This window comes from Pinus tabuliformis, chromosome 3_2, assembly GCF_031772625.1.
Source record: "Pinus tabuliformis cultivar Carrire ecotype Pingquan chromosome 3_2, CPIR1, whole genome shotgun sequence".
Taxonomy (NCBI): Eukaryota; Viridiplantae; Streptophyta; class Pinopsida; order Pinales; family Pinaceae; genus Pinus; species Pinus tabuliformis.
In genome coordinates, this window is record NC_142302.1 from 1,150,856,859 (window position 1) to 1,151,145,216 (window position 288,358).

The 288,358-nt window shown below is 39.2% G+C and overlaps 1 protein-coding gene across 1 annotated transcript; it reads right to left on the minus strand.

Moving 5' to 3' along the window:
* Positions 1–111,356: 111,356 nt before the first annotated feature.
* On the minus strand, positions 111,357–232,547 carry LOC149184802 (Leucine-rich repeat (LRR) family protein). The gene is made up of 11 exons (XM_089417709.1): positions 232,289–232,547; positions 231,754–231,907; positions 210,109–210,180; positions 197,560–197,631; positions 137,601–137,672; positions 137,321–137,464; positions 137,055–137,135; positions 134,790–134,861; positions 134,543–134,614; positions 112,297–112,368; positions 111,357–112,010 (listed from the first exon to the last, which is right to left on the minus strand). Exons 1-11 carry the CDS (start codon positions 232,383–232,385, stop codon positions 111,920–111,922), a joined length of 999 nt encoding a protein of 332 aa, XP_089273835.1. The 5' UTR covers positions 232,386–232,547; the 3' UTR covers positions 111,357–111,919.
* Positions 232,548–288,358: the final 55,811 nt, after the last annotated feature.

Below are 288,358 nucleotides of genomic sequence, written 5' to 3' on the forward strand. Positions count from 1 at the left end.
TGCAGGTGTTCTATGAAGGAGAGGAGGTCTCTCAACTCAAAGTCAAGGATCCTTATCATGCTGCCAGGAGACCTCACCAGCACCTCCTCCAAGAATACTCATCTTCTCCAAGGTATGGGCACGATTTCATCACAGCTTAGACTTTCTACAGGAAGTACAGACTTTCTACAGGAAGTTCTATATTTCTACAGGAAACTTCCTGTAGAAGTTTTGGACGGCCCAGAACTAATTGTATGGGGAGATCTAACGACCAAGGTCTGGTATGGACGCATGCAAGCTACCAGTTTCTCCCTCACACACTGCTGTCACCTCTTTCTACCACCCCTATCGACATGCAATGAAGATACCTGCACCACCAAAGCAGATCATTGAGTTATCAAGAGAAAGCAATTTTTAAAATGAAAAAGACGCTGAGATGCCATGCCATACCCATCCCAGCTATCCATGAGCCCTGTGAGCGTGATCGTGGGGCCACCATCTTCATCGTGCATCATGCACCCGAGGAGGAAAAACTGCTACAGGACATCCTGCAGGAGTCCCGTAGCAGTTAAGCCAACTAGAGTGTACACCATTCCAATAGAGCAACATGCAAGGATAACGCAGGCACATGCAGCCGAATCATAAAATTCATCGTCAGCGGCCTGTGAAGAAGAACCTCCGGACCTGTGCAATCACGCAGCAGCAACCAAATCTACCCATCGTCGTCCAAAAGCCTGAAGAATCGTGTCGCGGCCGCACAGGTAAGTGCCTCGCCCTTTCTTCCGTCGAATTGCATGAATTTTACTTTGAAATGTTTGCGAAGTGTGAAGTGAATGGGTTGAGCGGTCGTATGGCCATTCGAATGGCCACGTCGACCAGTCAGTGGTCTAGTCGGATGAGTGAACGGTGGTCGTGGCAAAAAGGAACGGGCAGTGCACACGTGAGAGCCATCCAGTCGGGAAAAAATGAGTTTTAACAGAAGTGACGGTGGCGGATCTGTGGGGAATGATGCAGCAGTAAGGGAACTCGCAGACGAATGATGGAGTGACGTCGTCCAACGGTCCGGCAGGGACAGCTCACCCCCGCGCCACGGATTCCGCCAGATTCAAATCTAATCGGCTAGATTGCCACCCCACGCATTTATCATTCACCGTTTGAAAGTCGAGTGAGCATCCGGATCCCTCTGCAGCTCGACACTCCAAGTCTTTGGCCGTTCGAACGCCTGTTAAGCAGCACAGAGAGTGCAGACCCACTGCAGTATCCTCCAGAATTTGTGCGTTGCTTCTACAGGAAAGTTGTTTCTACAGGAAATTGGGTTCCTCACGTCAAAAGGTGGCGGATTAAAAGGGTAAGCCTGAACCTTCCATGCAATTGGTTTCGAGGGTGGCAGAGTCGACGTTCTACAGTCTGGTCGTAAAAAAATTGCAAGTATTGTCTGCTGTTGCATGAATTGTCATCCTACAGGATGTGAGTTATAGTTAAGCCGTGTTAAGGTCGTCGGGAGATAAGTTTGTGAATTGTATGCATGGCAGAGGCGTAATTCTACGCTCTGTCCCAGTAAGCCAATTTTCTTCCACACCCGCCACCTCCAGTTAACGCAACAGTTTTTCACCATGCCGGGTGGGTTCATTAGAAGGGAACCAACTGACTCAACAAAGCTAAGAGAAAATCCTGAGGTGGTGGAGCTGTTCACGCAAGCGCAATGGATATCATTCTGTGACAAATTGCAGGGCTATGACGATGAGGTGGCAGAGGAGTTTTTGCAAGCTCTGAGGCCGAAATCCAAAACATTGGCCACCGTCAACTTCAGGGGTTTGAGTCTCAGACTCACTCCACAATTTATCAGCCGAGTTACTGAGCTCCCAATGGGATTACCATGGGATAAAGAAGAAAGAAAATTGGGCCAACAGGCTAAGAAAGAATTCTTTCCACCAGAGGAGGAATTCTCAGAAGATAAAAATGGGGTTCGTAGAACCAGCTTACTGCCACCGTGGAGTGAAGTTAGCCTGCAGATTATGAAGTACATCACCTGCGAAGGTCGATTTAGCATTGTATATGGGTACCATTTTCGGTTACTCACGGAATTAAGGCATCAGATGGACCTACCTGGAGAAAACAAACTGAGTATCCCCTACTTTCTACTACAGTCTCTGATTGAGTGTGCCACCAAATTGAAAGAAGGCACACTAGACCAGGTAGCCCACCATGGACTCATCAAACTCCTTGTGGAGGATGCGCTCCACACATACAAGGTTCCTCTCTCATGGGAAGCCTTCAGAAATTTGACCAAGGATGGTGATATAAGGATGCTGACCGAAGAGCTCGGTTCATCTAGCAGTGAGGAGAAGGAGTCCGTGCCCGCAGGGAAGAAAGACAAAGGCCAGAAGACCACGACCACGGAGCAGAAGAAAGAGCAAAAGAAGAAACAAGAGAAAAAGGGTGCCACAGAGAAGGATGACACACCCATGTTGATAGCCAGAGAGAGAAGATTACAAAGCAGAGTGGACAAGGCTGAGAAGGTCCACATCAGCAAAAGTGCCTCAACCAAGTCAAAAAGTAAAACTCATGCAGCAAAACAAACTAAAGCGGTGACACCTGTTTCTACAGGAAAACCGAAACCGGCTTCTACAGGAAGCCCGAAATCAACTGAAAAATGGTCTTCTACAGGAAGCCCGAAAGTAACTGAAAAAGGGTCTTCTACAGGAAGCCCTGAGAAAAGGAAACCCAAGGAGAAGAAGGCTGACATTCTTGCAAGGGAGGCAGCAGCTGTGCTGGCCGCCCTCAGTACACCTCCTAAGCCAAAGGAGAAGAGAAAGAGGGAGACTCCTCTATATTTTAAAGCTAGAAGAAGTGTGAGAATAAAGACGGGCAAGCCACAGCCTCCGTCTAGCAGCCCAATCATTATCGAAGATGCCCCTACTTCGCCCAAGGAGAGGTCCCCCTCGAGGATATCAGTCACCTATGAGAGGGGGAGCTGTTTGGTCAATTTAGTGATGTCTAAATTGCAACTTTTAAATGTCAACCCGGGGCTCGTAAGCTGATGAAGTGAGGTGTACTATATGTACTTAGATAACCTTTTCTAAGTCTTTTGTCGTTTTTATCTTTTTTAGTTTGTTTTTTATTATATCTTTCCTAATGTGATGTGATGGAGATGTAATAAAACGAGTGAATGTGGGTGATTGTGATGATTTCTAAGTGATTTCTTGAAACTTAAAGAGTATTCTAAAAGAAAACTTGAACAATAAATGAAATAAAATCAAAGCTTAAAATCAAATAAAGGACTAATGGCATCGGCCCAGTATCTCTACTGCTGATGAAAATGAAAATGAAATCTATATTAACTCAATTAAAAGCAAGAACAACTACTTTATACTACTTTACACTATTTTAACTCTTCATTTAAATCTAATCAATGTGAAATTTAAGTGAGACAAATCACACTATTTTAACCTTTTCTTAATCATGTGAGAACAATTATGAACAGGTCAGTAATGTGAGTCTTAAAGCAAAATAAACCAAGCTGCACTAAGTGATATTTTGGCTCCAATAAAGTTAGTTGATTATAGAAAAAGAAACATCAATAAATGAACAACTTGATAACTACTGAGCAGAAAGTAAAGTGCAAGTTAAAGAAATGATACTAATGAAAATCAAACTGCAGAAAAATAAAGGTCAGCAGCCTAGACAAGATGATCACACATGCCACTAGTTATGAAAAGAAAAGAAAGAAAACTGCCCTGGGCTCGCCTAAGAAACCTGCATAACACACTGATCAGTCATGAACAAAAGTGCAGAAATGTAAATCAGCAGAATTCAAAGTTTATGTACAGCTAATATACATGTTGAAAAGAAATAAAAACGCAGCAATTAAAAGACATCTGTACAGCTATTATACATGAAACAAGAAAGAGAAATGAAGGAAATTAAAGATTACTATACAGGGCTTCAGCAAACAGGGGCCCTCTGCCTACTTCAGCCGGTTCAAGGAGCAGTTATACGCTTAAGTGTAAAACAGTCTTCTCATGTATTGACAGCAAATGTAAAAGTACAGTGGGGAGTTCAAACAAAATGATTACAATAACGACTAACTATCCAGCGTTCAAAGACGCTTTATTTATAACAGAGGAAAGCAAACTAACTTAACGAAAACTAAGCTATTCAAGCAGCTGTGTAAAAACACGTAATCTTGCTGCGTCCTCGGATTTAGGCAACGATCGTTGTGGGCATTCAATCTGCTGTTGGATTCATGTTTCCCACTGTCTTCGTGGCTGACGAAGATGCCACCTGTTCTTCACGTGCTCCAAAACAGAACACGCAAAGCCGTGCCACCGCCAATGACTTCTGTTGACCGTATTTGCCTCCTCGTTGACCACGGGTTTTTATGACTGGTTTGGGTGAGCTGGAAGGACACACACCATGTCCTTGGTTCCACAAACTTGCCCATGTGGCTCTTCTTCCCGGAGGACACCTGGAACATATCATTTAATAAAACAGCTGCGGAATCCGGGGTTGGCTGCGGAAACCGGGATCAGCTGCGGAAACCCTGTGTGAGCTGCGGAAACGCAGCACTTTGAACCAAAATTCTAAACCAACAACAGTCATTAGCATAATTAGCAAACCATGTAAAAAGTCCTAAAATACAATGATTTGAGCAATTTGATGGAGGGAATGAGTGGCAAAAGAAGGAAATGAATAAGAAAAGGAGGCTGAGAGGATGTGTAAAGAAGTGCAGGTTTGAGGCTCAACATACCCCCACTATGAAGGTGTTGCATGTCCTCATGCAACCAAAAATTTGTCATTGTTTTTCAATCCATGTGCTCAAATGCTTCTGCCAAAACATCTAGCCTTCTTCTCTTTCTCCTTGCTGCCAAAATTGTCCTTGGTTTTCTGACTAAACACCTGAATTTCAAATTGATCAATGCCCTGCTCAGCTTCTTACATTTTCTCTTCAATTTTCTGTTCTTCTTCTGCCAGAGTCCTAAGTGAAGCATGGTATTGTCATGGACAATTTTGTCCACCTTGCTTTGTTCTTTCAATGCTTCATTTTCTTGTTTAATATGTCGGTTCAGGACTTCTAGCTCAAACACCTCTTGTTTTAAAGATTGGACCTGTTCATCAAGAGGCAATATAGTGCTTGGACCTGCAACTGATTGCTCCAAGGTCTCCAAATAATTGTATACCTCCTGCTAGTCAGGGTCAATTTCAGGTGTTCTTCTTGGGCTATGTTCAAAATCAAATTTTGTTTGAGGTTCTGGCTGAAAGGGACTCTCTTCACGTGGAGGAGTGAACTCAACACGTGGAGGACTCGAATCAAGGTCAAGCTGAGTTGGAGCCTTTTCAGGTGTACCTTCTCCCAAATCAATGAAATGTGATTGTTTTTCTTTAGTCACACTCATTTTTCTTTAAGTCTACTGCTTCTTCTCACTTGTGCACTAGTGCTCTTTTGCTGGGCACTCTGTTTTTCTTTCTGTTTCTTCTTTGAGAGGGCAGTAGCTTGAAGTTGTGCTAGTCTATCAGCCAAGGTTTGAGAGTCTTCTTCTACTGAAGGTTCAAGTGATGGATATGATTCTTGAACAATTGTTTTCCCTTTATCATTTTTCTGTTTCTTGGTTTTATCTCCCTCTTCCTCTTCTTCTTGAGCAATTTCTTGAGTTTCTACTGTAGGAGGATCTTGGGCTGCAACATCTCTTTCTCTTCTCCTACTTCTTTTTGGGATTCTAGGGGAACTGCTTGAGGCTTCAGTCACCTCTTGGAAATGGTTTCTGATTAGAAACTTTTCCCATGTATCCTTGTTATTCTTCAATTGCTCTTCTATGAGAATTCTAATGAACCCGTGATGACACAAGTGGGGTTAAATATGGCCTACATGCTTTTGGACAGTAGAACTCATTTTCTTTAGGCTTGCTAACAGAAAGTAGGGTAAATTGAGGGCATGGCCTTCCATGAAATTCATCATAATCCTTGCATGGTACATATACATAGTGCCAAAGCGGCCCTCACATGTGATAAACTTTTGAACAAGTAATAACAATGCAGTCCATTCTTCCTTAATTACATGCACAGGAATCCCTTTAGTGAATATTGAAGTGTCCATACCTGGGTTCTTAAGCATGTCTTTCCATCCCTGATCTTCCAGCCCTCTGTTCTTAAACCATCTTCCTCCCTCCTGAGGTAGACTGGTTGCTGTTGCTATGGTGTTCTCTGTTATTGTGAATTTCAGGTCCCCTACTTCCACGGTGTGTCCATTGAAGGATCGAGCAAATGCTTTCGTTACCTCCTTATTATACCCTCTGAATTTTTGAATAAACTTCAACCACTTTGCTTTCTTTAATGCTTCCTTTGTCTGTGGATACCCTTCTAAATACTTCGGACCCTCAGGTTCAGCTCTAAGCAGCTTCCCCATCTTCGGCTCTCAACTCCGGCTAAAGCTTTGACTGTGTGTGGATGCTCAAGGAGGATGCTCACGGGAAAAAACAGGTGGATTACGGCTGTAAGTGGAGTAGCCGTAACGTAATGCAAGGCGTATTGCAGAACTGTAATCGGGGTTTGAAACAGAGCTGTAAAGTTTGCAGCGGAAATGAGAGTGGAAATGGTGTGAGTACGAGGGAGTAGAAGACAAACACGAGAAATGAGTTCAATGCATGAGGATATGGAGTGATAAATGGACGGAATAACGGCCGAATCCTTTAGAGTCGGGTGGCTTACACACACGTTTCAGCGTTGGCTGCGGAAGTTATGGTGGAGGAGAGCCGTAGTATAGTAGGTCACTTCTTCTACGTACGGCCAATAAATGAAAGAGCAGCCCCATTTTGAGTTTGAATTAATAGTGATTATGGAACCGTTAGAAAGGGATGAGGTGGATGGAGCATTATCGTGGAGGAGGAGTGGGATGATCTTGCCGAATCATTGCATTTAGTGGCTCTTTCCACGATTTAATAACTATGCATAAAATGATATTAAATTGTTGTTTGGAAAAGATTTTGATCATACATTCATAAGTTTGCCATTTGTTGATTAAGGTTGTTGATCCATTATTGCTTTCTGATCTTGCAGATGCCTCATATCCTTGCTGCCCTTGGTGATGATGATACCTCTGACTGTGATTTTTGAAAACAGAGTAATCCTGGTTGTAGAGACAGAGTGTGCTGGCTGCGGAATCATTTCGAGCTGCGGAAACTGGTGCGAGCTGCGGAAACTGAAACAACACCCCTTTAACTGCACAAATATAGTTAGAAAAATAACTAACTGAATGAAATAGTCCTAAGACGGACTTTTATTGATGGAATGGAATGAAATGGAAATGGAATGGAGTGAAGTGGAATGGAGATGAAGATGAGATGGAGGTGAGGATGGAAATGACAAGTGAGGTGGAGTGAAGATGGAAAGGAAGAGAGATTTTTTTTTTTTTGGAAAATATAGAGTGTCAGGTGTCCCTGATTTTCACTCCATATTTTCTGTATAAGACCGCCAATCTGAGATTGGTTTTCAGGCTTATACACATATTTATTTATTTATTTATTTTTTTTTTTTTATTTTTTTTTAACTGAAAGAAACAAAGATTAGGCTGATGGAGGAGAAGAATTCTTCTCCACCAGCCTCATTGCAGAATTTTCTTGAAACATTTTGACAAAGTCCTCTTTTGAGAGTGGCTTATGATAAATTTTCAATCGGTGGCCATTCACAATGAGAGGAATTTGAAACTCATCAATAGTCTTGATTCGAACTGCTCCATTGCTAAAGATTTCATCAATCTCATATGGTCCAAGCCAATGAGTCTGAAATTTTCCTTTGAAGTCTTTAAACTTGGAATCAAACAGTAACGCCAAATCTCCCTTTTGAAACTTTCTCTCTTTGATATATCTGTCATGCCATTTAGTTCTTTGGTGCTGAACTAGATCAGTCCTTAAAATTGCATCTTGTCTTATTTCATCTAGCTCATTCAACTGCTCCATTCTGTGCTTTTGGGCTTCTGATAGACTCATTCCCAACTGCACTGCCATCTTGAAGGTCTTGACTTGGAACTCAATGGGGAGCAAGACTTCTTTCCCATAAACAAGTTCATAGGGAGAATGTCCTGTTGTGTTCCTCCATGTAGTTCTATAGGCCCATAAGGCTTCAGGAAGCCTTTCTGCCCAATCTCTTCTGTGGAGATGAACAATTTTGGTTATGATGCTCTCAAGAACTTTGTTTGTAGATTCCACTTGACCATTTGCTTGCGGATGGTATGGAGTAGATTTTCTGTGCTTGATTTTGTATTCTTCCATCAGCTTCTCCATCAAGTTAGATGTAAATTGACTTCCCTGATCTGTCACAATTTCTCTTGGGACACCAAAACGAGTAAAAATATCCTCAAAAAAAAATTGAACAACTGAATTTCAGTGGCAGAAGGCAATGCCTTTGCTTCTACCCATTTAGTAACATAATCAGTGCAAACCAATATATACTTCTTTTGCTTAGATGGTGGATTAATAGGTCCAACGAAATCTAAAGCCCATTTTTCAAAGGGTTCGATGAGTACCTGTGGTTGTAATGGCATTTCATTTGAAAGAGTTGGTCTCCCAACTCTTTGGCAGCTGTCACACCTTCTAACATATTGTTTTTCATCTTTGAAGAGAGAAGGCCAATAATATCCTAAAGAAAGGATTTTATAGGCAGTCCTCTTGTCAGCAAAGTGTCCACCGCATGGTTCATCATGACATGCCTTAAGGATGTCAGGCATTTCATCTTCCCGAACACATCTTCTGATCACACAATCTAGCCCTGTTTTGAACAATTCATTAGAAATCCATGAATACTTTGAACTCTCCTGAATGATTTTCCTTTTCTCATTAGGAAATAAGTGTGGAGGTAGCGTCCCTGTAACCAGATAGTTAGCAATATCTGCATACCAAGGAGTTTTAGTAGTTACTGCAAATAGATATTCATCTGGAAACTTATCCTCTACGGGAGAATCTTCGTTAGTATTTTGGATTCTAGACAAGAAATCAGCTACTGTATTTTGTTTTCCTGGTCTATCTAACACAGTAATATTGAATTCTTGTAAAAGTAAAAGCCATCTTGTAACTCTGCCATTAGTAACAGGTTTGTTCATGAGATATCTAATTGCAGAATGATCAGTATGGACAAAAGTTTCATAGCCTGTTATATAGTGTCTAAACTTGTTGATTGCATGAACAACGGCTAAGAACTCTTTTTCAGTCACAGTATAATTTAACTCAGTAGGAGTCAAATTTTTACTGGTGTAATAAATGGCATAAGGAACTAAATCCTTTTGACCCAATACAGCTCCTAAAGCTGTATCTGAAGCATCTGTAGAAATATGGAAAGGAAGTTTCCAATTTGGCCCTCTCAAAATGGGTGCTTCAGAAATTCTTGTTTTTAAAGTTTCAAATGCAGATTGACAGTCAGGATCCCAATTGAATTCACAGTCTTTTGTAAGTAATTTGAAGAGCGGAGATGCTATCTTGGTGAAGTTTTCAATAAATCTCCTATAATATCCAGTAAACCCAAGAAAACTTCTAACATCTTTTTGACAATTTGGAATAGGTAACTTGGAGATGACTTCAACTTTTGATCTATCAACTTTAATTCCATCTCCTGAAATATGATGTCCTAAAACAATCCCCTCAGTAAACATCATAAAACATTTTTCATGACTTAATGAAAGATTTGTTTCTTTACATCTTATAAGGACTTTTTCCAAATTTTCTAATGCCTCTTCAAATGAATTACCATAAACTGTAAAATCATCCATATAGACCTCTACACAATCATGAATTAGATCAGAAAAGATTCCTAGTACTGCCCTTTGAAATGTTGCGGGTGCATTACATAATCCAAAAGGAAGTACTCGGTAAGCAAAAGTTCCCCAAGGACAGGTAAATGTGGTCTTGTCCTGGTCTTCAGGTGCTACCTGAATTTGATTGTAACCACTAAAACCATCCAAAAATGAGAAATACTTTTTGCCTTCTAAAGTATCTAATACTTGATCAATAAAGGGTAAAGGAAAGTGATCCTTCAAAGTTGCTTTGTTCAATTCTCTGTAATCAATGCAAACCCTCCATTTACCATTCTTTTTAGGTACTATAACCAAAGGGGAAACCCACCGGCTATCTGAAATGGGGTAAATGAAGTTTACATTAAGTAACTTTTGGAGCTCTTCTTTCACTATCTCCCTAAGGTTTGGATTCATCCTTCTTTGAGGTTGTCTGATTGGTCTACTGTTTTCCTCAATGTAGATGTGATGAATGCAAGTCTTAGGATCAATACATTTCATATCAGTATACTCCCATGCAAATGCAGTAGAATGTTTTTGCAAGGTTTTGGTTAGCTCTTCCTGTTGTGATTTTTCCAAGTTTTTGTTGATATTCAATGTTTTTCCTGGAAAAATCTCAATGGCAGAACTACCAAACTCTTCCATAGAGAAAAGAGACATTTGTCTAGATGATAGACACTCAATGTCAGAATCCAAATGAAATTGTGTGTGGTCATATTCTGAAGATGGTTCAAAATTTTCTAATGTGTTCAGAATTTGACTATCTTCACTAATCTCAGAAATGGTAAAGACAGGTTGTATAGTATCTTCATCATCAACCCACTCATTATCTCCTATTTCTGTAATTGCTTTTGCTGGAGGATACAGATTGAACTTCTTTGTCGAATTACCATCAGAAATATACATATCCCTAGACCTACAACTTATGAAAGCATCAGCTGTGGCTAGCCAAGGTCTTCCTAAAATAAGAGGATGTCCTCCTAGATTACTCTTGGGAGTTAAAATCATGAAATCCACTGGATATTCCCAAGAGTCTAGGGAGACTGGAATGTCTTCTAATACACCATCTGGTTTAATAATTGATCGATCTGCCAGTTGCAATAAAGTAGGTGTAAAAAGAAGATTAGGACGTTTTAGCTGTTCCATAGTCTGTCTACTCATGATGTTGATAGCAGCCCCTAAATCAATCGAAGTATTTGGTATTTCTACCCCATTGATATGTGTTTTGACAATTGGACTACCAGGATCTACATATTTCTGCATAGTAATTTTTCCCATCATGATATCTGCAATTTTCCCTACCAGGTGGATCCTTCTGGTATCTCTTGGTTTCCTTCCTGGTCTTTTAAAGCTCAACTCCTTTATTGTTTTTGCTAGAATAGGAATCTCTTTAATGGCTTGTAACAAGGGAATCTTGATACAGACATTCTTCAATTCATCTAGAAAATTATAGTCAGGCAACCAAATTTGTTTTTCCACTCCTTTGTCAATTTGTAATCTTTCAGGAAAAGGAGGTGTGGATAAAGATGCAGGTTGCTCAGCTATGGGAGTTGTGGGGGTTAATTCTTTTTCTTTTTCTTTTTGAGTGTTTGGGTTTTGAAGAGATGCTTCAGAACCCTTATTGGCTTCAAGAGACTCTTCCTCAAAAATGCTTTGCTTTTGAGCATTTATAGAAGGCTTATCTAAGACTCTACCTGATCTGAGTTGTACTTCATTGAGAGGAACAATCATATAGGTAGGAAATTGTTGACCTTCCATCATGTAAGCATTTTGAGGGTTTTTATTATTGGGGTTTGGCAATGGATGAGAAGGAAGTTGATTTGACTTCTGTTGGAATGGAAGCAAGAGTTGAGAGTTTGGATTCTGTTGGGAAGGTTGTTGTTGTTGTGGAAATGGCAATGATAGTTGTGGATTTTGATTTGGAAGTTGTGGAGCTTGTTGGTTTTGAAAAGATGGAGGATATTGGTAAAATTGAGCAAATCTCCCATAAGGATTTTGCATACCTTGTACCCATGATTGAAAAGGATTTTGAGGTTGGGACCAAAGTTGTTGCCAAGGATTCCAATTTGGTGGGGGTTGAAAATTCATAGAGTTGTTAAACCCTTGATTTTGTTGCCCCTGCCAAGGTCTCCTTGTGACAAAACAGAGAGATTCGAGTGTATTTGGATCTTCTTGAAAGACAGCTTTGAGCCCAGGGATTGAAGGACAATCCTTGGTCTCATGATTCTCTGAACAAATTACACATGTTTCTACAACTTTTGCATCCAAGGGACATTCCCTTAGAGCATGTTTCTTCCTACACTTTGGGCAAAAGATGGCCAAAGCCTCAGCTTCTGCTTTCTGCTTATTGTGAATCTTAAGGGTGTCTAGTTGCTCACTAAGACTCCCTAAGATATCAGTTTTGAATTCATCAAGCATGTTGCCAATCTCAGCCCTACTTACCGATCCAGTTGCAGATTTGTTTGCTCTGATGAGAGAAGGATCTCTAGGCCCTTTTTGAGTTTTAGATTTCCCCCTTGAGAGATGGACACATAGTTCTGCTATATCATTGAGTGAAAGTTGAGATATATCTCCCTTCCCCATCATGTTCAAAATATCTATCCATTCATCTCTAATGGCTTTCAATAGAAGGGCTTTTAAGGTCTCCTCATCTAAGTTGTTCATTTTTGCTCTTTTCAAGTTGTATTGAAATCTTTCAAGCAGATCCTCCAAATTTTCATCTTCTTTTTGCATCATTTTGAATACCTCATCCTTGTGATTGGTGGGCATACAATAGTCCAGGTACCTATCCAAAAATGCCTGTTTCATATCATTCCAAGACCTAATGGATTGAGTGAGTAATCCCATGAACCATTTCAAGGCTGCTCCTTTCAATGTTGAAGGAAACAGTTTGAGTTTTTGAGAGTCATCCAGATAATCATAAGTTCGACACACTACCTCAAACTCAAATAGAAATGTTTCAGGGTCCTCATTCCTCATCCCATGGAAGTTTGGGAGGACAGATGGTGAGATGTTTTTCATGGTGGCTCGGGAGTCCTCATCGACTATAGGAAATCCGAATGAGTTATCTCCATCCCTATTTCCCCCAATGTTACCTCGACCTCCTCCATTGTTTCCTCCTCCTCCTCCTCCTCTACCCCTACCTCTACCAAATCCAGGTGCTCCTTCCTCTGTCATGGTAGTCTCCCGGGAGACTTCAGAGTTTTCCGGTTCCTCTACTAAGGGTGAACGAGAAGGAATTTCTCCCTCTTCTTCAGATGATTCTACTTCTTCAATTACAATTTGTCCTCCTATGGAAGGAAGAAAAGGGTCCCTTTCTGATTCAGATTCGATGGATGGTGTGGGAGAGTCAACTATTGCCTCTTGAATTCCAGGAATCCTAGGGCTAGGAGTGTAAGTTGGAGATGATGGAGGTGTCTCTTGTCTATTCCTTGAAGTAGATGGACTTGTAAAAATCGAACTCTTGGCTCTAGCTAAAAACCTTCCCCTAGAATCTCTTGCTCTATGCATGTCATTTTTTATTTTCCTTCAAGTCGGGGTAATAATTCTCTTTCTGATCTTCCAGGTCACTCTAGGTGCAAGAAGAGAGCATACTCAAGAAACTATTAAACCAATAACTTTCTCTTTTCTGATCCTCCAGATCACTCTAGGTGCAAGAGGAGAGCATACTTTGAGAGGTTATTAATTTTCCTTCCTTGAAATTTTCTTGTTTTTCTTTTTTTAAGAATTGGCTACCTAATTTCACTTCCCCGGCAACGGCGCCAAAATGTTTGGTCAATTTAGTGATGTCTAAATTGCAACTTTTAAATGTCAACCCGGGGCTCATAAGCTGATGAAGTGAGGTGTACTATATGTACTTAGATAACCTTTTCTAAGTCTTTTGTCGTTTTTATCTTTTTTAGTTTGTTTTTTATTATATCTTTCCTAATGTGATGTGATGGAGATGTAATAAAACGAGTGAATGTGGGTGATTGTGATGATTTCTAAGTGATTTCTTGAAACTTAAAGAGTATTCTAAAAGAAAACTTGAACAATAAATGAAATAAAATCAAAGCTTAAAATCAAATAAAGGACTAATGGCATCGGCCCAGTATCTCTACTGCTGATGAAAATGAAAATGAAATCTATATTAACTCAATTAAAAGCAAGAACAACTACTTTATACTACTTTACACTATTTTAACTCTTCATTTAAATCTAATCAATGTGAAATTTAAGTGAGACAAATCACACTATTTTAACCTTTTCTTAATCATGTGAGAACAATTATGAACAGGTCAGTAATGTGAGTCTTAAAGCAAAATAAACCAAGCTGCACTAAGTGATATTTTGGCTCCAATAAAGTTAGTTGATTATAGAAAAAGAACCATCAATAAATGAACAACTTGATAACTACTGAGCAGAAAGTAAAGTGCAAGTTAAAGAAATGATACTAATGAAAATCAAACTGCAGAAAAATAAAGGTCAGCAGCCTAGACAAGATGATCACACATGCCACTAGTTATGAAAAGAAAAGAAAGAAAACTGCCCCGGGCTCGCCTAAGAAACCTGCATAACACACTGATCAGTCATGAACAAAAGTGCAGAAATGTAAATCAGCAGAATTCAAAGTTTATGTACAGCTAATATACATGTTGAAAAGAAATAAAAACGCAGCAATTAAAAGACATCTGTACAGCTATTATACATGAAACAAGAAAGAGAAATGCAGGAAATTAAAGATTACTATACAGGGCTTCAGCAAACAGGGGCCCTCTGCCTACTTCAGCCAGTTCAAGGAGCAGTTATACGCTTAAGTGTAAAACAGTCTTCTCATGTATTGACAGCAAACGTAAAAGTACAGTGGGGAGTTCAAACAAAATGATTACAATAACGACTAACTATCCAGCGTTCAAAGACGCTTTATTTATAACAGAGGAAAGCAAACTAACTTAACGAAAACTAAGCTATTCAAGCAGCTGTGTAAAAACACGTAATCTTGCTGTGTCCTCGGATTTAGGCAACGGTCGTTGTGGGCATTCAATCTGCTGTTGGATTCATGTTTCCCACTGTCTTCGTGGCTGAGGAAGATGCCACCTGTTCTTCACGTGCTCCAAAACAGAACACGCAGAGCCGTGCCACCGCCAATGACTTCTGTTGACCGTATTTGCCTCCTCGTTGACCACGGGTTTTTATGACCGGTTTGGGTGAGCTGGAAGGACACACACCATGTCCTTGGTTCCACGAACTTGCCCATGTGGCTCTTCTTCCCGGAGGACACCTGGAACATATCATTTAATAAAACAGCTGCGGAATCCGAGGTTGGCTGCCGAAACCGGGATCAGCTGCGGAAACCCTGTGTGAGCTGCGGAAACGCAGCACTTTGAACCAAAATTCTAAACCAACAACAGTCATTAGCATAATTAGCAAACCATGTAAAAAGTCCTAAAATACAATGATTTGAGCAATTTGATGGAGGGAATGAGTGGCAAAAGAAGGAAATGAATAAGAAAAGGAGGCTGAGAGGATGTGTAAAGAAGTGCAGGTTTGAGGCTCAACAGGAGCCCGAAGAAAACTACCTGGAAGGATAGGTTGGACCAATTGGCCTCGAAAGCCCGGTTACAGGATGCTGAAGATGCTCTACAGGAAACTTTAGCCCGGCTTAAGGAAACAGAGAGAATGGAAGGAGAAGCACCCTCATCACCACCGAGGGAGGGCGAAGTAGAGCCACCAAAAGAAGTGGAGAAAGAGCATATACCAGAGCCTAGCCCTCAGCCAAGTCTGAGTTCATATTACAACTTTTTAGAGGCTGGCAAAATTATACCTCAGAAATTCACTGTGCCACTGTTTTTTGCATTGGAGGAAGAAAGAGTCCATACACACACGTGGATGAAAATAGCCAAGTCAAAGGGTGTGGCGGACATAGGTCCCTTGCAGGAGCAGCTCAAGGAGGCCAGAAGTGAATTGGCCATGGCTAAACACGTGGAGAATTGCCAACGAGTGTTCCTACAGGAAGAAAACGAAAAGCTGAGATTGCAGCTACAAGAGCTGAGGACAGGAACAGGCACATCCTCCAAGGACACCACAGCAGAACAACAAGGCAAAAAGGAACTACAAACCGATCTTGGGGAGCCAACCACACATCTACAGGAAGCAGAACAGCAAGCACAAATTGAGGTGCAAGCTCTCAGACAACAGCTGCAGCAAAAAGAGGCACAATTGGCCTGCATGGCCAATTGGGCCATGGATTCTATACAATGCAGACAGCCAGCCAAATCCTATGGCCTGTACCTGAAAGACCAATGGCTGCAATTTCAAATCAATACCTTGGCGCAAAGAGGTATCTCTCAGCTCCAAGACCCGCAGCAATTCACTGAAGTATGCAGTACTAGTTCATCAGAGGATAAGGCCAAATTAGCGGAGTTCTACCTCCATAATTTTGTCCTGCCTAATGTAGTTTCATGGGATCCCAATACGGCCTTGGGAGATATGCAATTAATGGCGTTTGCCTCATGGTTGAACCATGAGGACAAAAGAGCAGCAGAAGCCAAAGCGGTCATGAACCGAGAGCTGAATGAGCCATTGCTCATCAGACCAGAACCAGGGGATCCAGTTGCACTAATCTCGGCACACCAACACTTTTCCACTGACCCTCAAGCTTCATTGAGATATATGGATCAACAGGCCCAAGCCATAGCTCATTTTGAGGACATGGAGAGACTGTTAGGAAACAACGTTGTCCAAGCATGCACCCGCAGATGGAATACATTGGCCCACAGTCTAAAAATCCGAGAGTATCATACCCCAACTCGGATGAGGGAAGCTCTAGTACGGGTGGCCCTCTATAAGAAATCTATGCAAAACCTCCAGGCCAGCTGGATTGGCCTTAAGCTAAGCCCACCACTGCTGCTAGGATTGATGGAGGGCAGCACAGAGAAAGATGATGATGAACAGTGGGAAGAGGTGAACAGAAGGGTTGGGTTCCATATCAGCAAGGAGGACACTACTACAGAGGCTTGGGATGTAAGGGTGGCAGTAAAGGCAATGAAGGATGAGGAGTTGGACTAGTTGCTCAAGGATGAGAAAATATTTTAGCTGGGGAGTGATGATGAGCCCCAAATTTGGTAACATTTTGGGCTCATTTGGCCTACTTACCCTTGCTCAACCCTTCATTTTTTATCACTTATGCATCATTTCTTAGTATATTCATGTTATTTGTAGGAAGGAGGGCAGTCACTATTCCTAGGTGGCTAATACATGATTGTTTCAGGTTTTTTTGACATTAAATGGAGCAAAACCACGCAGATGGAGGCAAGGAGACAGCCAAGGTGGCATTGCGGTTTTGTAGGAAGGTTGTCCATAGCCTTGAATGACCTTCCTCGTGATCTCCACCCCAACTCCGAGCTCCAACAGCTATCACCACCGAGCTAGAAGACAGCCAATGGATTCTAAGGGAACAGCAGTTTACTTTTAGTTGGACAGCCAAGCTCCATTAATTTAGGAGGCCATCTTGGCCCTCATAATGTATAAATATTGAGGTTGTAGCCTTCGATGGGAACTTTTGAACCTTTGTTGCAAATTCTGAAGTACGAGCTACAGCTCTGTTTTGCTCTTTGTAAGCCATTTTTGGCATGTTGTTAGACTTTTGACTATGATCTTTTAATAAAAGGCAGGCAGATTTGAGTGCAATTCTGAGTTCTTAGAGGAGCTGTAGCTCTCAGGTTTGAGCCCAACCTGAGAGCAATAGGCCTCCTTTCTTTGTATTGTTACTTGTCTTTCTTTCAGCATTATATTTCTTGTCCTTTACATGCACTTGGAAACACAGTTTGCTGGTTCGGATTTCTTGGTGTGGATTACATAGGTTAGTGTTATGAACAAAGTTGCTTTCAGTAGTTTAGATTAGAGCAAGGAGATTAGAGTGATCAGAGCTGCAAAAAAAGGTTGATTGCACACTTACTTCCACCTCTGTTTAGAGATTGGGAGTGCAGACCGTGCCAACCACCAAAAAACACAGTTTTACATGTTCATGCAAGTTTAACGTAATATTTCCATTTGTAGAAGTGTCCATGCATTTAGATCCTAAGCAATAACTCTTTGTTCCAGCACCATGCACGATTTCTCTTTAAACTACATTGATGTTCTTTGGTTTTTAATAAAACAGTTAGAGTAGGTTGATGACATTTCGGTTATACGCAAGACAGAGGTGATTTGTTTCATTTACACTGCGCAGCACCACTCTATCATTTCCTTATCCTTCTCAGCCGTGCCTAAGCCATCTACTTACCTCCCAGCTAGATCATTTGCCCACCAACTCTTCTATTATCCACGTTGTTTTATCTTTTCGGCCTTCCATTGCCTCTACCCTCCTATCGACCAACCAGCTTTACACACCCCCTCTCCATCTCATCTCTCTGTCCATAAGCCATCACAAGCTCCCCTCTCATCCTCCCTATCTACCCATACAGCTCATTCACTCCTCCATCACCCAAAACTCCGATTGCAGAACATCCTGTAGAAGTTAGCAGACTTCCTGTAGAAATCCCGAGCTTCTTGTAGGATCCCCTGCAGACATCCTGTAGAAGCTTGCAAACACGGTTGCCAGGCATCTGAAGGTTGTGAACTTCTGTGGAATGATGTTAGGGATCCCCTGGACCCTCTCAGAGTCCTCCTGACCTTTTCCAAGCCTTCCTCCCCTTGAACTACCCCTGCACAGTCAAGACCCAGTAAGAAGCACAGTCATAATAACTCCAACCACTTGAGCAAAAATACAAAAACATGTTCTCTTCAGATGAAAGTAGTTTAGACCCATGCATCTCATCTCACTAGAAGTAATGGCATCATTTTTAGAAGTTGCATTCCCACCATTGCATCGTAAGGATTAAGCTGGTCAAATTAGGGTTTACTAGGGTTTCCATGTTTTGTTGGCTTTCAGTTCATTCTTGCAAAATAGGTTAATTTCCTTTGAGATAGCTTTCGTTCATCACTTAAAAAGCTTCTTCTGAGAACATATAGAAGTTGGCTTGAGCCCTAGCGGACTTGTGCCAGTTGACCAAGTGACAGCTGCGACAAGAGCTAGTACTTGTGCATACAGCACCGTCGCTTCCAAGTTTGTTACGAACTACCGGGTTGATAAAATTAGAGAAGGAAGCTCCAGGAGTTGTAGCATTATTGCTACAATACTGGAGCCCACCACATACATCAAAACAATAGCAAGCACTCATTGAAATAAAGTAGAAAATACTCACACAAGCAGAAACACAAAAAGCGACAGAAATGCAGCGCAAGACATGCAAAGCGGGCTTATCCTGAAACAGTTAAGCTGAATGTGCCGATGACTCCTTAAAGCAACGTGGGATGTTAGAGCTACAAGGTTGATGTGAGGAATGAGCTCTGCAGTGTCTGGTTCATAAGTTTTGATAGAATCCAGGTTTTGACGCGCATGCCACAAATCTAGGAAAAGTGACACTTGGCGGGAGGTTTCTAAAATGAGCATTGCATGTAACCTCTAACTGCTAAAAATAGATCCCTACATCTAGGGATGCCTTTGCATGCTACCTTGGGAAAATCAATCCATGGATGCAAATTAGTTTTGCTCGGTCCCGAAGGGAACCGGTTAACCTGAAGGAACATGCATCGGTCTGCGAGCCTGGGATGAAAATTTGCGCAATTCCTGGGCTAAGTTGGTCTGGTTGTCCCAGAGGGATTGCATAATTTCTGGGGTCAACAGGTGAATGCCTCCCAGAATTGCGCAATTTCTGGGTTGAGCAATAGTGTTGGGTTAGATTTCACTGTTTTCTGGAGGAATACTGCCTGACTACTCTGCGCAATTCGGCAGCCCAGCAGGCTGCCAGGCTAATTTACAAAATTTCTTGAGGGAAGGCTGGTTCCCCTCTAGAATTGCGCAATTTTCTGAGGGAATCTTGACAGACAGATTTGCGCACTTTTTGAGCTCAACAGGCTGGCTAGTTGATTTGCGCATTTTCTGGAGGGAAGACTAGTTCCCCTCCAAAATTGCCCAATTTTCTGGGGGAGTTGCTTGGCCAACACATGGTCTAAGTCTGGAAAGACAGACTGTGAGGGGAGTGAAGCAAAATGACATGCACAGGCTGATAAGATACTAAGAAACATTTGAAGCCTATATGCTTGACAATGCAAGTCATGCTACTGAGGATGGTTGGTAGGGAGGCTCCAAAATGAAGCTAAGGCAAAATTTTGGAGGGTGTTTGTAGCCGCTACAACACTTTCAAAAATTCATAACTCTTCAATGACAACTTGGAATTGGATGATATTCAATGTATCATATTCGTCTCAGTGAGCATTATCATCCTCATCCATCACATGTCGAAATCTCTCCATAGTTGTCTCCCAACATCAATGGGTGCAAAACCCCAAGCTTGGGTTTCAATCCCACAAGTCCATTTGTGGAGCTCCTTCCTCCAAACCATCAATCCTCAAGGCTTAGGGTACCTCCCAAGCTACAAAAATCAACACTCACTCTTAGCGAGGGAGGTACTTCCAAGACAAGGAAGAACCATCATCATCTCCAGCAACACTAGCCCATCTAGCATCCATCACTGCAACATACCCTATAGCATGAACCCACAACCTCGGTAGTGCCTCTGCCTCATCACACCTGAACCTGAAGATCCAAAACCTCCATAGGGTTGCTCCCTATGAGGCTAGACTCCCTCTAAGCCTACACAATATCCACTAGCTCAGTATTGCAAGCACTCATCCTCCTGGATCAAATACCACTCGTGAAAATCCCTCCAATCTCAGATATGCAACATCATGATCCAATGAAGACTATAGCCTACCAATATGTAGTCCATCACATGAATCCATCTCAATCAACCTGATCTCGTCCAAGCCAAAGAAACCCTCAAGTTGTCCCAAAAAATCGTGACAAATCAACGGAAGCCCATGATTAGCAATATGCCCTACAAAAAACTATTGTTCACCAGGCTCACCACCAATCCACCAGAAGTCCCAACCAATCTCGTTTCTAAGCCAGTCAAGACCACATCTCCATGTCTTCAGCTGAACCCTCTGCTCCATGATCTAGACAGCCACAACTCCCTCTGAGTTGCTCCATTCTGCACACTATGATCTAGTGTCCCTCAAAAGTAGCTTAGATACACTCTGATACCATGTTATTTTTCCACGATCTTGGGTCTAGGATAGAATATTATAATCTCTGACGCTACCAAACCAAGAATAACAATGATACTACTTTGCACAGTAAAATATAAACAACAATAAATCTACTAGTGCACAAAATATGGAAAACTTTTTACAATTTTCAACCCAACTTCATTATATTAATTAACAATATAATACAACAGACTAGGGCTCTTGTACCATTGATAATGGCCCTCAAATATCCACTAGTACAAGAATACAAAACTGGGGTTTAGTGTCAATCCATCAACAACCAATCTACCCTCAACAAGATACTATAACCATCTAGTTGTCGCATGCTCTCTCAGCTCCTCTCGGTTGTACCATGTACCTGCCCGGTCCTTTGGCTCTCAATCTGTAGCACTACCTCTATCAACGATCCAATTCCATCTAGTCACTGAGCCTTGGTTATCAATCTTCTCACTAGTTATGCCTTATTCCTTCAAGGGCATAACACATCGAGACTCGTGTCAAGTTGTTCACGGCTCCACTTGTGAACAACTCTCAATATTCCCATTACTGCTCCTCATCTACTCCGGGATTTCAACCCACTATGATCTTCCTGCGCTGCTCCAACAAAGACCAACATAGGGCACGAAGGGCTGCCACCTATCACTGCAAGATGTCCATCTCCCACAATGAACACAGGCTAGGAGGACTACCCATCATCTTTTGTAGAAGTCCTTCTCCACGGACTAGTATAGGGCTGCTCCTCTGGTTCATCAACCCTTGAGCTCAACAACTGCCACTCTAGCAACCATATAGGTCCATCAAGATGGTGCACAATGGGCTCCAACTTGGACACTATCACGTTGTCCTCCATCATACCATAGATTTCCAATCCACGTTCACACTTGGTCCACTCTCACGCTTCCCTCCAACATACCATGAGTGATCAATACTCATTGTAGCATCTACTCCTAGTTAGGGCATCCAAATATCTACGAGACCCTTACATATGGCTACTAACAGACTCCGTTAACTAGTCCTCTCCTAGGACACCCATTACTCCATTGCGAGATTTGCTCCTAGTTGGGGTTTCTTAACACCCAAGACAACCCCAAAACATGGCTCCCACAAGTTGCATGTGAATCTAGTCCAATCACCAATCTTCACTATGGAAATTTCCCACGGGTTAGGGCTTCTAACCTCCACGTCAGCCCTCCCTCCTTGGCTTCCACGGGTTGCATATAATATCCACACACTAGGAAAACCTCCCTAACATCAAATCAACCAAAACTTCACCAATACATACCTTGTTCTTAGGTCTGTTTGACTGCAGTCGATTTTGGTTATGGTTAGGGCTAGTAGCTTACTGTTATAGCTCCTTTTTTCTCCACCAAAATCTCCCTTACTATTGCGGCTTTGTTTCCTACGCTTCCTCTTCTATTACACTGCTCCTTGAGACTTCTTTTCAACCCTTAATCCCCTCATGGATCCATGTTCTAGGGACAGTAGGGCCTGTGGCCTACTCCAGTCTTTTGCGGCCTCATGAACAGAGGTAACACCAACATAAAACTACCCTTCAAATAAGCCAGAACACCCTCTATTCAAGCTGTTGTCTTCAACTCTCAATTCATACCTGCAATCAACACTTAATCTCACACAAATAGCCCATAAATTACCTCCATACTTGTGGTTGCCTTGTTGTAGCACCTCGGCCCTATTGTGGATGCAATTTATCTCCAAAAACAATCCTTTATTCCTACATTTTGTCCTCTTCTTGAGCTCGGCCTTATTTCAGATATGTATGATGATATTTGATGCCTTTGGATGGATTATAGTGACTCACACTAACCTTTTATTTATACTAAACACAAGGGCGACATCTGTGGGATGACAATTGTCATTAGGCCTCATAATAGCTAGGTCAATCTAAACTGTGTGTCACCATGCCCACACATAACTTTCAAAAATTCATAACTCTTCAATGACAACTCAGAATCAGATGATTTTCGATTCGTCAGATTCATCTCGATGAGCACTATCACCCTCGTCCATCACAAGTTGAAATCTCTCCATAGTTTTGCCTCCAACATAAATGGTTGCAAAACCCCAAGCTTGGGTTTCAAGCCCACAAGGCCATTTGTGGAGCTCCTTCCTCTAAACCCTCGATCCTCAAGGCTTGGAGTACCTCCCAAGCTAAAAAAATCAACAAATCACTCCTTATAAAGTTAAGAATGGAAATTAATAGAAGTTATTGGGTTATGCAACAATGTGGGAGGGATACATTGCTTCTCTTAAGTGTTAGAAAATTATATATTACAATGCAATGGAACACAAAAAATATTGCAGGAATATAAACACATAAAACAAGAGAGACACAAATATATGTGGTTCAACCAGTTTGGGTTACATCCACGGAGAAACAACCAGTCCTTATTTTATTATATTATCCAGTAAACTGAAGAGATACAACCTACAGCAGATCCACTATAACTCCCTCTTCGCTTTCAATCTCCTCTCTCTTCCTCACTCAGAATATAGATATACATAGACGCAATGCAATTCCCTCATATATAGTGAGGGTTGCCTTCTAGGGCAAAAAACCCTAAATTAAACATAGCTTCTACTGTCAGATCTCCGCCTATTGAACGACCCAGATTGACTAAAAATTACTATACCTTTACAAGGAACTTTTACATCTATTCTTAGCTTTTGGGGTGTTGCCCCCGAAACCCCCCGCTAGGGGGGGGCTCTCAAAAGGTCGTAGCCACCCCCCCTGGACCCCCCCTGCAGCAAATATTTTATAGGCGGCGTTGCCACCCCATTTCAAACTGGGGTCCAATGCAGCGATACCTTTGAATATAGAAGATAATTAGGCTCCACACCCAACAATCTCCCACTTGGAGACTAATTATAGCAATTCCATCACTGCTTCATTTGCTAGACAATGACTCCACTTTGAACCTGGATGTTTCTCATCTTCTTCATCATACTTGAAGACCAATTGAAACTAAGCAGATTCTCAGTTTCTCCCTAGTTACAACTTTTGTTAACATATCTGCAGGATTCTGGCTAGTGTGTATCTTTTCCAGCTTCAACTGTCCATCTTCCAATGCTGACCATATGAAATGGTACTTGAGCTATATATGCTTAGTCTTGGAATGAAATGCAGAGTTATTTGCAAGATTTATGGCACTCTGGTTGTCACTGTATAACCTGCCCAACTCCTGCTTCTTACCCAATTCATCCAGAAACCTTTGTAACCAAATCATTTCTTTACTAGCCTCTGTAGCAGCAACATACTCTGCTTTTGTTGTTGAGAGTGCAACAACACTTTGCATTTTTGAGACCCAACTTACAGCTGTTCCACCTACAGTAAATACATATTCTGTAGTGCTCCTCCTATTATCTCTGTCACCTGCCATATCTGCATCAACATATCCCTGTAGAGAAATCTTTGAGCCACCAAAGCATAATGCTTGATTTTTGGTACCTCTCAAATACCTAAGAATCCACTTCACCGCCATCCAATGTTATTTTCCTGGATTGTTCATGCACCTACTTACAACTCCCACTGCATGTGCAATATCAGGCCTTGTGCAGACCATTGCATACATTAAGCTTCCAATTGTTAATGCATATGGAACTTTAAACATATAATCCATGTCTTCTTGGGTCTTTGGGCACATCTCCTTTCTTAATTTGAAATGCTAACTGGTTTTGCATTCTTCATATTAAACCTTTTCAACACCTTTTCTATGTACTCACTTTGAGACAATGTTAATTTGCGATTCTTCCTGTCTCTAGTTATTCTCATACCAAGGATTTGTTTTGCAGCACCCAAATCCTTCATTGCAAATGAGTTTGTCAATTTCCTTTTGAGGACATTTATTTCCTGCATGTTAGAACCTGCAACAAGCATGTCATCTACATACAATAACAATATAATATAGTTGCCATCATTTTTCCTTTTGAGATAAACACAATGATTAGAGTGACACCTAGTATAACCTTGTTCAGACATAAAAGGAATAATAACGTATAATAAATGGATACGACGGAATATCCTCTGGTGCCAAGCTAGCAAAGTAGCTGGGTAAGATGCTAACGTCGCGGCCCGCCTGGTTATTTTTACCTTTACTTAGTGGATTGCTTGCCTATGGTCGAGCCTGCTTACGCATCCTTATCAGTCGAGCACCTAAAGGTCCTTGCTAGTGGATCCAGCCAGTCAGAGAGAAAAGCGTGGGGAGTGGATCCAGCCCGATGAAGCTTGCTCTAAGTCTGCAAGTATTGCTGGTGATCAATGATGGTCTCATTACCAAATAGACAGTGCTCCCCTCAAAGGTAAACGCCACCTTTTCACTAGAAAATTGACCATCTCCATACGCTCATCGTTCGCAACCACTTCGTCAAATTTTAGATACCACTACCTTGGAGTCTGTTTTAAGCCATACAAGCTCTTATTCAACCTGCACACTAGTTTCTCCTTCCCTTTTACCTCATATCCTTGTGGTTGCTGCATATATATATATATCTTCCTCCAAATCCCCATGGAGAAAGGTTGTCTTTACATCTAATTGCTCAAGATGCAAATCTCTACTAGACTTAGAATAGTTCTGATTGAAGTCATTTTCACAACAGGATAAAATATCTCATCAAAGTCTATACCCTTTTTCTATGCAAACCCTTTCACCATAAGTCTAGATTTATACATTTTTCTACCTCCATCTTCTTCCTTCAACTTGTAAACCCATTTATTCTGCAATGTTGTTTTACCTGCAGGCAACCTGACTAAGTCCCAAGTTTGGTTATGTGCTAAGGAGTCCATCTCTTCTTTCATGGGTTGCTCCCACTTCTCCCTGGTTTCTACCTTTACAGCTTCTTCATAACATTCTGGTTCACCAAAATTAGTCAACAATACATAATATAATGAAGGAGAGTATCGTTCAGGGGGTCTACTTATCCTAGTAGATCTTCTAACACCACTTTTAGGTGTTTGAGGTGCTTATTGTTGTTGTGGTTGTTGTTCTAGTTGTTGATCATTATGATTTTCAAGCACCGTTACTTTTCCTATGATATCGTCAAGCACTGTGTATTCTCTATTTTCTTTTTCCTGTTTCTTTTCTTGCAGCTGATCCTTATACAAAACCTTTTCATTGAATATTACATCTCTGCTCCTAATGATTTTATGTTTTTCATAATCATAAAAGCGATAACCAAAATCATTAACACCATATCCAATAAAGGTACATTTCTTTGATTTTGCCTCAAGCTTTGTTCTATTTTCTTTATTAATGTGGACAAAGGCTTCACAACCAAAAGTCTTTAAAAAAGAGTAGTTTACCTTTTTACCTATCCATGCCTCCTCTGGAATACCACCATCCAAGGAACTTGAAGGCCCTTTATTTATTAGATAAACAGCAGTATCTACAGCATCTGCCCAAAATTGTAAAGGCAATCCTGCATGCAATCTCATGCACCTTGCACGCTCCATGATTGTCATGTTCATCCTTTCTGATGCACCATTTTCTTGTGGTGTTCCTGGAACTGTCTTCTCTCTGTGAATTCCATTCTTAGAACAGTACCTATCAAACTCTTTGCTGCAATATTCACCTCCATTGTATGATCTAAGACACTTCAACCTTTTTCCTGTCTCATTTTCAACCAAAGCTTTCCATTTCTTGAAAGTATCAAATAAATCAGATTTATTTCGAATATAATAAATCCAAGTTTTTCTGGTTGCATCATCAATAAAAGTAACATAATAACGAGAGCCACCAAGAGATGATACCTAAGCAGGTCCCCATACATCTGTATGTACAAGCTCTAATTTTTCGCTCTTCTTTTCTTTCCCAACTCTAAGGAATCTGAGTCTCTTCTGTTTTCCATAAACACAATTCTCACAGAATTTTAAATCAACATGCTTCAAACCTGGCAACAAATTTCTTGAGTGAAGAATCTGCATCCCCTTCTCACTCATGTGCCCGAGCCTATGATGCCACAATGTCGTATCTTCTCCTATAGAGGTTAAAGCATTAACAGAATTAGAAATACCATTGCATAAATACAATGTACCAACCTTTCCTCCTTTCGCTATTACTAGGGATCTTTTAGTGACCTTCCAGGTTTTATCTGTGAAAGTAGTTACGCAACCTTCACCTCCCAACTACCCTGTTGAAATCAAATTTTTCTTCAGATTTGGAACATGCCTTACCTCCTTCAATAGCCACTGATTTCCATTTTGCTGTTTTATGAACACTATACCCATTGCAACGATTTTACAGGGTTTATCATCACCCAATCGAACCTATCCAAAATCTCCTTCAACATAATCATGAAAATGTTTCTTATCAGGTGTGGCATGGAATGAGGCCCTTGAATCTACCACCCAGACATCAATAATATTTTCTAAAGAAATAATCAAAGCATCTTGCAACACATCACCTATTACATTCGCTTCATGATTAGTTTCTTGTTGCGCGTCTCCTTCTTTTCCCTTCCGAGACTTGTAGTCTTTCTTCAAGTGTCCTTTCTTCCCCCATTTCTAGCACACTATCCCCGATCTGGACTTGGATCTGCCTTTTCTTGACTTACTGTGATATCCATGGCTCTTTCCTCTTTCCATTTTTCTTCCCCTAGTCTTTGCAGTCCAAACATTACCTGATGTCTCACCGAAGCTTTTTCGTCGCATTTCCTCGCTAAGGATTGCACCGACAACATCATCAAACTTCAAAGTACTAGATCCAGAGACAGAGTTACTGATGGCCATAATTAAACCACTCCAACTTTTTATAAATGAGCACAAAAATAACAGAGCCCTAACTTCATCATCAAAAGTTACCCCTACATAACTTAACTGACTTGTAACTGTATTAAAATCATTTAAATGATCAGCAACAGATTCACCTTCTAACATCTTCATATTAAATAAACGCTTCATAAGAAATACCTTATTTGAGGCCAAGGGTTTTTCATATAGTTTGGCCAATGCCGACATTAAACCCTCTGTTGTCGTTTCCTTTGAAATATTAAACGCTACTGACGCCGCTAGGCACAACCGTATTGTTCCAAGTGCCTTTCTGTCGAGAATAACCCATTATGTGTCTATCATACTCGTCGGCTTCTTTGTCTTTCCGCTCAATGGTAGGTATAGATCTCTCTAATATAGATAATATTCCATCTGCATCTTCCACAACTAGTAGTTTTGGCCGTTGAATTTTTCAACCCTAAACCTACCATCTTCTGCCATTGCTCCCACTCGAACCAGGAACCCTTCTCTCCTATGATTTCATCAGCCAAATAGACCTTCGGCTCTAATACCAGTTGCTAGAAAATTATATATTACAGAGCAATGAAACACATAAAATATTGCATGAATATAAACACAAAAAATGCATAAAACAAGAGAGACACAGATATACGTGGTTCACCCAGTTTGGGCTACATCCACGGAGAAACAGTCAGTCCTTCTTTTATTATATTATCCAGCGAACTGAAGAGATACAACCTATAGCAGATCCGCTATAACTTCCTGTTCGCTCTCAATCTCCTCTCTCTTCCTCACTCAGAATATAGATATATATAGACGCAATACAATTCCCTCATATATAGTGAGGGTTGCCTTCTAGGGCAAAAAACCCTAAATTAAACATAACTTCTACTGTCAGATCTCCGCCTAATGAACGGCCCAGATTGACTAGAAATTACTATACTTTTACAAGGCAATTTTACATCTATTCTTAGCTTCAGGGGCTCCCAAAAGGTCGCAGCCCCCCCCCCGGACCCCCCCTGCAGCAAATATTTTACGGGCAGCGTTGTCGCCCCATTTCAAACTGGGGTCCAATGCGGTGATACCTTTGAATACAGAAGATAATCAGGCTCCACACCCAACATTAAGGTCATCCATGTAAGGATCAAAGACACTAAAGGTGTGTTGATATGGTCAAAGAACCCAACATGTGATTTGTTTAAAATAGCAACAAGAAATGCCAAAAATAGAAATGCTATAAATAATTGCTATAGATAGCATTTCAAGATATATTCCAATTTTAATTTGTTCTTGAATTAAAATTGAGAATTAAAATTCGAACTTAGTCTCACCAACTGTTTGAAAAGTAAATAATTAATTCATCTTGAGTTAATTAGTTGGAGAAATTCAAACATGAAGTCTTTGTGAAGTCATGCAACAGTTATCCCTTTGATTAAGGAAGTTATCCCTTAATTAAGGAGATAAGAATGAGTTGTATTTAATTTGTAATTAGTTAGCTCAGTTAATTGAGTTAAGTCCATTTAAATTAGTTCCAAACAGTTTGAGGAACTAATTGTGAGTTCAGTCAGTTAATGCATGCATGAATGCAACTAGTGTTCTCCAGATAACTGAATATTATCTCATAAATAACTCATGCATGTCAGTTCAGACAAAGACCCAGTTGAGATTAAAGGCAGGGACAGTGTATTAACAGTTGCAAGAAAATTCCCATGAGGAAATCTCTTGCATGCAGAAGGAATTCATTTCTTGAGGATTGCGCAGTTTCTATAGAGGTTAGAGCAGTGTGTGAGGTGAGAATCACACAGGTTACAGCTAGAGGACCCAGGGAAAACTGCGCAAGGAAATAGGAGGCTTGGAGGACAAAGGAGAAGGCATATGTGTTGTCTATTCTGTCTATGAGCAGTAGTGAGGGATTGTACTGAGAGTTGGATAGCTTGAGAGCTAAAGCTTTGTGTAATCCTGAGATATTTCCATTTGTATGATAATACAGATAGCGGGGTTTTTAGTTGAGGCTTTCCCCAAAGTATTCCTCTTTGTTTCATGTGTGATTGAATATTCTTCTCTGTTAAATGTGTTTTGTTTGATCTTGCTCAAAATCGATTAAGCTTCCGCAAGTTTGATTGTAGAAGTAGATTAAGTATTTTGCTTTAGTACATTGCACAATCAGTTTAATCTACAGTGAAAATTTCTACGTGATTTAGATGCTCTAAAAACATAGTTACCGATCAAATGAGAACTTTACCGATTACCCATGTTTTTGAGGTAGCAAAAAAATTATTCGATTTGAAAAGTGTTGATTTATGATACACCTTTTTTTTAAGCATATTTTTGACACTTTCAATTTTCTTATGTATCAAGTATGAACATTTTTTTTAAATGTTAGTGATTTTCATTTTGATTTTGAAAAGTGTTGATGCAATATCAACCCATTTTTTGGAGGACTTATTTTTTACATTTTAAATTTTTTAATGTATTAGGTGTGGATAAAAAAATTTAACAACATATTTTTTAAGGCATATTTTCGACATTTTAAATTTTATGATGTCCCAAATATGCACAGTTGTTTTTTAAATGTTGATTATTTAATCATTTTTCAAGTTGAATTATTTCTCTTGTTAGCTTCTTTTGTCCTAAGATGTTTGTTTTTTAGGGGTTTTCCAAACATGTGTTTTTTGTTTTTTTTGCAATGCTTTTTTATAATGAAATTTTTAATTATTTTTTACAAAATTTAAAAAAATAATAACATTAATATTTTCAGGTTAGGGTTTTTTTTAATTTATATATCATTAATTAATACTTTAATACACAAAATAATTGTCACTAAAAAAAAAAAAAAAACACGACAAAAAATACACATTTTGCATATAGATATAATTAAAAAAATATGTATTTCAGGACCTTTTCGCTAAAAATAACATGTTAAATAAAATATTTTTATGAAAAAAATGAATAAAAAAAGTTGGAAAATTACCAAATTTTATGAACTTTATATCCAAAGATGATAACAAAAAAAAAAAGATAAAATTTTAAATAAAAATAACAAAAAAAATTGTTAAAAAATAAAATAAAATATACAATTTAAAAAAAAACAATAAAATTTGTCCACGGGGTCTTGGATAGATGGTGATCGAGCGCTCTGTTAAGACACTCCTTGATGTGAAGTCATTGGTTCAATTCCCCACCCCTACATGATGAATATGTAGTCTTTCCAAGCTTTCAAAAAAAACACTTTAAAAATAAAAGTTAAAAAATAAAAATATAAAATATAATTAAATCTATATAATAATAAATAAATAAAAACATTGAAAAAACTTTAAAAAACAAAAAAAATAAAATAATAAAAAATAAAAAAACATTAAAAAAAACTCACATTAAAAATAATTGAAAAAAAAAATTTATATATATATATATAAACATTAAAAAAATAACAAACTTAAAAAATAAAAATAAAATAAACTATATATATATATATATATATATATATATATATATATATATATATAAGCACTGGCCCTCAGACCCCGTCTGGTCGAGAGCTCTTTACTGGAATCAGCCCTCGGATCCCACCTGGTCGTGGGCTCATTACCGGAATTGGCTCTCAGACCCTGCCTGGCCGAGGGATGATTACTGGAATTAGTAAGTAGGGTTGGAGGGCCGAAGGAGCGCACCTCGAGGCCCTTCCAGCCACTGCCTAGCCGAGGGTCGATTCCCAGGCCAATTAGCTTTTTTTATCTTTTTTATTTTTATTTTTTTAAGTGTCTTTTTCTATTTTTTAATTTTAAATTTTTTCAAACGTTTTTTTCTTTTTTTTTTAACGATTTTTTTTTTTGTTATAAGTTATTTGTTTAATTTTATTTTAATTTTTAATGTTTTTTTAATGTTTTTTAATATATTTTTCAAGTCAAGTCCCACTAGCACAACCAGTTGAGGATGGTTCTCATTAGTAAGGCGACCCAAGATCAAACCTCAAGGGGGTTGTTTGTGCCTTGTGCTAAGGGGAGGAGACATGCTAAAAGAATTCAGTCAGCTTAGGGTTGGCGTGGCCCAGGCTGGGTGCAATCCCAGGTGACTTTCATAGATTAGATGTCACAGCTCCTCAAGCCACAAGTCAAGCCTAGAGGATCATAGACAACTTGACAAACTATATATATCATTTTTTTAACTTTATGATTTAAATATTTTTTAATTTATATTTTTTTTAAATTGCTTTTATTTTGTATTTATTTGTTTTTTTTAAATTATCCAATTTGCTTTTATTTATTTTTTTTTATTTTTGTGTTAAATTTTTTCCTTAAATTATGTTTTTTAGGAAAAAAATATTGTTTTTTCTTTTTTTTTGTTAATTTTATTTTTTTTTAAATAATTTTTATGCTTTATTTTTTTTTGTCTTTTCTGGGTTGTTTTTTTTTTGGCTTTTTTGCTATAGTTCTTGCTTTGAGGAAATAATTCTTATTTTTAGGTAACCTTGTTCAAAGCTAGGTGAAGATGCAAGAGAGTGGGAGGGATACATTGCTACTCTTAAGGTCAACCATTTAAGGATCATAGACATTGAAGGTGGGTTGCTATGGTCAAAGAACCTAACAAGTGGTCTATATACTCTAAACCTAGATTATAAAATGTTGTGTGAAGGAGAGGACTTTAGAGACTGGCTTTGGTTTATGTCTATTTGGAAATTGAAATGCCCTTTCAAGTCTTAGATATTTATGGGGTTAGTGCTCAAGGATAATGTACTTCAGAAAATTTACAAAACATATGTTGATTTGGCCCTCACATGTGCCCTCTTTGTAAGGAAAAAGAGGAGAATATATATTATTTGTTTGTATTATATCCTAGCTATATAGGTCAATAAGGAGGTGGAGAATCTATTTGGCTAAAAAGAGGTAAGGGGTGGTCTATCAATGGATGAATGTTTAAAGAAGTGTGAGAATGGTAATCTAAAGCTCATTAGATTGTTACTCCCTATAATTGCATGGGGCATTTTGTTGGTTAGGAACACTAGTCTATTTGAAGGCAAACATACTCTAACCATATAATGTGCTACCCAAGGTAGGAATCTTCTCTATTGTTTTAAGTAGAAAAACCTAAAGCCACCTAGACATGTTGTTGAGGAAAGATTGTATACATTTGTTGCATGGAATTATTTCAATGGGGCTACTTAAGAAGACCGTCTCAAGTTTTTAGGGTGGGTGGTGTCTTATTCTTAAAGAATGCTCCTTGCTTAAAGTTTAAGGCTAGTCTAGGAAGAGGAGTTAATAACTTTGTTATATTTCTTGCATTGAAACTCCTCCCATTAACGATAGAGAAAGGTGTTCAAAACTTTTACAAATTTTCAAAGATTCCATTATAGTTATCAATTGGATGAGTGGGCTTGGTGCCTTAGAATATTTTCTATTAAGGTTCGTGTTTGAAAGATCAAATCAATTACAGACCTATGTAACCATATTTCTTCTCATCATGTTTATAGGGAATGAAATAACTTGGAATTTGGCATATTTGTACTGGAAGGATGGTTAATCCTCAAACTATGAACATATTTTTCTTATTTGTGACATCAAGCATCAGCATATTGAGATCATTTGCAGATGATAGTTTTTTTTATAAATACATCTTGTTTGATATGTACATGGGTTATATTTGTAAATGGGTGTGAAATTGTTTTGAGTTACTGGTATGTTATTTGTTATCCATATTGCCTTTTTAGCGAGATATATTTCAAACTTATAGTAAGAATTAAAGATATGGAAGTTAAGTTGGAGACTATTTTGTATCTATCTAGATAGTTAGGTGAGATAATTTTGTCACATGATTTGGTTGACAATTTTGAAGTTTTATTAGAAAATTTATAGATGTGCTTTTTAGTAAATGAAAAATTACAATTTTAATCTATTAATAAAATTACAATTTTTTCCGAAAAAAAAAATGTTTAATAAAATTAGTTATTAAAATTTTATTGTTATTACATATATTTCACAAAAGAATTCTTAAAATTGTTTAATGATATTAACTTAGATATAAGAGAAGATTTATCATAATCTTAGATAAAATGGAGGTGAGTATTCATATATAAATTGAATTTTGAAATTCAAATAAAACAAATTATACATATGCTCATATTTACAATTGAGTATTCAAACCCAACTTTCTTTTAATATCCCATGTTCACACCATACATGGTAAAAGCTAAGCTATTACCTATGAACCTAAGTATGAACTTAAAACTAAACCTAAGAAAACACACATACTCCTAATTTTGACACCGCAACGGATGATGTTTTTGGAACTCAATTTTTTAATAAAAAAATTATTTTCATTTTAGGAAATAAAGTTATATTATTGATTTTACAGATTTTAGTTTTTAAATAATATCTGCATCCAAAGGTAGAGTTATAGATGGTGTAGGTAATGGGGTCGATTGTGCATGATATATTTGAAATGTTCTCTTTGGCTTTGGTTCATATTTTGATCATTTTTGTATATAAATATTGAATGTTTTGTTTGATAACTTATTGTGTATATATTTAAATTTTTCATGATGTTTTATTTAAAATTTTATAAAAGTTAACGTAAAAAACAATTAATAATTTAAATTTTGTATTTAAATTATTTCATGATAAATATAATTAAATATTTTATAATTAATTTTTCATTATTGCTATTGGGAAAATTGAGTATTTAAATTGAGTATTTAAATATTCAAATGTATTCAAGTCAATTAAAAAAAAGTTAAATATTATGTAATTTTTCTTCATATAAGTTTTCAGTGACAAATACTCACTTTAAAGTGATAAGTATTATTTTTAATATCATAAAAACACAATGGTTCCGTCTTAATACTTATCATAACAAAGCATTGAATAGAAAATTATGGGTGAAGGATAAAGAAATTTAATTCAATTATAACATTTAATGAAATTCTACACCACAATGTCTCATGGCCAAATATAGTAAATTTCATCAAATTGAAAAAAAAAAAAAAACCAATTATAATAAATTTTAGCGAATTGAAAGTAATGGAAAAATATATTTGCTTTATGCTTGAGTGTCTTGTCACAAATTGACTTTGCTAATATTCATTGAAAAAAGATTTGTACACTATAATTTACATGGCAATGAATATAGATTTCATATAAACAATTATAATCTTTTAAAATTTTAATTATACCACAATGAATATAAATTTCATATAAACAATCATAATCTCTTAAAATCCCTTATTAATATTTAAAGATCATTGTTAATAACCCAATTTAAAATTTAAATATAGTATCTCTTATGTGTTTAATAAATTTTTGATTATCATCACTTTTTATGAACTATTATATAGGATCGTTGGAGTGTGATTTAAGTGGAGTGTGATTTAAGGGGAAGAAAGAGATAGAGATTCCTCACTCTAATATGAATAGTTTGACATTATTAATGATTTGATAGTGATACCATAAGGGTCATTCTTAACTTTTGATTTTGTGTTTTGATTGGTTTTGAAAGTCAATCTAAATTATTTGATTTATTCTTTGTAGAACCCTTTGTAGAAATTCCCACTGTAGATCAACAGATTATGCAATATACTAAAGCAAAATACAAGATCTACTTCTACAACAAACTTGCAGAAGCTTAATCGATTTTGAGCAAGATCAAATAGAACAAATATAACTAAGAATGAGAAAGCAATCAGACATGAACACAAAAGAATACTCTGGGGAAAGCCTCAGCTAAAAACCCCGATTTTTTTATTATCATACAAGTGGAAATATGTTTAAATTACACAAAGCATTAGCTCACAAGCTATCCTGCTCTCAGTACAATCCAACAATGATGCTCATAGACTGAATAGACACAACATGTGCCTTCCTTCAGTCCTCCAAGCCTCCTATTTCCTTGCGCAGTTTCTCCTGGGGTCCAATGCTACCACTTGTGTGAATCTTTGTATTATCGTACAAGTGGAAATATGTTCATATTACACAAAGCATTAGCTCACAAGCTATCCTGCTCTCAGTACAATCCAACAATGATGCTCATAGACTGAATAGACACAACATGTGCCTTCCTTTAGTCCTCCAAGCCTCCTATTTCCTTGCGCAGTTTCTCCTGGGGTCCAATGTTGCGACTGGTGTGAATTTACCTCTCACACAACACATTAAACTCAAAAGTAACTGCGCAGTCCTGAAGGAGATTATTCCTTCTGCATGGATGAGTTTCCTATATAGGAAAATTCCTCCAACTGATAGTACATTGTCCCTTCCTCTGATCTCAACTGGGTCTCTGACTGAATTGACATGCATGAGTTATTTATGAGAGAATATTCAATTATCTGAAGTACACTAGTTACATACATGCATGCATTAACTAACTGAACTCACAATCAATTCCACAAACTATTCAAACTAATCTAACTGGACTTAACTCAATTAACTAAGCTAACTAATTACAACTCAAAGTACAACTCATCCTCATCTCCTTTGATCAAGGGATAACTTCCTCAATCAATGGAGAAATTGTTTCATGTCTTCACATAGACTTCATGTTTGATTTGCTACAACTAATTAACTCAAGATGAATTAATTAATTATTTTGCAAACAGCTGCTAAGATCAAATTCGAATTTTACTTCTCAATTTTAGTTCAAGGGCTAACTAAAATTGGAATCTATCCTGAAATACTATTTATAGCAATGTTATTTTTAGCATTTCCATTTTTCATTCCTTGTTGCTATGTCCAACACTGGTACCTGAAATTCTATTTATATCAATGCTATTTACAGAATTTCTATTTTTAGCATTTCTTGTTGCCATTTTCAACACTCCCTCTCAACAATAAAGGCATTCAACTCGAACCCAATCGTGAACCTTTGGAATGTTTTGCATGCAACACTTCTCCCAAGTGTTGTTGCTCCAGCAACTCTAGAAACAAAAAAAATATCCCAACTGACCTCCCTGTTGGACTAGAAACACCCTCTGATGCCAAATCTCCCTCTGCCGCTGATAAGTGGTCCCTCTGAGACCTCTGAGCTACTGCAACACTCCATGCATCTCGCATCGTTGCACAACTCTATGTGCCATCCTGCATTGGTGCAACACTCTTGTGCCTCTCGCATTGTTGCAGCCTGCTAGCTCTGCATTGTCTTGGAATTCCTGCACTATAGCTCTCTCTGCCGCTCCATATGCATCTGCTTCTACCCACTCAGCCAGTCCTGCTACTTCTCGTCGGGGCTCCCGTAGCAAGGTCTAATCAAAGAGGTTGGGTACCTCAATGATCTTGCCCCTATTCCAGCCTTCTTGAGACTGTCACTCCACATCGCCCCACCTCCGACCTCGAGATATGCATGCATGTGATCCCTTTGCCCACTTGGCTCGAAATTTCCCCCTACTGGAGGTCTATGCATAAGTGGATGCCTCCACTTTATCTCCTCTCAACTTCTCCAGTTGTGGCTGCTCCACAACCTCCTGAAGTTGCTTCACCAATTGTGGCTCTTTCACAATTGTCTGAGACTTCTTCTGGAACTGCATGTTGAGAGGTAATGTACTCTACCTCTCTACCACCAAGTCTCCAACAGTTGCCTTGCTCCTCAAGGCTTTGCATGCATCTTGAACCTTGAGATCATACAGGTTCTTGACTCGTGAACCGATCTACTTCACCTGTCTCGTGGTGACGTGTCTAAGGAAAACCTTTCCCTTACTGAAGACTACATCATAGCCTTTGTCTTCCAGCATTGCGATCGATACCAAGTTTCTCCTCAGTCCTAGAACATACTTCACATCTGTGAAGGTAATGCAAGCTCCATGCTCCCTCTGAAAAACAATTGTGCCTACTCTTGAGACACTATACTTTTCATCATTACCCATCTCTATGAGTATATGGAGATCTTTATCCTCCAAGGTACTGAACAAACTCTTATCGTCGGTCATGTGGAATGAAGCTCCATTGTCAAGAAACCAACCACATCCCACCATGGATGAAACCATGCATGCGATGAGAGTGAAATCCAACTCGAACTGTGAGGCGAGTGCCTCACCATCTGATCCCTCCTTGGATCCCATCTTGGATTTCTTCAATGGACAATTTGTTACAAAATGGCCCACCTCATGACAATGAAAGCATCGCACTTTCGATTTGTCAAACTTCTTCCCACCATGGGAAGAAATCAATTTGGGATGAGAATCCTTCTCCTTCCCTTTCTTTGCCTTACTCGCTAAGGCGTAGTTTTCTTCATCCTCCTTGGAGGAAGAGCCATCTCTGGTGCTTCCTCTTATCTCCTCCTACATCAAATCCAACCAAATTCGTTCCCAATCTGGTAGTTTCTCTCTTCCATTAACCGAGTCTTGGTAGCTATGCCAACTCTTAGGAAGACCGAGGAGTGCAAGACTCACCATGTCATCATCGGCTGTCATGATCCCTACACTTCCAAGCTCATCCCTGCAAGTGGTGAGCTTGTTCAGATATGTAGAGATCGTGTCGCCCTTTTCACACTTTATTTTCCGAAGCTTGTCTTTCAGTGCCAGCTTCCTCTAATCATTGTTGTTTTGATATAGATCTTTCAATGTTTTCCACATCAAAAACAGTGTCTCCTTCCCATGGAGGCTCAAGACAATGTGGTCTCGAACTCCCTCCAGGAGGATTCTCCTTGCTCTAGCCACACGTTTCTTCCATTCCGTCAATTCTGTAGCATTAGTTGTTGTCGGCTTGGGGACTTCTTGATCAATGAATTCCTTTAGACCATTTTCCTCTAATATTGCTTCCATGCGATCCTTCCAGGCTATATAATTCGAGTTGCCATCAAGGGCATACTCGAGTCTTAAACCGTTGAACGCCATTGGTGAAATTTGAGATGTGATAAGAATTCGAATTCTATAATCAAGAACTTCAACCTTCGAACTTCTCCTTTCTTTGTATAATGTTCTTCGCTTTGATCACCTTTGCTCTGATACCATGTAGAAATTCCCACTGTAGATCAACAGATTATGCAATATACTAAAGCAAAATACAAGATCTACTTCTACAACAAACTTGTGGAAGCTTAAATGATTTTGAGTAAGATCAAATAAAACACATATAACTAAGAATGAGAAAGCAATCACACATGAACACAAAAGAATACTCTGGGGAAAGCCTCAGCTAAAAACCCCAATCTTTGTATTATCATACAAGTGGAAATATGCTCAGATTACACAAAGCATTAGCTCACAAGCTATCCTGCTCTCAGTACAATCCAACAATGTTTCTCATAGACTGAATAGACACAACATGTGCCTTCCTTTAGTCCTCCAAACCTCCTATTTCCTTGCACAGTTTCTCCTGGGGTCCAATGCTGCCACCTATGTGAATTTACCTCTCACACAACACATTAAACTCAAAAATAACTGCACAGTCTTGAAGGAGATAATTCCTTCTGCATGGATGAGTTTCCTATAAAGGAAAATTCCTCCAACTGATAGTACATTGTCCCTTCCTCTGATCTCAACTGGGTCTCTGACTGAACTGACATGCATGAGTTATTTATGAGAGAATATTTAGTTATCTAAAATACACTAGTTACATGCATGCATGCATTAACTAACTAAACTCACAATTAATTCCACAAACTATTCGAACTAATCTAATTAGACTTAACTCAATTAACTGAGCTAACTAATTACAACTCAAAGTACAACTCATCCTCATCTCCTTTAATCAAGGGATAACTTCCTCAATCAATGGAGAAATTGTTGCATGTCTTCACATAGACTTCATGTTTGATTTCCTACAACTCATTAACTCAAGATGAATTAATTAATTATTTTACAAACAACTGCTAAGATCAAATTTGAATTTTACTTCTCAATTTTAGTTTAGGGACTAACTAAAATTGGAATCTATCCCGAAATACTATTTATAGCAATGTTATTTTTAGCATTTCCATTTTTCATTCCTTGTTCCTATGTCCAACACTAGTACCTGAAATGCTATTTATAGCGATTCTATTTATAGCATTTCTTGTTGCCATTTTCAACACTCTTCAACATTACAATATTTCGATAAAAATTAATATGGCTTATTATTAGAACTTACATTGCCATGATGATGTCATTTTCTTGCTTTCCTACCTCTTTTATTTTTAGAAAGATGTATATGTTTCCTATCTATCTTAATTATGAGTTTATTTTCAATCCATAAAGTCTTTGGATCAATATTAACAAGGAGCATGTTTGACCTTGTGGCGTGGTCCTTGGTAACAATCATAGATAACGTAAGGGTTGCTAACGGCTATAAATAGTATATTAGTGAAAACATAGACAAGTAAACAATGAGTATTGGTGATTCAAAGTTCACAAAATTTACATGAAGAACATGTATCGCTTACAATAATGTAATGTGGAATCCTTATGCATACATCTTACTTATGAGCCTAGGTATTGCAACAAGAATGTTGCAACTCCTAGAGCTACCAACTTTACTTATCAACCCAGGGTTCGTACAAACTTGGAGGTGACACTGCTATATGCACAAGTAGAAGTGAAGGTCCTGCCTGTTGTCACTGTTTATCTGGCAAGAGACCCGAGGGGTTCCAGGCTAGACTTCTATAGGGTCAGAAGAAGCTTAATTCTTTGATGGAAGAAGAGCAAACCTATTCTAAGAGAGAGCTACTCTACTGCAGAAATGAAGAAAACAACATGTAATGCTAAATCACACCATAACCTAATTAACCAATTAAACAGCGATGCTAAGCAGAATTGCTAAAACAATCACTAACCTAATGTTTCTATCTAAGTTGCAGAGGTAAAGAGCATTAAACTATACTAAGGTGTAAGCAAAGGAAACTTAAGCTAAATTGGTTTTCAAGCATAAGAGCAATCAGAGGTCGAAATCAATGAAAGGAGGACGTAAGGACGCAATAGCGCATAGGGGTCGTTGGATTGATCAACGAATAGAATATGGACGGCGGAGATCTTATCGCGAAGGCTTAAGTGCCTAGATGGATTAACAGGATGAATGCATAGGATGAACCATTGAGGTCTTATTGCGAAGGTTAAGTGGATAAATGGGCAAACTGGACGAATGAACAGGATGAACGGCAGAGATCTTATCGTGAAGGCTTAAGTGACTAGATGGATGAACAAGGTGAACGCACAGGATGAACGACTGAGGTCTTATTGCGGAGGTTAAGTCAAGAGATGGACGGACAGGGTAACAAAGTGATGAACAGTTGAGATATTATTGTGCGGGTTAAGTCAAGAGATGGACAGATGAGATTAACTGGAGGATGGACGGCGGAGATCGTATCGCGGGAAAAAGAAACGTGCGGAAATGATGGAGCGGGTTTCTAAGGTGGTAAGTAGTTTCTCACGCGCCCTCAAGGCCGTAAGCAGAATTCTGAAATTTCACACGATTAGCCTTACTGCGCGACACGTAGCATGAGAAAACCACTTTTCTCGCGTGCTCTCGGGTGGATAACGGTCGTGCAATAATCCGCGCGAGATTGCGTGATAGCCGTTGGATCAGGCGGGGCTAATCAACGGTGGAGATCGGCCAAGCTAGTTGGCGATCAGGTGATGCGATAGCTGTCGGATCAGGCGAGGTAGATCGACGGTGGGGGTTTAAAGTGCATAAAGTGTTGAGGTGACGCGATAACCATCGGATCAAGAGACAAATCAACAGTGGAGATTAAAGCACATTAAGTAAGTGGAAGACTTCATGCGAGGTAGCAGTTGGAGAAAATAATGAATCGGATAGTGATTGTGAAGGTTTGTTGTGGATTGGACAGCGAGGAAGCAATGCATGAAGAACATGCTGAAGGAGGTTTCAAAGGAAAATGACAGAAAAACCAGTGAGGATGAACAAATAACTGCATCGAATAGAAAACTCCATAGCTCCTGCGAGAACTAAAAACCTGTGTTTTTGAGGTTGCTGAAGGGTCTCTTCTTTAAGTCATGGTCCCAGAGGGAGGAGATGAGGTCGAGACACCTGCGCACAACCTTATGGTGATCGTTTTCTCCTAGCTAACTTGTAAACTGAAAGAAGGCACAAATGGAAGTAAACTACAGTAAATGCAGTGACTGAAGCAAATGAACAGAAAAACCATGAATAATCTACGCTATACAATTGTAATGAAAATGAAGCTACTTAAGAAAATAAAATAGAAAACCATGAATCTACTTAAGCAAATGAACAGAACTAGGAAGCTACTTAAGCAAATGAACAAAAACATAAATCTATGCTAGCATACATGTACAGTAAAGAGGATCTTTGGCTACTCGGGTCGGGCCCTAACCCAAGAGCTTCAGCCCTATGAGTTAACTCAGAGCTGGCTTAAAACAAAACTCATTCTCATTATGCAAACCATTGTTGGGTAGTGCAAGCCCCGCGGAACGAGTATGGGGTGCGAAGCCCGGAATTTTGGGTAATATTAGGGTAAAAGACTCTACGGAAAGCATGGACCGCGAACTATAGTAGGTTGAGGCAAAGGGTAGTCCACCCAAAAATAATGTAAAGAAATAGTAATAGAGTCAGTCCGCAGAGGGATCACGGGCCAAGGGAAAGCATAAATAGAGCGAGGCTCTATGAGGGAAAGTAGTTCTTTTGGAAGATGGAATGTAATGGGTACTGAAAGGAAATAGTTTGAAAACGTCTGTATGTCTGAGTCGAGGGAGTAGGGTAGAAGGTAGAGGCTCTGCAGCTGTGTGCACAGAGGCCTAGAAAGTCTACAGTTGTGTGCGCAGACCCCTACAGTTGAGTGCGCAAGGTGGATCTGGATGTATTGTTGAAGATTGATAATAAAGATAAGTTTATTCTAAATTCTGTGTTGGTTGCGACTTTACTCTTTTATGATAAATGAACTGTTATGATTTTTGCATTTGCTACAGTTGAATTCATGTGAACTGGATTAATCTTGATGCGCGAAGTAACCAAAAGTAATAAATGTTTGCTTAAAGACCGTTTTAACTAGATCAAACCAGTAATAAGTGATTCAATCTATAATAAACGCAATAAGGGTATTCTGATCTACGTGGATCTAGCATAGTGCAAGGCTACAGAACAGTGCGCAAGCCCTAAACCACATCCAAGACATCCCCAAGGTGCGGAAACCTGGTTCCAGCACCCTCCCCTACTACCTCGGGTGAGACCTCAATCCACGCTTCGCGAGCTGTTGCTGAAAGCGCCGGTAGCTGCGGGATTTGTTTGTCTAAATAATTCTTTCGAACCTGGGTCAAGCCCATATAAGCCAACAAATGGTTCCGTTGCCGGACCAAGATCTACCTAAGGTCTGTCTAGTGTGAAAAGCGGGGACGCTAGAGGAAAGAGCGACAACGGATCAGGATGGTAGTAATGGCAAGCACCATCCAATTACCAATATTCAAGGGAGTAGGAAGTGAAGATCCAGAAAAGTTTTGGTTTGTATTGAATTCAGTATGGAATGCACAGTAGATCATGAATGATGATATCAAGAAATTCGTCTTAGTCAGCACACTGCAAGACCGAGCGCTAACATGGTATATGAAGTATTCGGGCATCAACCCAACGGCGGGGATAGCGGACATCTACACGGAGTTAAAAAAGGAGTTCAGCCGACCAAAATCGGAGTCGCAGTCGGTCATAGGATTCAAAGAAATCACAATGATGCCTGGTGAGACCCCATGGGATCTGGATCAGAGGTTAAAAATCACTATTCACGAAGCCAACATGACCTTGATGGATGCACAACACCGCGCTTGGTTTATCGCATCGTTAACACCATATCTGAAATCAGCTTTGTCACAACAGAAGATCTCAACCCAAGCAGAAGCGCTAGAGGCAGCAATGCGGCTGCACGAAACCCCAATACAGGACCCAGGGTTGGGAGTTCAACAAATCCAAGCGCAGGTCCAAAACTTGTGTTTGGAAATACAAAAGTTAAAACAAGACCAGGCGCCGGAAGTTCAGGAAGAAGTTTGGTGCATCAAGTGTAGGGGCCAGGGACATGATAAAGACCATTGTCCAGTCGCGGTAAACCTTGTGGTCATGGGGGGACCAGCACCATTGCGACCAGAGGCACAGGCAGGGCCGAGCGTGATCGCCCCGCTCTGGTGTGCAATCTATCAAGTAGGAGGAAAACACAACACGGATAATTGCCATCTGTTGCCGAAATACAATCAAACCCCCAACAACTCTTTTGTAACTTTTGTAGATCAGTGGGTCACGAGGACAGAGATTGCCGAATGTTGGTGGAGCAGGCATCTGCCTACCGAATACAAACTGCGGGACGAGGTCAAAATCTAGTCGCAACGTTTGCGCGTGGTGGATTCCAAGGATGGGGTCGAGGACGGGGTGGAATGGGACTAGGAAGGGGTCGAGGACAGCTAATTTGTTACAATTGTGGAGGACCAAGACACTACGCGCGGGATTACACAAATCCAACTCGAGTATCATGTCCCTATTGCGAACAATTCAACCACGAACTGCTAGATTGCCCTATGCTACTAGCACAGATTCATGACAAAAGGACAACACCTCCTTCGACGACACAGAATGTCCAGATGATCAGGGCCGAACCATGCGATGAAGAACCTAAAGTAAATATGGTACTGAGGAGCGGTGCAATCTCGGAAGGAGATTAGTCTGAGTCATATAAAGGTCCCTAGATGTTAACAACTTTCATATAAACTTGCACGAAGTTACTTCGCGATAATAGGGCAGTGTAAGGATTGCAGGAGGTAATTAACAAATACGCAGAATGGGGAGAACCTTGCATAGTTCGATGAATGGGGAGCCATATGTCGCGAACCAGACATGAAATGTGGTTAACAGCGTGGATTGGTGACTATGAGATGGATCGGTTCATTCTGGACCTCAGTTCGGATGCAAATGTCCTGCCCAAGCAGACGTGGGAGCATATCGGCAAGCCCCAACTCCAATGGTCTCCGATCCAATTACGAATGGAAAATCAGTAGAAGATCTTGCCCCTGGGTAGGCTGCAAGGAATCACCATAGACCTGGATGGTGCAAGCACTAGAACGGATTTTGAAGTTATTGAGATAGTGGATGAGAAAAGCCCGTACCTCATGTTGTTGGGAATATACTGGGCCATCGACATGAATGGGATTATTAATTTCAAGCACAAGGAGATGATATTTGAGAAAAAGTCGCGCCGCGTAGTTGTTCCGCTAGATCCAACCAAGGGACCTCGCTACACGGAACCTATGCATGACGACGAGCAGGATGAAGCCTTGGATTGTATCTACCAAATTGTTGCACAAAGGCCAATAAAGGGTAAGGTAATGGAGGAATGGAGAATTTCACAGGGTTACGCGAAACCATACACTGATGATTCGAAGGAAGAAGATGAGCAATGGCGGAACAGAATGAATGGGGCAACTACTTCAAGCTGCAATATGCTGACAAAATCCATATACTGCATTAAAGCTCAGGACCACGAGCTGCCAGTATATGATGGGCTCACAGTAGTAAATGTATTCCTAGAGAAGTTTGAGAGCACAGTACCAAAGTACCAGTGATTTGATGCGCTCAAATGGGCCTTGCGCGCGACACCGGTGAGATGGTGGGGTACCCATGAAGGCACTTTCGCAGATTGGCAAAGTTGTAAGTGCATGATGCAGATATGATTCGGGAAGCAACTAAAGTAGAAATATGATGGACGAGAAAATCCACACATACATCTAAGCAAATGGACCAAAGCCTATGGTGAAGAGCCGCAACCAGAATGGGTGCACCTATTTTATCATACCTTAGATATCATCCCAAGGAATTGGTATACTAAGACAGAGCTCCAACATGGCACAGGTGAGTGGGATATCTTACGTGAAAGGTTTCTGTCAACATTTCTTTTTGAGGATCAATGGATGGATACAGTGGGCGATGTGTTAAATCTAGTAAAGACCGCAATTTTCACGTTCCCACTTGAGCCGGAAGAAGTCGTGCAACCAAACTGGTCGCGACAGCTGAGCTGGGCCTTGGAATGTTACAATGTAAAAGTAGAAGGGGATGAGGATGATCCACGCGACCTCAATATACCAGAAGCTGAAGGAAGTCGAGAACTGTGCGGCCCAAAAATAGAAGATCTAGACGTCGCAGCGCCATTAAAAAAAAGCAAGTGAATATCGGAACAGAGGAAGAACCGAAGTATGCTATGCTTGGGAATTACTGGAATGACGCTACTGTGGAAAAAGTCCTCGAGCTACTCAGGGAGTATCGAGACCTCTTCCCTACTAAGATTACGAAGCTGAAAGGGATTCAGGGCGAACTAGGAATGATGAAGATAACCTTGAAGCCTGATACGAAGCCAGTAAAGCAGCAACCTTACCGATTGAATCCAAAATACAAAGCAAAACTATGAGAAGAGCTGGACAAGATGCTGGCAGCCGAGATCATTGAACCAGTCGAGGAGTCTAATTGGGTAAGTCTGATAGTGGTACAGGAGAAGAAACAGAAGGGTGAGATCTGCATCTGTGTGGATCTACGGAAACTCAATGATGCTTGTGTTAACGATCCATTTCCCACACCTTTTACCGATGAAGTCTTAGAAAATGTGGGCAGGCAAGAAGCATATTCCTTTATGGATGGGTTCTCTAGATACCATCAGATCAAGATCGCACTAGAAGATCGAAGCAAGAAAACATTTGCTACAGAATGGGGTTGCTTTCAGTATACAGTGATGCCATTCAGGCTGAAGAACGCGCCGGCAATATTTTCCCGCATTGAGGTAGTTGCATTCAAGGAATTCATACATAAATTCTTGGAAGTCTATCTTGACGATTGGACCATCTTTGGCCTAGTTAAGAAACATACTGAGAGCTTACGATTAATGTTGGATACCTGCCGTCGACACCAGATTGCGCTCAATCTAAAGAAGTGTATGTTCTTTGTTCCTTTCAGGAACTTGCTGGATCATGTAGTTTGTAGGCAAGGCCTGATGGTGGATCCGGCAAAGATCGTTGTCATATTAGGTCTACAAGCACCATGCAGTGTCAAACAGCTCCGCGCTATGATGGGACACACGAGATACTATCGGAAGTTCATAAAAGGTTATGCCCAAATCATGACTCCAATGGAACAATTGTTAATAAAGGATGCCACATATTGCTAGAACGAGGAATGTAACAAAAGCCTGGAATTGTTGAAGGAAAAAATGGCATCTGCCCCTATCTTGATCTTTCCAAAATGGGACGTGGAGTTCCACATGCATGTCGACGCGTCGTGTATCGCGTTAGGAGCAGTACTTACTCAGGAAGGCGCGGAGGGAGTTGACCACCCGATTGCATTTGCAAGTCGAAGGTTGTCAAAAGCTGAGAAAAATTACTCTACTACTGAGTGAGAGGGATTGGCAATGGTGTACGCACTCCAGAAGTATCGTCACTATTTGCTTGGAGGACATTTTAAGATGTATATTGATCACTCTGCGCTAAAATACCTAGTGAATAAGCCTGTGTTGGGGTGGCACATCTGTTGATGGTTGATGTTGTTTCAGGAATATGATCTTGAGGTTGTTGTAAATCCAAGATGTCTGAATGTGGGTCCAGACCACTTATCCCGGATTAAGATGGGCGAGGAACCCACAAACCTAGAAGAAGGACTCCCGGACACCCAGTTGTATGCAGTGCGCATTGCAGATGGCCACTTTGAAGATATAATCTATTTTTTGACTACCGGCACTGCACCACAGGGGTATTCTGTGCAACAAAAGAAGGAATTGGTGACACGAGCAACATATTTCACTGTGATTGCCAGCCATCTCTACAAGATGGGCCATGATGAGATATTACCTCGATATGTACCAAAGTTTGAGCGAGAACAGATCCTTTCTGAAGCACATGGAGGGGTTGTTGGCGGACATTCTGTAGGCTGCGCCACAGCCCAAAAGGTTCTTCACACTAGATTATGGTGGCCCACCCTACATCAAGATTCAAAAGCATACTGTCGAGCTTGCGATGTATGCCAACGAACAGGCAAGTCGTCGCGAAGGGATGAAATTCCACTTCAGCCACAGGTGACACTACAGCCATTTGAGAAATGGGCGATCGACTTCGTCGGGCCTTTTGAACCGCAAGGGAATACGGGTGCACACTATATCATCACTACGACCGAATATTTGACCTGATGGGCAGAAGCACAGTCAGTTAAGGATCGCACAGCCGCAAAAATGGAAAAATTCTTGTTTGAGAATGTGTTAACGAGGTTTGGGTGTCCTAAGATTCTCATGAGTGATCAAGGAACACATTTTTTGAACGAAACCATCAGTGCACTCACTGAGGAATTCCAAATATATCACCAACAGAGAACGCCATACCATCCACAAGAAAATGGGACCATTGAGGCATTCAACAAATTTTTGGAAACCACACTGACTAAGATCTGAAATGCGTGATGGAATGATTGGGACTTGCACATCCCTGTTGTGCTATGGGCATACCAAACCACGTGCAAAAAGTTGACAGGCCAGACACTGTTTCGACTAGTCTATGGTAAGGAAGTCGTGATGCCTATGGAATATATCATGCCCAGCCTATGGATAGCGACAGCTACAGGAATGGCAGATCGCGAGGCTTTGGAGTAAAGGCTCACACAACTCAACAAACTGGACGAAGAACAATTTCTGGTGGGATTTCAACAGCAGGTATAGAAACAGCGCGAGCAATCATGGCATGATTGCCATATCAAGGTGCGCACGTTCAAGAAGGATGACCTCGTATTGTTATATGACAGTAAGTTCGAGAAATTCCTAAGTAAACTCTGTATGCATTGGTTGGGGCCTTATTTCATTAAAGAAGTAACTGATGGAGGGGCAGTTCAGCTAGCTAAGCTCAATGGAGACCCCTTCCTAGGAAGAGTGAATGGCTGTCGCCTGAAGCTCTATACGGGCAGGCCGACCGCCTGACTAACTGTCCCACGAAGAGTCTCACCGCTCCGACCAGTTGAAAGAGAGTGAGGGATGATAAAGCAGTCTAAGGAAAAGATGTGTCGGTATCAGGGTACGTGTACAATTGGCCAACAATCAGGTGCGTGGTTCCGCAGACAAAGCCACGCAAGTGCGCCGCTCCAAGGAATGATGACCGTTAATACCATTGTTCATGACAAGATGGCTGCATTATGGAAAAAGGGAGCAGGCGACGAGCAATTAAGAGCCACAGTACAAACCAGATATGAAATGATCGACCACAAATTTCACACGGGAAGGTTACACAAGCTGGAACGAGTGGCAATCCGAGCATTTGAAGTTCACATGGCTTATAAATCACCATGGGGAATCTGCTGGGCAACCTACGCTTTGGAAATACAGATGGAGTTGTTCAGCATCTCTACACCTGGAAAGCACCCGAAGGCAGTAATCTGGCCAAAAGGGGGGCAAGACTCTCTAAGGAATCTGGTATTTCCAGCTACGGGTATCCCGCAGGCTGCAGTATTACTAGCAGGGGATGTACCGAAAAACAGGAAATGCGAAGTAGAATTGGTCTGGATTCTGTCACCTCGCCTAGGGGTAGGATGGCGCATTACAACAGAACAACAAAAGGATGGATAGATGGCGACCATGGGTGGATATGCAGTCACTAAGTTGCCTCTGATGGTTCTCGATGAGTTGGATCCGGCAGACAGCAGCCAGGGTCTCACAAAATTGCAACACAGGTTGCAGTGGATGGTGCGAAGAGAAGATACGTCAGTCGGAAAGGACTATGGTGGTACTAGGAGGTCCTATATGCGGCTCCCCTGCTCGCGCTAAAATCCTCAAACGGGGTTTTTTGTGTTAACTGAGCAAAGCAGAATGAGCATCATTGGTTGCGAAGAAAGGGTAGAAACACTGAAGCCGGAAAAGCGTTACGGTATTCCAATATGAGCAGATCTAGCATAGCACAAGGCTGCAGAACAGCGCGAGCCCCAAACCACATCCAAGACATCCCCAGGGTGCGAAAACCTGATTCCAGCACCCTCCCCTGCTACCTCGAGTGAGACCTCAATCCGCACTTCGCGCGCTATTTCCGAAAGGGCCGATAGCTGTAGGATTTCTTTGGCTAAATAATTCTTCCAAACCTAGGTCAAGCCCATATAAGCCAACAACCATGGATTACAGAATGAACTGTCACAAGTCTTGTAGCTCAGAAATAAAGCAGGGTTTTTACAATAGAAGTCCCAATCCTGCTGAGGTCCTAATCCTCTCTATTTATACATCTGAAGTCTCTAACGACTTCCTTCCCATTAGGGAGGCTTGGCCTCCAACTCAAGAAAAACTGGTTTCTGTCCTTTTCACTTGCTCGGATGTCTTCTAGTCCTCATAGTGATGGTTGTTTGCACTCCAAGCTGATGGAGAAATATTCGAATGGAGGGGTAGAAAATGAGGAGGATTTGCCTCCTATAATTACTCTCCCTTGTCCTATTCGAGTGTTTACCAAGGTCTTTGCCACAATTCCTTTCTTTTACCCTTTATTCCTACATTTTCCCTGCTTTTATCCTTTATTCTTGCATTACATGCACATTAGACTACAAAGAAAAATATCCAACTCAAACTCATCTCATAAACAAAATATAATCAAAAGTATGCAATAAGTTGTGAGAATAGTTGGTTTGACTAAGCTAGGAGGTGAATTAAGGGCAATTAAGGTCCATATAATTACCCAATGATGAGGCTCATCATCACCCCCCACTGAAAGTATTGTTCATCCTCTGAGCAACTTAGTCAATGTCCATGTCCTTCATGGCTCTAGTGGCCTCTCTGACATTCCATGCTTCTGTTGTGGTCTCTTATTCTTATTTATAGAAGCTTGCTTTCCTTTATACTTCTTCCCACTGCCTCTTTTCCTCTTCTTCTTTCTCCCTTCTAGCATCTCTAGAAGTAGTGGTGGACTAAGTTTTAGGCCTATCCAATTGACCTTCAACCTTTGCATTGATTGCTTATACATAGGTGTCCTGTTGAGTGCCTCTCTCAACCTTTGAGGGAAGTGATATTCTCTGGTCTTCAAGCTGTGTGGCAGTGTGTTCCATCTCCTTTAGCATGCATTTTTATTATCATCTCTTAGCAGCCTAAACATATCCTCACAATGTGAAATTGCTTGCTCTTGGGCAGCAAGATATCTAAGCGCCAGCTGAGGATCATTTTCAATTAGATTGTGGGTATTGATTAGGGCCATGGGATTTGATTGTTTAGCTCTGATGAAAAGAGGTTCATGTTGCTCTTTGGCCAATATTCTTTTCATCTCTGCAACCCCTGACTTCTCATGGTTCATCGATGATGCCAAAGCCATTAATTGTAGATCTCCTAGCTCTGCATTAGGATCCCAAATATTCATGTATGTGAGGGCCATGTTGTGCAAATAAAACTTAGCCATTTTGGCCCTATCCTTTAGTGCACTTTGATCAGAAAGATCAATAAACTGCCTACAGTCTTGAAATGGCATGGTGCCCCTTTGTGCTAGTGTTTTAATCTGAAATTGTAGCCATTGCTCTCTGAGGTAAAGAGCATAGGATTTTAGCTAGCATCCTACACTGGATGGCTTCCAAGGAGAGGTTGGCCATATATGCTAGTTAGTTTCCCTTTTCCTATAGTTGTTCTTTCTCATCTCCATCAGTTTCGTCCTTCGTTTCCTCCTCTGTTTCAGCATCATCCTCCTTGTGTTCTCTTTCATCATGTTCCTCTGTATTAGTTGTAGAAATTTTGAGTAATAAACACTTATTCACATAGATTATCCCGATTATACACTATTGCAGAATACATGCATAATGCATAACCTCCTCTACTTTGATCATCAATTTAGCAGCATTAAAAACAAGGAAACATGAATCGCATGCACACATTAACAGAGTATGTAACCCGGGGAAAGCATACAGCTGAAAACCCCACACTATATGTATATTATAATGATTGAGAACATGTAACAATACATAGTACAATACTCCTCACAAGTACTCAGTACTATCTCCACCTGTTACACACAAAACTAGCTCAGATACGAACAAGTCACAGGTTCAAATCTCCTCCACTGCTTTGCCTGCCTCCACTGCACAATCCTGCAAGAGAATCACGTGAGCACAAGCTACAATTGCCTTATTATTGGCCCACACTGCGCAATCCTCATTGGCATTACTCAATCCATTGCATGTGCAAATCTCATGCACAACTGATAGTCACAACTCACCCTTTCACTTACCTCTAGCACCTGTCTCTGTTGAACTATCCATGCACTGAGTTAACTGATGTATTCTTTAGTTTCTTTATGAGTTAATAATTAGTGAATAATTAATATTTAATTCACACAACTCATTACTAGAGTATTCTTTAGTTAGACTAAATACAACTAGTTCAACCAAGTCAAACTGAACACAACTCCATCAACTCCACAATCAACTCCACCAAACTCAACCACATGAGTTCTAACTAAAGGCCTGCATGCAATAGCTCAACTGACCCACAAGAAAGCGTATTTCCTTCTGACAGCTGCATGTGCCACATCTGTAGCTCAAACTGAAGTGCTCCAAGAGGATAAGATAATGTTTATAGTCCAAATATTATTATGAGACAATAATATTCGACTGTTCTATTTTTAGCCTGGCAGTGTAAAAATAGACTCTGATCACTCCGCTGTGAACCAAAAATAGAAGTCCATCTATTTTTCCCAACATGACCAATCATCCATAAACAGCATCCTGCAACTCATAGACCATGATCCATATGTCTAAAAATAAACATAGTCTAAAAATAGACTTTGCGCCAAAAATAGCCTGCGGGCCCACTTAGTGAAGGCGACTCCTTTCCACTAAGATCCATCATCTTGTTGCATTTTCAACACTCACTCTCAACAAGATATGGATTATCTGCAACCCCTATCCTGCAACTCTGAAATGTTCTGCATGCAACACATTTGCCCGGTCCACTTGCTCCAACAACACTTGGAACAAAAAACACTCCCAACTGACCACTCCGTTGGGCTAGGAACATACTCTGATGCTAAAGCTCTACCTGTTGCTGACAAGTGCTCCCTCTCTGACATCTGCGCTACTGCAACATCTCCATGCATCTCACACCATTGCACACCTCTCTGTGCCACCTAGCACTGTGCAAAACACCTGTGCCTCTCGCATTGCTGCAGCCTGCTAGCTATGCGTTGTCCTGGGATTCCCTACACTGTCGCTCTCTCTGCTGCTCCATCCGCATATGTCTCTACCCAATCAGTCAGTTCCTGCTACTCCACATTGGGGCTCCCGTAGCAAGGTCTCATCCAAGAGGTTGGGTACCTCAAGGATCCTACCCCTCCTCCTTGCGACGATCAATCCACATCACCCCACCTCCTACCTGGAGGTATGGCTGCATGCGATCCCTCAGCCCACCTGGATCGAAGTTTCCCCCTACTGGAGGTCTCTGCATGAGTAGATGTCTCTACTCGATCTCCTCTCGGCTTCCCTTGTTGTGGCTACTCCACAAGCTCCTGAATCTGCTGCACCAATCATAGCTCCTCCATAATCCTCTGATACTTCTTATGGCTCTGCATGTTGAGAGGTAATATACGCTCCCTCTCAACCACCAAGTCTCCATCAGTTGCCTCGCTACTCAAGGCTTTGCATGCATCTTGAACCTCAAGAGCATACAGGCTCTTGACCCATGAACCAATCTGCTTCACCTGTCTAGTGATGATGTGTCTAAGGAAAACCTTTCCCTTACTGAAGACTACATCACAGCCTCTGTCTTCCAGCATCGCGATCGACACCAGGTTTCTCTTCAATCCTGGTACATACCTAACATCGGTCAAGGTAAGGCGAGCTCCATGCTCCCTCTCAAAAATAACCATGCCTACACCTGAGACACTATACTTCTCATCATTACCCATCGCTATGAGTATCTGGAGATCTTTCTCCTCCAAAGTACTAAACAAACTTTTGTCACTGATCATGTGGAAAGAAGCTCCACTGTCAAGAAACCAACCACTTCCCATCATGGATGAAACCATGCATGCGAAGAGTGTGAAATCCAACTCAAACTGTGAAGCAAGTGCCTCACCTTCATATCCTTCCCCATATCCCTTCTTGGACTTCTTCTTTGGGCAATTAGTAGCATAATGGCCCAACTCATGACAACGAAAGCATCTCACCTTCGACTTTTCAACCTTCTTCCCATCATTGGAAGAACTGGATTCGGAAAGAGAACCCTTCTCCTTCCCCTTCTTCACCTTACTCACTAAGGCACAGTTCTCCTCATCACGCATGGATGAAGAATTGTCTCTGGTGCTCCGTCTGATCTCCTCTTGCACAAGATCTGACCAAAGTCTCTCCCATCCTGGCAATTTCTCCCGACCATTGACAGAGTCCTGATAGGAATGCCAACTCTTTGAAAGACCAAGGAGAGCCAAGCTCACTAAGTCCTCATCATCGACAGTCACCCCCACACTTCCCAGCTCATCCCGGCATTGGGTGAACTTCGTGAGATGCCGAGGCATACTGTCTCCATTCTCACACTTAGATGTTTCTGAGTTTATCCTTGGGCGCCATTCCACCAGCTCAAAACTCAACCGCTTCTGATCTAAAATTCGTGGGAACAAAGTATTTCTCGTACAGAGATTGACTGTATGGGCATTCACCGGATATCTCACCTTCCAAAAGAAGGATGAATCCAGAAGCTACCTGGCCCGATTACAGACTCTGCCTGGAGAAATAAAATGTAAACACTTTCTGAATAATAGATCTGGTGATCAATCATCGCTTTGATATCTTGTAGAAATTTTTCTACAAATCAACCAGCTCTGATACCATGTAGAAATTTTGAATAATAAACACTTATTCATAGAGATTATCCCGATTATACACTATTGCAGAATACATGCATAATACATAACCTCCTCTACTTTGATCATCAATTTAGCAGCATTAAAAACAATGAAACATCAATCGCATGCACACATTAACAGAGTATGTAACCCGGGGAAAGCATACAGCTGAAAACCCCACACTATATGTATATTATAATGATTGAGAGCATGTAACAATACATAGTACAATACTCCTCACAAGTACTCAGTACTATCTCCACCTGTTACACACAAAACTAGCTCAGATCCGAACAAGTCACAGGTTCAAATCTCCTCCGCTGCTTTGCCTGCCTCCACTGCACAATCCTGCAAGAGAATCACATGAGCACAAGCTACAATTGCCTTGTTATTGGCCCACACTGCACAATCCTCATTGGCATTACTCAATCCATTGCATGTGCAAATCTCATGCACAACTGATAGTCACAACTCACCCTTTCACTTACCTCTAGCACCTGTCTCTGTTGAACTATCCATGCACTAAGTTAACTGATGTATTCTTTAGTTTCTTTATGAGTTAATAATTAGTGAATAATTAATATTTAATTCACACAACTCATTACTAGAGTATTCTTTAGTTAGACTGAATACAACTAGTTCAACCAAGTCAAACTGAACACAACTCCATCAACTCCACAATCAACTCCACCAAACTCAACCACATGAGTTCTAACTAAAGTCCTGCATGCAATAGCTCAACTGACCCACAAGAAAGCGTATTTCCTTCTGACAGCTGCATGTGCCACATCTGTAGCTCAAACCAAAGTGCTCCAAGAGGATAAGATAATGTTTATAGTCCAAATATTATTATGAGACAATAATATTCGACTATTCTATTTTTAGCCTGGCAATCTAAAAATAGACTCTTATCACTCCGTTGTGAATCAAAAATAGAAGTCCATCTATTTTTCCCAACATGACCAATCATCCATAAACAGCATCCTGCAACTCATAACCCATGATCCATATGTCTAAAAATAGACTTTGCGCCAAAAATAGCCTGCGGGCCCACTTAGTGAAGGCAACTCCTTTCCACTAAGATCCATCATCTTGTTGCATTTTCAACATTAGTTTCTTCTTCATCCATCTCATCCCCATCTAGCTCTATATCTTCTTTTTCCTGTTTTGCCTCCTCCCTGACAAAAGGACTAACATCATAGGTGAGGGTTTTGATTTCATCCTCTGCTAATGAGTTTCTAAAGACTGACCATGTTATAGGGATCCTAAGGTTTTGAAGGGCATCCTCAATGAGGATTCTGATCAAACCATGGTGAGCCAACTATTGGGAATTCCCTTCCTTTACTTTGTTGTTGGATTCTATGAGTGATTGCATCAATAAATAGGGTATGTTGAGTCTTTGGTGAACTGATGTTTCTACCCCAAGTCTTAATTCTTCAAGCATTCTCAAATGGTTGCCATAACAATATTGTATCTATGGACTCTTGCATTCTCTTTTAACTTATTAAAGAATTTCCTTTTTGCCACCTTTTCACTTATAAATCAACTACCTCTTAACCTTTACAACTTTTGATCAAATGATACATATGATTGAGTGAGTGGGATACTTACCTGTGGTCTTGATGCCATGTTGTAGTTGTCAAAGATCAGAGGTGTTGATGATGGTCATTCTTCTTCTTCCTCTGTTGTCTGCTGATGGTTTATTAGCTTTTGCAGGTGTCTGTGACTAAAGATCTGATGTTGTTGTTGTTTTGGAGCTCCTGAATTACCACTTGGCAATGTTTGGTGTTTCCCTTAGAATTTCTTGATCATGTTGTTGGCTGGTGTTGTGAGGATGTTGTAATGAATGGAAGATGATGGTAATGGTTGAGGTGATTGATTAGATCATGTCTAGTATGAATTTTGGGGACCTAACCAATCTACCGTTCAGGGGATCCTATAGAAAACACAATCTTCACCTAAATTGAAGCAATGAAGTGAAAAACAATGGAATTGATGGAGGGATGCATGGTAAAGAGTGGAGGAGATGAATATATGTGAGGCAAGGTTCCCTTTGGATCTTCTCTTTGCTCCTTGATTGTCTTTCTCACCCACCTGCAAATAACAATTATGTTTTTTTTCTTTTATTATTATATTTTTTCTAAACACCTAGGCTGCCTCAGAGAGGTTTTCACCCTAGATATCTGCCCTGGGCACCTCAAGGAAGGTTTTCACCCAGGGATCTTCTTACTCTTTTTCATTTTTTCTCATCCTTGGGCCGCCTCACGAGGTTTTCAACCCAAAGATGGGACTCAGGCGCCTTATGGAGGTTTTCACATGAATCCTTATTTTTTTTCTCTTTTCCAGTGCCCTGATGAGGGAGGAGCTGGAACTTGCTCCACCATCATCACTGTCATATTGATATTGTCAATGAACTCTTGTTTTGATAAAGGCATCTTGTACATTTTCAATCAGTGTCCATTAACAAGCAATGGAATGGCTTCTTCATCTATAGTTCTGATTTGCACTGAACCATTATCATGGCATCTTTCCACCACATAAGGTCTGAGCCATCTTGTCCTTAGCTTTCCCTTCAAGTCTTTATACCTAGATTCATATAACAATGCCCAGTCTCCCTCTTGAAATTGCTTCTCCTTAATATGTTTGTCATGCCAGATCTTCCTCTAAAGCTCAACTATCTCTCTATGTAGGAGGGCCTGCATTCTGAATTCATCCAAGCCATTCAAATGTAACAATATTTCTTTTTGTGCATGACTGAGATCTAAATCTAGTTTCGTTGCCATCCTCAATGTGTTATATTCAAACTCAATGGAAATCAAAGCCTTTTTCCCATAGACCATCTCATAGGGTGTAAATCCAGTGGTGGTCTTCCATGTTGTATTATAGGCCCAGGTGGCCTCAACTAGTCTCTCTGCCCAATCCTTCCTACTGCTGCTCACTACCTTGGTTAAGATGTTCTCTAGTGCCCTGTTGGTCACCTCCACTTGCCCATTAGCTTGTGGATGATAAGGAGTGGAGGTCCTATGCTTGATTTTGTGATGGCTGAGCAGTTCTTCAATCATGCTGGAGGTAAACTGGCTGCCTTGGTCTGTGACTAGCTCTCTAGGGTACCCAAATTTGTAGAATATATTCTCCCTTAGGAACTCAGCCACCTTCTCTTCTGTTGCTGCCTTAATTTCCTTGGTTTCATCCCACTTATTCAAATAATCAGTGCACACAATGATGTGTTATTTTTGCTTTGAGAGAGGGTTGATAGGCCCAATGAAGTCCATGCCCCGCTTGTCAAATCGCTTGAAAGTCACTTGAGGTTGTAGGGGCATTTCATCTCTTGGAGTAGGCTTTACCATCCTCTGGCACCGATCACACTGACTAATGTACTTTTTCACATCCTGATGAAGAGTAGGCCAATAATAGCCTACTTGCAACACTCTGAATGATGTCCTCTTTGCTGCAAAGTGGCATCCACAAGGCCCATCATGATAGGTCAGAAGGATGTCAAAGACTTCCTCTTCCCCTACACACCTTCTCAAGATTTCATCTGGGCCAAGTTTGAACAAATTTTCCCCAATCCAGGTGAAGGGGGTACTCTTCCTGACTATCTCGCTCTTTTCTATGGAGGGCAAGTTTGGTGGGAATTGTGTTGATACCAAATAGTTTGCTATATCAGCAAACTATGGGGAGAAAACTGAAATAGCAAACAAATGCTCATCTGGTAACTGGTCATCCACCATTCCTTCTTCACCTGCAAGCAAATTCATCATAGATAGAAAGTCAGTAACAACATTTTCCTTACCAGGCTTATCAACAATAGTTAGATCAAATTGTTGTAATAAAAGCAACCATCTTATAATTCTAGCATTCACATCTGGTTTGTTCATTAAATATTTGATTGCAGCATGATCAGTATGCACAAATGTTTGATAGCCCGTAATGTAATGCCTAAATTTGTTTAATGAATGCACAACAGCCAAGAGTTCCTTTTCGATCATAGTATAGTTTATCTCAGCCTTTAACAGGTTCTTACTAATAAAAGAGATGGCATAGGGCAATTTCTCCTTTTCCTGACCTGAGGCTGCTCCTATGGCTTTGTGTGAGGCATCCACATGAATATGAAAATGGAGGGCCTAGTTTGGGCCCCTAAGGATTGGTGCAGTGGTTAGCTTACCCTTTAGAATGTCTAAGGCCTCCTGATAGCTCTTTGACCATATAAACTCAGAATATTTGGCCAACAACCCAAACAAAGGAGAGGCCAACTTGTTGAATTCCTTTCTGAACCTTCGGTAGTATCCATCTAACCCTAAGAAAATCCTGACATATCTCTTCTTTTGTGGAGGTGGGACCCTTTGGATGATTGCTATTTTGTTTGGGTCCACCTGCAGTCCTTGCTGAGATATTGAATGACCTAGTACAATCCCTTTAGTCATTAAGAATTCACATTTTTCTGGACTGAGGGATAGGTTCATTTCAATGCATTTGTGTAATACTTTGCCTAGGTTAGTCAAGCCTTCTTGGAAATCATAGCCATAAGGTGTAAAATCATCCTCATAGATTTCCACGGCATCATGTATTAATTCAACAAAAATACTCAGGACTACTTTCTGGAAAGTGGCAGGAGCATTGCATAGGCCAAAAGGAAGGACCCTATAGGCAAAAGTACCCCAAGGACAGGTGAATGGGGTCTTATCCTGGTCTTCTGAGTAGATTTGGATTTGGTTGTACCCACTGAATCCATCTAGGAATGAAAAAAACTTCTTTCCTGTCAGGCCATCTAGCACTTGGTCAATGAAGGGTAGGGGAAAATGATCCTTCTTTGTGGCTTTGTTCAACTCCCTATAATCAACACAAATCCTCCACTTACCATTTTTCTTGGGAACTAACACTAAAGGAGAGACCCACTCACTATCTGAGATAGGGTAAATGAATCCTGCATCTAGCAATTTTTGAAGTTCTTCTTTGACTATGTTTTTAAGAGTTGGATTCATCCTCCTTTGTGGTTGTCTAACTAGCTTGCAACCTTCTTTGATGTATATGTGGTGATTACACACTTAGGGGTTACTCCCTTCATTTCCTTGTAACTCCAAGTGAAGGCTTCTAGGTTTTCTCTCAACATGTTGCATAGCTTTACCTCTTCTAAAGAAGAAAGAGATGGATTAATTTTCAAAGTTTTCTCTGGGCCAAATTCTATGGTTTTTACATGGAGTGGGTTGGAATTGGCCACGCATAAGTCACTTGAATGATTGTTCTGGGTTTCCCTTACTTCTTCTTCTAATGGTAATGAACTAGGAGTTGGACTTTGGAGCAGGTGTTCAATTAAGTCATCCTCATCTTGTTGTCCTCCTCCTATGGTTGCTTCCAAAGCATAAAGTTGGGCATAATAAACCTCATCTTCTTCCTCCTCCTCCAACCATAAAGGTAAATCATGCTCTAGGGTAGGTTGAGCAGGAGGGTATAGGACTAACTGTTTGGACATATGCCCATTCTTGATGGTCATATTCCCAACTCTGCAGCTAATGTAAGCATCAGTTGTGGCCAACCATGGCCTCCCAAGGATGAGAGGGTAACTAGTAAGCTTAGCCTTAGGCTGGAGAACTAGGAAATTTGTAGGGTACTCCCAAGAGTCAATGGAGACCATCATATCCTCCACAATTCCCTCAGGGGTGACTCTAGAACGGTCTGCAAGTTGCAAAACTGTTGTGGTCTTCCTCAATGACCCTTGGAGGTTGAGCTTGAGCATGTTGTCCTTAGTCATCACATTAATGGCAGCCCCAAGATCAATCAGAGTGTGTAGGACAATGGTGCCATTGATGTGCACATCTACTACAAGGCTTCCAGGGTCTAAATATTTTGGACATATTACCTGCCCCAGCATTAACTCAGACAACTACCCAATGACATTAATGGTAAGAGCATCCTTTTTTCTTCTTCCTGGATGCTTGAAGCACTTCTCCTTAATCAATTTATTGTAACTGGGAACATCTTTGATTGCCTGGAGAAGGGGCATCTTTACTAGTTTCTTCTGGGGTAGGCTGAAGTGGTTGGGCTAATCTCTCAAGAAAGGGTGGATTTAATTTAAGCTTTTTTTCCTCTCTTTCTTCCTCAACCTCCCTATGTGGAGAGGGAGGTTGGTTTTCTAGGAGAATTCTCCCAGACCTTAGGTTGATCTCCTAGATTTCTACAACATAAGCTGGGTATGATGTCTCTCCATTGTATACTTTTTGAGCCTGCCTATTGTTTGGGTTCAGATTTCGTTGGGCAGGCATCCAGGGTTTCTTTGGTGGAGCAGAGTGCAGGAGTTGTGGTTGGGTAGGTGGTGGAGGCAATAGGGCTGGAACATTGTTGAACTGGGGCTTCCACCCCTGGGGTGGGGTATTCCACTAGTGTTGTGGCTAAAGATAAGGTTGAAATGACTGGCTGACTGGTTGGGAATGATACTGAGATGTATAGGACCAAGGAGGGGGTATAGACCAGGAGGGATGATCAGGGGGTCCCCAAGAAGGTATAGTTGTGGTTTGGTTGGGGTTGTAATATGCATGGGATAACCCTTGCAGACCCTGTTGGTATGGTCTAGGCCCAGGAGGTCTCCTTTAGTTGATGTAGCAAAGCTGCTCAATGACCCCTTCAGCTCCTTGATATACAGCTTTGAGTCTAGGTAAAGAAGGGCACTTGTTTTTGGAATGGTTTTCTTCACAGACTGAGAAAATCTTAATACAGTTCAATGGACATTCGTTCCTAGGATGCCTCCTAGTGCATCTAGGATAAAAGATGGCCAAGGCTCTCTCTGCTTCCTCTTGCTTCCTTTTGATGTTCATGGTGTCCAATTGCAAGGCAAGGGTTTGCAGCATATCACTTTCCAAAATCTTCCAGCATATGTCCAATTTCACCCTTGATGGATAAGTTGGAGGATGATGTACTAGCCATGAGTTGACTACCCCTACCCTTTTTCTTGACTGCCCTGGAATGGTTTATAAAGACATTCTTAATATTCTCATAGGGTAATTGGTAGACATATCCTCCTGCTATCATATGTAAGGTATCCAGAAGATCCTCCCTTACTCCTCTAAGCAAGACCAGCTTTAGTGACTCAGGGACAAGTGTGCACCTGGCCCTTTTGTAACTGAGCTGGAATCTTTCTTCATAGTCTTCTAAGGATTCATCCTGGCCTATGGTCATCCTGAAAATCTCTTCTTTAGTATCCTTTGACCTATAGTAGTCCCTATGTCTATTGTCGCATCTGAGCCCAAGTCGTGATGTTATCTCCAGGTAAACCCATGAACCAGCGTAATGTTGCATCTTTGAGGGTAGATGGAAACAATTTTAACTTTTTCTCATCATTTGTATAGTCATAGGTTCGGCATATAACATCAAATTCAAATAGGAAAGTTTCAAGGTCCTTTGTGGTCAGGCCATGGAAATGAGGTAGAGAAGAGGGGCATATATTCTTCATCTTAGTGTCCCCATTGGTTTCCCTGATGGGGAAGGCATTCTCAATTCTCTCTCTATTTCCTCTATCATTTAGGTTTTCAGCCATTAGTTCAGTAGGAATGGGTTCTTCCTCTTCTTCTTCCCCTGAAGGTTCTTCAAATATGTAAGGTTTCTCACCTAAAGGTTCTTCCAAATCACAGTCACCGAAGAAGAGAGAAGGTTGATTGTTGGATGCAGTGGGGGTATTTGACAAGAATTTCCCTGAATTGTCCCTATTCCTACGAGGCACGAAATGAAATGTTTTTGGGTTGGTTTTTTTAATATTTTCTTTAAAGATAGAAAGCACTTGCAGAATGAAATTGCTAATTGAATGAAAACTACTAATAAAAAGACTACTTGCTGAATTGAAATCCTACTTGCAAAATGGAAAGGAAAGCAGATAATGACAAATGAAAGAAAGGAAGCTACTAGATTACTTTTGTAGAAATAAACTAATGGAAGAAAATTGAGGATAAGAAGTAGAAGAAAAGAAAGTTGGAGACTAGAAATAGAAGAAAGCAGTAATCACATTCTACTTAGACACCTCCCCAGCAACAGCACCAAAAAGTGATGAGCCTAGGTATTGCAACAAGAATGTTGCAACTCCCAGGGCTACCAGCTTTACTTATCAACCCGGAGTTCGTACAAACTTGGAGGTGATAGTGCTATATGCACAAAGAAGTGAAGGTCCTACCTATTGTCACCGTTTATCTAGCAAGAGACCCCAGGGGTTCCAGGCCAGAATTCTATAGGGTCAGAAGAAGATTAATTCTTTGATGGAAGAAGAGCAGACCTATTCTAAGAGAGAGCTACTATACTGGAGAAATAAAGAAAACAGCATTTAATGCTAAACCAAACCATAACCTAATTAACCAATTAAACAACTATGCTAAGTAGAATTGCTAAAACAATCACTAACCTAATGTTTCTATCTAAGTTGCAAAGGTAAAGAGCATTAAACTATACTAAGGTGTAAGCAAAGAAACTTAAGCTAAATCGGTTTTCAAGCGGAAGAGCAATCAGAGGTCGAAATCAATGAAAGGAGGACGTAAGGACGCAGTAGTGCATAGGGACCATTGGATCGATCAACGAACAGAAGATGAACGACGGAGATCTTATCGCGAAGGCTTAAGTGACTAGATGGATGAACAGGGTGAACGCACAGGATGAACGGCTGAGGTCTTATCGCGGAGGTTAAGTGGATAGATGGACGAACTGGACGAATGAACAAGATGAATGGCGGAGATCTTATCACGAAGGCTTAAGTGACTAGATGGATGAACAGGGTGAACGCACAGGATGAACGGCTGAGGTCTTATTGCGGAGGTTAAGTCAAGAGATGGACAGACAGGGTAACGAAGCGATGAATGGTTGAGATCTTATTGCGCAGATTAAGTCAAGAGATGGACGGACAAGATTAACTGGAGGATGGATGGCAGAGATCGTATCACAGGAAAAAGAAATGTGCGGAAATGATGGAGCAGGTTTCTAAGGCGGTAAGTAGTTTCTCGCGCGCCCTCAAGGTCGTAAGCGGAATTCTGAAATTTCACACGATTAGCCTTACTACGTGACACATAGCACGAGAAAACCACTTTTCTCGCGTGCTCTCGAGTGGATAACGGTCGTGCAATAATCCACGTGAGATTGCACGATAGCCATTGGATCAGGTGGGGCTGATCAACGGTGGAGATCGGCCAAGCTAGTTGGTGATCGGTGACGCGATAGTTATCGGATCAGGCGAGGTAGATCGACGGTGGGGGTTTAAAGCGCATAAAGTGTTGAGGTGACGCGATAGCCATCGGATCAAGAGACAGATCGATGGTGGAGATTAAAGCGCATAAAGTAAGTGGAAGACTTCACGCGAGGCAACAGTTGGAGAAAATAATGAATCAGACGATGATTGTGAAGGTTTGTTGTGGATCAGACGGCAAGGAAGCGATGCATGAAGAACGTGTTGAAGGAGGTTTCAAAGGAAAACAACAGAAAAACCAGTGAGGGTGAACAAATAACTGCATCGAACAACAAACTCCATAGCTCATGCGAGAACCAGAAACCTGTGTTTTTGGGGTTGCTGAAGGGTCTCTTCCTCAAGTCATGGTCCCAGAGGGAGGAGATGAGGCCGAGACACCTGCGCACAACCTTATGGTGATATTTTTCTCCTAGCTAACCTATAAACTGAAAGAAGGCACAAATGGAAGTAAACTACAATAAATGCAGCTACTGAAGCAAATGAACAGAAAAACCATGAATAATCTACGCTATACTATTGTAATGAAAATGAAGCTACTTAAGCAAATAAAACAGAAAACCATGAATCTACTTAAGCAAATGAATAAAACCAGGAAGCTACTTAAGCAAATGAACAAAACCAGAAATCTATGCTAGCATACATGTACAGTAAAGAGGAGCTTTGGTTGCTCGGGTCGGGCCCTAACCCAAGAGCTTCAGCCCTCTGAGTTAACTCAGAGTTGACTTAAAATAGAACTCATTCTCATTATGAAAACCATGGATTACAGAACGAATTGTCACAAGTCTTGCAGCTCAGAAATAAAGCAGGGTTTTTACAATAGAAGTCTCAATCCTACTGAGGTCTTAAGCCTCTCTATTTATACATCTGAAGTCTCTAACTAGTTCCTTCCCATTAGGGAGGCTTGGCCTCCAACTCAAGAAAAATTGGTTTCTATCCTTTTCACTTGCTCAATTGTCTTCTAGTCCTCATAGTGATGGTTGTTTGCATTTCGAGCTGATGGAGGAATATTCGAATGGAGGGGTAGTAAATGAGGAGGATTTACCTCCTATAATTACTATCCCTTGTCCCATTCAAGTGTTTACCAAGGTCTTTGCCACAGTTCCTTGCCTTTACCCTTTATTCCTGCATTTTCCTTTCTTTTATCCTTTATTCCTGCATTACATGCACATTAGACCACAAAGCAAAATATCCAACTCGAACTCATCTCATAAACAAAATATAATCAAAAGTATGCAATAAGTTGTGATAATAGTTGGTTTGACTAAGCTAGGAGGTGAATGAAGGCCAATTAAGGCCCATATAATTACCCAATGATGTGGCTCATCACTTACAATAACAGTTGAAACAAGTTGTGTGGGTTGTCCTCTATTCTTTAGTAGTTGAATGCCAACTTTCTCATTTAGATTGTCAATGATACTTGTTACAAATTATGTGATACTTCAAAAGCCTTAATGTGGTGTTAAATCTATATTATATTATATAATTCAATGTATTGTTCAATGGAAATTGGAAAGAAACCAAAATATCTATAAAAAGAAACCCCCAAAAAAATTGTAAATGCATATTTCCACAATTTTCTATAATCTAATCATTTCTTTTTAATCATTTGAGTTTAAAGTTTTTCAATCCAATGTTTCAAGTGTACACTTCACCCATCATCAAGATAAATAATGATAAGTGGTATAGAATCAGGCTGCTAAGAATGAAAATAAGTAAAAACTATTAAGTAATGGTGAAACAACTTTGTGTTGAGAAATCAAGATGGTAGTAGATTAGGGTAGATTTCTCTTAACTTGATAATTACTTGTGAATGTTTGTTGGCTTCTTATTAAATTTATATTCTCTTCATATAGAAATTGCCAAAAATGTACAAAACATGAAGATCACAAGAGATAAAGAACACAAAAAATTAGGCTCCAAGTCAAGGCAAAACCCAAGAAAATTATCTTCTTATAAAATCAAATCAAAATGGGATATCCATGACCCAAGACCAAGGTTGCCACAAAGACCCAAGTTAACCCTCCTCCAATCCATCTCCAACAAATCATAGTCAACACAAGTCAATGTTGGTCAAATCTCAAAAATCTAGTCATCTCCTGAAACTTTGGGCCTACAATACCACAAAATTGCCTCAAAAACTCGCATGTGTGAACAAAACTAGGGGATAAATCAGCACTTATTCTCTCTCCTTTGACTTCAACTAGTTATCTTCTTCATCTTGGCACAGAAATCAATGTGATAGATGGATGATCAAATGAGATTGAATTTCCTTGTATATGTACATGTCCAGGTGGTTGAAAAGTTGCCTCTTTAGGCCGACTTATCTAGGAGGGCCAACTTGGTCTGTGGAGGACATTTTGACTCTTTTGACTCAAGATAAAACAATTTTCTTTTTCTTACGAGAAGCCTAAATGAGACTTGAATCAATTACATTTCTTTGACTCATAATAAAATTTATTTTTGACTCCATAAACCCTATAAGCATGAAGAACATGCTTTGACTAGAAATAAATAATAATAATGAATATAATAAATACATCAATAGTACATTTGAATTACATTATGAAAACTGACACTAGTTACATTTTCAACACTCCCTCTTAACTAGGGAGGTATTCATAATGACACAACAAGATACTCTCAAATTGAAATATTCTCATAAGAAGAGATTTGGATTAATAAGCATCAACATAACCACCATTGTCAAAAATAATAAGGCCTTGACTAACAAGCTCTATCTCTCCACTAGATCAGGGCACAATGTTGGGAGGCATAAATTTGGACACCACTGCCTATCTAGGCAAATACCGCATCTGCATGTTCACCAGGTATGTCCTCACAGAACTATTCTTATCTTAGATACCTTATCCTCAAAGAATATTGGTCCTCTATTCTTATCTTAGATCCAAATCCTCAAAGAATATTGGTCCCAGGTGCTTATCCAATCCACCATTCTCCCTACTAGTGCCTTCACTAGGCTTATATTTGTTAGTCCTGGCCATAGTGCATGACACATGGAGAATACGGTATCCATCCTCACTCCTTCTCAAGCAAGGAGGAATAACCACAAGCCTAAGCTTGTCTCAAAAATACTCATCAATGCATCGGCTACCAGTTCTTTTGTGCAGATCTGTTGTAGCTTCTCAGCCCATATCTACATCATAATCTTGAATCATAAAGCACCTTGACCTTTTCTGGTTCTCTGACAATCTCCATATCGAATCCAACGTGTCATCAAATAGTTTATCAAACACCTTCTATAGCCAAACTTCTTCACAGTTGATTACATAAATCTTCACATCTTCTTCCTTCGTAATAGAATTTTGATTTCATGTTTTTCTAAGAATTTGTATCAGCTTCCAATCATTAGTAGAAACTCTATTAGCATTAGTATTGTCAATCAATGTGTTCCTAGATCGAACCAATCGGTTGCAGGTACAACGATATCATAAGTCTTAAACTTCCTGCTACAATTTATTATCATAGTTCTGTTATCTTTTCTTTTTGGTCATAAGCTTCTCTATGTTTTTTGCCAAACTTCATGTAGAATTGTATCTATCCAAGATCTAACATCTTTTGCTTTCCAGTTACGGTAGGTGAACTTCTTTTTGTTAAGTCTCACTTTCATGTTGCATGCTTCAATCAGTGTTCTAAAATCTTTGTGTTTTTCTACGCTCTTCAATCTTAGATAACTTTTGACTTGACCTGCAACCTTTATTAGAATATTATGTAAGAAAAAAAGGCAAAGTACAAAGACAATAGTTTTAGTAGTAATCAAGGAGATGTAGAGTACTTATCTTTTAAGGAAGGTTAGCTCCCTCTTAATCTAGAGCTTGTTCACCAACCTTGTTCTTATGTTAGCATGATGTCATTATCATCAAGGGTTAGATCTACTTCTTTTAGTGGACATGATTAGATCGGGTTTTGTTCCTAGGGTTATTATGAATCCAAACTATGCTAGGGATTACAAACCCTAGTTGCCAAAGTATTCAATACATGTCAACTTATAAATTGTGGGTTTTATATATATAATGATGATAATGATGATGATGATAGTGGTTAACGTCCACTGAGACCAAATTGGTCTATCGGACCTATAATTTTTTTAGTTTTTAATTGTCTGGCTTCTCGTCTTTCTTGGCGAGATTGGTGTTGTAGCTTTCTTTTTTTTCTCTACGGTCTTCCAGCTTCTTTTATCTTGCATCTCCTTCATCTATTCTGGTTCTTGGGACATTGGTGTCTTAGCTTCACGATCTATTGTGTTCGTCCTTCTGAAGATAGTCGGAGAAGAAGTTTTGTCTAGGAGATCTGCTTTGATGTTAGATGAAGATTTATTTTGTGCAGTATTCAAATCCTCATATATGTTGATGCTTGAGGGGTTGTCGAGTTCACTTTTTTGTTGTTGGGCGTGGCTTTCTCCCTGCTTGTCTTGAGAGTTGTTTCTTTCTTACCTGATTTCTTGTGATTCAGAGTTTTCTCTAGAGTATTCTTCTTTGATGACAGTGTAGTGTTCTTTTTGTGCTCCTTCCCACCATGTAGATCTGTGGTGGTTTTTTCTAGCAGAATTTTTCTAGGAGGCTTTTAGGCAATTTTTGGCTAGATGAACTGTCTCAAAGCAGGATCGACATCAGAAGAGGACACTTTCATAATCGAGTTTCTAGTTCCACAAATAATCTTTACTTGTTAGGTTTATTTCAGCTGGGAATCCAGCACTGAAGTCTATTTCCACATAGATGCATGCATAGGTGGTTCTAGCATATTCCTCTGTTTCTGGGGACCTGTAGTAAAATTTCCCAATTGCATTTCCAATGGCTATTAGCAAGGAGAGATTCCAGAGATGCAACAGTAGGCTTGGAAATCTCACCCAAACTAGTGCTGAGGTTATGACTGCTATTGAGGGATCGAATGATGGGTTCCATGGCTTCATGAATAGGCTTGAGTTTTCCCAAAACCAAGGGTCGGAATCTAGAATACATTGTCTGCTTTCAGGATGTTCAAAATCTACTATAAAGAAACCCCTAGCACAGGGGTATATATTAATTTCATCATAAATGGCAGGCTTCCATACCTCCGAGATCCAATTGTGGAGAGTTGTCAGCCGCGGCCAAAAACCATTGAACCAGCATATTAGGGCACTTTCAGACCCTTGAAATATCATTAGCAAGTTTTCTATATATAATTCATTTCATTCCTAGTCTTTATATGCAAGGAAAGACTTCAAATGCTAATGATATATCTACACAAACCCTTTCTATTATGCATTACTAATCTTTTAAGAGATGATTATCTTAGCATCACTACTATTGACATAAATCATTCATGCAAAATGAACATAGTTTATACGTACCTCTTTTAACTTTACTTGTTCTCCATTATATTCTTTGTGTATGGTACTATATTGTAACTTCTTGTGGTTGCTTACACTAAAAGCAAGCTTCTCATTTAATTCACTTTTGCAACTAGGTCTTCATATGATCTCCACATTGATCTCAATCCTTCGTCCTTCATGCTTTCAAGATTCAATGTCAGATAGGTCAACTTCAATGTGTCATTCATCCTCCTTTCAAGTATAAATATCGATGGTATAATAGTTGTTGCTCATACTTGTGTCACAAATATATGCTTCATATAGCTTCATATTCTTAATCTCATTCCTTTCTATAAGGATATATAACACTGCTTCACAGATACTCAACTTCTAGTGATGATTTTGGTATCATCATGAATGCTTGTTCATGTAGCTTGCATTGCAATATTTTTGTTTTCCCTGTGGCTTGCATCATAGTCTTCCTTGAACGATTTCTATACTTCTAGATTTTTTTTATGTTGTTCTTGTCATACTTGTTACTTGCCTCATAAATGTATATAACGAACTCTCTCAAATATATATATATATATATATATATATATAACAAACTTCTTATTTTGCTTGAGAGAGGATTTCTCCTATTCTTTATGTGCTTCATTCAGATAGATGATTTGGATGAATAAGTTTTGTCTTACGTCTGATCTTCACAATAGAGGTTTTGAAATTTATTTTCTAGGTCTTGTTATATATCATTTTAGGGCTTGGCCAGGAAACCATAAAATGATTTTGATACGTTCGACCTTGAGATAAATCTCTAATGACAATAAAGATACAAACCTTAGATAGTATCCTTAATTTTGAATGTCCATATAGTTATAAAATTTGGAGAAAGAGTATATGTTGTAGAGATATGTCGCATAGGATGTATCAAGTCACCATCGAGTTTCGGATTTCTTCACAAATGCTACCTCAGGTCATAGTGTAGTGTAGTTCAAATCCTTAAATGCCATAATGTCTCAAAAATTTGGATTCATATGCCACAAAATTCGTATGTCATAGAGATCTGAACTTTTATTGGACTAAAGAATAGACCTTGGACTGACATATATAAATTTCGGACCTCCTTGATCAAATGTTGCAGACTTCAGATCTTTCTGAAGTAGTCTTAACACATACAAGTAGTTTGAATGATTTGTAATATTTTCATGCCTTGAAAATGGGAGAGAATATCTCCAGGGATGAACCATTGTTCTCTTACAATAATTTCAAGAGTCTTCACGAGAGTGATAACAGTTATGAAAATAGTATGATCTTCAAGCCTTTCTTCCTTTTGATAGAGAAAGATAATTGTTGTAAGAATGTCTTTAAAGATGCCAACAAGATGTGATCTTCAAACTGTATTCCTTTCACCTTAGCTTTGATACCATGTTGAGAAATCAAGATGCTAGTAGATTAGGGTAGATTTCTCTTAACTTGATAATTATTTGTGAATGTTTGTTGGCTTCTTATTAAATTTATATTCTTTTCAGCAAGCAATTACCAAAAATGTACATAACATGGAGATCACAAGAGACAAAGAACATAATAAATTAGGCTCCAAGTCAAGGCAAAAAACCCCACAAGGGGGAAAACCTAAGGAAATCTTATTCTTATAGAATTGTATCATAGTGAGATATCCAAGACCCAAGACCAAGACTACCACAAAGACCCAAGTCAACCCTCCTCCAATCCATCTCCAATAAATCACAGTAAACAGAAGTCAACACTGGTCAAATCTCAAAAATCTAACAGTAGAGAAATTTTGAGGTCTAAATGGGCCGCCTTAGGAATATTATAAAATAATAGTGGAAATAATAAAATGAGATTAGATTACATCATCAAATTTTAGAGGGGAAAAAAGAAAAAAATGTTTTTTCAACTCATCTCCCTATGGTTTTACTCAAATTTCGAGCAGGAGCACTCGCTAGACATGGAATTTAATTCTTCATCCAAGGAGTACCCATGTTGCATACTTTTGATGGACCCTATTACACAAAAAAACAAGAAATACATGAAAAAATGTGATTTCAATCACATTTTTCATGTATCTCTCATTTTTCTTGTAGCAAGGTCCATCGAAAGTATGCAACATGGGTACTTGGATGAAAAATTAAATTCTGCAAACGACGAGTGCCCCTACTAAAAATCTGAATAAAATCATAAGGAGATAATTTGAAAATATGAGTTGTAAAAGTAGTTTTTTATTTTTTAATGTTTTCACTTTTTAACTCCAAAAATGATGAATCATCCCCCATGGCTAACATCGTCATATTGAACCCTTTGGTTCTTATAACGTTGATTTTGGTTGTTATATTGTTGTTTTGAGGCCCATTTTTTACCTCAAAATTTCTCTAATGTCATCTCCTGAAATTTCAGGCCTACATTGTCATAGAAATTGTCTCAAAAAACTCGCATGTGTGAATAGAACTAGGTCATAAATCAGCTTTGTCTTCTCTCTGATTTGACTATCCTCTCTCTCCTTTGACTTCAGCCCATTATTTTCTTCATCTTGGCACAAAAATTGATGTGATAGATAAATGATCAAATGAGATTGAATTGCCTTGTATATATACATGCCCAAGAGGTCAAAAATCTGCCTCTTTAGGCCGACTTGGTCTATGGAGGACATTTTGACTCTTTTGACTCAAGATAAAATAATTTTATTTTTCTTACAAGAAATCCAAATGAGAGTTTGACTCAATAAACCCTATAAGCATGAAGAACTTGCTTTGACTAGAAATAAATAATAATAATGAATATAATAAATACATCAACAGTACATTTGAATTACATTATGAAGACGAGCACTAGTTACATTAACAACACTTTGAACCTTATAAATGTATTTAAAATGACATAAAATAAAATTAATTGAGGATGGAATTGAAAAATTATTTTAGTTGAACTCTAGAATAATTCTAATGAATGTTATATCAAAGATGGAGATGGTGTAGAATTATGTTCTTCACTAGCTAATTAACTCCATGGTTATTGTGAAATATTGTTGTTAGTTTCCTCTATGTTACATTATCCTCAAGTAGTCTTCTCATCCAAACTCCCTAGCATGTTGCATCCAACTTTCTTTTCTACTCCACTTTTGTCAAAGATGAAGCAACTTTTTGTTACTTCCCATTGCTCCAACTTACCCTAACTTAACCAACATGAAAAACAAAACCAAATGTGGAATTTCAATCAAATGGAACTCTATAAATCCAACAAATGCTAAGAAATTGTTGTGATGGGAATATTCAATGACCAACTTAGTGTCCCCTTAACATATCTTAGTTTTCCTATAGCTACTTTGCAATGACTAATTTTGGGATATAGCATTTCCTAGAAATTGTGCCAACTGCATAAAGTAGGCCGAGTAATGGTCAAATGAATTAAGCTCCTACAAATTTCCTATATATGGTTGTGCTTATCACTTTCACTACTACATTTTTTTAGTTTTAAACCAACACCAATAAAGGTACCTCATGTGGGTTGCAATCTTATTCAAAACCTTGTAAATTAAGTCGTTCTTATTCAAAATCTTATTCTTTTAATGCTTTGTGTATCTTATAAACTAAGTCCATCTTTTCAAATTGCACAATTCTAGGTAGTTGCTCCATGTAGAACTTGCTCATCCAATTATTCAAGGAAAGACCCATAACATAATGCCATATTATTTGCACTAGTAAAGTTCGAATTGTAGTCATATTTGTCACTTACGACTACCTTCTTTCTATGCACAACCTTTGCCTGTTGTAATATTTCCTTCCGAAATGTCTTGAAAACCCCACAAATTCGTGAGTTTATACAATCTGGCTCATTGTGGAATTTCCACAAACTGTTTGAATGCAAGGTGCTAGAGGTGTAATTTTTTAGTTTATATTGCTCAAAAACAAGCATAAATGTCGTTTAACATCATGAAAACACACTTTGACAATCATAACTGATTAAGAGGGCAATTTGATATATATATATATATATATATATATATATATATATATATATATATATATATATATATAAAGTTGGTACAAGAGAAGGTGATAATTGAATATGAGCATACTGGTAATTAATTTGCCATGAATATACACAGTGAGCACAAGAATAGTAGAATTCTGAGGCAAAATTTGAATTTCATTGATAGTAATTTTCAATGTTTACAAATGCATATGTAGGCAAAACCTAGGGCTTCCATCAGCTAATAGGAAGAATGAAATTCTTTAATCTTTGCCATTAGAATTCCTGGAAAGCCATGCTCCTGTTGAAATTTGGTACCGGAGGACAGGTGGTTCCCTTAGGCTTTGATCTTTGGCCTAGGGAAAAGTGTCCAAAAGAATTTAATTTTTCTCCTAAAGTGACTTTATAATTTTATAAAGTTAAATCTAATTTAAAAGTGACTTTAAGTGATAAAGTTACTAAGTCTAATTTTAAAGTGACTTTTATAAAGTCAATGAAAAATTAGAAAGGAAAAGTGACTTTGGAAATAAATGACTAAATGGGTCTTTATTAAAGTGGGGTGAATTAAAAAATAAAAAGTGAGATTTAAATGGGCATTTAATCTCAGCCATTGACCTAAATCTATTTCAGCCATTGGATTTAGAGATCACCCAAAAGTCACTTGGGTCACCCAAAAGTCATTTGGAGTTATATTAAGGGAGGAAAAGGAGGAAAAGATCACATTCGATTCAATTCTTTCATGAGCCGATTGGGAGAAGGAGAGCAAGAGAGCAAGAGAGATTTCTGAGCAGGGAGGAGAAGGATACAGCAGCTTGGCACACATTCCAAGGCAGCAGTTGAGCAGATTTGTACAGTTGATTCAGCACACAGTGAAAGGCAGATTTTGACACGATTTTCGAGGAGAGGTTTGCACAAAAATCGAGGAGCAGGGTGCTGGTTTTTCTGCACGCAAAATGAGGGCCATACAGCAGCATTTAATGTTGAAAGTGGGCACAAAAATCGAGGAGACCATACAGCATTTATTGTTGTCCTGTTTGCTGTAATTTCTAGTTTGCTGTGAAGCATGGAAAAAGAGATAAGTTGTAAATTTGCTTGCTGATTTTTTGCTGAAAATTTCTCACTGTAAAAGGCAATTTTCAGAAATAAAGAAGAGCTCTCAAACTGGTTTTCCCCAAGAGTTGTAGGGGGTTTTTCCAGGGTCACATTGACCAAAAATCTCAGTGTTTAAATGTGTTTTAATAGCTGTTTATTACTGCTGATTTTTATTTCTGCAACTTCCAGCATTCTGTAAAATTTCCAGAATTTGTGTTTTCAGCAAATTTATTTTTTTCAGCTTGTTAAATGTATGGTTATGGGAAAGGGCATTTAACTATATGGGAGAAATAAAGAGAAACTGAAAACCGGGGTGGGAAAACAGAAATTTCTACATGGTATCAGAGCTTGAGTGCTGAAGGGCAGTTTGGGACAGCAAAAGGAAAAATTACAGTTGCTGATTTTTCACTCAGAAAATTCTAGCAAGCTGATTTTTTCATAAACAGCAGTTTTATCTTTACTACAGCAGTGCTATTTTTCAGTTTTAGGACAGCAGGATGTCATTGGGATTGAGGGTGGAGGATAGGCTGGATGGGCATATAAATTATAGCGTTTGGAAGGAGAGAATGCAGAGTATCTTTGAGGAGGCAGAAGTCTGGGATATCATGGTGCAGAACCCTGTTGTTGTGCCTACTGATGCTACTCAGTTGACAGCTTATAATAAAAAGAACAACAAGGGTAAGAGGTTGATTCTAGACGGAATCAAAGACCATTGCATTCCTCATGTGAGAGGAAAGAGCAATGCCCATGAGATGTGGACAGCATTGTCCAATCTCTACCAGAGTACCAATGAGAACCGGAAGATGGTCCTGAAGGAGAAGCTGAAGAACATTAAGATGGGTAATGATAGTGCAGCTGGATATCTCACAAAGATTACTAATGTGAGAGATGAGTTGGCAGCGATTGGAGAGGCCATTCCACCCACTGAGTTGGTGCGGATTGCAGTGAATGGCCTCCCCCGTTCATGGTTGAACTTTGCTGATGGGGTTTGTGCACGTGAGACCCTTCCCACATGGGAGAGGTTTTGGGATGATTGCATTCAGACAGAGATCAGGAAAGGTCAGCTTGGGGCAGCCAAGCCAGTTGAGCAGGATGAGGATGTAGCACTGGTGGCAGGAGGCAAGAAAGGCAAAGGAAAGAAGCAGGCTTCCACAAGCAGTGGTGGGGGCAAAGGCAAAGGTAAAGGTAAACAGGGGAACACACAGAAGGACTATTCCAAGGTGAAGTGTTGGAATTGTCAAAAAATGGGACACTATGCAGTTGTGTGTCCGGAGAAGAAGAAGAAGAAGGGGAAGAACCAGGACGTGGCAGCTTCAGTAGAGATTGAGGACTTTGCTGGTCGTTTTGACCGAGAGTTTGTGTTCACTACGTGTGAGTCCTCTAGTGCAGGATCACCTGCCACACAGGTTTAGAGGGAGCATGCTTTTCCCTCGATTAGCGGAGCATCTTCAGGTATCTGGTATGTGGACAGTGGGGCTTCACGTCATATGACAGGAGTCCGTGAGTACTTCTCAGAGCTTTCAGAGAGTGGCACTGATATTGAGGTAGTACTCGGTGATGACAGAGTTGTTAGAGCAGTCGGGGTGGGGACAGTGACATTTCAGAGGGAGTCCAAACCTCCCTTGAAGGTGTCAGAGGTTCTTTATGTGCCAGGGATGAGGAAGAACCTCATATCCGTCTCGGCTTTGGAGGACAGAGGATATGAGGTACTGTTCAGGGGAGGACAGGTGTTGATGTATCCCAGGGGCACTCCAGTTGATTCAGCTAGAGTGATAGGTGTACGCCATGCAAAAGTGTACAAGTTTGCATTCCATCCCTTTTTGGCATTGAGCAGTAGTATCGACAGCAGAGCTAGCAGTTCTGAGCTGTGTAAGATTTGGCATCGCAGGATGGGACATACGTATCATGGAGCCTTGAGGACATTGCGGGAGATCACTACAGGTGTGCCAGATTTTAGTACTGATCACTTTGATACTTGCAGAGGTTGTGCGATGGGCAAATTTGCCAAATCCCCTTTTCCCAGTAGTGACAGCAGAGCGACGGGGATACTTGATTTGATTCATTCCGATGTGAGCGGTCGGATGTCTCATGTTTCCTTGAGTGGATATGAGTACTATGTTTTATTCATTGATGATCACTCCAGGAGGACCTGGATTTATTTTTTGAAGACCAAGAGTGAGGTCTTCAAGCGGTTTCAGGAGTTCAGAGCTCTTGTGGAGACTCAGACAGGTCGAAAGATCAAGTCCTTGAGGTCGGACAATGGAGGAAAGTACACCCTTGGAGAGTTTGTTGACTATTGTGCGGAGGCAGGCATTAGGAGGGAGTTCACTGTTCCTTACAACCCCCAGCAGAACGGGGTTGCAGAGAGGAAGGACAAATCCATCATAGGGGCTGCCAAGGCCATGTTACATGATCAGGGGTTGCCATTGTTCTTGTGGGCAGAGGTCTGCAACACAGCTGTTTACTTGCAGAACAGGAGTCTGCATCGTGCCTTGTGGCACATGACTCCGGAGGAGGCTTTCTCTGGGAAGAAGCCTGATATTGGTCATCTTCATATCTTTGGATGCATTACATACTCCTATATACCCAAGGAGAAGAGGACCAAACTAGAGCCCACCGCAGAGAAGGGTATCTTTTTGGGCTACAGTGAGACCTCAAAGGCCTTTCGGATTTACATTCCTGCACAGAGGAGAGTTGTTGTCAGACGGGATGTGAAGTTCGAGGAGGACAGGGCCTTTAGGAGGTCACGGGAGTTAGAGTATCTGGATCAGCCAGACCCTCAGCAGCAGTTGAGTCAGTCGCAGGGATCCAGTGGGCAGGGATCAGGAGGATTCAGACGTACATCTATGAGGATGTCAGGTCCGTCAGTGAGCATTGGCTCGCCGAGCCAGAGGGGTGGTGCTCCGGGCAGCATGCAGAGCAGTTCACAGAGCAGTTCACTAGGGAGTCCATTGATGGACAGTTCACACGGTACCTCAGCTTCTACAGGTTCAGGTGCAGGCAGGAGGACAGCAGACAGACAATCAGGAGTTCAGGCTACTGATGGTGATGAGGAGGAGGAGTTTCATTCTCCTATGGGAGAAGCATGCTCAGGGAAGAGAAAGCCCAAGTGGCTTCAGGACACCTTGAGAGATGCCACATCTGTTGCTGAGCCGAAGGGGTCTGTCAGAGAGAGTAGACCACCTGAGAGGTTTTGTAGCTATATGGCAATGGTTACCAGCATCCTTGACTCTGAGCCTTCTAGCTATGAGGAGGCAGCTAGTCAGCAGGTCTGGAGAGAGGCCATGCAGGAGGAGTATTCTTCTATCATGAAGAATGATGTTTGGGAGGTGGTGCCGAGGCCTGAGGGCAAATCCGTGGTTACTTCCAGATGGCTTTACAAGGTAAAGCATGTTGCAGATGGCAGCATTGAGAAATTCAAAGCGAGGTTTGTGGCTAGAGGGTTCTCCCAGGTAGAGGGAGTTGATTATGAGGAGACCTTCGCTCCCGTGGCTCGATATACTTCGATCCGCTCCATTATATCGATAGCAGCAGAGATGGGTTGGAAGATCCACCAGATGGATGTGAAGACCGCATTTCTCAATGACTTCATACAGGAGGAGGTGTACATTGAGCAGCCACAGGGCTTTGAGGTGCATGGGAAGGAGTCCCATGTGTGCAGACTGAAGAAGGCCCTTTATGGCCTGAAGCAAGCTCCCGGAGCTTGGTACTCCAGGATAGATACATATTTGCAGGGGATGGGTTTCACAAAGAGTGAGGCAGATCCGAACCTTTACTTTATTGTGATTGGTGAGGAGCCTCTCATTCTAGTGCTGTATGTGGATGACTTGATCATTACAGGTGCAGAGAGACTCATAGAGCACTGTAAGAGAGATCTTGTGACGGAGTTTGAGATGAAGGACATCCGCTTGATGCATTACTTTTTGGGTTTGGAGGTGTGGCAGGAGGAGGGGCATTTCTTCCTGGGGCAGGGGAAGTATATTGTGGACATCCTTAGCAGATTCCACATGGAGGATTGTAGACCTATGTCGACACCGATGATCACCAACTGGAAGAAGCTTCATGCTTCGGATTCTGAGTTGGTGGATCCCACATTGTACAGGCAGCTGATTGGTTCCTTGATGTATTTGGTCAACACTAGACCAGATATCTGTTTTGCAGTCAACACGATGAGTCAGTTTATGTGTGAGCATAGGAAGGTTCACTGGGTGGCTGCAAAACACATTTTGTGATACTTGCAGGGGACAGTGGATTATGGTCTAGACTACAGGTAGGGATATGGAGTGAGATTGGCAGGATACACTGATTCTGATTGGGCAGGTTGTGCTTCTGATAAGAAGAGCACTTCAGGGTGTTGTTTTGGGTTGGGTTCAGCAGTAGTGTCATGGTTCAACCGGAAGCAGCAGTCAGTAGCACTGAGTTCAGCGGAAGCAGAGTATATGGCAGCCAGTCTAGCTAGTTGTGAGGCTATCTGGCTTCGCAAGATGTTGTTTGGCTTATTTGGTCAGCCGTTGAGACCTTCAGTGATTTATTGTGATAATCAGAGTTGCATTAAACTCACGGAGAATCCAGTATTTCATGACAGGTCAAAGCATATCGGGATCAGATATCATTTCATCAGAGACTATGTTCAGAAGGGAGTTGTGAAGCTTGAGTATATTTCCGCTGATGAGCAGGTTGCAGATATCCTTACCAAAGCCTTACCACGGGGCAAGCATGTCTACTTCAGAGACAAGATGGGTGTCGTGAGGAACACCTTCCTCGGTAAGAGGGAGTGTTGAAATTTGGTACCGGAGGACAGGTGGTTCCCTTAGGCTTTGATCTTTGGCCTAGGGAAAAGTGTCCAAAAGAATTTAATTTTTCTCCTAAAGTGACTTTATAATCTTATAAAGTTAAATCTAATTTAAAAGTGACTTTAAGTGATAAAGTTACTAAGTCTAATTTTAAAGTGACTTTTATAAAGTCAATGAAAAATTAGAAAGGAAAAGTGACTTTGGAAATAAACGACTAAGTGGGTCTTTATTAAAGTGGGGTGAATTAAAAAATAAAAAGTGAGATTTAAATGGGCATTTAATCTCAGCCATTGATCTAAACCTATTTCAGCCATTGGATTTAGAGATCACCCAAAAGTCACTTGGGTCACCCAAAAGTTATTTGGAGTTATATTAAGGGAGGAAAAGGAGGAAAAGATCACATTCGATTCAATTCTTTCATGAGCAGATTGGGAGAAGGAGAGCAAGAGAGCAAGAGAGATTTCTGAGCAGGGAGGAGAAGGAGACAGCAGCTTGGCACACATTCCAAGGCAGCAGTTGAGCAGATTTGTACAGTTGATTCAGCACACAGTGAAAGGCAGATTTTGGCACGATTTTCGAGGAGAGGTTTGCACAAAAATCGAGGAGCAAGTTGCTGGTTTTTCTGCAAGCAAAACGAGGGCCATACAGCAGCATTTAATGCTGAAAGTGGGCACGAAAATCGAGGAGACCGTATAGCATTTATTGATGTCCTTTTTGCTGTAATTTCCAGTTTGCTGTGAAGCATGGGAAAAGAGATAAGTTGTAAATTTGCTTGCTGATTTTTTTGTTGAAAATTTCTCACTGTAAAAGGCAATTTTCATAAATAAAGAAGAGCTCTCAAACTGGTTTTCCCCAAGAGTTGTAGGGGGTTTTTCCAGGGTCACATTGACCAAAAATCTCAGTGTTTAAATGTGTTTTAATGGCTGTTTATTACTGCTGATTTTTATTTCTGCAATTTCCAACATTCTGTAAAATTTCCAGAATTTGTGTTTTTAGCAAATTTATTTTTTTCAGCTTGTTAAATGTATGGTTATGGGAAAGGGCATTTAACTATATGGGAGAAATAAGGAGAAACTGAAAACCGGGGTGGGAAAATAGAAATTTCTACAGCTTCAACGATTCTGGGATAGCTAGATCCCTTTGGATGATAAACTCTATTAAACTTGGCAACTAGGGCCAAACTTCACATTGGACAGCTCATATGAGGCAACCCGTGTTTTTATTGGATTCCTCTCTCTGAGACCTATAGGATTGATCTAAAGATCATCCCATTCTAACATATACAAATGGAATTATGAATTTATTTTGATTATGGACAAATTGTCAAGGTCGTCCAGCAAACTCATGTAGGCTCAAAAGCCCAACAGTCATGTCTATTCATCCTCAACATTTTCATATAAATACATGGGCCTCCTCCTCATTTAGACACTTCACTCACTCACAATCTTCTCTCTCCTTCATTGATTGGATACGAAATTCTGAGGCTTCTCTCCACAAGTGTGAAGAAAAGGAAGGGTTTTATGTTCCAGTCATTGACCCGAGGTATTGAAATTGAAGAGGTTTTTTTTACTTGCGTTGACCTGTTTTCAGTGTTGTTTTGGGTGGAGGATTTCTGTTTGAGTATGCCATAGTTCTAGGCATAAAATCCGAGGCATTTTGACCTCTGTTTGACCAGCATTGATTGTGCTAGAGATGGTTGTTGCATTGACTTTTTTTACCAGGTTTGACTTGATTTTTTCAGACTGTTTTTGCATTGATTAGACTTGTTGTTGGAGGCCGAAGTTGACTGGGTTTGATTGAGCTGAATTGAGGAAGAATTCTGCCCTGTTGACCAGCGTTGACTTTCTAGTTAGGCCTTTATGTTTCTGTTATTTGACTGATCAGGTTCTCACTATAACTGGGCAAGTGAATATTATACATTGTACTCTCTCTCTCTGCTGAACTTTTGAAGAATTATAAGAAGAATTGATCAAGGGTTTCCCCACATTGGGGTTTGTCCTTGGTTGGTGCCATATCTTGTGTCCTCTTGTCTTGGCTTGTCTTCTACTTTTATTGTTTATGTTCTATCTGCATTTTACTATCATGTTGATGTGATTGCTAAACTAGATATTCATATTGGGATTATAAAGAAATTGAAGTAAAATTGCTCTAAGCATAGAACATACCATTGTTATCCTAAAATTAACATGGTATCAGAGCTGAGGTGAAGACAAAGCCCAAGAAAGAGTGAGAAGAGCAATCACTAAGAGGAGCAATCACTGATCAAAGACAAGATTCAATGGTTTCCGCATCCTTCTTCAAGTCTGATGATAAGCTTCATGATAAGTATAATTGTCATGCATGGAAGATGTCCCTTGATTTGACATTAGAAGAGCAAGATGTGATGGATTATGTGTAGGGAAATATTTCAGAACCTCCTTCTAATGCATCGGTTGCTACTAAGACCAAGTACAAGAAGGGTGAATTCAAAGCCAAGAAGATCATCAGGGATTCTATTCATAAGCATTTAGTTGCTTACATTTCTGATTTGAACACATCAAAGGAGATATATGACAGGTTGGTTGGCATGTTCAAATCTAGCAATGCAAATCAAATTATTTTCCTCAAGAACAAGATGAAGGATATAAAGAAAGGAAGAAATGAAGATATTCAATCCTACTTCATGAGGATTACTGAGATAAAAAATGATCTTCTTTCTATTGGAGAAGTTATTGCTAATAGGGAGCTTACCCTCATTTCCCTTGGAGGACTCCCTCGTGAATGGCACGTGTTCAACACTACTATTCTTAAAAACGAAAGGATTCCAAGTTTTGAAGAATTGCTAACTAGATTCTCTCAAGAAGAAACAAGGATGATGGAACTAGATGTACCTTCAAATAGGAATGATCCTATTGCATTATCCGCTCATGCTAAAAAGAAGAACAATGCAAGTTCAAAGAAGCAATGTCAAGGAAGGGGGGTTTCAGAAATGGAAGGGAAGATGCTTCATTTGCAACAAGTTTGGTCACTATGCTAGGGAGTGTCCTAATAGAAGGGATACACCTCATGATGATAACCACAACAACAACAACAATTTCAGGGGCAAAATCAAAGGAATGGCAGATTCAACAACCAAGGAAAAAGGAATGCTCTAGCTCCTCATCAAGGAAATGGTCGCCCTCCCAAGAGATCAAGAAACACCAAGTTTGATAAATCTAATGTTGTTGATAACAAGCAAAAGAATTTTATCTTATATCTGCCCTCTCCACTACATCTCCTCCGGGCACTTTGGGAAATTGGTTGATTGATAGTGGTGCCTCGAGGCACTTCACCGGGTATAATGAAGCTCTTTCAAATATGATTATAAAGGATACAAATTTGGAAATTATCCTTGGAGACAATGCCACCTATCCCATGAAGGGAGTTGGGAATGTTACTCTTCAACTGAATCAGGGTAATACCATTCATCTACAAGAAGTACTATATGTACCCAATCTAAAGAAGAACCTGGTATCTATCTTAGCAATGGAGGACAAAGGATTCAAGATGGCATTCATCGATGGAAAGGTATGTGTGTGGAATAAAAATTTCAAAGATACATTTACACTTGGCTTCAGGGTTGATAGCCTAAATCAAGTCGGAGGAAGCCCATTGGGAGCTATGTCTTGCGACACATCACTTCAATCCAAATTATGGCACCGGAGGTTTGTTCATCTACATTATAAGGCTCTACCCGATGTGAGGAAGATGGTGACAAGTATGCCCGAATTTAAAGTAGAACATGAAGGTGTTTGTCAGGGGTGTGCCGAAGGAAAGCATACAAGGGGACCATTCCCCTCAAGTAGACCACTGACATATTGCAATTGATCCATTATGATCTATCTGGTGTAATGCACGTGAACTCATTGGGATGATAGTTATATTATGTTATCTTTATGGATGACTTCTCTCGCAAGACTTGAATATATTTCTTGAAGAAGAAGGACGAAGTATTCTCATGGTTCCGTTCTTTCAAAGCTTTGGCCAAAAATCAAATCGAGAAGAAGATCAAAATATTGAGGATCGCTAATGGAACCGAATATGAATCAAATGAGTTCAAATATTATTGTAGAGAAGTTGGCATTAAGAGGGAGACTACTATCACATATACTCTTGAGCAAATTGGTATTGCTGAAAGGAAGAACTGTTCTATCGTAGAAGCCACTCGTGCCATGCTTCATGATCAAAGCCTTCCGAATTTCTTATGGGCCGAAGATGCAAACATTGTCATGTATGTTCAAAATATATGTCCTCATCAAGTGTTGGACTCCAAAACTCCCAAAGGAGTTTTCACCAGTAAGAAACCTGATGTTTCTCACTCTAGAATTTTTGGTAGCCCCGTATATTTTCATGTGCCGAAAGAAAAGAGAAGAAATTGGATGCTTCTGGGAAGAAACGAACATTTGTGGGCTACAGTGAAACTTCTAAGGCATATAGAATTTATGTGCTTGGTCAAAGAGAAGTGGAGATAAGTCATGATGTCACTTTCGATGAGTATGTTGCCCTTGCGAAGATTAGTAACCTTCCTCTTCCAAGGAAGGACAAAGAAGCAGATTCCGGAAAGCAGGGAGAACCGCAGGATGAGCAAATGCTCGATGTTAAAGGACTAATGGATCTCATTGATCCACCCCCTCATGAACCATGTTCCTCAAAAAGGAGACCCTCATGGCTTAGGGAGACTCTCGAAGATGTCGAGAGACATGTTGCACCTAGGGGGACATTTCGTGAAAGCAAGAAGCTGAATAGGTACCAAGGGTACTTAACTGCAATGAGCACCATTGTTCAATCTGAGCCTTGCACATTCGAAGAAGCTACCAAACACCAAGTTTGGAAGGATGCAATGAATGAAGAGTATGAGTCGATTATGAAGAATGATGTCTGGGATGCGGTTCCTAGACCCAAGGACAAATCCATTGTCACCTCTAAATGGCTCTACAAAATCAAGCATGGAGCTAATAGAAGTGTTGAAAATTTCAAGGCCAGATTCGTTGCTCGAGGCTTCTCTCAAAAGGAAGGTGTAGATTATGATGAGATATTTTCACCAGTTGCCCGATATACCACCATCCATTCAATTATAGCCTTTATTGCCTCGCAAGGATGGAAACTCCACCAGATGGATGTAAAGACTACCTTCTTGCATGGTTCACTTAAGGAGGAAGTCTATGTAGAACAACCTGAGGGATTTGAAGTTCAAGATCGTCAAACACATGTATGCAAGTTGAAGAAAGCCCTCTATGGGTTGAAGTGAGCACCTTGGGCTTGGTATGAGAGGATCGATATCTATCTAATGAAGCTGGGATTTACGAGAAGTGAAGTTGATCCAAACCTTTACTTTAAGGTTGAGAATGATAGACCTCTCATATTGGTACTCTATGTGGACGATCTCTTTATGATAGGTGCATACCCTCTTATTCATCAATGTAAGAGGGAGTTGGCTTCTGAATTTGAGATGAAGGACCTAGGATTGATGCATTACTTCCTAGGGCTGGAAGTCTAGCAAAATCCAGGGGAGATTTTCCTTTCTCAAGGAAAATATATTGTGAAGATGCTTGAAAGATTTGGGATGGTGGACTGCAAGTCCGTGATTACTCTGATGGAACTTAACTTCAAGAAGTTATGAGGAAGTGTTGTTGGGCCCGATTTGGTAAATCCTTCTGAGTATCGTCAACTCATGGGGGCCTTGATTTTCTTGGTGAACTCTCGTCCAAACATATGTTTTGCAGTGAATACATTGAGCGAGTTTATGGTTGAGCCTCATCACATACATTGGATTGTCGCCAAGAATCCCTTGAGATATCTTCAGGGCACAATCACTTATGGACTGAGATACACTGCTAAGAATGTGAGGCTCCATGGTTACTCTAATGCAAACTGGGTTGGCGTGGTGGATCGTAAAAGCACATCTAGATGTTGCTTCTCTCTAGGTTTTGCTTTGATATCATGGATGAGCAGGAAGCAGAAGTTGGTTGCCTTAAGCACCCTGAGCCTGAATATATTGCTACTAGTTTGGCCTCCTGTGAAGTTTTTTGGTTGAGGAAGCTCTTTAGTGAGTTGCTTGGACGTGTTGGATACCACTGTGATCTTCTGTGACAACCAGAGTGGGATTTGTCTTTCGGAGAATCTCGTGGTTCATGACCGCTCCAAGCATATTGATATCAAGTATCACTTTATCTAGGATATGCTACAACGGGGAGCAATAAGGCTCCAACACATTGGGACTGATGATCAGGTCGTCGATATTCTTACAAAGCCCCTATGGGAGGTCAAATTCTTGGACTTTCATGAACGACTTGGAGTCGTGGAGAGACCCTCTTATGAGGGTCCCATATGAGATGGATGTTGAGCTATAGGAGCTCCTGGGGGCTTGGGGTACTTCTTGGAGCAATGAGCAACCATAGGGTGAGTGGTTCATCTTCCCCTAATGGTGTGCGATGTATAGGGTGAGTGGTTCACCTTCCTCTATGATACCCCATGGTGACATATGCATAGGTTGAGTGGTTCACCTTCTCCTATGTCATATGAGCAAGATGAGTGGTTCACCTTCTCCTGTCGGCACATCCTACCCATGCAGTCCAGGACTCATGGGAAGTACCTCTCATCTGGCCAATGAGTAGGGAAATGAGGATATGGACCATAGTACTACCAATGGATGCATCGTGTACTACCATACTCCTATGGCATATGAGCAGGATGAGTGGTTCACCTTCTCTTGTCGGCACATCCTACCCATGCAGTCCAGGACTCATAGGAAGTACCTCTCATCTGGCCAATGAGTAGGGAAATGAGGATAGGGACCATAGTACTACCGATGGATGCATCGTGTACTACCATACTCTTTATGCTAAGTTGTTGACATTGATCTGGGATCAATGGAAACTGACTTTGAGTCAGCGAAGAGTGGTATGACACACTCTCTATTATTGGAGACTGACTTCGGGCCAGTGGATAATGGTATGATACATTCTCAATCATTTCTTCTTTCTTCATAGTTCAACATAGTAGAGCAGAACAAAGACAAGGATGGTACAAATTGTCAAATAGCTTGGCAGGTGAAGTTCTCCCTAGTTGAAAGGGAGTGTTAAATTTGGCAACTAGGGCCAAAATTCACATTGGACGGCTCATATGAGGCAACTCACATTTTTATTGGATTTCTCTCTCCAAAAGGTGTATGATTGATCCAAGGATCATCCCATTCTGACATGTACAAATGGAATTATGAATTTATTTTGATTATGGACAAATTGTCAAGGTCGGCCAAAAAACTCATGTAGGCTCAGAAGCCCAACAATCATGTTTATTCATCCTCAATGTTTGCATATAAATACATGGTGCCTCCTCCTCATTTGGACACTTCACTCACTCACAATCTTCTCTCTCCTTCATTGATTGGGTACAAAATTTAGAGGCTGCTCTCCACACGTGCGAAGAAAAGGAAGGATTTTTTGTTCCAGTTGTTGACCAAAGTTGACCGAAATTGCATAGGTTTTTTTATTTGCATTGACCAAGCATTGACCTGTTTTGAGTGCAGTTTTGGGTGGAGGTTTTCTATTTGAGTAGGTCATGGTTCTGGCCACCAAATCTGAGGCAGTTTGACCAGTGTTGACTATGCTAGGGCTGGCTACTGCGTTAACTTTTGTTGACCATGTTTGACTGGACTTTTTCGGACTATTTTTGGGTTGATTGAACTTGTTGTTGGAGGTTGAAGTTGACTGGGTTTGACTTAGCTGAATTTAGGAAGAATTCTACATTGTTGACCAGCATTGACTTTTTGGTTAGGGATTTATGTTTCTGCTAATTCACTGATCAGATTTTCACCGTAATTGGGCAAGTGAATAGTATACATTGTACTCTCTCTCTGCTGAACTTTTGAAGAATTATAAGAAGAATTGATCAAGGGTTTCCCCACATTGGGGTTTGTCCCTAGTTGGTGCCATATCTTGTGTCCTCTTGTCTTGGCTTGTCTTCTATTGTTATTGTTTATGTTATATTTTCATTTTACTATCATGTTGATGTGAATGCTAAATTGGATATTGATATTGGGCTTATAAAGAAATTGAAGTAAAATTGCTTTAAGCATAGAACATACCACTATTATCCTAAAATTAACAGATTCGGCCTCAAAAAGGTCTCCTATATTATAGGATGTCTAATATAATTTTGATGAGAAGTTTGCCCAAAGAAGATCACAGAAAAATTGAACCTCTGGTGGGACATATTCGGCCCTCTTTCTCTCGCAGATATGGTCACCGTTTAGGGTTGGAGATTTGGCCTTTGCTTGACAAATAAACTTCTGAAATTTGCAATGGAAATTTGTCCCCTTGGAAGGATTTATTATCGGATCTGGAACTTAAACTCTAAAAGGAAACTTTGTAAATTTCATTCCTCAAACAAGGAGAATTCAACCCTCTTTCTCCCACTGACAAACTCATCCACCAATAGCTAAAGAATTCAATGTATCTTCTATATATTAAAATTCTAAATGTGCTCAATTTAACTTGCCCTCTCAACTGGATGATTGGAGTCAGAATTTCCACTTCGGCCTCTAGGAATGTCCCCAACAATTTCAGGCCCTTTGTCTTGGAGCAAGGTTCTGGAAATACCACCAATGTTTGTTGGGTTGAGCAAATGGCACAAAGGGCTTGATCAACGTCTGAAAATTATACACAATTGATTCACTTGGTGCATGTAGAAATTCGGCTTCTTGGTGATAATTAGATCGACCCTCTTGAAGGATGAATTTACTTGAAATAATTTGGCCTCTCGAATACTCATGAACTTCGACCCACCTACAAACAAATTTGGTACTCCTAGAACATAAGTGTATTGTAACCAATTCTTTGTTGGATCTCCAAATAATTCCCAAAGAGTAATCTAACTAGGGTGGAAAAATCCATCCACCTAAATTGGAGAGACTAGCTAGGGTGGCAATAAGATCCACCGAAACTAGGGTGAGGATTTCACTTGAAACCCTCGATCTGAGACTCACTTGAATTTCTCTTCAATAACAATGAGAAATGATCAGAAAGATGATTAGCAAATGATCCCAAACCTCCTTTAATGAGTTCTCTTCAAGCTTCTAGACTTATTTTTAATATTATTTTAATGGTGGGGGCCACTTTCCACTAAGTGATTTTTTGCTGCCTGTTATAGCATTTTTTGGTTTTGATAAGATAGAATATTTGAAAAATTGTTAAGTTAGGATATATACATAACAATATTAAATAAAATGTTTTTGAAAATATCTTGATGATGATGTCCATAGCAAAGAAAATGTTAGGTTAGATGTCCTAAAAATCAAGACAAAAAGAAAATGTTAGGTTAGAAATAAAATAAAACAAATAAACTCTAAAAGTGAGCAAGTCCAAATGCCACTGCTATTTTTCTGCAAAATAATGGTTGTGTGCAGCTTGTCATAAATGCCACAACCCATGACAGTCAAATAGTTTAATCTTGACTACTTCATGCTTTAAATTTGGTGTTATAATTAGAGAATAAAGATCTAGCCAAACTGTTTAATCTTGGCAGATCAGTGGTTAGGTAGAGAATAATAAGGTGCTCATCAGTTGAATCAAAGCCCTTGATTGTTATAAGGTTAGAATTAGATAGTCTGTTTTTTTTTTAAGAAAATAAAAAGAAAGGAAAAGGGTTTGTTAGCTTAAATGCACCCATTAAGTGAAGAAAAAATGATAGGGTAAGCAAAGGATAAGTAGAAGAAAGGTTGTAAAAGTATGATAATTCATTGGACAAAATGTACATTGATCATGTTTTACCATATGTTTCTATGTCCATGAGGCAATGACACAAAGCAAATTAAGGTCTACAAGATCAATTAATTAACTTCCCTCATCCCCATGCATCTCTCTATTTACTAATTTCCTCTTCCCCACCTTCATACAGTTCATATTCATTCATTTTCCATAAAAAACCTATTTTCTTAAGATTAAAATCCTTTTTGCCTAGGAAAAGTGAAAACCCCATGCTAAATCCCCTTTTACCCAAAAAAGCCCACAAAAAGATGTTTAGCCTAAGTATTGATGTATATATGTGAAAAGAAAATAACTCATGAAAAGGCATTATACTTAGTGTATTTCCCCTTTCCGCTCATATTTCATATTAACACTAACTTAACGTATTAAACCCCTAAAAGTCATTTCCCGTATATATTAACTCCCTTTATTAAAATATCCCGAAACCATTAGTTTTATTATAAAACTATGTATTCAATAAAACATCGCATATCGGCAAATCACAAGCCTTTCAACATGAATGCACTCTCCTCTGCATTGCGATATGCGATGTACAATGGACCCGGACCCAACGCAAATTATTTCATAATTCATTGCCATTTCGCATCCGCCCCTCATCGCAAGTCCCGGTTGAAACAATAACCCTCCGCCGTTGCGATCTCCGATATGCGATAAAAACCCGAACCCGATCGCATTATTATCTATGATTTATTTTCCGCAATCGCATCTGGTCCCTATCGCATTCCTTTGCGATGGGCCTTCCTTCGCTAAACTGTGATTGCGCTATGCAATGAACCCGGACCCAACGTCATTTATCCGCCCAAATTCAAATTATATCAAGTCCGCCATACCGTGTTTCACAAAGAATTTCTTTGTTAAAATGTTTTTATGATTTAAACAAAGAATTAACCTAAACCTCTATTTAACCATAAAACCCCGCTAATCTCAATCTTTAACCCATAATAAAGCCCATACCACCATAATTAATCGTTGGGCCCCTCCACACTACTCTTTCGCTCCACCACCATCCGATCACGTGCATTCAAATCCAATGACCCTCAGCAATTTCGGGTTGGCTCTCTGTCCGAGCATTACCCACCCAAAAAGTGGTATTCCACTGACCTCCCCTTGCTACGTGTCAGGTTCAGATTGTATCAGGTGACCCCTCCCAAAACCGCCCGCGCCTCATAAGCGGTGCGATGAAAACCAAAACCACCTCCCGCATAATGACAAAATGACCACTATTCACTTTGCGCCATATTTCAAAAAGAAAGTTGTTTTTCCATTTAAACGCAAAAATCACCATTTTGGCTTTGTTTCGCCCGTTTACACAGTGAAACCCCCATAAGCCTTTGCAACCAATAAAGCCATTGTTTTACCTTCCGATACGCTCTGGACTCCTTCCAATATCCTTTCGAGCTCAATAAAGCCATTGATGTCCTTCCCTGTCACCTATGTTTTCTTAACAATTTCTATGTTTTGCAGGTAAAAACTCATGTTCCAGGCTTACAAAGAAAAACCCTGCACACAATTTGAAGACAAATAGGAAAATCTTACTGTTGAAAAACACAGTAAAAACCTGAAATACACAATAAAGATAAAAAGGAACATAGTAAAGGTTACTCAGCAGGGTCAAAGGATATTCACAGAGTTTAAAGAGTATCAGAAGAAGATCAAATGAAGGAATCAACCAGCGTAAAAGATACAAACAATCAAGCAGCTTAAGGGCAAAATATCAGACAACAAAGCCAGCACAACCTGAATAAAAAGGACAGCAAGATCTGCTGCCCCTATCATCTTGTATGAAGATCTTTCCTTTCCTAGATAAAACTTAATCAGTTTTACGATATTTTCTTAGTTTTATTATATTATAAATAACTCTCTTATCGAGTTATTATTGGTTCAATGTTCAAGGTTCACTGTTCATTGCTTGTTAAGTTGTGACTATTCATTCTACTTTGAACCTAGTTGCACCTTTGAAGGAAGCTTTTCTAGACACTTGATGTACTCAGTTTTTCTAGAACCTTAATACAAAGCAGAGGATTCTGAATTTGGTTTTACACAGTTTGTGTTATCATGTAAGTTTTTACAATGATCAATCATTATGTTTTTCTTCATATGCTTATGACTTATGGAGATATCTAGGTAGGGACAATTGTGTCTCAATTTATTCCTATAAGCTCCTAAAGTGATCATCTATTAAGAGAATGGATTAATGAACTATATGTTTAGCTAATCCCCTCTAATCAATAAATCATCAGCATCTTTTGTAAGCTTAAGTATATTGCCTTGAATCTTTGGAACGTAGTTTAGAAGGTTTTCATACTTATGATTGTTCTGTTTTACAGTCTGGAAACTGTGATAATCATATTATTTTGTCTTTTTCTCACCACTATTTGATCTATATCACTGTGTAAAGCTTTATAGCGGCCCTTTGCTTAGATATTAATATTATCCAAAGGATTAAGTATTTCAATTCTACATTTGTCTTCATTCATTGGTCTTCCAAAACTAAAACCAAAAACCCCAAAACAATTATTTTATATGCTCTGGCATTGGTAGCTGACCTACTACTATCTCAAAGGTACAACATCAGATTGGCGTCGTTGCCGGGGATTCGAATTTCTTTTAAGTTTCCCTTGGGACAATGATATTCATTCATTCTTTTCCTTTAAAGTGATTAAAAGGTTTAGAAAGGTTAAAATCATTCACCTAGGCGACTCCACACTCCCACGTTGGCACCTTTTAAACGTACCAAATCTCGTTCAGAAGCTGACATAATTAATCCTTTGTCAGATCCTGAAAGGATTCTGAGAAAATCCAGTTCTAAAATGGGACACCAACCATCTTCTTCTTCCTCTTCAGTCCTACAGTCTGAAGAATTAGAATCATTTGACCCCTATAGTAATATCCCATCTGATCTTGATTACTCCCATTTATCACCTAGGGTTGTTGAACTTCTAGATAAAGTAGTTGATTTTAAGTCAGCCTACCTTATTCATTCATTAGAATATCATCCAATACTCAGACTACCACCAGAATCACCTAAAACTGAATCTGATTTGGGTGTTAATCTACCAAAATATAAACCCACATATTTCATATCCCCTACCAACTATCCATTTTCTTTCATTTTTTACCAACCTAGAGCTTCTTCTTCTGAACAACTTGAGGAGCCCTTCTTTATATATTTCAATCCTCTCTTTTAAACAAAAAAAGGTATTCCTTTACAGGTCCCAAAATTAGTTCTTAAGACTCCTTTGAAGTCTTTCAGGAGATCTCCTCCTCCTTCACCTCCAATTAGTTCATCAACCCCTAAATCACCATCTTCTTCCTCTAATTCTTCTTCATCTTCTACATCCACACAAACACCACATACTCCACCTGAACAACCTCATATACCTCAAGCACCTCATACACCACCTACTATCATGGCTTTCTGACCTATTGTACAGGCTAGATATGTTGCCTTAGTCTTACCTAATAACCTTGATGCATTCCCCGTTGGATACTTAAAATACCTTCCCAAGTACAATGGCGAAACTGGTCCCTCAGCTGAGGACCATCTTCAAACTTTCCTAGACTTTTCAGACAACATGAATATTGAACAAGAAAACCTTTTTATGAGATTATTTGTACAGTCACTTGAAAGAAATGTGAGGATTTGGTTTAGGCAATTACCAGCAGCTTCCATTAGAAATTGGGAAGAGCTTACAACCATATTTAAAAATCACTGGGGTGTGAAAAAGGATCCTCTTTACTTCCCCACAGAATTTGAAGAGCTTAAAGGGAACTTCGGTGAACCAGTATCAGAGTTTATCAAAAGATTCAATAAACTCTATCACAAAATACCTGTTGATTGTAAGCCCCCTGTAGCAGCAGCTAAGTTTAGATTTTCTGAAGCTTTTAATGATGACTTTGTTGTTATGCTACGAGAGATAACTTCAAGAACTCTTGGAGATATGCAAACAAATGTTATAGAAGTAGAAGTTGTTAGGCCCCTATACTACTAGTGTAACTCCTTATTGTTATTAGTACAATCCCCTTATTATATTTGTGTACCCATGTAGTCCCCATATTGTTACTATTGTGCCCCATAGAAACCCACTATTGTTATTATTGTGCCCTTACATTATTATTGTTATGTCGGCTCTAATTATATTATGACTCCTTAGACTCATATATATAGAAAGGAGGTCTTGTCATTTGTATCATCAAAGAATTGTTCATTTGTGTAATGTAAAGGAGGTTGCCCCCTCGAAGAGGCTTATTTCTAAGGCGTTCATCTATCTTTTCTATCTTTTTGTGAGTTAGTTTCATAACATTTGGTATCAGAACTTTGGATTCTAGGGTTTCGCTACTCCAAACAGGTCATCGTGGCATTTTCGCTATAACTTTTTTTTGCGACGTTTCAGAAGATAAAAAAAAAAAAAAAAAAAAACCCATTTGAGAAGACATCGCGTTGAATCTCGGGTCCGAATTTCAGAGCTTTTCGTGTTATATTTGCGGAGATATGATCTGAGGAAGTTGGTCTTTTTGCAGACTCCTGAATTACATTCCAAACAGGTGACCTGGGGAATATCGTCATAACTTTCTCTCTGAGCATCGGATTGAAATTTCGTAAGAAGGTACAGAAAGAGGACGAACTACAGTTTCTTTTATACATTTTTCAGAGCCAAAGGTCGAAACAGTGACTCGTGACACGTCGTACAAGTTCGCTCCACTAAACTAGTCTATAATCAGGTCACTGTGGGAAATTTCGCATAACTCTTCCTTGGAGAATCCAATTTGGATCACACTGGTGGAATTGGAAAGAGGACACAGAGAGCTACTACAGGTCGCAACTTCAGAACTGGATGACTCAAAAGTACAGAGATACATCAGAGGCAATATCGAGCTCCTACCAAGTGAAAAAATGTGTGTAGATTTTTTTAAATTTTTGCTTAAGCTTGGTTTGAAAATTTATTTTGAAGGAATTCAAAGAGCATAGTAGAGCATTATTATCGGTAACTGATGCGCTGAGGAAAGAAAATACAAACATCTAGTAAGCCACCTGAAAGCTCTAGCATGACTCATGAAAAAGAGGAAGAAATGCTACATGATATATCAATATTACAAGACCAGGTGCAACAAATGTCACTCTCACAAAAGCTAATAGAAGCTAAGATAAAGGGCGTGGAAAGATGGATGATTTGAAGATAGATTTGAAGACAGATTTGAAGAGAGACATGGTAGATTTGAAGACAGATTTGCAAATTTTCTACAAGAAATACTTACTACTGGTGAAAAGGTAGTAAAGGAAACTCATGATGCGAACAAAAGAAATGTTAATCATGATTTCATAGACTCTAATGTGGGATCGAAGACCCACCATATTCCAAAAATCGATATGATGAAGTTTGATGGCAAGGATCCCGCAACATGGATATTACAGATGGAGCAATTTTTCGAACTCAATAATGTGCAAAACACACAAAAGCTACGTATTGCAGCTTTATATTCGGAACCAAATCAGTTTGTATGGTATCAATGGCTTTGCTCTCGTAAACAAATTATCACTTGGGCAAGTTTTACAGAAAAATTGACAGCACATTATGAGGATACAAAAAGCAACACTTTGTTTAGCCAATTGATAAATCTCAAACAAAAGTGTTCAATGGAAGAACACATTGAGGCTTTCAAAAATTGAATATAAAGGTAAATGATATTCCAGAGAAGAAAAGGATTGATGTCTTCATAGGTACTTTAAAGGATAACATTCAACATGAGCTTCATCTTTGGGAACCTGATTCATTTGAGAAGGCATTCAAGTGGGTAAGAAAAATTGAAAGCGAAATTATGGAAAGAAGGAATCCAACCACTCACGACTATAATTATAGAAGTTTTTCTTCTCCTAGCCTTCCACAACCTATAAGGGTGACACCACAACAGTTAGAAGAAAAAAAAGAAAAAGGGCTTTGTTACAATTGTGATAGCAAATGCATTAAAGGTCATAAGTGTGTTGAGAAGACATTATTTTACATAGATTATGACGAGGAGGAAGAAAATGATCAAGAAACATCAAAAGAAGAGTATATACACCAGGAACCAACCCCAGAGAAAGAAGAAATAAATATGACCATATCTTGTAAAGCATTGGCAAGAATTACCACTGCTCAAACTCTCAAGATAGAAGGACATATCAAGAAGAAAAAAGCTCAAGAAGTGAAAGATCACATCAAGAAAGAAGAAATGAATCCAACCGTATCTTGTAATACATTGGTCGAAATTACCACTCCTAAAATTATCAAGATAGAAGGACATATCAAGAAGAAAAATGTTCAAGAAGTGAAAAATCACATCGAGCATCAAGAAATGAATCCGACCATATCTTGTAAAACATTGGAAGAAATTACCACTCCTCAAACCCTAAAGCTAGAAGGACATCAAGAAAAAAAAAGTTCAAGCAATGAAAGATCACATCGAGCATCAACAACAAGTTCTCCAACTTTTAAAGAATAATGCCACTTTGGTGTAGAATCGAATGAAACAACTGGTAGATCAACATCGCAGTGAAAAATGTTTTGATGTAGGTGATTGGTATTTTTACGGCTACATCTCAAGCAAGCTATTATGAGAATGAAATGTTGGCAATACTACATGCACAAGAAATGGATACCTTACCCAATGGGAAGACACTTCAAGGTAAAAATGGATCATGATAGTCTTAAATACGTTTTAGAACAAATATTATCTATAGAAAAACAGAAAAAATGGGTCACAAATATATTGGGTTATGAGTTTGACATCATCTATAGAAAAGGGAAGCAAAATTTTGTTACAGATGCACTCTCAAGAAAGGATAAGGATGTGGAAGCATTGTTTTGTGTTATTTCTATTATCCAACCAGATTGGATAAACGAAGCAAGGGATGAATGGAAGAAGGACGAAGAAGTGTGGCCACTCATTCAAAAGTTGCAGAAGATCCCAATTCAAACAATATTGCTAGAACTTGAAGAGGAAGGAAAAATCATATTGGAACCTAGAGCAGTCACAAAAACAAGAACCCGACAGCTACGAAATCAATCAATTTCAGAGTATCTCATCAAGTGGAAGAATTTACCCGCTGAAGATTCCACATGGGAGGACAAGAATATTCTATAGAAGCATCAAGAACTACTCAAGCATTGAAGACAACACTTTTTGAAGGAGAGGGGCATGTTAGGCCCCTATACTACTAGTATAACTCCTTAATGTTATTAGTACAACCCCCTTATTATATTTATGTACCCATGTAGTCCCCATATTGTTACTATTGTGCCCCATAGAAGCCCACTATTGTTATTATTGTGCCCTTACATTATTATTGTTATGTCGGCTCTGATTATATTATGACTCCTTAGACTCCTATATATAGAAAAGAGGTCTTGTCATTTGTATTATCAAATAATTGTTCATTTGTGTAATGTAAAGGAGGTTGCCCCCTCGAAGAGGCTTATTTCTAAGGCGTTCATCTATCTTTTCTATATTTTTGTGAGTTGGTTTCATAACAGAAGCAAGTAGGGTGACCTCAACTCCTTTAAAACTTAAGGAAGAAAAGCCCCAAAGAAAACTCAAATCTGTTCAAAAAGCCTCTAGTTCCTCTAAGACTAAATCAGAAGACTCAAAAATAGATGAAATAGCATCTCTTCTTAGAAACCTATCAAATAGGATTTCAAAGATTGAGACCCAACCTAGGACAACAAACAATTACTAGACCCCAAAACCAAAATCAAGGTCAATACAAAAGAAATCCACCACTACAAATTCTCCAGAGACCTAGCAATGATCAACGGGTTCCTACTCCTCTATTGATAGATGACCAACAACTTGATGATAATATTGTGACAATTACTAAAGATATTAATAGTATGGATTATTCTTCCAATCAAACAGCCATCATTCCTCTCTCACAACAAAATTAGGTTCAAGAAGATCAAGAAACTTCACATGTCTCTAAATATCACGCTTTCTCTAAATTTTTTGATTGCAGAGTTAAACAAGAGGTATGATCTTAGGCTAGGCCTAGTCTTGGGAGGTCTCCAAAGGAAACTCCAATAATTGAACCATGTACCAAAACTGTTGAAGCTCAAACAACTCTTATTCAGCCCTTAGATCAGTCAATTAATACTACCCAAACTGGGAAAAACATTTTAACTACATTTAATGTTGAAAAAGAATTAGAGAGGGTTAAGATCCCAATTCCACTATTAGAACTTTCTAAAAACCCTTATTATAAAAGCCAAGTCACAAAATGGATACAAAATACCTTGGTTGATGCTCAAGGTGATGTTATAAGTCTGCAAGATGAAAAACGAGCAGTAGTTTTTGGCCCTAGTTCAGACATGATAAATGAGATAGTGCCTCCTTTCTAAGTAACTCTTAAAACAAATGATTCCATGTTGTATAATTGTATGCTTGATTCAAGAGCATCACAAAACCTTATGCCAAAATCTATCATGGACCATTTGAAACTCGACATAACTAAATCCTACCATAACCTGTACACCTTTGATTCTAAAAGGGTGCCCTGTTTAGGATTGATCAAAGACCTAGTGGTTACCCTTGCCCAAATTCCAGTGAAAAGTGTAGTACTTGATATTTTTGTCATAGATATCCCTCCCAAGTTTGGAATGCTCCTTTCTAGGTCTTGTTGTGCCAAATTAGGGGGACTGTACAGATGGATATGTCATATTCTACTATTCATGTTTATGGAAGAGAGCAATTAAGATTATATAGAGAGGTAGGATTTGTACATATTGTTTGTAAGACTGACTAGCCAAGGAACCATCCAATTTATGCAATAGATCAAGACTTTGGTTGTTTTCAACTCACTTCAAACCAACATAAAGCTCAAGTCAAAATTGAAGAGGTGGTTGAAAGTCCTAAACCAAACCAAACTGATATTTGGAAACTGTTCTTTGATGGCTCTTGCACAAAAGATGGGGCATGAGCTAGAGTAGTTTTAATTTCACCTGAAAAAATAAAATATAACCAATCATGTAAGTTAGACTGCGAAGTTACAAATAATGTGGTTGAATATGAAGCTTTCCTTTTAGGATTGCAATTAGCCAAAAGCTTAAAAGTTCAAAACTTAAGTGTTTATACTGATTTAGAACTTATTGTTAAGCATGTAAGAAATGTTTGCCAGACCAAGCACCCTAGACTTAGGTCCTACCGAAATGAAGTATGGGATTCAGTTGAAAACTTCTTTGATGCTTTTAATTTGACTCATATTCCCAGAGATCAGAATATTCATGCAGATGCCTTCGTTGTCTCTGCTAGCTCTTTTAAAATTCTTGATCATAATGTTGTACTCTATCAGATACAAGTCAAATATAAGCCATCTATCCCAAATAATCTGAAACATTGGCAAATATTCGAAGATGATGAACATTTGAAATTATTTCTGCAGGTAATAGATAATTTTTCATTTCTACAAATTGATGAAGATAAAACTAAAATAAACGAATATACAGATGGAAATGATACTTCAAATTTTAAAACCCAAATTGTTAATCATGACATTATTCAATTATCTAATAATTTTATTCCAAAAGGACTCATTCCTTTAGAAATATTGTTTGATCAAATGATGTCTTCCGAAACCCTCAGTGCATTTCTTCAAAAGATGACATAGAAGATATTAACATTGGAACTGATAAAAATATCAAAAACATCAAAATATGTGCATCTCTAGACCCTGAGATCAAAGCTCAATATCTTAAGTTACTGCAAAATTATAAGGATGTTTTTGCTTGGCCTTATGTTGATTTAGAGACATATGACACTTCATTAATACAGCATAAGATTCATTTGAAGCCAGAAGCAAAACCTTATCAACAGAAACTTAGAAGGATAAATCCAGCCCTTCTACCAACTGTAAAAAGGGAGATTAAGAAAATGCTAGATGGTCAGATCATCCTCCCTCTTAGATATTCTAATTGGGTTGCAAATCTAGTTCATGTTAGAAAGAAAAATGGAGAAATAAGACTCTGTGTGGATTTTAGAAATTTGAACAAGGCATCATTAAAAGATAATTATCCTTTGCCCAAAATGGATCAGTTACTTCAAATGGTTTCAGGAGCACAAATACTTTCTATGCTTGATGGTTTTTTAGGTTACAATCAGGTGAATGTTGATACAACAGACAGAGAGAAGACAGCCTTTACTACACCCTGGGGTACATTTATGTACGCTAGGATGCCATTTGGCTTAACCAATGTTGGAGCAACATTTCAAAGAGCTATGGACATAGCCTTTATGGGTCAGGTAAATAAATTTGTGGTTATTTATCTTGATGACATAACTGTTTTTTCTAAATCTAATTAGAAACATCTAAAGCACTTGATGAAGGTTTTTGATAGGTGTAGAAAATTTGGAATATCATTGAACCTTAAAAAGTCCTTGTTTGTTGTCAAAGAAGGAAAATTGTTGGGCCATATAATTTCAAAGGAGGGAGTAGTAATTGACCCCAAACGAGTATCTTCCATTGAAACATTGACCTGACCTAGAAACAAGAAGGAGATTCAAGCTTTTCTAGGCAAAATTAATTTTCTAAGGAGATTTATTCCAAATTATGTAGAGATTGTAAAAGATATAACTGACATGCTCCGAAAGGACCACTAAGTCAAATGGACTGCCTCTTCTAGGCATGCATTTAAACAAATAAAAAATGCTATCTCTGAAGCTCTCACCTTAGCCAGCCCTGATTATACTAAGCCATTTAGTATTTTCTCTTTTGCCTCTGAAACAACCTTTGTTGCTACTCTATTACAGAAAAATTAAGATTCCCATGACCAACCTATAGCCTTTTTCAGCAAGGTTATGAGAGATGTTGAGCTAAAGTATGACATCATTGAGAAGTAATTCTATGCTCTTATTCAAGCCCTAAAATCATTCAGAATGTATGTCTTACATTCACCTATTACTACTTATGTCCCTAATAGTGCTGTGAAAATTGTCCTAACCCAACCAGACACTGATGGGAAAAGAGGTAGATGGATCACTCAAATTTTGGAGTTTGATCTAACTATCAAGACTACCAAGCTAGTAAAAGGTCAAGGATTAGCCAAGCTTCTAGCTGAATCCAACTGTAAAGTTCTTGGAATCAATTCTGTTTTAGAAATACAAGGGAAGAATACACAAGAACCTTCTGTCCTTGCAGAAGGGGAGAATCCACAAGAACCTTCCCTTCATCCTAAAGGGGATAATCCACAAGAACCTCTACCTTCAGAGCAAATCAGTCCTATACACATTGATGAAAAATTCTTGTTGTCAAACTGGTATCAAGATATTGTAAATTTCTTGATCCATTTTGAGTGTCTAGCATCGTTCTCCAAAACCCAGTGTAAAACCCTTAAGTTAAAATCAGTCAAGTGTTGAATTATAAATGCAAATTTATACTGGAAAGATCCACTGAATATTTTGTTATTATGTTTAACAGAACCAGAAACTGAAAGAATCATTGATCAGTTTCATACAGGATTTTGTGGGGGACATTATGCTTAGAGAGAAACAGCATACAAGATTCTGAGGGGAGGATTTTATTGGCCCACATTGTTCTTACAAGTAGGGGCAATAGTCAGAGGTTGTGTTCCTTGTCAAAAGTTTGCTGGTAAACAAAAATTAGCAGCTCTTCCACTCATTCCATCAATAGTTTCAGCACCTTTTTCTCAATGGGGATTTGATTTTGTTGGAGAGATTCACCCCACTTCAAGTAATCAGCATAGATGGATCCTCACTGCAATAGACTACTTTACTAAATGGGTGGTAGCAATTCCAGTCAAAAATGCTACGTGTCAGCCTCAGATTGTATCAGGTGACCCCTCCCAAAACGTTTGCACCTCATAAGCGATGAGATGAAAACCTAAACCATCTCCCACATAACGACAAAATGACCACTGTTCACTTTGCGCCATATTTCAAAAAGAAAGTTGTTTTTTCGTTTAAATGCAAAAATCACCATTTTGGCTTTTTTCACCCGTTTACACAGTGAAACCCCCATAAGCCTCTGCGACCAATAAAGTCATTGTTTTACCTTCCGATACGTTCTGGACTCCTTCCAATATCCTTTCAAGCTCAATAAAGCCATTGATGTCCTTCTCTGTCACCTATGTTTTCTTAACAATCTCTGTTTTTTGCAAGTAAAAACTCATGTTCCAAGCTTACACAGAAAAAGCCTGCACACAGTTTGAAGACAAGTAGGAAGATCTTACTGTTGAAAAACACAGTAAAAACCTGAAATGCACAGTAAAGGTAAAAAGGAACACCGTAAAGGTTACTCAGCAAGGTCAAAGGATATTCACAAAGTTTAAAGAGTATCAGATGAAAGATCAAATGAAGGAATCAACCAGCGTAAAAGATACAAATAATCAAGCAGCTTAAAGGGAAAAATATCAGAGAACAAAGCTAGCACAACCTAAATAAAAGGAACAGCGAGAAGCAGTTCAATAGCTGCCCCTATCTTCTTGTATGAAGATCTTTCTTTTCCTAGAATAAATCTTAATGAGTTTTATGATATTTTCTTAGTTTCATTATTGTATAAATAACTCTCTTCTCGAGTTGTTATGGGTTCAAGGTCCATTGTTCATTACTTGTTAAGTTGTGACTGTTCATTCTACATTGAACCTGGTTGCACCTTTGAAGGAAGCTTTTCTAGACACTTCATGTACTCAGTTTTTCTGGAACCTTAATACAAAGCAGAGGATTCTGAATTTGGTTTTACACAGTTTGTGTTATCTTGTAAGTTTTTCCAGTTATCAATCATTATGTTTTTCTTCATATGCATATGACTTATAGAGATATCTAGGTAGGAATAATTGTGTCTCAATTTATTCATGTAAGCTCCTGAAGTGATCATCTATTAAGAGAATGGATTAATGAATTGTCTCTTTAGCTAATCCGCTCTAATCAATAAATCATCATCAGCATCTTTTGTAAGCTTAAGTATATTGCCTTCAATCTTTGGAACGTAGTTTAGAAGGTTTTCATACTTATGATTGTTCTATTTTACAATCTGAAAACTGTGATAATCATATTATTTTGTCTTCTTCTCACCACTATTTGATCTATATCACTGCGTAAAGCTTTATAGCAGTGCTTTGCTAAGATATTAATATTATCCAAAGGATTAAATATTTCAATTCTACATTTGTCTTCATTCATTGGTCTTCCAAAACTAAAACCAAAAACCCCAAAACAATTATTTTAGATGCTTTGGCATTAGTAGCTGACCTACTACTATCTTAGAGGTACAACACCGCCCATTTTAATAAATATACTATTTGCCACTATTTTATAATAAAATAATATTTGCCCCATTTTTATTATCATCATCAAAATTGGGCAAACTCCTTAGTAACTTCCACACTCACAAAGTCAAGGACGATACACCTGCAAGCCTTGTTTTGTATATAAATATCAAACTTATAGTTGGTCTTATAAATCCATCCACATCAAATTTTTCTTGTGCATAAGCAACTCCACAAGATCACAAGATTAGTTCTTCAGGGATGAATTCATATGTGTTTCCATTGCTTTATGGCATTCTTCATTTCCTTATTTCCTCATAGGAATATGGTTCCTTGGTGATTCCTACTTGTGTCATTCGCACGTAGTTCACTCATTTAGGTGTATGTTTTTCCCAAATGTGCCTTCTCAGCTAACTTCCAACTTTGGTCTTCACTTCATAAACACTCTCAAGGTTTGTGCATAATTCTTCAATTGTCTTGACCAACCAATTATGTATCTTAAGAGTTGGTTTACACCACTTTCCTTCATACTCATTCAATGCTCAATGCCCAACAAAATAAGCAAGCCACCTTCACCTCCAATCTCTAGCATCAGCTCATCACCAAACTTGATATTTCTAAGTGTTTTTATAGCCATGGTGAATCGGTAACTCGTTGGACTAATCTAGGCAATGCCCAAGATCAAACCTAGCAGTTATCATTATAACACCAACAGTATATCCAACAGCCCGCAAACCAAATATGTCGAAAACTTATGACTTAGCAAGAGCCAAGATGCCACATGTAAGGAAAAACCTACTCCTTGAGCTTTATCATAATGAGCCAAAGGTGTTCCTGGTAGAATTTGAAACTAAGTGGAAAGAATAACATCCCAATGAACCAACCATTCTATCGTCCCACAAGGGGACATGATATCACTTTATAGATTCATAATTTAAAAACCAAACTGCCACACCAATCATGTCTCTATTTACCCCTAAATCAATATACAACAGGCATAACAAATTTAAAAATATTTTGGTAGTAATAAGTGAACTCAAAATTTCTTCTCACTTCTCAAATATATTTTGATTAATATTCTTAAAATATTCATTCCCTTGTAATTGTCCACACTTGTAACAATGGTGTGCATGACATCCCTTATTGTTAAAATGATAGCAAATCACATTGTTACGTTACCTTAATGTACTTTCATCAAAAGTTCTATATTGACTTTGGTGTATTCAAGGCAAGCACTTATCCAACTTGCATTGAATAAAATCTGCTCCTGCGTTGCTCATCGAGTTAGGAGAATTCCGCCAAGAGAATCTAAAGTCATCGCAGCGACGTTGTCTATAACACTCCAGCTAGTGACAATTGGTTGAAAGCCTTCAGTAAAGTTATTAATTGTCTAGGCAGAAACCTTTTTCATGTTCAGTACCACCAATGAATACATCTTGAATATGTCTAATGTAGTTTGTGACATCCTCACTATAACTCATTTGTAGAGTATGCAGCTCGTTACCTAATACAAAACATAAGCGATGTTGGACACCTCAACGAGATTCTGCAACATGGTCCAAATCTTATTCGCACCAGTAGCACTCCAAATATGAGAAATGATGTGCTCTGAGACTGGAGGTCTGCAGCTTCATCTCTTAACTGATACTCACCAATTCCGTTGCATCAGTAAGTGCAGCGTCCTTGCCTTTTATAAGCATCGACATATTTTTCTTTCTTTGATACATTTTAAATATGAAATTTCAATGTGGGATATATTTCTTACCTCCTAGCTTGATCTTTGGAAGAGAAATCCTTGATGGCAACATGATCACCCCCTCATCTCAAGACTCCTCCATGCTGTGTTTGCTACCAAATACCATATTCAAACTTAACTGCCTCTAATATCAACCACTACTCCATAGTCAAACGCTCCTATGATTCGTTATGCACCGAGGCAGCGCTGTATTAAATGCAATACATGTTTGGCTTATATTGCATTTATTGTTAATTTACTCAATGCTTATTGTTGGTTCCTATTCACACCTAATCTTCAACGGTTGGGTGAATTGGAACGCGAACAGTCATCAAGAAGATGAACTGATCCGTTCCATTTCTGTATATAAATGATAGTTATCTAATGAATTGAGCAGTCAGTTTTCTTCTGTCTATTTTGGAGTTACCCTGGCCTGACATGGTATCAGAGCGCAGGTCCCAGGTTCTTAAAATAGCCGTAACTCCTTCATTTCTGCTGCTGTCCTCTGTCGTTCTGCCACTGCCTCTGCCTGAACGTTTCCCTGGCGCCTCTGCCTGAACGTTTGCCATAATGCCTCTGTCCTGCGTGTCATTGGGTCTCTGTACATCGGTTAAGAATCATTGATTTGGCGGAGCGAAACGCGAGTGTGGGTCCCGATGAGGCACTGCAACTGCTATGGGCTTCGTTGGTTTCCACCACGCCTTTGAACGACGTTTTCCGTTGGGTAAGAACATGGTTCAAAGGTTGGAAGGTCATACAGACACTGTTATCTCTGTTTCTTGTAGTCCCATTGAAAATAAGATTGCTTCTGGTGCTTTGGATAGAACTGTAAAGCTTTGGGTTTAAGATAAGTAACTGAAACTTGTGGAGCACCACGTTGTGCATATGTATCGTAAATTTCTTCTGCTAATGGAAGATAAAATGTTGAACACTCAGAAGGCTGTTGTGTTTATCTGCGCATTCCAAAGAGAGATTTATAGTTAGGTCACATTGACTGCTATCTTTCCTCCAGTAACTCTATTGAGTTGATCACTTTTTGTGCTTTAGAAAATGAGGAATATGGGTTCAATTTACGAATCTGTATCCTGTGTTTAATATTCCAATAATGTTCTTCACACAATTTTGTTTGGAGAGAAGAATTTAGTTATTTTGATCTGGACAGACGTGAAAGTTATAACCAGAGTGCTGCTCTCTCTACTTGAAGGTCAACGTCTCTACGAAAGGACGTGTTGTTTGGTGCTGTCAGTCGCTGCAGAACAATTGTAATTTTTTGTGGCCTTGAAACCACTGAATGGAAACCATTCTGTCGAGCCCGACATAGACAGGCGAGCAATTCCAAGTCCAGGTTCAAGGGCGACCTACGCTTGGCATTCACTCCCATGGTTTCAAACCTGTGGCTGTATTGTCTGACATATATATTGTTTCTTTTCGTATGAGACGCAGTTTGTATTTTGTGGAGTGATGGAATCTGCGAGTTGAGGCTGGCAGAATTTGAGAAGTTGTTTTTGTGTGATGAAGAAATAGTTATTGGGTAGAGTGCATGTAAATGAATTGATGTCGCTTTTGTTCAAGAACAGTTGAATGGCGCAGAAATGCAGTGTGTTGACAACAAAAGTCAAGTCAACTTAACACTGTACATGTGGCTGTATGAACCTTTGACTACCCATCTTCCTGTGTGAAATTTATGAAAAATGCGTACATTAAGTTGTTGGATCAGTAGCAAGGCTTGGATGTGCAATAGTCTTCCTCAAAATTTGATCATGTGGTAATTAGGTGTTGCGAGGATCTCTTTCAGATTTTGATCCTGTGGTGATTCGGTTCTGTGGAGAAGTCCTTTCGGACTTGTAAAAAAAAAAAAACAAGTGCGTTTACAGTAATAGATTATGCTGCCTTGAATGGTATATGATGGTCCATGTTGTTGTGCGTTGAATTTATATACGTTGCAACTGAGATTGTATGTGCGTTGATTGCATGCTGGTGTATTTACAATACATTGAAATTTTTTATGAATTTATGAGGATCTTTGGAGGGCTTTGAAGAAACAGTAAAGTATTTGCTCTTTTTTGAGTACAATTTCACTGTACATCAGTAGAAGTCTTTTTATCAGCAGAAGTATTTTTTTTACAGAATGCATTCACTCATTTCTATGGTAGGAATAGTTCTCACTGGCAAGGAGAACTATTCTGAATGGTCTCGGATGGTAAAACACACCCTCATCTACAATGAGTTGTGGAAAGGAGTGTGTGTCGGAGAAGAAGACAAAGACCCTGTGCAGCCTACATCAGATAAAGAACTTGTCATTTGGGAAAACAAGAACAGCAAAGCTTATGCATTGATCGCAGCATCTGTAAATGAAGAAGTAAGTCGTCATATTTCATCCTATTCCACTGCCTTTGAAGCTTTACAAAATCTGAAAGAACTCTATGATTCACATTCTGCACTTGAAGTTGTTCAGCTCATGATTAAACTCTTCACTCTTAAACTGCAAAATAATGATCCCCTTGCTCTTGCATCTGAAATAAAGTCTATAATGCATGATATTAAATCCACTAAGGTTGAGCTGGATATCTCTCTTATTGCCTTTCTCAAAGCACTCTATCCTACCTACTCCAATTATCTTGAGTCTTTACAAGCAAATGGAAATCTTAAAGACATAACCTTTGAGTCTCTTGTGAAAAAGTTTGCTGAAAGAGAGAAAGCCTTTGGAAAGAAAATAGTCCTTGAATCTTCTGAAGAGACTGTTTGCCTTGCTCATAAAGAAAAGCATCCTGCTCAAGATTCTACAAGAGGAAGAAGTGGACGAAGAGGAAGAGGAAGATACTTCAGAGGCAGGGGGAGCAGACATTCTCAAGGAGAAAAGGCAGATCTGCATTGCATTCACTGCAAACGAAATGGATCACATGATGCTTCTACATGCAAGCTACCATGGGACAAAATTGAGCAGAGAAGAAACCAGCAGAAAGGTAAAACTGATGACACAGACAAAGGTAAAGCACCTGAATCTGCTCACTATATTGAGGCACAATATAACATTAGAGTAAATGAAGATTTGTTTAATGCTTCACTTGCTTCTTCGAAAAATGATTGGCTGCTTGATTCAGGAGCAACCTGTCATATGACTCATAGGAAAGATTTTTTTGAAGATTTCACTGACAATGTTGATTGAGCAGTATACTTTGCAGATCAGTCAAAAATCAAGCCATCAGGGCTTGGCACAATCAGGCTTAAACTGCCTGGTCTTCCAGACTTTCTTCTGGATCATGTTCTATATCTCCCACAGCTCAAGAGAAACTTGTTGTCCCTGGTCCACATCCGCCAGCAAGGTCACTCCATTCATATGTTTGATGGAAAGCTTGAGGTAAGAAAGGCATCTGACCACTCACTTGTCATGAGGGGTATAGAAGAAGAAAGACTTCTTAAACTGCAAGGAACCTCTGCTCATGCACAACATTTCTCATATATTTCTCATCATGAAGAAGGTACACTTCTGTCAAGTTTATTATGGCATGCTAGATTTGGACATTTAAACTATGATAGTCTCCGCTTGTTGAAGAAAAATGGTGTTGTTGGTTTGCCTACAATTCCTAGAAAACATAAGCAATGTGATGCTTGCATTCTAGGAAAGCATAGCAAACAGTGTTTTCATGATTCACATTCAAGAGCACATAGGAAGCTTGAACTCATTCATTCAGATTTATGTGGTCCAATGCCTGTTCCTTCTGCAAATGGAAATAAATATATCATGACATTTATTGATGATTACACCAGAATGTGTTGGGTTTATTTATTGAAGAACAAATCTGATGCTTTTCAAACATTCAAGAATTTTCATAAATGGATTGAAAATGATGCACAATCTCATATTGGGTCTATTCGCACTGATAATGGAAAAGAATATACATCAAATGAATTTGAACACTATCTTCGCCAACATGGGATTAAACATCAAACAACTGTGCCTTATAATCCTCAACAGAATGGTGTAGCTGAAAGAATGAACAGAACAATTTTGAATATGGTACGATCCATGCTTTTCTTCAAAAATGTAAAGATAATGTTTTGGGCTGATGCTGTTCTATGTGCTGCATATATAAAGAATAGATGTCCATCTAGTGCTATAAGAAACAAGACTCCTTATGAATTGTGGTATGGACATGTTCCTTCGGTAAAACATCTCAGGATCTTTGGTTCCACCTGTTATGCTTTAATACCAAAGGTACATAGAAACAAACTTGGTGCTAGAAGTCGTAAGTGTATCTTCCTGGGGTATTCAAACACATCTAAAGCATACCGTCTCTATGATGAAGTAAATAAAAAGTTTGTTGTATCTAGAGATGTCATTTTTCTTGAATCATCCAAATCTGACAGTGTTGTTGAGCGGCAACTTGATCGCTTGGATAGATTCACAAAACCGAAATCATTTCAAGAGTTTGATAATCAGATTCCACATCTTGAAGGGGGGATTCCTATACTAGAACAACATGTGGAATCTTCTTCTGAAGAACAATCTCCCCTGCATGAAACTCCAACAACGGATGATGCTTTAAGTGATGTAATTGATAGAATTGGGAGACTCAATCTTGATTCAATCCCAACTCAATCAACAGAGCAGCCTGGACCATCTCAGAAAAGTCCCCCAAAGTGGCTGACAAAGACACTTGAAAGTGTTCATCCTGATGAAATTGGAAAAACAGGGACCAGAAATTCAAACCAACAAAATGGAGGTGATGTAGATGACTCTAATTCACCTATTGATATGGATGTTACTTATGATTGTGAATTGAACTTGTCTACAGATTTTAAACCAACTTCCTTCAAAGAAGCTGCTTCTCATGATGAATGGAAAGAAGCGATGAAAAAGGAGTATGATGCCCTCATAAAGAATGGCACTTGGAAGCTGGTTGACCCTCCATTTGGAACCAAACCAATTGGCTGGAAGTGGGTCTACAAGAACAAGTACAACGTTGATGGCTCATTTGACAAGCACAAAGCTAGGCTTGTGGCAAAAGGTTTTGCACAGAAGGAAGGAGTCGATTATGAGGAAACTTTTGCCCCCACAGCGAAATGGGCCACCATCCGGACACTCTTTGCACTAGCTGCTCAGAACGGTTGGAAAGTCCATCAAATGGATGTAAAAATTGCATTCTTGAATGGAGATCTAAAAGAGAATGTTTTTATGTCCCAGCCTGAAGGATTTGCTATGAAAGGACATGAACACAAAGTATGCAAACTTGTGAAGTCCTTGTATGGCCTCAAACAAGCAACACGAGCCTGGTATGAAAAACTAACTGAGCATCTTCTGAAACTCAACTTCAATCATTTTGATCTTGATGATGCAACTTTATTTGTCAAAAAAGTTGGCAAAACAGTTGTATATCTTGTGGTATATGTAGATGATCTTTTAATGACAGGGAACAATGAAAGCTATATTGCATCCATAAAAAAAGAGTTAGGAAAAAGTTTTGAAATCACTGATTTGGGCTATGTTCATTACTATCTTGGCATTGAAGTAACCCAACATCCAAAATCCATATTTCTTTCTCAAAAGAAATACATTGGAGATTTGTTAAACAGATTTGGCATGACATAGTGCAATCCTCTTTCTACTCCAATGGAACAAAACTTGAAGCTCACATCTATTGAAGGAAAGGAATTTGAGGATGCAACAAAGTATAGACAGCTTGTAGGAAGTCTCATCTACCTCACTACTACCAGACCAGACATTTCATTTGTTGTTGGAATCCTCTCCAGGTTTATGCAAAAGCCTTGTGAGGGACATTGGTCTGCTGCAAAAAGAGTTGTAAGGTACTTGAAGGGAACTCAAGACCTTGGAATCAAGTATACACAGGTGGACGACTTCAGCTTGATTGGATACTCTGATTCAGACTTCGATGGAAACAAAGAAACTGGGGTATCTACTTCAGGATATGCTATGAGTCTTGGATCAGGAGCTGTCTCCTGGAGATCACGCAAACAATCAGTTCCAGCAGATTCCACAACAGAAGCAGAATACGTGGCATCAGCTGAAGCAACGAAAGAAATTGTGTGGCTCAGGAAAATTCTTGAAGATTTGCAGGTAAAACAAGTACAATCAACTCCACTCATGATTAATAACACCTCTGCAATAAAGTTGGCCAAGAACCCAAAGTTCCATGATCGTACTAAGCACATCAATACTAAATATCATCTGATCCGACATCATGTTGAGACCAAAACAATCCATCTCCGTCATTGTTCCACAAATGAGCAAATTGCAGACATCTTCACCAAAGCGCTTGGAAGAGAAAAGCTTGAAAGATTCAGAACGATGCTTGGACTCACCAACATCCCTTCAGATTAAGGGGGGGAATGTTCACACCTAATCTTCAACGGTTGGGTGAACTGGAACGCGAATAGTCATCAAGAAGATGAACTGATCCGTTCCATTTCTGTATATAAATGATAGTTATCTAATGAATTGAGCAGTCAGTTTTCTTCTGTCTATTTTGGAGTTACCCAGGCCTGACAGTTCCAGTGAAACCATACACAAATCCAATACATATCCATCCGGATCTAAATCCGCTCCACCACGGAGCACTTCCCAACTGCCGAAACCTGCCAACACGCGGATTCCCCAATTCAACACTCGTTAAAAAAAATAAAAAGCTATAGCAAAGATCAGCGCTCTGTTTTTCGCTGCTCATTCGTCTCTTCTTCGGCACACGTATGTGTCAATTTCCACATTTTGGGGGATTTATTCACACACCTACGCTAAGTGTCGTTTGGTATCGCACTGCTTGGATCATAGGCACAAATATTCTTTGTGCCCACGTCCTAGAGCTTTTTCACTTCTCTTTCTAGGATTATTGCATAGATCAATCTCGTGTCCCTTTATGCCTGTTCCTGCAACAGGAATTGGCAACTCTTAACGTAGCACATTTTAATCGGTAGGATCTGGCGGCTCTGCGTTTTTCCTCTCTCCTCGATACAGAATATTTTTGCCTATTCAAAAGTTAAAATTCCGGAAAGTGTCTAAATATTAATTCGAACATTACAAATAACCATTCATCCTTTTCAGTTGTAACTTATTTGTGGACTTGCCCTTTATGCCCAGCGTCAGCTTTTGTGCCTTTCAAAAATATTGGCAAAACGGTATACTATGTTTTGGTCATCGTTTGAAAGTCGTGAATTCTATTGATTTTGATTTTATGAATTATAGGAGTTTATATATATATATGAATGACATAGACTGGTTTATGGTTTATGGTTTATCATTTTATGAGAGGCCCCAGTAAGACATGGCTTGATTCAGAGTCAAAACTTCCCTTGTGGTTCTTGACCATCATCCTTACAAAGATATTCCTAAGTTACCAGGATCCGCCAGATTTTGTAAAAGCCGGAATCTAGATATGGGTATAAGAGAGCTCAGGTATAAAAATATAAATATATTTTTATAATTCATAAAATAAACGAAGGGTCAGGTTGAAGAATAAAAATAATTCACAACTTTCACATAAATTCCCTTTTCTGATAAAAAGAAATATAAAATCAAGCTTTAGACAGATATCACACTTCTTTAATTTAATGCATGCAATTATGATTGTTTTGCACTCTTAAAAATTGTTTCTATGGCACACATCTACAATCACATCCGTAAAGCATGTGAGATAATATCATATAGAAATATTCTACATAGACAAGTATGTGAGATTAAGGTTACAATTGCCAGGCATGGTGGGATTCAATCCCACTCTGCCATAGAGAAATGATCGTATTAAAGTCACGATTGTTCGTTGCATCTTTCAAATTATAATTTTCAAACTAATCCCTCCACAAATGCAAATACAGTCCATGTTCCAAAATAAATGCAATATCAGCAAAAGTAGAATAAAACTTCTCATGAGAACTTAATTTATGCTTTTCCCAGAGAGTTATTTTAAATATTTCCCATAAGAGACTTAGTCCCTGAATAAAATAAGATTACTAATACAAAAGCCCATGTAAAGAGCTGTTAGAGTTTAAACTACACTACACCAAAGCATCGATTCAATTTCCACAGAGGAAAGAAGAATGACACTGCCCAGCTTCCCAGCACAAGGTGGTTTCATGGATTTTTTCCTTCCTTGTCCTATGTTTATCAATAATTGCTTTAGAAATACATGCTAGTTCCCTCGAGAAGAAAAGGAATTTTTAAATGTCATATTTTGTGCAGTCTAGTTAAACGCACAATACAATATTGTGTTGAAAAGCCTGCTCTTGTGTTTTTCATCGCATTGGAGATAATGTGTCGAATACTCAATATAAAGAGTTTCTACAAGAAATTACCAATACAAAGCCTCCCATAGTAAAAGTTGCTGGGAACAGATGAAATTTTTTTATCCTCTGGAGTAGAGAGAGCGCAGAGTGAAGCCCATAATTGTCCATAATTAGAAGCATGAGAAAACTACTAGAACAGGAACTCTGTATCAGATACCTCCAGTATTTTATGGACACCAATTGGATTGACACCTGGGCGAAACTGATTTCCTTCAATATACCTGAGAGAAGCACACAAAATCCTTTAGCCAAGCTTTCCTCATTTAACATACCTCGAACACTGAATCTTGAGAACTTTGAAAGCAGTTACTTCTGACAAGGTAAAACATTGATGATGCATGAATACAGGGGGTTCAACACTGATGTAATACATCAATCAAGATGCCAATGGAAAATTTCCTGATGGTTTAGCATGTTGAATACCTAATATTCTTATTGATTAATATTATATGCATGGAAAATTGAAACCAATTGCACTTGTATCAAACCAATGAGAAGGAGACTTACATTTCTTTTAGGTAAGGATGTTGGTAAAAGGCATCTGGAATCCTTCCAGATAGAGAGTTCTGGTCGAGATACCTGTCAGTGAACATCTTGTTGGTCAAATGGGAATGTGAATGGGAAAGGGAAATAAGAATGCACAACAAATTGATGCACTTTCAAGTGATGCCGAGCAGAGGAATGAAAACCATACACGCCTCTGCATTTCTTCTAAAATATTCATGAAAGAGTCCATAGGGCCTAAAACTATGGGGCGGTACGTTTTTTTTATTATGAAATAGGATTGAATATGATAAAAGACCATGAAATTACTCTCATAAAATATAACTCCTTTGCACAAATGATACTTTTTAATGTAAAATGATTGACAAACAATTGTAAGGCCAAAACATTGTAAAGATGAAATCTGCACAAAGAAGGCACTCAAACATGGCTTGTATTTACATCGACCCAGTGAAATTACCAATGGTGAATACAGTTTAATCAAAAAAGGTAGTCACTTGTAATTAAATGAAACAGTGTCTCTCCAACAGGAAGATCAAGAAACCTGTTTCTCACCTCCAGAACAATGATATTTGTTTAATTCAATTCTTATGATATGTGACTTAATGCAGCGAAATTTTTTAATTTCCCTTTTTTATTGTCAAATAATTCACAATTTCCATGTTTTCCTAAAAAAGATTCACCCAAATTCTATAAGATAAAATTCTTTTACTTGAAAAAACACCAAATTCTCTGGAAACTATATAAAATGTTACTTTTCAATGTAAAATGCTTGACAAACAATTTTCAGGCCAAATTCATTGTAAAGATGAAATATGCACAAAGAAGACACTCATACCATGCAAGTTATTTCTTGGGTTCCGAGGCTAAACATGGTCTGTATTATCATCAACCCATTAACATTAACAATGGTGAACACAGTTTAGTCAAAAAGGTAGTGACTTGTAATGTGGAAACAATGACGAAACAGTTCTCTCAAACAACAAGATCAAGAAACGTGTTTCTCATCTCCTGAACAATGATATTTATTTAATTTCATTCTTGCAATATATGACATAATGCAGGGAAATTTTTCGGGACTAAAATTTCCCATTTGGATAATTTTCCTTGTTTCCAAAAATGATTTACCAATTTTCATTTTTTTTCCAAAAATGATTTCACCCAAATAGTATAGGATAAATTATTTTACTTGAAGAATCACCAAAATTTTCTAGAAATTATATAAATGCTACTTTTGAATGTAAAATGCTTGACAAACATTTGTCACCGCCAAATTGATTGTAAAGATGAAATATGCACAGAGAAGACACTCAAACCATGCAAATTATTTCTTGGCTTCCAAGGCTACACATGGCATATATTATCATCATGACATCAACGCAGTAATATTACCAATGGTGAAATCAAAAAGGTAGTGACTTGTAATTAAATGTAGAAATAATGATGAAACAGTGTCTCTCCAACAACATCAAGAAACTCGTTTCTCACCTCCAGAACAATGATATTTGTTTAATTCCATTCTTGCAATATATGATTTAATGCAGGAAAACTTTAGGGGATAAATTTTCTCATTTGACAACTTTTCCTTTTTTCAAAAATGATTCACTAATCTTCATTTTTTTCCAAAAAAGATTCACCCAAATTCTATAGAATAAAATTATTTTACTTAAAAAATCACCAAAAATTTCTAGAAAATATATAAATTCTTATATTTGGAAATTATTCTGTTTCTACAACTAATAAAGTCATATGTTCAAGGCTGTGTGATACCAGTCCTGTACTTTAGTTTTTTGAGTTGCCTAAGAGTATTTTGTTATGTTCAAGTCTGTTACAAATAAAAAATATATAAATAATTGTAATAATGATTAGTTAGTTAATAATTAGTTTAACAAAGAGGCATGTCTCTACAGACATCCCTGTTCGTGAAAGGGTACTTGCCTGGATATATATACAGGGCCCTCACTCTCATTGTATCGTCATTCGTATTCATACATTTAATATATATTCTTGTTATGTCATGGATATCTTTATACTCCAAGTCTTCTGGAGTAATTAATCTGAAAAAGGAACTTTGTTCACTTCATTTGGTATCAGAGCAGTTCGGTCCTCTAGGGTGCTTAACCGCTGCACAGAGCTTGTTCTCTGACCCAGTCCTTGGCCATCAATCTTGCGCCAACGTTGTTGTCGTTACAATTCATGTGTTTCGCTACAATTTGGAATTTCCCTGTCTCGCCATCAGGATTTTGGCCATATAGATAAACTGGAAAAAATAAATAAATACATTAAAAAAAAGATAAATAAAAGAATAAAATATATATATATATATATATTTAAAAAAAATCAACATAAAAAAAAAAAAAACAAACAAATAAAAATAATTATTAAAAAAAAGTCAAGATAAAAAGAAAATATATTAAAAAAAAAACATTTTCGAAAATAAAAATTATAAAAAATAAAAAACAACTCACCTCTCTCCATCCGCTGACCAATGACTGCGTAACTCAAACTCATTGTTTTCCATAACCACAGCCGCAAAAAAAAATACCACTGCTGCAAGCCGCCATCCATAGGACAACTCCACACAGTTGACGGGTCACCACAGACATGGCATAGCCAGCCACCGTGGACAAAGTAGAGATCGACCGACCGTTCTCCACTGCGGATTGCTACTGCAAACACAACGTACTTCTGACCCGAACCACCACGTCATTGGCCTACCCAGACACACTTCCTCTACATTTTCTTTCCTGTCCAATCATCGTTCAGTCGTTGGCTCCTCCGTAGCCTTCCAACGCCTGTGCCACCATCGTCTCACTGCCATTGCTATTTCCATCACCACAAACCATACTCGACAGGAGGAAACTGCCGACACCCTGCGTCGTTGTCCAACCTGCACTTCACCCTCAACCACCTTGTTTAAGCCATATCAAATTTACACCACGCTGCCGCCAGTTGCCACTGCTTACTACCAGCAACTGTTGGCCTTCCTGTTCCGTTGTCGTGTCAATCAAGTTCCCCTTCATCTGCCATACACTATAGCCCTTGTTCCTATTCATGTTCCATCGCCAAATTTCAATATTAACAAAAAAAACAGTCTTTCCCACGGCTTGTCTTGTTGTTTACATTTCCCCGTAGTCTAACACCAAGTCACTGATCGCTTATGTTACATCTCCGATGTCTTTCTTATTCATTGTAAAGTCGCACCCGTTCAAAAGAGGGGCACAACCGTTGAAGGTCACAATGTTTATCTAATTGGGTGTTGGGCCGACAGACTTCACTAATTGAATCAAGATAAAATCTGCGGTGATAGGCTATTCATAAGCTGCTTCAGTCGATTTGGTCATTTATTGCAACTTGGTGCTCTATAAATAAGTAACATAAGACATTTATTACTAAGGTTAAAGGGATATAATAAAATAAAGGAGTTTTGAAGCGGAATCTTTAAAAAATAAAAATAAATAAAAAAATCGAAGTTTGAAGTTATTAAAAAAATCGTTAAAATAACCAAGGAAGATTATAAGTTAAAGAGGGTGAATTTGAAGAAAGTTCATCTCAGCAAAATGGCATCTAGTTCGAAAATAAAGGAAGATTTTTTTGAACCTCACATTGCGCTGCTCCAGTCCTATTCAAAATTAATGGGACTCTTGCAAGAAAAGATGTTATTATTTCTATCTCTCCCACTGAAGGGAAAAATTATATAAACTCTAACCTTGCTAACCAATTGGTGATTTCAGAGTCTAACATAATTGAGAGTTTAGACGGCTTGGGTAGAAAACAATATGACATAACCGAATTACAATTAAACATTGGTGATTATACTTTTATATCACAATTCTCTGTTCAATCTCTATGGAGTGATCTAGGTGACATTGTTTTGGGCTCACCCTAGATGGAAACCCTAGGTTCCTTTATTCTAAATACAAAAAAATGAAGTTTTTGACATTTTCACACAAAAAGAAATAAATAACGCTACAAGATGTTACTTTGAAGCCAGATTCAGTGACACCAAAAGGCATACAAGAAATCTCAAAAGTAGTTCTTCAAGAAAGTAGAAAAGTGATACAAAATATGCAAAAGGAAGTTGGCAAAATCACCGTTGACAAGAATGAAAAAGTTTCTCAACTTAGAGACCATAGTGAAAAATTACTAACGCAAATTAAGAAGCTTAAGAAGTATAAGAAGTTGTTGAAAAACAAGTGGCAACAACTTGTTGAAAAGAAAGCGTCAAAATCAACAAATGTAGAAATTCAGGTTGAAGAAAAAAGAACATCGATCAAGTGTATATGACAACTCAAGAAGAAGACAAGTCAGTTGAAGAAAAGACACTTAGATGTTGCAGTTTAGATGATAAACATCTCAAATGAAGGTTTTGTAACCAGCTCAACAACATCGTCACCTGAAGTAAATCAAAAAAAAATCCGCACACTTAATAAGGGAAAGTCAAACCAAAAAAGTTCCCTATCGACATCTGAGTCATGAGAGTAGACAATTCAACAATGCTACGTATCGGGGCCATTCAGAATAGAAACAAAAAATTGATGTTCCAAAGAATATTGATGTAACCTCAATCCAGTCTTATGATGACAATTCATTACAAAATCCCAATGATCAGAATATTCCACAGATGATTAATCTAGGATGGTCTGATCCCTTCTCAGTGCAACAGTTTTGTTTGTCACTTGTATCAACGAACATGACAATGTCGAGACAAGAAGATATTCGAAACCGAAAAAGAGATCAAGCCTTTTGCATCAACAAGCTTTGAGGACAAAGCTTTCTTGAGGAGGAAGGCAATGCTACGAATATAAAATATATAAATAATATAAATATAAATAATTGTAATAATGATTAGTTAGTTAATAATTAGTTAAGCAAAGAGGCATGTCTGTACAAGCATGCCTGTTCGTGAAAGGTTACTTACCTGGCTATATATACAGAGTCCTAACTCTCATTGTATCATCATTCTTATTCATACATTTAATATGTATTCTTGTATCCTCATGGATATCATTATATTCCAAGTCTTCTAGAGTAATTAATATGAAGAAGGAACTTTGTGTGACAAGGTTACGAGCTCACCCCCCCCCCCCAATTCGCACTCCGGGTGGGAGCGACTCAGGAGCACGCTCCCGAAATTGCTCATGGAAAAAGAAATGCTCCCTAGTTCTTCGGGAAAGTTTAGTCTTTTTTGCAAAAAAAATTGCAGTAATATTCCAAATGCAATTTTTTTTCAAAGAAACAATTAAGTTTTGAGTGGGGCGGCCTAATGATCAACCCTATGGCCCCAGTATTGATATGCAATTCATGGTAATGTTAAATTCTTAAAGTAAAAGAATGATCATGAATATAAAGATTAAGGAGAATGTCACTTTTACTTAAATTTTTAACATTACCATGAAATGACTCTGGATGTTTGAGAGTGGTTCCAACCTCATTGGATTTCATATGGACAAAGTAGAATTTTAGATTTCATTCAAAATCCAGCAAACTTATCAATTTTTCAAAATTTCAGGATTGGGGGGATTGCAATGTTTCCATTGGATTTTGTCATGTATTAGGGTATGGAACTCGTATTTAATCAAGAGCACCAATTCCTTTATGTACTTTTATGTTAGTGACATTGGTTGTCGAACTCCTCTATCATGATCCGCCTAAAAATGTACGCATCATTCAAACAAAATCTTGACTTGACATGCTATGTTTTTTCTATCTTATGTTAATGCTTAGAGGGTGATATTAATGACAAATATCCCTATATAGATCCAGAGGTAATGACAAAGATACCTCTGGATATTAATGCTTAGAGGATGATATTAATGACAAAGATCCTGCTTTTCCAACAAGACTAAAAAATTAGACATTTCTCGTGGCGGCAAGAGGCCCAAGCATTTGCAATAGATAATAGATTTACTTGTCTTTTCTAGTTTTTAGTAGTTTTTATAACTATTGACTCTTTCATATTTATTATGATATTTTTTGTAAACAATATATGACAATTTAAGTTTTAAGTTTGAAGTTGGCAATTATAACTAATTAATAATGAATTATGAATATGATACTTTGTGAAAGTTGAAAGTTGTTACATTTCATTTCATGTTAGATAGTATTTGTTGTAATGGTTACACTTAGCTTACAAGTACAACTTTGGTGATCAATTATGATAAATGTTATATATTGAATTTTGAAAGCTTGAAACTTTAAGATTGATGAATCATGAGACTCAATATGTTGTATGTTACTATGTTATTAACTTGTGGATGTGGTTGATGAAGATTATAACTTCTAGATGATTGTTGTTATATGGTTCAATCTATGTTTTTTATGTTTTTTATATCTAATTCATCATTCTACATGCTTTCGTTGAAATATATGCATCAAAATATAAAAAATATAATATATATTATATAAAAAACACTCCCAAAATCGCTCCTGAACCAGGAGCTTCTGAAAATGTCGTTCTTGCTCCCCGTTTTTGCTCCCGCTCCCAAGTAACCTTGCTATGTGGTACCAATCCTGTACTTTAGTTTTCTTTTGATTTGCCTAAGAATATTTTGTAAATGGCATGTAGATGGAGCGTGATCGAACAGTCAGACCTGTATATGCTTTGTTCAAACTTAGTGCCTTGCTCTCCCTTCCTTTTAATTAAATCAGCTCAAATTAAAATTTCTTAAATCTTAGGTTAGCCAAATATTTTAATTGATTTATTTGTTGGTCTCCCTAGTCCAATAAGGAGCCAATTAATAAGTGGACAAACTCGACCTATCCTGCAGTGTAATTTTTTCTATTAATTTACTATTTTGCCTTGACCCACTCAATTTTTTGAACATCGGAAGTTCTAGATCGTGGGTGTATATCCCTATTATACATTACATATATAAATAGAAGATATTGATCCTGGTATCAATTCCGAATAGATTTAGATTTGAGCCAAAAAATTTACTAAAAAGGAGTCAGGTTCTACCCACTGATTATCTTACTATGTTGAGTAATAGAATGTGGACCTCCATTGTAGGTCAAACTGTAGAGGGTGGATCAAAGGAAAAGCACACTCAAAGAAGAGTTACATCCTGCCTTCTCAACCACCACCTCAACTCTTTCCTTGGGCAGACCAGGCTAGGCCAGAATGGGAGCATTATGCCCTGAGATACACAATTTCCACTAAGAAATACCTCCTACCTTTAGCCGTTATCTCTCCTGGATCCACTTCTTTAAACCCCAGCGCAACACTTGGTCAAATAGCTTATGTGCCCCTACCAAAAGATAGAAAATCGACCTAGGTAATAACCTCCAATCCAACCTAGCAAATCGTTGTCCAAACTCTAGTCTAACAATAAGAAAATTCCCTGCAAAAGCCCGGAGCCTCTAACCCATGTGTGCTCCCACAATGTGCTCCACGAAAATACCTCTATGCTCAAGAAATGTGCATTGCTGAGTAAACTCCTACAATGATGTCCAATGGAAGCTCAGAATTGAGCTCCCCAAATTGCCTCACTAGGGAGACACTTGAAGTTCTCTGAAATGAGGGTGGAATTCCAGCTCAGAAATTCCTTGTGTTGAATAGCACAGATTGTCTTGGCTAAGCAACTCAAGAGAACTAGTGTTAAATTGTCAAATAATCAAAAGATACCAAATGGAGGCCTCCAAGCTCTATTTATAATTGCTAGCCCTCTCCCTTGGTGGTCCCCACCTTCCACTAATAAAATATTACTTTGTCGCCATTCTTCATTAAAATAATAATTTCCACTTTTCTCCCACAAAATAATATTTTCTCCTTTTTATTTAATATCACCAAAAATTGGCAAAACTCCTTAGTGAATTTTGCACTCACAAAAATTGGGAACATTACAATCCTCCCCACCAAAAATTGCTTGTCCTCAAGCAATATCCTGTTGCTCCAAACGTTGGCCTAGCCAATGCCAGGGTCCCAAATGTGCCACTGAACCACTCCTCGTTGTTGAACATCTTGCCATACTAGTGACACTCCCCATGTCAACAGCGAATCACTAGAACCCAATGGAAGATCTGAATGATCTCCCCCTGTAGAAACCAGCTCACCCCTGAGGGTAGTTGAACCGCCAAATCTTGTTGTACCCAGATCCCATGCTAGTCTCAGAAGGGTGCCACCATGTTGACGTTGCGCCACTCTAACTATGACAAACTGCCCATCATGCTCAGACTGTATCCTCCCCTCCTGAAACCTGATGGTGGAATATCTGTGAAGGCCAAGCTTATCCTGCCCAGGCATCTCCATGATGTCAATGTCTACCCATCCACTGTCAATCTCAGTCCTGAGCAGCAACAGGATAAATATACCTCACCATACAATGGAGGTTTCAGCGATCTCCCATGCGTCACACCCAAGGTGAACTAGATCACCCTCTCCCATGATCCTGCTCATCATAGAATGGAGTGTCCTATCAATCAACTGGATCCCTGGATCCCATAGCCATACTAGAGATACACAACTCCCAAACCTCCCTGCCTGCGGTTGTGACCTACTGCTACCTGTTGGGACCCCTCTGTGCCTCGTCTCTAACCCCTATATGTATCTGATAGATGGAACCCAAGTATTAAGAATTTGTCCCACGCATGCCAATCTGCCTTGCTCCTGCCAGACCACACAGTGAAATATGTTATCCTGCCTCCTGAAAGCGCACCCAGATACTGCCTGGAGTCTAAACATTTGCCTGTAGACGAGGTCTACCATCCACTGCACCTCATGCTCATATAATGCCTCGGATTGTCTCGCCGAAAGTGCATCATGCAGCTCCCTCGCAATCACCTCCCTAAGTGTGAGCCCAAGGGTGGAACATATGCTACCTCGGCAATAAACCATGCCATCCCTAAGCCTGTATCTGTCATCTCGTGCACCCACCAAATGTCTCAACTGGAGAGTCTCCCTCCTGCCCATGACACACTATGTCTCATCCAACTGCCTAGGGTGAGCCTCCCATGTCCTGTTGCCTGTATTGAGAGCATCAAGGGGCAGCAACCAAACGCTTTGCGACTGTAAGCAATACTGGAGAGTGATGGGTGGGTAGGTCCCCAAGGGTATGATCAAGAGTCTGCAGGGATACTGAAGAGTAATCCTATGGACGTCCCTCTCTCTGCCTCGAATCTGTTGATAACCCAATTGAAGACCTGTCACTGCTAAATAGCGTCCCCAGATGCTCAACAACATCCTCATTGATCTTGGGTGAGTTGCACCCAATGGTACCCCTAATGTCCCTGTCCATAAGTCTCCTTGGAGGCAACGCTCCAAGAGCCCGTTATGCCACACCATATGCCACTGTACACCACGATTTGTCCCTGTACACCACTGGATACCCCCTACTACTGTTATACCATCTTGTATCGTCTCGTGTCCTGCATGTGTCACTGTACCTGTCACTCCCCGCATGTACTCAATGCAATGTGAGACGCTCCTCCTACTCCATAGCGCAATCCAACACACTACGGCGCTCCTCCATGCACCTTTGTGCTCCTCTGCAGAACACTAAACTCTGTGGCACGACTTTGTGCACCACTTAACCCCTACGCCAATTTTCGCACCACCCTGCATCCTTGACCATCCCACATGTGTCAATGCATCCACTACTCTGCTAGTGAATCCACCATGAAGTGGGTTACACCTCCTCATCTACCTTGGTAGACCTCAGCAGCCTAGCTTCTCACATGCTAACGAGAATGGTACAACTATGCATATCCTCAGTAGCTCCGTCCAATATGCCAATAAGGGAGCATTGTCTCCATATAATGCCTTGTCTAATAGCCTATTGATGCCACCTCCTTCGAACAGCCCCTGCCAAAGTATGTTGAACATACTACAGTCCCATGCATGCCCAACATCCTCAGACAACCCGCGGATTCTGCCTGACCCCTGTCAATCCAACCCAACACTAGTGTTGATGGAGATCTGAAAATGTGTGGGAGCTCGGTCACCGGACCTATCACACTGGTAATACGATCACTAACCAAGCCCGTGTTGTGACGGGGACTCCCACCTCGATCCCAACAACCATCTGGTCCTCGTAGTCCTCTATTAATCCATGACCTCTGCTGAAAATTTGAAATGTGGTCATGTATGTAGCCAACCGCCTAACCTGCTCCCTCAGGTACCAGCTCAGTACCTCTCACCATCCAATCCCAAAGGAGGCATCGAATGTACAATCTCCTATGTACCATATTCAACTCAAGCCGCTAACCCCTGCTGACCTAGTCATCCCCTATGATCTGTCTAGACAACTCCGCCTCTCTCCATCCAATGCATAAGGGTGAGATAATAATGTTGTGGACCCCGTCAGCATGCCTCTGAAGCGAACTATGCTAGAATCCCAACATGTGCTCTCCGCACTACCTCTCATCAATGTCTAATCCCAAGGATGGTTGCGCATCCTCCTCCATCACAACCTCAAATTGAACCTCCAACTGCTCCACCGACAACCCATCATATACAACACCCTCACCGGTCAGTTGTAGGTGACTGTCGTCTGGAAGCTCTGTCATAGATTTGGATGCCTCTATACCTATCGGCTCCTCATCAACGGTGGAGATGTCTCTCGGCACCTCATCGACCTGTGGTGTGTTGTTATCACCTCATCAACTGTCGGCGTCTCACCAACGGTTGTATGCTCAACTGTCTTGTTGCCAACCATGGCCCCTTCAACTACTTTTTCATCTTCTGCCTTGATCCTCCTCATCATCCTTGCATAATTCCACTAAATTCCCACTTATTTGTGCATGTCTCTGACGCAGGTAAATTACATCTAACCATAGGGTCTGCAATAATAAATTACACACCATAATACCAAAAAATATATAGAAATTTACCCACTAACAAAATGCACATAAACTCTCAGAAATGATTAATTGATAAACAAAATAATTACAGCACAAATCATGGTCCAATGATTGGCCTCTCATTTCTCACACTCACTCAGACAATTCTACATCTTACATTCCTCATAGGCTCACCTCAATTTATACAAATGGATCTGAACCAAAATAGGTTCTAGAGCCTCAACAAACTCCCAAAATATCTCTCATAATCCATAAAATCTCTCATCCAATCTCTTATCCCTAGATAAGAGCTAACTAATCCATAATCCTCTCAAACCTTCCACAATACTCTTGAATCTTCTCCTATTTACAATAATCATCATTCTCTTAAAACTATTAAAAAAATACATTAATTAATTAAATCCTACTTTACAAACTAACCCCTCTAGTAAACAATTGACCCAGGTTAGATGCTCCTGCATCAGACTCCCCAGGTAAAAGAAAATCATGGCCTCCCGACCATTAATCTTCAATAGATGATAAAACTCCTCCTGGATCCCAAACTTTAGTTTGTCGTTGATCATGTATTCTGTTATGTTGTTGATGTTCTGTGGCTGTCTTTTTCTGGTTTCCAGGCTTCCAAACTTTATGTTGTAGTTGTCCTCCCTCTTTGCTGATGTATAATTGTTCAGTAATTAGTAATCTATGGTCATCTTTGCTTTTTCTTTCTTCAATGAATATTTCCTGAGATTCTTTCAACATCATCTTCTTCATATTTTCAATTTCAATATCTAACTTATTTTCTAGTTGGTGTACATTATTGTTTGTTTGCTGAACTTTGTTGTCGATCTCTATGCTTTTGTTGCGCCATATTTCTTGATTTGAAGGTCTGTTGTCACACTCTGACTTTGGATTGTCCAACCATTCTTCTATGAACTTTAGTTTTGCTGCAATATCTCTCATGTTGACATTTGGCCCATCATTTTCCAATTCATCAACAACTTGCTTCATGTCTGTATCAATTTGTTGTTCAGCAACATATCCTACATGCACACACCAATGGTTAGATTTAAAAACATGAGGTTTGACAGATGAATCTATCTTCAGGTCTTCATGTTGGTCTTCTGAACAATCTGTAGCATCGTTTGTGGGAATCGAACCCACATTCATTTCATCATCGTTGTCACCAAGCAATGATCCTTGCTCTGGTTTGCAAATGTATATATTTGTCTGGAGTTTCTCTGCTTCTAAAATTTTTAGTTTACGCTTTTGTCTTCTCTCCATCAATTGTTGGATTGGCCATTTAATTGTTCTCTTTATTACCCATTCGTGTCTTTGTCTTTGTAAAAACTCCATTAGCACATCAAGTCATGCCTTAATTCAGCAATCTCTTTCTCGTCATCACGAATGCCAATTGCTATGGCATCATTGTGGCCTTTCTCTGGAATCTGCATCTTCTATTGTGAACTTCACCTTCTTCACTGTAACCTGCAACTGAATCACTTTGCCAAGTTAACTCCTCTAAACTTGGTCAACGGTTCACTTCACTTGAACCTTACTCTTGAGCACTTCTTGCTCCTTTTTGCTGCAAACAACCACTGCAGTAACTCTTCAAATTGTCCTCACAATGACCAGACTTTTTGGGTGTCGGGCTCTACCGATCATGCACCCATTACAATCAATGACACTTTTGAATTGACTCTAAATTTCCTTGACTCCAAACATCAACTCTTCATTTAATTAAAGAGAGATTTCAACCCATATATAAATTAAAATACCTTGAAAATTTGTTGATGGTATATATAAACTATTCATGATATTTGCATATACCATTTCATACATTACCATCATTATAATCCGTGAATAAATAAAGCTATGCATTCTCAAACCCACACATGGTTTTATGAAACCATATATCACCCACTCAAAACCTTGTGCAACAACTCACCATTTATCATTCAACATTTATTCTAACCACTTGTTCTTTATCTTCATAAAACCCACCATACCTTTACCAATTACTTTCACCTTTACCTTTACTGTTTACTTTCACCTTTAATACAACACCTTTACCTTTACTATTTACTTTTACCTCAAATTTTACATACTTCAACTTAAACTCTCAAATTCACTTGTGAATTCATCTTTACATGGAGAAAACTTTTTACCATTTCTACTTGAGTTGACAACAAGAACTTGTCATGACTTTCTTGAATTGATCCAATAACTTTTAAGTATTCAACTTGGACTTTTTCTTTTTTACTTTATCATTGTTTTACTCTTGATATCACTTTATAAAAAAACTCCATTAATGTTCAAAGCCTTGTGGTAAAATAAGAGTGACACCTATTTTCTTCCCTTTCAAATACCAAAAAGATAAAGATGTAAACCTTGAAATCCACGTGAACTTTAAGTAGTGAGAACTTCTCCCAAAGTGTGACTTCCACGTGAAGTGATTTTTTTTCAAATAAATGCTTGTCCATGTGAATATTGTAAAAGAAATACACCTCTGTAATTATTAAGCACTGCACATTTATCAAAGTTCATTCAACCCAGATTCCACGGGGTGCTTCTCCCTTCAATACTTCAACTTTTATCTGAGAGTATTATGTTTCTTTGATAGCACACGAAATGTCTTCAATAATTGTGGACGGCTCCTCTTTGCAGCTATCAAATGGAATCGTCATCAAATTACACAAATTTTTAACTCATTATGAATCTATGTTAAACTCTCACCCCCTGGAAACATGATCTCCTCTTCCTACAACGCCGCCGAAAACGATTCTTCTGCTCGTTGTTGACGATGCCACGTGTTCTCTTTTCTTTGGAATATCCTTCAATGGCTGCCAAACAAAATAACATATCTATATAGAGTGTGGCAACAAATTATGCATAGATCTACATGTCCACGCACTACCGATCTCAAAGAAATTCACTCCCAATGTCACAAGTGTGATATTTGCCTTCTTCGATAGTATTTAAAACTGCATTGTGAATTTGATAACACTCGAAAGCAGAGTAATGACTTCCCGCAGTGGGTTGCAACGACTGCAAGGTCGTTCCTGGGCTTCTTCTTTATTCATAATTGCAGTTGTAATCACTTTCAGTGCACTTTCCATCAATCTGCAATAACTTTGCAAGAATATGAAATCGCCCATGTATGTAGCCACAAATCACAAATAGTTAGAAAGCATGGCAACCATAGCGAAAAACTCAACATTCAAACAAGCTACCAGCCCTGATACCAAAAATCTGATGCAGGTAAATTACATCTAACCATAGGGTCTGCAATAATAAATTACACACACCATAATACCAAAAATATATTGAAATTTACCCAATAACAAAATGCACATAAACTCTCAGAAAATGATTAATTAATAAACAAAATAATTATAGGAGAAATCATGACCCAATGATTGGCCTCTCATTCCTCACACTCACTCACACAATTCTACATCTTACATGCCTCATAGGCTCACCTCAATTTATACAAATGGATCTCAACCAAAATAGGTTCTAGAGCCTCAACAAACTCCCAAAATATCTCTCATAAACCATAAAATATCTCATCCAATCTCTTATCCATAGATAAGAGCTAACCAATCCATAATCCTCTCAAACCTTCCACAATACTCTCGAATCTTCTCCTATTTACAATAATCATCATTCTCTCTTAAAACTATTAAAAAAATACATTAATTAATTAAATCCTACTTTACAAACTAACTCCTCTAGTAAACGATTGACCCAAGTTAGATGCTTCTGCATCAGTCTCTTAGTTCGCAGAACTCCCAAAAAGAGAGGGACGCCTGAATGTCATGCCCCAATGATTGGTATGCCCTCCAATTTGCTACCAATAACTCCACATCAGTTGCAATCATGTCTTGCCATCTTGATGCATTATCCATAATTTTGGGCATAGTGGATTTGTTGTATAATTGAGAATGGTCTTGATTCCCAATTGTGGTATGAATCAGCTACTCCCCCACATCAATCATCATTTGTTGCATCCTAATCACCTCATTCAAGGTTACTGCCATGTTGTTTGATTTTAACCTTTCTTTAGATCCCATGATTTCTTAGTTTTTTTTTTTTTTGGTGTTGTCATCACCTAGCTTGAGGCCCACAACTGGCCAAGATCATAGCTCTGATACCACTGTAATATTTCTAATTGGAATTTAACAGCTAAAAACAAGAAATGGACTAGGAACAATAAATTAACTGGAACTCATATACAATTAAAACACCAAAATGTCCAACAACACAATCTGAGCCATTCTATTAATTTTATGATAAAAGAGTACAGAAAATGAGCTGAAATTTTGGAACCTGGGCTTGCTATGCAAGCTAAGCAGAACTCGGAAAAATGGCCCAAACCCAAGTGGTAGAAATGGTCCTGGAGTGATCTGTGCACTATCTAGAAATAATTTGCTACTATCTGTTGGCTGGAATGTTGATCTTAGGGTTGAATACTCCTCGGAATGCTCTGAAAATTTAGCTCTAAACTCCTCTCCCAAAACCCAGAAAAACCCAGAAATGGTTTGGCCCAACTCCAAGCCAAAAGTAAGCCCATTAAGTGATGCAAATTCCTCAGCTAACTAACAATTCGCCCTACTATAAGAATGTGGATTTCAGGCTTGAATATCGCCTGGAAAATTCTATAAAATTAGTCGGAGACTCCTCTCAATAAACCCACAAAAACCCAGAAAGGGTTTGGGTTGAATCCACCAACCCCGGTGACCCCCAACAAGTGTAAATTGCCCAATCTGGCTAAAAAACACCCCACAGTTTTGATACTACTGAATTATGCCCAAATCTACCATGGGAGATTTTTCCCAGCTCCAGCTAAATTCTCCATTGAGAAATACCTTTTATCTTTAGCCCTTATCTCTCCCGGCTCCATTTCTTTAACCCATGCGCAACACTTGGTCAAATAGCTTTTGTGCCCCTACCAAAAGATAAAAAATTGACCTAGGTAATAACCTCCAATCCAGCTTGACGAATCGTTGTCCAAACTTCAGTCTAACAATAAGAAAATTCCCTGCAAAAGCCGGGAGCCTCTAACCCACGAGTGCTCCCACAATGTGCTCCACAAAATATCTCTATGCTCAAGAAATGTGCACTGCTGAGTAAACTCCTACAATGATGTCCAATGGAAGCTATGAATTGAGCGCCCCAAATTGCCTCACTAGGGAGACACTCGAAGTCCTCCGAAATGAGGGTGGAATTCTCGCTTGGATTCCTTGTGCTAAACAGCTCGAGTGTCTTGGCTAAGCAGCTCAAGAGAACTAGTGTTAAATTGTCAAATAATCAAAAGATACCAAATGGAGGCCTCCAAGCTCTATTTATAATTGCTAGCCCTCTCCCATGGTGGTCCCCACCTTCCACTAATAAAATATTACTTTGTCGCCATTCTTCATCAAAATAATGATTTCCACTTTTCTCCCACAAAATAATATTTTCTCCTTTTTATTTAATATCACCAAAAATTGACAAAACTCCTTAGTGAATTTTGCACTCACAAAAATTGGGAACATTACAGTGGTAGACGATGCCCTTTCCAAAGTACCACCCACTTTGTCCCTCCTGGAAGTTTCAACTGACTGGAAATCTCTCCTGTTGGTTGAGTACTCCAAGAACAAGTTTTCTTGTGAGGTCCTTGATGGACTAATCCAATACAATAAATATTGCGTTACTGATGGCATCATTTATTACACAGATAGGATCTACCTAGTACCAGAGTCTCAACTCAGGGAAAAGATCATGCATGTAGTACACAACTCACCACTGGCAAGGTACCTTGGATATTTGAGAACTTACAGGAAGATCAGGGAAAGATTATCATGGAAGGCCCTTAAGACAGATGTGTTGAGATTCATGAGGGTGTGCAACATCTGCCAACAGAATAAAGCAAAGCATACTCATCCGGCAGGGTTACTCGAGCCACTTCCCATTCTAGAGCAAAAATGGGAAAGCATTTCGATGGATTCCATTACAGGGTTACCTCAGGTGTAGAGGAAGCACTGCAGTTATGTGGTGATTGACAAGCTCACAAATTTGCACACTTCTTTGCCATCCCTCCCCGCTATTCAGCTGCACAGGTAATGGAGTTATTCTTCAGGGAGATATTTCAATTGCACGGGCTGCCAAAGGCCATTGTCAATGACAGGGACATCAAATTCATGGGAGGATTTTGGCAAGAGTTGTTCAGGTTGGTTGGGACAGAGTTAATTCTGAGTACTAGTTACTACCCGCAAACAAATGGGCACAACGAAATTGTCAACAAATGGTTGGAGGGCTATCTTAGAAACTATGTGTCAGGCCAATAGAAAGCCTAGATAAAGTGGTTACACTTAGGAGAGCATTGTTATATCACCACTTATCATATGACGATTGGGATGACACCCTTCAAAGCCTTGTATGGGTATGATGCACCAGCGTTTATGGATCGGGTGTTTGGAGATAGCATGGACCTAAAGATAAGGATTGGATTCAAGAGAGCCACGACATATTGCAACTCCTCAAAGATAGTTTGCAAATGGATCAGAATCAACAGAAGGTTCATGTAGACAAGAATCCGGTGGAGAAAACCCTATAAAAGTTAAAAGTGGAGAAAAGAGGACATGCGTCCTAGGCTAGCAAAAAGTCACTTTCAAATTATAAAGTAAGAAAACCCACTAAATTGACTTTATTAAAATAAAAGATAAAAGGCTGACAAAAGGGTCAAGTGAGTTATAAAAAAGGGAAATGAAGAGTCTCTCCTCATTCTTGCATTTGATCACTTGAAAAATAGATTTTTGGACAGCTCTTGAGAAGAGAGTCTAGGGTTTTGAAAACCATCATTCTAGTTGTTGGTTTCGGTATTGAAACTATCCAATCTAACTGGTATTGGAGCGGAATCACTCAGATTCTGACATTGTGCTTCATTGTTGATGAGGAGAAGGCATTTGTAGAAATGGGGAAATCTGAAGGTGTTATCAGTTGATTTTACAATCAATCCTTTTAGTATTCCTTCTTTTCTTTGCTGACCAAGTTATCACTGTCTTTTGCTCGGTATTGGGCTGAGTTTATATTTTCTGTTGGGTGGTTGAGTCTGAACCATTTAGAAGGCCAAGGGCTATTTATTTACCTGAGAGCAGCTTGCAAAGAGGGCCGAGTTCTGTCTTCTCTGAGGGTTGAGTTCTGCCTTTCCTTGCGGACCGAGTCTGTCATTTTCTTGAGGGTCGAGATGTCTTCTGGAGCTGAGTTTGGAACAGTTGTTGGTGACAAAAATTCTGGGTTATTATTGTTGGAAAATCTATATAGGTGGCAGTTAAATGATTTTCCTCTTAATGACATTAACTTGTGATGTTTTTCATTATTAGTATTAGATTTCATAATTATCTTTTCTGATCATCAAGATTAATGCCAAACAACAAAAGAAGAGAACACAAGATATAGGCACGCTGCCAGGGCAAAACCCCCCTCGAGGGGAAAACCCAGTCATAAATTCTTCCTTCAATAGATTCAAAAAATGAGACGACCATGACCCTTACCATCTAGACTCAAGACTACCTCCATCCATCATAGCATCGAGACACGAACGAACTGTGGAAGCATCACTGTAATAGCATCATCGAAGTCACTGTACTAGCACCGAGATGAGGTTACTGTGGTGATGTGAGAGCATCAAACAGAGGTCACTGTAATAACCTCTAATCCAGTGAGAGCATAACTGTTGGGAAGCCTGACATCATTCATAGAGATTGATGCCCTATCCGAACTCCCTGAAACAACACTGAAACATCTGCCCTCATCCGAACTTGAATCACAGAAAAGTCTGCCCTCATCCGAACCCTGAGATCACCGAAAAATGCGAGCTCTGAAATTCTGATCTGAAACTTCTGTGTCATCTCCAAACTTCTTCTGAAATAATGCAAGTTCTGTGATATCTGAACTTCACTCTGCAATTCTGTCCGAGATTCTAGATGGAGTAATGCGAAGTCCTAGTACTGGTATATATAGTTGTTTCCATATGAAAATAAGCCGACATGAGAATATGAACAGTTGTGTCTTTGAATTAAGCCGACATGAGAATATGAACAGTTGTGTCTTTGAATTAAGCCGACATGAGAATATGAACAGTTGTGTCTTTGAATTAAGCCGCCATGTGATCTTTTGAGGGAGGCTGACTTCATGAAGGTTCTTTCAACAGCAAAGAGACTTCGATGGATGGAGGAGTCTTCACAAATTGACTTTGACAATAACCTAAAGCATACAATGGAGGCTTGACCTATACATTTGACCCAAGCATGAAACCCATGATTTAATAAGTCAAATCAAAGTAATAATACAATTATTTTCACATTCTTTTGACAAATATAGTACATTTGACTCAAGTACAATAATGAAGACCGAACCTAGTTACATTTTCCAACAATTATTGCATCATATACCAGGGTCAAGTTGCTTGTTTAAAGGTGTTATTCCTGGGTTACATTCGCTGTTTGGAGGGCTGATTTCCAGCATCCAAGAGCTGAGTTGGACTGCTGTGCGTGGAGTACCAGACTTGGGCTGAACCTGTACTGTTATCAAATCTGAAGGAAGCCATTTATTGCTGGGACTTTTCCAAGATATTTCAAGAGGAAAAAAGGAGTTATATTGCTGTTGCAAATATCTACCAGTGGTATGAAGCGAACAAAGTTCCTTCTTAAGATTAATTACTCCAAAAGACTTGGAATATCAAATTATCCATTAAGGATATAAATATTATATTAAATATGTGAATAAGAATAAGAATGATGATGAATTACAAATGAGAACGAGAGGGTTGCTTATATACCAAGCAAGTGTCTCTTCATGAAGAGTCATGTCCTATTAGACATGCCTCTTCAACCTATTTACTAGCTTAACTAACTATTATTTATGATTATTATCTTTTACATTATATTTATATTATTTATATATTTTATTTGTTACATGGTATGTATATTTCTGAGTTAAAGGCCAATGAAATAATGTTGATTTGAAGTATTTTCTGAGATATTTCAACAGGTAAAAAGGAGTTATATTGCTGTTGCAAACGTCTATCAGTGGTATGTATATTTCTGAGTTAAAGGCCAATAAAATAATGTTGATTTGAAGTATTTTCCGAGATATTTCAAGAGGAAAAAAGGAGTTATATTGCTGTTGCAAACGTCTATCAGTGGTATGTATATTTCTGAGTTAAAGGCCAATAAAATAATGTTGATTTGAAGTATTTTCCGAGATATTTCAAGAGGAAAAAAGGAGTTATATTGCTGTTGCAAACATCTATCAGTGGTATGTATATTTCTGAGTTAAAGGCCAATAAAATAATGTTGATTTGAAGTATTTTCATGGTGTCTTTTTGGTACTATGTGAACTAGTTTAAATAAAATACAAAGGAAATACACCTACATCCATATGCATGCAAACTGTTTGATGAAATACCTCAGTGACAAACTAAAACAAACTCAGAAATTTTAGTGGGGATTTCGAGATATTCCTAGGAGGTTATCTTACAGTCATTTTCCACATACACATAAAAGGGCTTTCCACTGTTCCATCTTCGGCCTCTCCAAATCAATCTTGACCAATGGAGTTGCATTTTGAAAATACATTTCTCAAAAATCACTCTACAAACGTCCTCATAGGCAAGTTTTTTTATGCTATCAAACTTTTGACCTTAATTAATATCACATCAAGTATGCCATTGTTGGAGTTGATGGTTCCAACAAATATGCCCATAATCTTTCAACCTGTGGCCAATATGATTCACTGACACAAACCTTTATCTTTAAACTCAATTAATTTACACTTGTTTTTCCAAAACCACTTTGTATTACTGGGACTGTAAGCTTTATTGTAAAGTACTCAATAACAGAAAATACAAACAAAGACATGGAGATTTAACATGGAGAAGCCAACGTGGGAAAACTCCAGTATGAAAATCGCTTATAGTTGGCTCTATATTTATTTTCAGAGAATTCAGATTTACAAAGGGCTCATATTGAACTTCAACATTGTGCACTGGACTGCTATCAATGTTGAATACTCCCTCTGTTCTGATTCTGGCTCTGGCACTGACTCTTGTCTCAGCAATTTTGAAACTCTCTACTACAACATTTTAGTGTACCACAGCATCAACCTCTTTCCTCCCATCACCAAATGCCCTGGCCTCAATTATCTATTTTAGAACCCTAATTTGGTCATCCCTATACCAAATTGCCAGTTTAGCTAGATACAACTGCACATTTACCTCTATCTTGTAGCTCATAACTTGTATTAGGCTCCTGAGAAAGTTTACATATTCAAATTTATCATTTTCCACGTCCTCATCTCAGTTTACATGAGGATTTTACACCCTGAGTGTTGGTTGATCTTCTTCATCTAACCTGCACGGTTGCACCCATGACAGCTTAGGAGAAGCTTTCTGGCTAATGCACACAACCCCTGAACCCAAAAAAATATATCAATACTTAATCAAACCTGTATGGGGGCAGGTGTCATACAAATGTAGCATGTGTAAACATCCTATACACCCTTGCCAAGAAAGAGATCCACCCTAAAAGCCTAATTTACCAATATTAATACAAGGTAGGATGAAGAAAGGGCCTCCTCTCTCTACTAGGTCTATGTTTTCAGTTTTCTTCCTCAGTTAAAGTTATGGTTATAGGGCATCTGCTTTGTTCTCAGATTAATATGGTGTTCCTTTAATAAGTACTTATTAGTCTCTTTTGAGCAATCTTATTCACTACCTTTGTTGTATCGTTCCCATCTTTCCTGATGATAGACCACAATTGGCTGGCCTGAAACATCAAATTACACAATCTTCATGCGGGTTCATCCAGAAAATTCATCAACCCAGGTATTCAATCTTGACATTTAGTTTGACATATTTCGGGTTCCAGTTTGTGGTTATAAAAATATTTGTATGTCTGTTTTTGAATATATGTTATAACAAAATTCACTTGATTCTCTTTGCCAAACTCAATGGCAATTTTTATCACTTTTTTTGCACAAGCTAGTTTTTCAATAATTCCATTGTCGCAAAATTCCAACAGGGACACAATCCAGGTAACTTAGATGACCAGTAGTGAAATCGATAAACTCTTGGAAAACTTTTCAAGCATTTTCACTTGTAAGTTGTTACCAATGGAGTACGGTCCCATCATAGCAACATTTCAAGAAAATGTGTGTTATTTTCTGCCAGTGTACTCAATAAACATCAATGAAACAGAATATGGGGCATGCCAGTTTCTCCCAAGATAAGTATGTGGCAAACGAGATCAATCCCTGTTCTTGGATTTTGATGTCCTCTAATATGGGACTACTATTAGTATTAACTCAAAGCTCTATACCCGTCTTGCTGGGGAAAGATATATTAAACATGCGAAACACGTTTTTATAAATGCACACAAGTTAGAGATAACATTTACAAACGCAGCTCAGAAAATATAGAACTTACAGGTAGGTCAATCTTGGAAGAGAAGCAAGCTCCGGTGGCACAACGCCAGAAATTTTGTTGTCAGACAAGTACCTTTTTGAACAAACAATTGACCATTTAGACTTTCTACAAAGATATATAATAGGCATTAATCTAAAAATCATTTCCATAAAGAGAGGAATAATAACCAACAAATATATAAGAGAATGGACATTAGTTTTACAATGCATGTAACTCAAAGAAATAGTATTTGGAGGAGTATACTAACAGAATTTCCAAATTGGTCAAGTTGGCAAGCTGTGCAGGAATTCCTCCTGTCAAGTAATTGTTATTAAGATACCTGGAAACCAAAACCTCAATTTGTGACTTTCTATATAATAAAAATTTCCACTTTACCTCAGAAAATTATTCACTACTAGAGTATTTTGATGCTAGATTATGCATAAGTCCATAACAGAGATATTCTAAATTAAGTGTCTTGTATTTATTACAAGGGCTTCAAACAAAATCATGAGCCTAGCTCCTAGTCTGCCTTCAGTTCAGTCTGGAAGGATGAAATTCGTCATCAATCATTGGCAAATGGAGCTTTGTTGATCAGAGATACTCAATCTTTGGATCTCGCTGAGTATTCTGCTTTTGTTTCTGCCTTAGTAGCTCTTTAGAAGCGATTATGATGTTCATTGTATATACCCTTCCACTCTTTAGAAGGCTATGATATTCATTGTATACCCTTCCACTTTTTGGTCTTCTATTTGTAAATAATTTTCTGTAAATATAAGATGTATGTTTCAAAAAAACAAGAGCTGCAAAAGTGATATTGTATAGAAGCAAACATGTGTGTGTTTACAATCAATGTTTCTGTATGTAAATGATAATGTCCAAGAAAAGGAAAAATATAAGCTTCCTATATCCTATTTAAGTCACATTTAAATCAATCACGGCCCATTATTTGATTAATAGAGAAGGGCCCTGATGGAAACAAGGCAGTACACAATAGGACCTTTTTTCTGAAGCATGAGAAAACCATTCGCACCCTACCTCACTCAGTGACTGCTGCATTTAAAGCAATCGCCTGAGAGGCGATTAGGATACATCACTATATAATCATAACAAATAAAATAAAAATACAAAAATACAAATATTACTAACAAGCATGTTTTTTCTTTTACTTGTAGAACTTTATAGCTGAAGTCGCACTTTCCAAGGGCCCAAAGTGAGTCCTGGTCATAAGAATCCTTCCCATAGCTATGTCCAAGACCAATACCTTCATAGTCAGAATCCCACAAGAAAGGGATTCCACTTCTTGAGAGGAAACTGAAAACATATGTATTCCTCAGCAACTAGAAGGTTTTCCACTCAAGGACCATGTGTACTTTTAAACTTTGCCTCCATAAGTATAGAAAAAAACCATAAGCGTTGTGAATTTGAGATATGATATTCCAGCATTGGGGGTGTTTTTGAAGCAGTTTTCTAAACATGAAAAGAATGCTTATTCAGAATAAAAAATATTTTTCCACAGATCCATTCGCCGATCCATGAAAAAAGATAAAATATTGACATTCACAGGTATAATTGAAGTACAATTAAAACTGTGATCCTTTTTTTGTTATGATTGAACAGGAAGTAGCCCAACATCAGCTCGAGTGGCTGCCTCAGTGATATTGCGTGGGCTTCACTTGATGTCCCCACCAGGTTAGGCACCAAAACTATGCTGAGCTGATTTACTCTAGGTACCATCCTCAGAATGAGGGCAAATGCCTGATAGATTTCCCCAGGAGGTGTATTTCAGCAGAACAAAAGAAAAATTGATTTAATGGAAAGTGGAAATAGAAAAATATTTGGAGAAAACTGACATTCTTTCAGAGAATGTTAATGGAACATGTCATAAAATAAAAGCAGAAAATTTACGAAATATCAGACAGATTGTGAATGTATTCCCAGACTACAAATAAAATGAAACTCAATATTTGCATCAATTAAAGTGATGGAACAGAAACTTGGTTTTTAAAGGAAACTCTAGCTAGTCATTGCTGACTGCAGTTTGAACATTCATAAATTTCACACGCCATCAGAAAAATATAGAGGACCAAGATATGTAAAATACAGAAAGTGCTATCACTTGGCTCACACTATATAAGATAAAACTAACTGCATGCCAGTTACCAAACAAGGGTGTTTATTCTTATTGCCAGTGACCTAACAACAAATGATCCATGCAACTTTGTTATAGCAGCTCGCTAAAAAAGTTGAAATTTTTATGCCACTTATTGTTTTCGTAATTGTAAATTTCCCTAGAATCCAACGTATAATGTATTGACAACGGAACTCACAATAAGTTGCATTTCAGTAAGCAATTAATATGGTATGTGCTGCACACAGATCTTGAACCTTAAGAACTTAAATGCCAACACGTTTATGAAACATCTACAAGTAAAACTTCTATTCTTTCAGTATGTTAATTTTCATAGAAACAACAATAACGAGCATATTGATCACATTAATTAAATCTCTAATGCTGAACATGTATACTTACAAATTACGAAGAGATGGAAAGCAACCCTCCATACGGATGAGCTCTCTTATAGTCCCTACCAGGTGATTATTGCCAACATCTCTGAAAACCATATACATATATCCCTTGTAAATCAGTTTAAGATTTGCTCAAAACTATGGAACACATATAATGACAAACACACAAGAACCAACTTATCTATCACAGAATTCAGATCCAATATAAGCACTCATGAAATAGATGAATAAACGCCTTTAATACATCAAAAAGGGGAATATTGGAAGTACAAGTGACGAAGGTTGGGAAGAATTCCCAGTTCTGGAGGAATTCGTCCTGTGAGTCGATTTTCATGAAGGTAGAGATAGCGAAGCTCTGGCAAATTTGCAAGTTCTTTTGGAATTGATCCTCGTAAGTTGTTGAAACTCAGATACCTAACAAATCCACTTAATAATTGTTAACCAACAGTATTATGACTTTATAAACATAAACTGAGAAAAATGAAAGAAAAAAAATACATTTTGAATTATACCAACAAACCATGTCTTTGAGTTCAATGCCAATACTTACAAATTCGTGAGTTTCTTCAGCTCTCCAATTTCAGGTGGAATTGAATCTTGCAACTTATTCCACCGTAAATTTCTGACAGAAACAAATACACAAGTTAAAATAGCCTTAGATTATGATAAACACAATCAGACTAACACGTCCCCACCCCTAGTTTCCTCTCCTCTCTTGAAAGGAAAAATGAAAACAATATTGATATAGAAACAAAACAAAACAACAATACAAACGATATGTCTGCCAATGACATTAAGAGGAGCAAATTTGTAAGCAAGGAATCATAGAGGTTAAATGGTTTTGCTTTTAATAGGGTTACACCAGGAACACATCCCGTATCCCAGGAATATGGGGACACCAGAGAAGAATGAATGAGTATCTCCCACAAGGAACATCCCTGAAAAAAATGAACATCCTCACGGTCCCTCCTAAATAGTAAATCTTGGATGCAGGATGTCCCTTGAAAAAAGAATCATGTTAAGAGCATTCCCCCTCTAAATCCAGGGAGAATGAGTAAACCCTGAGCCTACAGGAGCAGGAGGCCGTCATCCCCTATGCCCTGCTAATTATAAAACATATAAAGGTTACTTCCCTACTAACCTAAGGCATAAATTGCAAATAATACAGATCAATCTGAAAAGAATGTGAGGGAGGAAACAACAAGCAATACATAATACGTCACATCACTACAGGTAGACTTTATCTCTGTATAGAAATTCAGTTTGAGTGCTCCAGACAACACAATGTTATTGGACATATGCAATATGCGCCAATGTTTTAAAACTCCGACTCCAACTAGACCGAGGGTCAACTCCGACTCTGACTCCGACACGGTATCGACTCGGTCGGCTTGATTTCAATGACTCAGTCGTTGTAAAAAATACATTAAATTTTTATTTTTTTAAAAAACATAATTTTAAAGATTTTCATTCATGTTTCCAAACACACAGCATTAGAATATAGATAGAAGACAACATATGATCAAAGTAGGCTCATGGATATATCCATTATATCAAAATGGCACCCAATGCGCTGTCAATACATACATGATGATGATATAGAGATCAAAACAAAAACACATAACCAAGGAGGCTAGAAATGGCGTTATCCTCCAAAATAGATTGTAAGTCATCAAGGAACTAATACAAGGGTCCAAGAGTGTTCCTCACTCCAAGAAAGTCCCAAAGTGCATGTGTACATCTTCAAAAGGTGCATCCTCCACCATGATGTCATCTAGGAGAGACCCTATGTCACCCTTTTCAAGCATGTGAGTGACATGGCACCCCTAAGGGTAAGCATTGGCATCAAAGAGGGATGTGCTAGCCCTCCTAAGTCATCTCAATGATAACCATCCTCATTTGTGCTTTGGAAGAAGGCACCATCCACCAAAATAGGGTCAAGGCCAGCCAGGGGGCATCTTCAGTCCATTTGGGCATATCATCAAATAGTCCAACGTCCAAGCTTTTAAGTTTAGTGTTTTAGCATTTGGAGGCTCATCAAGGGGTGTAGCATCACGTGGAATCAACTCAAGGCTCGATGCTCATCTTTGGAGGGCCAAGGTTGGGGCCACAAAGTTAGGTTTGCTTTAAGAAAGGGGCAAAGAACCTATTGGAAGGTTTTGAAGAAGAATGAAGCTATCCCTTAAGGAATCTCTACTACATATGTGATACCAACTAAACAAACCTCTCAAGATCAAGCGAGATAAACTTATTTCGGGACAAAAAACGATTAAAGTATCATCTTGAAAACCCTGGAGTCCCCCAAAAGCAAAAATAAAAATAAAAAAAATGGTTGTTTTTTTAATTCACGGGCCGCTGTCATCCAACTAGGCCGAGTAGGCTCAGACTCGGCCGAGCCGGCCGGGTTATTACCGAGCCAGCCGAGTTGTCCGAGCCAGCCAAGTTATTACCAAGCCAGCCTAGTTGTTAGACAACTCAGCCGGCCGAACCAGTTCACTGGCCAAGTCGACCCGGTGAGACCTTGACTCGGACCAACTCGGCCGAATCGGTTCTGAGCCAGCTGAATCTTAAAACACTGATATGCGCTAAGGTAATAATGTATTTATCGGTGCGAACTTTTATCTGCTATTAAACTTAGACATGAAATACGCGTCTTCTATTTCAATTATTATTTTGCCTGGTTAACTGAGGATAAAACACTCATATATTGATTTCTCTTGCTCTCATATTTAGAGGGAACGAAATCGCGAGGCGGACCGGCTTTCTAAGGAAGGCCTTCAGTTGGCTGCAGGGCTATGGACAATTGAAGAAATTTAAATGATGCACACTTTCAGTTCTATCACCGTCCTTTTATGGACCCTCCAGAGGCTCAGATTTAGTTTTTTCTCTGACTACTTATATGACTATTTAACTTACCTTCTGAATTTTATGTATGTACTTGATATATAGTCTTGACACTGTGATATAAGTTGTATGGCTGTCCACTCTGTTTTTTGTTTGGCCAAATATGGTGGCAGTGATCTTTTCCAGATGGACTCTCTGTTGCCCCTGCAGGGTATTTTTTTACTGGCTGAAACATTTTTTGTTGGGATGTATTGACTCATTCTTACCACAGTATGGATCTGGGTAGATCCATCATGAAAATACACTTAGATGTGTATATAAAAAATGTAATTTTGTTATCTTCATAAATAAAGTTGTGGTTCTTTTCCTTGCAAAAAAAATAATTAGTTTTCCCGGTAAATTTTCTTGGTAATGTTTACAATACGCTACATAGCTTCTCACCAACATACTGTTTGCAAATTTTTTTGGAGATTTGCATACAAGTAATACACAAAACTTTACATTACTACAGGCAGCCTTTATTTCTATATAGACATCTAATTTGAGTGCTCCAGAGTCCAGACAACACAATGTTAATGGAGTTGGACAGATGCAACATGTGCTAATGTAGTAATGTACTTATCAGTGTGACATTTTATTTGATATTAAAGTTAGACATATAATACATCTTCGATTTCAACCATCAGTTTTCCCCGTAAATTTTCTTGCTAATGTTCACAGTATGCTTGACCAACATGCTGTTTACAAATAAATTTCAAATGCATGTACAATAAAGTGTATGGTGAGAAATTCGGGAATTATTCTATTGTCTACTTTAGTCCTTATCTATTAGCTACTTTTAGCCATTCTCGTGTGAAGAAAATCACTGTAGGCTAGTTTATAAGAAAAAATATTCTAGGCTAGTTTATAATAAGCTTAAGCTCTCCATTCTGTCACGTACTTATATTATAAATATGTAGTCTTGAGTTGCATAAAATGAGCTGCATTTTTACAGAAAGAATTTCCTGAAAATAATTATCTTCTATTCTTCTGCTATAAGCTTGTATCAGTTTGGTATTCGAGACTTGTCCAGACCCTACCATCTCACCAATTCTCTTTAAGCATCCAGGAGCCACACAGATTTTCTCCTAAAACTTCAAGCCAAAGAGAAGAATCTCGTGATGTTGCCCTAGCATAGGCTGGGATGTTGATCCAATAAATGCAAAGAACGAGTACACCCAACTCCTAAGGGAAAGAATCAATCGGATATGGAGCAGGAAGTTGTATGTGGTCACACTGAACCAGCCCCTGTTCTGCTACTCACTGGAAGATGTACTCTCGTTTGGTGCCACAAAGCACTAAAATCAACTAAAAATAGGAGATAATCAATCCAACAGGGAGGGGTCCAGAAGAAACCCGCAAGTTCTATTGTCTAAGAGTAAGTGCCTCTCAAATGTAAAGAGCCATACACCTTGGTCAGGATATCAAAAAAAGGTGGATAGGGATCCCACAGAATCACAAAAAAGGTAGTGGCATCTCCCCATGATCTTGCAGTAGATGAGACTCTGAAAATGAAATGCTTGTCAAATTCCACCTCCTACAAAAAGCATCATTGCCAAACACTCTCCTCTCATGAGATACAATGCTTACACCCAATCCAAAGCTGAGGACAGCCTACCCTAAACTGTGTGAGAGGGAACCTATGGCCATGAGACTACTGATGTTGAGCATACTTGGGACATATAATAAGACCACCACTCAACTACACACAGTGCTCTATGTAAAAGATCATCTTTGGACCAAGCACCCATGAAGGGGAGATCCCAGTGGACTCTATATATTGATATATTGTCAACAAGTGTGGTCTTCAATCACCTTGTTGATCTCCAGATGAAGGGGAAAAGATCGCTAGGAGTATCAAAAAAATCACCGACAGGGAGCAAATGTTCAATGGATATGCAAATAGATTGAAGCAATGAGGAAGCTCAGAGAACCAAAACTTCATTGGCTTGAGAGGGTGGACACAATATCCATCACAGAGCAAAGGGCAAGGTAAGAGTACCTATCATGTGCTGACATTGAATTAGCCACAATGTGAACCCTATGAAGAAAGGAAACCCATTTGAAAATACTGTCAAGGTGCATGGGATGAGCACAAAATTCAAGCTGCACGATGACCTAAGTGATTATCTGCTTGCACTGGATCATCTGAAGCAACATAAGAGACTATGCCTTCTCAATGCAAGTCTAATCAACTAGAAGGCAGCTAGGGCCCCAAATCTTAGCTTCATAGAGTACAGTGGGCTTGATGATTCACCAAGATGTCCTAGAAGTGTGTGTGGAGATACTGGTGCTCAAGCATGGAGAGAAACTCATACCCCTTTCCAAGTCAAGTTTGGACAGCATGCCTCAAATTAAATATGATGCCTGTGAAATGGGCTCCAAAATAAGTGTACGATATCGTGATCTCAAACTCACCTCCAATGAAAAAGAAATTAAAAAGTAGTTTTTGATGCAATAAATACAATGATTTAGTCTTACTAAGGTTTACCATCAACCATTTCTCATCATAGAAATCAGTGAGGGCATCAATCTGCCTATGTGAACCCTTAGGGAGGATGCTAAGATGACAACATCATTCACATACAAGAGAATAGTGATAGAAACTAACGTAGAGGGAACCCATTATTTGTGTGTGCTCGTTAAGGCAGACCTCTGATGCATCAATATAAGCACCAAACAAGGTCAACGACATGGAGCAATCCTACTTCCACCCAATGTTTTTAAAACCGGAACCGGTGACCAGACTGGTCCACCTAATGAACCGGTTTACCGAGTGGAACCGGTCTAACTGGGACTGGTTTGGTCTAAATGAACCAGTTTTAGAAAAATACATTAAATAATTATTTTTTAGTGAAACAAAACTATTTTTAAGATTTAAAACCATGATTCCAAGCCAATAGAGACAGAATATGCAAAGTTTTCTCATTTATATACCATGTAAAGGTGAATATATCAAAATGGCACCGAGTGCAATACATATCATCGACAAAATAGCAAAATACATAAGCAATGAGGCTCTAAATGGCCTATAAAGTCCAAAAACAATGTTGCAAGCTATGAGGCCATTGGCCTACTACAAGTCTACAGTGTACACGTGATCAATCATCAAGTTCATCACCACTACTAGCCACAAGATCATCATCAGGAGCTACATAGACATCATCTAGTTCAGAGTCTGAGGATGCCTCAGCCTGATCTGCAACCTCAATAGCAATGCCACCAATAACAATAGAAGTGGACCTAATGGAAGCACGAGTTTGTCGACCTGCACGACTAGTGCCTTCCATTGGTTCTTTGCCTTTCATTGATGCCGCTACTGATCCTAGTTCTAATGCCGCCACAAAATTTGCTTCATCCCCCGCTAAAGCCATGTCGATATCAAAATCAGCCTCAAACACAGGATCTTCAGTCTCCTCCACCCATTCTGATGTTGGATCAATATTGTCTAACACAATGGGATCTAGATCAGGTGTTTTGTTCATCATTTGGTTCCTCCTCAGGAGAAGGTTGTATTGCACGAAAACAAGATCATTTAACCGTTTTTGTTCCAAACGGTTTCTCTTCTTTGTATGTATGCACTCAAAAACAGACCAATTGCGCTCACAACCTAAAGCACTGCAAGTTTGGCTGGGACTCTAATCGCAAACCTTTGTAATTGAGGACACTGGCCACCAAATGACTCCCACCAATGTGCTGCAAAGAAAAAGACATTAATTAGTAACTTAGTTTATAATTTGAATTGTAAAAAACGTACACAACTTTAACTTGAAAAGAAAAACAAATTGGAAATTGGAATTGCTTACCTAATTGATCCACATCTCTTGCCATCTTTGCCAAGTTTTTGCCAAAGTTACCACCTGCCATAGTGAAAACAATAAGTTGTCTATGTATTTCTAACTGGTCTGCATGGGTAGGGACCATGCACTCCAAGCAATCAATCAATCCAGCTCTGATCTCCCCATCATGCAGATCTCCTAGCCGATCTTTATAATGATACTTTGGGTTCAAAAAATACCCAACTGCATGTATAGGACAATGGAGTTGATTGTTCCATCTGTTATCAATGATCTCCCATATACAGCCATATTTAGCTAACCTAACCTTGTAAGTTGCCCGTATCTGCTCCTTTGCCTGATCCATAGCCTCATAAATGTAGCCCATGGCCAATTTTCCCCATCCACCATCCTTAGCACCTTAACAAGGGGCTCGATAATTTTCACAAGCTCTACAGACCTTTTCCAAAAATAATTGTCAAACACTTTCTTTTTGGTGTCTTTTCCATCTTGTCTACGAGCCCACCGAGATTCAGACCATTCTTCAAAAGAAAACATTTTCTGCAAGTTTTTATGTTGACCATTGAGACATTGCAACGTGAGGAAGTGAGTTGCAAATCTCGTAATTGCAGGCCTAACAAGCTCTTTGCCCCCAGTGTTTTTCCTCATTAGGCTCAATACCCATGAGTGGTTGTAAATGTATTTTGTAATGCACTTGGCATGCTCTACAGTGTTTTTTACCCACTCCACTTTGCCTATGTCCTCAAGCATGAGGTCTATGCAATGTGCAGCACATGGAATCCAAAATATGGTCTTATATTTGGACTCAAGCATCTTTCCAGCAAGAACATAGTTTGAGGCATTATCGATGATGACTTGCACAACATTCTGCTCCCCAACTTCCTGAATAATGTCATCAAAAGCTCAAATAGAAGGGTTGCATCCTTCAACTTATCAAATGCATCAACTGATCTCAAAAACATGGTTCCTTGGGGGCAATAAACAAGGAAACTAATGATAGTGCAATTCTTTCCATCGGTCCATCCATCTAACATGATGGAACAACCTATTTTGAGCCATGAATCTTTAAACTCAACCAAATACTCATCAATGGAAGATATCTCTTTTTGCAAAAGAGCTTCCCTCAAGTCATGCATACTAGGGCCTTTGAAGCCCTTTCCTGCAGCTATAACAGAGTCCCACATAGCTTGGTAATAAGGTGAGTGAGCAGCATTAAATGGGATATCTGAATCATACCACCATCTAGCAATGTATTGATGATAAGTTTCTTTGCATTGTTTTTTACAATGTTGATAAGTGGGTTGACGACTTGGCTGGGAGGAAGTGGGATTAGAAGAGGCAATGTTGGCAGAAGATGAGAAAAAACTTTGGATGTTTGTTCTCTTTGTTCCTTTTGATGGTTGGCCACAAGAAGGATGAACACAGTGAAAGGGGTCATTGGTGGAAGGGATAGAAGTTGAGTCTTGAATCTCATAATCATCATACCCACTCTCTTTCATGGCTTCTAATAATTCCCTCTTCCTTGCAATGTCATCATGGATGGCCTTCTCCCTAGCCTTATCCTCATAAAACTTTTCAAGCTTGGAAATGCATTCTGCCCTAATAGGACCTAACACTGCATTTGGTGCACCACATGGCGTTACTTGGCCTCTTATCCCAGCCAAGTGTTGTTTCAATCTACGAATACCCCCATCTCCAATAGATTTATGGCATAATTTGCATATCATTTTTCCATCAAGTACATCACAATGAGCCCATGCATTTTCCTTTCCTTTTGGAGCCATGTTTTCTTGAAATAATTACAATTTGCAAAGAAATCTGTCATTTAAAAAAAGAATTGCAACTAAGCAACATGGAAAACCAAAGCTAAATTTAGGAAAACAAATGCACATGTAGGCTACAAAATTTGATAGCATAGAACTAGAGATTTGATAGCATAGATGATAGAAGTGAGAAGATTATAAATTTATAACACATAAAAAAATTTTAATCATGGACAATAGTAAAATGAGGAATTTTCAAGTGAAAATCCTTACCTGGAAATGCAAACTAGCTTCCTTAGCCTCCTCTTGAAGATGCCAACTCCACTGACAGCTACAAACTATCTCCAAAATAGCTCCAACTCCAAGATGACTACTCCAGCAAAAACTCAACACTCTCCAAGCTCCCAAGCAAACTCACAAACACTCATAAACACTCCAAATGAGATGTGTGAGACAAATGAGAGGGAGAGGGGCCTCTTAAAAGCTTGGAGAGGGTGTTTTTGGAGGGAAAGCACCTTTCATTTCCCTCCAAAACCCCTAAACTGCCTTGGACAAGCCGCTCTGTGGGTCCTCGGCGGGCATGGCAAGTAACCAGCCGATTTAGGACGGAACCGGCCGGTTTGCTACAAACCGGTCGATTCCGTCCTAAACCGACTTGTTAGGACCGGTTAGGGCCAAATTCTCGCCAAACAGCTTCTTAACCGGGTTTTTCAGTAGGTTCCAACCGGTGGCCCTGCTCACTGGCCGATTAGACCGGTAACCGGTTAGCTAGGCCGGTCTTAAAAACTATGCTTCCACCCAATCATCCTCCTAACAAGATCAAAAAATCTTGAAGAAGTCTAAAGCCTAACAATAAGAGTCTCGTAAAGCCTCACAATATTCCTACTGACAGATAAGCACCACCAATGTCATAAGACCTCCAAAAAGGGGATTCCATCGACATCAAACCCATTCAGGAAATCCATAAAACAAGAGAACATTTTGGAATTGAATTGTCTAGCTTGTACAATGATAACACAAAATGTAAAAAGTGATTAGTGGTCCAATAATTCCTCCTTAAACCTACTTTATTGGGTTGTATTTACAATGTTCCAACAAGTTTCCGAGGCAAGCAGATGTGGGAACAGGAAGATGCACAGGGGGGATGTGTGGGAGCACCCCCAAATTTTGGGGAAATTCAGGGGGGATGGAGGATGTTGGCATATAACATGATTCAAATTCAAATTCAATAATAAAATACATTGATTCATACATCATAAATGATTCAATGAAATAGTGTTAAAATTGGCAACTAGGGCCAAATTCCACTTTGGGACAACTCATTTGATGATTGCATTATATTCCTCTTTTCGAGAGAACCAAAATTGATATAAAGATCATCTCATTTGGACAAGCAAAAGTGTGATTTTGAATTTATTTCCACACATGTGCAAATTGTTCAGGTCGGCCACATCAACATGTAGGCTCAGGAAGCCCAATGGACATGTCTCTTCAGCTCATTTGGCACCACCATCACACACACATTCCTCTCTCCTTCTCTCATTGGTTCGTACAGCGATTGGGCAGCTTCTCTCTCTCACATGTGTGGCAAGAAGGACGAGTTTTCTATGCTAAATTGCAGGACTAAAATTTTAGGCAGCACACCAAGTTTGACCAGCGTTGACCAAGGCATTGTTTACAAGCTTTGATTGCAATTTTTGGAGGATCTTTTCTATCTCCTTAGGCCACATTTATGGGCACAAAAATCGATGGAATCTGGGTAGTTTGACCAGTGTTGACTTCAAGGTTGACATTAGTTTAACTGCAGAAAATTACAGCAGTTTTTCTACTTTGACCTCCTAATTAGGTCGAGTTAGACTGTGGAAGACCGAGCTATTTTGAGGATGATTTATCGCTAGTTTGACCAGGGTTGACTTTCTGTTTAGGGCTGAAGCTTGACTGTAGTTGACTGCAGAAATTGACAGGGTTGTTTTGACGTTGAATTGGGCAAGTCAATTTGACTTTTGTACTCTCTCTCTCTTGAACTTTTAATATAATAATAAGAAGAATTGATCAAAGGGTTTTCCCCACATTGGGGATTTTCCCCGGCATCCACCATATCTGGTGTCCTCTTGTCTTGGCTTGTTTTCTGCATTTTGTTTTATGTTTTATCTACCTTTACTATCAATGTGATTAATGCTTAAGGTGATTGCTATTGGAAATCTAGATTGCAGTTGCTATCGGGTTGCTTAAGGAACATTGAAGTAATTGTGCTAAGCATAGAACATACCATTGTTAACTAAAATTAAAATGGGATTAGACCCTTGGTGAAGACAAAGACCCAAGCAAGAGAGAGAAAATCAATCACTATGAAAAGAGTTGTTGGACAAGAATATTGGTCTAGCTTCAATGATGTCTACATCATATTTCAAATCCGAGGATAAGCTCAAGGACAAATTCGACTATCATGCATGGAAGATGACTTTGGATTTGACTTTGGAAGAGAATGATGCTATGGACTATGTAAAGGGAAGAGTGGTGGAGCCTCCTTCAAATGCACCTGCTACTACAAAGATGAAATACAAGAAAGGTGAGGTCAAAGCTAAAAGAATTATCATTGATTCCATTCAAAAGCATTTGGTTGCCTATATTTCTGATTTGGAAACATCTAAGGAGATGTATGATAAGCTAGTTGGGATGTTCAAAGTAAACGATGCAAATCAAATCCTCTTTCTCAAGAATAAGTTGAAAGGCATCAAGATGGATAGAAGAGAGTCTATTCAATCCTACTTCATGAGGATTACTGAAACCAAGAATGATCTTCTAACTATTGGAGAAGTTGTTGTTGACAGAGAGCTCACCCTCATTGCTCTTGGAGGTCTCACAAGAGCATCGAATGTGCTTAACACCACTATTCTTAATAATGACAGGGTTCCTAGTTTCAATGACTTATTGGCTCGATGCACACAAGAAGAGACAAGGATGATAGAGAGAGACAAGCCTTCAAATGGAAATGAACCTACTGCTTTCTCTACTCATGCAAAGAGGAAGAACAATGTTGGTACAAAGAGACAAGGTCAAGGATTCAAGTAGGGGTTCAACAAGGAAGAAAAGGAAGGTGCTACAATTGCAACAGGTTTGGCCACTATGCTAGAGAGTGTCCTCACAAGAAGGATGCTCCACAGGACGAGGACAACAACAATCACAATAATTTCAAAGGCAATGGCAATCAAAGGAAGAACAAGTTCAACAACAAAGGAAAGAGGAATGCTCCCACTGCTCAATATGGTAATGGTCAACCTTCCAAAAAGCCGAGGTATGAGAAAACTAATGTTGTAGAAAAACGAAAAGAATTTTATCTTATTTCCACCCTCACTACTGCCTCTCCTCCGAACACTTTGAATCATTGGTTGATTGATAGTAGTGCCTCAAGGCACTTCACTGGGTACAAGGAGACCCTCTCAAATTTGATTGAAAATAAGACTAATTTGGAGATCATACTTGGAGACAATGCCACCTACCCCATGAAAGGGATAGGGACTGTCACTCTTCACTTAAATCAAGGTCAAACCCTTCATCTACAAGAAGTATTGTATGCACCCAATTTGAAGAAGAACCTGGTGTCTATTTCTGCGATGCAAGATAAAGGCTTCAAGGTAGCACCCATTGATGGAAGGTACGTATTTAGCAAAGAAACCCTAAAGATGCATTTCCATTTGGATTTAGAGTTGAAGGTCTCTATCAAGTTGGAGGAAGTCCTTTGGGAGCTATGACTTGTGATACTTCTCTTCAATCCGAATTATGGCACCGAAGATTTGCTCACCTTCGCTACAAAGCCTTACCTGGGCTAAGGAAGATGGTCACAGTTATGCTCGAATTCAACATAAATCATGAAGGTGTTTGTCATGGTTGTGCAGCTGGAAAACATACAAGGGGACCATTCCCTTATTGAAAGTCAAACTACCAACATTCTTCAATTGGTCCATTCTGATTTATCTATAACATCAGTGGGAGGATACATATACTATGCATTTTTTGTGGATGAATTCTCTCGCAAAACATGGATCTATTTCTTGAAGAAGAAGGACGAAGTGATCAAATGATTTCGTTCTTTCAAAGCCTTGGTTGAAAATCAAACAGGGAAGAAGATCAAAATATTAAGGACCGATAATGGAACTGACTACGAATCAAACTAATTCAATGACTTTGCAGAGAGGCTGGCATTAAGAGGGAGACAACCGTTGTATACACAACTGAGAAAAATGGTGTTGCTGAAAGGAAGAATCGAACAATATTAGAAGCCACCCATGCCATGTTTCATGACCAAGGTCTACCAAAGTTCTTATGGGGAGAAGTTGCCACATCAAGCATTGGATTTCAAGACACCCGAAGAAGTTTTCACTGGTAAGAAACCTAATGTTTCTCATTTTAGAATATTTGGATGTCCTGTATATTTTCATGTGCCTAAAGACAAAAGAAACAAGTTAGAAGCATCTGGGAAGAAAAGAACATTTGTGGGCTACAGTGAAACTTCAAAGGCTTATAGAATCTATGTGCCTAGTCAAAGAGAAGTGGAAATAAGCCATGATGTCACTTTTGATGAAGATTTTGCCCTTGGGAAAGCCAGAGATCTCCCTATCCCAAGGAAGGAGAATGATGATGTTGCAGGAAAACAGGATGAATCTCCAACAGATGAACTAATGCCCAATGTTGAAAGGCCTGATGGATCCCATTGATCCACCTCCTGGTGATCCCTCTACCTCAAGGAAAAGACCTTTGTGGCTCAAAGATACTCTTGAAGATGATGAAAGACATATTGCTCTAGGGGGAATATTTGGTGAAAGTAAGAAGTCGAACAAATACCAAGGGTACTTAGCTACTATGAGTACTATTGTTCAATCCGAGCCATGTACGTTCGAAGAAGTCGCGAAACACCAATTATGGAAGGATGTGATGAATGAGGAATACGAATCAATCTTGAGGAATGATGTCTGGGATGCGGTTCCTAGACCCAAGGACAAGTTTGTGGTCACCTCGAAATGGCTTTACAAAATCAAACATGGAGCTGATGGGAGTGCTAAAAAATACAAGGCCAGGTTCATTGCTCGAGGCTTCTCTCAAAAGGAAGGAGTGGACTATGACAAGATATATGCACTGGTTTCCCGATACACCACTATTCGATCTATTATTGCTCTTGCTGCCTCTCAAGGATGGAGCCTACACCAAATGGATGTTAAGACTGCTTTCTTGCATGGCTCGCTTAAGGAGGAAGTCTACATAGAACAACCTGAGGGGTTCAAAGTACAAGATCAAAGGACACACGTGTGCCAATTGAAGAGAGCCATTTATGGGTCGAAGCAAGCCCCCAGGGCTTGGTATGATAGGATTGATAGTTATCTTATGAAGTTGGGATTTACAAGGAGCGAAGCTGACCCTAACCTATATTTCAAGGTTGAAAAGGACAGGCCTCTCGTTCTGGTCCTTTATGTGGATGATCTTTTTCTGACAAGTGCAGACCCTCTCATTTATAAAGGAAAGAGGTAGTTGGCTTTCGAGTTCGAGAAGGACCTAGGTTTGATGCACTACTTTTTAAGCCTGGAGATTTGGCAAAAGCCAGGTTAGATTTTCCTTTCCCAAGGAAAAATATATTGTGAATTTGCTCGAGAGATGTGGGATGGCGGATTGCAAGTCTGTGTCTACTCCGATGGAACTCAACTTCAAGAAGCTATGTGGAAGTGTTGTTGGGCCCGAATTGGTAAATCCTTTTGAATATAGACAACTTGTGGGGACCCTGATGTTCTTGGTAAACTCTCGTCCGGACATATGCTTGGCTGTGAATATGTTGAGTCAATTTATGGTCGAAGCTCATCACATACATTGGATTGTTGCTAAGAATCTCTTGAGATATCTCCATGGCGCAATCAACTATGGATTGAGGCTACATGGATTCACTAATGTTGACTGGGCTGGAAGTGTGGTGGGTTTTAAAAGCACGTTTGGATGTTGCTTCTCATTGGGGTCTGCTTCAATTTCCTGGATGAGCGGGAAGCAAAAACCAGTTGCTTTAAGCACCATCGAGGCTGAATACATTGCAACTAGTATGGTCTACTTTGAAGTTGTTTGCTTGAGGAAGCTCTTCAATGAGCTATTTGAGCACATGTTGGATACCACTGTGATCTTCTGCGACAACCAGAGTGAGATTCGCCTTTCAGAGAATCCCGTGTTCCACGGCCACTCCAAGCACATTGATATCAGGTACCACTTTATCCGGGATATCGTACAACGGGGAGGAATAAGGCTCCAACACATCAGAACTGATGAGAAGGTCGCAAATATCCTCACAAAGCCCTTGGGGAAGATCAAATTCTTAACCTTCTGAGAGAGACTTGGAGTCGTGGAAAGACCCTCCCATGAGGATCCCAGTTGAGTTGGACATTGAGCTCTGGAGCTCCTAGGGGCTTGGGGTACTTCTTGGAGCTATGAGCGACCTTAGGGTGAGTGGTTCACCTTCCCCTATTGGTGTGTTGTGTATAGGGTGAGTGGTTCACCTTCCCCTACGATTGCGGACACATGTATGTAGAGTGAGTGGTTCACCTTCCCCTACAACTGACATATGCATAGGATGAGTGGTTCACCTAACCCTACGACTGACATATGCATAGGATGAGTGGTTCACCTTCTCCTATGGCGTATGAGCAAGATGAGTGGTTCGCCTTCTCCTGTTGATGCCCCAGCACACATCCTATCCATGTAGTCCAGGACTCATGGGAAGTACCTCTCATCTGGCCAATGAGTTGGGAAAAGTGGATAGGGACCATAACACTACCAATAGACACATCATGTACTATCATACTCCGTATGTCTAGGATGCATGGTGTTCAACAACTTGATCTGGGATCAATTGAGGTTCTACCTTTGGACTGACTTTTGTCAGTGGAGAGTGGTAAGGTCTTGTGATTCACTCTCGATCTATTCTTTTTCATTATTACATCATGGTTCAGCAGAGCTGAGATGAGATGACAGAGATGATACCTAACAACAAGATGGCATGATGATCGATGATGATAAATGGATTGGCAGGTGGATTTCTCCATAGTTGAGAGGGAGTGCTAAAATTGGAAACTAGGGCCAAATTCCACCTTGGGGAAGCTCATTTGATGAAGATGATGATTGCATTAAATTCCTCTTTTTGAGAGGACCAAAATTGATATAAATATCATCTCATTTAGACAAGTGGAAGTGTGATTTTGAATTTATGCCCACACATGTGCAAATTGTTCAGGTCGGCTACATCAACATGTACGCTGAAGAAGCCCAATGGACATGTCTCTTCACCCACAGTGAATTGTATAAATACAAGTGACCTCACACCTCATTTGGCACCACCATCACTCACACATTCTTCTATCTTCTCTCATTGGTTCGTATAGCTATTGGGTAGCTTCTCTCTCTCACACGTGTAGCAAGAAGGACGAGTTTTTTGCATTGAATTGAAGGACCGAAATTTTAGGCAGCGGACCCAGTTTGACCACCGTTGACCAAGGGTTTGTTGACAAGCTTTCACTATAATTTTTGGAGGATCTTTTTTGTCTCCTAGGCCAAATTTCTAGGCACAAAAATCGAGGGAATCTAGGCAGTTTGACCAGCACTGACTTCAAGGTTTACTGCAATTTGACCGCGGAAAATTACAGCAGTTTTTCTCTCCTTTGACTGAGCTTGACCGAGCTATTTTGGGCTGACTTTGACCTCCTAATCAGGGCGAGTTTGACTATGCAAGACTGAGTTGTTTTGAGGATGATTTATTGTTGATTTGACCAACGTTGACTTTCTAGTTAGGATTGAAGTTTGACTGCAGTTGACTACAGAAATTGACATGCTTGTTTTGATTTTGAATTGGGCAAGTCAAGTTGACTTTTGTGCTTTCTCCCCCTACTGAACTTTTGGTATAATAATAAGAAGAATTGACCAAAGGATTTTCCCCACATTGGGGTTTTTCCCTGGCATCCGCCAAATCTAGTGTCCTCGTCTTGGGTTGTCTTCTACATTTTGTTTTATCTTCTATCTACTTTCACTGTCAATCTTATTAATGGTTAATGTGACTGCTACTGGAAATCTAAATTGAAATTGTTATTGGGCTGCTTAAGGAACATTGAAGTAATTGTGCTAAGCATAGAACATACCATTGTTAACTAAAATTAACAAAAGGAAATAGTAAATATTGTATACATTGATTTAAATTCATTATTCATCATTCTAGAATATACATTGATTTAAATGCATCAATCATCATTCTAGAATCTGCATTGATTTAAATGCATCGGTCATCATTCTAGAATCTACATTGATTTAAATTCATCATTCATTAATCTAGATTCCAATTAGTACTAAGCAAAATAGTAGATACTAAAGTTTGAAGACTTGAATAGTAGATTGAAATTACTCAAACTCAAAAATAATAAAGAGTGGCAGGTCTAAGACTTAGTCTAATGTCATCAGTATCTAAGGTCAAAAGTTAAAACTGAAAATGAACAATGGATAATGAACCAATAATATTATAATCAAATTGGTCATCGAACCAATCGATCCCAAAACCAGTGAAAAAAACTAGACGAAAAAATCATTCGACCAAAAAGTACATAAATATTCAAAGACTTAGTCTAATGTCATCAGTATCTAAGGTCAAGACTCAAAAGTTAAAACTGAAAATGAACAATGGATAATGAACCAATAATATTAGAATCAAATTGGTCATCGAACCAATCGATCCCAAAACCAGTGAAAAAAACTAGACGAAAAAATCATTCGACCAAAAAGTACATAAATATTCAAATTTTGAAAAAGATACATAAATATTCATGTGCAGCCATATGAATCCAAACCATTATACACGTGCAAATTTTTCTTATAGGTATAGCAAGGGTACACATAACCAAAATAGCACCTAGTCTGATCCATTTTTGAACCAAAAATACATCAACAAAGAGTTTCTATATGGCCTCTATAGTCCAAAAAACAACCATTTTACAACAAATACATGCATATCATCAGACTCATTGCCTATATTGGGATCCTCATCATCAATATCACCCTCTAAGCATTAAAATAAGATAAAAAAACCTTAACATGTCAAATCAAGATTTTGCTTGAGCGATGGGTACATTTTTATTAGGGATATGGCAAATGAGTTCAACAATCAATACTGCCAACATCGAGGTACATAAAGGCTTAGTGCACTTGATTAAATGATAGTTCCATACCCTCATAAATGATCAAATCCAATGGAAGTGTTGCAATCCCCCCAATCCTGAAATCCTAAAAATTGTTAAGTTTGTTGGATTTTGAGTGAGATCTAACATTCTACTTTCTCCATATGAAATCCAATGAGGCTAGAAGTTTGGAACCACTCTCAAACATCCTCAAACAATTAATGGCAATGTTAAAAATCTAAGTAAAATTATCCACTTTTACTTTAAGAATTTGGCATTACCATTAATTACATAGCATTAGTAGGGCCCTAGGGTTGAGTATTGGGCTTCCCAACTCAAATTATTGTTTTAAGCAAAATTTAGCGAGGATGCCTAGACACCCCCCTTTAGAGAGGTATTGCCCAAAAGCCTCCTTTCTTAGGGTTGAAGCCCACAAGCACCCTTTTTAAGGAAATGCATCCCCCACATTGGGGAAACGTTTCCCAAAGTTTCCCCAAAAGGGGGGACATGATGAAACATTTCCCCAGGCAACCACTTATCCCAAAAGTGTGGGAAACACGAGGAGTATGCCCCCCAACACTAGTGGCACATCCTTGTGGAACAATGTGTATTTATACACAACTCAATAAGTAATTTGCCCTCCCTAAGAAGGGTTATCGGCACACATACAAGTTGATTAGGTCAACCTTAACTATAATCTAGTACTATAATAAAATATTATATTAATATCTAACCAAAGGCATTCTAAGTCACACAGTTTGGGTTCAAGTTCAAATTCAACAACAATTAAGTTCGATTCAAGTTCGAATTTTTGACAAGGTTCGGATGAGGTTCGGCTTTAGGTTCGACTATATACATCTCTCTCTCTCTCTCTCTCGATATATATATATATATATATATATATATATATATATATATAATTTAAACGAAATATATCATAAAAGAATAAGAAACACAAAAAAATTAATAAATGAGCAAAAATTGCATTTCACTCTAAACAGATTCTAAACCGGCTTTGAACTACATTTCATTTAATCGCTCTTGACAAAAAGTCATATTATCTGGAGCTCCAGCTTCAGCCTTGTAATAATGAGATCCTCTCTATAAAGTAATTGGAGGATAAAAAAATTAGTGTTGTTCAACTAAAGTAAATGTACCAACAAATCCTTATGATCAACCCTCCTTCTACTCTCCAACAGCATAACAACAAAAAAAGGAACCAACATCAAGAGAATGCCAAGCCATATAGCCATGATGTTCTTTGGTGGAGTTAAAGTTTCTTGCCTACAATAAAATGGAGGAATGGGAATGGGAAAGAGAGGAGAACATTTTCATTAAGCAATAAACATATAAAAAACACAAATGCTAGATTAGAGTCTAGCTCCTACTTCAAAGGCCTTCAATCCCAAGCTCCATTCTCCCTTTCCAGCTCCTCAAGCTCCCAAGCAATCCTCTCAATCTTCCTCCTCAACTCAAGCTCCAATTCCAAAAGCCCTATCTTGCTCTCTCAATGTGCAAATGGTGAGTAATGGGAGGGGAGGAGGGCCTTTTATCTCATTTTTTCCTTACCATCCCTTGCATGTCTGTCGCGTGCCTTTTTCGCCCATAAGAGCGATTTTTATGGGCAAGAGTGTTCGCTCCCTCACTGCTCTCGCCTTTAAAAAATTGATACGGGAGTGAACGAGAGTGGTCAAGGAGCGAACACTCCCAACCGCTCCCTCATTCGCTCCCTAAAAAACAAGGAGCGCAAATTTTTTTAAGGAGTGCACTCTCGAAATTCGATCCCACGGGAAGCGAATTTCGGGAGCGTGCTTCGGGAGCAGTTCGGGGGAGTGTCGCTCCCCCGCAACCTTGGTCGAGACTAGAACACCTGTCCGATGCTACAAAATCTAACACTCCCTCTTAGCGAGGAAGGTGTTCTCTCTGTCTCATAACATCCACCCATACATGTTGATGATGTCTGACAACTATGACAACCTGCAATTGCCCACCAACTACTGCACAAACTCTAATTCATCTACCATTTTGTAGTTGAACCTTCCTGCATCTGCGTTGTTGTTGACACTACACTATACCACCTGTATTGTTGTCTAGTCTACTTTGTGCTACAACTAATCTCATGTTGTTGTTGCTACTGCAACTAAGAACCAAACTCCTCCTGCTACTGAAAAGAGTTCTCCGCTATACCCATATGTTCTCTAAAATAGACGAACTTAGCTCTTCCTAGAGCTTTCGTGAGTATATCTACAACCTACTCTTCTGTGGGAACATGTTGTAGCTGGACTGCTCCACGCTGCACACAATCTCTGATGAAGTGATATCTGATATCTATGTGTTTCGACCTGTCATGAAACACTAGATTTTCATAAAGCCTGATGCAACTCTGATTATCACAATACATATTGGTTGCCTCCATTTTTTGACCGAAAAGGCTCAACAGCAACTTACGAAGCCATATAGCTTCGGATGTGGTTGTGTTAGTTGCCATATGCTTTGCTTCTGCAGAGCTTAGTGCTACTAACTTTTGCTTCCTGCTGCACCAAGAAACCACCCTTGATCCAACGTTGAAGCAGCACACCAATGTGCTCTTTCTGTCCACTGAACTGCCTACCCAATCTACATCTGTGAATCCACATAATCTGACACCATCACCTCGAGTATACCTCAATCCATACTCAATTGTGCCACGAAAATACCTTAGAATGTGCTTAGTTGTTATTCAATGCACTCTCTTGGTCCCACCATAAACTAACTGACAGTGTTGACTGCAAAGCAGATATCTGGTCTGTTGTTGACAAGATACATGAGGGAACCAATAAGTTGTCTATACAAAGTTGGGTCAACATCCTCATTCTCTGATGCATCGATCTTCCTCCAGTAGGTGATCATAGGTGTAGACATGGGTCTACAATCCTGCATCCTGAATCTCTCCAGAATCTCTATAGAAAATCTCTCTTGACCAAGGAAGATCTCCCCGTCCTTCTGCCATACTTCCAAGCCTAGAAAGTAATGCATCAGCCCCAAATCCTTCATGTCAAACTCTGCTGCTAGGTTCCCCTTACAGTCCTCTATAAGCCCTGATGACTCTGTCAAGAAGAGGTCATCTACATACAACACTAGGATGAGTGGCCCATCCTCTATTGTCAAATAGTAAAGGTTGGGATCTATGTCACTTTTGACAAATCCCATCTGCTGCAAGTACCTGTCAATCAGACCATAGCATGCAGTGAGAGCCTGCTTGACCCCATATAGAGCTTTCTTCAGCGTGCACACATGTATGCCCCTCTCATGAGTCTCAAAGCCCTCTGGCCATTATATATATACCTCCCCATCTATCACCTTGTTCAAGAAGGTTGTCTTGACGTCCATCTAATTAATCTACCATCCCATCTACGTTGTTAGAGATATAACCGACCGGATAAAAGTATATCAGGCAATTGGGGCAAAGGTCTCCTCACAATCTATCTCTTACTTCTGTGCATACCCCTTTGCCACAAACCTAGCCTTGTACTTCTCCACGCTGCCATCTGCAGCGTACTTGATCATATAGATCCATCGAGAGCCCACAATTGACCTGTCCTTAGGCCTTGGCACCACCTCCCAAACATCGTTCATCATGATAGAACTATACTCCTCTACCATGGCATCTACCCACACCTAATGTTGTGTGACCTCTTGATAGCTGAAAGGTTCTACAACCTATGCCACTAATGCTTGGTACCTATCTAGTTGTCTGCGTTCTCTCTTGTTCGTCCTAGGACTTCCAATTAACTCCTCTACATCTCTCAATGTTTGATGAACTTCCCTGTTGGTTCGACCACTAGTGATGGGAGGATCGACTAGCTCCTCATCCTACCTCTATTGCTCTGTCTGTTGCAAACTCACTGGATCTCCTACACCTAAGGACGTGCTAGTATTGGTAACTATAGTGGATCCCTGTGACTATGCTTGTGGCAATTCTAGCGGTTGCCATTGTGGTTGCCCCTGTTGTTGGACGAATGGAGCTTTTATTGGCTCACTCTGATCACTTGCTAACATCTCGCAAGATTTCTTGAAGGCCCTATCCTCCATAAACTTCACATCTCGTCTCACAATAATCTTCTTGCTACTAGGAATGTAGATCCTATACGCCTTAGAGGTTTCGATATACCCAACAAAATATCCCCTCTTCAATCTGATCCAACTTGGTACGCTTCTCATCTAGTACATGGCAATAAGCTATGCTACCAAAGATCCTGAAGTGGTTGACTCCTGGCTTCTTCCCTGAGAAGAATTCTTCTGGTGTTATCTTCCCCAATGCCTTGTGAGGAACCCTATTCTGAATATGCATAGTCGTGTTACATGCCTTTACCATAAGACCCTAGGCAAATCTTGGTCATATAACATCACCTTTGTAGCCCCAACTATAGACCTGTTATTCCACTCTGCTACCCCATTTTGTTCAAGATTGTATGGAGTTGTCCACTCCCTCTTGATGCCTTCCTTCGCACAGAAACCCATGAAGTCACTATCTGTGTACTCACCTCCGTTATTTGAGCAAAGCACCCTGATATTTTTCCCTGTCGCATTCTCCATTGGAGCCTTAAACTCCTAGAAGCGATCGAAGACCTCATCCTTGGTCTTCAAAAAATAGATCCAGATTTTCCTAGAATGATCATCAATGAAGGTGACGAAGTACTCGTACCCTTCAAGAGATCTAGTGGACATAGGGCCACATATGTCTAAGCAGTGTTGTGAAAATCGCGATTTTTTCAGCTTGCCGATCAAATCGCGATTTTTATATGAAAAAAATCGCCTACTTATTTTTTGCCGATTTTTACTGAAAAAATCGCATTTTTTTCAAAAAATCGCAATTTTTACTGAAAAATTCGTGCGGGGTCGGGGCAGCACGATTTTATAAACTTTTTTTTGGTTTTTCAATTTCTCATTTGGACTGTGGCGCGCGCGGAGGGAAGAGGAGCTCTTGGAGAAGAGGGTTTTTACTATTTAGCCAAATCTAAGTGCTTAGAGGAGAAAATCACGAGGAGACCACCGATTTCTCCATAGAAACGGTATGAGGATTCTACTGATGATTGGTTAGTGCAGGATGTAGTGGAGGGGGAGGAGGAGCAGGAGCAGGAGGAGGAGCAGGTGGAGGAGGAGGAGGAGGAGGAGGAGGAGCAGGAGGAGGAATAGGAGGAGGAGGTGACACCGCCTGCCCGGGCTACCACTGCCACCAGTAGAGGACGTGGTCTACCTCCTATAGCTCCTACTTCTAGTTCTTCAGCTTCTGGAGCACATCAGACTCCACTGCCATTTCCACCAGCACGGGCACCAGCATCTACATCTAGAGGGAAAGGGAAAGCTGTGGCATTTTCTCGCAAGAGGGGCAGAGGAAATCAACAGGATTATACTTTCATTTTTTTGTATATGACATTATGACATGATGAGATACATTATCATATTTTTTGTTGATATTTTGAGGCTGAGTTGGGACTCAGGAGTCAGGACTTACTATTCAGGACATGATTCAATGTTATGTGTGATTTTAGCGCTAGAAATGACATTAAATATCTTATATATTAGTTTTTTTATCATATTTATGTGTCAATGTATTTATTTTATGTTGTAGATGGTTTAGATATTAAAAAAATTGAAAAAAAAAAAAAAAAAATGAATATTTTTATACCAAACGATTTTTTCTCGATTTTTTCCGATTTTTTCCGATTTTTCCGATTTTTCCCGATTCGTTCCCCGCGCCAATTTAATCCCGATCGCGCTTTTCACAACACTGTGTCTAAGTGTATAAGTTGTAACACACCATCTGATTTGTTGTCACTTCTTGGGAACATTGCCTTAGCATACTTCCCAAGCACGCACCCATTGCACACATCATCATGTTTTGTGCCTAATTTTGGAACCCCTGTTACTATCTCCTGGAGCATTTTAAGTGCTCCATGAGGTAAATGTCCCATCCTCCTATGCCATAGCTCAATAAGGTCTTTTCCACTGTTATTGCCATTGCTCACTAGTGCCATTGGAGAGTTGAACTCTCACTTGTACAATCTATTGCTTTGTATCGCAATCTATTTCACCTTCTTCTAGTTTTGGTATTTGACGAACACCTTCCCTATAAAGTGGGCATCATATCCCTTATCTTGTAACTCGAATACTGAAATCAATTTCATACCTAATCACGGCATATGCAATACATTTGTAACATTGGTGCTTGCTCCCTTCCCTACAAAGTGGGCATCATATCCCTTATCTTGTAACTCGAATACTGAAATCAAGTTCATACCTAATCACGACACATGCAATACATTTGTAACATTGGTGCTCGCTCCTGACTCCCTCTAAATGTCAATGGTACCTCTAACTCTTGTCATGTAAGCTGACGCTCCACTGCCTATACACCAGATTCCTTGTGAAATTGAGCTAGTTAAGCAAGCAAATTCATTCTCCAATCTGGAAGACAATTTTGTAACCCCCCGAATATCAAATTTGTCTATGGCCATACTGGAGAACTCTGGAAAATTTACTGAAGACATCTTGAGTATAGTTACATGTGCTTTTCTCTTCCATCAGCGTTGATTTTCTACTACAAAACCTGCTGCAAAATCACTACACCCAAATCTGCTCAACGAAATATTTGATATGCTCACCGGAACTGCTTCTCGGCAACACTATTATGTTGGAACTGCTATTGAGCTTGTTCGAACTTCTCTTGCCCCTGCAACTAGAAATCGAGCCTTCTGCCCAGCAATTCAAACTGCCTGGTTAAACCTCTGTGCAAACCTGGAAATTGTGTTGCAGAACTCTAAACATGCACAAATTTCTTCTTGGCTTCTGGTTTTTGATCTGCCTTCAACATTGCTCTGATACCATGTGAAATTTTCAACTCTCTTGCAGCAACTGGAAATTATTATTCTAATTGATTAATATTAAGTGCAGTTTATTTGCTATGGAAAACAACGAATAAAATCACAACTACAATTTTCACCATTAAAACACTGCGGAAAATAAAAGACTGGAACTGAGAAATATAGAGCACACACAAAATAAATTTGACAAAGTTATTTTTGGCTTAATGTCCCTAGAAAAACCCAATGTAGGAAAATCGTTGCAGCAGATGAGGGTTTTGTTATTATTATTATGCAGGAGTGAAATTTATGAGTACAATCTAGTTGCCAAACTGGCACTCCTCAACGAATAATTTGGCCAAAATTATTAGAGAGAATTTTCTCTCTCCCACAAGCAATCCCAACACAACCTACTTCAGAAAAATGGCCCTCCAAGAACCCTTGCGCAGACACTCACATGCACAACCAGCCTGAATCTACCTCTGATCAAGTCATTCTGCCTATTGTTGCCTCTGGAAATGATCCTCTGGTCCTCTGGAAAATTATTCCAACCTCCGACAACTGAATTGGCCTCCTGCTCAGCAAAATCAAATTGCCTCACTAAAGCTACCTATGCAGTCCCGCAGCCTCTAATGGAATAACTCAACCTCTTTGTTTCTGCCTCTCTGAAACTGGAAACTCCTCCAGAATCACTATCTCTGCTCCCTCTTTGTCTCTACGTCCCTTCTGGCCCGAACTGTTCTTCCCTGCTCGACCTCTGCAGCTGCATAGCTCGATCTGCCAAGGAACTCGACCTCACAAGTGTTTTCTCCATCTACCCGTCGAGTTTCTCTTATAATCTCTCGTTGGTGAACCAACGGCCATGATTAGATCCCCATCAACGACTAAGATTGTCTCCAACTCGATCCATGTGAATTTCTAGAGAATTCTCACTTTTCTCAATTAATCACTGTTAATTAATCAAATTTCCTAAGTTAGACTTAGCAAATATTTAATTATCGATCAATTAACTTAATTGATCCATCTCTAGGTGTTTTCTCCTTACTTTTTATGGGTTTTGGAGACCGTGTGTTTCTTAGCCTCTTTGACAAAAGTTGAGACTAGAACACCTGTTCAATGTTACAAAAACTAACATAATACATCAATAATTCAATGAAATAGAAATAGTAAAATATTGTATAAACTAATTTAAATTCATCATTCATCACTCTAAAATCTACATGGATCTAAATTCATCTTTCTCGAATTTACATTGATTTAAATTCATCATTCATTATTCTAGAATCTGATAAGCACAAGGAAAAATAGTAGATACTAAACTCTGAAGACTAGAAGAGTGAATTGAAATTACTCAAACTCAATAAATAGTAAAAAGTGATGAGTCAAAGACTTAGTTGAGGTCATCAGAGTCAAGACTCAAAAGTTAAAATTGAAAATGGGCAATGAACAATGAACCAATGTTATCAAAGTCTGACCAATCAACACCAAACTTGGGAACCAGGGAAAAAATGGACCAAAAAAACAGTCAACCAAACAATACTTAAATATTCAAATTTTGAAAAAATTATATAACTCTTCATGTGCATCCATATGAATCCAAACCATTATACATAAATATGCAAAGTTTGACATATACATAGCAACAGTGCATATAACCAAAATAGCGCCACATTCACTCCATATTTGAACCAAAAATACATCAACAAATAGGCTCTAGATGGCCTATATAGTCTATAGAAAAAATCACGCTACAACAAATAACTACATAGCATCAAAATCATTGCTTATATTGGGATCCTCATTATCAATATCATCCTCTACGCATTAAAATAAGTTGGGAAAAGCTTAATATGTCAAATTGAGATTTTATTTGAGTGATGGGTACATCTTACTACAGTTATTACAAAGGAGTTCAACAATTAATGCCATCAACATCATGGCATATAGAGCACTTCATCCTCTTTATCAAATGCTAGTTCCATATCCTCATACATGATATAATCCAATGGAAACATTGCAATCCCCCTAATCCTAAAATCCTATAAACCATCAAGTCTCCTAGATTTTGAGTGGGATCTAAAATTCTACCTTCTCCATACGAAATCCAATGAGGCTAGAACCATTGTCAAACATCCTAAAACAATTAATGGTAATGTTAAAAAATTAAATAAAATGATGAAAATGAAATATAAAGGAGAATATCACTTTTACTTTAAGAATTCAATATTATCATTAATTACATAGCATTAGTAGGGTCCTGGGGTTTATCAAGCTTCCCCACTCAAAAATTATTGTTTTTAAGAAAATTCAACGAGGACGCCCAAGCCCTTTTTAGGGGGGCACCCAAGCCCACAAGAAACCCTTCTGGAGAAACACCCCATTAAATCTCCCCAAGTTTCCCTAGAAAGGGTATGTGGGGAATGTTTACCTGGGCAGCCCCCCATCCCAAGAGTGTAGAAATTTTGATAGAAATTGCATCTGCTCAAGGTTTCAACCTGAAAACAAGAGACACAATTCTACTCTATTGATCTATGGAATGAAAATCACAATTTAGAACAACATGCATAGACATGCAATAAGAAAAACCACAAATACACAGTGATTTCTAGGGGAACCCAACTGAGAAAAACCCCTCAAGCCTCTTTGCATTAATCAGTTGAATAAAGAAACTATTACAATTGCTAGCTCCAGCTTTGAGCTCAACCTGCAAAAGAATAATTGTTCTCTTTGCTCAATGAGAAACTTTGGCCAACACTTAGCCAATTATTTGCCCACCAAGCCTCCTATTTCCTTGTGCAAATCCTAAGGAAATTGGCCCCTAAAAGATAGGAATTTCCTCCAAATTGATTGCGCAATTCCCAAGGATTGATCACTGACTACATGCAACACTTGTACACTCAAAACTAGTTTAAAATTGATGTTACACTGCCTTGTCATCTCCACTTCAGCTGAGGAATTCAAATTCCTTGCATGCACTAGCTATTTTGGGTTGATTGATCAATTAACTGACAGATCTCTGAGTTAGACTATTGTCCCATTGCACCACTGACCTTCAACTGACTCTATCAATAGTTAGAGGTCATTTAACTAAATACAACTGAAAATAACTGAACTGAATTACTAAAATTTAGCAATCACACATGCATAACTGAACTCCAAGCCCTCTAACTCGAATTTACTGAGCTAACTGAGTGACAAGATCTATGTCACACTAGTTAAATGCCTCCAAGTTGTCCCACTGATGTGGAAATTCGATCTACTCAATTTCACCAAGGTTAAAGTCAGATTGAGCCTTTCTTGCTACATTTTTTTAACACTCCCTCTTAGCAAGAAAGGGATTTTCCACCACCCCTATCCTGCACTTGTGGAATTCGAATTTACCTCTTGACAATGCCTTTGTCAAGATGTCAGCATCTTGCTCCTCAGTTGGAATGTACTGTAGCAACATAATTCTCCTCTGTACATAGTCCCGCAAATGATGAGACCAAATATCAATCTGTTTCGACCTATCATGAAATACCAAATTCTCAAAGAGCTTAATGCAACTCTAATTATCATAATATATCATTGTCGGATCCATATCCTAACTGAATAGTCCCACAAGTATTTTCCTCATCCAGATTGCTTCACATGTTGCTTGGCTTGCAGCCATGTATTTAGCCTCTGCTGAGCTGAGCGCCACAGACCTCTGCTTCCTGTTGTACCAGGAAATAGCTGTGGACCCAACACTGAAGATAGCACCTGATGTACTTTTCTTGTCGGATGGACTCCCTGCCCAATCTGCATCGGTGAAGCCTTGCAACTTCACTCCCTTTGTCCATCTATACCATAATCCATACTAGGTAGTGCCTCTGAGGTACCGTAACACATGCTTTGGTGCATTAGCACATGTCGGGTCGTGTGTTCACAAGATACATTAGTGAACCCACAAGCTGCCTATAAATGGTAGCATCAACTTCCTCACCTAAAGAAGCATACTCCTTCCTCCATTTTGTAGCTAGAGGTGTGTCCATGGGCTTACAATTCTCCATGTGAAATCTCTGATGTATCTCGGTACCATACTTGCCTTAAGACACAAACAATTCACTATCACCCTGCCATACTTCCAACCCGAGGAAATAATGCATGAGGCCTGTTACCACTCAAACGAGAAGGAGATCTATAAGGGGTTCCTAAGAGGGTAACTGCTAGGTCAAGGGCTACAGTGGAGGCTTAGCCCACTATCACCACAACTAAGTCTCCTTGCTCTTTATGAATTTTCACTGATGGGAGGAGTCCCTATAGTGTAGGGATCACTTTGATAAGGTAGATGCCAATGGAGAAGTGAGGAGTGACCCTAAAAACCCTTTCCCAAGGATGGAGTGATGAATGGAATTTGCTTGCTCTTTAAGCAAGGGACTTGGTCCACAGGGGGTAAGGGGTGAGGATTGGAGAGTTGAAGGGAGAAAGAATAGGCTTATAAAGGAGTTTCTCAATCCCTATAATCCTTGGAAACTTGGACTCCCAAATGGTCTTTGACAAATAGTCTTTATTGAGAAGTGGGACCACACGGGCCAAGTGGACCCGGCCCAGGTTCGGGGATGGAATGTAACAACAAATTATGTTCTTATCTTGAACAAGGAGAGGGAAAAGAACCAAACAAGAATATTCAATTTAAAAGGTTGAATTGATCCTATTAGTGTCTAGCTTGGGGATTCCTAGGCAAGATTCGGTCCTGGAGCTAGGGCTTGGGATTCCCGGAGATTCCACTGTCAGAATGGCCTCAAATTTGGAGGAGAGGGAGGGGACCCACCAGCGTAGTAGCCTAGAGGAGATCAAATATTTTCCTTGGGCCAATTGCCAAGAAATTGATGCTCTAGGTGACCTAATGGGGCTAGACTTGGGGAAGAAGGGGAAAAGGTTAAAAAGGGGGTTGGAATGATCACCCTTTTGTGGGACCAGTGCCTAGTTCACTTGAGGATATGGAGTCAAGGATAATGATGAGTGAGAACTTGGTTTCTTGATCAAGGAGGCCCAGAAAGTCAACTTCGTCCAATGTTGAGAGAAAGAAAAGAAAAGTGACCTTCAAGCATTTATACTTCAAAGCAAATGATGCAATCTTATCGAGACAAATAAATCTCTAGGACATTTCATTCATATAACATTGGCCCATACATTAAATTAGCTAAAACATGCTTAATTCCACATTTCAATTATGCAACAACTAGCCCTAATTTTAGCAGTATGCAGCAACAAGAATAACCACATCAAAATTTACTTACATCGTTTTAGAATATATCCAACCAGCATTTCGTTTGCAAATAAGAAGCTCCAAGATAGAAATAGCCCAAATCCATACATCAAAATTCATCCATTCTCCAAAATAATCCACCAAGGAAAAAATGTGAAGTTCTCTAAAGATAGAGAGATCCCAAGTCAAGTGATGATAGAAATGAATGTATCTTACTGTTACATCAATATATAGCCTCCTAATGAGTTTGAATTAGTGTATGGGCCCCTAACGATAAAATAATGTGCAAATAATAACTCCTAATGGTCACAAACCCATCATACTGGCTCATAATGTAAAAGCAAGCCTCACAAGGGGCCAAATAATGATGTATGCATGTCATAAGGCCCTCTAAAAGCTCAATAACATCCTGAAGTGCCATATTGAGGAATAAATTCCTCGGAATATGATGGACAAGGGGGTGGCTCCTTGTTCTCCAAGTAGTAGACCTGTGGTGCTCTCAGTGGGTCTGAAGGCACATTAATGACCCCATGGGTCTCCATATGGATCGGAGATCCCTATAGATCCTCTGCAATGGTCCACATGGTGGAATGAATGCTACCATGACATCGTACAAGTGTTGGGGTATCTGCCAAGAGTGTGGGGCTCATATGGGGGCTTGTTGGGCATAGTGTACCAATCATGTCACCATCATCCCAAAAGTGGATCGCTAGTAGTCTCTGAACATCCATGGAGTGTTGTCTGCTGCTATGGAGGCCCATGCCTCTCTATGCATACCCTACATGTGCCAATGTGGACCTTTGGGGGTCAGGATCCCATATAGGGAAGCCAAACCCAAATGGAAACTACCTGCAATCCTGCATAAGATCCAATGCATCCCCTAGGCTTCCAATACAATTAGGGAGGCCCATGCCTTTCTATGCACACCCTACATGTGCCAATGTGGACCTTTTGGGGTCAGGATCCCATATAGGGAAGCCAAACCCAAATGGAAACTACCTGCAATCCTGCATAAGATCCAATGCATCCCCTAAGCTTCCAATACAATTAGTCATTAGAATAATAGGGTAAAGGAGCTTACAAACCATGGATAACAAAGTGGGCACTTCATAATGGCATGCCTTCTGTGGTGGGCTTTGGCATGTGCTAGTACCTCCAAAGGGGTTTAGCCAAGTGCCTTATTAGGTGGTTTCGGCCCTTAGAGGGGATAGTATGTCCAAGGTACACCCTTCTAATGGGGGTGGCAAGTGACAAATAGATGAGATGGAATAGGGAATGAGAGGGGCAACCCTGGGTCACATAATGGGTCATAGGGGTAGCAATTTAAGGGGAAGCCCACACCTGGGCATATAATGTATAGGAGGGAGTAGTCGTGGTGCATGAAGTGCCCCAACCTTGATTTTTCCACCCTTCTTTATATGCCTTTTTCCTTTTATGAATTTTCTTTAATTCACTACTCGGGGCTCAAAGGACAAGAGCATGATGTGTATAATATAGCAGTGATTACCCCTTTTGAGGTAGGGCGGTCCATTACCCTCCAGGGGTTGGAACAATCATGGCTTCCTAAATGATAGAGGACGCTCATCTAAGACCTATTGAACCAGGGTGATGGCCATGGATGGGGTAGAGCTCATGTGTCGGCTTTTGCCCACATGCTAATTATTTTTGTCCCGGCCATATTTTGCATTTTGTGGTACAATTTCCTATTAAATGTGACCAATTATCCTTTTTCTTCTTTTTTTAGTTGCCTCAACCTCCGAGGCATCATTCTAGACCTGACCCAAGGTGGGGGCAAAGGGGATAAGGAGGCTAGCCCTATGTGGACCTAGGTGGGAGAAATGATGAATGGGGGTATAGTGAGTGGAAAGGGAGTAGTATGTGCGGGTAAAGGAGCGGGACCACGCACCGAAAGTCGGAGTTTCCCAACTAGTAACACCCTAAAACCAAATGGCCAATAAAGGAGATCCCACGAGACTAAGATCCACGGGTAACAACCAAAAGGGGTCAAGGGGACAAGAGCACAAACTAAGCCCATTCTTTCTGCCAAATCCCCCCACCAATCCATACCCTCAATTATCAATGATAAGTAAACCCAATACTCAATTACCAAATGACAAGACATACCTTTAGATTCGAGAGGCCCACCTTCAAACATACGATCAGTACAGGTGGGTGAGGGACCACATGGCTAGCTCCGGTGGCAGAGAAATGGCACAACAAGCTAGTCGAAAGCATCAAGGAGTTGTTGGCTACCAGCTGAGGCTCATCATGGAGAAAAAAAATTCTTGTGGGGATATCACCCACTAGGTGGTGGGTAACAAGGCCCATGTCTTTCATCTCGAATTCCCTTGCAAGATCCTCTTTGTAAGAGCGGATCAGTTACTCATCACCTGTCAATATTAAATCATCAACATACAAAACAAGAATAAGCAACTTACCATCTACCACAATGTGATAGAGGTTCACATCTACTTAAGCCCAATCCAATTAGATAATTGTCGATCTGAATGTACCATGGTCGGGGTGCTTGTTTGAGACCATAGAATGCTCTCTTGAGTTTGCACACATGTGACTCTCGATCATATGTCTCAAATCCTTCTAGCTGCTCTATGTGAATTTCCTCCTCAACAACATCGTTGAGAAATGAAGTCTTCACATCCATCCAGTGGATTTTCCACCCCATTTGCGCAGCCCATGCTAGAATGGATTTGATTGAGGAATATCTTGCAACTGGTGCAAAATTTTCCTCATAGTCCACTCCCTCTATCTGAGAGAATCCTTCGACCACAAATATAGCCTCATACTTCTCGATGCTCCCGTCAGCTGCATACTTCACTTTGCAGATCCATCTGGAACCAATCACTGAATTCCCTTCTGGTCTCGGCACCACCTCCCATACATTGTTCTTCATGGAGGATTCATATTCTTCCACCATGTGATAGGGTCCAACCCTAACCCCTTTATTTATGTAATAAACCCAATAGGGTCGAGTCATAGTCATAGTTAGTTAAAGAGTCAATAAAGCCCGTATTAATAATTGTAAGTGGTTAGCCCGCATTTAGAAAAGGGACCATAGTTAATTGCAAACGGGCCATAATTAATAAATAAAGTGGCTAACCCATGTTATGCAAAGGACCACTAGTCGTCAAGTTGTTGAAGGTCATTTAACTAAAAATAGTCGTAGTTAGAAGGGAAAGATCATCGAGTCTTATTTTGTAATCAAGCTCTGCTCTGCTGGAGGTTGCCCCCTCGAAGAGGCAAGTGAACATTGCATTTATCTCTGAATAATAAAATACTTGTTGTTTTTCTCATTTTATTATGTGTTCTAGGTTGTATTTCTTCGCATATTTGGTATTCTGGAATTTCTCGTAGGTCAAGGGCATATCAAGTGGTATCAGAGCACTTCCAGGGCCAGTGGTACCTCCATTTTTGCATTAAAAAAATTAGGCTAGAGACGTGTTTTGGCGTCTTTAAACCACGAGATTTGTCGTTGAGCGCATAAAGCTGCAAATTTGGGAAGGCATGCATGCAGGAAATACAAGAGGTGGTCACGCTTGTTGGACTGCCTTGTAACCACTGTGGCTACCCCTTTCAGTAGTAGCTTATTAGACAGAACTGTGCACGGACTGCACTTCCACGTACCCTCTGGGTATATCGGAAGCCCCCTAGGCTCACCTAAAACCTTGCCTTGGATAAGTCACCGGTTGTCTTGCTGCTATAGTACACTAAGAACAACGCTCGGGGAGATTACTTGCGCATACGATGGGGTAGTCGGGTGGTATGGCTAAGGGTAAGGTTGATCCTCCTTAATTTGTGCCTTGAAAGATTGGGCCAAGTACTATTGTTTGACCCTTATGTATATTGCGATCTGTAGCACCTGGCACTCACATTCAGCAATTGGGGTTTCGCAAGCAAATCTGACACTCTGCACAGTGAGGCTTGTTGCTGCTATAGTCTGGGCCCGATTTTCGTAGGACATTGGGAAGGATCAAATTTTATGGAATTTGGCAACTATAGTATTGATCCACGGGGAGTAAAACTCTGTTCGGAGTTTAAAAAAAAATTAGTCTAAGTCCTCCCTAGAACGCTTACAAGAGACTTAGCCCATAAGATTCAAGACGACGAGCTGATCGTAGTGGTACCATTCACTGGTCAGCCTCATTTTTCGGGTAGTCCCAAATTTTTTTGGAGTGACTTCAAGTGACCGAGATCTGTGTATGGTAGAAACCAGAGCTCAAGTCATGGCCAATGAGAAGATCGAGCGCCTTGAAACAAGGTTGGATTTGTTCAAGGAACAACTAGACAACATTTCAAAATCGCTTGAACAAGTCACCAAGAGCATGACGGGGTATCATTAGGAGGCGCATAGTATTGATGAACACCTCGAAGGAGAATCTAGCCATCATATTCACTTCCATGGAAATCACCAACATTCCCACCCTCGACCACCCAAGCTAGACATGTATAAATTTGACGGCTCTAATCGGCAGTATGGGTAGCACAAATGGAACAATATTTCACCTTGAATGATATCTGTGATGATCAAACTAAACTACGTGTGGGAGCCCTTTACTTGGACCAAGAAAGATGGCAATGGTCGCAGTGGCATCTGAAATGTTATCCCGGGAACATAATGTGGCACGTGTTCTCAAAAGCCCTTTGTGACCGCTTTGACAGAGAATCTACTTTTTTGGGTTGTCTCACTAAGCTCCGACAAACAGGCACAGTAAATGACTACATTGCAGCGTTTGAGACATTGGCCTTCAGAACAGAAGGTCTAGGAGATGAATTCTACTTGGATTGTTTCATCAGTGGTCTCAAAGAAGCCATCCAAGCACATGTCTAGATGCACCACCCACCTACATGGATAGACGCTTGCAAAAAGGTTGTCGAGGTAGAACTTGCCTTAGCTGCCCAATCTACCGTCCAAATTTAGTAGCCAAGGGGGCGATACACCCAGGCTCAGGGCCCTACCCAAACACTTAAGGTTCAAAAGGTGTCTCCAGTAGAAATGGTTGAACAAAGAAAACAAGGATTGTGCTACTACTGTAATGACAAATACTCCCTAGGGCATAAATTCAAGGAACCCAAATTCTTTCAAATTGATGTTACTGATCACAGCGCATTTAAGGAAGCCACACCCTTTGTGGGGCCAAAGGACGAAGTTGAGGAAACCCAACAGGACAATGATCTCACAGCTACGCCAAATGAACCAGTTATCTCGCTACATGCATTGGCGGGCATTTCTGCGCCCCAAACTCTCAAAATCATAGGCTTTCTTAAACATCACCCTATAGTGGTATTGATGGATAGTGGCAACACTCATAACTTTATTCATAAGCGAGTCGATGAAGTTGTTCATTGTTTTATAAAGGCAGTCTCTACTTTTCAAGTCCTTATTGCTAATGGGGGGCAATGAAATGTGAAGGCAACTCCAAAATTATTAAACTTCAGATGGGAGACTACCACCTAAAGACCCACATGTTTGCGATTATCATGGGTGGTTGTGACATTGTCTTGGGTGTTGAATGGCTTCGCACACTAGGCCCAATCACAATGAATTTCCAGGAGTTATATATGAGCTTTAAGCAAAATGACCACATTCATACACTACGTGGACTCCAGGCAGGTGCTCCTTCTATCATCAGCTCGCATCAAATGGAAAAGTTGTTGAAAAAGGGCCATCATGGAGTCATCGCCCAGTTTAATGCCATCCAGGCCATAGAATCCACTACTCTTCATATTCATCCTGAGATGCAACAAGTCTTAGACCGCCACCAACAGGTATTTGACAAACCTAAAGAGCTTCCACCCTCTAGAGGTGAACATGATCATAGCATCCCTTTGGTCCCGGGGGCCCAACTGCCTAATGTGCGCCCATATCGATATCCTTTCGCCCAAAAGAATGAAATTGAAAAAATCATCAAGGAACTCCTTGAAGCAGGTGTTATTCGTCCTAACATCAGTCCTTATTCATCACCAGTGGTCATGGTGCTAAAGAAAGATGGGGAATGGCGCATGTGTCCGGACTTTCGAGCCATCAACAAGCTCACTGTCAAAGACAAATTCCATATTCCGGTTGTTGATGATCTGCTTGATGAACTACATGGTGCTCAATTCTTTACCAAGCTAGATGTTCGCTTTGGCTATCACCAAATCCACATGAAAGAAGTAGACATTACCAAGACTCCTTTCTGAACTCATGAAGGCCATTATGAATTCTTTGTCATGCCATTTGGTCTCTGTAATGGTCCATCTACTTTTCAAAGCCTCATGAATCACCCACTGAAACCATATCTCCGAAAATTTGTCCTCATTTTGTTTGATGACATTCTCATCTACAGCCTAACCTACGAAAAACATCTTCATCATGTAGACCTAATCTTGCAACTACTCCGAAATCACAAATTATTTGTCAAATTGTCCAAGTGCTCTGTTGGCGTGGAAGAAGTCGACTATTTGGGACACATTGTGGGTCGTGAAGGTGTCAAGGTTGATCCCAAAAAGATAAAGGCAATACAAGATTGGCCCCAACAAAAAACCTTGAAGAGTTTGAGGGGATTCTTGGGTTTCACTGGCTACTATCGGAAATTTGTCCGCAATTATGGTCGCATTGCTAGACCCCTTACTAACCTTCTTAAGAAAAATTCATTCATTTGGACTGATGCAGCACAACAGGCAATAGTGGCTCTCAAACAGGTCATGTGTTCCACTCCAGTATTGGCACTACACGACTTCACCAAATCTTTTGTGATTGAATGTGATGCTTCAAGTACTGGTATTGGTGTTGTCTTAATGCAGGAAGGTCGACTCTCGGCTTTCACCAACCAACAACTGAGTGGGAAACATCTGGGAAAATCTACCTATGAGAAATAGATGATGGCCATCTTACATGCAGTAGATACCCGGCAACCATACTTATTGGCGCGGCATTTCCAAATCCGCACAGACCATCAAAGCCTCAAATATTTTTTGGAGCAACGTTTATCCTCGCCACAACAAAATAAATGGCTGGCCAAAATGTTGGGATATGATTATGAGATAATTTACAAGAAAGGGTGTGACAATTTGAGGATGAAAGCACCCTGCTATCAATCTCTCTTTCGATACCAGATTGGATTGAAGAAGCCCGCAAGGAATTGTTTTCACACCCCTCTCTCCCAACTTATTAATAACTTGAGAGCAGATCCTAATTCCTTAGTCGGCTACTCTTGGAAGGATGAGATTCTTCGCTACAAGGATTGAGTAGTTATATCATGGACATCCACCCTCAAAACTCGCATTTTGGCAGAGTTGCACTCATCTCCCACTGCAGGGCATGCAGGCTTTCATAAGACTTATAATCGCACTCGTCATTCTTTCTTTTGGACGGGCATGAAAAATGACATTCTTACTTTTGTAGTTGAATCTGATGTGTGTCAACGCCACAAAGGAGAAAAAGTCAGGTTACTTGAAACCTTACAGCCATTGTCACTCCCTACCTCCGTCTGGAAGGATGTTTCCATGGATTTCATTACTGGTCTCCCAAAGTCGGGCAAGAAATCCATCATCATGGTGGTTGTGGATAGACCTTCTAAATATGCTCATTTTTGCGCTCTACCCCACCCATTTACCCCCACTTTGGTGACCCAAGCATTAATGGACCAGATCTTCAAACTGCATGGCATGCCAACTTCCATTGTGTCCGATCATGACCCGACTTTCACCAGCAAATTTTGGCAGGAACTTTTCAAGCTACAAGGTACACAACTTCAGCTAAATACTCCTATCATCCCCAAACCGATGGTACAACTGAAGCAGTCAACAAATGTTTGGAAGCATACCTAAGCTATTTCACTTCAAAAAAGCAGCATCAATGGGTACAGTGGCTACCTTTAGCTGAATGGTGGTATAATACTAACTATCATGAAGCCACCAAGATGACTCCATATGAAGCAGTGTATGGCCAACTCCCACCTTCACCTATTTCTTATATCCTTGGATGCTCTAAGGTGCAAGCAGTTGATCAACTCCTACAAAACTGTGCCGCCATGCTAACTCGTCTCAAAGATAATCTCCATCAAGCTCAAAATCGAATGAAGCAATAGGCAAACCAGCATCGTTTAGAGCGCACATTTCAAGAAGGGGATCAAGTATTCCTGCGGCTACAACCATATAAGCAAACATCGCTCAAAGAAAAGGGTTGCCAAAAATTAGCTCCAAAATTCTATGGACCTTATCAAATACTTCAGCGCATTGGAGCAATAGCCTACAAGCTGGCCTTGCCACCAACTTCAAAAATCCATCCAGTCTTCCATGTATCATGCCTCAAGAAAGTGGTGGGGAATAATTGCAGAATTCAAACCAGTCTACCCGAATTGGATGAGGAAGGTTCACTCTGGCTCCAACTAGAACAGGTCCTCGATACTCGTGAAAGACATCTGCGCGGCCACATAATCAAGGAAGTCCTTGTCAAGTGGAAAGACACCTCTCCAGAAGATGCGACCTGGGAACCAGCCACTATTCTTCAGCAATTTCTACAGCTTCAGCTTCAGCGCTGATACCAGTTGTTATGCTCCTAACCTGTGAGAAATTCCAGAATACCAAATATGCAAGGAAATATAACCCAGAACACGGGATAAAATGACAAAAACAACAAGTATTTTATTATTCAGAGATAAACGCAATGGTCACTTGCCTCTTCAGCGGGGCAACCTCCAACAGAGCAGAGCTCGATTACAAAATAAGACTCGATGATCTTTCCTTTCTAACTACGACTATTTATTGCTAAATTACCTCCAAAAACCTAATGACTATTGGTCCTTTGCATAACTGGGTTAACCACTTTATTTATTAATTATGGCCCGTTTGCAACTAATTGTGGTCCCTTTCATAAATGCAGGTCAACCACTTACAAGTATTAATACGAGCTTTATTGACTCTTTAACTAACTATGACTATGACTCAACCCTATTGGGTTTATTACATATATAAACGGGTTAGGGTTGGACCCTAACATGCCCTCCCTCATCAAAAGCAGCCTTGTCCTCAAGGCTGAAGCTGCAGAAAACTATTGAAGAATAGTGGCTAGTTCCAATTGACGAGGACTTCCTTGATCGTGTAGCCGCACAAATGTCTTTCATGAGTACAAGGACCTGTTCTGGTTGGAGCCAGAGTGAACCTTACTCGTCCAATTCGAGTAGACTGGTTTGAATTCTGCAATTGTTCCACACCACTTTCTTGAGGCATGATACATGGAAGACTGGATGGATTTTTGAAGTTGGTGACAAGGCCATCTTGTAGGCTACTGCTCCAATGCGCTAAAGTATTTGATAAAGTCCGTAGAATTTTGGATCTAATTTCTGGCAGCCATTTTCTTTGAGCGATGTTTGCTTATATGGTTGCAGCCATAGGAATACTTGATCCCCTTCTTGAAATGTGCACTCTAAACAATGCTGGTCTGCCTATTGTTTCATTCGATTCTGAGCTTGATGGAGAATATATCTTTAAGACGAGCTAGCATGGTGGCATGATTCTATAGGAATTGATCCACTGCTTACACCTTAGAGCATCCAGGGATATAAGAAATAGGTGAAGGTGGGAGTTGGCCATACACTGCTTCATATGGAGTCATCTTGGTGGCTTCATTATAGTTAGTATTATATCACCATTCAGCTAAAGCTAGCCACTGTACCCATTGATGATGCTTTTCTGAAGTGAAGCATCTTAGGTATCTCTCCAAACATTTGTTGATTGCTTCAGTTTGACCATCGGTTTGGAGATGATACGCAGTACTTAGTTGGAGTTGGGTGGCTTGTATCTTGAAAAGTTCTTGCCAAAATTTTCTAGTGAAAGTCAGGTCACGATTGGACACAATGGAATTTGGCGTGCCATGCAATTTGAAGATCTGGTCCATGAAAGCTTGAGCCACCAAAGTGGGGGTAAATGGGTGGGGTAGAGCACAAAAATGAGCATATTTAGAAGGTCTGTCCACAACCACCATGATGACGGATTTGTTGTCCGACTTTGGGAGACTAGTAATGAAATCCATGAAAACATCCATCCAGACAGAGGCAGGGAGTGGCAATGGTTGTAAGGTTTCAAGTAACCTAACTGTTTCTCCATTGTGGCGTTGACACACATCAGATTCAGCTACAAAAGTAAGAATGTCATTTTTCATGCCCGTCCAAAAGAAAGAACGATGAGTGCAAGCATAAGTCTTCTAAAAGCCTGCATGCCCTGCAATGGGAGATGAGGGAAACTCTGCCAAAATGCGAGTTTTGAGGGTGAATGTCGGTGACATAACTACTCGATCCTTGTAGTGAAGAATCTCATCCTTCCAAGAGTAGCCGACTAAGGAATTAGGATCTGCTCTCCAGTTATTAATAAGTTGGGAGTGAAAGGGGTGTGAAAACCATTCCTTGTGGGCTTCTTCAACCCAATCTGGTACGGGAAGAGAGATTGATAGTAGGGTACTTTCATCCTCAAATTGGCGCGATAAAGCATCCACTACTAGATTGTCACGCCCTTTCTTGTAGATTATCTCATAATCATATCCCAACATTTTGGCCAACCATTTATTTTTCTGTGGCGAGGATAGACATTGCTCCAAAAAATATTTGAGGCTTTGATAGTCTGTGTGGATTTGGAAACGTCGCCCCGCTAAGTATGGTCGCCAGGTATCTACTGCATGTAAGATGGCCATCATTTCTTTCTCATAGGTAGATTCACCCAGATGTTTCCCACTTAGTTGTTGGCTCGTGAAAGCCAAGGGTCGACCTTCCTACATTAAGGCAACACCAGTACCAATACCTGAAGCATCACATTCAATCACAAAATATTTGGTGAAGTCCGGTAGTGCCAATACTGGAGTGGAACACATGGCTTGTTTGAGAGCCACAAACACCTATTGTGTTGCATCAGTCCAAAGGAATGAATTTTTCTTAAGAAGGTTAGTGAGGGGTCTAGCAATGTGACCATAATTGCGGACAAATTTGCGATAGTAGCCAGTGAGACCCATGAATCCCCTCAAACACTTCAAGGTTTTTGGTTGGGGCCAATCTTGCATTGCCTTTATCTTTTTGGGATCAACCCTGACACCTTCATGACCCACAATGTGTCCCAAATACTCAACTTCTTCCACGCCAAAAGAGCACTTGGCCAATTTGACAAATAATTTGTGATTCTGGAGCAGTTGCAAGATCAAGTCTACATGCTAAAGATGTTTTTCCCAGGTTACACTACAGATGAGAATGTCATCAAAAAAAAGAGGACAAATTTTCAGAGATATGGTTTTAGCAGGTGATTCATGAGGCTTTGAAAAGTATATGGACCATTACAGAGACCAAATGGCATGACCACGAATTCATAATGGCCTTCATTTGTTCGGAAAGCAGTCTTGGGAATGTCTACTTCGTTCATGCGTATTTGGTGATAGCCAGAAAGAAGATCTAGCTTGGTAAAGAATTGAGCACCATGTAGTTCATCAAGAAGATCATCAACAACCGGAATAGGGAATTTGTCTTTGATAGTGAGCTTGTTGAGGGCCCGAAAGTCTAGACACATGCGCCATTCCCCATCTTTCTTTAGCACCATGACCACTGGTGATGAATAAGGACTGATGCTAGGACGAATAACACCTGCTTCAAGGAGTTCCTTGATGATTTTTTCAATTTCATTCTTTTGGGCGAAAGGATATCGATATGGGCGCACATTAGGCAGTTGGGCCCCCAGGACCAAAGGGATGTTATGATCATGTTCACCTCTAGAGGGTGGAAGCTCTTTAGGTTTGTCAAATACCTGTTGGTGGCGGTCTAAGACCTGTTGCATCTCAAGATGAATATGAAGAGTAGTGGATTCTATGGCTTGGATGGCATTAAACTGGGCGATGACTCCATGATGGCCCTTTTCAACAACTTTTCCATTCGATGTGAGCTGATGATAGAAGGAGCACCTGCCTGGAGTCCACGTAGTGTATGAATGTGGTCATTCTGCTTAAAGCTCATATATAACTCCTGGAAATCCATTGTGATTGGGCCTAGTGTGTGAAGCCATTCAACACCCAAGACAATGTCACAACCACCCATGTTAATCGCAAACATGTGGGTCTTTAGGTGGTAGTCTCCCATTTGAAGTTTAATATTTTCGCAACGGCCTTCACATTTCATTGTCCCCCCATCAACAATAAGGACTTGTAAATTGGATACTGCCCTTAAAAAACAATGAACAGCTTTGGCGACTCGCTTATGGATAAAGTTATGAGTGCTGCCACTAGCAATCAATACCACTACGAGGCGATGTTTAAGAAAGCCTCTGATTTTAAGAGTTTGGGGCGCAGAAATGCCCACCAATGCATGTAGCAAGATAACTAGTTCATCTGGCATAGCTGTGAGATCATTGTCCTGTTGGGTTTCCTCAACTTCGTCCTCTAGCCCCCTAAGGGGTGGGGCTTCCTCAGATGAGCTGTGATCAATAACATCAATTTGAAAGAATTTGGGTTCCTTGCATTTACGCCCTGAGGAGTATTTGTCATCACAGTAGTAGCACAATCCTTGTTTTCTTCGTTCATACATTTCTGCTGGAGACACCTTTTGAACCTTAAGTGTTTGGGTAGGGCCCTGAGCTTGGGTGGAACGCCCCTTGGCTACAAAATTTGGACAAGTAGACTGGGCAGCTAAGGCAAGTTCTACCTCGACAACCTTTTTGCAAGCATCTATCCATGTAGGTGGGTGGTGCATCCGAACATGTGCTTGGATGGCTTCTTTGAGACCACTGATGAAACACTCCAAGTAGAATTCATCTCCTAAACCTTCTATTCTAAAGGTCAATGTCTCAAAGGCTGCAATGTAGTCTTTCACTGTCCCTGTCTGTTGAAGCTTAGTGAGACGGCCCAAAAAATTAGATTCTCTGTCAAAGCGATCACAAAGGGCTTTTGAGAACACATGCCAAGTTATGTTCCCGAGATAACATTTTAGATGCCACTGCCACCATTGCCATCTCTCTTGGTCCAATCAAAGGGCTCCCACACGTAGTTTAGTTTGATTATCGCGGATATCATTCAAGGTGAAATATTGTTCCATTTGTGCTACCCATGCTACCGGATTAGAACCATCAAATTTATACATGTCTAGCTTGGGTGGCTAAGGGTGGGAATGTTGGTGATTTCCATGGAAGTGAATATGATGGCTAACTAAGGAGTATCAACTGTACCCTTAGTCGTACTACCCGACTACCTTATTGTACGCACGAGTAATCTCCACGAGTGTTGTTCTCAGTGTATTGTAGCAGCGAGACGGCCAACAGCTTATCTAAGGCGAGGTTTCAGGGGATCCTAAGGGCTTCCGATATACCCAAAGGGTACGTTGAAGTGCAGTCTGTGCGCAATTCTGTCTAATGCGCTACTACTCAAAGGGATACCCACAGGGGTTACACGGGAGTCCAACAAACATGACCACCTCTTGTATTTCCTGTGTGCATGCCTCCCCAAATCCACAAGTTTATGCGCTCAACGACAGATCCCATGGTTTAAAGATGCTAGAACATGTTTCTAGCCTAAAAAAAATCTGCAAAAATTGGAGGTACAACCGGCCCTAGAAAGTACTCTGATACCACTTGTAATAGATTTGATCTGCAAATATATGAAAATAGAAATATGCCCAGAAATAACAAGATCTAAATATAGAAATATTTCTCTTAATTGATCAAAACCCTTAAGGTAGGGTAACACCATACAATCACTCCTTAAAGAAAGAGAACACTCCACAAGCCATATGCTTGCCAATACAATAATCATTCACATCTCAATGGGGAGTCTCTAACCTCTCTATATTAGACATAATACATACAATACCATGGGTCATTACCAAGGGTCTCTCAATACCATACTTCTAATACAATGGGCTTATCACATTATTGCTAACTACTTGTGGTCCCTTACATGATGCGGATTAACCACTTTATTTATTAACTATGGCCCATCACATTATTACATTATTTCCTTAGGTACCTCCCTCTGTACCATAATATCCCCCATAGGTATACTACATTCCACCCCCCTTAAACATGTTTCGTTCCCGAAACATAAGAACACAAATAATAAGATCTACTCAAAAGAGTAGTCCAATGGTACCATGCACGTGTATCTAACCATCCCAAAGACAGGTGATTACTCGATCTAGTCGGTGCCTCACTCGCTTGAGATGAGAATTGATCCTGGCGGTTCCTCTTTGTTGATGTGTTGTGGGTGGATTGCCGCACTTCTTTATCTGTCATGCAGGGGTTGTTGTCCTTGTTGCTGATTCGTTGCCATCTTGTTGGTTGTTTTCTTACTGGGTGATGTGAGTGGTGATATGCTGAAGTTTTAACCAATGGTGTATCTTTCTTTAATTCACCACATAATGGAGCCTGATTGATCTCTGGTACATGTTGTGGCGTCTGCAGTGGTTTCTTATCTTCTAGTACTACTTCAACCACGGATTCCTCATCTGATGTGTCAGTACTTGGAACATCTTCTGCTTCAACATCCTTGGGCTCTAATTGTTTATTGATGGAAATATCCTGTAATATAATTTTCTTTTTTTTATACCAGAGCTTCAGGAATTTCTTCTACACATCAATATCGATAGAACGAACAGATTCCATCCAAGGGTATCCCAAAACAACATCCACATTAGCCATATGTGAAACATAAAAATCAGAATGCAATACATACTTGTCCATAGAAATCTTCAAATCTTTATAGATTTGAACATCCTCATTATCAATCTATGCGTTTTCAATGTGTTTTGCTGGAACTTGCAATTTTTTTGCCAAATTAACATTTATAAAATTTGGCTTGCAACTAGGATTTATAGACACAATGATCTTCTCCTTTTGAATACATCCATTAACATGTAATAAGGAGATACCAGTAGAAAATAACTCTACATGTTTCTCATTATCTTGTTTTCTAACATGAGACCATTTGTCTAAAAGGAATTTTTCAAATTCTTCATCAAGAAGGCTTAACAACTTACTGTCAAGTGAGCTCCACCATATGGCAGCCTCATCTTGAAAAAGAGGCCATGATAAAGATTTCCAATATTTTGGCCATAATGTCTTTTGTCTTTTTATGAATTCTTCAATAGTAGAACCATTATCTTTCCAGAGGGTTTTGAAAAAATCACTTACTTTGGCAAAGATTTAAAATGGCCACAGTTCGTTCAATATTGTTCAGAATCCTTATTATGACTTGTTTTTGAAAATGGAACTACCATTCTGCATCTTCTTATGTGATAGAAATCCTGATCTAGGCACTCTAGAATTTCAGATTCGTGTTGCAACCATACCGCCATCACAAAAAATTCTGAAAGAAGAGTTGATTTTAAATCAACGATATCTCCCTCATCCGAACTCCGATTCAACTGATTTTTTTTTCAAATTGGGTAAATTTTTAAGAGGATCTCAAATCTGCAAATAGTTTCTCAAAATTCCCCACAAAAAATGCAAAAATTCACTAGAGATCTGCCATCCACGAATTTTTGTCAAAAAAATTCTGCAGCACAACTGATTTTTAAATCAGCGATATCTCCCTCATCCGGACTCCGATTCGGCCATTTTTTTTTTAATTTGGGTATTCTTTTGCAAAAAATCCAAATTTGCAATTGTTTTCTGCAAATTTTGCACCAAAAGTTTTAGATCTGTTCTGAAAACTCGTCGCCCCAAAAAATTCTTGCAAAAATAAAAATAAAAACTCCACGCTTTGCCCAAGAAAGCGCTCCGATCTATTACAATTGGTATCAGAGCACTTTCTTGGGCAAAGCGGAAAGATTTTTATTTTTATTTTGGCAGGAATTTGTTGGGGCAACGTGTTGCAGTGCGAATCTAAAATTGCAGAGTGCTCAGATCGGGATTTCTATCACATGCGAAGATGCGAAATGATCGTTCCATTTCCAAAAACAAGTTATAATAAGGATTCTGAGCCATATTGATCGAGCTGTGTCCATTTTAAGATTTTGCCAAAGTAAGTGATTTCTTTTCAAAACCCTCTTCATGGCTTCTAGCAAGGAATTTTTTACAAGAAAAGATAATGGTCCTACTATTGAAGAATTCCTAAAAAATTTGAAGAGAATCATTCTAAAACATTGGAGAGCTTTATTATGCCTTTGGCTGAAAGATGAAATTGCCATATGGTGGAGCTGACTTGACAGCAAGAACTTGTCCAAACTTTCGGATAAAGAATTTGAAAAACTCCTTTTGGACAAATGGCCTCATGCTAGAAAACAGGGGAATGAGACATGTAAGAGGTCATTTTCTACCGGTATCTCCATATTACAGGTTCATGGATGTATTCAGAATGAGAAGATCATTGTGTCTATAAATCCTAGTTGCAAGCAAAATCTTATAAATGTTAATTTGGCAGAAAAATTGCAAGTTCCAGCAAAACACATTGAAAACGCATAGATTGATAATGAGGATGTTCAAATTTATAAAGATTTGAAAATTGTTATGGACAAGTATGTATTACATTCGGATTTTTACATGTGGATGTTGTTATGGGATACCCTTGGATGGAATCTGTTGGTACTATCCATATTAATGTGCAAAAGAAATTCCTAAAGCTTTGGTATAAAAAGAAGAAAATTATATTACAAGATATTTCCATCAATAAAAAGGTAGAGTCCAAGGAGGCTGAAGCAGAAAATGTTGCAAGTACTGATACATCAGATGAGGAGTCTGTGGTTGAAGTAATAATGGAAGATAAACAACAATTGCAGGCGCCACAACATGTACCAAATACCAATCAGGCTCCATTAGGTGGTGAATTAAAGAAAGATACACCATTTGTTAAAACTTCAGCATATCACCACCCACATCACCCAGCAAGAAAACAACCAACACAATGGCAACGAATTAGCAACAAGGACAACAACCCCCACACGATAGATAGAGAGGTGCGAAGATCCAACCACAACACATCAACACAGAGGAACCGCCAAGATCAACTCCCATCTCAAGCGAGCGAGGCACCGGCTAGATCGAGTAATCACCTGTCTCTGGGATGGCTAGATGCACGTGCATGGTACCAGTGGACTACTCTTTTGAGTAGATCTTATTTGTGTTCTTCTTATGTTTCGGGGACGAAACATGTTTAAGGCGGATGGAATGTAGTATACCTAAGGGGGATATTATGGGGTACAGAAGGAGGTACCCAAGGGAATAATGTGATGGGCCATAGTTAATAAATAAAGTGGTTAACCTGCATCATGTAAGGGACCACAAGTAGTTAGGAATAATGTGATAAGCCCATTGAATTAGATACATGATATTGAAAGACCCATGGTAATGACCCGAGTTATTGTTATGTATGAAGCCTATATAGAGGCTAGAGACTCCCCATTGAGAAATGTGAAGGATTATTGTATTGGCAAGCATATGGTTTGTGGAGTGTTCTCCTTTTTTAAGGAGTGATTGTATGGTGTTGCCCTACCTTAAGGGTTTTGATTAATAAAGAAAAGCATTTCTATATTCGGATATTATTGAATCGATCGTATTATTTCCGGGCATATTTCTATTTTTATATATATGCAGGTCAGATCTATTACAAGTGGTATCAAAACCAAGTTTCGATCTTGGGACTTGTGGGTTATGGGCCCACCACGCTTCTGCTGCAAATATATAAAAATGGAAATATGCCCGGAAATAACAAGATCTGAATATAGAAATTATTCTTTTTATTAATCAAAACCCTTAAGGTAGGATAACACCATACAATCACTCCTTAGGAAGGAGAACACTCCACAAACCTAACACTTCGCTTGAATAATTCACCAAGAGCATGATGAGGTATCATCAAGAGGCGCATAGTTTTGATGAACACCTCAAAGGAGAATCTAACCATCATATTCACTTCCATGGAAATCACCAACATTCCCACCCTCGAACACCCAAGTTGGACATGTATAAATTTGATGGCTCTAATCCGACAACATGCGTAGCACAAATGGAACAATATTTCACCCGGAATGATATCTGCGATGATCAAATTAAACTACGCATGGGAGCCCTTTACTTCGACCAAGAGATATTGCAATGGTGGCAGTGACATCTGAAAGGTTATCCCGGGAACATAACTTGGCACATGTTCTCAAAAGCCCTTTGTGACCGCTTTGAAAGAGAATCTAATTTTTTGGACCGTCTCACTAAGCTTCGACAGACATTGGCCTTCAAAACAGAAGGTCTAGGAGATGAATTCTACTTGGAGTGTTTCATCAATGGTCTCAAAGAAGCCATCCAAGCACATGTCCGAATGCACCACCCACCTACATGGATAGACGCTTGCAAAAAGACTGTCGAGGTAGAACATGCATTAGCTGCCCAGTCTACTCGTCCAAATTTTGTATCCAAGGGGCATTCCACTCAGGCTCAGGGCCCTACCCAAACACTTCAGGTTCAAAAGTTGTCCCCAGCAGAAATCTCTGAATGAAGAAAACAAGGATTGTGCTACTACTGTGATGACAAATACTCCCCATGGCATAAATGCAAGGAACCCAAATTCTCAAATTGATGTTACTGATCACAGCTCATCTGAGGAAACCCCACCCTTGGGGGGCCAAAGGATGAAGTTGAAGAAACCCATCAGGACAATGATCTCACAGCTACGCCAGATGAACCAATTATCTCGCTACATGCAATTCCCCAAACTCTCAAAATCAAAGGCTTTCTTAAACATCACCCTGTAGTGGCATTGATTGACAGTGGCAACACTCGTAACTTTACCCATAAGCGAGTCGTCGAAGTTGTTCATTGTTTTGTAAAGGCAATCTCTAATTTCCAAGTCCTTATTTCTGATGGGGGGACAATGAAATGTGAAGGTCGCTGCAAAAATATTAAACTTCAAATGGGAGACTACAACCTAAAGACCCACATGTTTGCGATTAACATGGGTGGTTGTGACATTGTCTTGGGTGTTGAATGGCTTCGCACACTAGGCCCAATCACAATGGATTTCCAGGAGTTATATATTAGCTTTAAGCAGAACGACCACATTCATACACTATGTGGACTCCAGGCAGGTGCTCCTTCTATCATCAGCTTGCATCGAATGGAAAAGTTGTTGAAGAAGGGCCATCATGGAGTCATTGCTCAGTTTAATGCCATCCAGGCCATAGAATCCACTACTCTTCATATTCATCCTGAGATGCAACAGGTCTTAGACCGCAACCAACAGGTATTTGACAAACCTAAAGAGCTTCCACCCTCTAGAGGTGAACATGATCATAGCATCCCTTTGGTCCCGGGGGCCCAACTGCCTATTGTGTGCCCATATCGATATCCTTTCGCCCAAAAGAATGAAATTGAAAAAATCATCAAGGAACTCCTTAAAGCAGGTGTTATTCGTCCTACCATCAATCCTTATTCGTCACCAGTGGTCATGGTGCTAAAGAAAGATGGAGAATAGCGCATGTGTCCGGACTTTTGGGCCCTCAACAAGCTCACTATCAAAGACAAATTCCCTATTCCGATTGTTGATGATCTTCTTGATGAACTACATGGTACTCAATTCTTTACCAAGCTAGATCTTCGCTCTGGCTATCACCAAATACGCATGAAAGAAGTAGACATTCCCAAGACTGCTTTCCGAACACATGAAGGCCATTATGAATTCTTGGTCATGACATTTGGTCTTTGTAATGCTCCATCTACTTTTCAAAGCCTCATGAATCACCTACTGAAACCATATCTCCGAAAATTTGTCCTCGTTTTCTTTGATGACATTCTCATCTACAGCCTAACCTAGGAAAAATATTCAGCATGTAGACCTGATCTTGCAACTGCTCTGGAATCACAAATTATTTGTCAAATTGTCCAAGTGCTCTTTCGGCGTGGAAGAATTCCAGTATTTGGGACACATTGTGGGTCGTGAAGGTGTCAGATTTAATCCCAAAAAGATAAAGGCAATGCAAGATTGGCCCAACCAAAAACCTTGGAGGGTTTGAGGGGATTCTTGGGTCTCACTGGGTACTATCGCAAATTTGTCTGCAATTATGGTCGCATCGCATTGGTGTTGTCTTAATGCAGGAAGGTTGACCCTTGGCTTTCACGATTCAACAATTGAGTGAAAAAATCTAGGTCAATCTACCTATGAATATGAAATGATGGCCATCTTACATGCAGTAGATACTTGGCGACCATACTTAGTGCGGCAGCGTTTCCAAATCTGCACAGACCATGAAAACCTCAAATATTTTTTGGAGCAATGTTTATCCTTGCCACAACAAAATAAATTGTTGGCCAAAATGTAGGGATATGATTATGAGATAATTTACAAGAAATGGCGTGAGAATGTAGTAGCAGATGCTTTATCACGCCAATTTGAGGATGAAAGCACCCTGCTATCAATCTCTCTTCCCATACCAGATTGGATTGAAGAAGCTCGCAAGGAATGGTTTTCACACCCCTCTCTCTCCCAACTTATTAATAACTTGAGCACAGATCCTAATTCCTCAATCGGCTACTCTTGGAAGAATGAGATTCTTCACTACAAGAATCGAGTAGTTATATCGCCGACATCCACCCTCAAAACTCACATTTTGGCAAAGTTACACTCATCTCCCACTGCAGGGCATGCAGGCTTTCAGAATACTTATGCTCGCACTCGTCGTTCTTTCTTTTGGACAAGCATGAAAAAAGACATTCTTACTTTTGTCGCTGAATCTGATGTGTGTCAACGCCACAAAAGAGAAATAGTCAAGTTCCCTGAAACCTTACAGCCATTGCCACTCCCTGCCTTCGTCTGGATGAGATGTTTCCATGGATTTCATTACTAGTCTCCCAAAGTCTAGCAACAAATCCGTCATCATGGTGGTTGTGGACAGACCTTTTAAATATGCTCATTTTTGCGCTCTACCCACCCATTTACCCCCACTTTGGTTGCTCAAGCTTTCAATTACCAGATCTTCAAATTGCATGGCATGCCAACTTCCATTGTGTCCAATCATGACCCGACTTTCACCAGCAAATTTTGGCAAGAACTTTTCAAGCTACAAGCCACCCAACTCCAACTAAGTACTGCCTATCATTCCCAAACCAATGGTCAAACTGAAGCAATCAACAAATGTTTGGAGACATACCTAAGATGCTTCACTTCAGAAAAGCAGCATCAATGGGTACAATGGCTACCTTTCACTGAATGGTGGTATAATACTAACTATCATGAAGCCACCAAGATGACTCCATATGAAGCAGTGTATGGCCAACTCCCACCTTCACCTACTTCTTATATCTTTGGATGCTCTAAGGTGCAAGCAATTGATCAACTCCTACAGAACCGTGCCGCCATGCTAGCTCGTCTCAAAGATAATCTCCATCAGGCTCAGAATCGAATGAAGCAACAAGGAGACCAGCATCGTTCAAAGTGCACATTTCAAGAAGGGGATCAGGTATTCCTGCAGTTGCAACCATATAAGCAAACATCACTCAAAGAAAAGGGCCGCCAAAAATTAGCTCCAAAATTCTACGGACCTTATCAAATACTTCAGCGCATTGGAGCAGTAGCCTACAAGATGGCCTTGCCACCAACTTCAAAAATCCATCCAGTCTTCCATGTAAGTGGTGGGGAACCATTGCAGAATTCAAACCAGTGTACCTGAATTGGACGAGGAAGGTTCACTCTGGCTCTAACCAGAACAGGTCCTCGATACTCGTGAAAGACATGTGCGGCTGCACGATCAAGGAAGTCCTCGTCAAGTGGAACTAGCCACTATTCTTTAGCAGTTTCCGCAGCTTCAGCCTTGAGGACAAGGCTGCTTTTGATAAGGGAGGGCATGTTAGGGTCCAACCCTAACCCCTTTATTTATGTAATAAACCCAATAGGGTCAAGTCATAGTCATAGTTAGTTAAAGAGTCAATAAAGCCCATATTAATAATTGTAAGTGGTTGACCCACATTTAAGAAAGGGGCCACAATTAGTTGCAAACGGGCCATAATTAATAAATAAAGTGGTCAACCCATGTTATGCAAAGGACCACTAGTTGTTAGGTTGTTGGAGGTCATTTAGCAATAAATAGTCGTAGTTAGAAGGGAAAGATCATCGAGTCTTATTTTGTGATCGAGCCCTGCTCTATTGGAGGTTGCCCCCTCGAAGAGGCAAGTGAACATTGCATTTATCTCTGAATAATAAAATACTTGCGCTATCGACTATGCTCTTTTTCTACCTTGTTGGTCAGTGCAGCACAATCTACCACCTCAAGTTTGTATAGGTTCTTGACTTGAACTCCAAGTTGGTTCACTTGCCCGGTAGCTATGTGTATCAAAAAGGCTTTCCCTTTACTAAATATAGCACCATAGCTGCAATCCTCCAAAACTGTGACAGAGATCAGGTTCTTCTTCAGCCCAGGTACAAACATAACATCTTTGAGGCAAAGAGGAGAGGCTTTCTCCCTCTCAAAGGTGACAGTACCAATTCCTATAACATTGTACCTCCCATCATCCCCCAATTTGATATGCATCTAGAGATCCTTCTCCTCCAAGCTATTGAAAAACTCCTTACACCCTGTCGTATGGAATAAGGCACCAAAATCAAGGTACCACACACTCCCCATAACAGTGTTGTCCATGCATGCTATTAGGGTGAAGTCTAATTCGAATTGTGAAGCCAGTGCTTCACCTGTTGCTCCTCCTAAAGGCTTCTTGTTAGACTTCTTGTGCAGACATTTTGTTGCATAATGCCCGTATTCATGGCAGTGAAAGCATTTTATCTTGCCCAAGCCTTTCTTATTACCATTATTTTGGTTGCATTCAGTTTTGTTTTGGGTCTTCTTTCCTTTCCTCTTCTTCCCCTTTCCAACCAATGCAAAATTCTCTTCATCCTCAACTTTGGATGATATTCTGTCTCTGTTATTTCTCCTGAACTCTTCTTGAACCAAATCGGACCACAACCTTTCCCAATTCAGTAATTTTTCCCTTCCATTCACAGAGTCCTGGTAGTTGTGCCAGGATTTTGGAAGGCCTAGAAGAGCTAGGCTCACCAAGTCATCTTCTGCTACATTCACCCCAACCCCTCCAAGCTCATCTCGAACTTGTGTAAACCTGGAGAGATACTACGAAATAGTGTCATTTTTTTGCATCCTGATGTTCGAAGTTTATCTTTCAAGGCCAATTTTCTATGGTCACTTCTATTTTCGAATAGCTCAGTCAATGTCTTCCACATAGAAAATGGTGTCTCTTTGCCATGGAGATTTGAGACCACATGGTCTCTCACACCTTCCAGAATAATTATTCTCGCCTTTGCAACATCCTTCTTCCACTGGGTTAACTGTTGTGCATCCAACTATGGAGGTTTTTCAATATCAGTTTTCACATATTCTAACACACTATTGTAATCAAGCACTGCTTCCATAATTCCATTCAATCCTTCCAAGCTATAAAATTTGAGCTACCCTCCGGGGCATACTCCAATCTCAAACCATTGAAAGACATTCTCCCAATCCTAAAGAAAAACCTGTTGCACTGAAGTTGCTACTTCGAAATTCCCAAGGAACAAATTTGAAATATTGGTTCTAATGTGATTTCAGGGCTTTGATACCATGTAGAAATTTTGATAGAAATTGCAACTACTCAAGATTTCAACCTGAAAACAAGAGACACAATTCTACTCTACTGATCTGCGGAATGAAAATCACAATTTAAAACAACATGCATATACATGCAATAAGCAAAACCACAAATACACAGTGATTTCTAGGGGAACCCAACTGGGAAAAACCCCTCAAGCCTCTTTGCATTAATCAGTTGAATAGAGAAACTATTACAATTGCTAGCTCCAACTCTGAGCTCAACCTACAAAAGAATAATTGTTCTCTCTGCTCAATGAGAAACTTTGGCCAACACTTAGCCAATTATTTTCCCACCAAGCCTCCTATTTCCTTGCGCAAATCTTGAGGAAATTGGCCCCTAAAAGATAGGAATTTCCTCCAAATTGATTGCACAATTCCCAAGGATTGATCACTGACTGCATGCAACACTTGTACACTCAAAACTAGTTTACAATTGATGTTACATTGCCTTGTCATCTCCACTTCAACTGAGGAATTCAAATTCCTTGCATGCACTAGTTATTTTGGGTTGATTGATCAGTTAACTAACAGATCTCTGAGTTACACTGCTGTCCCACTGCACCACTGACCTTCAACTGACTCTATCAATAGTTAGAGGTCAGTTAACTAAATACAACTGAAAATAATTGAACTGGATTACTAAAATTTAGCAATCACACATGCATAACTAAACTCCAAGCCCTCTAACTCGAATTGACTGAGCTAACTAAGTGACAAGATCCATGTCACATTAGTTAACTGCCTCCAAGTTGTCCTGTTGACGTGGAAATTTGATTTACTCAATTTGACTAAGGCTAAAGTCAAATTGAGCCTTTATTGCTACATTTTGTCAAAAAATGTGTGGGAAACGTGGGGAGCACACCCCCCTCATTAGGGCATGTGTCTCTGTAAAACATTGTTGATAATCCACCCAGTAAGGAAAATTGGCTTGTTGATGTGGAATTTCGATTTACTCAATTTGAATAAGGCTAAAGTCAAATTGAGCCTTTATTGCTACATTTTGTCAACAAAGAGTGTGGGGAAATGTGGGGAGCACACCCCCCACATTAGGGCATGTGTCTCCGTAAAACATTGTTGATAATCCACCCAGTAAGGAAAAAGTTAGCCAGACCTCCCATATGATACTCACTTCTTACAATCAACACAACTTATGTTCAATATCACTCCATAACCAAAAGTGCTCACATGTGGCTCTACCCCTTCCACATATTCTAGGGGAACATGAGGTATTTTTCTTAATGTCTTTGTACCCATATTACTTATAGGTAAGAATAACAATATAACCATGCCACCAAGACACCGTAGTATTTTGTGACAAAAGACAAAAGGGATCGCCCATCCAACTCTAGCTAGATTCTCCATCACATTTGCAAACTTGTACTTTTCTGTACATACCAAAACCATGCATACAAATAAAATATGTAAACAATCATATAAGTGTAAGACCTAGACTCATTTTGCATAACTTCCATGTCCACCCATCAGTAGTGAGTCAAAAATGTTGTGTGCAACCCAGCCACTTTTGCACCATGAAAATTGTTGAAGAAAAGGGGTACCAAGGAGGTGTTTCCTAGTGCATTTGCCTTTTTGCCTAGGAAAACACTTTAAAACACCTTTTTAGCATGTGAGTTTATGAGTTAAATTAAAGTCATGATAAAGTCATTTTATAATGTGCTTTACGTACTATGTACTTTCTAATATTAATGTCACTTTATGCTTTAAAGTTGACTTTATGTGGAGAAAAAGTACAAGGTACAAATATAAAGTTATAAAGTGACTAGGAGCCATTAATGAGGCGAACCACATGAAAAGGGGTCAAGGGAGGGAATGGTCTCCACCATTGATCTATTTAATCTCAGACCTTGATCAAAAGGGTTAAGGTTTTCCTATATAATGAGAGCTAAAAAGAGAGAAAAAGGTGAAAGTCTCTCATTCCTCATGGGCATTTGGGGAGGAGAGCAAAGGAAGAGGAGGAGAATAGCTGAAGGGCAAGGGTTTCTACAGCAGAGAACTCATTTGCTACACCAGGCACGAATTCCTAGGAGGCCGAGTTCAAACCTATGTAAGGGTGCAAGAAAAATCTAGGAGACAGCCGGTGTACTTCTGCACAAGGTTCAAGGCTGAAGGAGGGACTGGTTGGAGGGTTTTTCGTGGCAGAGAAGAGACACAGGATACATGCTTTTGCAGGCAGCAAGTCAAACCTCTGCACAAAGTTCGAGACATTTTCCTGTAGCAGTCAGTGCGATTTTCAGGACAGAGGTTGACTGACAGGAGGCACAAAAATCAAGAAGATTGCAAGCCTGGCAGCGCTGATTTCTAGGAGGTCTGCGCATTAAATAGAAGGTTGACTGGCCCAACTTACAAGGCAGTTCAAAGTGTAATCTGAAGCTCGAATTTCCAGGGAAAGAAAGTCAGTCAAAGGTCCGATTTCCTAGGCATTGAAGGCTGAACAGAGGTTTGATATTCTTGGACAGAGAAGCACAGTCTGTGGATCAGAAATCAAGGAGAAGGATAACTGACAGCGGCACTCTTTCCAAGGGAGAGATAAGTACAATTTATTGTAATAATTGCTATAATAATTTTCCTGAGAAGAAGCTAATTAAAATCCTCCTTATACTGACTTTTCCCTTGTGGGCTTTTCCAAGGTCAAGTTAGAGCAAAAATACTTGTGCCAAAAATCTGTCTATTTTGATTTCTATCAGCGGAAAAATGCAAAAGTAGAGGTAATCCTGAAAGTCTTTCCAAATAATTTGTAAACAGTTTTATATCAGCTAACATTTGGGGCTGTGGGCATTAAACTATGTGCAAAAACCTTTGAAACTGGGAGGGCTATAGATTCTAAAAATTTCTACAAAATTGTTATAATTGCGAGAGATAGTCCGTGTCAAAGACATGCCAAAGTTCACCACCAGCAAGAGGGCACTTTCTTGATTGACTAGTGAGGTATTATTCTCCCATAAACGAATAAATCTCTCACCTTTGCTCACCCCTGTGCTAAAGACAATACCAACATAGTATTCTTAGACTAGACCCATCTGTGGCTTAATGCTCATACAAAAAAATGATGACAAATAATGATAAATAGGGAAAGATAGAGCTCAAGGGGTTAGCTCAATGGTCAACTAATAATGGAAAAACATCGCTAGGCATTTGGATAGTTCCATGACAATAGGTGACCACTTCAAATCCCCTAGTTGAGGTGCACTAGTTTACATTGACGGGTTTACTTGGGATGCCATCCAAATATGTAGGAAAACATTCCTAGGGTTTCCCCACAAGGTTCTACTTGGTAAAATAAAAATAGAGAAAGATGAGAGAAATAAATCAGAAATTTTATTAATAATGAAATGTTTATATACATAGTAAAGTCCCACTAGCACAACCGGTTGAGAATGGGCCTCGTTAGCAAGGTGACCCAGGATCAAACCTCACGGGGGGTGGTCGTGCCCTATGCTAGGGGGAGGAGACATGCTTCAAAATCCAATCAGCTTAGGGCTGGTGTGGCCCAAGCCGGGTGCGATCCCCAGGTGACTTTGACGGATTAAATGCCCCTGGGTCGCGGCTCCTCAAGCCACAGGTCAAGTCTGGAGGATCACAAACAAACAAAAAAATGTTTATATACATAGATGCAAAGAAAGAGACCAACGAGTTATTCTTACAAAATCATCATTGCCAACTCAAGGGATTTAACCCATCCTCACAAGTCAAACTGAACTTTCTAACCTTCTTGAACCATAACAAAGCACCCACAAGTCTAGAACGGGCAAAGTTCGTTCTTCAAGTTAAATACTCTAGAAGACTTGGAATATGTAGATATCCATTGAAGATACAATATATATATTAGAAAGTATGAATGAGAATAATTATTACAAATGAGAGTAGGACCTGCTTATATACCCTAGGCAGGTGTCGCTTTATGAATAGTTATGTCCTTAGGGACATACCTTTTCACTAACTAATCACTAATTAATCAGTATTTATATTTATATTATTTATATATATATATTTTATTCATAACATTGCCTTCCTCTTCAAAAAGTTTTGTCCTCAAAGCTTGTTGATGAAAAGGCTTCATCTCTTCTTCTGCTATGAATGTCTTCTCGTCTCAAGATTGTCATCTTCGTCGATACAAGTTGATATGATCTTTGGAGTGATATATAAAATTGTCTCATGGAGAAAGGATCTGACCATCCTAAATTGTTTTTTTGTGGAATCTTCTGATTACTAGAAACTTGTGATGAATTGTTATCACTGGACTGGATTGAGCTTACTTCAATATTCTTCAGAACACCAGTTTGTTGTTTATGTTCTGAATCGTACAGATACATAGCTTGATTGAGTTGTCTACTCTCGTGATTCGGATGTCGATAGGGAATTCTTTTGGTTTGACTTTCCCTTATTAAGTATTTTTTTTAACAGAGCAGAAGCTCTCGCCCTATTCCAGGGGCTCACCCAGCTAAACAAACTCGGGATAAAAAAGGCGAAGATCTTGGGAGATTCTTCAATCGTCATCCGTCTCATGGCACACCGGCAGCGCACTCCAAACATTATGCTCCAACAGATCAATCAGCGGAATCAGATCCTCCATGAGACAATGGAGGAGGCCAAGTACTACCATATCCTCCGTAGCCTGAATAAGATGGCGGATGAGCGGGCTAATAAAGCGTGTGAAAGACCCATAGGCAGCCTGAAATGTAACACAACTGTGACATTCTTTCCGTTACCTTAAAAAAAAAAAAAGAGGAAAATGTATTTAGTCAACAGCAACAGACCTATAGCTGGCAGAATTACAGCGAGGAAGCACGTGATAAGTGCTGGCGATATGAAGGACAAAGTATGGTGGATCTCGAACAGATGTGCAATCAAAGAAATGTTACAGAGCATAGGTAATGTCAAAATAGCAAGCGATATTTGTCCCTTCCGAATGGATTACAAGACTTCACAGGATTTGCTTCAGTACTTGTCAAGGATGCGCCATAATTCCAAAGCGATCAACCTGATCTTCTCCTACCTCCGAAACAATCTCTCTAAATCCGATGTTGCCTATATAAGATCAGCTTGGCCTATTTGTCATTTCAAGTTAAGAAACCATTTAGAGTTTCAGTCAGCCACAGCTCTCTCTGTTTTTATTCAGTCTTGTGGTAGCGCTCAGAACAGCTACGCCGCTCCCAACAGTCTGCGCCCGAGCTCATTGAAAGATTGTGTTACTTTGGCAAGAAACAGCAGTCACAATAACTGCTCTGTAGGAAGGAATACATTTGAAGCAAGTAGGAACAGTTCAGAAGATTTCATATAGAAATAGATTAAGATATAGATTAAGAATGTTCTGCTGTTGCAAATTATGGTCTTTTCAGTATATTAGGATTTATAGCAGTTCAGGTAATATTACAGGCATAACAATTAGAACAAGGATCAAGGAAGTGATCTATCTTGTAATTCCTATGATCCATAATATCAAAACTTTGTACTCATGGAGCCTTGACTCCTTCTTTTTCAGCAATCAATAGCAACCGACTCTTTTAAATAAAAAAAAAGTGTGTGGCAATTTTTTTATTTTCTTCGGGTACTGTGGTTGTTGAGTTGGGTACAAAACTTTCACTTGGGATGTTCATCATCTGAACTGCGACATCTAAGTGTGTTTTTTCTTCAACTGGCTTGTCTTCTTCTTGATCTGTGATGTTCACTAGCTCAATATTTGTTCCTTTCTCTTCAACTTGAACTTCTACATTCGATGCTTCCTTCTCGATAAACTACTGTACCTTGTTTTCCAATGACTTATTGTATCTAGAAGGGCAAAGGAAATCAGTAGTATTAGACTTTAGTTATTTGGTTCATTTCATTGTAAATGACATTATGACTCATGATATGAGATACATTATTATATTTTTTGTTGATATTTTGAGGCTGAGTTGGGAGTCATGAGTCGGGACTTAGTATTCAGGACATGATTCACTGTTATGTGTGATGTGGCACTAGAAATGATATTAAACATCTTATATATTTGTTCTTTTATCATATTTATGTGTCAATGTATTTATTTTATGTTGTAGATGCTTTAGATATTAAAAAAATTGCAAAAAAATGAATATTATTGTATGTTACGATTTTTTCCCGATTTTTACAATTTTTTCCGATTTTTTCCCCGCGCCGATAATATCCCGATAACGATTAGTGCAACATTGGAGGGGACTGCCTGCAACAAATTTACAGCCTGTGGCAGCGATATAAACCCCCTCTAAGTCTGGGATCAAACATCAAACAAGTATGAAATGAGTCTTCTTCCAATCTGCTGCAGCAGGTACCACTTTCAGCTGGTTACCAATCTGATTTGCAGCACTAAAAATGCAGAAATAAGGCACTTGCACCATACTTTTGAAATGTATTGGGAATCTCTTACCACCGTCACCAGCACAGCATACCCTTGCAAACAGCATGTCTCAAAAGAACCCAATGAAAGGGTATTTATGATGTTCCAAAGTCTCTTTGAGCCCTCATTACCTTTCATTTCTTGGGGGAAACTTAAATCCCTTTATCCCCTTTGTCTTGCTGATGGTTCATTTGACCCCTTTGACCCATGGGGACGTTGCCAACCTATTTTTTCCTACAAGTAACCTCTCTTTTTGTCATTATTTGGCCTCATTTAACTTGAATTTGACTTTTCCATGTCATATGTCCCTTTTGTGGCCTAGCTCGAGTTTTTATTATATGTGGGCCCTTCCCTCTTTATTTAAGCTTTGACTTATAAGCTCGAAAATGACACATCTTATCATCATATGCGAGAAAAATGAAGTTAACTCAGACTTATTGGTACAAAGAATTCGGGTTGTAACAACATGAAACCTGTAAGACTTGGAAAGAAAACACAGTGTATACATTTCTTCAACAGTTAAAAAGTATACTAAGAGAGAAATTAGGATACATATTTGCATGATTAATCAGATTTGATGTTTAGATACATGGATATCATGTCATATCAAAAATATTCTAGTCCTAAACAGCACAGACCCCAAGAAAAATGTGCAGGTCATTTCCCATAATTTGTGCTTTAACATGAAAATAATACAGCTGATTCGGGAATCCAGCTTGACTGCACAAGAACATGAACTCAACAGGCTAATCAAACAATCCTGTTAAACAGATGTGGTCATCTTCAGAAGCAATCAAGCTAGACACTGACTGAACAAATTGCCCAATTGAACAAAAGTGCTTCAAAGGCTTTGACTTCAGATAGCTCACAATATCATTAGGTGCTTGAGTCGCCCAATTTGAGGGGGTATTGAACCAGTCAGCTTATTGCCATGAAGATCCCTGCCAGCAAAGCACAGTTTAAAAAGAATTAATCAAGCTCCTGTATGAAATCTGCATTAGCATCTGATCAAACGAACAGATAAAGATAGAACAGAGGATTTACAAGCAAAAGTAATAAAACTTGTACCATCATAAGTAAGAGAGACTACTATAGATATATTTAGAATTTTACAGTTTATTATCAGCAAATGAGGGTTCCCATATGTGAAGAGCATATAGAGTATGCACTTCTGCTGGTACGAGAAAGGCATTGACAAAAAAATACATTTACAACAAAATAAAATAGTGAAAAGGGTAAAGACTGTACTGATCTCTTTCAAAACTCATGCGTCAGATGTTTCTCTGCCAGATAAACTATACAGAAGGGAACAAAGCCCCCTTATGGCAAATGAAACTAATCTCAGTTGACGAACAAACCCATCAGATGGCTGGAGGAAATTCTCTGACTAAGAGCCCCACTTGGAGCCTGAAGGCCAAAATGATGCAATCCAGAAAACCCCAAATGAAGCTCTTGGAAGTATCTCCCATGACATTAGAATTAATTTCCTCCTTTAGTTGGAAGAGGTGAAGAAGGGACTTTAGGGTGATCAAGTAGGTAAGGAGGAAATCAATTAAAATTCAATTGACTCTTGAAATGGCCTATGTCACTGACCAAAGAAGGGTGGTGAAAATACATGGTCAGAAAGATAAACTTCAAGGAACTCTACTGTAAAGTTTAGGCTAGCCACTAAAAACAAATAAACAGTAAGCCAAAGATTGTGATTTTACTTTGTAGCATGAGGAAGGGCAAGGAAGAGTAGCTTTGTGCTTAGCACTGGACAGTCACTTTGGGAGTTCAGCTTTCCAGAAAGTTATATGGATATTAGTTATTGGAGGAAAATTTCTAGATACTGCTAACTTGTATGTCTCCAATTTTCTGGCACTAGTTACCTGGTGAACACACCAAAGCCACTTTGATATTGGGTTATGATATCAACTTGGTAGAATCCCCTGAGAACAATTAAGGTTGACTCCCAACAAAATGACGTTTTAAAGAGCAAGATCCCCAGTATCATATCAAAGTGAAGCTTGCCTTCTATCACCATAACAAGCATAATATAAGCAAATCACATCAACTGTATTTTACTAAAACTGAATTACGACAAAAGCATGACAGAATTCTTTATATGGGCTATGTAAAACAAGTTAGAAAAAAAAGTACTAATCGAGATTCATGATAAAAACCCATTAACTTGAAACTATCGAATATCTGAACCATAGTCACAAAAGCTCTCAATTTATCCAAAATATCATCACTTTTAATTTTTTTTCTTTGGTTCCCTATTAACAGAGCATGGTAGTATAAAATTTAAATCAAAGCATTACCTACAAGGAGGCAACTCAGATTTTATTGCTAAAGGTAGTGATTGGATACGATTTATATACTCATGTTAAATTCAAAACTTAGGTTTAAAGCTGGGCTGGGAAGAGGAACTAATAATTTTTCTGAATTAATGACTTTGAAGTTGCTTCTCATGTTAGCAGCGAAGAAAAAGTATTCAAACTTCCAAATTTTGGGAGATTCCATAATAGTTATTATCAATTGGATGAGCTAGGTCAGTGGCACAATGTAGGAATTTACAGGGTAAGTTCCTCAGATAGAACACCAAAGGACACCGCTCACAAACAGATCACAGATCAATACACCAATATTCTTGACGTGGTTAAAACCTTCAACGAGGGAAAAAGCCCACGGCCTGAGCCAACGCGGCCACTTCGGGCAATTTATTAATAAATGAAAAAAAAATTACATAAACTTCTCTCATGAACGGTCACCCTACAAATGACCCCCCATGCTCTTTAAATAGAGATCATGGACCAATCAGGTGTTAAGCCACGGATCAAGTGTCGGTAATACCGAAGAGAGAATGAACCGTTGAATCACTTCATGTCTAGAACATATCGTGACTGTCAGATCACTTCATGTCTAAAACATATCGTGACCGTCGGATTGTAAGTTACAGAAATACATAGTAAAGAAACAAACTTTACCTAACTCTGCACTAGACCAAGTTATACTTAACTATTTCCTATGTGTTGGAATATCCTAACATCCCCCCTTAAGAACAACTTGGGATAGGATTGAAGGATGTACAAATATGACACAATAGGAGAAGGAAGGAGGCATTGGAGCCTATCCCCCCTTAGTGACAACTTCCTGAACTCCAACCATAAATCGAAGTTTAGTAAACTTCGTCTCTGTGAGAGCCTTTGTGAAGATGTCTGCAACTTGATCATCAGTTGAACAATATTGCACTTCAAGAACATGGTCATGAATGAGCTTTCTGATGAATTGCATGTGTAGTTCAATGTGTTTGTTGCGCTGACGTTGTACTGGATCTTTGCATAGTTGAATGGCACTTTGATTATCACACCAAAGTGTAGTCGGATGTCGCTGCTAAAAGCCAAACTCTGACAGGATCTAATGAAGCCACGAGGCTTTCTTACCAGCTTCTACGGCGCCACGATACTTTGCTTCTGCTAAAGAAAGAGAAATGGCACTTTGTTTCTTGCAAGCCCATGTAATAGGTCCAGAATCAAGAGTGAAGACATAACCTACATTAGACTTTCGATCATCAGGGTCACCAGCCCAATCGAAATCAGTGAAACCAAACAATAAAGGAGATGCTTTTTCACTGTAATGAATCCCAAACTGAATTGTACCTCAAACATAACGAAGTATTCTTTGAGCTTCTTTCCAATGACTTTCATCTGGTTTTGCATAAACCGAGCAATAAGGCCAACAGCAAAGGAAAGGTCGGGACGAGTATGGGTCAAACACAAAAGTTTTCCTACAAGTTGACAATATAAGGTAGCATCAACTTCAAGGGAAGTCAAGTGACTGAAAGTTTGTCTCCAGACTAAAAGGGAGAAGGGGATGGCTTACAGTCTTCCATGTGAAAGTGGTGTAGAAGATCACAAGCATACTTGGGCTGGGAAAGGGAAATACCTTCCTTGGATTACAAGACTTGAAGACCAAGAAAATAATGCAAATGTCCTAACTCCTAAGTCTATCATTTCAAACTGCTTTTTAAGGCTGGACTTCACATGGTTTATAAGGTTGGGATCACTACCAGTAAGGATAAGATCATCAACATAAAAAACAAGAATGATAAGATACTTACCCAATTTCTTGGTGTAGACATAATTGTTAGAATGACACCTAGAAAAGCCAACATCTAAAAGAAAGCTATCCATTTTGGCATACCAAGCCCTAGGGGCTTGCTTGAGACCATAAAGGGATTTCTTAAGCCGACATACAAGGCTAGAGTCTGTTTTTATAAAGCCAGAAGGTTGTTCCATATATATTTCTTCATGCAAGTCCCCAAGCAAGAAGGCAAATTTAACATCCATCTTATGGACTTCCCATTTGAAAGAGGCAGCAAGGGAAAGAACAAGGCGGATAGAGTTCATTTTGGCAATAGGGGAGAAGGTTTCAGTATAGTCAATGCCTTCAACTTGTGAAAAACCCTTAGCAACAAGACGAGCTTTATGTTTATCAACTTTTCCATCTGGTCCATACTTGGTTCTGTAAACCCATTTGCATCTAACAAGTTTTCGTCCCTTTGAAAGAGGAACAAGATCCCATGTATCATTTGCCAATAATGAACGATATTCTTCATTCATAGATGCGTCCCAATCTGGATGGCCTAAAGCTTCTGCAAAGGTGTCAGGATCATAATTCGTTAGAGCCATAGTTTTTAAAACCGACATAGCTAACCGGTTGTCGGTCTAACCGTCAAGTCAGCAGGGCCACCGGTTGGAACCGGCTGAAAAACCCAGTTAAGGAGGCTGTTTGGCGAGAATTTGGCCCTAACCGGCCGGTTTAGGACGGAACCGGCTGGTTACCTGCCATGCTCGCCAAGGACCCACAGAGCGGCTTTTCCAAGGTAGTTTAGGGGTTTTGTATGGAAAGTAAGGGTGTTTTCCCTCCAAAAACACCCTCTCCAAGCCTTTAAGAGGCCCCTCCCCCTCTCATTTGTCTCACACATCTCATTTGGAGTGTTTATGAGCGTTTGTGAGTTTGCTTGAAAGCTTGGAGAGTGTTGAGTTTTTGCTAGAGTAATCATCTTGGAGTTGGAGTTGGAGCTATTTTGGAGATAGTTTGTAGCTGTCAGTGCAGTTGGCATCTTTAAGAGGAGGCTAAGGAAGCTAGTTTGCATTTCCAAGTAAGGATTTTCACTTTAAAATTCCTCATTTGACTGTAGTCCATGAATTAAATTTTCTTATGTGTTATAAATTTATAAACTTCTCACTTCTATCATCTATGCTATCAAATCTCTAGTTCTATGCTATCAAATTTTGTAGCCTACATGTGCATTTGTTTTCCTAAATTTAACTTTGGTTTTCCATGTTGCTTAGCTGCAAATTTTTTTTAAATGGCAGATTTCTTTGCAAATTGTAACTATTTCAAGCAAACATGGCTCCAAAAGGAAAGGACAGTGCATGGGCTCATTGTGATGTAATTGATGGAAAAATGATATGCAAATTATGCCATAAATCTATTGGAGGTGAGGGTATTTTTAGATTGCAACAACACTTGTTTGGGATAAGATCTAGATCTAGATCCCATTGTGTTAGACAACATTGATCCAACATCAGAATGGGTGGAAGAGACTGAAGATCCTATGTTTCAGGCTGATTTTGATATCGACATGGCTTTAGCGGGGGATGAAGCAAATTTTATGGCCGCATCAAAACCAGGATCAATAGCGGCATCAAGGAAAGGCAAAGAACCAATGGAAGGCACTAGTCGTGCAGGTCAACAAACTCGTGCTTCCATTAGGTCCACTTCTATTTTTATTGGTGGCATTGCTACTGAGGTTGCAGATCAAGCTGAGGCATCCTCAGACTCTGAACCAGATGATGTCTATGTAGCTCCTGATGATGATCCTGTGGCTAGTAGCGGTGATGAACTTGATGGTTGATCATGTGCACTGTAGACTTGTAATAGGCCAATGGCCTCATAGCTTGCAGCATTGTTTTTGGACTTTATAGGCCATTTAGAGCCTCATTGCTTATGTATTTTGCTATTTTGTCGATGATATGTATTGCACTCGGTGCCATTTTGATATATTCACCTTTACATGGTATATAAATGAGCAAACTCTGCATATTTTGTCTCTATTGGCTTGGAATCATGGTTTTAAATCTTAAAAATAGTTTTGTTTCATTAAAAATTAATTATTTAATGTATTTTTCTAAAACTGGTTCGTTTAGACCAAACCAATCTCAATTAGACCGGTTTCGGTCGATAAACCGGTTCATTAGGTGGACCGGTCTGGTCACCGGTTCCGGTTTTAAAAACATTGGCTGGAGCTTGAGCCAGTAAAGAAGAGGCTCTATCAAACTGAGAATGAGTGTGACACCGATCTGTAGGATCACCTGCAAGAGCACCTGCTACATCCCGAGTAGCGAGAACCCATTTTGGAAGTTGAGGAGCTGAAGGAGGATCCCAAGAAGGTGGGGGAGGACTTTCATCCTCGTTGTCATCATCTGAAGAAGAAATATTTTCAGAAGTAGAACAGAGAGAGAGAGGTGGCACATCGGTAAAACTAGGCTCGTAGGCCATTATATTTTCAGCAAACATTACATCTCTTCTAATGATAACATTTTTGGATTTAGGTGAAAGAAGTCTATATCCTTTGACATCTTTAGAATATCCAACAAAAATACATTTTTCACTCTTAGGTTCTAAAGCTTTATGTTTCTCATATGGAATATGGGCTCATGCTTCACTTCCAAAAAGGCAAAAACACAAAAGTGACTTACATCTGGTCTAATTGAGCTCCATGCTTCTTCTGGGGTGATATTCTTTAAAAACTTAGTAGCAGTGCGATTTACTATGTAATTTGCACAGTTAATTATTTCTGCCCAAAAATTAAGACTAAGTCCTTTAGATTGAAGCATACAATTAGCCATTTTTTAAGGTGCAATTCTTCCTTTGAGCTGCACCATTTTGTTGTGGAGTATATGGAACAGTATGTTGCATTTGAATTCCATGCTCAGTGAAAAAGTTGATGAGTTTGTTGTTAACGTATTCTCCACCATTATCAGATCTTAGCTTAAGAATTTGATGTCCAGATTGTTTATCAACAAAGGCCTTAAAGGCCAAGAACATGTTAAATACTTCACTCTTGAGTTTTAAGAAGTATACCCAAGTGCGTCTGGAGAAATCATCAATGAAAGTTAAGAAATACTTGTAGCCAAAGAATGAAACAACTGGAAGTGGACCACATAAATCACTATGCACAAGTTGTAAAGAGGCTGAGGCATGCCAAGAGGCACATTTTTCAAAACTATCTCGATAATGTTTTTCGAGTACACATTTGAAACAAACACCATCTCTCCAAGATATCATAAGAAGACCTGTCACCATATTTTCTTTACATAGATTTTGAAGGGAGCGATAGTTTGTTCACTTCATCATTATGAGCAACAAATACCGAGAGAAGAGTTGATGACCCAAAATTGTTAAACTTATACAACCTTGTAGAATCATCAACAATGCCAGTAGCTAAAATCTGTCTAGGATCTCTTAGGTCCTTAATTACAACATCGTGAGGTGAAAATTCAACGGTTTTACCTTCACCTAAATGAGTTATCTGATATACAAATAGAAGATTGCAGGATAAGGTTGGAACACATAATACATCATTAAATTGACCATTGTCTAGATTGAACAGTTCCAGACCCTACAACACTAAGAGATCTATCATCACCAACATATATATTTTTGGTGTTACAATCATTTAAAGAAGAAAACATGGCTTTGTTTTTGGCCATGTGATAAGAAGCTCCAAAATCAATGAGCCAGTCATGAGAATGAGAAGAAGAAGATACATTTAGCGCATAACCAAACCGAGATGCTTGACAACACATGCAGAAATTGTTAGTCCTGAAGATGAAGTTGAAGTTGAAGAGTGCTCCAAATGGATGTTATGCTTCTTCATTGTTGCTTCCAAGACTTCCATCTTCTTAAAGCATACGGATTCTAAATGGCCATCTCGATTACAAAAGTTGCAATGTTTATTAGTCTTCTTCCCTTTGTTTTTATTTGCCTTATCATTTTGTTGAATTGAGTTTTCATTTTGAGACTGAAATTGCCTAGGACCCTTGTTTGGTTTAGGAACATTCTTTTTAGGACACTGCTTCTTAGGATTCTTTGAATTTGGTTGTTGTTGGGCGGTTAAGGCTTTCTTAGAAGAGTTTCCAAGATTAATAAGACCAAGATGTAAGAGCTTTTCTTGTTCTCTTATTAAAGAATCACAAAGAGCATCAAAAGAGGGGGACTTGTCGTCTTGCCCTTGAGAAATGAAAGCTTTTTTAGTAGAATGGAAGGTGGAAACAAACAGAGAGTAGGCTGGTCCCAACTTAGTAAGAATAGAATAGATAAGGCTACCATCTTCTTTCTTAACTATAACACCTTCCAAGAGAAGTCTAAGGGTCTTGAACTTCGACAAAAAATCTTCAATGCAAGAAAAATTATTGAGGTCCAACGTAAGCAACTCATTTTCGAGTTGATGGGCTCTAATTTCATTTTTAGTTCCAAAAAACGTTATTGAGTTGTTTCATCGCTTCATTAGGGGTGTCAAGTTCTGCGATATGGAATCTAAAGTCTGGAAAAATAGACATCCCTATCAACCCACATGCTTGATCTTGCCTATTTTCCCATTTGGCTGCCTTATCTTCATCTTTAGGTTTAGTTTCTTGGCCCGAGGCTATTTTGTAAAAATCTTTACTTCTAAGTAAATCCACAATGTAGGACCACCATTGGAAGTAGTTGGTGTTGTCAAGAATAACTTAATATGGACTTTCCATTTTAACAAAAACTGAAGCTATAGATGCCGAAACTAAGTGTTCCAATGGAAAGATCTCGAAAAATTTGGCCGATTCAAAAAAACAACTCTGAAAACGGCTTCCGAATGAAGAAGTTATGGCTTTTTGAAGAAAAGTTGTTGAAGATGCCGACAAAGTGCGTGAATGTGCGGAAGTGAATGATAATTGTTAAAATTGGCAACTAGTGCCAAACTCCATGTGGTTCATCTTATTTATGGCAGTTGATATTTTTCTTGGATCCTTCTCATTGAGATGTGTAAGATTGATCTAAAGATCATCCGATTCTGATAAGTATTAATGGAGTCATGAATTTATTTGTGTTAAAAGACAATTCGTCAAGGTCGGCCAGCAACCAAATAAACCCCACATGTGCTCAACGTTTTAGTATAAAAGGAGATGACTTGAGAGTCATTTCATACACACTTCTCACTTGATTTCTCTCCACTTGTCTTGGGTTTTAGTGTGAGAGAAATCTAGGAGGAAGAAGCCCTAGACATTGGAGGAAAGGAGGTTGCCCTAGCCGCAGCAAAGATGACAGGCCAGCGAAGCCATGGAAGGAACCTCTACGCTAACCTAAAGCTGCCCTAACGCTGTCCTAAGGATGCCCTAGCCGCAGTCCTAAGGATGCCCTAGTGCAACGCATACCTTGGAGAAAGCTCGTTGAAGGAGGACAAGCCGCAGCAAGAAGAGGCCAAGGTAATGAGGGATGTTCAGCAATTCCTTACGCTGTCCTAACAGCAAAGCCTAGCCGCAATTAAGAAGGCCGAGGAGATTCTGGACAGCGTGATGTGGAGGAGATTAAGGAGGCTGAGGGAGGCCTTAGCAAGCCCTAGCCGCAGTCCTAGCAAGAGCAAGAAGAGGCCAAGACAACGAGGAGATCAAGGACTGTTTTAAGGGCTAAAACAAGGCACCAAGCTGCTGGAAGGAGGCCGAGGTTACTTGTTGGATAGGCCGAGTTGGAGAATGTGAATTGAGGGCTCAAATATGCCCAGAACAACAGCGTGCTAGGGGAGGTATGTTGCAATCCTTAAGGGTTGTCTGTGGACTAATAGATGGGTGTGTAAGGGTTGCCAAATGCCCTAACCAGTCACAATTTAGTAGCAGTGAAGGCAGACTTGGAACAACAATGTTGAAGGGACAGCAGTGCTAGTAAATGGGACAGCTAGGCAATGGAGCTTGGTGGAGCCATGATACATGGGACAACAAGGTGACTAGTGCAGCAAGATACATGGGACAGCTGGGCTACATAGTGCTGCAAAGATACATGGGACAACTAGGCTACATAGTGTTGCAAAGATGTATGGGACAGCAAAGTCACATGGTGGATAATATTGATGAAGCATTATGGTTGGCTACAACAGTTGATGCAACATGTTAGTATAGTGTTGCATAAAGAACAAGTGCAGCCCGTTGATGGCAGCATGTGATGAAGAGCAGGTTAATGACAGTGGTGCAGCGTGATGATACTTTGCAGCATACATTGAGCACAAGGATGGGTACAACCATGACTAGTGAAGCATGATGAGATGCAGCATAGTGATGATGAACATGGTGCATCACAGTGAGGTGCAGCATGATGATGAGGAGCAACACAATGACAGGTGCAACAAGGCGATGGAGAATCAGTTGAAGCAATATGTCTTCAACTGAGTTCAACTACATCATGTATCATCTTCTTAGAGATGATCTATGCTCTTATTTAGATAAGTCAAAGTGTTGACTTCTGTTGTAAATGCACACTCTCTCTCCCTCTCTTTCTCTCTCTCTATCTGTGTTAAACTATTGAAGAACATATAAGAAAAATTAATCAAGGGTTTCCCCACACTGGGGTTTGTCCCTGGCTAGCACCACATCTTGTGTCCTCTTGTCTTCTGCGATTTCTGTTTATGTTTTATCTGCAGTTTACATTAATGCTGATGTGATTGCTAATCTGGAAAAGATATTGAGCTAACTGTGAAAATTGAAATAAATTGCTCCAAACATAGAACATAACCTAAAATTAACAATAATGTTATATTAAAAAAAATCCCCAACCCTTTTCAAACTTAATCTAATTAGCTCACTTTAAAAAAAAAAAATTATGTGACCCACTTTTATAAATAAGTGAGTCACTTTTACAATGGTACTTTATGAGCTACCCATTAAGTTGTAACTTAAATAAAAGATAAAGAGACTTTAAAATTATAAGTGACTCACTTTTTATAATGGGCGAGAACACCTTTACATAAAGTAACTTTAAAACATAAGTTACATGTGCTTTTTTAAAAAATAACTCAACAAAAAGAAGACTTGAACCCAAGACCTCTATTCTCATAAACTTTGGACCAAGTGAGCTAGTTTAAAAGGTTAGTAATTTTTTAAAAGAGGAAGGGGCGGGGGTTTTTTTTTTATTCACTGAAGCTTTGGGGTGCGTGCTTACATGAAAAAGCCCTTTTTGCCTACAAAACAAAAAAACACACAACCCAACATGGACATACAAAAAAAACCAAACCTTATGGCTTGAAGATAGCTTTCCCCGGAAACTAAATATTTTCCTCAATGTTTCTGATTTTCCGAGATCACACTAAGGCACAGCGGAAAAGAGCATACGCATGAGAAAAAATCTTCTTTTCTGTTTCTAATTTGCTCAGATCGCATAGAGTCGCAGGGCAAAGAGCATACGTAGAAATGAAAGGTATAGATCCGGTAATATAAAAACAAAGAGCTAAATAAACTGAAATAAATAGAGAGATGAATAACTAAAACTGCAAATAAATATTGTATACCTCCAGATCTTAAAAATGACGTAGCTAGGGCTACCAGAAATCTTTTCGCGTGAAACGAAAGGGTTTCCTCACTGGAACGGATGCTCCTAACACAATAGAGCAGTCATCTCAGCCCGAAAGCAGTCAGAAACAGTGGATCTAGGAAACGACAATTGCATGCACTTGTACCGGCTTCAGATTTGGATCACCAATGGATGCGGCCCTTAAATAGCTTTGATACCATGTAGGAATTTATAGGGTAAGTTCCTCAGATAGAACACCAAATGACACCACTGACAAACAGATCACATATCAATACACCAGTATTCTTGATGTGGTTAAACCGTCAAAGAGGGAAACAATCTATGGCCTGAGCCAACGCGGCCACTTCAGGCAATTTATTAATAAAAGAAAGAAAATTTACATAAGCTTCTCTCATGAATGGTCACCCTACAAATGACCCTCCATGCTCTTTAAATAGAGATCATGGATCAATCGGATGTTAAGCCACGGATCAAGTGTCAGTGATACCGATGAGAGAATGAACCATCGGATCACTTCATGTCTAGAACATATCATGACCGTCGGATTGTAAGTTACAAAAGTACATAGTAAAGAAACACACTTTACCTAACTCTACACTAGACCAAGTTATACTTAACTATTTCCTGTGTGTCAGAATATCCTAACACATAGTGCTCTAGAAAACTCTGTTCAGGCCCATTTCTGAGGATATTAAATCCATTGCCGCTATTGTTAACCATGTCTTTTCAACACGTCTACAGGGAAAGGAATGAGCTGGCTCATGGTTCCTCAAAAGTTATCATTTAATTACATTCAGGTCATTGCCACATTTGAGAGATGGATGATGAACAATCCTCAATCTACGATCATCATCCTTTATTTTGATTTGTCACATCAGATTTCAGACTGCTGAGTTCATCTGCAGATAAGGGTTATTTTAATTTTTTATAGAGACATCTTGCTGGAGCTGTTGATCAGCTATATGTATAAATGGACCTGAGGCTTGTTACGAATTCCTGCACTTTTTAAAGTTATTTATTTAGATCCCATCAGTGAGATATAGAGGTCTATAAAGTGATGCTATTTGGGATGCTCCTTTGTACCTGTCTGGAGTTTAGTAAATTGAGCGAGACAAGGCCATGGGATGTTTTTGGTCGGTTTGAGAACCTGGGGATCTTCTTGAAAAATTCACATACATGCTCTCAATAGATGAGGAAAGTAATTTTGTTCTATTCATAAAAATATGATTTTTTTCCCGAGGAAATAAATTGTTAAACTCAAAACTGAAATTTGCCTCTTCCTTTTTTATTTTTTAAATGAGATTATTTCAGAGCTTACATATTTGTCATATATGGGTGTTACCATGTTCTTCTGCATGTGTTTCATATTTCTTTTGGATGCTGTAATTTTGGCATAGTTTAGTGTTCATGTACACGTTTGCTAAACAAATTTCTTAACTATGTTCTAAACACAAATTGAGAACTCTTAAAATACCTAAATTCTTGAAAAAACTTAATTGCATGGTGGACCATACTGCATTGTTCAACATAATTTTGCTTAAATACAAGAACTAGAATATGTTTCACCATTAAAATACTGTAAAATTATTACAAAATATACGAGTGATAAAATAGTATGCAGAAAATTCAGTTACGAAATCACAATTTTATCATGTACTCGAAATTCGCTTGTATATTAGACTTCACAAAAAACCAATTGCGACAAAAATCCATGTCCGTTATTTCAAGTTTTGTGAAGCAAGTTTCAATTTGAATTATTCCTTCTTTCAAAACATGCATTTGCGAGAAACCATAAAGGTAATGAAGTTTACAATCTTCTCAGGTCCAGAAGACTTGTTACTGCCACTGGAAAAGGACCAACAATTGACACTCCATAAAGCTCCCTGCACATTATAATGGAAAATATTTTCAGCATTCCTCTAAGATCAAGAAAACTTCTGTGCACATGAGCAGAGTCACAAGATATCTGCTATGCCTGCTTGACTCGCTTGACTGTCAAATGATATAGTTCAATGGAAATAAACAAGACTTCGACAATAAGCAAGGTAGCAAAAAAATATATAAACTATGCAGCTGGAAAATCATAATGACACTATCCTAACTTTATCATAGAAATAATGGAACAAACTATCATCTACCATCCATGAAAAAAAGATACCCTAAATTACATTTGTATTAAATCGGAAATATGTAAGAGTTCACTTTAAATTCTACCGTGTAATTTGCTTATCACATAATTTAAAAAAAAAATACTACTGTACTTTCTTCAACGATATAACAAGCCTTGATTACTTAAAACATTTTGATGGTTCACATCCTGTATTGCCCCACATAATAACGTTGAATGAAACATGGCATTCACAAATAGGTACATGTCAGCAACTTTACAAACAATGATTGCATCTTGATTAGTTTAAAATCGTTTGATCCTTAAGATCCATTATGGATTCTTAAAAAAAAATCCCGTTTTTCTCCTTCAAAAGGAATACACCAAAGAATAATAGAAAATAATGTTAATTCAAGATCAATAATTTCCATTATAGCTTGAGAATACACGATAATAAAGTGCCCTTTCCTCATATAAGTTCCAATTGTTTATCAATCCCTTCTTCCAACTTGTCAGAAAGTTATATGATAATATTGTATATCCAATAAGCTTGGGTCTTCTATGGCAATTATTGGTTGCAATTACCATTCATTCAAGAAAATGGTCAATAGACCACAATGCATGGACCATGCATACATTAAAACTAGCACGGGGAGGATGAACATGTTTTACAATAAATCAGAAATGTATAGAGCTTTTAAGTGTGATTTTCGAAGAAAAAGGAACAGTAGAAGAGGATGCATTCATAAATTAGAACTTCTATGGCCCCTTAAAAACATCCCTGTAATTTCTCAGGTTTGAGAGCCATGCATTCATTTTTGTCCTCTAGTATCATTTTTAGTTATCATTATTATTAAATGTGACCCCATTTTCTTTGGGAGAAAGGCAATTTCTTGTTGAAATTCTATACCATGTGCAGTAGAATACAATTTTCCAATCTGATAATTACTTCTTAATGAATCTCAAACATTTTTTTTCATGCCACCGTTACCATTGAATAATTACACCCAGAAATAATCAACTGTAAATGCAACGGAAAGTTGGAAACTATGAAGATAATAGAAAGATAGCCATGCACAATAGACACTACTTTTGCCCCGGGAAATCCAATCCGGGAGAAAACCCAGCAATCTTTTCTTAAGGAGGAATTGTCTTTTCAGCAAAATTTACAAATCAGAATTTGGCTACAAATCTGTGCCACTATTACAAGTCAAATTTCTATTCAAACCTGGTCAAAAATTGTTGTTGATCAACGCCAGTCAAACTAGTCAAAAATCAACTCTGGTCAATGCAGTCTGCGGTCAAAGTCCAGCATGCGGTCAACCCGTGCATGTGCAGCCTGTAGTCCAAGTACGGCAGGTGGTCAACCCTCACACGTGCGGCCTACGGTCAACCCTCGCACGTGCAGCTGTGCGGATATTGTTGGTTAGACTTGGTCAAACTTTCACACATGTGGCCTCCAAGAGCAGAAGTGAAATGATGAAGAAAGATTGAGGGATGAACCTTACAAGACAGATTTCTCCTTAGCTGAAATTTCTCCTCCACTAGAAAAGATGAATGAGCTTCCTATGTTGATGTAGTGTCTCCTCACATGCACGAAGTCACCGGATTCGCTTCCCCCCCCACGTGTCACAATCGAATGTGTCGGACACAATTCTCAAGGGGTGTGTCCAATTCGAGGCTAGAGTGTGTCACGAAATCGCGATTCGTTTCCCACAGGAATCCGATTCGCTCCCAGAGCGAATTGCGATTTTCGGACACATGTCCGACAAAAAGGGAACCATGAGCTTGATAAAAGCCAGAATTGGGCCACTTTTCCTCATTTGCAATTGTGGTTTTGGAGTTGTGAGACTGTGGGAGTGACTAGCAAAGGAAATAGTTGTGTTTTGGAGGTGATTCATGTTGAGAAATCTAGGGTATTCAATGTTAACAATTTCTCTGCTCGATAATTGCTTGTGATATGCTTTGCACTTCTTATCTTATGATCTTTTACTTCGTTAGCTTATTAGTGTGTTCTTTTCATCAAGACAATTATCAAAATAAATAAAGACAAGTGACACAAGATATAGGCTTCTCCAGCCAGGGCCAAAACCTCTCACCTCTTGAGAGGAAAACCCAATCAAAATTCTTCTTCTAGATCTTCAATTGATAAGTACCAAGACCATGACACTAACCCTTGACTCTAGTATCCTCTACAAGAACCTTGTCACCAACCTAGTCTTCCTTCCTTTGCCTTTCTTCTTGATCTAGACCTGCTCCTTCTTTGCTCCTTCTAGAGAAACTCGGTCTCTATTTCTTACACTGCACCTTCACAACTGCCCTAGAGAATCTCGGTCTCTAGGTCTTCTTAGAGAAACTCGGTCTCTACTTTGTTGCCCCAGAAGATTCCTTCCTTTGCTATCCCAAAAGAAACCTATTCACTGCCTCCTTCGCTTGATCTAGAAGATCCCTTCTTCGCTGCCCCAGAAGATACTTCTTTGCTGCCCTAGAAGATCCTTCTTTGTGAAGATTCTTCTTCGCTGCCCCTAAAGATTCCTTCTTCGCTACCCCAAAAGATTCCTTCTTCACTACCCTAGAAGAGTGTCCTTTGTAGCCTTAGAGAAAACCCTTTTTCACTGCCTCTTTTTCGCACTTCCTTCTGCACTTCTCTTAGCTGAATTGAGATCAAACTTCTTGCTTAGAATGGAGGCCGAGTCCCTTTATTTATACCCCTCTTCACTAGGTGTTTAGGCTGACTTGTTCTGGCAGCTTCTTCAATGTTTGTAGGACGACTTGAAGAGGTTAGATGACAAGTTCTTTAGAGGATACTTTGCATAGACAAGATGACCTTTTACAAAGTGTAACATGACTTCATTTACATGACAATGACCCTTATATTTTATGACTAGATGACAAATAAATCCAAAAAACTCTCAATGGGAGTTTTGAATTAAAAACAAAATCCCTTGCTCATGAAACCCATGAAGCAAGTCAATATAATAATTTCATTTTTCTTATTTACATCTCATTACATAACACCATAATTACATGTCATTATGAAGACTGAACCTAGTTACACCTTTCAACAATTCAAGCTACAGGTACATGGATTTCCCTTCCATTTTTTTCTAGCTTTGCTACAGCAATATGTCTATCATTTTGTTTACATTTTTTATTTATTTTTACAACAGCCATGGCTCAAATAAGGGCAGCAGGGAAGGGGCAAAACAAGGGTAGGAATATCCCCATTGATAATGGCCCCCCTCCTTCAATTTCATGAGGGCCTACTAGTGTTCCATCTGTTGGAAGTGGGGTTGCAATAGTAGCTTCAAATGTTGAGAGAAACATCAATTTAGCATGACAACAAGCTCAAGAAAGTAAATATCCCTTGTGGAAGTATGTTACAAGAGATCAACGGCCAGGCAGAAAGTTAAATCGAGGGAATGTTCTCTGGAAATGCAAATTTTGCAACACTCAATTCAAGAGCACCTATTTCCATGCAAAAGCACATTTGTTGGGTTTACCATCTTGTGGAATTGGAGCGTGCTTAGGAGTGACTACATCTAAGATGAAAGAATTAGAAAGTGAGGTCAATGTTGGTGTGGCAATGGTGGTTGCATCATCTAAGAAAAACAAGGATGAGAATCCCCTTCCATTCTTGAGGAAAATCAGTGCCAGTTATCCATTTGGGAGTTTCGATGGAGGTGCAGGTCAAGCAACAATACTAAGGGTACTTGGTCTAATGGACAAGATGTTTCAGCAAGAGAGGCGAGAACAGATTGATATCACCATTGCCTTCTTTTTCTATCTCAACTTCATATCATTTAATGTTGCACGATCACCTTTATTTTTTGAGATGTGTCGAGCTCTAACTCAAGGGGCTCCATTGGGGTATGTGCCTCCTGGGTCAGAGAGGCTTAGGACTACATTGTTGATTAAGGCAAAGAAGGAGGTGGATAATCTTCTTGAGCCTATTCAATCAACATGGCCAACATCTGGGGTTAGTATTGTTTTTTATGGATGGACAGATGCAACATGCCATCCACTCATAAACTTCATGGTGTCTTCCTTGAATGAACCAGTTTTCTTGAAAGCAGTGGATGCTCTTAGAAAATACAAGGATGCACAATATATGGGTGAGTTGTTCATTAAAGTTATTGAAGATGTAGGTGTTGATTCTTGTGTGCAAAATTCAAATCATTACAGACAATGCACATGTTTGCAAAGTTGTTGGCATGATTGTGGAAGCTAAATATCCACAAGTATTTTGGAAATATTGCATTGTCCATTCCTTAAATTTAGCACTTAAATCTATTGCTTCTGATGTACCTTGGATTGGAACTCTTATAGAGGATGCACGACATATCTGCAACTTTGTACAAAATCATATCAATGTGTTGACAATCTACAAAGAGTACACAAATCTATCATTGTTGAAGATTGCATATACATGGTTTGCCTCTGCATTCGTCATGTTGACAGTTGAAGAGGTTGAGGGAGGTCAAGGGCAATTTTGGATCCATGGTTATTTCAAAGCTTTGGTCTTTTTGGAGAAAGACATATCAAGCAGCCTCAAAAGGAGTAAAGAACACAGTATTAGATGATGCTTGGTGGGAGAGGGTAGATCTTACTATTAAGATCATGGACCATATCATTGCTTTGTTGCAATTTGCAGATATAGACCAACCCATCCTAGGAGAGGTTTATGAGGGATGGGATTCCATGATTAAGTCTGTGAGGACCATTATTTTTCAGAGTGTGTCCTGAGTATGAGACATCAACGAAGGCCTTCTTCACCACCATACAAGATATTCTTGTCAATAGTTGGGAAAAGAATTGCACAACTTTGCATTGTTTGGTTCACTCATTGAATCCAATATACTATAGTCATGAGTGATTGAATGGTGGACCTTCAAGCAAATTCCCTCCTCACATGGATGGTGAGATTTCACAAGGGAGGAAGGATGCACTGAGACAGATATTTCAAGATAGAGCATCCCTTGATGAGGTGTTGGATGCCTTTGCAGAGTTTTCCACTGGCAATGGGCGCTTTGCAGGCTATGATGTTATTAGAGACAGGGGAGCTAAGAAGCCATAGTCTTGGTGGGCAACTCATGGGGCAACATGCCCTCCTCTACAGCAGTGACCCATGGGGCTCCTCTCTCAAGTTACTTCATCCTCTTGTTGCGAGAGCAATTTGAGCACATATGGGAATTTGTGTAGTTTGAAGAAGAGCAGGCAGGAGCAGTCCAGGGCAGAGATAATGGTGTATGTGCACACCAATCTTCATCTTATTTACAAGCAGAGGGAGGAGTGGTTGAAGGAAAAGACCAAGGTTACTTGGGAGTGGGAGCGGGAGCGGGAGCAAGGAGCGAAGAGCGAGAGCAGAAGCGAGGAGCGACATTTTCAAACGCTCCCGGTTTGGGAGCGAATGGGAAGCAAATTTTTAAATAATATATATTTTTATATATTTTGAAGCATATATGTCAACAAAAGCATGTAGAATGATGAATTAGATATAAAAAACATGGATTGAACCATATAACATCGATCATCTAGAAGTTATCATCTGCATCAACCACGTCTACAAGTTAGTAACATACAACATATCAAGTCTCATGATTCATCAATCTTATAATTTCAAGCTTTCAAAGTTCAATATATAACATTTATCATCATTGATCACTAAAGTTGTACTTTTAACCATTACCATTACCAAGCAACCAAACTATAACAAAAAATATCTAACATGAAATGAAATGTTTCAACTTTCAACTTTCACGAAGCATCATATTCATAATTCATTATCAATGAGTTATAATTGCCAACTTCAAACTTAAATTGTCATATATTGTTTACAACAAATATCATAATAAATATGAAAGAGTCAACAGTTATAAAAACTACCAGAAACTAGAAAAGACAAGTATATCTATTATTTACTGCTTCCTCTTGCTGCCACGAGAAATGTCTAATTTTTGAGAAGGTCGTTGTAGTCTACTACTACTGGGAATCTCCTCCCACATAGTCGAACGTCCAGAACCAAAAGCCACATGCCCTCCACGTGAGGATGTAGATGGTGGTGGCGGCAACAAAGGCAAAGATGTTGGAACTCGAGCACTGCTACTAGATGGTCGACCATCGGGGTGGCATGGCTCCTGTTGCTTCATCATCATCTCTTTAAAGTTCTGTTTTCAATTCTTCTAGATGTAGAGTACCATCCTCCAAATTATCTTCCTCTGGATTGTTATCCCAAGTTTTATATAATGTATCCTCACTAGCCCGATCGCAATAATGACTCAATGACCTCAAGTTGTAGTGCACATAAACCAAGCTTTCTACCTAGTTTTCATTGAATCTGTTTCTTCTCACATTATGGATGAAGTTGTAGGTGCTCCAACACCTCTCTGCAAAATAATTATTTACAATCTGTGAGAGCACTTTTTCTACCAATTTTGGCAAAAGTCTCTGCCTGCCATATGCATCCCACCATGTGATAGCATCAAATTTGTCCCTATATTCCATTGCATCCAAAGAACCAAACACTCCAGTGCTAGTGAAGTATATGCCTAATTCAAGACACAGATTAGCACACTCGTCCTTGTCAGGGATCAGCTTGTCTAATGCTTTTATATACCCTATTGTACCTTTGGATCTGTATGGGGTTTGGCATTAACCCCACCCCCAAGTGCAGGTTTGTCCAACCAAGATGGAGAGTAGTATTTTGGCATAAGGATATAGTATATTTGCCAAAGCATGTAGTGGAACATTAAGTTTATTCCACCATGCACACACAAAATCGTGAATCATATCATACAAGTTAGGATCTTTTTCCTGAACAATATCTTTTATTTGCCCCAACATGTTATTCATCTGTTCATAAACCTCCCCAATCATTGGTTTATCTGTATTTGCAAAATGAATCATGGTATAAATGGGCTTGGTGAATTGCAAAACTTTCCTCACACCTACCCAAAATAGACCATCAAGAGCAGTGTCCTCCACATGTTCAAAACCTTGCTTGTCAACTGCGTTGGATCCTTGTCCTTTAATACCTGCTAGTGTTGACTTGATAACATGCTAGCCAATGACTCTCTTACCTTCAAAAGGCGCCTGAAGGTGAGGTAATAGCTAGCAAATCTAGTCCTCGCAATCTTCAATAGATCCAAACATGAGTGACTGCGAAAAATCCGATGAGTATTGCTTTGATTTGTAATAAATTTTATCAATCTCTTGCCTCTCTTGTACAAACCACCAATCCATCTATGTTAAGGTTGTTTGTTTTTAATAATATCATGAATCAAAAGGTTCATTGTGTGAACCAAACACCCAGACCAAAATATGTTGGGGTATTTATCCTCAATAATTGCTCCCACTACCTTACAATTAGAAGCATTATCAGTGATGACTTGGATGACATTGTATGACCCAATACATTCAATTGTTTGAAGTAATGGTTTTGCAATGTTGATGGCGGTCTTGAACTTTTCTGAGTAATCATATGCTGGAAGGAAGATTTCACCACCTTTAGACACAGTAAGAACACTTATCAATGGCTTGCCTTTTACATTCATCCATCCATCAGATACTACGAATACCCCATGCTCATTCCAAGAACTTGTCAGTTGAGCCAAAGCATGTGTTATTTTTGCTTTTTCATGATCAAGCCCAATGGTTCTAGCCCTGTCATACCCAGGGCTCTTGTATACTTTGGGGCATCATTAATGGCAGAAACCATTTCATGCCAATAAGGTGAGCGAAGAACATTGAATGGTATTCCACATGCATAGAGAAACTGGAAAATTTTTGAATCCACATCATTCCTACACCCTTCGTCAAGGAAATCTGATATGGTTCTACGCCTTAAAGGGGTGTTTGTTCCTATGCCTCCATATCCACTGCCATGGGACGATGTTGATGGAGTTCTTTGTCTATGTGATTGTGGGCTATCATGTTCAAAGTCACCCTTTGATCTTTTAGATTTATACTGGGCTTCCTCCTCTTCCCTTATGTATTTGGCTCTTTGTTGTGTTGTCACACTTACACAAGTTTTGATTCCTATTTGTTTACCTCCATCCCATGGCCTTGTCCCACACAGGTGCTTTCTGACACGAGGGCATGAACCTGTGTAATAGCTTTTGCAATGGAGGCATGTAAATTTAGTAGTTCCAACCCCTTTCCCTGCTTTAGGCCTAGAAACATATTTCCACAATGGGGTTTGGTTTGCTTTCGTTTTTGTGCCTCATCTCCACTCCTTCTCTTCAGGTGTTTCAAATCCACCACTACCCACTTCTTCATCATATTCATCATGATCAACCCTCCTTCTACTCTCCAACACCAAAATAACAAAAGAAGGAACCAACATCAAGAGAATTCCATGCCATATAACCATGACGTTTGAAGTTTTGATTCTTTGAACTTTGGTGGAGTTATAGTTTCTTGCCTGCAATAAAATGGAGGAATGGGAATGGGAAAGAGAGAAGAGAACATTTTCATTTAACAATGAACATATAAAAAAAAATACAAATGCTAGATTAGAGTCAAGATCCTACCTCTTTGGCCTTCAATCCCAAGCTCCAATCTCCTTTGCAAGCTCCTCAAGCTCCCAAGCAATCCTCTCAATCTTTCTCTCAATCTTCCTCCTCAACTCAAGCTCCAATTCCAAAAGCCCTCTCTTGCTCTCTCAATGTGCAAATGGTGAATTATGGGAGGGGAGGAGGGCCTTTTATTTCTTTTGGCCCTTCCCCTCCCTCCCTTTCCTGTCACATGACCGCCCAATTTGCCCACAAGGAGCAATTTTTTTTAAGGCGGGAGCGATCTGGAGCGACCGCTTTCGCCTTAAAAAAATCGGTCCCAGTCACTGGAGCGACTACTTCCTTGGTCACTCTCGAAAAACCAAGGAGCGGTTTTTTTCCACAGGAGCGCACTTAGAGAGCGAGTTCGAGGGGGTCGCTCCCCCGCAACCCTGGGAAAGACAAAGATGTGGGATGTGTTTCTTGATGACATGGGTTTGGACAACAATGTTGAGTTGACATTGGCCAACTTGGATCTTAATGACCTAATGCTATAGCCTATCACTTTTGATGATGGCGATACTCTTGGGGGTCATCCTCCACACCAGCATATGTAGAGATTACATTGGATAAAGAGGAGGAGGATGCAAAAGAGAGCAGTGGTGGTACTGATGTCGATTTTGTTGTTGATGACTTTGAGCTATAGGCAGCGGCCAGCAACCTATGAGATTCTTCCTTCCTATTCTGTGGTTTCAGATTCTAGTGTCTACCTTGTTTTGTATTTGCTATTTTCCATTGGCATTCCTAGTCAAGAGTCCTCAAGACTCAATACCTATGTAATACATTTTGATTTTGATGACTTAATAAGAAAGTTGTTGTTTATGGTTAATTTCTAGTTGTAAACTTGTATCATTGATGAATCATGATTGTATGCATAATGTTACAAACTTACAATGTACATGTATGAATCTATGATTGAAAGTGTTACTTGTATCATCATGAGAATTTGTGTAATATCATAATATCATGTATCCATTAATTTTTTTAATATATCAATATTATATATATTATACAATATATAATGTGTCCTACGTGTCATGTTCTGGGGAGTCCCTGTGTCATGTGTTAGACTCTCGTATTTTCGTGTTTTGCATGTCTCATGTCCCCGTGTTAGGTGACTTAAGTAGAGAGCCATTAAGAAGCCCCTCATCACAAGGAACCCCTTTACTTATTGAGCCTACATTACAACTCAACATTAGACTAGAATTGTTTATTCCATTGGTGGGTGAAAACCCCCATTACTTAAACAAATCAAACCTGCTCTGTAAAAAATAGATCACTCCATCCTGGAGCAGGAAATGTGAATACCGTGGGCCAATCTACCCAAGCAAGACACCAAGGCTAATGGGAGAAAGACTGCCGCAGGCCATTCACCCATAGCCAAATCAACATGGCCCCATGGATGAAAGCTTCATTCCCCCCAGTCAAATCAACATGACCCAGTGGGAGAATGTACGCCCGACGTTGCAAACCGTAGAAACATCAACATTTCTTAGGGGTGCGTCTGTCCACCATGTGAATAAAGCTGTTGAAATTTGGTTGTCATTGATGTCAACCCAAGTAGCAGCCAGATGAAGCCTCGATTTGAATGACAAAAATGACAAGGAAGGTCAAGGTTCTTGGGCTCGTGATCATCCTCATTTGATGGCCCTCATCATGTTGATTCTAATGATAGGTGGCACATCTCATAACTCCTCACAGTTGAGGAGATATGCCCCTTTAAAAGTTGAAGACCCATTTGTGGTCAAAATCCCCAAAGAAGATTCTACAAGCAGCCCACAGATTGGTGGCAATTTTATTTCAAAAATTACGTTAAATTAATGATGTGCCTATTCTAAAAAAATTTCACTTGCAAAATGAAATATGGTCAAAGGATAATTATTTTGTCAAGTTAGCCTCCGAAATTAAAATTATTTTTGGCTCCAAGAATTTAAATTTGAAAATTTAAATTGAACTGGCTTCCCTCCTTTTGATCAGGTCAGCTCCATTAGAAGCCCCTCCTCCATCACTATTAAAAGAGGCTCGAATTCTCCACAAAGGCATGCATTTTAACGCTATTATCTGTGATTGCTCTCTGCGACCTTGAGTAGTCATGCATATAATTCTCGAGAAGGTTTTGGACTTGATTTTATTTCTTTGGTTAAGGATCTTCTCGCTATAATTCTTGGTTATTAGCTCAGATTCTCCTGAGGCCTACTCAGCCCCTCTTTGGCAGAAGTCTGTGACAATCCTGAGGCTAATCTAATATACATATCTGAGGCATTTTCATTGGGTTTACTGTGCAAAATTTCGGCCTCCAAAGCATTCATTTCTTAGCTTATTCCAAATTTAATTCTGAAGCATATTACGAGGCTAATTCAAGTGTATTTTTTACTATTCAAGGGCTCATCACACGACTATCTAAAGACTGTTCAAGGATAAATTCTATGTCACTATGATTGTGGTTGATTCAGATCTTGTATGGGCAATTGTTGAAGGCCTTGTTTGGACAATTTTTGCACCTCTAGAGGACGGTAATCTAATTTAAGGCTCAACCCTAAAGGCCCTTCCATGACTGTTCTAAGTATAAACCTGAGGTTTCATTTCAGACCTGAGACACAAGTTCGGATGCCCAGTCAAATGTTCTGAGGCCCATCTAGAGCTCGTTAGAAGTCTGTTTCTGATGACGAATTGTAGCAGATCAAGCATTGTGATCCTGAGACAAGCAGACCTACTTGACACCTAAGTTTGAGCCCTTCTAAGAACATATCTTTAGAGAATATCTTGTGTATTGTTCAATGTGTTGTGAGCATCCTTGAGGATAGGAAGCATACTGTGGTTACTTCAGATTCTCAGTAGATATATCTGTGGAGCAATGGATGAGGGAAAATTCAACAAACTCTGTCTTGCGTTAATCTGGGTTAAAATTGTTTATTTTCTTGTGAATAATCTGGGCTAAGAACTGTGAAATATCACTGTACTTGTTGAGAGTGGTTGCACTTAACTTGAGACAGATCTGGAAACTCCGTTTGTGCCCTGATTCAATCTTGTTCCAAAAGCATGGCTAAGGTATGTTGATTCTTGTCTTGGTCTGATAAATTAAAGGGCTGAGTCAGAATAGACTCACATTCTCACTAAGGATCTATGCATATTTTAGAGGTCAGTGTTGAAAATTGTAGTGTGGAAGGTCTTCTTTGGCTCCTGCCTTAGCCAGAAAGACCACGAGTTGTCCTTCTTTGACCATAGAGAGAGTTCATCTTGGACCCTTCTTCAGTTAACTACAGGATTGGATGGCAGTTCGAGTTAAGATACAACGAGTTGAAGCTTTAGTCATTAATTGAAGTAATGACAAGTTATGACTCCAGTTATGACTGGAAAGCGAGAACTAGTTGAACTCAGTTAACTTGCCAATTAGAGACTCGAGTTCTAAATTTGAACAAGGCCCAAAATTAGCATGGATCGAATCTATAAAGGAAGGACAAAGACACAAAGTTTATTCGTTGTTTTAGTGAAAAAGTTTTGAGAGATCTCTTTGCTTGTGGTGTGTGTAGCCTTAAGGAGCAAGAACGCACAGGTGTATTGAGCAGATTTGTGCTACATAATAGGATACCAAGTGCACACAGAAATAGGAGCTTAGTGCGCTACAAAATAGGAGATTTTGTGCAAATAGAAATAGGAACTTAGTGTGCTACAAAATAGGAGATTTTGTGCACACAGAAATAGGAGCTTAGTGCTCTACAAAATAGGAGATTTTGTGTGCAAGGAAATAGGCCCTAGTGCGCTAGGAAATAGGGTTTCTAGTGCGCAAAGGATTAGGAGCAGGGATCACGAGTTTCACAGGGTGAGTCCAAGCTAGTTCAGCAAGAAGAACAAGGTTGTTCTCAGTGTAACAGATTGCCTTGTAAGAGATTCGATTACTCAAGCTCAATCAATAAAATACTACACCAAAGAAGCAGGTTTTCTCAATTGGGTTTCCTGAGAAATCAAGTGTGTCAATTTGCCTCTATGTTTCTATTCTGCTGCTTATTAGTTAAGAAACTTTGTATCTTGGTGAAAGTAAATTTGCTTTCAATATTGGTTGCCTTGTTTTCAGTATTCACTAAGTAGTTGCAGAGTTTTATGGAAATTGAACAGGGTATCAAAGCAGAGATCGGTATAAAGACTGGCACCAAGTTGATCAGTTAGTGAAGAGCGTAGATCAGTCAGGAAGGCTAGCGCTAGAGTTTGAAGAGCAGTTCTTTGAAAAAACAGTGTGGCGTTCCAAGGACTAGGGGCAGATCATTGTTTTAGAAGGATCATTGTTTAGAGGGAGCCTCTAGCTTCTACTCATGGAATGAGCGGATATTAGTAGTGTTGGAAGATAATGGGGTTCTCGAGTTTATAAAACGGACTATAGTGCCACCTCGAGATCCCCAACAGTTGGCCCAACATAACAAGAATCATACCAAGGCGAGGAGGATCATTCTAAAGGGGGTCAAAGACCATATTATCCCTCATCTCCATGAGAAGAAGACAGCATATGAGATGTTTATAGCCATCTTAGATCTATATCATGGTTCCAGTGATGTCAGGAAGCTAGCCCTCAAGGAGAAGCTAAGAAGTATCAAGATTAGCAAAGGAGAGCCCATCATCACATATCTTTCAAATTTCACTCAAGTTCAGGATGAGCTAGGTGGTGTGGGTGAGACAGTAGCAGAAAAAGACCTTGTGAGTTTTGTGCTTCTAGGACTCCATAAGTCTTGGTATGGTTTCCAAGATGTAGTGAGTGTCAGAGAAAATTTTCCCAAATGGGAAAGGTTTTGGAGTGACTACGTTCAAGAAGAAATTTGGAGAGGGACGAGAGATGGTAGATCAGCAAAGACAAAGGACAAGAAGAACTTTGCGTTGGCAAGCAAAGGAAACAAATCCAAGGGCAAGAAAGGCAAAGGCCAAGCCGAGATCAGTCAGAAGGGCAAGAAGAAGAAGAAGGATCTAAGCAGGATCAAGTGTTTCCATTGCCACAAGTTCGGACATTATGCTACAAAGTGTCCTAACAAGAAGACGGGGTCCAGTTAGGATCATGTGGCAGCATCAGCTGAGGTAGATGGGTTTGCTTCTCAGTTCAAGAAATATTCCTCATTGATAGCTTGCATGGCAAGCTCAGTAGGCAGCAACATGTGGTATATTGATTCTGGGGCATCCTTCCACGTGACCAGGAACAAGGAGTATTTCAACCAGCTGGAGGAGAAGGACATGCGGGTTCATATTGAGCTAAGAGATAACGGCAAGTATGTGACCAGAGGAGTTGGTATTGTCATCTTTGAGAGGAAATTTGTGACCTCTCTCGATCTCAGAGATGTCCTCTATGTTCCAGACCTGAAGAAGAACCTTTTTTCGGTGGCAACCCTAGAGGACAAGGGGTTATGATGCCATCTTCAGCAGAGGTAAGTCTTACCTCAAGCATCTAGCTTCTAGATCAATGAAGCAGATAAGTGTGAGGATGAAGAATCTCTAAAGGTTGTAGGTTGAGACATGCACAGCCTTAAGCAACAAGGCAGCAAGTGGGCAGAGCAAAGATGGAGGAGAACTTTGGCACAAGCGCATGGCACACTTGCATCACAAGGCGCTAAAGATCCTACAGCATATAGCCACAGGGCTACCACATAATAGTCTTGACAAGAATGGAGCGTGCAAGGGGTGCACACTTGGCAAGTATGCCAAATCATCTTTCTAGGGCCAAGAAAGCAGAGCCAAAAGGTATTTTGGAGCTAGTGCATTCATATGTATGCGGGCCCTTCTCCTCTCCATCACTTATGAGACACAAGTATTGTGCTACTTTCATAGATGATTATTCCCAAAAGACATGAATCTTCTTTATGAAGAAGAAGGAGGGGAGGTCTTCTCCAAGTTCATGGAGTTTAAGGCCTTGGAGTTGGTAGAGAACTAGACCAGGAAAAAGATTGAAGCATTGAAGAGTGACAATGGCGGGCAATATATCTCCAATGCCTTCAAGGATGAAAGTGCCAAGGAGGGCATTAGGAGAGATTTGACAACAACCCATAACCCTCAGCAGAATGGGGTGACTGAGAGAAAGAACTGCAGCATAGTTGGAGCAACCAAGGCCATGTTGCATGATCAGGGACTACCTATGTTCTTGTGGGCAGAGGCATGCAACACTGCAATATTTCTACAGAACAAAAGTACACGCAGGGTGCTTGGATGAGTTAAACCAGAGGAGGCTTTCACGGGCAAGAATCCTGACGTTTCACACTTTCATATCTTTGGCACAAAAATTTATAGCCATGTGTCCAAAGGTAGCAGGAAGAAGTTGGAGCCCACAGTTGAAAAGGGTATTTTCGTGGGTTAGAATGAAATATCTCAGGTGTACAGGATGTATATTCCATCACTCAAGAAGACAGTTATTAGGTGGGGCATGAGAATTGAGGAGGACAGAGCTCTGAGGGAGTCCTTAGAGCGAGAGCAAGTTGGAGTACCTTAGGAGGAGCCTCAGCCATGATCACAGTTTGAGTCTCAGCCAAGTGGCAAGAGGACCGCATAGCAGGATGATTAGGAGGAGAGGCCAGGACGAGAGCAGGCAATGACTCAATAAGAGACTCCTGGCACAAGGAGGAAGAGAGCCAAGTGGGTCGACGAGTTGATTCAGGAGGCCCATGAGCATGTTGAAGCTCCTAGCTCTATGTTTTGGCAGAGCAAGCAGCCACAGAGGTACACCGGATAAATGGCACTAATGATAGAGTTGTTGGACACAGAGCCTTCTTGTTATGAGGAGGCAGCCTCTCAGTAGGTTTGGCAGGATGCCATGGTAGAGGAATATTCCTCCATCATGAAGAATGATGTCTGGGAGATTGTGCCACGACCAGAGGGAAAATCAACAGTAGGCTCGCGTTGGGTGTGCAAGGTGAAGCATGGAGCAGATGGGAGTGTGGAGAAATACAAGGCCAAGTTTGTGGTCAAGGGCTTCTCACAGGTTGATGGCATAGACTATGATGAGATGTTTTCCCCACTAGCACGGTATTCATCCATTAGGACAATTCTGGCACTTGCAACATAGATGGGGTGGAAGATTCACCAGATGGACGTGAAGAAAGCATTCCTCAACAAGGTTGTTGAGGAGGAGACTTATATGGAGCAGCCAGAGGGGTTTGAGCAGTTCAGCAGAGACACACATGTGTGCAGGCTGAAGAGAGCTCTTTATGGGCTCAAGCAGGTTCCAAGAGCATGGTACACTCATATTGACAACGACCTTCAAGGATTGAGCTTCACTAAGAGTAAGGCGGATCCCAACCTGTACTACATCATGGTTGAAGTGCTTCCACTCATTTTGGTGCTCTATGTTGACGATCGTATACTAATTAGAGCAAACAGCTTGATTCAAGATTGCAAGGTAGACCTTGCAAGGGAGTTTGAGATAAAGGATATAGGGCTTATGCACTATTTCCTTGGATTGGAAGTTTGGCAGGGTGATGGTGATATCTTCTTGGGACAGGCCAAGTACACGCAGGAGATTCTCAGGAGGTTTCATATGCAGGATTGTAAGCCCATGGCCACACGCCTAGTCACAAACTGGAGGAAGATGGATGCTAGCAAAGCAGAGCAAGTAGATGTTACATTATACAGGCAACTCCCGGGGTTGTTGATGTATTTGGTCAACACACCGCATGATATTTGTTTTGTAGTAAACCAACTAAGTTAATTCATGATGGAACCGACCAAAGTTCACTGGGTTATTGTGAAGCATGTTTTGAGGTATCTCAAAAGCACATCGGAGTATGGAGTGTGGTACAAACAAGTTGAAGGAGTGAGGCTTGAGGGCTTCACAGATGCAGATTGGGTAGGGTGCTCCACAGATCGGAAGAGTACTTCAGGTTGCATCTTCAGCATTGGGTCAACAGAGGCCGAGTACATGGCTACCAGTTTGGCAGCGTGAGAAGCTATCTAGATGAGGAAGTTGCTTGTGGGACTTTTCAGACAAGGGATGGAACCTATTGTGATATATTGTGACAATCATAGTTGCATTAAGCTCTCTAAGAATCCAGTGTTTCATGATCGCTCCAAGCATATCGAGATCAGGTATCATCATCTTAGAAATTGTGGGCAGAAAGTGGTAGTGAAGCTATCATACATTCCAATAAAGGAGCAAACAACAAATATCTTGACCAAGGCATTAGAAAGAAACAGTTTCGTCTATTTCAGAGACAACTTAGGAGTTGTACAAAATCCCTTCCTCGTTAAGAGGGAGTGCTGAAAATTGTAGCATGGAAGGTATTCTCTAGCTTGTGCCTTAGCCAAAAAGTCCATGAGTTGTCCTTCTTTGACCATGGAGCAAGTTCATGGAGATAGTGAGGTTATTTATAATTGGCAAGAATAACTTCATGAGTTCATGTGTAGTATTGGAGGATCAATTACGTGGACCCTTCTTTAGTTAACTACAAGATTGGATGGCAATTCGAGTTCAAATAGAACGAGTTAAAGCTTCACTCATTAATTGAAGTAATGACAAGTTATGACTCCAGTGATGACTGGAAAGAGAGAACTAGTTTGACTCAATTAACTTGCCAGTTAGAGAATCGAGTTCTAAATTTGAACGAGCTCCAAAATTAGCGTGGATCAAATCAATAAAGGAAGGAGGAAGACACGAAGTTTATTCGTTGTTTTAGTGCGCAAGTTTTGTGAGATCTCTTTGCTTGTGATGTGTGTAGCCTTGAGGAGCAACAACGCACGAGTTTATTGCGTGAATTTGCGCCACATAGTAGGAGACCAAGTGCACACAGAAACAGAAGCTTAGTGCGCTACAAAATAGGAGACTGTGTGCAAGGAAATAGGCCCTAGTGCACTAGGAAATAGGGTTGCTACTGCGCAAAGGATTAGGAGCAAGGATCACAAGTTTTGCAGGGTGAGTCCAAGCTAGTTCAACGAGAAGAAAAATGTTGTTCTCAGTGTGACAAATTGCCTTGTAAGAGATTCAATTGCTCAAGCTCAATCAATAAAATACTACAAAAAAAGAAGCAGGTTTTCCTAGTTGGATTTCCTAAGAAATCAAGTGTGTCAATTTGCCTATATGTTTATATTCCGCTACTACTTATCAATGAAGAAACTTTGTATCTTGGTGAAAGTAAATTTGCCTTGTTTTCAGTCAGCAAGCTTTGTGTGGGTAATGAAAGAGGCAAGGAACGGGAGGAACACTTCGTGTGGCTCGAGAACAGCCAAGAGGAACACTTGCTGCATTAAGTAGTTGCAGAGTTTTATGGAAATTTAACAATCAATTTTTCTATATATTTGAGCACTGGTTGAACTTGTGTTGAGAAAAGGGTTCTAGGTCACTGTAGCCTTCAAAACACTGATTCGTTACAAGCCAACAATAGTTTTATCCTTGAGTTTGATTAAGATCATCTTTCAAGGGCATCTTATAAAGTGCACTTTAGGATACAACTGAAGCCGATTTTAAGGCACATTGTTCTTCCCTCGCGGCAAACCTTTTGCGACACAATTTTTGGTGATATGGCTCATGTTTGAGACTAGTCTTCACACTGTTCTCTGACGGATCTGAAGTAAACTATGTTTTGGTTTATAAACAGCAAAACTAAATTCATAGCCAATCAAAAGTATGTCTCAAAACTAAGGGAATTCATGTGTAGACATTAAGGAAGTCTAAGGCAGAGGAACAATTGTAGCAAAGTGAGGTATGCTTTGTTTCTTCTATATCATGAATTGAAGATGCACTTCATAAACGCTTGTAAAGGAGGTTCTAAAGGTTGAAGACTAATAAAGGTTGTCTCATCATTGCTTATCTGAAGTATCATCAGAAGAAAAAACTTCATTGAATATCCTTGTAAATGGGTCATTTTCCTTGGTACGAGAGCCCACAATTATTTTTCCTTTTATATTTTCAGGGTGGTTGGGTGGTGCAAGGTAGGAGAGTGAAGTCTCCCTCAAGTTGTAGCCTAAAAACACTTTAGGGTGGCAAGGTGGTGCTAGGGCAAGTTGAAGCTTGTAGGGTGTTGGAGCATCCATTCAGTTGAAGTTGATAAAACTAGGGCATTGGAGCGTCCTTCCAGTTGGAGCTAGTGAAACCAAGGTGTGGGAGCATCCTTTCAAGAGTTGCAGCTTCCTGATAAGCTGAAAAAATTTTGTACTCATTGATTATTAGAAAAGTGTTTGGTGGTTTTTCTCCCAAAAGGGTTTCCACCAAAAATTTCTTATGTACTACTCTTGTGATGTATTGATGATTTATGTTTTGATTTGATGTTAATGCTCTGAAATTAATAATTAACTAATTGCAAGTGAAATGTTGATTCACCCCCCTCTCAGTGTTTCCAACAATTGGTATCAACGCAATCATCACTACTCATGGCCTGCATCCACATTGGCAAAACTTTGGGGTTAGGTTATTATCGCTGCAAAGCAGCTAAGTATACAAACTCATATTACATAGGCCTCTTTTGATTCCAATCATGCCTTTACAAAGCTTTCTATGTTGTTTTCTCCTCGGAAAATAGCTCCTAGGGAAAGTCTCAGGCACTTCCCCTTATTCCAAGGATGGTACCCAATGTAAAGCGGATCGTGCATAAGTTCCAAGCACCTCACCTAAGAGACTCAAAGAGAACCTAACCTGCGACCTACCATATATTAGGGGAGAGATCTCTCATCAAACTCATGACCACTTGAGCAAACCTTTAGGAGTGAAAGGCTTTCTAAGCTACCAAAAAATAACAGTGAAATACATATTAACTGTTCATATTCTATATGAAAATTTCCTCTTAAAAGAAACATATAGATTAGAACAAAGCCTTAACCCCTATTAAATTATGAATGTGCAATATAAAATTGCAGATGTTGAAATCCAAATTTATATTAATGTCTACTAAAGACCAAAATAGGTCAAAAGGACTAGAAAATACAACCAGCAATAAGAACCAAGTAGAAGAAATAAGTGCCAGATGCATTCCCTAAAATGAAAATTCCATACAATAAAGTAGCATGAAAATGATATAAACATGCATGAGGGCTATACAGAAAAGGTAAAACACTTGAAACTGAGTGGCCCGAGCTTATAGGGCCTTGGGGAGTAATCATGAACAGCACCAAAGTAGCGGCAATCTAGCTAGAGTCTGAAGAAGAAGTAGAAATCCAAAGTCAAAGAACTCCTAGTAGTAGGGAAGAAGCTAATAATGCAGGAAGCTAAGAATGCAGCTCTGAGAAGATATCTTGAATTAGTGACACTCGGGGCAGACCTGACCCTTCTAAGTTATAGAAGCCCTCAACGTGACATTGTCTGGAGCGCAGGTGGTGCAGGGCAATGAACAGTGTTGAATGGTACTAGTGCTACCTCCTAATGTCCTGGACCACGTGAAAGGAAGCCATATGTGTCCCAGTTCCAGAGGAGATCTGAAATAAAAGTCAAAGTCACCTGAGAGTAAATACCACTCTAATGTACAAGTAAGGAACCACTAGTCGTAGTATTTCAAGAAAGTTAATAAGCATCTACCTGAGTGCGTATAGAGGCAATGGAGCCTCCCTCTAATCTCATTATAAACTGGGCACCCTAATGATAAAGTGTTCTAAATCATTCAATAACCACAGCCTACGAATCCATTTTCCCCTGGGAAGATGGTGATCTCCCTCAACATTCATTTGGTGCGAGTACACCCTAACCTAGCTGGGAACGAAATGAAGTTCATGTGGCAAATTGTACCAATCATATCTCAGGTGAACAATAAGCCCATTGAGGTGTAAGAGGAAATGCTCTGAGTAAGAGACTAGCTTAGAGTGTAGAGGCCCAAACAATGCAGTTGAGAAAACCCGAACGAAGATCCTGCAAATATCTATTAATTTCCTCCTTTAGGGGGAGAAGGTGGGTAGGGGCATTAAAGGAGATCTAGTAGGGAAGAAAACGCTCAATTCAAATTCCCATTGACACCCAAAATTACCCTGCCTTAGAAAAGCAACAAGGTAGCTCACCTAGCAGACCAGGGAAGGTTAGTCTCTCAAAGGAGCAAATAGCCAAAGAGGGGTGCCTCTTGCACCTTACTGATATATCTTCCTGAGAGATCATAGGTTCAAAATCAAAGGAATAGAGTATGTACCATGTACACATTCATAAACTCTAGCAGTCAAATTCCTGCATGGAGAGGAGTTCTTGTTCCATAAACAAAGGGGTCTTGTAAACCAATTTGGTGTCTGACTTGGCCATGACCTTAAATTTGATTATTATTATTATTACTACTATTATTATTAAATATTCAAAGTTGAGATGTGCTGCCTTCAACTTTGCAAACTTGAGGTACTTATCAGTCCAGGGTTTAGATGGGTCTGTGCTAGTTATATAGTGCATCCAAAAGAACGAGAATAAGCTCTGGTAAGACATTTGGAGGAACATACACTTGAGAAAAACAAAGCAGTGAAAACATTGTCAAAGGTGAATTAATACAGACAAGAACGTTCGTGTTCATATTCTATATGTTTTTTTAGTACGAAATAATCCATTACCACACTCATTGTCGGTAAGCAATTCAGATGTGAATATGGAAACTGTGACCACGCGTTGTTACTCTGAACAGTGAACACAAATTCCTATCATATTGAGGGGGTGAATATGCTCCAGACCATGGTCTGAATTGCAAGCTTGCTAAAAATCAAGTGCCAATCCTTTGTTGAGAGTATTTCCTTACACGTTAATATAGCTACCGAGACTTCTTAAATTCAAACAAATACTAACAATTATGATTGTGATTTGTGCCAGGAAAGTCATCAACAGTTTCTATTATGCTGCAAATATTGAAATGGTTAAAAATCGGGAAGAAGAATACTATTTTACTCACAATTCTGTGACAACACGGTACTCTCCTTGGTTTGCATGAGAACAAGTAACCCCACTCCAAGGTGATAAGTCTCCATCCCCACACGGATCATCTCCAACCCATGCGTACACCACTTTCCATCCAAGAGATGCCTTGATCTCGTTCAATGCTTTCACTGCAGATCAAATGTTTCATTAATCCATGCAAATCACTTTAAGCACACAAACCCTAAATCACTCTGTTCTAAACAGTGAACAACCAAATTTAAACATTACAGGCTGACAAAAGGTCTAAAATCTTTAGCTCTGAGCCAAAAAAAAAATCCAACAACTTGCACCTAAAAAGAGTTTATTCTTAGCCTCGGGTAAATCCAATGTGAAAGACCGCCCACTCAACCTAATGTAGATTACCGAAAAAGAAAACTCCAAAAATAAGCGTTCCATATTCACTTTAACAAGTGCGGATCCCAATTTGAACAGATCAAAAACAATTAAAATGGATCTCAGATTTAGAGATGATTAAAAGGGATAACACAAGAAAAATTTCAGGGTCGTACCATCTCTTTTGAGAGTTTTGCAATTAACAACGTTCATCAGCAGGACGAGGAAGATGACGATAGAGATGAAGTGTGGTAGATTACAGGTATTCGTCATTGTTAAGTACCGCTGTTGGGTTACACAGAATGAGCTCACCCTGCACTTCACGCGTTTTAATGTTCAATATTTGGCATTGGGGTAGTTGAAATCCAACTGCGATTGCTCTCCTGGGCTCCTGGGTTGTCTGAAGGGTCTGGAAGACTGAGAGTGTCAGATCTCAAATTCTATTCCTTTATATTAATGAGAAAATTAGGGGTTATGGTTTAATTTTGAAATTAAGTTTTGCTACGTATTCCTCTCATACTTATTAAGGAGAAAATTAAGGGTTATGGTTTAGTTTTGAAATTAAGTTTTGCTATATATTCCTCTCATTGTAATTCATTTAATCTCATTCTCATTGTAATTCATTTAATTTCATTTCATTACATCGAGGTATTTTTTATTTTATTTTTATCAAGGTGAGTTGCGAGAAATTTAATATTTATTTTGCGTTTAGGGTAACTGTATTTTTTTTTAAATGATTTTTGCGTTGAATCTCTCCACTATTTATTTATTTTTGGATAGATTAGATTCCTCACATATTATTTATATATTTCTCTTCGTCTATATATCACTTTTCTATAGGAAATTACGCACCCGGTTTTGCAAGTGATAAATTATTTCAGAAAGATGCTTCTTGATGGGCATATGGCTGTCACTAATGTTGTTGGTCTCTCGGGGAATTGGGGGCTATATGAGACTCTCCATGGGTTAAAGTTAAGGCTTTTTCATGTTTTGTTGGTATCTTCTTTGCTAGTCATATCCGTGGTTTAAAGGGTCGAATTCATATTTTAAATGTATATGCCCCATACAGAGATCGGGTTGTTTTCTGGGATAACCTGATTGCGTCGGAGATTCTAGGACTTGTGTCTCTTGTCATTATAAGGGATCTGAATTACACAATTGGGCTGGACAAGGTATGGGGGAGGTCTAGAAAGGTTGACGTTATGGTAGATCGGATCAAAGATATTATTATCGATTACAACTTTGTTGATATATGCCCTTCTATGATTGTTCCAACTTGGGACAATGGTAGATCGGGGGATGGATATGTCGCGAAGAGGTTGGACCGTTTCCTCTTACATGAATAGTTAGTTGAGAGACTTGGGATTGTCCAATCAGAGGTGGTGAGTAATTATATCTCGAACCATCGGCCCATTATCCTACACTGGAGGAGGGGGGATCTCAGATGTGGGATGCCTTTTAAGTTTAATCGTGTATGGCTGGAAGACCCGGATTTTAACAATCTTGTGCGGGAAGTCTGGAATCGAGTTAGGGTTCGGGACACTTCCCCCATGATGCATATACTGGATAAGCTTCAAGCTCTTAGGGTGGAGGTAAAAGCATGGGAGAAGAGAAAATGAAGTCAAATGAACAAAGAGTTACTTGACATTTTGAGGGAACTGGATGCCATTCGCCCTCATACGCTTGTGCATAATCTCCCTGTTGCTATCAGGAATCGTATTCATGCCCTGGAACTTAAAAAGAAACATATACTACTTATTAAAGAGTCTACTTGGTGCCTAAAAAGTAGGGCCATATGGATTCGGGAAGGGGACAGGAATACAAAAAAAAAAACACAGATTTGCCAATCACAAGAGAAAGCTCAACTCCATATGGGAGATCACTGATGCAACCAGAAAGCGGGCTCAGACGCAGAAGGACATTTACAGAGTCGTTGTTCTTCATTTTCAGAAAGCCTATTGTCATAGGGACTTGGACTGTGCTGAGGACGAAATCTGGTGGGTGGAATTATATCCCTCCATGTTCGACGAGGATGCAAACTCAGATCTATATAAAGTTGTCTCAAAGGAGGAAATCCTGGGGGTTCTTAAATCCTTTAAGGGGGACAAGAGTTCGGGGCCTGATAAGTGGACGATGGAACTTTTTACACACTTCTTTGACATTTTTAAGCAGGATCTCCTTGACACGGTGGAGGAACCGTGGACCAGGGGATATATATACCCACATATTAATTCTACATATATTTCTCTCATTCCGAAAAGGACTCCCTCTGACTCTTTCTCAGATTATAGACCCATTTCACTTTGTAATCTTATTTATAAGATTATCTCAAAAACTATTGCTAACAGGATTAAGCATACTTTGTCTAAGTACATATCCCCTGAGCAGTTCAGCTTCCTGCAAAATAGACAAATTCACGATGTCGTGGCGATTGCCCAGGAATGCATGCACTCGATCCATTCTAAAAAATTAAATGTTGCTATTATGAAGGTTGACTTACAGAAGGCTTATGACTGCCTAGACTGGGGTTACCTGAGGTTGGTACTTCATAAAATTGGTATACAGGCCAGATTTGTCGAGTGGATTATGGCCTGTGTTTCAAATGTCAATTATGTTGTTGTTATTAATGGTTATCCCACAGATTTCTTTAAGGCCGGGAGGGGACTTAGACAAGGATGTTCTCTATCTCCTCTATTATTCATATTGGCTATGGATGGGCTGAGTTTACATATAAAAAAGCAGTGGCAACGGGACAGTTTCAAGCACTGCACTTGGGTAGAGACATCAGAATTTCACATAGTTTTTTTGTGGATGATGTGCTCATCATGGGGATGCTCAATAGGTATGCATGGCTGACCCTTTTTCATATATTTGCAAAGTTTGGGAATGCTACTGGACTGTTCATGAATCTTCAGAAGTCTATCGTATTACACGGCATATGCGATATGGAGGTTATTGCATATATACATAGACTTTTCGGAGTGGCTTCTGAATTATTGTCGGGGGGCATGAAATATCTTGGCTATCGTATTAAGCCCTGTAGTTATAAGGTCAACGATTGGATGTGGCTTGTGGACTATTTTTATAAAAAAACAAAACAAAACAAACAAACAAAAACAAAAATGGGTGGGAATTCAGATGTTTATCCTTAGGGGATCGCATCACACTGAACCATGCGGTGATTACGCAGTTGGGACTATACTAGGCACATTTATATCATCTCCCTCTCACCGTCATTAAGAGTCACAATCAAATTATGGCAAAATTTATCTGGTATGGTATGACTAATAAAAACATACTTCATCTTTTCAAGGTTGACTATATCTCTGTTCCTAAGCGAATGGGTGGCTGGGGAATATTGAATCTGAGGAGATTTGGCTGGGTGTTAATGCTGAAATCACGATGGAGGGGGTTATTTGGGAATGGCATTTGGATCATGATCATAAGACATAAGTATCAAAAGGACCACGGGTTTCTTGTCTGGATGTGCAGAGGACGTATTTGATCACATTGGGCTCAGCCATTTGGCTCAGTTTCATAAAAAATAGTAAATGTTTTTTGCAAAATCTTGCTTGGAAACTAGGTTCTGGACACAGAATTATTATTGGAATGGATCACATACTGGGTACTGAAGGTGACAATGGTATATCAGATGGTTTTATACATTGTATAAACAGTCGTGGGATCTTCTTTTGGCACCAGGTCATATCTGAATGGCAGGGTCAATGTCCTATTTGGAAACGGGCATGGGAACTGGGCCTGGACGAGCAGATGGCACGGGAGTGGGAACAGATTAGAACTGGCATGCAACTTTTAGGAGTATGTCGTGAGGAAGATAGGGACAAGATTGCCTGGATAGGCAAAATGAAGGAGGGGGGCGTTGTGGTCGTTGATATATATTACACACTCTGTTGCCAGGAGGTACAACACACTGAGGTATGTTGGTTCTACAAATTCTGGAAATCTAAAATCCCCATTAAGATCATTCTTTTTCTTTGGTTGGTTTGGAAGAATAAAAATCTAACTTGGGAGAACCTCCAGAAGAGGAATTGGCATGGGTCAGGGATTTGTGTACTATGCAGGAAAGCGGAGGAGAACAATTTCCATATTTTTCTAAAATGCCCTATGACTGCATAGGTTTGGAGCAATCTTGTTGGTTCTATTGGTTTTCCCTATAACCAATATGACAACATTATTGCTTGTTTGAGTTGGTGGAGTAATCAAAATTCCACATGGCGGAACATCCCCCTTATTCTCTTCTGGGAGATTTGGAGATGGTGTAACAAAATCATTTTTGAAAATTACTTATGCAGGTGTTGGATCACATTATTAAATGGTATTCTATTGGTAAACAACATGACACAGGGCCTAAGAAGATCATTCACAAACAGACTGGCCCTAGGATGGAGTACTCGGTTGGTTTTTTTGATGGGGTGGCACAAAGGAACATATGTGGCTATGGTTTCTGGATTGTTATATCACAGGAGCAAGAATTTTGGGTTCATTGGGGAGCTAGCAAAGGCAAAAATATGAGGGCTGAAGCGATGGCTCTATGGGGCCTTCTCTAGTTCACTAGCTATCTTAACATCCCTTCTATTCACATATTTGGGGACTCAAGGATTATTATAGACCATGTTATGGGTTGAGCAAAAGTTAGCCAACCAATGCTCCATGGCTGGCTCAATCAAATTGAGAATCTTTGGGCCTCTTTTAGAGACTCAACGATTGTGCATATTGGACGAGACTTTAATCAAAATGTTGATCAACTGTCTAAGAGGGGGCTACAGGATGTTTTGGATGGGATGCACATAGAAATCAAGCTAAGAGATAACATTGTGGACGTCGGGGTGCTTCCATTACCTGGATAACAACAAATTTTCTGGAGGAGTACATATGTTGTTTTTTATGGTTTTTCAGTGGTTTTTTAAGTGACATTGTTATATCTTTTTGTTTGTTTTTGCATAACAAACTTCCACATATTAGATACCTAGTTGTTGACTAATTAGATTTTTTTTGGTTGTATGATTGCAACTGTTTTCATATGTTAATACCACTGGGTACATAGACATAAATCTAGATTGTAGACTATATATTTTTTGTGTCGTCAAGTCGGGATGGACTTGATATGACTGTATCTGAAGATATATGATGGTATTTCTGGCATCCATCTTTATACAATATGTACAGATAAAACTTGGATATATATGTCGCTTTTTTCTTACTAAAAACAAAAACAAACAAAAACAAACAAAACAAAAATACAAAAACAAAAACGAATTACATTGGTTGGTTAGAAAGTCCAACCAAAATTTCTTATTAAGATTAATTTAAAAGAATTCATCAAAACATTATGAATCACTCATTGTGATTAATTTAAAAGAATTTTATCAAAACAATATTAATTACTCATTGTGATTAATTTGGAACAAAATCATCTAAACATTATGAATCACATAAGTCTAAACTCAAAAAAAAAAGTATTTTGAAATTTAAAAACAATCAAGTGTTTTGGAGTTTTATAAGAAGTGAAGTTTGATGTGTATGTAAAAAATAATTTTTTAACACTTTCAAAAAATTTGGAGTTTTTATAAGAAATGAAGTTGATATGTATGTAAAAACTCATTTTTAGCACATTCATAAATGTATTATAAGTTATTTTAAAACATTTTTGTAAATGTATTATATCTAAATAAAAATTGAGAAATAAGTTATTCATACATATGTGTATATATATGAATTATAAAATTATTATATTAATAACATTATTTTATATAAATATGATGTTATTATTTTTAAACTTTTCTATATACATTATATCCATTGAACACATTTAAGTGAATTTGAGAAATGAGACATGTAGATATTTTGAAGTGACATAGAAAATTATTTTACATAAATATGATATTATTTTATTTTTTTAAATGAGAAAAATAATGTTTATATTTTTAAAAAATATCACGTTGCATGGAAATCTATGCTTTAAGGAAGTTTGTTATCTAAGAGAGCAACTTTCAACCTAATGAGAGTAAGGAGGAATTCGCCCTAGAAATAGTGATCTAATCCCATGGTAATTTGGCATGGCAACAAACTTTGAATATATGTTTAGGGTTCTCATAAACATCGCATAAAATTCAATTGAGTTGAGGGATGCCATGGTCTATTAATGGATCATTAAGAACCAAGCCTACAAGGATGAAGAACCTTGCAAAAAAAGTCCTTTTGGGTTTAACCAACAAATTATAGAGATTGCACAAGTGAAAGAACTAAGATGTTTTCTTGGACTTGAGTATCCATGACATATTTATTTAATAGTTGAGCATAAGGTTATGGTAATGATACTTGTATTCATTAATAAACTTTAAAAACTTAGTATTTTCGAGTTCCAGTCATTCCCCCAAGCCATAATAGATTATAGGTTTGATTTCAAGGATGCCAATTTATAACTTTCAACCAAAGAAATCGATGTTTAGTTTTAACCTCAATAAGTCTCTACCTATGTTGTTGTGTCTTCTAAATAATCTTAAAGATGAGAACCACGTTGTTTAACACAACAACTTGCCTTTATACAACCACATAGGGGACTTACACAAGGAATGGTTACTAAGGGATAAATCAAACCTGGGACCTTTGTCTTTCCAATTAAGAAAGAGCTTTATATCCATGTTGGAAATATATGTCTTGGGCAAGTTTGTCACCTAAGAGGAAAACTTTCAAGAGCAATGAGGAGCTCGTTAAGGAATTTAGTGACCCAGTCCAATGTTAATTGGACATAACAAGAAACCTTAAACTTGTGTTTAGTGTTCTCATAGCCATCACATAAAAGAAATTGAGTTGATGGATGCTAAGGTCTACGAATGGATCACTAGGAGTCATGTCTAAAAGGATAAGGAACCTTGCAAAAAATCCTTCTTGGGTTCAACCAACAAATTCTGGAGACTGTGCAAGTGAAAGAACTAGGTTGTTTTCTTGGACTTGAGTGTCCATGACATATTCGTTTAATAGTCGAGAATAGGAGTATGGCAATGCTACTTCTATCATCATTAAGCTTATATATTTTAAAGGTGTTGTCTACCAAGGCCACAATTTCGCCCGAATGGCGAATTTCTCGCCAGAATCCAACGATTTTTTTTTTTCAATAAATTCAACTGTGTCACTGTTTAAATTATTATTTTTTTATGGAAGAAATGGATTCAACACCATCAAGAACCCCTGGGGCACCCATAATCTCGAAGCTTGACAGTTGTAACATGATTTTTCAAAAAATCTATTAGATTTTCTCAAAATCATGCGAGAATTTTTATTTTTTTATGGGAAAATTTGTGGCCTGTTTAGACTAGTCTTTTTTTAAAAGCTCTCGGCTTTTCTAGTTTTAATCCTTCACCCAAACCATGACAAATTATAGGTTTGATTCCAAAGGTGGGTAATTTGTACCTTTCAACTAGGAAACCAATGTTTAGTTTTTACCTCAATAAGTTTCTACTTGTGTCAATGTGTCTTCTAAATAGTCTTAAATATGAGAACTAAGTTGTTTAAGACAACAACTTGCCTTTATACAAACGCATAAGGGACCAACAGAAGAAATGATTGTCAAAGGATAAATAAAATATGAAACCCTTGCCTTTCCAATTGAGAAAAAGCTTTATAGCCACTTAAGTTTTACAAATCCTTAAAAAAAAACGAGTCTTTTTTTCCTTAACACTAATTAGGGTGACATTGAGAATTTTCAATTCAAGCCCACCTATGATTTATTTCCCATAGGAGCTCCTTGGTAAATGTAATTTTAAACAAATAGTTTTGATGCTTCATTCCCTCATAGCATGTTTAATTTAAGCCTAGGTGTGGGTTTTGATCATTCCCATACCCCTGCTTTATAGGAATACCACAAAGGCTCTAATCAAGGCAATGGAATCCTTTTCACCTTCTATGTTCACCCCAAGCGACTTATTAAGATGCTAAGAAAGACATATAAATGCAAGCCAATATGAGGAATAATAAACACAAGTTACTCTTAGGATATTGATATAATTCTAAAAGTTAAGAACCAAAGCCATAGACTTAGTTAACCACTTCTCAATTTGCTTATCCATGGATTGGATGTCAATGTCCTAAAGTTCTTCAGGAGTCAACTAGAAGATGAAAAAAAAAGCCTTTAAAAACTACCATGATTGAATCTAAGGTCATCCTTATGTGGCAAACCATCTAGGGATCATGCAGACCTTAACTATAACATTAGGTCTTAGCCCATTAAATTATGAAGCCATATGTAATAGAAAATATCTAGAGGAAATCCAAAATATTGTTTGTGAATTAATGTCACTTAAGAATAGTGAGGAAAGAATCATCCACAAACTGACCATTAACAAGTTGTTTGACATTGTTTACTAGGAGATAAATAACTTTGATAAAGTCCTTGTTCACTTTGTAGAAATTTTGAATAATTAAACACTTACTCACAGAGATTATCCCGATTATACACTATTGCGGAATACATGCACAATACATAACCTCCTTTACGTTGATCACCAATCTTGCAGCATTAAAAATAATGAAACATCAATCGCATGCACACATTAACACAGTATGTAACCCGGGGAAAGCATACAGCTGAAAACCCCACACTATCTGTATATTATAATGATTGAGAACATGTAACAATACATAGTACAATACTCCTCACAATTACTTAGTACTATCTCCACCTGTTACACACAAAACTAGCTCAGATCTGAATCAATCACAGGTTCAAATCTCCTCCACTGCTTTGCCTGCCTCCACTGCGCAATCCTGCATGAGAATAATGATGAATGGCTGAAGCAAACTCGTATTTCCTTGGCTAAACCACGCAATCCTCATTGGCATTACTCAATCCCATTGATTGTGCAAGATCTCATGCACAACTATAGTCACAACTGATAGCAATCTCAATCTCTAACACCTGTCTCCACTGAACTGTCCATGCACTGAGTTAACTGATGTATTCTTTAGTTGCTTTATGAGTTAATCATTAGTGAATTAATTAACAATTAATTCACATCACTCCTCACTAGTGTATTCTTCAGTTAGACTAAATACAACTAGTTTAACCAAGTCAAACTAAACACAACTCCATCAACTCCTCAATCAACTCCACCAAACTCAACCACATGAGTTCTAACTGAAGTCCACCATGCAATAGATCAACTGATCCACAAGAAAAGTGTATTTCCTTCTGACAGCATCATGTTCCACATCTGTAGCTCAAACTGAAGTGCTCCAAGAGGATAAGATAATGTTTATAGTCCAAATATTATTATGAGCTAATAATATTCGATTGTTCTATTTTTAGCCTGGCAGTCTAAAAATAGAAACCGCCCATATGTCTAAAATTAGAAGTCCATCTATCTTTACCAACATGACCAATCATCCACAAATAGCATCCTGCAACTCATAGACCATGATCCATATGTCTAAAAATAGACATAGTCTAAGAATAGACTTTGCGACAAAAATAGCGTGCGGACCCACTTAGTGAAGGCGAATTCTTTCCACTAAGCTCCATCATCTTGTTGCATTCTCAACACTCCCTCTCAACAAGATATGGATTATTAGCAACCCCTCTCCTGCCTCGGTGGTATTTGAATTTTCTCATGGTGAGCGCCTTCGTCAAGATATCAGCATCCTGATCCTCCGTTGGAATGTATGAAAGTAACATGATTCTCCGCTGCACACAATCTCTGATATGATGGTACCTGTTGTCAATGTGCTTAGATCTATCATGAAATACTGGATTAGCCGAGAGTTTAATGCTTATCACAATAAATCACTGTAGGCTCCAAGTATGAACCGAACAACCCGACCAGAATCTTCCTCATTAATATAGCCTCGCATGCAGTCAAACTTGCTGCCATATACTCGGCCTCTGCTGAACTGAGTGCCACGGATCTCTGCTTCCTGTTGTACCAAGAAACTACTGTCGACCCGATACTGAAGACCCCTCCAGATGTGCTCTTTCTGTCTGTTGGGCTCCCGGCATCCGTGAAGCCACATAGCTTCACCTCATCCTCCTGTCTGTACCACAATCCATATCCCGATGTGCCTCTAAGATAACACAATACATGCTTGCCTGCCTTCCAGAAGAGCTTGGTTGGCTTAACCATAGCTTGTGAAAGCTGGTTAATAGCATAGCATATATCGGGTCGTGTATTGACCAGATACATAAGCGACCCCACCAACTGTCGATAAACAGTGGCATCCACTACTTCTGCTGAAGTAGCATCCTCCTTCCTCCAACCTCCAGGAAGAGGAGTATCAACAGGCTTGCAGCCATGCATGTTGAACTTCTCCAGTATCTCCCGAGCATACTTACCCTGAGAAACAAATAGTCCATCACTGCGCTGCCAAATTTCCAATCCCAGGAAATAATGAAGGAGGCCCAAGTCCTTCATCTCAAACTCCTTAGCAAGATCATCCTTGCATGAAAGTATCAACAGCTCATCACCTGTTAGAATCAAATCATCTACATAAAGTACAATGATAAGCAACTTACCCTCCACCACAATCTGGTATAAGTTTGGATCTGCCTCACTCTCGGAGAATCCAAGTCCGGTGAAATAGTTGTCTATCTGTGTGTACCAACATGTGGTGCTTGTTTCAACCCATACAGCGCTCTCTTGAGCCTGCACACATGCGACTCGCTACTGAAGATCTCGAAACCTTCGGGCTGCTCTATGTACACCTCCTCCTCAATGACTCCATTGAGGAACGCAGTCTTCACATCCATCTGATGAATGTGCCACCCCACCTACGCTGAGAGAGCAAGAATCGTCCGTATGGAAGAATACTTTACGACAGGTGCAAAGGTCTCCTAATAATCGATCCCCTCTATCTGTGAAAAGCCTCGGGCAACAAATCTTGCCTTGTACTTCTCCACACTCCCGTCAGCTGCCTGCTTAACTTTGTAGATCCATCTCGAACCCACCACTAATTTCCCTTACGGTCTTGGGACAATCTCCCATCCACTGTTTCTGCCAATCGAATCATACTCTTCCACCATGGCATCTACCCATGCGGGATCCTCCACAGCTTCCTCGAAAGAGGATGGCTCAGTCACAACACATTTGCTCACAAGAGCCATGTATCCAGTGTACCGATCAGGTGACTGTCTCTGTCTGCGTTGAGCTGTAGGTGGTCCTACAACCTTCTCTGCATCTTGAGCCAGTCGCTCAGCTTCTGTAATGCGCTTTCGCCCTCTGATGGTTGGCGCTGCATGAGTGGTCTCTTCCACTCCATGAACTTCGTCCTATGGCTGATCCACGTCTTGAAGCTCATCCTTAGGAACTAATAGCTCCTCATCTACATGCAAGTGTGGCTCCCTCTCAAGCGAACACTTCATGGCTTTCTCATCCTGAAATTTGATATCCCGTCGCACCACAATCTTGCGACTGTCTGGAAAATACACATGATAGTTGTGGGGCGTATCAGTGTACCCCACAAATATCCCAACCTCTACGGTCGGCTCCAGCTTCTTCCTGGAATCCTTCGTCACATGCATGTAAATGTTAGCACCAAAAATCCTCAAATGAGAAATATCAGGCCTCTTACCAGAATAAGCCTCCTTGGGTGTACTCATGCCAAGTATCCTGTGAGGACAACGGTTATGCACATATACTGCAGTATTGCATGCTTCCGCTCACAAGTGAAGGGGTAGGCCCTGATCATGCAACATCGCCCGTGCAACACCCACAATCATTCTGTTCTTCCACTCAGCAACCCCGTTCTGTTGTGGGTTATGGGGAGCTATGAGCTCTCTTCAAATACCTTTTGCGCTGCAGAAATCCTTGAACTCACCAGAGATGAATTCACCACCATTGTCGCTCCTAAGAGCCTTCACCTTCTTCCCCGACTCCTTCTCGACCAGTGCTTTGAACTCAATGAAATTTGAGTATGTCTCGCTCTTCTTCTGCATGAAGAAGATCCAACACTTTCGAGAGAAATCATCAACAAAGATCACATAATACCTGTGCTTTGCTATCGAAGCTACTGAGAAAGGTCCACACACGTCTGTGTGAATTCTCTCAAGGATCGTCGTGGCGCGACTATCCTTCTCGTGAAAGGTGGCTTTCACAAACTTTCCCAAAGTACACCCCTTGCACTGATCTGACTGCGCAAGAGTGCCTTTAGGAAGCCCAGTAGTGATCTGTTGCAGTATCTTCAAGGCTCCATGGTGAAGGTGACCCAATCTCCTGTGCCACAGCTCGCCATCATCCCGGCTCACCAATCCTTCTGCCTTGCATGCCATTGTTGCGCAGCCATCTACATGCAACTGATAAAGGTTCCTGACTCGAACCCCTATCTTCTGGGTTTCTCCAGTTGTCTTACTGCGCACGAAAGCCTTTCCCTCGCTGAAAACAACATCATATCCCTTGTCTTCTAACATCGCCACAGAGATAAGATTCTTCTTCAATCCTGGAACATGCATCACTTCCTTCAATATGAAGGGTTTACCAGACTCCCTCTCAAAGGAAATGGTACCGATACCGGTCGCACTATATCTGCCATCATCGCCCATATCGATGTGCACTCCAAGATCTTTCTCCTCCAGATTAGAAAACAAATCTCAATCTCCTGTCATGTGAAAAGACACACCACTTTCGAAGAACCACACCGATCCCATCACACTTGATACCAAGCATGCGATCAATGAAAAATCAAGCTCAAACTGCGAGGCTAAGGCCTCTCCTGCTGCAGATCCAGCAGCTTGCTTATTTTTCTTCTTCTGCGGACAATTTGTGGCATAGTGTCTGTGCTGGTGACAGTGAAAGCACTTCACCTTGGACATGTCCTACTTCTTGCCTTTCGTATCGGAATGAGAAGATTTCTTGTTCTTCCCCTTCTTTGCTTTGGCAGCCAAAGCACAATTTTCTTCATTAGTTGCCTTTGATGAAGATCCGTCCCTGGTATTCCGCCTGATCTCCTCCTACACAAGATTTGACCAAAGTCTCTCCCATCCTGGAAATTTCTCCCGACCATTGACAGAGTCCTGATAGGAATGCCAACTCTTTGGAAGACCAAGGAGAGCCAAGCTCACCAAGTCCTCATCATAGACAGTCACCCCCACACTTCCCAGCTCATCCCTGCACTGAGTGAACTTCGTGAGATACTTGGGCATACTATCTCCCTTCTCGCACATAATGTTTCTGAGTTTATCCTTGAGCGCCAGCTTCCTCTGATCGCTCTTGCTTTGGAATAGATCTGTCAATGCTTTCCACATCAAGTATGGAGAAGTCTTTCCATGCAGGTTGGACACAATGTGATCCTTCACGCCCTCCAACAGAATCCTTCGACACTTTGTTGTCTTCTTTTGCCAAGCATCAACTTGAGCAGTATCAGTAGGCTTTGGGACCTCAGCCTCTATGAACTCCTTCAACCCATTATCATCTAACACCGCCTCCATCCTGTCTTTCCATGCAATATAATTCGAGCTGCCCTCAAGAGCATACTCCAATCGCAATCCGTTGAAAGACATTGCAACATTGACACCAAGAAAACACTGCTGCAAATTCGAATTCCACCAGCTCAAAACTCAACCGCTTTTGATCTAAAATTCGTGAGAACAAAGTATTTCTCGTACAGAGATTGACTGTATGGGCTTTTACCGGATATCTCACCTTCCAAAGGAAGGATGAATCCAGAGGCTACCTGGCCCGATTACAGACTCTGCCTGAAGAAATAAAATGTAAACACTTTCTGAATAATAGATCTGATGATCAACAGCTCTGATACCATATAGAAATTTTGAATAATTAAAAACTTATTCACAGAGATTATCCCGATTATACACTATTGCTGAATACATGCACAATACATAACCTCCTCTACATTGATCACCAATCTTGCAGCATTAAAAACAATGCAAAATCAATCGCATGCACACATTAACACAATATGTAACCCGGGGAAAGCATACAACTGAAAACCCCACACTATCTGTATATTATAATGATTGAGAACATGTAACAATACATAGTACAATACTCCTCACAAGTACTCAGTACTATCTCCACCTGTTACACACAAAACTAGCTCAGATCTGAATCAATCACAGGTTCAAATCTCCTCCACTGCTTTGCATGCCTCCACTACGTAATCCTGCATGAGAATAATGATGAATGGCTGAAGCAAACTCGTATTTCCTTGGCTAAACCACGCAATCCTCATTGGCATTACTCAATCCCATTGATTGTGCAAGATCTCATGCACAACTATAGTCACAGCTGATAGCAATCTCAATCTCTAACACCTGTCTCCACTGAACTGTCCATGCACTGAGTTAACTGATGTATTCTTTAGTTGCTTTATGAGTTAATCATTAGTGAATTAATTAACAATTAATTCACATCACTCATCACTAGTGTATTCTGCAGTTAGACTAATTACAACTAGTTTAACCAAGTCAAACTGAACACAACTCCATCAACTTCTCAATCAACTCCACCAAACTCAACCACATGAGTTCTAACTGAAGTCCACCATGCAATAGCTCAACTGACCCACAAGAAAAGTGTATTTCCTTCTGACAGCTGCATGTGCCACATCTATAGCTCAAACTGAAGTGCTCCAAGAGGATAAGATAATGTTTATAGTCCAAATATTATTATGAGCTAATAATATTCGACTGTTCTATTTTTAGCCTGGCAGTCTAAAAATAGAAACCGCCCATATGTCTAAAAATAGAAGTCCATCTATCTTTACCAACATGACCAATTATCCACAAATAGCATCCTACAACTCATAAACCATGATCCATATGTCTAAAAATAGACATAGTCTAAAAATAGACTTTGCGCCAAAAATAGCCTGCGGGCCCACTTAGTGAAGGCGACTTCTTTCCACTAACCTCCATCATCTTGTTGCATTCTCAACACACTTAATGTGATATAAGATCACCCAAGACCTCAAATGTCATTGTGTAAAGGATCAAGGCTAGTGGAAATATATTGTAAATGGACCCGACTAGTTCCACTTCCTCTAAATTTCATATGATGAGCAAATGGGTCAATGCCTCTAAGAAAATGATCTTAAATTACAACTCTAGTAAAATAGGACAAAATCTCAGGTCCTTGAGCGTGATTAAAGTGAAAGACCATTCTACCCTAACACACACCTTTTCAAAACCAATATTGGTGAAAAGGTAATGAAAGTCGAGGCTTTTAGCCCACTCCATGTATTCCCAAACCACAATGTCATTATCAAAACGAATTTCCCTTGGATGAAGCCCATTTTTTTTTTTGGAGGGGGGGGGGTGATGCTTAATCCTCATGGTCGAGATCCTTGAGTCTTCAAAAGGTAAAGAAACCTTTAAGCCATAGAATCCTCTACACATTCAAAAAACTATGGTTGAGTTAGTGCCTCACATGCCAAGAGGCTCGCTTAAGAGGCTGACACATAACCCAAATGCCAGAGCCACTGAGAGTTACTCTATTATGGAGGATTTGGACCAAGCACCTTGTGTTATGTTTTCCTTATGAAGATACTCTAGACTTGTTCAACTCAAAGGAGCGCACTGCTCTCTACTATTGAGACCATTGATCCCAAGAATTCTCAGATGATTATGTTTGACACATCTAATGTCAAGCCACATCTTCCTCACCACGCAACCTTTCGAATTATGGTTACTCACCAGTTGGAGTCTACTTTCAAGATGGTCATAGGTGAGGGTTCTTTGACATGTGTCATGTCATTATCATGTTTGAAGGTTATAGGCTTTCTTGAGTCAATTCCACCTCTAATGTTATTAATGGCATTTGACGATCATTCTCATTCCTCTCATAGGATTGTTTCCTCTCTTTAGGAAGAGAAATTATTTCTTTCAAAGTAGAAGTAGTTGACGCAAAATTTGACTACAATATCCAACTGCAATACGATTTGGTCTACATTATGCAAGCTATAGTTTCCACACTTCCTTGGGTCTTTCATTTCCCTCACAAAGGGAAGATTGTTACAATCAACTAATTAACTTATTGTCACATTGACCCAACTACTTCTTTAAAATCTACAATCCCTTTAGTTGATCAATCTCAACATGCCACTAAGTACTTGTGGGTTGGAATGTATCCTTCCTTCATGGGAACTTTTAACTTCTCACCCCATATCAATTATAACAATACCATTTCTACTAACTCCACCTCACCAATAAGTTTGGTTCCAGTTACTCGAACTTACTCTTTTCAAATGTATTATCTCAAGGATCTTTGGGTGTTTCCCTCTCATTTTTCCTTGGTATAAGAGGTTGATCATTTAGTAATGGAGACACCTTTGTCTACAACAAAAGTTGCTTATCAAACTATTTTTAATGCAAATATAGACCTTGATCCAACTCCTCTCTAGTTGGAAGATTTGGATTATCTCACAATGCCCATGAGGGATGTTGATTTTGCCATCTTGATGGATTGCATAGATACAATTATTCCATCTGATAAAGCAATTCTTGAGGTGATGACTAGTCATGACAGACCTTGGGATGATATGCACCATAGATCTTATTTTATCTCAGAACTTAATGGATTAGAAAGCAAAAAAATAAAATCAGCCATGTCAAATGATGATGATCGCCCTATGAATCCATTAATAGCACCTATCATGTATGTTGAGGTAAATATGGATAATATCTTCAAAATGATACTGACCAACATCTCTCAAAATCCCAATATTGTGGAAAACATATTTACTGGAGAATAATAGCCTCTTGAAGAGATTCGCATTTATACTTATCTTCTTAAATAATTTCACGATGTTTTTGCTTGGACATACAAGGAAATGCCTAATATTGATCCCATATTTTTCCAACACAAAATAAAATGTACAAAAACATCAAGCATTGTAGACAAAAGCTTTAGTTAATGAATCTAAGAAAAGATGTGGTAATCAAGCTAGAGGTAGAGAAATAGCTAAAAGTAGGTTTCATCTACCCATTCCCCCTTAATGAATGGGTTTCGAGTCCCATTCACGTGGATAATAAGCAATGAATAAATAGGATATGTATGTATTTTTGAGATCGAAACAAAGCATGTTCTAAGGACAATGTTTTGACACCCTTCATCGATAAGATTATTGATGAGTGTGTAGGAAGAAATATATTTTTGTTTATGGATGTAATTTTGGGTTATAATCAAATGGATATCCAACCTGAGGACCAATAGAAAATGACATTTGTTTGTCCTTGGGGTAAAAATTTGTGTCAAAAAATGTTATTTGTTCTCAAAATTTCTAGGGCACCTTCCAACGAGGCATGTCGTATGATATTCACGACATCAAGCACATTGTGGAGGCATATCTTAATGATCTTGCTACTCACTCTCGTAAAAAAGTTGATCATCTAGCTCACCTTCGTTGGAATTAGATTCAACTAAATTTACACAAATGTAGATTTGTGTGATTTATGGGAAACTATTAGGTTTCGTTATGTCCAACAAGGGGATCATGGTCGATCCATTGAAGGTTGAGGCAATAGTCTAGTTGCCTCCCCTATGTAATATTGGAAAACTTCAAAGTTTATAGAGTAAAGCTAACTTATGGTAATTTATTACAAATTAATTTGAGATTACAAAAGGCTTAATGCATCTGCTAAAGAAGGGGGTCCCATTTGAATGGGATGATTTCGATCAAAGACAATTTGATGCATTGAAAAATGTGTTGAATTTTGTCCCTCTACTTAGTCCCTCAAATACAATAAATATTTCCTCTTGTGTCTCGTGATGGCAAAATATACCATTGACATGGTTCTAGTTTAAGAAGATGATGAGCTTAGAGAGCACACCATCTATTAACTAAGGCAAGGTCTTAGAGGTCTTGAACTAAATTATTCACATTTTGAGAAGATACCTTTAGTAGTAGTTCATGTTATCTAGTGACTTCATCATTACATTTTGTTAAAGAAAACCACCTTCGTAGATAATGTAAATTCCTTTTAATTTGTCCTAACCAAGTGAGTAGTCAGAGGGAAATTTAATATGTGTATTGTAATCTTGCAAGAATTCCACCTCAAATTCACATAAATGAAATCTAAAAATTCTCTTGTCTTTGTAGAATCAAAATTTCCTATGAAGAATGAGAATGCATATGAGGAAGACTCATTTCTAGATGAGCACATATTTCTCATTTCTTTTGTTGATCCTTGGTATGGAGATATCCTTATATATATCCAAACTTTGAAGTGTCGTTTCTCTTTCTCATGGGATGATTGATATTGTATTTGACATCAAGCAAACAGATATCTCATTATGGACAACACTTTGTATTGTTACAGGTAGATTTTATTTTTCAATGTCACTTAACCCATAAGGAAGTTGAGAAAATTTTAAATGACTGCCACAATGGAGCATGTGGTGGACATCTCTCTAGGATAGTTACAGTCCATAACATTTTGCATGTTGGATACTTATGGCCTTTGATCTTTAAATATTACATGGAAGAGATCACTAAGTGTCATCCCTATTAGTTTTTTTAATTATTTATTTTTTTATTATCTAATTACAATTAATGTACATTGTAGAATATAGAGTACAAATTCCAACATTATCGCTGCAAATGATATGGATAATGTAGAAATTGGGTCCTATTTTTACACCAGATAACTTGGATTTCCATGAGATTGAGACAGCCCAAGACATACACACATTAGGAGTTCTTCATTCTTCATGAACATGTCATGAATCATATTGTATATATGAATTTCTTCACAAACATGCCACGATTCCTGTAAGAGCCCTGGCTGAATTTCCATGTAAAAAAATATATAAAACCAAGGTCATGACATGTATTCCAAGTTGAATGGTGGGCAAAACATCCTACTGGGTGTTCATTTTGGTTAATTAATGGCTATGTAGACTTGCAAATGTGTTGGAAAAGGAAAAGAGGCATTAATTGGCATTTATTTATGAAATAATGGAAAATAGAAGAAAAGGAAGGTGAAAGGCCACATATTTGCACGAGAAGGAGATTGTAGGAAAAATAGAGGAAAATGAAGAAAATAGAGGCCTCAATGATGAAAAGGATTCAATATTAGTTCATGGATTTTGTCGGTGTAGCTTTTGTGAGTGTTAGCCTTTTGACAGTTTCGAGTTGAGCACACTCTCATTCTCTCTCTCATACTCTTGTACCCTTAGAGTATTATTGGAGCATGCTTGGAGCACTCTAGCATTCACTTGGATTGGAAAAGAAGGCAAAGGAGATCAAGGAAGCGCAAGGGAACAATTGGATCAACAACTATAGCGGGATCGCGTTGCAGGTATTGAGTTGCATGTATGGTTTCCTTGCTAGTTTTGGCATGCATGGTACATGCATGTGGTTTCTTGGTTATGAGTTGTCATTGGCATGGAGGATTGCTTGGATTGACAGTGGTTTTGCCTAGCTTTGCCATTTCATGGATAACCATGGCGTTGTGGATTTTTCCCATTTTTTTTTTTTATTGGTGCTCATGTTCCTTATGGTTGTAGGTTGAGTTACAAGATCCTAGAGCCTTGGTTGGACAAATGCTCTGGAAACCCTGGAATAGCTTGGGTTGAGTTACTAGTCCTAGAAGCCTTGGTTGGACAAATGCTTTGGAGCCCTTGGTGGGTTGAGTTACTAGTCTTGGAGCCTCAGTTGGAAAAACACTTTGGAACCCTCCGACAGCTGTGGTTTGAGTTACTAGTCCTGGAGTCAGGTTGGAACAAACACTCTGGAGCCTTAGAAAACTTGGGTAGAGACTGATCTGGTGATGGTTAGTGATGTTCGACCGAGAGGTGGAATCACTAGTTGAGGGTTGAGTTGGTTTAGCCTCTAGAAGCCCTAGTTTGGTTTTGGTTGGTTTATTCCATGAGATCCCACATTCACACTTAGAATATGGTGTGGGGTGATTGGCTAAAAGAAAGATTTGGTTCAACCCAATCTATGGTCGGTGGTATGTGGAAGTACCTGACTTGGTTGGCATTTTCATATTTTAATAAGAGGTATTTTCTATTGTAATCTATGAGCATATGTATTGATTGTGATGGTGATATTATGGCTAAGTTGCAATGGTTTATATGTTGGTTTCTATGCTCGTTATTTGATAGTTATATGTTGGTTATATGATGTATAATGTCTATGGCTCTTGACATGTTTGATGAATATATGAATGGTTGATGAATGCATGGACTAAAAAATGTTATTGTAGCTATTATGAGAGGGCATTAGACCTTCTTGGTGAATCTCAAGTAAGTTTCAGACCCCTATGTTCAGATATGCATTTATGAGTTGTAGATTGTATGTTTATAATGTGTTTGACGAAATTCCTGTCATGGTTAGGCCTTGTTAGGTAAAATTCTTGACCAAGTTTTATGTTAATGGCATTGTCATAGTGTTATTCATCATTCTAGAAAGTTCTATCAAGTTTTGGGCAGAGGTCAGGATCATAGCCCTAAAAAAGTGGCTTAGATCTTGGGGTCGCAAGTACAAAACTTAGTAAATTAGATTGCAGTTGCTGAGAGGCAAGGTTATCCATGTGATTGGAGGCTTACAATCGCTACATTGACTTGTTATGCATGCGACTGGTAGCCTAGGTCAGTGAAAAAGCAAGTTAACTCAGGGTTTGGGCACCTGGAGGGGTTGTTTGGCTTCTAGGGGTCTTGTAGCTCCTAAGGAAGGTTAATAAGGTTTTAGTTCGTCGATTCCACTTCCTAAACTGTACCTCGGAGATTGAGTCATATCATAGTAACTCCTCGTCACATATTTACCCCGGTGGACCGGTGAACTTGGGTAAGTAAGGGAGGAGGGTGTTACAGAGTGGTATCAGAGGAGGTTCGTCTCTTTGGGTAATATTTGATACCACAGGGTGGTATCAGAGCTACTAGGTTCAACACTTGGATTGGATGAGCAGAATGTGTTGGTCATGCATGCATGTTAGTTGTCCATGTGATTGTTATGCATGCATTGTGATAGTCATTGTATGCAGCTTATGTCATCATGATGTTGTTGTTATGTTATGATGCTAATGTGATGGTTGAGATAGAGTAGGAGATGCAGATCATTAGAGCGAGGTTGCAGCACTAGACCTCGGGGTAAGAGCATATCGTCATATATGTTTATATGTTGGGCATTGTTATATGAATTATGCTTATATACATGTTTGTTATTCTATTGTTGTTATGGTTACATGCATGATAGATGTTAGTTGATCAGTGCAATCATATGCACATGCATCGAATAGTCATGAATGATAGTAACTTGTTGTTATATGCATGATGACTATGGTCATTGCAACTGAGGTATTGATGTTATTATGTATCGTGCTATTTTGGATTGGTTTGTGCAAATGGTTATGGTTATGATATTCAGGTATGAGTCGATATACTTGTGATATTATGGCATACTAATCTAGACTGACTATGCAGGTATAATAGCCTCCCTTGAGATACATTGAGGTATGAGTTTGATTATGTCATCTATTTGGTTTATCTAACATCGTATGTTTATAGGTTGTTTGTATATTTGAATAATTGCATGACATGAGTATGTGTCTAAAAGATTGAATGGAGCAATGATCTTGCTTTAAGATGGTTGTACTAATGTAATATGTGCTGAGATAACTTATGTGTACTTGAGTGCAAGTGGATGATAGTTGTAGTATTATGACTAATGGTTGTGAGTTAATTGCAAATTATGACATGGTTGTCAACCTTATTAAAGGATAATTTCAAATTAATAAACATGATGTCTTGAGCTTTGGAACATGTGGCTGACATGTGTGAAGAGTTGTAGGGAAGCATTCCTAGTATTAGCATGACTAGGTAACAACTGATTTGTCTATGTAGCTAACACGTGGGTGATGTGATAGCAACTAATAGGACTCAATTGCAGCAAGGTAAAAGGTAAAAGAAAGGAATTGAGTGAGAATTCCTTGGGCTATGTATGGAGACCACAATTCCAAATGAATGAGTGCTTGCATGAATACATTAAGTCTTCTTAACCTTTATTTTGTCTAACATTATCTGGATATGTGCTAGATTCATGAACATGTATTTGATAGATATAATAGTTGGTTTCCAATTATGGCCGGATTCATAAAGGAATTGAAGTTCCTTGAGAGATGGTATATGTACATGTTCAATGACAGGTCAAGGTGCTAAGTACAATAAGGTAAGTTAATTGGTATATTGTGATATTTGTTTATCCACTGACAATTATGTGTTTATGGCAATATGATGCAGGGGATTGCATGGGAAAAGAGACCGCCATGAAATATTGAAGAAGGCCCGGTTGAGCTTTCCTTTGGAAGCATTAGGAATGTTGGGTTGTGTTATATTATTTCCACGACTAGCCCACGTAGTTAACTGGGGGGTTAGAAGGGGGGCAGAGGCCCCCCCCTTTCGTTGCGCCGATTGCGTAGCGGGGGAGTCACAGGGGGTTTGAGGGGTGCAAGTAACCCCACTCTATGGGCGCCTCGGAAAATTTTGTTTTTGGACCCCATATTAGGTTGGGCGGACCTACCTATGGTTTTGTGCATGATTTTTCGCACATGGTTTTGGATACGATGGTTTTCGGTCCATGTTTTTGGAAGCGATGGTTTTCGGTCCATGGTATTGGATGCTTCGACATGTATAAATATGTATTGTAACATTGAAAGGAATATAATGAAAAATCAAGCTAGTAGTCCCAGTTTTGGGATCCAAGGGAAAATCTCTGTGTATATGTGTTTTATGTGTTATGCTCTCGCATTGTTTATTCTCCGTGTTTTAGAATTGTATGCAGGTAATTTATGTAGGAGGTTAAAACCTACATTTGGTATCAGAGTTGTTTTGGCTTCAAGGGGACGCCTTTGTAGTGGGGTTTCGCTCGGGCCTGTGGTAGACCCTGTTCAGTGGGAGATCTTTGGGATCGATTCTGGTAGTGAAAGAAGATGAGGAGCAATGGAAAGATAGAGGTCGAGAAATTTAATGGTTAGAGTTTTGAGTTGTGGAAACTCAAGATGGAGGATCTGTTGGTGAATAAAGATTAGTGGATCGCGGTACATTCAGGTACTAAACCAACGGGAGTTTCTGATGAAGAATGGAAGAAGTTGGATCGGAAGGCAAAGAGCACAATACGATTGTGTGTCTCAGATTCAGTATTGTTGAATGTATCAGGGGAAGCTATGACAAAGGCTTTGTGGGACAAGTTGGGGACTTTGTACCAATCTAAGTCTCTGGTGAATAAATTGTTCCTACGAAAAATGCTGTATAACATGAGGATGAAAGATGGAGACTCGGTGACAGAGCATTTGAATGCATTTAATACTGTGGTAAGTCAATTATCGTCTATTGATATCAAAATTTCAGACGAAGATAAGTGCATTAGTTTGTTGTGTTCTCTACCAGATTCGTGGGATAGTCTGGTTATTGCAATAGGTAGCAATGCAACTACCTTGCAGTTTGATGAAATAGTCTCATCCTTGCTGATGGAGGAGATGAGACAGAAAAACATGGAGAGCTAGAATGGTGATGCCTTGTCTGTAGGAGGACGGTCCCAGAACAGAAACAAAAATAAGTCATCGAGTGGGAGATCTAAATCTAGAGGGAGATCCAAATCTCCTGGAAAACCTGTAAAGGTGGTGTGTTAGCAATGCGGAAAGGAATGGCACTACAAAAGGGACTGTAAATCTAAAGCTCCTGACAAAGGAAAGGGATCTGATGATTCTCCTTCTATAGAGGCGAAAACCACCTCAGATGAAGGTGGGGATGTGTACTTGGATTCTTCAAGTACACATGTAGATCATGAGGCATTGTTGATTGACTTAGGTGCATCCTTTCACTTCACTCCCCATAGAGAGTGGTTCTGTGAGTATGAGAAATACGATGGTGGTGATGTCTTCTTAAGGGATAATAGGAAGGCTAGAATCGTTGGTCGCAGAAAAATAAAGCTAAAGTTGCAAGGTGGAAGGGTTAGAACACTTCCGGGTGTTCTACATATTCTTGCATTGGCTAGAAATCTGATTTCTGTAAGCAGGTTGGATGATGCAGGTCTAAAAATAGTGTTCGAGAAGGATACATTCAATATGGTTCAGGGAGCACTAGTATTGATGCAGGGAGTTCGGATTGGAACTTTGTACAAGCTACAAGCTAGCACTGTTGTTGAAGGGTGCAACAGTTCTGTGGTTCCTGAAAGTGGAGCAAAAAATCTAGTGGTCTCTGGAGAAAAGACTATGTTGTGGCATCAAAGGCTTGGACATATTGGAGAGAAGGGCCTTCGAATACTTCATGGTAAAGGTATGGTAGAAGGTATGAGTAATAGCTCTCTGGATTTTGATTTCTGTGAAAATTGTGTATATGGGAAGCAGAATCGGGTGAGTTTCCCCTCTGGTGGTAAGAAGGTGAAACAGATATTAGAGCTTGTGCACAGTGATGTGTTTGGACCTGTGAAGGTTCCATCACTGGGTAAATTTGTGTACTATGTATCATTTATAGATGAATTCTCAAGGAATACATGGATATATTTCCTTAAGAAGAAATTTGAAGTCTTTGACAGGTTTAAAGAATTTAAGGCTCTGGTGGAAAACCAGACAGAGAAGAAGATAAAGGTGTTGAGGACAGATAACGGTGGAGAGTTTTGCAGTAAGGAATTTGAATAATTCTGTAAGAAGTGTGGTATAGCACGACAGAAGACTACTCCATATACACCTCAACAAAATGGAGTTGCAAAAAGAATGAACAAGACGTTGATGGAAAGGGCAAGAAGCATGCTCATTGGTGCCGGGTTAGGACAGGAATTCTGGGTAGAGGTGGTGGAGATAACATGTTACCTGGTCAATAGATCACCTTCATCAGCGTTGGAGGATAAGACTCCACAAGAGGTATGGACTGGTAAGAAACCCTCTCTTTCACATTTGAGGGTATTTGGATGTGATGCATATGTACATGTTCCAAAGGAGAAACGAACCAAGTTGGATAGTAAATCTGAAAAGTGCATCTTTTTTGGGTATAAGGATGGTTTAAAGGGTTATAAGCTTTGGAACCCAGTAACAAGGAAGGTTGTGTATAGTCAAGATGTGGCGTTCAGAGAGGTGAAAGATGTTATTAAACATGAAGTCCAACCAAAGGAAACTGAGAAGATAAAGTTTGAGCTAAAGGAGGAAGAATCAAACTCTACAACAATGGAGGAATTAGAAGATGAAGAGCCACAAACTCTGGGTGTGAGAAGATCAGTTCGAGAAAGAAGGCAGCCAGAAAGGTATAGTCCATCTGATTTCTGTTCAAATTTTGCTTTATCTATTACTGATGATGATCCCATAACTGTGAAGGAAGGAGTAGATTCAGAGGATGGAAAACTTTGGAAAGAGGCCATGGTTGATGAAATGGCATCTTTGCAAAAAAATGAGGCTTGGGATCCGGTGGAGTTGCTGGCTGGAAGGAAACCCATTGGTAGCAAATGGGTGTTCAAGAAGAAGACAAATGTAGAAGGAAAGGTGGAGAAATACAAAGCTCAGTTGGTAGCAAAAGGTTATTCCCAGGTGCCGGGAATTGATTTTGGTGATATTTTTTCTCCTGTTGCCAAGGTAACTTCTATTAGATTACTTTTATCTGTTGCTGGTGCTTTTGATTTTGAGGTAGAACATATGGATGTGGAGACAACATTTCTTCACGGGATCTGGAAGAGGAGATCTACATGAAGCAACTTGAAGGCTTTGTGGTGAAGGGTAAGAAAGAATTGGTATGCAAGTTAAAGAAGTCTCTGTATGGGTTAAAACAATCACAAAGGATGTGGTATCAAAAATTTGATACATTTATACGGGGACTTGGCTTCACCAGAAGCAAAGCAGATCACTGTGTGTATTTTAAATTAATTGGTGACCGTGTTATTTATTTGATCTTGTATGTGGATGATATGTTGCTGGTTGGAAATGACAAACAAATTATCAAGGATTTGAAGACCCATTTGTCGTTCAAATTCGACATGAAAGATCTTGGTGCTGCAAACTATATTTTGGGCAAGGAAATTAAAAGAGATCGGACAAAGAGGAAGCTCTGGTTAAACCAGAGGAAGTATGTCGAGACAATATTGCAGAGGTTTAATATGCAGGATAGTAAACTGGTGAAGGTTCCTATTCCTGTAGGTGAAAAGTTATTTGCCGAACAGTGTCCCAAGACACAAGAAGAGGAAGAGGACATGTTTCGTGTTCCATATGTAAGTGCAGTCGGTAGCCTGATGTATGCGATGGTCTGTACTAGACTAGACATTGCACATGCAGTGGGAGTATTGAGCAGGTTTATGTCAAAACCAGGGAAGGAGCACGAGACAACAGTGAAGCGGGTTTTCAGGTATTTACGTGGCACTAGTGGTTATGGGTTGTGCTACCAAGGAAGACTAGGATTGGATAGAGTGTTGGATATTCGTGGCTTTGTTGATGTAGACTCGGCTGGAGATCTAGATCAGAGAAGATCTACATGTGGGTATTTAAGTGCAATCGGTAGCATGATGTATGCGATGGTCTGTACTAGACCAGACATTGCACATGCAGTGGGAGTATTGAGCAGGTTTATGTCAAAACTAAGTAAGGAGCACTGGACAACAGTGAAGCGGGTTTTTAGGTATTTGCGTGGCACTAGTGATTATGGTTTGTGCTACCAAGGAAGACCAGGATTGGACAGAGTGTTGGATATTTATGGCTTTGTTGATGCATACTGGGTTGGAGATCTGCATCAGAGAAGATCTAGTGGGTATGTGTTTAACCTATTTGGAGGTGCAGTCAGTGGGATGAGTAAGAAACAATCTGTAGTGGCACTATCAACTACAGAGGCAGAATACATGGCAACCACTCATGCAAACAAGGAAGCAGTTTGGTTGCAGAGATTGTGTTCAAGTATGGGGTTAGTACATGGAGCTATAAGGATAGAATGTTACAGCCAAAGTGCAATTCTCTTGGCAAAGAACCTTGCATATCATTTAAAGACAAAGCACATTGATGTTCAGTATCACTTTGTGAGGGATATGATAGAAGACAAAAAGGTGTTGCTGGTAAAGGTGGACACTTTGAAGAATATTGCAGATGCATTGACTCTGAGAAGTTCTCTTGGTGTAGAGAAAAAATGGGCATCGTAGGGTTGGATAAATGACTAAGCTCTCTTGTGGCCCCCTGTGGAAAGAAAACAACAAGTGGGAGAATGTTGGGCTGTGTTATATTATTTCCACGACTAGCGCACGTAGTTAACCGGGAGGTTAGAAAGGGGGCGGAGCTCCCCCCCCCCCTCGTTGCGTCGATTGCGTAACAGGGAGTTGAGGGGTGCAGGTAACCCCACTCTATGGGGTCTGGGGCAGCACCCTGGAAAATTTTGTTTTTGGACCCTATAGTAGGTTCGGCAGACCTACCTAGGTTTTGTGCATGATTTTTCACACATGGTTTTGGACACGATGGTTTTCAGTCCATGGTATTAGATGCTTCAACATGTATAAATATGTATTGTAACATTGAAAGGAATATAATGAAAAATCAAGCTGGTAGTCCCGGTTTTGGGATCCAGGGGAAAATCTCTGTGTATATGTGTTTTATGTGTTATGCTATTGTATTGTTTATTTTCTGTGTTTTAGAATTCGTATGCATGTAATTTCTGTACGGGTTTAAAACCTACAGGGAACCCACGAGGATTGAGTCATGGTGCTTGTTGCTAGTCTTGTGATTTTAGTGCTTTGTGATATGTTTGCGCTTGATTTGTCATTTTGTTTATGTCTAGTGTATGTGATACCACTTTGTTTGCGGTGTCGTATTGTTATTGGTTTTTCATGGTTTTCTTCTTTTTGTTTCTTGTCTTGCCTTTTATGGTTTGAGGGTCTTGGGAATTGGTTTGGGAAAGAGGAAATTTAATGGAGCTCGAGGGGAGTTGAATGAAACCCAACAACTAATGTAAGACCTAGATGAAGCTTGGTGCATGTATAAGGACAATTGAAGGGAAGAATATGATATCCAGTTGGATCGACTGGGTTCGATGGGATAAAAGGACAATGGCAAGACAATCATGAGAAAGGTAACATGAAAGGTAAAGTAAATGGATTTTGAGGCGTCAGATGCCTTGGTCATGTTGGGAATTGTTCTGCTCAATGTTGTGCATGTTATGAATGGATAAAGGGAGTTATCTTAAACTTAACCTTAGGATATCTAGTGATTATGTTATGTTATGATCATGATTATGTTGATATATGTATACATGTATGTATGCATGTCGATGTCTGACAGGGTCATTAGGGATCATGATTCTCTCTCTCTCTCTCTCTCTCTCTCTCTCTCTCTCTCTATATATATATATATATATATATGTCGTTGTTTGATAGGGTCGTCAGGGATCATGATCGTTTTATGCTAATGTTTATATGTATATATGTATGTATGTATGTTGTTGTCTAACAGGGTTGTCAGTGATCATTCTCATGGAGGAATGGTTGCTCAAGCAGGGGAATGGCATGAAGAGGTTCTTGACTTATGAGGAATAAAGTGGGAAGAATAACCCTGACAAATCTATGAGGTTAGTATCATATGGATATGAATTGATATTATGTGATTATGCTATGTTTATGTTATGCTGAGGGATACATCAACGGAATGAAAGCAGTGCGATCTACGACATGTTGGAACAATCATAAATAGTGGAAAGGCACTAGAAGCAATGATCCAAGGTCTTTTGTTTATAGATGCATCATAATTACATGAAATAGAGCTTATTAACCATGGAACTTAAAAGCACATAAAAGAATGTGGAAATAACAAGATAAGCATGAAATCATGACAAAAATATTTAATTACGGAGTTCACCCAATTTGGACTACATCTTTGGGCCTTGCTCAATAGTATTAAGTGGCATAAAAAGAGATAAAGTACAAGCAACATTCACTTACAATCCTTATACATCCAAGATGGAATATGGACGAAGAATGGAGAGCCCAGCTTTAGAAACAGACAATACCACTGAAATTTTGGCGAAAAATCGAGCAAAATTGCCTATCTGAACATCCAATTTGGAGAAATGGAGCTTTTGCACCCTCTCAGAACCTCCCTACTTCTCAAGGCGAGGTTTTGGCCGGCTTCCAGGCCAGGTTATTGTTGCACGCAATGTGTTCTGAACTATCATGCTAATCTCCTCCTTTTCCTGTGTTGATAGTCCAATATATATACTCGGTGGCTAACCCCTTAATTCTCGGGCATTTCCAAACATATGACAAGTATTAGTAGGTGGGTTTGTTTCGGGCAGAGAATCTCGGGTCCTACATAGTACATGGAAACAAACCTTTCAAACATGGAAAAAAACTTCTTTAACCGCACATTTAACTCGATGACTTTTAATATCGACATTTCCCATCAGCGTACAGACCCAAGCCTTTACAACAAGTGCCTTGCGGTAACAGCGGACCCGACGGGCTATTAAACACAGTACATAATATATCAGGTTCCAAAACCTCATCACAAATTGCAATCGACGGGAATGGAGGTTGGTACTCCTTACGACTGCTCCCCTTTGCGAACTGCAATTATGATATATTGCATCGCAACTTGACTCTGCCGGGGTCGATTCCTCGACTCTTCCCTCCTTGTGATCTGTGATTGCAATGTATCACATTGCAACTTGGCTTGCTCCAGGGCCAATTCTTTAACTGCGATTGCCTCCGATCTGCAATTGCGATATCGCAACTTGGTAGTTCTGGGGCCGATTTTCTTAAGCCACGACCTCTTCCTTCTGCAATCTGTGATATGTGGCATGCGGGACCAATGGTGGCTTGCCACTTGGCACTTCCCCCATTCACTAAGAGTTTTGCCACGTCACTTCCTCTTGCCACCTATCCAAGTCAAACTTGATCTTTGACTTAATCTAACTTCTTCATATGAACTCGGATTTGAGTGTCATTCGCACCGTTGGAATTAGGATGACAAGCACTTCGATCCAATGCTAAGTTTAACTAGATTCTGCCACTTTGAGTGTTGAGCCTTCTTACCATGCCACTAGTACTTTTTTTAGAGATCCACCTGGATCAAGCAAGGTCGCCTGTAGAGTCAGTGTGTGGTCTTTGGATGTGCAATACTATTGTTGTGTATCTGTTGTACATGTTGTACCTATAGTGTTGTGTGCATGTTGCATATGTGGTATTGTGTACATATGGTGTTGTGTGCATGTTGTATGTGTGGTATTGTGTACATATAGTGTTGTGTGCATGTTGCATATGCAGTACTGTGTACATATGGTGTTGTGTGCATGTTGTATATGCGGTGTTGTGTACATATAGTGTTGTATGCATGTTGCATGTGTGGTCATGTGCGCATGTTGTATATGCAATGTTGTGTACATATGGTGTGGTGTGCATGTTGTACATGTGGTGTTATGTGCATGTGGTGCTATGTACATGTGGTACATGCGGTGTTGCATGCATGTGGTGTTGTGTACACGTTGTGCAGGTGGTGTTGTGTACCCATAGTGTAGTTAGTGTTGTGTATACATCGTGCAGGTGGTGTTGAGTACATGTGGTGTTGTGTACACATTGTGTAGATGGTGTTGTGTACATGTTGTGTAGGTGTTGTTCTGTACACATTGTGTGAGAATTGTTGTGTAAATGTGGTATTGTGTACATATCGTACATGTTGTGTTGTATACATGTGGTACTGTGTTATGTGTATTGTGTAATCATTGTTTCGTGACATGTGTATTCGTTGTTTTGTACTCTGTGTACATGTTATCACTTAGAGAAAACCATGGTTGTGGGGGAAAAACTCTAAGGTAACCTCTAACTGCTTTGCGGTTGAAGTTGTCCCCTCAATCAGAGAGGGATCTCTCATCAAACTCAACTAATCTAGGTCACAACGGTAGTAGGTATGTTAAACTAGGGACAAATTAACGTGAAAGTTGTTGATGTTGGTTGGAATCTGGAGAAAAAGCCACACCATTGGGCGATGGAGTCTAATTTGGATAAATGTAAGATCGCACTAAACATCCAGCAAAGGCAAGGTAGCTAAGCAAATTTGAACCATTTATTTGTTATGATGAAAGGCAAAATACAAAATATAAGAAAAACAGTGAATTGAGAAGGAGCATTAAACAAATGAATTTCAATACCATCTTTAGAAAGAAGAGTGCAAATGATTAAATCTATGAACATAGCATCACAATGAATGAATTTTGTTTATTATCTCTCTTTTAATCATTAGAAGATGATACATCATGGCAAGAAGAAGCACATTAAACTGGAGAAAACATATTCAGAACACTTAACACATGAATCTTTGTTGTAGTTTTTGGTTCTCTTTATTAAAAACATCCCAAAATATACAAAGCACAATAATTTCTTCAACAAAAACCAAACCCTTACTATATCTAAAATAATAGTCTTTATAGAAAATTAAATCAACAAACTATGTCTAGTTCCTAGGAAATAACACTCAATAATAAAATAAAAATAAGTCAAAATCTAGGAAAGGTTGCAAGTGTTCTTGAATGTTGAAGGTTGGAGTCCAATCCCCTTGGAGTTGGGATTAATCTTTGACTTGTTAATATTCTTCTTTAAGATGCCACCTGTATCATTGAAAATTTGGAGATGCTCAACTAATCGTTGTTGCTGATTATATGCCATGAAAAACTATGCCACTTGTTGGCAAGTTATTATGATGGTTGGAAGTAACAAAAAGATCCTTGGAAACATGGATCCAATTGCTTAAGGCTTTTTATCCACCTAATATCCCTAAAATCCCGTAACTTCCCATTTTCTGCCTTAAAAATTGAATCGAAACCTTGCTTTAATGATCTGATTTGGATGCCTTGGCAATTCATTGTCTTGCCTCTATGCTCAGCTCCATTATTTGCTGCCAAGTGTTGTCTTATTGAGTGCCATCTATCTAGAGTTGATATTCATATAAAAACAAACTTGATAAAAACTTAACACTTAACAAAAACTAGAAAATAACTTGCAAAATGGTTGAATGCTTGAGTTGCTGAGATGTTGGTCCAAAGTTGGAAAACTGCTAGAAATAATGGAGTGATCTCTGGCTTCGAATCTGGACATTTTGTTACCACTTGTACTTTAATGCTTATCAAACTCTTGAGTTTGTTGATCTTGTGCTTATAGATCTAAAAGTAGCATTGGTCATAATGATTACAAAATATCTAGAGTTGTTGAAGTCTTGAATCTGCAATTAGTTCAATTATTGATTGATTCTTTGGCCTTGAAAAGCTCTGCCACGTGTAACTGACTTCCACCTCATCCTTGAATGTTGATCTTCTATTGAAAATTATTTTTCCACTTGTTCATTATATCCCCAAGTTGAATTTATGAGGTGGCTCGTCAACAATTGTCCATGAACTTTTTTCTCGGGAAATCCTGAAAAATAGGCTTCAAAGAGCCATTCGAATATCCAAAACCGTGATATATGTGTAAACTCTGAGAGAGGTTTTTGTTAATGGGTCCGTTCCTGACAAAAACCTCTTTTGATTTTCAAAAATTCGTTCCCATTTGTTCATAAAATGTGCCCGAAGTTACTACCTTTTACAGGAAAAAACGTCTAAAAAACAGAGTTTTGTCAAGTGAAAACAAAACATGCTTTGGCACCTTTTCCTTTTGACTATTGAGTTTGGGTCATTATGTTTGAAATAGTAACTTTTTCGTGAATCTCGGGCCAAATCCACCAAAATAGGAGTCATTTATTTGGCCAACGCTCGCTTGATCACACTTTCAAATTGGCGTTGATAATCTAATTGTTAGCGCTTTTATACTATTTTTTACAAATTGGCATTTGTTGGGATGGGGTCTCCAGGGGTAGAACTGAATTAGACTTATTCATTTTTGTAAATAATTTTGTAAAATATGTAAATTCTCCACAAAATGTGGACACGGAGCGCGCAAATAGATAGAGTCAAAGTGGCCTTAGCCCCTTGTTTTCGGTCGGTTTTAAAGCCTCACCCATGAGCTGGGGGCAATGGTATTGTATTATGAAATCTATAAATAGTTGAGTCTTAGATGTAAGTTTGAGATAGATAATTGGGTACATTAAAGAGTTTGGTTGTCTTGAGCAAGGGCTGGGGCATGAAGGCTCTGCTTCTTGCGCTTAGATAGAGAAGGGAAGGCTCCTGCAGCTGAGTGCGCAGGAGGCCTGGGTAGAGTCCGCAGTTGAGTGCGCGGACCCCTGCAGCTATGTGCACAAGGTAGTTTGAGTATGTACTGAAGAATTCTAAGTAATAAAGATCGATTTGAAGTGGAATACTTACATTTATATGTTATCTGGTTATCTATTATTTGTTTATTGTGTTGATTATTGTTTCATGTGAATTAATGTCTTGTATCTGAATGAATTGGGCTAATTGAAAGTATTTGCACTTAATAATATGACCACATAAGATTCGTGAAGGTTTTGACTGAGATTCAAAACATAGACATAGGTCTATGCGACGACAAATCTAGATCCCAAAACCTCTAGAAGACATGTTTATGTGTGTGAACTTAGCTGATCGTTATCTTTTGGACCTGAATAATATAGTAAACCTATTTCGCGAAGGATTGGAGGTGATTAGAGTTGGCTTTAGGGCTTGAGCTCTAACGGAGGGTAGATCTACACGAACTCCAATCTAGGGTTACTTTTTAATGCGCATAAGTAGGTAAATCGATTGTTTAACATCCGCAAGGACTGATTGTGGACCTTCGCGAGGGCCTGAAAGCTGGTTTAACTTAATTACAATAATGAGCCCTAGAAGTCTATCAATCTGTGCAAAGGTAGATCCAAGGCGTTGGAATACATCACACTAGTCTCTGGATGTAGAAACTTGATTCTTGCATCCCCTAATACTGCTTCGGGTGAGATTGTAACTTGTGCTAAAGGGATTATTGTCGAAAGGGCCAACAGTGTAGGGTTTTGTTGGTTGGCGCAACTAACTCTGACCCTGGGTCAAGGTTCCCTAAGCCAACAACGTTGAAACTGAAATTGTTAGCGCCTTAAAACTATTAACTAAGATAGTGATAAAAACTGGCTCCACGAGGATGTTGTCAATCATAGATGGTAGCAAGAACCCTATAGATCAGAGGTTTGACCCATTGGGCTGATCCTAAATCAACAACTGCAACTTGAAACTGAAATCAAACTGCAGCTATAAACTAAAACTAAAATTGTACATGTTGCAAACTGAAACTGAAGGCTGCTAGAAAACATGCTCAGAGTGCTGAGCTTATTGGCACACCAACCTATCCTAAGTTGTTGGATTTTTTTTAATCAAATGACACTAAAACGCCAATGTAACCAGTCAAGTAGCTGCTTAGATAGTATGGATTTTTCACTGTGCTTGAACCTAATAAAAAATGGCCAATATAATGACAAAGGTGACTGATTATGGATTTGCTTCTCACAGTGGAAACATGGTTGTAAATTCAAGCTAAAACAACTCTCCATAAAAAATAATGGGATCATAAAAGTCATATTTTGTTTGATGAAGTTCAATGTATTTTGTGACTAGAATATCTTGCTTAGACTATTCATATGTGCTTTCTTTATCAGACCACTGCTTCAACTGTTAATTGTCAAAATCATCCTAAAAAACATAACATTCCTCAATCAAAAAATCATCCTAAAAAACATAACATTCCTCAATCAAAAAATCATAGGGCAACACTATATCCCTTTTTTTTTTTTTTAAATTCGGCAGAAAAATGCTTTCAAAGGACTGATTCTGATATTGGGAATTATGGGATTGTATTTGAACCTCTAAGACCTCAATAACCTTCTCAAGTTCTCCAGCGAATGTTTCTAAAAAATAGATTTTATCCTTAAAAGAACATTTGCATGAATGTAAATACATAGGTAAAAACCTTAAAAATCTGATCATCATCAAAGTTGTCCTAATATTCCTTAAAACCTTCAATAGAAACAAGAATTTTAACATACCTTGTCATCTCGATTGACTGGGCAATTGGATCTACAGTTCAAGCTTTTAATCTTTCGGATAGTGGAATCACCATGAAAGTTATAACTTCTAGAATTTGCATTGGAGTCATCAGGTGAATGATATAAAACTCAATGGTGTCTGACCATTGTTCACCATCAATGGTCAAATCTAGATCTTTGTCGTTCTCCTAGGGAATATTTCACCTTCGCTCCTTGACAACGGTGCCAAAATGTTATCACGTAGAGAAAACCCTGGTTGTGGGGGAAAAAAATCTAAGGTAACCTCTAACCACTTTGTGATTGAAGTTGGCCCCTCAATCTAGAGGGGGATCTCTCCTCAAACTCAAATACCCTAGGTCACAACGGTAGCAGGTTTGTTAAACTATGGCTAGATTAATGTGAAAGTATTTGATGTTCATTGGAATCTGGAGAAAAAGCAACACCATTGGGCGATGGAGTCTAATTTGGATAAATGTAAGATCACACTAAAACATCCAGTAAAGGCAAGGTAGCTAAGAAAATATGAACCATTGATTTGTTGTGATGAAAGGCAAAATATAAGAAAAACAATCCACTGAGAAGGAGCATCAAATAGATGAATTCCAACACCAACTTTAGAAAGAAGAGTGCAAACAATTAAATCTATGAACAAAGCATCACAATGAATGAATTTTGTTTATTATCTCTCTTTTAACCATTAGAATATGATACAACATGGCAAGAAGAAGCACATTAAACTGGAGATAACATATTCAAAACATTTAACACAATAATCTTTGTTGTAGTTTCTGGTTCTCTTTATTAAAAATATCCCAAAATATACAGAGAACAATAGTTTCTTCAACAAAAATTGAACCCTTACTATATCTAAAATAATAATCTTTATAGAAAATTACCTCAACAAACTATGTCTAGTTCCTAGAAAACAACATTCAATAATAAACTAAAAATAATTCAAAATCTTGGAAAGGCTGCAAGTGTTCTCAAATGTTGAAGGTTGGAGTCCAATCCCTTTGGAATTGGGATTGATCTTTGATTTGTTAATCTTTTTCTTTAAGATGCCACTTGTATAATTGAAAATCTTGGGATGCTTGACTAATCCTTGTTGTTGATTATATGCAATGAAAAACTCTGCCACCTCTTGGCAAGTTATTATGTTGCCTTGAAGTAACAACAAGATCGTTAGAAACATGGATCCAACTGTTTAAGGCTTTTTATCCACCTAAAATCCCTAAAATCTTGTAGCTGCCCATTTTCTACCTTAAAAACTAAATCAAAACCTTGCATTAATGATCTGATTTGGATGCCTTGGTAATTCATTGTCTTACCTCTATGCTCAATGCCATTATTTGCTGCCAAGTGTTGTCTTATTGAGTTCCATCTATCTGGAGTTTATCTTCATAGAAAAACAAACTCGATAATAAATTATCACTTAACAAGAACTAGAAAATAACTTGCAAAATGGTTGAATGCTTGAGTTGCTGAGATGTTGGTCCAAAGTTGGAAATAATGGAGTGATCTCTGCCTTCAAATCTAGACATTTTGTTGCCACTTATACTTTAATTCTTATAGAACTCTTGATTCTGTTGATCTTGTGCTTATAGATCTAAAAGTAGCATTGGTCATAATGATTAAAAAATATCTAGAGCTCTTGAAGTCTCGAATTTGCAGTTAGTTCAACTATTGATTGGTTCTTTGGCCTTGAAAAGATCTGCTACATGTAATTGACTTCCACCTCATCCTTGAATGTTAATCTTTTGTTGACAAGTTTTTGTTAAGTGCGTTAAGGTTCTTCTATTGCAGAAGCAGAAAAGAAAGTTAGCCTCTAAGAGAGAGGTAACAATACCACCCTAGTAGAGATACCTGTAACCAAGAAGGATCTGTCCAACATCCAATGGAATAGTCCACAAAGTTGTGATGGTCATTAGAACCAATCAACAAGAGAGATATGTCTAATATCCAGTGGAATATTCCACAAGGGTGTAACAACAATAATAACTATTACAACACATTCTCAATATGATAAGTACTAAAATAACCGAAATAGTTCAACTACTTTAGCACAAATGAAAGAAAACATGAATTACACACATCCACAAAGTATTCTTACAAATATTCATAATCCATGCATGAAGAATGTGTTGGCCGTGAGGCTTCTGATATTAAGTAAAAGTTGCAAGACACATGTATACAATGAACACCATTAGCTCCAATAATGGAGCGTTGGAGCCACTCCTTTCTCCCGAAAAGAACTAGCTTGTCTTTATAATGCCTTGTGGTAAGATCCAAGGTGAAAAGTCCTTTGCTCATATAATGAGGGTGTATATATAACCAATGAGGTGATTCTTCACCTTGCTTGTGACTCTTTAACTACCCTCTTGACTCTTTCACTTCCTATGACTTTTTGACTTTACATGACTCTTCATATTATGAATGTGTCCCTTGGACTTCCACTTTACAATACATTTGAATAAGTAATTACATAATCCACAATAATGATGTGACATCTGATGACTCATGACATGACATGACATGTCATTGCTGACATGGATTGCATGATGACATGGTAATGTCAAGCCATTCTTGTTGCTACTGCTTTCTATGTGTCTTCTTAAGTACCCTCTTCTGTTCACCTCCATATGGCTTAAAGATATGAAGTCTTCAATGGTATCAAGTCTTGAGTTGTGGTTGCAAACTGGGTCCCTTTGCTTTCGCTTGATTGACCAACTTGCATAATCAGCTACACAAGTGTCTTTCAACATGTTTCCCTTCTCCATCTCCTTCTTCATCATTTTATCATGGTATAATATAGCACCTACATTTGCAATTCACTCATGATGAGACAACATCAGTTCGATAAACCCCTAGTCTAAGATGACACATGTTGATCCACTAACTGAGCTGGAACGAGGTTGCAAGCTGGGAAAGAGTCTTAGTGACTGCGTAATTGCGCAACTCAGGAGCTCAGGGTTGAAGCTTGAGCCTTGAGACTGTGAAATGCATAGTTTAGGAAGGACTGAGGAAGGAAACTGCGTAGTATGGGAGGTCAGTGTAATAGGCTGAGGGGATGGGAACTAGTTCAATGTATTGCGAAATTCTGGAAGGAAAAGGAGGCTAGGTAACTACATAATTGTGCATCTTAGAAGCTCAAGGGATGATCTTAAGCTCATAGACAGTGCAATGTGACTTTGAGGCCAGGCTGGAGGGTTGGATTGCACAATTATGGGGGTGAAGGTCTAGGCTTGAGCACTGGAACTATGCAGTGCGCAGTATTGGGAGGTAGGAACTGTGCATTTTGTAGTGTTAAGGGACAAGGTTTCAATTTGAGGGTTGGAACTACGCAATGCACAGTTAGGGAAGTCCGGATGAGGCTAAGTTTCTGAGAAATTTCTGAAAATTGGCCAAGTGTGGGATTAGTGAACTCATGTGATCAGTGGCATGACTTGACCATGACGACACACTTAGAACTCATGACGACATAACAACATAGATAATCCATGACACATGAACCACACATTTCCCTTAGTGCGACGATTTTGAGATGGCTTATGACAAGTGCGAAACCAAAGATACCCTTCGGGAATGAGTGCGATGGATGTTTACATGGTTAGATAAACTCATTCACACAGATATAATCCCTTGAAACCACAAAAAAATCTTATACACATTATGCGACAACTAACATGTGAAAATATGACATTTTTCCTTTCTTGCAAAAGGGACCAAGACACTTAAAGAAAACAAATGGAATGGACTTCAACGTTTGCAACTACAAAATGCAAGACTAAGGTAGGCTCCAAAATTTGGTACATGCCAAAATTTTGTAGGGTGTTGTACCAACGACAACAATTGGCAACACACTAGTGGTTCTAACTTCTTTGTCTTGGTCAACTCTTTTGTGTAGGGTCTCAGTTCTACAGGGAGTATTTATTCATCATGCAGATCACTTTGGATTCCCCACTTACCCTATGAATAAACATGGTCCCCTTTGTGCTTCTCTCGATTGAACACAAGCATAAGATTCAATAATATCACAATGTTTCGAATTGGAAAGGGTAGTGAAGTTCGCGAGCTTGCAATTTTCAGAGTATAGGTTTTCATCTCTCGGGTTACTTTGCTGCCAGTAGGCCTAGAAAGTACCCCGATAGAGTCACTGCAAGAATACAAACATTTATCCACTACCAGAGAGCCGAGATAGTACCCCGACAGAGTTGTTTGCTTCGCCACTCTGCGCAAGAATCCTTTCTCTTCTTTTGCCTTTATTTATTTATTTAAAGAGGAATGTGCATTGGCACTTATTCATTTTGTGGGCAGAAGAGGGATCCCGACTTATTAAGAGCAGGAGAGGTTGTTCCTTCAGAGAAGCATATAGAGACCTCTAATTTAGGTTTGCTCATTTATATTTTTCCCCTTTTCCTCATCTACTAATTGGATAAGTGTGAAAACACTGAAACATAAAATTGAGTATGGCATAAGGTTTTTAGAATAAACACAAGGATCATGGTTTGACCAAAAATCTCCTTACAGACGGATCGTATTTTCTGGCGAAACATCATCAACCAAAAGATATGACCCAAAATAGAGAAGGAGGATGAAAGTTATCCAAATTTTGTGGTGTCACAAGACTCTTTTCAATTCAGCCACACACAAAGAAGCCAGAAAACATGTTCACACACGACACTTATTTACACAAACAAAAACAAAACAAGACCAACAAACAAACAAGCAAGAAAATAAACTATGTACATAGGGTAGGGCACAACCCCAGATCGTCATTGAAAATAATTTTTTAAGTCTTGGCCATTAATAGGAAGAGAGTCAATCCTCTCGTCTAGTGATTGTAGATGATATGTGTGTTGGCCAAGCTTTTCGTGTATGGTGAATGGTCTGATCCACATGGATTGGAACTTAGTGTGTTTGCCTTTGTCCTCATGGGCTTTGTCCCACTTCAAGACTAAGTCACCCACACTGAATTCATTCTTCTCGACAGACTTCTTGTTGAACCAACTCTTGATACGACTCTGGTTAAGTGAATATTTTTCTTCTTTTTTGCCTTCTTTGCTACAACTTGCGAGAATGTCTATCCTACGCTAAACCAATAAGCATGCCTTGCCCTGAGATTCTTGTGAAAGTTGGAAGGTAGGAAATTAGATGTTTGGGGTTAGGATGGATTCTTTTCCGTACACCAGGAAGTAAGGAGATGTATTCAAGGATGGTTTTGGTGTGACTCGATCAATGCATAAGGCATTCACCAAAGCGGAGTGCCAGTTCCTCTATTAAGATAAAATGATGTTTTTAATGATGCAGATGAGGTTCTTATTTGTATACTCAATAAGACCATTTCCCCCTGGATAATAATTAGTTGAATGTTCCAATACAATTCCATTTTACAATGCAAAATCATATAATTTTAACGATGAAAAATACGTTGCATTATGAAAAACAAGTGAAGTCAGAATGCCGAACCTAGAGACGATGTTTTTTTTAAGGAAGTTGATGACTTCCTGATCATTCACCTGTTTGAGTGGAACTGCTTCTGTCCACCATGTAAAGTAGTTTGTGGCAGTGATAATATAGTGGTGTTTAGTTGACAAGTGCGGAAAAATTTCACCAATCACATATAAACCCCATTGTTGAAATGGTTCTTCCACTGCAATAGGCTGCGACGAGGTGATTGACCTCTTTCCTCTATCGGCACACCTTTGACAGACCAGACACTTACGGGCATAAGCATGAGTAAATTTAAATAATGTGGGACAATAGAAAATTACCCGCATAACCTTGTGCATAGTTGTGCTACCCGTAAAGTATCCCACAACTGGTCCATCATGGAGATCACACAATACCTTTTATGAATCGTGTGCTTCCAAGCACCTGAGCAAAACTCCATTATGGTGCTTTCTAAAAAGCACCATGTGCACCAATTGATAAGATAATATTTTGAGTTTGAGTTCCCTCTTCTGTTGTGTGGATAAGTGAGAGGGAAATGTTCCATGCTCAAGATACTGGCACACATTTGTGTACCAAGAGTTTGTGATGGTAGTGGGGAAAGCTTGCTCAACATTATACATTTCGATTTCATGCTCCCAACCAGACAAATCTTATTCTTTCGCATCTACTGCCTTTGCTACTAGCTGACATAGCCCGTGGCCCTTGATTGTATGAAATGGATTGAATTCTAAGTCATACTCCTGTAAACTAGTCATCTAGTTCACTCTTCTCTCACCCAGCTCTTGTTAAACAAACAATGATCTGACTGTGGGGTGCGACACGAAGATAATGCAATGGTTCTTTGAGAAATAGGGATAGAAGTGCTTCGTTTCCTTATAAATTGTGTATGTCTGCTTATCAATGGCGGGGTAGTTGAGTTCGGGTCCTTGAAGGTTGGCTCTCATGAAATATATTGGCCGCTCATTATTATGATCATCCTTTTGAGTAAGCACTATGGCAAGAGAAGTATCAGAAGCGAAGGTGTAGAGCAAAAAATATTTTCTGAAATCTGGGTTGTACAAAGTAGGTGCATCTACAATAGCTTGCTTGATATGGGAGAACACATCCTTTTCCATCTTATCCCATTTGTATATCACGTCCTTCTTCACCATCTCCTGCATAGGTTCTGTTATCACCTGGATTGAACCTCAGGTTGAAAGAAGGCAATGCTAGGGTAACCACAAACCATGCTTAGCCAAGTAGCTAGCCCTACTAGGCCATGAGAGGGCTCTCTCTGTAAGGATATTAGGCAAGATGACTAGATCAGGAAAAGGATATTAGGCTAGGTATAGTAGCACAAAGTTTTGATTGGATTTTGAATGGGTTTTATCGGATCAGGAGGAGCTAGACAATTTAGGTCTAGGGAACTAGGTCAGAATTGCAGGGTGTTTGTTGAGTCTTGAAAATGTCATTCATTTCCATTACACTTTCACTATTATGTCCATTATATCACCTCCATTTTACCTCCATTTCACTACTATGTCACCACATTCATCCCACTTTCATTATCATTGGGCCACCTTTATGTTTTTCCAATCTTTATTATTTCTAAGCCTTTTAAGTGAATTTGTGGTTAAACATTAGAAAATAATGTGCATATGCTTTTACCTAACAAATGGGTTGAGATTATTGACATGTGTAGGTTGAAAGGAGGCTTCTAGAAGACCCTTATGTGGCACTCTAAGGCCAAATTCGAATTTGGTTGGAAAGAATCATGGGATCATGAGGATATGTGTCACATCTCCTAATTGTATTGTAACTCTAAAAAGACATGTGTCTTATCAGTTCCTATTTTGATTAGGACTCTAGAGGTAGAGGGAGAGATTCATGGACTATCATTAATGAGATGGCTCTCATCTTTTTGTATAAATAGGAGATCTCTCTCCTTCATTTGTTAGTCTTTAGTCCCTAGTTCTTAAGTTTGTAGTTCTTCCTTGATGGCTTTTGAAAGCCTTGGAGAACTTTGTTGTACTTTGTACTTTTGAAGAAATTGAAGAAAGCTTTGATGTTCTCAACATGGAAGGAGATGTGAAGTAGATGTCATGGAGCATATTAGGATGTAAGGTAGATTAGATTTCATTTTGTAAATATTGCTTTGTAGAATGTAAGGTAGATTAGATTTTTCATTCATGCAATTTTAATTCATGCAAGTGTGTTTAATTTTGCTTTGATTTCATAGGTGGTAGAGGGCCCCTGCCTTGTATAGTTGTCATTTAATTTTGCATTTTATTTTTCTCATGTATATTAGCTGTACATAACAAAGTTGTTTTGATTATTGTTGTTTTACATTTTTCTCATGTATATTAGCTGTACATAAATTGCTTTCAAGTTGATTGTAGATTAGTGATGCACATAGCCTTTTAATGACTAATGAATGACATGATAGAATCATCTTGTCCTTTTGCTGAAGCAGCAAGGATACTGGGTCTCATAGTCACTAGGCCATTGTTTGGTTATTGCATTTTATTTTGATTGAACTAATGACATGATAGAATCATCTTGTCCTTTTGCTGAAGCAGCAAGGATACTGGGTCTCATAGTCATTAGCTCATTGTTTGGTTATTTCATTTTATTTTGATTGAACTAGTTGTATATTCACACTTTTGTTTAAATACTAACTCCATCAATAACATGTTTTAAGTTCTTTTGAAGTGCTAAGTTTTGGAAGTTACCATTAGGGACATAGGCCTTGTCTTGAAATCTTTATCCATACTTGTCCTTTAAAAGTATTCTTAAGACCTTAGAATAGGATTTCCATTTGCATTAAACACTTTAGAAAACCAACAAGAACAAAACCCCAAAAACAAACATAAACTATAAAACAATGAAGTAAGAGAAAGGTTAACTAAGCACATATAGTGCACCACACTTCATCAGTTTACGATACCCGAATTGATAATTTATGTAGAGCAATTTAAGACGTTAAATTGACTAGACATTTTGGCGCCGTTGCCGGGGAAGTGTAATTAGGAGACCTTATTTCTTACATCTAAAAAAAAATTAACAATTATTGAGTATGCTCTCCTCCTGCACTTTGTGTGATCTGGAGGATTAGAAAGATGATTGTTATGTAAAAAAAGAAGTTAATGATTCTTGAGTATGCTCTCCTCTTGCACTTTGTGTGATCTGGAGGATCAGAAAAAGAATTATTATGTAAAAAAAGAAAAAATAGGAGACAAAATAAACTTCATCACTTCAATTGATTCAAGAAAAAAAAAAAAGAAAAAAAAAAGAAAAAAAAGAAGAGACAAATAAACTTCATTTCCATTTTCACACCATGCCATCCATTTCATTTCATCAATAAAAGTTATTTCCCCATGATCATTTCCATTAGGATTGCCTAACTATCTCTATTTAGCTAAGTGGTTGCTGTGCCAAGTTTCCGCAGCTGTAATCAGTTTCCGCAGCCACCACTCTGTTTTTCAAATTTACAGTCAAAGATGTTAGTGCAATAAAATGAAAATGCAGGTATGACTAAGCAATATAAAAATTCAAAAATTCAGAGAAAAAAAAGAGAAGAAAAACAATCTATGGCTATCTCCATTCCTAGTTTTCGCTGTGGCTTCGTGACTCTTCAAATAGTGTGCTCTTTATTGGTGTGTCTTTCCTGTGGTTGGATTGGAATTTCTTGTCTCCCACATAGATCTCTGATAAGGATCAACAGTGTGAAACTACCACCATCAAACAATGACGTACTGTCTTACTTATGGTATTGATATAGTGTTTAACACATCCCTTGTAGTCCTGGTCATGAGATTATTGTAGGAAGCCGACAGTGAGGAAGATGATATTTAGTGTCAGATTAATCAAATAATTCACCTTCAGCAAATAAGAGAAGAGGTTTCACTAAAATGTGCTCATAACCATTGCAACAATGGAATAGATAAGCACTTCATTTTCTGCAGTTAAAAACCACTGTCCTAAAAATATGCAACATATATGACACTAGGGTGAATCTGCACAGTAGACCTTGATGTAGTTGGATGTATCCAGGGTGAAACGATGATAGATGCCTGCGGGTAAAACAATCAAGTCCCCTTTCTTTAACCAAACTCGAATCCATCTGTCATTACTATCTCTTACATCAAAGTATCCTGCACCACCATGATAATTCCAAAATTTCACAGGCCGAACGCAGAACAGTATAGAAAGAAAAATTAACTCAGGAAAAATGCGTAAACAGCTAAAAAACGTCTAACTTCAAACGTTCGATTTGCCGAAATGGAGACGAATTTTAAAAAACTAAAACATGGGTTTTTTTTCCAGGTGGGTTAATTAGATAACCCAGAAACCGTTTGAAGAAATTTGTGGCGGTCTGGGAGAAATCTTCGGTTCTTTGGAGCCTCTTTTTTGCCGCCGCGTGAAGAAAAACAGAAATTGAGTTAATTAACTGGTAGTTTGAATGCGTGATTCAATTCCGCGTGCCTGAGGAAGAGAAATCCGCTCAGGTCCTATCTCCTTGGCGGCCAGATCATCCACTGTGTCACTGAATATGAGGGAAAAAAAGAAAGATTTTTATTAATTGAACAGAGGACAATTCAAACACGACACGTTTTGGGTGTTTGAAGTCATACGTTTTCCGCCACCCGTCTGCCCATTTAACAGTAACCCAATCAAATACGGCTCTCCTTCACCATCCATCTGCTGAGATGTGCGCAAGTCATCCGATCCAACAAGACTCAGTCGTTACTCTACTCATACCATATTCACATGCATTTGTATCTTCTTGTGAATTCATCTTGGCTGATCATCCTATGTTTCCGCTTACAGTTCTTGAACACCCCCGTATCCATCTTCCATTTTCAGCCACTGTTCTTCCATCAACCTTACAACATAACCGTCTTACCTCTGTTAAACCTTTAGACGCAGTTGAATTCCAAATTGAATTTTAAACAGAGTAAAGGATGGGTCGGTTACTAAGGGCAGAACCGGAAGGGCTTAAGTCTATGAAAGGGCCAAATAGTTATGATCATGGTTATAGGCTGTTCATCAACTATAAATTCATCAATAAAACTGTTTTGCTCCATTCACAGAGTTTCTACATGCAGACAATGATTTTTTTTTTCAAAATTGATGATCCACTGTTTTAGCCACTTTCCGTAGCCAGCCCAACTTTCCGCAGCTAGCCCAACTTTCCGCAACTGTTTTGTTAAACTCTAGGTTGTAGGTGTCACCAAGCAAAACAAGCCACATGGGTAGCTAGGGGAATGTCAGTACATGGATGGTGTCCTATTCATTCGGTCAAATTTGATGAAAAAGACCCCGGTCAAAGGGAAGTCAAGTTGAGTGTTATCACAAAGTCGCCACACTGAGTCGCCACACTAAGTCGCTGCATGTCAAGAAAAAATAATAATTTTGAATCAATGAAATGAACAAGTTATTTTCTCACTTTTCTGAAGGTATTGATTAATTTTGGATTGATGATGAAAAATGAATGGCTAACTTTGTATCCAAGATTTTTAGCTACAGCACTGTGCACATTCCGCAGCTGTTCTCCAATTCCGCAGCCAGAAAAACCTCATTGTTCAAATCAGCCTATCTTTCTCATACAAAATCAGATTTTGATGATTTAACTAGCATTGGAAAGATCTCAACAAGATCTATACAATGAGAAATCTATCATTAGAGTTTGAAATGGCAAATAATGAAATAAATTGCTGGAAAGAAGCAACATTCAACTTGGGCACCAATTTCAAAGCAGGTATAAATTCTTTTGATTTTTCCTTTAAGAACTTGTTTCATTAATACAAATTCTTAGTTTTGTGTGTAAATATCATAACTAGAGAGATTGATCACCTCTCTCCTTTGATAATCTTACATTCCATTGCAGAAGAAGTATTAGCTTTTTTGCAGGTTCTAGGAGGAAGGACAAATGACTACAAGAGAATGGTGTCTCTCTAAGAGACCAATTTGTTTCATAAGAGGATGATCAACAAAAAAGAGGAAATATGCTGATGCAAAATCAGATCCAAACACTTGAAAAACTTTCAGATACTATTGTCTCCATCACATTCATCCATCACATCCATACTTCATAATAAACCATTCACGCCATTCCACTCCATATTTTCCATTTCCATTCACATACACTTTCCATCTCTTTTTGTCCATTCATAACCCACAAATAAAAGCAAGAAGCTCATTCATATGCTTATTGCCCATTGCCATTTCTACTCTCCATTGCCATCTTCCATTTTCATCTTCCATTTCTTGTCATTTTCATTCCGCAAATAAGCCCTGCTTCAATGCAAATTATTGAGTCCATAGTCCTTTGAGTCTAAGTTCTTTGTAAAAACACCTTGAGGCTTGCATGCCTTAATGGCAAGTCCTCATGCTGATAAACAATGGGAATATATTAATGTCCCTTGTTCGTCAGATCTTCTAGGTGACTCGACTTCAGCAAATTCATTTGTACCTAGCAAGATGTGTTTGGGCATCTTGACTCTCATTGTCATCAATGGTGAGAGTTCTCGTGTTGACTAGTGGCATCCATTAATGGTCACTAAGCCAACAATTTCCTACTATGTTCGACATCAGAACATCTTTTCACATAGTAGGAATTGTGCCAATGAGTTTTGAAGACATGAAGACTATTATTTTCAGCATTTTGGAGCAGATTCAGCAAGTTTTAGTAGAAGCAATAAAAAGTCATCTTATCTCTCTATCCACGACTCCTCTTGTTTTGCCACTTGAAGAAGAATATGATCAGAAGTTTTCTGCCACCACACATACAACTCATCCATTCCAAAGGGTAAGTGAAGGTACGTCATTTTCTAACTTTTGACCATAGAATTCCATAAAAAGCTAGAATGATAATTGTTGGAAAAACATTTCTCTTCCTCATTTCATAAAATTGCCAATACCATCAGTTGGGGGGGAATACATTCATATTCATATCTTGCCATGTCCATATCATATTCAGGAGCTCACATACTTCCAACATATATTAATTATTACATTGCTATTATGAGCATACAATGGCTTTTCAAAAAGTGCTTAAAGGATAAATTGGATACAAACAAAATCATGGTTGTCACACAAGAACCAACCATCATGCAATCCAATAAAGATATACTTTGCAACAATAATCAAAATATCATTATGCAAAGTTCAAAGATCAAAATAGAAGGCAAAAAAAAAAAAAAAAATGGTTGTAACACAAGAACCAACCATGTTGCAATTCAAGTGAAACACTTTGCAGAAATATGAAGTTATCAAATGATATCATGCAAAGTTAAGCCAAAGCTCAAGGATCAAAAGAGTTAATGTAATATATATTGCATGAGGACATGCAATAGCTTCAGTTGGGGGGTATGTTGAGTCTTGAAAATGTCATTCATTTCCATTACACTTTCACTATTATGTCCATTATATCACCTCCATTTTACCTCCATTTCACTACTATGTCACCACATTCATCCCACTTTCATTATCATTGGGCCACCTTTATGTTTTTCCAATCTTTATTATTTCTAAGCCTTTTAAGTGAATTTGTGGTTAAACATTAGAAAATAATGTGCATATGCTTATAACTAACAAATGGGTTGAGATTGTTGACATGTGTAGGTTGAAAGGAGGCTTCTAGAAGACCCTTATGTGGCACTCTAAGGCCAAATTCGAATTTGGTTGGAAAGAATCATGGGATCATGAGGATATGTGTCACATCTCCTAATTGTATTGTAACTCTAAAAAGACATGTGTCTTATCAGTTCCTATTTTGATTAGGACTCTAGAGGTAGAGGGAGAGATTCATGGACTATCATTAATGAGATGGCTCTCATCTTTTTGTATAAATAGGAGATCTCTCTCCTTCATTTGTTAGTCTTTAGTCCCTAGTTCTTAAGTTTGTAGTTCTTCCTTGATGGCTTTTGAAAGCCTTGGAGAACTTTGTTGTACTTTGTACTTTTGAAGAAATTGAATAAAGCTTTGATGTTCTCAACATGGAAGGAGATGTGAAGTAGATGTCATGGAGCATATTAGGATGTAAGGTAGAGTAGATTTCATTTTGTAAATATTGCTTTGTAGAATGTAAGGTAGATTAGATTTTTCATTCATGCAATTTTAATTCATGCAAGTGTGTTTAATTTTGCTTTGATTTCATAGGTGGTAGAGGGTCCCTGCCTTGTATAGTTGTCATTTAATTTTGCATTTTATTTTTCTCATGTATATTAGCTGTACATAACAAAGTTGTTTTGATTATTGTTGTTTTACATTTTTCTCATGTATATTAGCTGTACATAAATTGCTTTCAAGTTGATTGTAGATTAGTGATGCACATAGCCTTTTAATGACTAATGAATGACATGATAGAATCATCTTGTCCTTTTGCTGAAGTAGCAAGGATACTGGGTCTCATAGTCACTAGCCCATTGTTTGGTTATTGCATTTTATTTTGATTGAACTAATGACATGATAGAGTCATCTTGTCCTTTTGCTGAAGCAGCAAGGATACTGGGTCTCATAGTCATTAGCTCATTGTTTGGTTATTGCATTTTATTTTGATTGAACTAGTTGTATATTCACACTTTTGTTTAAATACTAACTCCATCAATAACATGTTTTAAGTTCTTTTGAAGTGCTAAGTTTTGGAAGTTACCATTAGGGACATAGGCCTTGTCTTGAAATCTTTATCCATACTTGTCCTTTTAAAGTATTCTTAAGACCTTAGAATAGGATTTCCATTTGCATTAAACACTTTAGAAAACCAACAAGAACAAAACCCCAAAAACAAACATAAACTATAAAACAATGAAGTAAGAGAAAGGTTAACTAAGCACATATAGTGCACCATACTTCATCAGTTTACGATACCCGGATTGATAATTTATGTAGAGCAATTTAAGACGTTAAATTAACTAGACAACGTTCAATGGGGCAAGGTAGGCATAGGCTTTAGCACTAAAGAGCTTGATGGGGTGAGATGTTTTATACTGGTGAGAAGATAAGAAGGACATGTGAAAACCATGGATCCTTCCTAGACTAAAGAAAACATGAAATGATGAATGGTTTCCCAAGGTAGAGCACTGATGCAATGACTTTTGCCTATCAAACTTGAAAACATTCAACTAGAAGCAATGAAATTATTGATGGCATACATAAAACATATAAACATATAATCACAGAAGAAGAAATTGTACTAAAACTCCATACCATAGGTATCCCATAAAAATAGCTGCAATTCCTATTAATCTCCTGCCAAACTGCTTACAAAAGGTGTACAATCAAGGTCTGAGCATCCAGCTAAGTCCAACCCTTTACAATGAGAAAGAAGAAGAAGATATAGACATGATTTCAACCTCCTCCCATTCTCAGGGGTCGAATCCCTAATATGAGGAGCTAATCTAACTAATACTAAACAAGAAACAAGAATATAGGCATCATAAAAAACTTGCCTCTAAAAGTGAAAAACTGATTCATAAACTAACTTCTAAAGCAATGAATCTACCCTCTATTACTATTTATCTATCATAATTACATGCCAATTCGTCATTTACAATGGTAAATCGTTCACCATGAGAGAGAATCCATGATTTCAGTAAAAAAACTAGAAAATAGCAACCTTGAGCAAAACTGCCAAAAGCGCAGCGCCACTTTTAGGTCCCTTTTGGAGGCCTTCCCGACATCCAAATTGAGCCCATGTTAGCTAATTGGAAAGGTCTTCAAGTCTACTTTCCAAAGCACCTGAAATTTATGAGTTTGATGCTAATTTGACCCATCAAAATTTGATTCTCTCAAGACTGCTTCTGTGTGTCCAAAAAGTGGCAAAAAGGTCATTTTTAGGGTGTTTTTTGACCTTTTGGTGGACCAGTTCTGCCCCAAAAACTTTGAAACTTGCTAGGGTGCATGTCCTCATTGCTCTAAATCCAAAAATGCAAACCATTTCTTCATTGGGTGCCCCTAGGAAAAGCGCAATGCCGGTGGCGCTGTGCTTATAGGTAGTTTTTCTGTGTATTAAATTCCAAAATTTGCAAATGAAAAAATTTGCTCCAAATTTGCCCAAAATTGGTGAGAAGCACCATCATCATGTGCTCTAATGAGCCAAGGAAGCTTCAGCCAACATCCTAAGTCTATCCTCCTCCTTTTGCCTTTCAAGGCCTGCCTTAGCCTAGCTTTCATCTCCCTGACCCTCCTGTTGCAAATCTTGTTGCGGGTCTTGTAATGATAGGCCATGTGTCTGATCATCTGATTGTCTCTGTTGGACTTCCGTAGCAACTTCTCAAGGTGTAGGTTGACTCTCTCAAGCCAAGTCTCCCTTGTGTGGTTTTCTCAGTTGCATGGCTCTATCTGCTGAAGTGTCACTGCTTGTGGTCTCCTCCTCATAGTCTCGGTCTTCTAGGTCCATGTTTGCAAGGTTGAGGTGTATGGAAATGAGGAATGAGGGGATGGAAGATGCGCTTGTGGCTAGGAAATGAATGGAGGAGTAGGAAATGAGAGGGAGGGCTTGTTTGCTTGAGATGTGCTGTTGGGGAAGAGGGACAAAGGAGAATGGGAATGATATGGAATAGGGGTAAAGGGAAAAATGGATAAGGTGATAGGAAAATAGGGATAGTGGAATTTAGAACTGTAGGGCTAGGTGCTAGGATGAATAGTGAGGATTTTAGGATTTAGGCATCATTAGGGAGATTTTAGGGTTTCATATTAAACATGGCAAACAATGCTTATAATTTAGATTTGCAAATCAAAACCAAGGTGAGGGATGTCCACTTACCTGTAATGATGGAAGGAGAGAGCAATTTAGAGTTTCCTTGAGAATTTGAGGGTTTTTAAGCTCTCTTTCCAAAAGCGCAGTGCCATTGACAAAAGCGCAGCGCCACCCTGCCAAAAGTGCAATGCCACTTCAAGTCCACTTTTGACTGCCTTCCCAATGTCCAAATTGGGTGTGGGATAGCTTGTTGGAAATCGTGTCAAGTCTAATTTCCAGAATATCTTGAATTTTTCAATTTGGAGTTAATTTTCCCTGTCAAAAGCTCAATCTCCCAAGACTGGTCAAAATGTGTAGAATGAGGCTACCAAAATGCAGAGTGATGTTGCAGTCAACTTTTGAAGGTCTTCCTCAACTCCAAATTGAGCTCATGATAGCTCATTGGAAATATCTCTATGTCTAGTTATCATTTGACTCATCAAGCAAGTCTTTGGTCACTCTATCTAGGAGAAATCATGATTTTTGCAAAGCCACTCTAGAAGTGCATCAACTATCCCGAGGCAACTGTATTTTTGACATTTCTCTAAAACCATGACACCTGTGTAAAAAGTGAAGGAGGTTTTTCTTCCTTGGCCTATTATGGACAAAAACCTCTCTCACTTTTTCCAAATTCTTCCCTGTTTGGTCTAAAACATAGTTTGAAGAAAAACTGGCCCTATGTGTGGCAAATGATTTGTCCCTTGGAATGACTTATTGAAAAATGATGGAGACATGATGTGTATGAGTTGGAATGGCCTCATACTCACTGAAATGACCTCCCTTATGCCTCATATACTCAGATGTCTCTGATTTCATAGCCAACCCTAGCTCAATGGGTGAGGAAATTAGGGTTTAGTGCTTGTGGAAAATGATGATTTGGACACCCTTAGGAAAAAAACAACTCCCTTTGGCATGCACTTAACCCTTTGAAGATTTACCCTTTCACTTGACTATTTCCTTTGAAAAATTGATCTTTTGATGGTTCAGCATCTTTGGAACATCGAGTTAACAACTTGGGATGGTGAAATTATTACATTTGAAAGACATAAAATTACATAATGAAATAAGCATTTCTCTTTACAAATCATCTTCACATGGTGAAGGGATGTTATTTGATCACCCTTTACTTGCTGGTCTTATGCAATGGAATGGAACCTTGGCAACCCTAATGACCTAATGAAACCTTAGAAAACCCTAAAGACCTAATGAGATCTCGAAGGACTAAATTTCAAGATGACATAATGACCTCATGACTGATACAAATGGCATGATAAAAATAACTTTATGGATGATGTACAGTAAAAAAGATATGAAACTATGCCAACAAGTAATCACATTTAGGGAAGAGTGATGTTTTTGGACTAGGACTACCATCAGTGACTAATTTTTTGCATGACCTAGTGGAATGATAAAAAAAAATTGAATCGGACCCTTAAAATGATATGAAAAGAGGATTTTTTATCACTGATGGCAGGATGCAAATACTGACACTAACAGGTTTAATAATCTGAGCATAATTAGAGATTAATTTGTGGAGAAAATTGATCTTTCCCAAGAAGGACTGCATAGCTTTCTTGTTCATTGGGAAGGGAATTTGTGTAATGGCTTTGATCCTTTCCGGGTATACTTTAATCCCACTTTTCGTAATAATATGGCCCAAGAGATTACCCTCAGATACTATAAAAATGCTCTTCTTGGGATTAAGGGATATCCCGTATTTGCGACATCGCTCGAAAATTTTCTTCAAATGGTGCAAGTTGTCATATCTCTTCTAAGAAAATATTGTGACATCATCAAGATAGACCACTATTATCTGCCCGGTGAGTCCATCAAATGTGATGTCCATCGAATGTTGAAATGTCATACCTACATTGTCCAGTCCAAATGACAGTCTTCTAAATGCGAACGTGCCCCACTTCGTGTGGAATGTAGTTTTGAGTCTGTCAAGCTCTGAGACCAAAACCTGGTTGTAACATGAATATCCGTCTAACAAAGAAAACACATTTGACCCTGATACTGTCTGCAATATCTGCTCCATAGACGACACAGGGTAGTTATCCTTGTCTGGGTGCAATTCAAGTTGTAGAAATCTACACACAAGCAGATTTCCCTGGACTTCTTTCTTACTGGGACCAAATTTGATACCCAGGTAGAATGTCGCACTTTATATATGATCTGAGCATCCAACAACTTCCTTAACTCCTTTTGAATCATAGGCTCAAGCATTGGATGTACCTTTTGCAACTTCTGTTGGAAAGGCTTGGCCCCTTCTTTGATTGGAATAACATGCTAGATTATTTGTGTGTCATAAGTTTTGAGCTCGTCATACGTCCACGTGAAAACATCTCAGTATTGCTTGAATAAGTGGATGAAAGCTTTCCACTCCTGTGGTGTACAACAAGTACTGAGATTGACAAATTTCAGATCCTTTTTTGTTCCAATATTTATTTGCTCATGCGGAAACATTGAACTATGGATTTTTGCATTAACTGGCCCTTGGAAGTGATTATGCAGGTCATACAACTTCTCAAGTGATACCACACCTTTTGGCATGGGGTTTTCCTTGTTTGCGTAGGCTACATCCTGCAACGCTTTCTCATGCTTGTCTTCGTTGATAGTTGCGTCCTTGAATACATCAACATTCTCCATAAAGGATAGTATCTGCTGGTCATCATTAAAAATGCGTAAGTTAGTTATATTGTCAAGGACGAATGGTTTATATCTCTACAGAAAAATCGTCCCTAAGCAATGATAACCTAGCATCAACATTTGCTAAGGCATCCGCAACTGTGTAATGCATTTTAGGAACATAAATAATATTGAAAGCTTGGAAATGAGAAATTGAACACCATACCTTTTGTTGATAACCTTTTTGATGAGGTGACACATAATGTATAATATCACGTACTTTTCCTACGTCAATTTCTAAGTCACCGACTACTTTTAGGACCACAACATTGAGGTCAATGGCTCTTTGCAAACCCAAGATGAGTGCCTCATATTCCGTGGTGTTATTGGTGCACTCAAATTCCAAGTGGTTGGAGATCATATGTTTCCTCTGTCGTAGGTCTATTAAAACACAACCAGCTCTAGATCCCTCTCACGTCTTAGAACCATCAAAATATAGTGTCCAAACATCGTATGTACAAGGACTATGTACTGCACTAATACTACTATTACTACTACTACTAACTGTACAAATTCCATTTTCACTAGTTGTACTAGGAAGGAGATTCAACTGTGTGTCAGGTGGGACTGGGGATGGATGAGCAAGACAACACCCTAGATAAGTTTCTAAGAAGCAAATTCCAAAGATAAGGTCCATGAAAGCCAATGGCTCATTTTTTCCTTTGAAGGGAGTAACCACGTGTTTCATGTATGGCTCTGAGTTCACCCAGATTTTATTGTTCCTACCCTTGTATGTAAGCCATAATGTGACCAGTTTGTAGCAAAATACCTCTGTAACTTGTTGGACCAGTCTTTGCTCAACAATACACCATATGCTTCTGGAATGTCCACAATTACTATATTTATACATTGGTGAACTTATTGGTTAGATGATAAGTGAATAAGCACATTTCTGAGTTCACCAATGGCATGGACAAGAGTCATGTATGACTGAATGATCTATGCATATGCTTTATCATATTTTGGATTGATTTATTTGCTACAGATAAAGGCATTATGTTTACAATTGCACCATAATCAACTAAGAAATTGTGTACACTATAATTAAAAAATTTGAAAATTAACAGAAATGGAGGGAAGCGTGTGTTTGCATGTAACGTTAAAGCATTAAGTATAGATTCGAGTGAACCAGAGGACTTACTATATCCCTTCTGTGAAGAAGCACCGTTACTTGAGTCAGATTATTCGAGTGCACGAGCAAGTATTTCTTGTTGGCTCGCAATCTTTGTCAGTTTTAAGAGTGAAATATTCACACGAGCTTTCTTCATCTCATCAACTATGTTATAATTCAGTGTGGGAGACATTGTCAAAGTGTCTGGTAGAGTTGCTTTATTTAATACTTCCAAAATTATATGCTTAGTTTTGCTTTTTAGAGAAGTACCTTTTGTTGTATCTACATTTCCAAACTTGCTCTGAGTGTTTTAGGATGAGTTAACGGGCGGTGTGATCTTCCTCAGCAAATGCTCTTTCAATTTTTGCTTCGTGAACTCTTATGCAGAGGCTGACCCTTGGCTTCTTAAGTTGCATCAAGTGTTCTGCTATTGAGTCGGGGCCTCACTCAATGGCTGTTCTTCGAGACTCTTCTTCTCAGCTGTGAAAACACACTTGAGTGTATTCATTGCATGTCCAACATTCATAGTTTCTTCGATAGCAACATTCTCTTCCTTATCTTCCACTGACTTAGTATGGTCATCTGAAAGTACTGTATCAATAAAATATGCAACAAGAGCATTCATGTTGTGGTTCCATTGCGGGCATGTTTTTTCTAAATGATACTCTTGATGGAATGAACAATATTGATCCATGCCCATACTATGAACATTCAACACAACGTTCAAGCTTTGTGTAGACTTGGACGATTAGTTGCTGCTACTATCGGAGTTGCCATCCCTTCTCAAAAAGATGAATTTAGGAGGCTTTCCGCTCACAGTGGTCTCACTTGACCTTTTTTTTAACTCTGCCAATTCATTGGATAGAGACTTGATGGTGCAGGTCAAGCTCTCAAGATCAATTGCTTCTTTCTCCTTAGCCTTACTTGTGGAGGCCTGAGACCTTTTACCCATGTCTTTGGAGTCCTTTGTTGGTTCATCATCTATAATGACTCCAATCGCGTGCAAGTCCTTTTCAACTGTGATTGCTTCTTTGTAATTTTCAGCTAATGTTGGTTTCACAGTTCTTTCACGAACTGCACAATGCTTGTTGGTAAGGCATATGTGTAATAATCAATGGTGATAGAGTCATGAGTTTTATGCCTTCCGAAAATATATTCAAGATACAGTTAAATCTATGATTGAAATCTTTCACTTTCTCTTTCTGCTCCATCTTAAGGCTGCCTAACTCTCTTAAAAGCACAGTTGGGGTTTTCTCATCGACAAATTTATCAAGAAACAGTTTCTTAAAATCCCTCCAATTCTAAGATTGAGTTGGAGTAAGGCTATGATACCATACAAATTACTTGCCATCTAAGGTACATGGAAAAAGTCTACATGCAACATCATCGTAATGTATCTCAAGCATTTTCAG

What these genes read in the sequence shown, in the direction of transcription:
- LOC149184802 (XM_089417709.1), bottom strand. Translation starts at nt 232,385, where the DNA reads ATGACGAATACCTGTAATCTACCACACTTCATCTCTATCGTCATCTTC. An exon ending in CAAAACTCTCAAAAGAGATG is followed by an intron (nt 231,908 to 232,288) that starts GTACGACCCTGA and finishes TTTGATCTGCAG; the next exon opens with TGAAAGCATTGAACGAGATC. An exon ending in TTGACCAATTTGGAAATTCT is followed by an intron (nt 134,615 to 134,789) that starts GTTAGTATACTC and finishes TTGTTCAAAAAG; the next exon opens with GTACTTGTCTGACAACAAAA.